The sequence below is a fragment of the Ovis canadensis genome, chromosome 13 (assembly GCF_042477335.2).
Source record: "Ovis canadensis isolate MfBH-ARS-UI-01 breed Bighorn chromosome 13, ARS-UI_OviCan_v2, whole genome shotgun sequence".
Classification (NCBI taxonomy): Eukaryota; Metazoa; Chordata; class Mammalia; order Artiodactyla; family Bovidae; genus Ovis; species Ovis canadensis.
Window position 1 is genome coordinate 44,373,180 of NC_091257.1, and position 288,358 is coordinate 44,661,537.

General features: G+C 43.0%; 2 protein-coding genes and 1 long non-coding RNA gene across 8 annotated transcripts; 1 reads left to right on the forward strand and 2 right to left on the reverse strand.

The window, feature by feature from the left end:
- Positions 1-417: 417 nt before the first annotated feature.
- On the reverse strand, positions 418-57,973 carry NMT2 (N-myristoyltransferase 2). Of its 4 annotated transcripts, XM_069547558.1 has the most exons (13): positions 57,645-57,888; positions 34,817-34,935; positions 29,365-29,500; positions 24,467-24,611; positions 21,623-21,741; positions 21,435-21,526; positions 21,196-21,312; positions 18,519-18,689; positions 16,850-16,958; positions 9,105-9,275; positions 4,507-4,674; positions 2,358-2,495; positions 418-2,001 (listed from the first exon to the last, which is right to left on the reverse strand). In XM_069547558.1, exons 4-13 carry the CDS (start codon positions 24,594-24,596, stop codon positions 1,981-1,983), a joined length of 1,236 nt encoding a protein of 411 aa, XP_069403659.1. In that variant the 5' UTR covers positions 24,597-24,611; positions 29,365-29,500; positions 34,817-34,935; positions 57,645-57,888; the 3' UTR covers positions 418-1,980. The 4 variants fall into 4 exon arrangements, 3 of the variants coding, with proteins under 3 accessions (XP_069403659.1, XP_069403657.1, XP_069403658.1); XR_011248126.1 differs by lacking the exon at positions 34,817-34,935 and having other exon boundaries at positions 4,507-4,619; positions 57,645-57,913; XM_069547556.1 differs by lacking the exon at positions 34,817-34,935 and having other exon boundaries at positions 57,645-57,973.
- LOC138417432 (uncharacterized) lies at positions 57,955-62,962 on the forward strand. The gene is made up of 2 exons (XR_011248127.1): positions 57,955-58,364; positions 62,662-62,962. It is a non-coding gene; the product is annotated as an uncharacterized lncRNA (long non-coding RNA).
- A 42,209-nt stretch (positions 62,963-105,171) lies between these two features.
- On the reverse strand, positions 105,172-236,190 carry FAM171A1 (family with sequence similarity 171 member A1). 3 transcript variants are annotated; one of them, XM_069547569.1, is made up of 8 exons: positions 235,813-236,190; positions 159,213-159,440; positions 153,179-153,271; positions 139,096-139,254; positions 134,359-134,535; positions 112,365-112,481; positions 108,814-108,928; positions 105,172-108,182 (listed from the first exon to the last, which is right to left on the reverse strand). In XM_069547569.1, the coding sequence occupies exons 1-8, from the start codon at positions 235,907-235,909 to the stop codon at positions 106,475-106,477; spliced, it is 2,694 nt and encodes an 897-aa protein (XP_069403670.1). In that variant the 5' UTR covers positions 235,910-236,190; the 3' UTR covers positions 105,172-106,474. The 3 variants fall into 3 exon arrangements, with proteins under 3 accessions (XP_069403670.1, XP_069403671.1, XP_069403672.1); XM_069547570.1 differs by having other exon boundaries at positions 235,438-235,836; XM_069547571.1 differs by lacking the exon at positions 235,813-236,190 and adding an exon at positions 227,179-227,211.
- Between the last annotated feature and the right edge of the window lie 52,168 nt (positions 236,191-288,358).

Genomic DNA, 288,358 nt, shown 5'->3' on the forward strand with positions numbered 1-288,358 from the left:
ATCTCATTTACTTAATTCTGGTGTTTCAGTGAATTGGTTCACTTTGGCTTCTGAAGCCATCCTGCTCCTGTTTGGAAAAAAAAGGGTAGTGCAGTTGGCTTTGAGTCTTCGTGTATGAGAAATCTAACCTTGTGCCTTCAAGAAGGAAAACAGCACTTGTCCTCAATTAGGGAGGACTTAAGGGGCCCATGCGCACCCCCTAGTGGAGGTCCCAGAGCATCACAGCTGTGAGCTGGCCTTCGGGATGACCAGAAGCTTCAGAAATTTGCTCTCAGCTTCTTAGGGGAAATCAGGGGCGACAGAATTTGTTTCTGAAAAGGGCCAGGCTGTAAATATGTTAGGCCTTGGGTTCATGGTCTCTGTCAGAACAGTTCTTAACTATTTTGTAGAGTAAGGCAGCCACACAAAGGCAACGAATGAATGACCAGGGCCATGTTCCCACAACACTTTATTTATGGATGCTGACATCTCAATTTCCTATAATTTTTGTGTCACAAAATGGTATTCTTTTGTCTTTTTTTTTTTTCTCCTCAACCATTCAAAAAAATATAAACATCACTCTTAGCTCCTGGGCTATACAGAAGAAGGCGATGGGCTGAGTTTAGTTCACAGGCCACAGGTTGCCAGCTCCTGCCTGGTATAAGGTATGATTGTTTCCTTTGACCACGTGTAACATGAAGGAAGGCCATCCTGTTGTCTAAGGGAACTGGATGTTTATGGACAGAACGGCCGAGGCACTGGTACGTGAAGGCAGGAAGTATCTACTTTGTGGTATTTGAGTCAAGGCCAGTTGAGGTGGCCTCATCCACCATCTTTCCCCTTGGACTGTCGGGCACCGGTACGTGAAGGCAGGAAATATCTACTTTGTGGTATTTGAGTCAAGGCCAGCTGAGGTGGCCTCATCCACCATCTTTTCCCCTTGGACTGTCGGCAATATACATACGTATTTGTACACACTGAGAAGTTTTTCAAATCCTAGATAAAAACACCATCAGTAACAAAACTATGAGACTTATTTACAAATAAGACATCTTCCTAGGGCAGGACAGCTTTCATGGTAAGTTAGAGTCAGCGTAGAGGAATATGTGCAATTCTGCATAAGTAATAAAAAACATTCAAACTCTCAGTGTCCTGATGGCACTAATGAACTCCTCTGGGCATGTCTTCTGACTTGCGGGCTTTGATTTCCTTTTCCTCACATATCCTGGCTGTTGCTGAGAAGAAACTAGAATCTGTGCAGGAGCAGAAGTCTAGTTTGGCGGGGGCAGGGGGACACTCTTCAGAGAGCACACTTCATGTCTGCCCCAAACCTTGCTTTGGAACCAATCCATCGTCCTGCTAGAGATCAAAGTACAATTTGTGTGTTTACTGATTTGGCAACTTCGCTTCTTGAGAAATAATAGTCCCAGGACATTTTTATCTTGCTCTTTAACACCCACTGCGTGTCACTGAGTTAAAAAAGTGCTGGTTCCGATGCGATCGTGTATGGTGATGTAAGTAAACACTTTCCGAGTGGCTCCCTCATTCTGCTATGTGGATCCGCAGACCTGAATCACTTCATAGATAGAAATGCCACAGTTTATCTCCACACAGTGGCAAAGATTTTCTTACACAATTCTGTGACTTCTGTTCAGTTCATAGAAAAGCGGTCCCTTTTCTAGAGAGAGGAAGAGACCTCTGGCTCTCTCATCAGGAGACAGCCAGAAGGTTGAGAACCAGAGGAATGTGCTCTGTACCCTCTTTGCATCCCTCCTACAAACGGGTCAACAGTGGAAAAAAAGGATGGATGTTAATGTCAGCTAGAAAGGTGTTCTACATGTATGGTCACAAATGGATGCTTTTCCATCTCTTCTGTTACTGACACTTCGATGTCACTTAAGTTGTGCTTTTATTCTTCTTTGGAATGGCAGTTCCAGGAATCTTCAGGGTATTAACGAATGATGATGTCAGAGTTCTAGAAATATCAATAGAAATATCCATCTACTGTAATACGAGTCCAACCTAAAGGGAGGGAAGAGAGGGAACAGTAAACACAGTGAGAAAGAAAATTAAATCAACGTAGTACGACAGATGTATATTTTTATTTTATTCTTTTATTTTTTATTATTAAAAATTTTTTTTGGTAATGTGGCATGTGGGATCTTAGTTCCCCGACCAAGGATCGAACCTCTGCCTTTTGCTGTGGAAGTGTGGAGTCTTAACCACTGGACTGCTAGGGAAGTCCCATAGATATATATTTTTTAAAAACTACTAAAAACAAAAAAACTAAAAACCTCTCAACACTCTGACAAGAAGCAAGTATGGGGTTTTGTAGGTTAAGTTTATCAAGTTTACAAAGACTCATCAACTTTGCTCACCTTTTCAGACTCTGTCCCTGGACACCTCCAGTTATACAGGTAATACTGTAAATTGCCATCGCCTATGCCAAACTTGAGTTTTTCCAAGAATGTCTTATTTTCCATCAAATCTAGTGCATTGAATACATCAAATCCTTTCTGTCAATGTAAAAAATTTTTTTAAATTTTAAAGCATTAAAGGTTTAGAGTATTTTGTATATGATGTATTTCAGTATAACATTTCATTCTCCTACTAGTACCTTGAATTGAATATGCATTTATAATGAGGTTTAATGTCTGCAATATATACTATAATACAATTCAGTTCACAACTATCCTATTAAACTAGCAAGTAGTGAATATGATGGAATCAACAAAATTATCCAGAAATGCTGAATCAAAAAAATACAGTCTGATGGCTAACAGTGACAAAAAATATTAAGGTTTCAGGAAATATTTTGCCCCAATTTTTGAAGGAAAGAGTTGTTTAGATGGCCCCATCACCAAAAACTGTTAGTAACTGGCCTTGCTAAGTTCTGACTTACCTGAACCTATAGCCAAGAAACCAAACCCGTAAAGACTTGAAATTGTGTATTTGCCTTGGGCTAATACTGGGAAATAAATTTAGTAACATTTTAATAGTAAAAATAGAATTAAAAAATACTAGTTAATAATATGAAAAATGTGGTGCAGATGTAGTACCTACATTTCTATTTCTCAGGGGTTTTACTTTAAATAATTTATTACTGGCCTTTTGTGGGGAGGTAGTTGAAAATGAGCTACAAGATCAAAGACTCAAAGGCAAATGCTGATTTTGGTGTCCGCTTTTAATAGATTAAAAAAAAATGTTTCCAATGATCAAATACTAGAAGAATACAAGGAAGACACTTTTGATGTGTAGCTCCTGATTTCTCATAGGCAATATTTTCTCATTCAGCACTTATATCAAAACATTTACATCAGTTGATTTCTATTATCTTTTAAAAGAAAATGTTTTATTTGTAGCAAGAATTTAACAATCATCCTAACCACTATACTGAGGAAGTAAAAAATAATGCAAATCCATTACGGCACATTTTGAATTTAATTCTTTTTGTTTTAAATCCTCTTAATAATTGTATTAATTAAATTTAATTTCAAAATTCACAGACTATTTAGTTGAATAAAAACACTTGCTGTTGCCAGTTATTCACTGCAGGCCTCATTTTATTGCGTGTCACAGATTCTGTGTTTTTACAAATTGATGGTCTGTGGCCACCCTGCATAGGGCAAGTCGATCAGGGTCATTTTTCCAACTGCATCTGCTTACTTCATATCTCTGTTCCATTCTCGTAATTCTTGTAATACTTCAAACTCATTATTATTATAGTTGTTACAGTGATCTGTGATCTCTGATGTTAAGAATATAACTCACTGAAGGCTCAGATGATGGATAGCATGTTTTTTTCAGGAATAAAATGTTTAAAATTAAGATCTCTACGTTATTTAGTTACTACCGCATACTTAACAGACCACACTATTGCGTGAAGATAACTTTTGAATTTTTTTTTTATATGCACTAGGACACCAAAAATTCATGTGGCTCACTTTATCACAATACTTGCTTTATTGCAGTGATCTGGAACCGTCTGGAACTGAACCCACAATATCTCCAAGGTATATGCCTGTATAACAGGATCATATAATTTTCTTAAATTCCTTATATTATGAATTTTATGTTTTTTACTTTTTTAAAAGATTTATATGGACCACCTTTTAAAAGTCTTTATTGAATTTGTTAAAATATTGTTTCTGTTTTATGTTTTGGGTTTTTGGCCACAAGGCATGGGGGATCTTAGCTCCCCGACCAGGGATCAAACCTGCATCCTCTGCTCTAGAAGGCGAAGTCTTAACCACTGGACCACCAGGGAAGTCCCATGTACTTTCATATAAGGGTTAAAAGTTTCTGATTTGTACAAAATATCTTTTTGGTTAAGTTACAACAGAGCTGATGATGAAAACAGTCGCTAAAGTTTTTTAAAAAAACCTCTTATCAAAATTCTTCTTTTGACTGATGGTCAACAGTAAAATATCTCAAATGAGTTCCCCTGTGCGGAAGAAAATACAAGATACTTATATAATCTGACACACACGTCTGGAGACGCACACACGACAGCCAGGAGTCACCTACCAGCTTGGCGATGATGAGGGCGTCACTCATGAGGTCCAGCAGGGGCGTTTCTGTATGGATGTTGTAGAAGGAGTAGGCGGCTTTGAGGCTCTTGTGAGCCGGGTGGTGCATGACTGTGGAGGGGAGTGTGTAGAAGCTCAGGAAGTCAGTTAGTTTACCACTGGAGTTCTAAAGAACAAAGGTAACGTCAGATAAACATCTCCTCGAACAAGTGTCATCCAGGCACTTAAGCTCACTTGGTAATCTCTGACTTGCCCCATAGCTTTCCATCAGAATGGAGAGCAACTGCTCCTGCTCCATCCTCCAGGTCTGACGTGGAGCCCCACCGTGTGCCGGGTAGCGGCCAGGGAAGAGTGTGGCACTGTGCCTCAGCCTAAGTGCTCACTGGTGCCTGGCAGCAAGTTCTTAAGGAGGAATGCTTCTCTCTGGTTGACTAGTGACTACAGACTTATAGGGACAGTGATAAAAGTCAATTCACTGTTTTTGCAGGAATAAGATCATTAAGGATCAGGATGCTACCTTTTCCAGCTAAAGGATACTGTGTAATATCTAACATCTTCTTGGCACAAGGCAGGAATTTTATCAGCTTAAAGTGAAGTGGGATAGAGTTTGGGAGTTGTTTTTTTTCAGAAGCTTGTAAAAGGCATTGGTTCTGTGCCAAAGTATACGTATGTGAATGACTGAGAAAATCTGAAGCTATCACATATCAAAAGGGATGCAAAAAAGATGGTGTTTGTTTCACCATCACTGGTACAAGAAATACAAGAAATCAGTCAATATTGTTTGGGTTGTTTCAATTAGCTGTGGTAACTAGGTATATATGTGGTAACTATGCAAGTCTGCGAAGAATTCATGCTGTATCTGAATTATACAGGTGCAGAGGCCAGACCACATATGTCACTGCTAGTATTTGTTTTAGCAGAAATTTCTAGAGGGATGGATTTATTCACTTTTTGAGTGCTTCTGATTCATTAATCCTTTTTTTCAGACATTAAAAATTAAAGATGTTAAGCTAAACTGATTCTTTACTGTGCTATATTAGCAGCTCAAGTATTAGAGATGACTTAGAGGCCTAGATTTTCTGCTTTGTTAAGGATTTTTAAATACCATAGCAGAAATTAAGAGGAAAAAAAAAATCACTGAATGGGCTCAGTAGCAGAGTGGAGATGACATGATAGAATCACTGAACTTGAAGAATCCAGTAGAATTTACCCAATCTGAAATAAGAGAGCGAAAACAGACTGAAAAAAAAATTAAGCCTCAGGGGTCTGTGAGGAAAAGATTCACCGTTCATATCACTGGAGACCTAGAGGGAAAGGAGAAAGTGGGCTGAGAGAGACAATGACCGAAGGCTTCCCAGAGGCGGCAGAGACCGAAGAAGAGACTCAAGAAGCCAAGTGAACTCTAAGAGGATGACAGAAAGAAGTGCACATCGTCATAACAGTTCCCAAAGGGAAAGACAGAGATCTTAAAAGCAGCCACAGAAAAACAGCTCACTACCTACAAGGAAATACTAATTCAAATGACGATGGGCTGCTCCCCTGAAACCACAAAGGCCAGAAGCAAGTGGCTCAAGAGCTGAATGAAAAGAACCATCAATTGTGAATTCTGTATCTGGTAAAGCTTCTTTCAGGAAAGAAGGGCAAATAAGACCTTCTCAGACAAACGAAAACTAGAAGAATTCGTTGCCAGCAGACATACCTTTAACACTGGCTAAAGAACATCCTTCAAATAGAAAGGAAATCTCAAGATGCTCAAGATGGTGATATTTAAACTTTGAGACAGTAAAGAAACCTAAATGGAAGTAAAATCACTTGAAGTGGTGCAACGTGGATACCAGAGAACTGATAATTTATATCTATATACTATAATACTCAAATGCTTGCTTGCTTGTATTTAAGTACAGGCACTCTTTGTGACCCCAAGGATGCAGCCGACCAGGCTCCTCTGTGGAATTTTCCAGGCAGGAATACTAGAGTGAAGTTGCTCAGTCGTGTCCAACTCTTTGGGACCCCATGGACCATAGCCTACCAGGCTCCTCGGTCCATGGAATTTTCCAGGCAAGAGTACTGGAGTGGGTTGCCATTTCCTGCCCCAATACAGGGACCTAACCCGCATCTCTTGTGTCTCCTGCATCGGCAGGTGGATTTTTTACCACTGCACCACCTGGGACGCCCCATACTCAGATAAGACCTATACAAATATACTCAAATGCACTATAAATAAATCAAGACAGATCCAAAAATGGCCAAGGATAGGAAGGCAAGTAAAAAGAGAGGGGCAAGAGCCAGAAGAAACAAACAGAAAATATATTTTATAATATGGAAGACTCAAGCTCTAATATATCAATTATCATCAGGAGTAAATAGTCAAAATATACCAATCAGGAGAAATTCTGCAGAGTACATAAGGAAACATGGCCCAAATATCACTTCAAAATCAATGACATAGATGGGCTGGAAGTAAAAGGACTGAAACAGATGTATCGTGCAAACATGGTAGACAGGCACACCTTGGAAATGTTGCGTGTTTGGTTCCAGACCCCCTCGATAAAGCAAATATCGCAATAGGGTGGGTCACATGAGTTTGTTTTCCCAGTTTATATGCAAGTTTTGTTTGCACTATACTACAGTCTATTAGTGTGCAACAGCATTAAGTCTAGAAAACAATATACATACCTTAATTTTAAAATACTTATCACTATAAAATGCTAATCATCATTTAGAACTTTGAAGCAGTAACATCAAAAATCACCATAACACATGATCATAATGAAAAAGTCTGAAATATTGCAAGAATTACCAAAATGTGACACTGAGAGACAAAGTGAGCAAATGCTGTTGGAAAAAATGGCACCAACAGGGTTACCATAAACTGTTAATTTGTTAAAAATGCACTATCTGACTGGTATAATAAACAGTGATCAGATGCGGTCTGCCTGTATTAACAGACAATGAGAAAGAATTTTCTAAGGTTAGATGGGTTCAACTGGAGAATTCTAGCAAACACTTACGGAACTAACACGAATTCTATACAATTTCTTCTAGAAAATAGAAGAGGAGGTCACACTTCCCAACTCCTCTTATGAGGTCAAGTGGTTTCCTGATACAGAAACCAAACAGAGACAGTAAAAAAAAGAAACTGCACATCAGTATCTCTCATGAACTCAGGAAATACTCAATGAAATATTAGCACTCCAAATCCAATAATGGACAAAAAGAATTATACACCATAACCAAGAAAATAATTTTCCTAGGTATGTGAAGTGGTCAAACATTTGAAAATGAGTAAATAAATATACCATATCAACAGACTAAAGAAGAAAAACTGTATGATTGTATCAACTGAAACAGAAAAAGCACTGGACAAAATCCAACATCCATTTATGATGAGAACTCTCAGCAAGTTGGAAATTTTCTCAAATTGATAAGGAGCATCCATGAAAAACTGACTGCTAACATAATGGTGTAAGAGTCGTGGGTAAGACCGAATGCTCTTCCCCTAATATCAGGAACAAGGCAAGGATGTCAACCTGAAGTACAAAGATCTAGCCCCTGCAATAAGGCAAGAGAAAGAAAGAAAAGAAGAAGCAAAACGGATTCTATTTGTAGATGACACAATTATCCATGTAAAAATCCCAAGAAATCTCCAAATAAACTCCTGGAACTAATATGTGATTTCAGTAAGGTTGCAGGATACAGGAGCATCACAGAAAAATCAATCACATTTCTACATACTAACAAGGAATATGTGGAAAACGAAACTTTAAAAAATGTATAGAATCTGGACGCTGAAAATTAAAGACTGCTGATAAAATTTAAAAGACCTAAATAAATGAAGACATACCATATTCATGGATTGGAAGACATGTTAATTCTCTCTAAATTAATGCAATCCTGCTGAGTATCATGTAATTATTATCACAATCCCAGCACAGTCTTTTGTAAATTAAGACAAGCTTATTCTAAAATTTATATGCAAAGGCAAAGGAACTACATTAGCTAAATGAATGAAATGGGAGGAATCACTCTACCTGATATCAAGGCTTACTACAGAGCCACAGATTAATTAAGACAGTGTGTTATCAGTAGAGGAATAGCCACAGAGATCAACGGAACAGAATGGAGAACGCAGAAAAGGACCACAGTACAAAGTATTAGTATTCAGCCTATAGAAAACCTTTCACAAATCAAGAAGACATGGTTGAATGAAGTGATTGAATTATGCCATCTTGAACAAAGGCAGTTCAATTCCAACCAGTTTTGCAAAAGCAAAACAGTATTAAACTTTGAGACACCATTCATCTCTGATGAGGTCATCCAAACTGTGCTTTTTAAAACCGAGGGAAGCAATTAATCACACTGGCAACACCAGAGCAGTATCCTGATTTCCCATTATTAAGTACTACAAGTGTGCTCTTATGCCAGGAAGGGAAACTGTAAGCACAGCTTGTTCTAACAGAGTGAGCAGAAGCTTGGTATAGAAGCAGTGAGTCATGGACACAGAGGAAGGAGATGGGCACTCTAGGGTCTTTCTGGAAAATGGACTCAGTCGCATAGTATTTTCATACTTTTCCTATCTTATCACCTTATCTTTACCTCCACTACAAAAGTGTCAATGATGTGCTCCTGAGGGAGGAACCAGTGGGCTACTTCCTCTTCATCCATCACTGGGGCTAGATGAAACTGCTTCAGGTATGTGTTGGTGAGTTCTTGAACAGCTTTGATATCTCTTGGTTCCATTGGCCTCAAGCCTGAAGTTTTTGTAACCTGTTGGAGTGAACACAAAACCAATGGGGAGGTTTAAATAAGAGGACTAAACAAACTTGGAGCCAGTGTGGTCCCCAGACCAACATTATCAGCATCTCATGGGAGCTTGTTAGAAATGCAGAATCTTGGGCGTGCCCCAGATGTACCAAGTCAGAATGAGCAATTTCACAAAATCCCCTGGTGATTTGTATACACATAAAGCTTGAGATGTACTAGTTAAGCACATAAGCTATACAATATGCTCTATCCTATCTTTGTGTACCAGGTCTTTGGTTAGTATTGCCTATGACCCAAACAAACCAATGGGAACACTACAAATTCACCTATATACCCATGCCAAGAAATTTAACAGCCTACACCAGAGATCCCCAACCCCTGAGATCTAATGCCTGATGGATCTGAGGTAGAGCTGGTATAATAATAATAGAAATAAACTGCACAATAAATATAATGTACTCGAATCATCCTGAAACCACCCGCCCCCTACCCCTGTCTGTGGAAAAATTATCTTCCATGAAACTAGTCCCTAGGAACAAAAGGTTGGGGACTGCTGGCCTACATAACAGGGCAAAACAATCCCAGCATGTGTTCTGGAGTATCATGCTGTAAGACTGCCATGTTTGACATTTTGAAAACACAGTTGAGAATGGCTGAGAAACTCATTTTGTCCAATAGCCCATGAATAAGATGTAGCTATTTTGTTCTCATGAGCAACAAAAATGAAAGAAAAGTCAATCATAACAGTCAATATGGGAAGGCAGGCATTTTAGTTACCAAGAACGAATGGCTAGTTTCCAAGTACTGGCCTTGGTCTTGCTGGTCATTAATTGACCAATACTGGTCAATTAAAAGGTGATCATAATAGGCATCTGAATCCTTCTTCTCCTAAGTCACAGTTTTTACATAAGGCCACAGGGTTGGATAGCATCATCGACTCAAAGGACATGAGTTTGAACAAACTCCGGGAGACTGTGAAGGATAGGGAAGCCTGGCGACGTCCTGCAGTCCATGGGGTTGCAGAGTCAGACACAACTGAGTGACTCAACAAAAACAACACACAGGAATGACAGGCCCTCAAAGGTTGGGACAAGGCCCCATCTGGATTTATTTGTTCAAGTTCTTATCCTTAAAAGAGCTTAAGACATCAACTATAAGAAGTGTCCAGATACCAGGACACTTGACACTGCAAGTGAGAAAGCTGACTACATCCCCTGTCTGTACAAAGACAAAACTCTAATACTTACAAATGAGTCTGAGCAAGCTCCGGGAGCTGGCAATGGACAGGTAAGCCTGGCATGCTACAGTCCATGGGGTCGCAAAGAGTCGGACACGACTCAGCGACTAAACTGAACTACAAAAACAACTTCATTTCTTTTAGTTAACTTGATACTTTTTTTCCTTGAAGAAATACTGGATAAATTTTTAAGTGACAAATAACTTGTATATAAATACTTCTATTCTACCTAATCTGTCCTAAATTATTTCTGAGCACTTTTAAATTAAAAGCTGCCTCTAAGATTAGATCATCACAATTCCTGCATGCCCCCAGAGAGGTGGTTAGAGAAGACCAAAGTGGAAAATGGGTTTTCATCTTGAATGCCGGCTCTGATGGACATCAGTAGTCATGTTGAGGTTATTACTAAGGTTCTGTGACAAGGAATGCTGGTCAATTACTGATTCGTGTTGGGAAGAGACGGGAGAGGTGTTCTTTGTATTTACAGACCCAACAGTCTTTAGCTGAGTGTTTACTATGTGCTACTCAGTTATGATTTACAGAATCTATAAAGACACCATAATGAAACACTAAATTAAGAGAATTTAAGTCCTTGACATTTAATAGAAAACTCAGACTTCCAGCATTTCTGTGGGTCTCAAAGCCAAAGGGGGACTTCCCAGGTGGCTCAGTGGTAAAGAATCCACCTGTCAATGCAGCAGACATGTATTTGATCCCTGGGTTGGGAAGATTCCCTGGAGAAGGAAATGGCAACTCATTCCAATATTCTTGCCTGGGAAATCCTATGGACAGAGGAGCCTGGCGGGGTACAGTCCTTGGGGTCACAAAAGATTTGCACACGACTTAGCAACTGAACAACAACAAAGCCAAAGGACCTGAAATCTCCAGGTCCCAGCTTCCATCCAAGGCTTAACCCTTGGTTAATAATGGTCTGAACAGGTGTTGAATGAATGAATGAATGCATGAATTCTTGGGATTTTAGCATAATCATTTCCCCAATAGGGTGAGGTGAAGGCTGCAGACATGGAAAAAAGTCACTGTCAGCTCTTAAGAGGCGGCATTTCTATGGCCTGGCATTCAAGTGCAAGCCAGGCATGAAACCAATATTTTCCTTTTGTTTCTGTAAGCCAATTTTAGTTACTTAGAGCATTTCTACACTGCAATTTGTGGGAAGTGGGAAACCTATGTGACTGCTAAGTGGTGTTAGATGAGATGAGCATACATTTTGAAATGCTGGTAGGAGGACCAAGACCATACCGCATATATACTGCCGTCATTTGAAAAGGCTATTTTCTGCCATGAGGATGGCCTTGATAAACTTTAAATAGCCTTTCTCAACATTAGACTGTTTTGCATTTGCATTTGTTACTGATTCAATAACAATAAATGATATTGAGACTTCCCTCGTGGTAAAGTGGTTAAGACTCTGTGCTTCCACTGCAGGGGGCACAGGTTTGATCCCCAGTTGGGGAACTAAGATCCTGTATGCCACAGCTCAAAATAAATGAAATGAAATAAAATGAGCCTCAAACAATGAGATTATCTCATGATAGTAACAGGATACATCCTCTCTGTTCATAGAGAACATTCAGAAATGAGGAATAAGGCTTGCCAATTCCTTTTTGGAGCAAAATACACTTTTGCAGCACAATTCTTATTCATTGAACACTCATACTGTGAAATCACTAAAATCAAAATCTTTTTTTGTCTGGTAGACATCTTTAAAGCTGCAGTTCTCAAAGATTTTGGTCTGGAACTTTATAGTCTTAAAAATTATTTAATACTCCCAAAGAGCTTTGTTTACATGGGTTATATTCATCCATATTTATTGTATTAGAATTAAATTGGAAATTTTAAAGCAAAAGAATATGTAAGCTCACATTCCATTTAACCTCTGGAAGATTGCACAGTGCATTTGTAAGATAATGAAAGATGCAAATTATTTTTGTGTTATTCTAAAAAACTGACTTCACAGGTCCCCCCAAAGTGTTCTGGGAACTTCTTGGGGCCCCTGGACCACACTTTGAGAACTGCTATTCAGGTCTCTGAAGGTTAGGAAAATGGGTAATAGAATTTAGATAAGGAGGACTCAGTGAAACAGTATATTTTGGCAAATGGGCAGTGAGACAGTATATAGATGGCAATTTTCAAGCACTTCAAACAAGTTTTTATAGGAGCTAAGTTAAAGCAGAAGGAAACATCAGACTACATCCAATCATGAAACATAAAAGGTCCAAGAAACGGGAAGAATATATGCTTTTCCTGATCGACAATGGCTTATGTATCTCAGAACCTAAGCTTGTTTCTTTCTAATATCTTAAAGTCATATCCTCTCCAGGAAATCTACTGAAGCATGACATAAATGTTAATATATAAAATTATATTCTAGGGGGTTCCCTGGTGGCCTAGTGGTTAAGATTCTGGGCTTTCACTGCCGTGGCCTGTGTTTAATCCCTGATCAGGGAACTGAGATCCTGCAAACTGCGTAGTGTGGCCAAAAAAATAATTGCATTTTATATAATAGCTGTTGTTTTCAGGAAGAGGTGGAGGGAAATGTCATGCTTAGGTAGAAATTTAAGCTTTGGCATAATCTGAAAGAGTCAAATGACAATGTTTTCTGAGATTTCAATAAAAAACAAAAAAAATTTCCAGTGACTTAACTGAGAAAATCTTAAATTTCATAAGCAAACTCTATTTCTGAATCAGAGCTACTTTCCCATGGTTGAACTAGTATGCATTACTCATCGGACTCTCCATACACTGAAATGTGTATAAAATTTGCTTGTAAGTATATAAGGAAATCAAGCTTAGAGCCCTATTAAAAAACAGAAGCAGTGCTGTTCTCCATCAAGCTATGTGCTGTGAGTAATTTGGAGCCAAGATTTCAGAGTAGAGATGTAAGCCTTGATTATGGATACTTTTTTGATTTAAGAACGAGCAGTAAGACATTACACTCTAAAAAAAACAAAACAAAACAAAACAAAAACAAACAAACAAAACCCTACAGTTACTAAACCAAGAATATCTGTTTCAGCATGGCTTCTTCATAGGCATACACTTCTTGCAACACAACGTAAAGTGTTGCAAGAGAGTAACCTGACTCCTGCTTTTTATCTCCTTCAAATTTCTTTACCTTGGGACTTCCCTGGCGGTCCAGTGGTTAAGACTCTGAGCTTCCAATGCCCCCAGGGGGTGCAGGTTTCATTCCCTGGTCTGGGAGCTAAAATCCCACATGTCTTGTGGCCAAAAAATAAAAACAGTAAAAAAAAAAAAAGAAAGAAAACCCAACATTGAAAAGGCGGGAAACTGTTCCTCTTGGGGAAATCTTAGTCTCGTTGGTAATGGTAGCTAATGGCATGAGCTGGTGGGGATGGTTCTGTCCTGACTGGAAGACTCTGAGCAAATCAATCTGTGTCTCAACATTCTCTTCCGTGACTGGGGACAATGACTTGCCCCTCTGATCACTGTGAATAATAAATGAGGTTACAGACGTTAACTGTTTGGCATAACATCGGCCACAATCAGTGTTAACTTGTATAGTCTATGATCAACACATAAAGCTGGCACGGTGAGCTGAAACAGTTACAACAAATCAGAAAATGAGGCTGAACAAAAAACCTGTGTTCAGGAAGGCTCTTCTCTACACTTCATAATACAAAAATGTTCTCAAACAATGTGACTGTCTGGCCCTGGGAGAGAAGGAGGTAGTCTGGCTTTTGCTGCCTAATCCAGCTTCTAAGCCAGGAGCCCAATACCAAGGCTGCTGCTGGTGGCACCTTCCAATTTTTCAATGTCTCTACTTGCATCTCCTCTACCCTCTCTTTTTTTAAAAAAGTTAATTTACTCTTTAGTTTTCTTTCCTTCCCTATGACTTAAAAAGTAAAGGAGGCTGGAACAAGCCAACAAGAGCCGTTTGGATAACTTTCACAAGCTTCAGTCTTTGCGTCTATACAATACCAAATAAGAATACCTTCTTACCTTGGGGTAAGAATACTAAAACAGAAGGTGGTTGGGAGAATATGCTAATATACATCACAGCACTTTATCAGCTTGACTTATCGCGGAAGAAAAAAGGCAGTCACCACAGCACCATGGCTGGAAGAGGCATGCTCTTCTGTAACCGAGTTAACTGCAACCAAGATGCCAGACTCTGCTTTCACCACCAATGTCCGACCAGCAATTTATCACCAACTTTTCAAAACTTGGTTGCCTGTGAGTTGATGGATGCTTGTTGTACAAGAACACGGAGCCCGATGGACAAAGTCAAGTAAAAAATAACTTTCCGCACCTCTAACTCTAATCATCCTGGATAAACCGATGACAGCTACTCAATTTCCTCATGCTTCATTCCACTTCAGGTGACTATACAGACAAGGAGGTGCTTTTCTTACACACAAGCTGAACAGAGTTAGGTTTGAGAAACTGAAATCAGGGGAGACCAAGGTAGAACAGCATTCGACCCTACTGGGTAAAGGAGGCTTGCTTCCAGTTCTTATTTTAACTCGCAGATAGCAAAGCATTTGACACTTGGCCAGGAGGACGCTGAGCATCAATTGTGTCTTGTCTCAGCCGTGTGCTATGCTCCTCCAGGGCCCTTTTTCCTCACAGCCATTTGTGCCCGTATGTGAGCCCACCCTTCTCAGTGTCTCTGGAACTTGGCCATTAGCAGTTCCTTCTAGTTGATGAGTAAATTGTGATGGTCATAACAATGGTGTGACCCCTCAGGGCATTTTCCAGAGTCTCCATATACTTAGCTTCATGTCTGTCACCCCAGCTTGAGGGGCCCTGGTCCTCCTTTCCCAGGACACGGGGACCCTCCCTCGTTATGTCACCTGCCCTTTTTATTTCCCTCTGTGCTAAACTATGTTTCCCCTCGGTCCTTGGCCTTACAGACAGGCAGAGAGTTCACAAGTTCAAGCCCCACTGTTTGCAACTGCAGCTTAGACAGAAAGGAGACCGTGCCTTCTGGTCCCTCTGCCAGGTGGGAAGCCCCGGAACACCTGGTTTCCTTCATCTCCACGTCTCTCCTTATGAAAGTCTGCCTAAGTCAGAAATGCGTTGATTCTGTTGATGAAAGAAAGACTTGAATCCGTGCAGCCACTGATCATGTGTTTCTGGTAAACACACAACTGGTCCAAGACAAGAGGAGCTGGAGTCCTCCTCCATAGAAGAAGTCCTTCCCCACCTTGTTTGGAGGAACATGGCTATACTCTATGTGAATCCCTCAGCTGAGTTAAAGTACTTACTACAACCCAAAAGAAAGAACAGCTCTGATGAAATCAAAACTTCACACTACAGATCCCATCTGTGTGGACAGACTCCAAGATGGCCCCAGTGATGCCCGCCCACCCTCACTGGAGGTCACGCCCACACCATCCACTTATCTTGAGTGTGGGTGGAACCAATGACATATGGCAGCAGTGATTTCACTTTGTGAATTGATTACACAGGATTCTAACTTCCATCTTGTTAGCAGGTGCTCTCTGTAGACTCTCCCCATGCATTGTGATCTGCCCTTCAGAGAACCCCCACCGATGAGGAGCTGAGGCAGCCTCAGGCCGACAGCCAGCAAGGAATGGAGGACCCCCAGTCCAGCTGCCCACCAGGAAAGGCTGGCAACAGACATGTGAGCTTGAAAGCAGATCCATCTCTAGTCAAGTGTTCAGACGAGACTCTGACCCTGGCTGATGCCTTGATGACAGCTTCACAAGAAAGCCTGAAGCAAAGACCTCAGCTAAGCTGTGCCTTGATTCCTGACCCACAGAAGCCAAGAGATAGCACATGTGTTGGTTTCAGCTTCTACCTTTGTGGTAGTTTCTTATGGAGCGATGGAGAACTCATTTACCATCTGAGCCCCAAATAAAAGCCAAGACTGGTAAGCACATTTAAAATTTCCCATATTAAGGGACAACTTTTCACACTGGGAAGTTTCTAGTTTAAAACGATGCTAATTCAATAAGACATTATTTCCTCTCCCCAGGTTTCTCTTTTAAACCTTATTCCTTAAGTCCATGTGCTAAGAAACCATCAGAAGCTGGAACTTTTCTTCCCTCTTCCTAAATAGAATATAAGTGCTCAAAATTTAAAAACCTACAAGTCTGGAGTTCAACCCCATCCAACCCCAAACTGAAGACCTTTAAAAAACCTTAAAAAAAAAAAAAAAACAACAACACCTGGTGAACTCTCCTCCTGGCCCTGAGGTTCTCTGAAGTCTTTTTAGCTACATATTCACATCCTCAGACACATGAACCAGTTTTTAGCTTCCTGCAAATAATTCTTTTTTATGTTAAAAGTTTCAGTTGTTAACAGCTTCAAAAAACAGCAAGCCATTCTTACTTACATCTGGAAGTCTGTACAGCTTCATCGTTCTCTGCAAAGTCATATTTCTACTCAAGTGAGAAAATTTCACTTCTACCAATTTTCTGGGGTTTAGTGATCGATGCCAGTATCTGAAATACAATACAGGCTTTAAGGTCTGATTGATTTCTAACTCTCCAAGTTTTACTCTTTGTCTCAGCTCAGCTGTTACAGAAGTACTGAACAAACATCATGTAGGGCCTGGTGCAGTGCTGGGTCCTGGTCCTCTGCCTATGTAATTATTTTATCTGTCATTTTTTACCTCGAAATGATGTTCCAGTTATGCTCCTTTGACACTGGTAACCTTCCATCTCTTTTAATATAGAAAAATCTTAAAATTGCAGAAGAAATATTGACAATGTCCAGTTTGTAAGTACTGAATGACCATCACAGATTCTAAGAAGGCAAACCAAAAACTTTAAAAACATGAAAATACTCCCTTAAGTTAGTAACCTTCACATTTATATAATGCACATGGAAGAAAACAACTTTTTGAGAAATGAGTTTGAATTTCTCAAATGATTCTGGCTTAGGTACTGGAATGAATGATTACAGATTATATTAAAATATACCTGTGAAGTCTTATTTATTCTGTTTATTTATGAATAATTTAATAGGAGAGAGGCATTTTACAGGTTTGTCTTTTACACTCTGAAGTTTTTTTCCTGAAGTTTCCTCTTATTTGAGTCAATAAAAATAGTAGTGGCTTCCCAGGTGGCTCAGTAGTAAAGAATCTGCCAGCCGATGCAGGAGATGCAGGAGACTTGGGTTCAGCCCCTGAGTTGGGAAGATCCCCTGGAGGAGGAAATGGCAACTCACTGCAGTCTGGATAATCCCATGGACTGAGGAGCCTGGCGGGCTGCAGTCCATAGGGTAGCATGGGTTGGACACGACTGAGCAGGCATGCATACACTCATGCAAAAATAGAGGAGAGGGAAGGACTTCCTGTCAGTCCAGTGGTTACGACTCTGCACTGCAAATGTAGGGGCTGAGGTTTCAACCCCTGGTTGGGGAACTAAGATCCTGTATGCTGCACAGTGCAGCCAAAAGATACAAAAAATTTTTAAAAAATAGTAGAGGGACACAGACTGTTTCTGATGCTCTAGAAACAGGTTAGTCAAGTGAAAATCTGATACGTGATTTTCTTACTGGATTAACTTTTGAAAGCTTGAAAAGAGCAGATGAAATAATCAAGTAATAAGAACAGAGCTTTAGCCTTCTTTTCACTCACAGCAGACAAGTATGTTCAGGCTTTCTGGCTAGATGCTTATTAAGCTTTTGGAGTGGTTCCTGACAGCACTGGCACAACACTGAGTGTTCAAGAAGGAAAGAAAATGGTACTACAGGGACATCTCCCAGTAACTGATGCCCTGGGTTTCCCAAGGCAGCAACTAGCCTTTCAAATGAAGAGACCCAGAAATGGACACACAGCATCATTCATACACATGTGGCTGTGGGGTTTACTGCAAGAATACTGGGCTAATGGTTCTTGGCTGTATCTCCATCTCTGCTACCAACCAACATCATCACCATGGGTCAGCCAAAATCCTTCCAGGTTACAAGGGTGGAGAATAATACTTATAGAAACATGGCAAGGAGGCGTGAAGCATTAGGCAAAGGTGATGTGCAAGATAAAGGTGTGATGCTAATACCTGCACGTGGCCACTGGCTTTGGAAGAACCACTCCAGCGGTATAAACAGCCTGGAAAATCCCTTCCAGGTTCACTCTTCTGGTTATTTCTCGAATCAACACTGGGGCTACCCGTTTTGATCTCAACTTCTTATGAACACAAAGAAAGTTGATTTCGACCATCTTCTTCACACTAAGAAGGAAAGGTGTTGAAAATTAGAGCCAGTGTAAGAGAAGAACATTTTTAAAAAACGAGATAACACCTATAACATTTCAAAGAATATGAAACTGAAAGGCCTCCCTTAACATAATATTTAAGGAAAATATTCTAACATTTAGATATTTCACAAATTCAGGTTGACACACTATTCCCCACATGCCTGCACCAAAATGATCATAAACTCTAGGTTGTGGAGATGTAAACCTTCTTGTTCTAAATAGATCTGAGAACTTGGGTCTGTTCTAAAGTTTTCAGTTTAGAAACTGGATCAGCTGTGCCTCAAAGCTTCTATATCTGTTTTTCCTGTAACATATACAATTATGGCAGAAACTGGGTCACCCAGATGCAGAATCTAATAAGACACTGCTTTGGAGTATAATGCAATCTCTGGGATCCCTGGGAAGCACCCTGACAAGGCCAGAGCTGGTGCTTTTCTAAGCGACAATAAATCTTCTAGAGCTTCAAAGTCCATCTGCTGCTCTGGTTCCAGATATACAGGCATTTCATTTGGCACAAAATATTCCTTGAGATCAAATACGTTTCAGCAGTAAATAAGATCACCCAACATACTGAAATGTAAAGAGACCTATGCACTAAATCTTTGCATTTCATAGCTCTATCTTTGACTATCTAAGCTGGAGACCCAGGGTAAAAAGGGAACATACATATCCTATGGATAAAAAGACTTCTAAAAAAAATCCTTTAAGTGATTTCCTCCCCAGAAACAAATCTGAAGTACCGATTTATATCTTTGTTTTTTCTACTAGGTACATATATACATAACCTGTGTGTGCGTGTATGAGACTGAGAAGCAGAGAAAGACGGAGAAAAATACAACTGCCTTTTTTTGGTTATTGTACACAACCTTTTAAAATGAATTCACAACCTTTATTTTTTAGAGCAGTTTTAGGTTCACAGCAAAACTGAGCAGCAAGTACAGAGTCCCCATGTACCTCTGCCCTCCCCACATGCACAACCTCCCCTATCATCAACAACATGTTCTCAGACATTTAAAAAAGCCATTTGTAGAGATGTGGATGAAACTAGAGGCTGTCATAAGGCGTGAAGTGAGTCAGAAAGAGAAAAACAAATACTGTATACTAATGCTACACATGGAATCTAGAAAAATGGTACAGATGAATGTATTTGCAGGGCAGGAAGAGAGGCACAGATGTAGGGAATGGATGTGTGGACACATGGGGGAAAGAGAGGGTGGGATGAATTGGGAGTTTAGGACTGACATATATATACATATATATACCACCATGTGTAAGACAGACAGCTAGTGGGAACCTGCTGTAGAACACAAGGAGTTCAGCTCAGTGCTCTGTGATAACCTACAGAGGTGGGATGGGGGAGGGGGAGGGAGGCTCATATGGCTCATTCAAATAGGAAAAGGATTGCGTCAAGGCTGTATATTGTCATCCTGCTTATTAAACTTCTATGCAGAGTACATCATGAGAAACGCTGGGCTGGAAGAAACACAAGCTGGAATCAAGATTGCCGGGAGAAATATCAATAACCTCAGATATGCAGATGACACCACCCTGATGGCAGAAAGTGAAGAGGAACTAAAAAGCCTCCTGATGAAAGTTAAAGAGGAGAGTGAAAAAGTTGGCTTAAAGCTCAACATTCAGAAAACAAAGATCATGGCATCTGGTCCCATCACTTCATGGGAAATAGATGGGGAAACAGTGGAAACAGTGTCAGACTTTATTTTTGGGGGCTCCAAAATCACTTCAGATGGTGGCTGCAGCCATGAAATTAAAAGACGCTTACTCCTTGGAAGAAAAGTTATGACCAACCTAGATAGCATATTCAAAAGCAGAGACATTACTTTGCCGACTAAGGTCCGTCTAGTCAAGGCTATGGTTTTTCCAGTGGTCATGTATGGATGTGAGAGTTGGACTGTGAAGAAGGCTGAGCACCGAAGAATTGATGCTTTTGAACTGTGATGTTGGAGAAGACTCTTGAGAGTCCCTTGGACTGCAAGGAGATCCAACCAGTCCATTCTGAAGGAGATCAGCCCTGGGATTTCTTTGGAAGGAATGATGCTAAAGCTGAAACTCCAATACATTGGCCACCTCATGTGAAGAGTTGACTCGCTGGGAAAGACCCCGATGCTGGGAGGGATTGGGGGCAGGAGGAGAAGGGGACGACAGAGGATGAGATGGCTGGATGGCATCACTGACTCGATGGACGTGAGTCTGAGTGAACTCCGGGAGTTGGGGATGGACAGGGAGGCCTGGCGTGCTGCGATTCATGGGGTCACAGAGTCGGACACAACTGAGCGACTGAACTGAACTGAACTGATGGCTCATTCACGTTGTTGTACAGCAGAAACTAACACAGCATTGTAAAGCAATTATATTCTAATAAATAAATAGGTTAGACATTGTGGGGGAAAAAGCCTATTCTAACCACAATTCTTGGAGAAGCAATACGTCAAAACCAACAAGGGACAAGCTTCACCACCTACCTGTCATAGATCCGAATGTTTGCGGGGATGGCACTGATGAACCCCACCAGTTTTTTGTTTGAAGACACCCTGACGCCACAGTGCCACTGGAGGAGCCAGCCTGGGGGACGCAGAGCCCTGTAGTCAACACAGGCGAGGAAAACGAGTGCGCTGAGTGTCCAGGAAAACAGGGACAGAGAGAGACGGCCCAACCCCACTGCAGTCGCATCCCCACCAGGCGCCGGCAGCCACAGACTCACCACAGCAGGAACTCGGGCGAGTAGTCAAACCGGAACATGTTGTCATCATCCTCGACGTAGTTCTCATTCAGCAAGGTGTACAGCTCCCGGAGCTATGAGACCAAACACGCGTCCTGCCTGTGATGCTAGGGCCCCGTGCGGCAGCAGCCCAAGCCAGTGTGGGGCCTGAGGTCTGAGGTTTCACTTACCACTTCGGCGTTACCCAAGTCTAAAGTGTCCCACATAAAACCCTGCGGTAGGGAGTACGGTTCCTGACGCACGTTTTCTTTATCAGCTTCAATTGCGCCATGAGACGTTATTACTTCATCTAGATCCAGGGAGAAGGAGAAAAAAAAAAAAACAACAGAGAGACGATTCAATTACAAAGTGTTCCGACGACCCCAACCGGTCAGTTACGGGAAACAAAAGCATGCTTTAGGGCTACTGAGTTTCACATAATCTTTAAAAATACTGTACTGTTTCAGCTACCTCTACAGGGGGGTAAGGTAGTTATGTGGAGGTGGAGAGTAACTGCTATCTGAACAATTACCGGAGAAATTACTCGTCATCCGATGGCAAACTGGACACAAGAAAACAATAGTGATTCCTCAATCTGAAGCCTCCAACTAGAGACTGATCATACAGCACAACTGCCGGCAATGTAGGTTTGCTGTGACAGTCTTAGAGATGTTTTCTTTTTAACTGTTTTTCAACAAACAGGGGGCAAGGGCTGCAGTGACCTCTGACCCCTCCCAGCACAATCCAAAATTCAGTTCAGGTCTACTTCTGTCCGGGCTGCTGGCAGCACAGTTCAAGCCATCAGTGTCTCCAGCGATTTCCACCAAGGGGCCCTTTTCCAGTCCCTCCTCTGGAACCTCCCAGTGTGGCTGGGATAAAATCCAGCCCCTTGGCCGTGGCCTGCTGCCTGTCTGGCGAGCCTCAGCACATCCGCCCCACTGACCTCCCTCGGGCTGGGCCTCTGCTCAGAAGGCTGTCCCCTGACTTTCACGTGGCCAGCCGCTCCCGCTTCTTCAGATGTAAGTTACACACCACTTCCTCATAGCATCCCCCTCAACGAAAGCTCTTCCTATTGTGGATACGTCCTCCCTACCTGCTCACCGTTTACCCTGCTTTCCCTCTACTATCTCTTGTGTTTGCATCCCAGCGCCTGGCATTTACTACAGACACTCAACAAACATCTGCTGAATAAGTGACCTTCAGGTACAGTTCCTACCATCACAGACCTTTTTACAGGGGAAAGTCACAGAGTTTGTACCCACCCTAAAGGGTTTCTTTTCTCTCCTCCTAATCCCTGACTTTGCATATTCATCTTATCTCTAGTCTACCAGCTCATCCCACGAGTACCTCAGGCTCCCCCAGGTCAGCCCCAGTGGTCAGGTGCCCAGCTGCTCCCTTGGGGTCCCTGGGGAGTTGCTCTTAGGGCTTGGCTGATGTACACAACACCAGGGGCTCACCCCATTCAGGCAGCTCCAAACAGCGGGGTGTGTTTGACTGAAGTGGAACAGGGCTCTGGAGAGAGACGATGAGATAGTCTCTCTGACTTTCAAACGTTCTCCCCAACCTCAGGTTCCTTTTTCGGCCATTAACCTGGCTCTGCCTTAATTGAGGTGCATAGAGAATGTTCTAGGAACCCGAGAACCAGGCAAGGATTTAGGGGAGGGGCTAAAATGAGGTGAGCAGAGGAGTGGTGCACTGGGGTGGGTGGCAGCTAAAGAGACTTTTTTCTCCCCTGAGCCATGACCCAAAAGCCACCAGCAGCGTTTAGCCAAACCCAATACATTCAGATCAATAAACCTTCATTCCCTTTAGCCAATGAATGGTCATTCAATTCAGTGTCATTTAAAATCCAGTAAATTCATTCTAGAGGGCCTTTCCTCACCAAATAATTTCTAGAGACTTAAAATCAAGGGAGGATCATTGCTTTCTGCTTCTGTTCACGCTCTGAAGCTCTTGCTTTTGAAGCTGCGTGGGGTGGGCGTGGGTGGGAAAGGAACAGTCCCTTTTAAAGTTTGAAATCCATGATTTGAAGGCAAGGAGGACAATTGTTTCCTGCTTTATAATTGATGAAACTGGCTATCTGTATATAACTTGGCTAATAAGACTTTGGGATGGCAATGAACCCCTTATATTAAATATTATATATTATACATTAAATATTAAAATTTGAATCTGGAACTATCATTGAAGAAATATATAGAAATGATACAATGAATTATCTTTATATAAACATAAGTCAAAGCAACAGGTTGAGCTTGTAATACACTGATAAACATTTTTATGGCATTTAGAGCGTCCGTTGGATTGGCCAAAAAGTTCATTCCGGTCTTTCCACAAGATGGTATGGAAAAAGCTGAATGAACTTTTTGGCCAATATTTTTTTTTTTGGCATAATGTGAAAGGGTAACAATGGAATTATGTTTACAGAAACTTAAGTGGTAGAAGTTTAAGTGAAATATGATGGAGCAGGCCTGGCACTGCGGGAAGAGGACTAGTAATGAAGTTCTGACGTGACCCAGAGCCCTTACGAAGGCCTTCACAAGGCGTCCCAATTCACTTATACTGGAGTGTTATCACACTGGCAATCATTAACACCATGGGTGAATGTTCAGAACCCTGCTGTTAAACAGAGCAAAATCTTCTATTTCAGTAAGATTTAATAGGCAAATTTCCTGTGTCTTCTGGGATAACTGAGGTGAGACTGCTAAAAATTTATGTAGAAGGAAAAACCACTCCATGAAGACTGGAACCAAAACACTGCCGGTGGGGGAGACTCCTCTTTTCTGTGTGTATATACTCCATACACTAATATTTGAAGTGTGGGGACACTAGATTTTTTGTAGGCACAAGAGTTATATTAAAATTGTTGTTACTAAAAGCCAATGTCATCACTCAATATTTATTTTAGTAGGAAAAATATGACTCAATCTGTGGTCTGAAACAAATCATATAAGTGAAATCAAGTCTCTTTTTGTGTTTTTTTGTTTGTTGTTAACCCAGCTTTGTTTGCAGAGGGAAAAGGCAGAAAAGCTTACTTAGTTTGGGTACCGGCTGTGTGTCCCAAAACTGGTATCTGTGTTTGGCAGCCTCATCAATGTTTCTGGCAGGGCCCTGGCATGCAGATAACAGCTCCATTGCCCTCTGGATATCCTGCAACTTCTGCATTGGGATGGTGGAATTCTACAACAGCAAAGACACACAGACACAGAGTATGAGGAAGCTGCCGCTGCTCCCAAACCTAGGACAGGTACATGCACGCCTGCCTCGGAGACTACAGCGTTCACTGGAAAAATGCACGATCCTCCTCTAAGCGTGGACCCTGGGCTCAAGTATGCTAACATATTAAAATATAAGCAAAGGTACAGGATAAAGACAACAACAGAGTTATAGTTTTAATGGGGCTCTGACAGTCTGGAAAATCTCTAGTAAATCAAGCCAATGCTTGCTTCAGTTTCCCAAACATCTGCAAATGGTCCTCATGGTTAATTACTCATGTGAGTGGAGCAGCAGAAAGGGCTGCCATGCAGTGCAAACGTGAGCATCGAACAGCAGCCAGTCAGCCCCTGGTTTTGGCTTCACTGCTGGAGTTAATGCTTGGCAGGAGCAATGCAGGGACAAAAGAAATAACTTCTAGAATGGAAGCGAGGTGGACATGGCAGGAGGAAGTTCATCAAGAAAGGACTCTCAAAGGATGCCTTATCCTGGACCACACCCCACCAACTACTAATTCGGATGCTCCACCAGAAACAAATCCTTCAATGAGGATGTGCAGTTTCCTCCACGAATTCAGAACCTTTTGCAACCATAGCCTGTTCACCCCAACCCAAGTGTGGTAAATAACCTTCCTTTTGAGTAAAGCATATCCTCAGTCTATAAAATTGACAATGCCTTTAAATACTAAAGTTCCTTCCTTAAAACCAATATCTGTCATTTCTGAATATTCCATAGCTCTTTTTTTTTTCTGGAAAATCCCTCAAATGATGTAATACTTCTTACAAAATAAGACTATATGTGAAATGAGAGTGGGACATAATACTGAATATGGAAATTGGTGAGGTTTTCTCAACATGCAAAATTACTGATGAGTTTTAGAATTTTGATGCCATACAAAGAATGCTCTTCACTGTGGGTTCAGAAGTGGTTAGAAAGAGTCTCAGAGCTTTCAGGTTTTGTCAGCATCACAGGCACCAAGGAAAGGTACCACTGACCCTCAGTGGTTTATTAACAGCAGGTCTGGACTTAGTTCAATTCTGAATCTGAAGTCGGTGACCTGGAGCAAATCCTTTTATCTGGGAAGCTGACTTGTTTGACTCGGTGTGAAAGTCTTAGTCGCTCAGTTGTGTCCAGCTCTTTGTGATCCCGTGGATTGTAGCCCACCAGCCTCCTCTATCCATAGAATTCTCCAGGCAAGAATACTGGAGTGGGTAGCCATTCTCTTCTTCAGCGGATCTTCCCGACCCAGGGATCAAACCCGAGTCTCCTGCATTCCAGGCATATTCTTTACCATCTGAGCCACCAGGGAAGCCCCAGTACGAAATATTTAATACAGATCATCCTGTGGTAGTTTGACTCACTAGGTTCCCTAAAGATTCTTGCTCCTAAAATGATTCCAAGAAACAAAGTGCTGGAATCTAACTAGAAGTAGGTTAAAGTCTTGATATCTCCACTTGGACACCTAACAGCATCACTCAGGCCTACCACAAATTTTGTAAGCTGTCTACCTTATATTTTGATTGAGGTCTAAATCATCAGGTTCACACATCAATTACACATACTAATTTAACCAAGTTACATTGTTGTTGACTTATTGTAGTTTTAGATGTCTCTTTTTGGATCTCCTTTGAGCCTCCAACACAAAAGTAACAGATTTCTAGCCAAATGAATTTACATCCACCTGAGCCCCCAACAACACAATGAAGAGACTTACACCTTATACAGAAAGTAAGAGGACAGTATATTTAAGCTAAATTATGCTTGAACATGCATCCATTTATGTTACAATAGGCCAAGTAGAACCTAGTCTTACAAAAATATATCTATAGTGTCTGTACTGAATTTGCCATAGTAATTCTTTCCTGCTATTTGAGTTAAATCCTCTAACATGAATATACCAAACTCTAACTCTTTCATAACAAACATGCATCAGCATCTTTGTTTCAAGGAAGCCAATGACGGTAGCCCGTCTCCATAAAGAAACCCTCAGAGTGGCTTCTGCCTAAGCAGGCTGACCAGCAGTCTTTATATAAAATCACCATTTATGAAGTAGTTATATCCCAGTGCTCACTATTCAATGCTCTCTTTTAAATGAGTCTAGTTGATTTACAATGTTCTATTAGCTTCAGGTATACAACACAGTGATTCAGTGTTTTCACAGATGATGCTCTTAGAGTAGATTCAAGTAAGTGCAACTTTCAAATCCACGGTGACAGAGCAGAAAACTCGGCTATGGTAAACTCTTAAACCTATCCAGTCACCTTCCGGAGCAGCACCAGATGGAGTGTTTAGAAAGGAGAGACTGGGTAAGGATCCCACATTAGTCTCCCACTACTGTATTTCCGATGTGAGAGTCAGACACGCCTCTCTTTCTCCTTATCTGCTCCTTGGGAAATACTAAACATCAACTGTACTCCTTGCCCACTAGTTTCCAATTTAATACCATGGGAAAAATGTCCAAGTCTTTAATCACTATGAAGTGTATAAGAACCCAAATATCATTTTATTTTGGTTCTTGAGCATAAACCACAATATTCTTGAAACTAAAGAATCTCTAAAAGTCACTGTAATTGATGGTTTTATGTTGAGCTGGCATCAGTTTAGGGGAAAGGAGCCTCAGGTTTTAAGATGTAGAGAAAAGCCCACATTAAAGCAATTTTGACTTCACTAAAAAAGAAAGAATTTCTCTACCACAACATGCTAGCAATTCCTCTGGCCTTGCCTGGTTCCTTTTCCTTAAAATTCTATTCATCCACTCAGTTTATTTTTAATTAAAAATTTTTTTTGAAGTAGAGTTGATTTACAATGCTGTACCCCAAAGTGACTCAGTTATACACAGATGTATTCTTTTTCATATTCTTTTCCATTACGGTTTGTCACAGAATGTTGAATATAGTTTCCTGTGCTATACAGTAGGGCTTTGTTGTTGTGAAAGAAAGTGAAAGTCGATCAGTCATGTCCGGCTCTTTGCAACCCCATGGACTATTATACCGTCCATGGAATTCTCCAGGCCAGAACAATGGAGTGGGTAGCCTTTCCGTTCTCCAGGGGATCTTCCTAGCGCAGGGATCAAACCCAGGTCTCCGGCATTGCAGGCAATTCTTTACCAGCTGAGCCACAAGGGAAGCCCAGGAATACTGGAGTGGGTAGCCTATCCCTTCTCAAGCGGATCTTCCTGACCCAGGAATCGAACTGGGGTTTCCTGCATTGCAGGCGATCAGTTGCTTTACCAACTGAGCTATCAGGGAAACCCCTTGTTGTTTATCCATCCTATATGTAAGAGTCTGCATCTGCTAATCCCAAATTCCCATTCTTCTAAGTGACCAGAGGTAGGGGAAGGACCCAAAATCACCAGGGGTATGGGGACTGGCAGCAGCTGGTGGTGAGGACAGAAGGAATAAGGAGATAGTCATGAATGCATGTAAGTGACACTACATTTACCTGATGAAGCAACCTTGAGAAATAAAAAAGATATCTTGCCAGCTTATACGAGTTACCTTGGAACCTATAACTGTGGCTAGACTATTTATTATCTGAGAACCAGATTGAAAATCTGTTGATGGAGACTGCACTTTCTTCTCACCCCACAAAAGCAGTCAAGGAAAAATTGGGGCAAGTAATTTTCCTTCTTGGTGATTCCTGGTCCTTAGGTTTAAAACTGATAACAACAACAACAAGACCACCTGCCAGACTCACCCACTGTCATATGATGTAAACTTTGTGTAAGAAAGAAATTTAGACCCCACAAAACTTGTGTAACCATAATGACTGCCATGTATACAGTATAAACACCACATAATAAAGATGGTCTGATTACGACTTCACGAGAGCCTGTGAGCTGGGTAGCTTTGGGAGGGGCAGAGCCTGGCAGAGGCACCTGGCTCAATGGCCAACAGGGCCAGGACCGAGCTCCTGCCAGGATACCATGCATTCCCCAGCCCACCTGGAGCTACAACAACCAGATAACCTGTTTTGTTACATGCCCAACTCTACCCTCTTTTTGCTGTGTCTGGCACCAAGAGTTCTGTCTTTCCTGGGCCTAGCACACGAGGTCTCTATTTGCAGCCAGGGTGATTGGGGTGACCCCAGGAAGGGGCATCTGGCATCAGCACCTCCAGAGGGATACAGGATACAGGGCCCAGCTAGACCACTTCTGGTTTGGTTATTTCCACCCTCTGGCAATGGAATTTGGATTGGCCGCTGCAGACTGGTCCAAGGCAAAGTCAACATGAAACTTACCCATGGTGGCTCCCGCTGAAATCTGCTGCCTGATGGTGCTGTATTCAAGTAATTAGACAGACACCCAGGAAAATAAAAAATGTGAATATCTTCTGAACAAAAAGGAATCAAACATTAAGTGTAACTTAAAAACCTAACAAGAGTTAGGAAGTCACACTGAGACTTCCTTCTATGATTACAAGCTACATACTAGTCTGCTGAGAAAGGGCAAGATGTAGGTAGACCACACACACACACACACACACACACACACACACACACACACACACAGAAGCCCAGTATGGACTGCTTAGTTATCTAGGTACCAACGTGAGTCCTGGGAAAGCTGTAAATATCCCACAGAGACCCCTACCATGCAGTACACGGTGATGGCAACACCCTAACTACACCTCTGCCCCAAAAGGGTGCTCGCCTAAGCTGCTCAGACCCACTTTCACAGGCATACAACACCACGGAGATTAAAATAAAACACAGTTCTCACTTTTGAAGGCGGCTGAATCTTAATCTCCTGGGAATCGGATGCCGAGTCTGACTTGGTGCCTCCAGAATTTGGTTTCTCCTTTTTTCTCTTCTGTTTCTTCTTTTTCTTTTTGGCACCCAAGTCCCCTCCAGGACTTCTGTTAGAAAATTCACAGGGTTTGTAAAAACAACAACAGGTAGGTCACTATGTAAAATCTGAATTGCATGAAATTAATCACTTAGGAAAAACATATGTTATACTACATTAGGATGTGCAGTATTATAATTGAAATGAAATACATATATATTCAGGTGACCAAATATGTATTTGCTTTTGATCCACGGTTCCTGGATCACAGTTCCCTAAATGCTTAGAACTTCTTAAGAGATGAGATACTTAAAGGTGCCCCTAAGGTCACTGTAAGGAGGAGACTTGGAAGCACCTAAGGATGCTCTTTGGAAGGAAAGTTATGACCAACCTAGATACCATATTCAAAAGCAGAGACATTACTTTGCCAACAAAGGTCCGTCTAGTCAAGGCTATGGTTTTTCCAGTGGTCATGTATGGATGTGAGAGTTGGACTGTGAAGAAAGCTGAGTGCCAAAGAATTGATGCTTCTAAACTGTGGTGTTGAAGAAAACTCTTGAGAGTCCCTTGGACTGCAAGGAGATCCAACCAGTCCATTCTAAAGGATATCAGTCCAGGGTATTCACTAGAAGGACTGATGCTAAAGCTGAAACTCCAATACACTGGCCACCTCATGTGAAGAGTTGACTCACTGGGAAAGACCCCGATGTTGGGAGGGATTGGGGGCAGGAGCAGAAGGGGACGAGAGAGGATGAGATGGCTGGATGGCATCACCGACTCTATGGACATGAATTTGAGTGAACTCCGGGAGTTGGTGATAGACAGGGAGGTCTGGCGTGCTGCGATTCATGGGGTCGCAGAGTTGGACACGACTGAGCAACTGAACTGAAGGATGGGCTGGTTACCAGGGGAGCAACTCTGTGATTAGAAGGTTGGAACTGTCACCCCACTCCCTGACCTCAGGGAGGCAAGCAGGGCTGGAGTCTAACCAAACACAAACGGCCGATGATGTAATCAACTGCATCTATGTTAAAGTGCTGCACTCAATATGCCAGCAAATCTGGAAAACTCAGCAGTGGCCACAGGACTGAAAAAGGTCAGTTTTCATTCCAATCCCACAGAAAGGCAATGCCAAAGAAAGTTCAAACTACTGCACAATTGCACTCATCTCACATGCTAGCAAAGAAATGCTCAAAATCCTCCAAGTCAGGGTTCAACAGTACATGAACTGTGAACTTCCAGATGTTCAAGCTGGATTTAGAAAAGGCAGAGGAACCAGAGATCAATTTGCCAACATCCGTTGGATCATCGAAAAAATAAGACAGTTACAGAAGAACATCTACTTCTGCTTTATTGAGTACACCAAAGCCTCTGTGTGGATCACAACAAACTCTGGAAAATTCTTCAAGAGATGGGAATACCAGACCACCTTACCTGCCTCTTGAGAAACCTGTATGCAGGTCAGGAAGCAACAGTTAGAGCTGGACATGGAACAACAGACTGGTTCCAAATAGGGAAAGGAGTACATCAAGGCTATATATTGTCACCCTGCTTATTTTACTTATATGCAGAACATATCATGTGAAATGCTGGGCTGGACAAAGCACAAGCTGGAATCAAGATTGCTGGGAGAAATGTCAATAACCTCAGATACACAGATGACACCATCCTTATGGCAGAAAGCAAAGAAGAACTAAAGAGCCTCTTGATGAAAGTGAAAGAAGAAAGTGAAAAAGTTGATTTAAAACTCAACATTCAAAAAACTAAGATCATGGCATCTGGTCCCACCACTTCATGGCAAATAGATGGGGAAACAGTGTCAGACTTTATTTTTTTGGGCTCCAAAATCACTGCAGATGGTGATTGCAGCCATGAAATTAAAAGACGCTTGCTCCTTGGAAGAAAAGCTATGACCAACCTAGAGAGCATACTAAAAAGCAGAGACATTACTTTGCCAACAAAGGTCCGTCTAGTCAAAACTACTGGTTTTTCCACTAGTCATGTATGGATGTGAAAGTTGGACTATAAAAAAAGCTGAGTGCTGAAGAATGGATGCTTTTGAACTGTGGTATTAAAGACTCTTGAGAGTCCCTTGAACTGCAAGGAGATCAAACCAGTCCATCCTAAAGGAAATCAGTCCTGAATATTCATTGGAAGAGCTAATGCTGAAGCTGAAATTCCAATACTTTGGCCACCTGATGCAAAGAACTGATTGATTGAAAGCAGGAGGAGAAGGGGATGACAGAGGATGAGGTGGGTTGGATGGCATCACTGACTCGATGGACATGAGTTGAGCAAGCTCCGGGAGTCAGTGATGGACAGGGAGGCCTGGTGTGCTGCATTCATTGGGTCGCAAAGAGTTGGACACAACTGAGGGACTGAACTGAACTAAGAGAGGCTGTATAAAAACCCAAAAGGAGGGGGTTCTGAGCCCGTAACCTGTGGAATCCGATGCTGTCTTTGAGAAGACAGTGTCAGAACTGAGTTGAATTGTGGGACACCCAGCTGGAGTCTGAGAAGCACCTTGTGTTACGTGGGAAGTTCCTCCCTCCCCATTGGAACTCGGTGCAGGAACTCAGAAGATTATTAGTCTACACTCAGTGACCCTGCAGGGTGCTTAGATGTCATTTGAGCAGGAAAATCATAGAAATAAATGCTATTTTATCATGGAAGGCAAATAGCTTTCACAGGTATCCACTCCGCTAATGTACTCTTCAGTCAGGGAGAGACACGTGTTGTAAAATATGTCATTATAAATGTCTCTTGGGTACACAAACCACTAATCTTGACATAACAGAACCAAAGAAAGTGCTTCTCTGCAGAGGGGGAAATGTCTCCTGATAAAGATTTTTATTAGATGAATTAACAACTAAAAACTCTACATGTAAAAACGAAAAACAATCACTGGTAAAATATTTCTGTTTGGAACCCTTGTCATCTTAGAGCTGTCATCTTCTGAAAGAGCGAAAGAGACACAAGATTTCAAATTCCCATTTCTTTGAGCCTACTCTCTCACAGTATCCCCAGAGATAAATTCAAATTTAGAGTCAGAGATTATTATTGCATTATCACCTGATGCAAGGAAAAGCGATTGAAATATCAGTTCTGTTCTATCACTCTTTTTTGAAATTTACGTATTCATTTACTTTAAATTTGGCTGTGCTGGGTCTTAGTTGCAGCATGTGGGTTCCAGTTACCTTACCAAGGATTGAACGCAGGCCCTCTGCATCGGGAGTGTGGACTCCTAACTGCTGGACCACTAGGGAAGTCTCCTCTTCCATCGTTCTTAACTGGCTCTATCTGTTCCTATTTTCTTACTTGAATTTTTAACTAATTATGAAGTTCATGTTCATTATAAGACAAATGTCATTAAGTAACAGCCTTATATATACATCAACAGCCTTATAAAAGGGTCCCTCAAAGGAAACTAATAGTTTTTCTGGCATAAATTTTTAAAAAATAGTCTTTCGTCTCTAAGCATGCCTCTGTTTTTACTATGAGTAAATTTTAAACAAAAATTGAATCTTAAACACACTATTTTGAGATCTGGCTTTTTTTCTCCTTCCACTGAACAAACATATCTTGGATTTCTTTCTTTCCATGTCAGGATATATTGAGCTACTTCATTTCTTTTTAGCAACTGGGTAGCATTCCCTTGTGTAAGTATAGCATATTTTATGCAACATTCCTATATTAAATATGCTGCTGCAAAAAAATCTTCTGGTACTTACGTCTTTGTCCATTCATGCTAGTTTGTCCATAGGTGGAAATGCTAGGTCAAAGGGCACAATTTTTACTTTTACTAAATATGGTAAATTTAGTAAAGCAGTTACCAGTTTCCACCCCACCAACAGTAAGTCAGTTTCTGGTTCTGCATGTAAGGAGCTTGGAAGTCACCACTCCACCCTGCTGCTGCTGCTGCTAAGTCGCTTCAGTCGTGTCCAATTCTGTGCGACTCCATAGAGAGCAGCCCACCAGGCTCCCCCGTCCCTGGGATTCTGCAGGCAAGAACAGTGAGTGGAGTGCCATTGCCTTCTTCGCCACTCCACCCTAGCAGACTGAAAAACCAACAATTTCTCTGAGATCCCTAAGGGAGGGAGGGACACAGGACAAAACGCTGCCCCCAAAATTGGAGCAACAGTTTCCGGGAGCAGAGACTCACAAGTGGCAATCTCCATGGGAGCCAGTGCTCAGGGAGGAACCCCGGGACTGTGATTCACATAGTCCTGGAGGCTGTGTGTGGACAAGCCTGAGAGTTACCAGCCCAGTCACAGGGGTCTCCCATACTCTCGTGAGCTTTACCCCTGGAGCCCAATCAGGTTCCCATGGTAGATACTGGAGAAGAATCCCCTCGTACTTCTGGCAGAGGAATCATTTTAGAAATACACCAGACTTTCTGTGCTTCTTAACAAGGCCTGTTCTCAGCAGAAATTAGTCAATCAGAACCTAACCAGCTGGGCTATGATCAGAGCCTAACTGATCTGAGGAAGGGAAATACCCAACTCCAGCCCCCGTAAGCCATCCTATCCCACGTCTGTGAGGTCACAGTCTAGAGGCACAGGCTCACCAGAAGACTGATACCTGGTCACAGGACTGTAGAATGCTTCCCGTCCCCCTACACCTCACCATGGCATGACCACAGGCCTATTTACAGCAGTTCCTTTTACCTAGTACATCATGGCTGGCTATCAAGATAAAAAAAAAAAATGACAAGGCATTCCAAATACACAGTTGGAAAAGATACAGCAAGCATCAGAACGAGACAAGGCAGGGATGGTGGGATGATCAGACCTGGGATTGGAAACAACTATGATTAATATGTTAAGGGCGCAAATGGACAAAACAGAAAGCACACGAGAACAGATGGGTGATGTGAGCAGAGAGGTGGAAATCCCGACAGAACCGAGAAGAATCAAAACACTGACAGAAATGAAGAATGTCTTTCGATGTACTTATTGGCAGACCGGATGTGGCTGAGGAAAGAATCTCTGAGCCTGAGGACATAGCAGTGAAAACCTCAGAACCCACCCCACCACCACCCCGCAAACTTGAAAAGAAAAGAGAAGATGGAAAAAAGAAGAATAGAGTATCCGAGGACTGTGAGGAAACCACAGAGTGTAACATACTTATGATGGGAGCACCAGAAGGAGGAGAGAGAAGAAATATTTGAAACAATAATGACTGAGCATTTCCCCAAACCAATAGCAGGAGCTAACCCGCAGATCCAAGCAGCTCAGAGAATACCAAGCAGGATAAATGCCACCCGAACAGCATCTTGGCAAATCATTTTTAAACTACAGAATATCAAAGATGAACAGAGCCAGAGAGGAAAAATTACCTTACCTATAGGAGGCTTCCCTAGTAGCTTAGCTGGTAAAGAACCCACCTGCAATGCAGGAGACTCTGGTTCAATTCCGGGGTTGGGCAAATCTGCTGGAAAAGGGATAGGCTACCCACTCCAGTATTCTTGGACTTCCTGGGTGGCTCAGAGGGAAAAGAATCCACCTGCAATGCGGGAGACCTGGGTTCAATCCCTGGATTGGGAAGATCCCCTAGAGAAGGGCATGGCAACCCACTCCAGTATTCTTGCCTGGAGAATCCCATGGACAGAGGAGCCTGACAGGCTATAGTCCATAGGATTGCAAAGAGCTGGACACAACTGAAGCGACTTAGCACATGTGCACACACATAAAGGAACAAAGGACAGAATAGTAAATAAGAACATCAGTTTGCCTACATTTCTGCTAGCACTGAAATATAACCATATTTTTCATCTCTGACAATCTGATAGGTAGAAAAACAGTCTCACTGTAGATTTAAATGTTTTTTTATTTAACCAGGAGCGAAGCTAGAAAATAGAAAATGGACCTAATGAGCATGCTGCTAAGTCGTGTCTGATTCAGTCTGACAGAGTTGGACACGACCCTGTCCCATAGATGGCAGCCCACCAGGCTCCCCCGTCCCTGGGATTCTCCAGGCAAGGACACTGGAGTGGGTTGCCATTTCCTTCTCCAGTGCATGAAAGTGAAAAGTGAAAGTGAAGTCGCTCAGTCGTGTCTGACCCTCAGTGATCCCATGGACTGCAGCCTTCCAGGCTCCTCCATCCATGGGATTTTCCAAGCAAGAGTACTGGAGTGGGGTGCCATTCCCTTTCTGTGCAGAAGGCTGAAAACATGCTGGCTTTTCCCAGCTGTCTATAAGAAAATGGGAACAGAGAGAGATTAACTCAAGAACGAGATTCTCAGGATTTGAATGGAAGTTAGAGAATTCCATGGACTGTATAGTCCATGGGGTTGCAAAGAGTCAGACACAACTGAGCGACTTACACTTTAGAGAATACAAAAACCCAGGCAGTATTTGGGCTTCCCAGGGTGGCTCAGTGGTAAAGAATCTGCCTCCTAGTGCAAGAGGCACAGAAATGTGGGTTCAGTCCCGGGACTGGGAAGATTCCCTGGAGGAGGAAATGGCAACCCCCTCCAGTATTCTTGTCTGGAGAATCCCATGACTACATAGCTTGCCATGTAGCTTGGCAGGCTACACTTCATGCGGTCCCAAAGAGCTGGACACGACTGAGCATTGAGGCAGCACTTGCTAGACTATGGATTAAACTGTTCCGCATACCCAACATCTCCAGAAGGTGAAGTTCAGTTCAGTTCAGCTGCTCAGTCGTGTCCCACTTTCTGTGGCCCCATGGACTGCAGCATGCAAGGCTTCCCTATCCATCACCAACTCCTGAAGCTTACTCAGACTCATGTACATCGAGTTGGTGATGCCACCCAACCATCTCATTCAGGACTGATTTCCTTTAGGATTGACTTGGTGGATCTCCTTGCAGTCCACGGGACTCTCAAGAGTCTTCTCCAACACCACAGTTCTAAAGCATTTTTCGGCACTCAGCGTTCCTTGTGGTTCAACTCTCACATCCATACATCTACTGCTGGTACTACTACTACTACTCTCACATCCATACATGACTACTAGTCAAAACTGTAGCTTTCACTAGACGGACCTTTGTTGGTAAAGTAATGTCTCTGCCTTTTAATATGCTGTCTAGCTTGGTCATAGCGTTTCTTCCAAGGAGCAAGCGTCTTTTAATTTCATGGCTGCAATCACCATCTGCAGTGATTTTGGAGCCCCCCAAAATAAAGTCTGTCACTGTTTCCACTGTTTCCCCATCTATTTGCCATGAAGTGATGGAATCGGATGCCGTTAGTTTTCTGAATGTTGAGTTTAAAGTCAACTTTTTCACTCTCCTCTTTTACTTTCATCAAGAGTCTCTTTAGCCCAGGAGATGAAAGCTTCACATATTAAGATGTGGCCTCAGGGGACTTACCTGGTGGTCCAGTGGTTAAGACTCACACTTCCAATGCAGGGATCGTGGGTTCAATCCCTGGTTGAGGAATTAAGTCACCAGACTCCTCTGTCTATGGTATTCTCCAGGCAAGAATACTGAAGTAGGTTTCCATTTCCTCCTCCAGGGGATCCTCCTGACTCAGGGACTGAACCCATTTCTCCTGTAACTCCTGGATTGGTAGGTGGATTCTTTTTACCACTGAGCCACCTGGCAAGCCCCTAACAGATGAATAAAGAATGTATAGCATGGAATACTACTCAGCCATAAAAAGAATAAAATAATGCCATTTCCAGCAACATGGATGGATTTAAAGATTATCATACTAAGTGAAATAAGTCCGAAAGATAAAGAAAAATACCTATGATACCGCTTATATTTAGAACCTAAAATATGACACTAATGAACCTATCTACAAAACAGAAATGGACTCATGAACACAGAGAACAGACTGGCGGTTGCCAAAGGTGAGGGGGTTGAAGGAGAGGAGGAACAGGAAGCTGGGATTAACAGATGTAAGCTTTCATATACAGAGTAGGTAAACAAACTATATGCAATATCCTATAACAAACCATAATGGAAAAGAATACATAAAAATATATGTATGTGTAACTGAACCACTTAACACAACAATCAACTATACTTCAATAAATTAAAAAAAAAAAAGCAAAAAGTTAAGCCAAGAATCACCTCTTTCAAGAAGCCTTCTTGCTCCTTTCTAACCTGAAGTAGGTGCTCCTAACTCAGTGCTCCTCCTGCCCTCTGAAGTGGAAGTGTTAGTTGCTCAGCCGGGTCCAACTTTGCAACCCCAAGGACTGGAGCCTGCCAGGCTCCTCTGTCCGTGGGACTCTCCAGGCAAGAATACTGGAGTGGGTTGCCATTCCCTTCTCTAGGGCATCTTCCTGACTCAGGGACTGAACCTGGGTCTCTTGTATAGCAGGCAAATTCTTTACCTTCTGAGCCACTCACACAATATCCTCCCATCTAGCACACATAAAACCTGGTGCTCTTACCTGCTTTTCCCACTAGAGTGTAGGCCCCCTAAAAACAGAAAGTCTCTCATCTCTCTCTTTAAAAATATATGTGAGATAATAGAGAAAATATAAGACCTCAGTCCCTGGCACAGAGCTCCTAGACTGCTGGAATTTCCCAGGTGGTGGTAGCAGTGTCTTCTGTTCTCATGAGGTATCTCTGGGTGGGCTCCTGGATGGTCATAAAGATCAGAACCTTGAGATTTTCATCCCCCATCTGCAGTTCTCCAGAGATGTGAGGGGGCAGGAAATGGAGTTAATTATCAGTCATAAGCCTTCAGGAGCAGAGACCTTCCCGGCTGGTGAACCTGGGGAGAGGCTGGGAGTGTGGACCCTGGAGAGGGTTCGGGAGCTCCATGTGTCAGCCCTCAGCCCTTGCCCCACACATCCCTTCCACCTGGGTGTTCATCTGTATTCTTTATCACATCCTTTTACAATAAACTGGTAAGCAGTAAAAAGTGTTTTCTTTTCCTTTTTTTGGCCAAGCTGTATGGTATGCGGAATCTTACTTCCCCAACCAGGGATTGAACCCAGGCCCTCAGCATTGAAAGCATGGAGTGCTAACCACTGGACCACCAAGAAATTCCCTAAAAAGTGTTTTCTTGAGGACTGTGAATTCAAATTAACCACTATAAGGAGGGGTTCTTGGGAAGAACTTCAAGTTTGTAGCTGGTTGGTCAGAGGCACAGGGGACAGCCTGGACTTAGGACTGTGTCCCCAGTGGGGAGGGTGCAGTCTGGTGGGACCGGGCCCTCCACCTGTGGGATCTAACGCTGTCTCCAGGTGGACGATGTCAGAGTCAACGCAGGATCCCTGCTGGCACTGCAGACGTGCTTGGTGTCAGAAAAGCCGGGGGGACAGTGGTTAGAGTCAGGAGAACACAGGAGGAGAACTGGGTTTTTCCTACTCAGATAAACGCTATTGGTGCTCACCAGTACTTCTGACCCCCCTCCTGTGGGTGTTCCGGGGGATGACCCATACACTCCCCCACCTGAAGTGAGAAAGGTGGGCCCAAGCAGGCTGTTTGCTGAGCCAATGGAAGACGAGGAGATGGAACAGGTGGAGCTCCCGGGGGGGAGCATGTGAGGGTGCTGTGCCTTCTCTTTGCTGACTTCCCCTCCCAGCCAGCCTGGTAGCCTCGTCGAGATGCTGCACTGGAAGGCGATGGGCCTCTGACAGCCGAGGCTAGAGGTCCCCTGAGGATAGAGACCCCCACCCGCCGCATATAGTGCCAGGGAGAACAAGTTGTGCTGACTTAACCCAACAGAGCTGTGGGCTTGGTCTTTACCACTAAGAGGACCCCAGGTGGCAGTCTCATCACCCCATATCTAGGTCACAGAGGAACTCTTCTTTCTGGTGGTTATTTATGTATTAAAATCACAAACATCTTGAGTTATAGTGATTAATTCACTTTTCTCCAGAGTCAAAGCATGAAAGGCATATTCAACAGTGAGAAAAAGTGTTTAAAAGACAAGCCCATGAGGATTTCCTCAGTGGTCCAGTGGTTAAGACTCTATGCTTCCACTGCAAGGGGCTTAGGTTTGATCCCTGGTCAGGAAACTAAGATCCCACATGCCACATGGTTCTGTCAAAAAATAAAACATATAAAATAAAAGACACTAACAATTATTATTATTATTTTTAGAAAAGGGCAAGTGGATGAGCTATAGATGTGTGTTTCCCTGTTCTCCCTAATCCTGGAATAGAAAGTAGTGCTCGTTTTCTCCAATACATGAAGACCCCGCCAAATGACACCCTGTTGGTCTAAAAATAGTAATGCGTTCCCATCCCCAAAACGAGCAGTTTGTTTTCATCGGTAGAATCAAATCTGCACCGTTGTTTAAAATAAATCTAGTGGGGAAAAAAAAATCATCCAGTAGTTAAGGACTTCCAGAAATATCCGACTAGCGATCGGGTTTAAACAAACATCGCAGCCAGATACCGGAGCTAGAAATATGCCGCGGGTAGTACGGTTTTGTGCATTCTCTGATTCGGGCTTCCCTTCCTCAGGGCTCCCGTGGCTGGTGCCTTGTTCAGTGGTAAGCTTGCTGCACGGTGGTTGTGTGACTTACGTGCGCATCTGTGTCAGGATGTGAAGGGCACAGCTGTTCCTATTTGTGCCCCTGAGGTCGCCAATGCTTTACTGCCCAGTACTAGTAGATTTTTATAACAAGTACTTCTTTAATGGGTGCGTGAATAATTCTGGTTTTTGGGACAGTTCCAATCACACACTGCCAGGAGGAAGAAGATCTCTGAAAGCTACAGTTCTCCCTACCTGCATGGTGAAGCTGATCGCAGCCCATTACCCTGTATTCACCGAGCTGTCTGCTCTGTGCCCCGCACTGCACTGCACGCAGGGGAAGGGTGGCAGGGGTCTAGCCTTAAAGAGACTAGAATTTGGGAATCAGAGCTGGAAAGTTTACCTTCCCTAGGACAACTAGAACCAAAAAAGATAATGACAAGTGTTGGCGAGGATGTGGAAAAACTGGGACCCTCATACACCGCTGGTGGGAGTGTAAAACGGCATAGGCGCTCTGGGAAACAGTCCGGCAGCTCCTCAAAATGCTACAGGTTTATCACACCTCTCAGCAGCGCGGCTCCTAGGTAGATGACTAAGAGAAACGAAAATGCCTGTGCCCACAGACACTTGTACACAAGTATCCATAGCAGCATTTTTCATAATACCCAAAAGGTAGAAGAAACCACCCAAATACCCATCACCTGGTGAATAAAGAAAATGTGGTATATCCATACAATGGAATATTATCCAGCAATTAAAAAATGAAGTATTAATTCATGCAACAATATGGATAAACTGTGAAAACACTATACCAAATCAAAGAGGCACAAAAGGCCACACACTGTATAATCCCATTTGTATGAAATGGCCAGAAAAGGCAAGTCTAAAAAAGAAAATGGATCAGTGGTTGTGAGTGGCTGGGAGGACAGGGGGTGTCAGGGGGTGACAGCTAAGGGATGCATGGTTTCAGTCTGGTGTGATGAAAACATTCTAAAACTGATTTTGGTCACAGCTATACAACTCTGAATACAATGAAAGCCATGGGACTGTACACTTTAAATGAGTGAATCACAGGTATATGGATAGTATCTCAACAAAGCTGCTGAAAAAGTGGCAGATGAAATTTCTTCCATGGGGATGGAAAGATACTGAGAACCCCTCAGGATAAGAGGAAAATCCTTGCCTGAGAAGATTCTTCTGGGAAATCCGATGGAGAAAAGGGTTCAGAGTTGCTGCCTTAAGTTGATTACTGAATCCCATATCTTTAGCCATGGAAATCATGCAGCCCTTTTACAAAGATCTCTTGGATTTTTAAGAAGAGAAGTTCCATTTTCCACCTCCCCCACAATTCATATGAAAAATCCATAAGGAAAAACCCCATTTCGCTACCCCAGGAAGGCCAGATACTTGCATTTCTGCCTAAAGAGAATCTTTGGCACGTTTCAAACCCCAAGGGTAAACCAACGGACTATTTCTCAGCCATGGAAATGTCAAACATTTAATAAGCACATCCTGCAAATCTCTTTGATGTAGTCAGAGATTCTGCAGACTAGGACTTAATGGAATGAGCAAAGGAACACATTTTATAGGAAACTGTCAACGTTTTACAGTTGCTCCAGGAGAAACAAGTGAGAGAGAGAGAGAGAGAGAGAGAGAGAGAGAGAGAGACTGCCAGCTGCTCACAAAGACCCATTCCCGCTTGGTCTGGGAGCTCACAGCCAGACTATGCTTCCCTGTTGCTGGCAGGTCAGGTACTCATGCAACTGGGTTCTAGTCACTGGCATGAAAATAGACATGAGCCCCCACTTTCTGCTGGCCCAGAGAGGAGCCTGGGGGTGCTCGTTGATGCTCTCCCTCCCCGGGCTGGTTGGAGGCAGGTGTCGGATGAGACAGTAGAGGATGGCAGAGTCATGTGATGCAAGGGAGCCAAACCCTGATTGACAAGACGAAGGGAAGTCCCCTTACCATCCATCTGGATACCTGTCCAGGGCTGTCCCATCAATAAGGAAAAAATTTTATCATGTTGAACAGTTACACTGCAGGGTCTAATCATTATAGCAGTTTCAGTTCAGTCACTCAGTCGTGTCTGACTCTTTGTGACCCCATGAACCACAGCACGCCAGGCCTCCCTATCCATCACCAACTGCTAGAGTCTACCCAAACCCATGTTCATTGAGTCAGTGATGCCATCCAACCATCTCATCCTCTGTCATCCCCTTCTCCTCCTGCCCTCAATCTTTCCCAGCATCAGGGTCTTTTCCAATGAGTCAGCTCTTCGTATCAAATGGCCAAAGTATTGGAGCTTCAGCTTCAACATCAGTCCTTCCAATGAACACCCAGGACTTATCTCCTTTAGAATGGACTGGTTGGATCTCCTTGCAGTCCAAGGGACTCTCAAAAGTCTTCTCCAGTACCACAGTTCAGAAGCATCAATTCTTCGGCACTCAGCTTTCTTTATAGCCCAACTCGCACATCCATACATGACTACTGGAAAAACCATAGCCTTGACTAGATGGACCTTTGTTGGCAAAGTAACATCTCTGCTTTTTAATATGCTGTCTAGGTTAGTCATAACTTTCTTTCCAAGGAGTAAGTGTCTTTTAATTTCATGGCTGCAATCACCATCTGCAGTGATTTTGGAGCCCAGAAAAATAAAGTCAGCCACTGTTTCCCCATCTATTTCCCATGAAGCGATGGGACCAGATGCCATGATCTTAGTTTTCTGAATAGCCTGTTATAACTAACAGGTCAATTTTAAGAGCTTGATATATGGTATGGAATGCCAAAGATAAACAATTCTTAAATTTTGAAAAATTTTCTTGGCTGTGGCACGTGGAACTTGAGGCCCCTGCATTGGAAGGTGGAGTCTTAACACTGAACCACCAGGGAAGTCCCAAGAAACAATTTTAGATTTCAGAGGATTCCACCAGAGAGATCACTTACCCCCTCCCCATAATGACCATTAATAGTTTGATGTTATAATTATTTTATAAAACCTTCCCCTTTGATTTTCAATTTCCTGCATAGAAAATGGTAAGATTATAAGTGATTTTAATCATTTCTGTATTTTCATGCATTTTCTAAACTGTCTATAATAACCACAATGCCTTGACAACTAAAACATTATTAAGATACAACAAAGCTCAAGAATAAATAGATCAAGGAAGTGGAGCAGGCAGGCCAGTAATACTCATTACATAAAAGAACTTGATATATGATGATGATTACATCATAAATCAGTAGTGAAATGATTTGTGTTGGCTTTGCCAACATCTATCCATACCTAGAATAGCATCTGGCATATGACAGATGCTCAAGTAAATATCTGTTGAATGAATAAGCAAAAGAATGACAACAGGGACTTTCCTGGTGGTCCAGTGGTTAAGGTTCCGCACTTCCAAGGTTCAATCCCTGGTGGGAGAACTAAGATCTAAGATCCCACAAGTCATCTGGCCTGACCAGAACACCTCCAAATAAACATTTTTTTTAAATCCAATTAAAAAGAATGACAGTAAATTCATTATCAGTGAAAGAAATAATTTCTTAAATAAGGACCCAAAAGCACACACTATAAGATAAAACTTGACTACATCTAAGTTAAATATTTTGTGGCAAAGTGATTATAAACAAAATTTTAAAACTACAGAGGAGGTGAGGAAGGAAGTGAGGTATTTATAAAACACATGGTAAAGTGGTAATATAAAGCTCTTTTCCTGTTTACATTCTATCTCCAGCATAGTACAGACAGGCAACATCCTATCCTGGTTAGGATAGGCCTGGTTAGGACAGGCCTTAGCTAGAGTAGGACCACCTGATTTTGAAACCTGCCTCTACTACTTCCCAGCTGTGTCACTTGGAATATATTACTTAACTTCTCTGCCCTTCGGTTTCCTTGCCTGCAAAAGATGACGTTTTCAAAAGATGGTGTTCCCAAAATTGTGAGGATAAAACGAGTTAATATGTTAGTAGTTGACACAGAGAAATCACTCAGTCCATGATAGCTATTATTATGATTATCCTGCTTTATTTTTCTCCACATAACTTCTTGAGAGCTAAGAATATAGTATTTATTTGTCTTCTTCTGACTAGAACATAAAATCCATAAGACAACCTCTTCCATTGTATTCTCAGCACCTTAACAGTGTCTGAGGTATAAAATAAATATTTGCTGGATGAATGAGAAATCAATGTAAAAATCACTAGGAAGACAAAAGACCAAGAGAAGAATGGGCTGAGGATATGAATAAATCATTTGCAAAAGAGGAAATCCTAATAGTCAATAAATTTATGAAAAGATGCTCAACCTCACCAGCAATAAGGAAACTGAAAATGAAACCACCTCAGATTCTACTTTTTCTCCTTGACTTGCCAAACATTTTCAAGTCTAATAATACTGGAAAAATGTGAGGAAAGGGAATACTTATATAATGTTGGTACAAGCATTTTGGCAATAAACTGGCACCCCCACCATAACTATCATCAACATCATCATCGCTATCATCCTCATCACCGCCACCATCATCATCACCATCATCACCACAATCAGCATCATCATCACCACCAGCAACATCACCACCACCATTATCATCATTACCACCAACATCACCATAACCACTATCATCAGCATCATCCTTACCACCACCACCATAACCACCCCAGCAACATCACCATCAACACTACCACCACAATCAACATTATCACCATTACCACCATCAGCATATCCACCACTATCATCACCACCAGCAACATCACCATAACCACCATCATCACCACCACCAGCAACACAATAACCACAATCAACATCATCACCATCATCACCACCAGCAACATCACCATAACCACCATCATCATCACCACCAGCAACATCACCACCATCATCACCACCACCACCATCACAATAACCACAATCAACATCATCACCATCATCACCACCACCAACATCACCATAAACCACCATCATCATCACCACCAGCAACATCACCATAACCACCATCACTACAATCAACATCACAATCACCACCATCATACCACCATTCTCATCACCATTATGGCTGTCGGCATAACTGTTAACACTTTAGTGCACTCACGGGGCAAGCACCTTACATATCTACCATGTAAACTATCACAACTGTGTGAGGTTAAGTCCTCTGACTATAGTTGCTCCCAATTTACAGAAGAGGAAACCACAATATGTACAAGTTAAGTACCTTGCTGAACATCACAGCTGAATAGCAGCAGAGCCGAGGACTCAAATCCATCACTCAGGCTCCAGGATCCAGTTAATTACTATGCTATATCACCTCCTATTTATGCACTGCTACTGGCTAAGTTTCTGTTTAGATATTTATTGGCAATCTAGAGGTCTTCTTTGGGAAATGACCTCTTCTTTTGTGAACATTTAAAAATAATTAAACGGGTGGTCTTTTATTGAATAGTAACTTTCATGCACTGGACAAGGAAATGGCACCCTACTCCAGTGTTCTTGCCTGGAGAATCCCAGGGATGGCGGAGCCTGGTGGGCTGCTGTCTATGGGGTCGCACAGAGTCAGACACGACTGAAGCGACTTAGCAGCAGCAGCAACAGATCTGTATGTTTGTGTATAGGTGTGTATGTGTATTCTCTTTGGGATCTCAAGTCACTTTACTGAGAGGGAAATGCACACTACCCAGGAAAATTTTATATGAGGTGATTTTGGCGCAGTTTAAGAAAAATGTAGGGTAACCCAAGGAGCATCACAGTGCCCAGTTGATGGAAGAGAACTCACAGCCCCAGCTGCAGGGGAGTTGGGCTGAGGTCAACTCAAACTCTCCAGAGTACTGGCCACAGGCTGTTCCCATACTCCATCAGGGCACCCATCTGATACAGGCTGATCACGTGGCTGCCCCACTCGAGAACTGGTTTTATCGACAGTTCAGGTTCCCTTAATAGAAGTGCCATGAGTAAGTCTGGTTTTTTGTTTGTTTTTGCCCACACCATTCATTATGTGGGATATTCCCCAATCAGAAATCGAACCCATGCCCCTACATTGAGAGCACAGAGCCTTAATCACGGGACTGACAAGGAAGTCCTGAGTGAGGCTGTTTTCTCAGCAGCCAATCTGTGCGATTCCAGTCACGACTTCTTCATCTGCTTCCTCCCCAAGTGTGACGCACAGGTCCAGAGCAAGAAGCCAACCTTGCCACTCTCAGCACCTGGCTTCCTCACAGCATGACCTTCAACAGGATTTCAGCCATCTCATCAATTAGGAAGCTTCATCCTAGCTCAGCAACTTCCTTCCCCGAGGTTCCTTAGAACCACATCATCTCTGGTCAAAGCAGAAAGTCACAGAGAAGACCTTGGAGAGCTCCAAGCTCAAAGCTACCCTAGAATTTTGTGACCAGTGAGGAGCAGAAACTGACAATGACCTTTATCATCATAAAGGTCAGCCAAGGAGACAGGCAGCGGTAGCTACTGAAGCTGGAGCATGGGGCAGAGGCCACAGCAGGACCAGCCAACAATCCCAATGTTTCCATGTCAGCAGTAGAGGGTGGCTGTCTCCGGCAGTGGCTCACTAATAAGCCCTGGGCAATCCTGGCCCAGCTAGAGCAGGACCCTGGACGATTCCCTTTGCTAGTTTCTAGTCTACAGTCTGTTAACCAATTCCCTCTTTTAGATACTGGGTTGTTCCCAAGTTTCTAGTTCTTTCAGCTGTTAACATAATCTAAAGGTGGGAAAACAGGTTCTATCTCAGTAGCCTTCTTTTTCCATGATTATTTCATTATTATCCAACACGTTTGAGGCTTGCTTCCCATAAAAATCCAATTCTTTCATGTTGAGGTTTGACAGAAAACAACAAAATTCTGTAAAGCAATTATCCTTCAATAAAAAAATAAATCATTAAACAAACAAACAAGCAAACAAAAATCCAATTCTAATAAAGCTGTGGAAACATGCTCAGTCATGTCTGACTCTTTGCGACCCCATGGAATGTAGCCTGCCAGGCTCTTCTGTCCATGGGGATTTCACAGGCTCTTGCGTGGGTTGCCATTTCCTCCTCCAGGGGAACTTCCCTACCCAAGGATTGAACTTGAGTCTGCTGCTAACGCATCATAAAATTTCATCAATACGCACTGGCCAGAAATAGTCCAGCGTGAAATTTAGTCTGTGAAGTAAGACCTGTCTTTGCAGATTATCCAAGATCAGAATGAAGGAAGAAATATTTTAAATGCTACTAAAAACTGTATATCTTTAAGATCATTACACATAACTGAAAAACTAAATATAAACTGTTCAGTTATTTCACAAACAAATTTCTTAAAAGCGTATTTGCTTGCATTGCACTTAACACTGTTCCAAGATGAAATGGTTAACAAAACAAGTAGAAAAATCAAGTTTTTCAAAAAGGATTGAGGGTGTTGGTAGAGCATAGCCTTCAAGATGACTTCCCTGGTGGCTCAGAACTACCCTATTTCCTACAGCCTTTCTCACTCATGCTCACAAATGTTTTTATGACAGAAGATCAGCCTGTACACAGTTACACAGTAGCTCCCACTTCTATGACTTTTCTCATTTCCGGATCTTTCAGAGTAAAGGAAGATGATTAGCAAGTCACAAAAAATTTTTTTTCTGGCTGTGATTCATTTCAATATTTCATAACCACTGTTAAATTTAATAAGATTAATGTGCCAACAAAGTTCACAATTTGATGTGCTTTTCAAATGATATTCCTATTTCTGAATTCTCTTGCTAGATCCAATTTTCATTTTTAATGCTTCCTCTTTTGAATAATTCCAATGATGCTCATGGACCTAGCCAATTCTCTCATTATAGGAATGTTCTATGTTCTGATGAAATCCTTATGGTTACAGTGTGTGACAAAAACATCAGGCTCCCCCTGCCCCACCACACTCCCAGAAAAATCTGATGCCGAAGCGAGGGACAAGATGTGCCTGGCAGGTAAGGAGAATCATCATCTCAGGCAGTTAAATATGTGAGGAGGGGCAAGGAGGCTCCAACAGCAGGAAGGTAATAGCCAGATCTCATCTAGGCTGCAGGGATTCCAGGGACTGATGCCTCCGAAGGGGTAGGTAGAAACACTGGAACAGAGTTTCTATTCTTGCTTGACCTCGAGTAGAAGAGCTGAGTGATGGGTCTGTGATACGAGACCAAGTGCAAAGGCCAGAAGCGAGATGCAGAGAAAACATGATTTCAGGAGGCAGTCAAGGTTCAGAGGCCGAGCGGAGGTTGTGCAGGTGGCGTTCTTCCCCGGGAATCACAAAAGTGAACTTTGAGTTCTCAAACATAAAGGACAGGACCTCCCAGATCCAAAAGGGAGCCAGAGGTCATGGTCCACTTTGGGATGGTAGAGGAAAGAGACAAGGACATTTTTTTAAAAACAGCAAAAGCAGATGCAGACTAGTACACAGAGGATGGATAAAAAAGCAACATCCTACCATATAGCACAGGGAACTATATTTAATGCCCTGCATGACAAACCAGAATGGAAAAGCATATGAAAAAAATACGCATGTATAACTGTCATAGAGCAGGAATGAACACAACATTGTAAACCAGCTATACTTCAATAAATGTTTTAAAAACAAAATTAAAAAATAAAAATGTGAAAAAGCACAGAAACACCCCAGAGCTCAGAAAGCGTGTCTGAAAGAGAAGGAATAGCTGGCAATGCCTAGGATGACAGCTTAAAGGTGGGGACAAGTCAGGAGTCAGGCAGGACAGGCCTCTCTCTTTTGCCACTGTTTATATTGCCCCTGACCTTTGGGCTGTGAAAACCAGAAGGTTAATCCAAGGAGCTCTGGGGTCCTCACAGTACCCGAGGCACAAGGTCTCTGGTTCTTAAACCTGAGGGATGGGACAGGGCTCAGGACAAAGTGCATACTTGTTAAATCCTACGAATTTGAGAGCCAAATTCTTCAATTTCCCAGTCAAGACACTCATACCCAGAGAAATTCATTGACCTCTATTTCGATAGCTGACTAAAGGGGAGTTTTTTGATTCCTGGTTTAATACTCATTTCCACACACCATACCGCCTGCCTAAAACTTGTTATTGGGAACAGCTTTTAAATTATTCATGAAGAAATATTCTGAAGAAGTGCTATACATCCAAGGATACTTGTTTCAGCGCTGTTTCATTAGCACAAATGACTGAAAACAGCCTCATGATCTAAGAACAGGGGACAGATTAAATGAGTAATCGGACATCCATGCAATAATGGTACACAGTCTTTCAAAAAATTAGGTTCAGGGTTTCTCTGGTGGGTTCAGTGGTGAAGAATCCACCTGCCAAAGCAGGAGACACAGGTTCGATCCCTGATCCTGGAAGATCCCACATGCCTCGCAGCAGTTAAGCCCGTGAGCCACAGCTAGTGAGCCTGTGCTCTAGAGCCCAAAGCGGCAGCTACTGAGCCCACTCACCCGAGAGCCTGTGCCCTACAGAGAGAGGAGCCACTGAAACGAGAAGCCAGTGCGTCGCAGCTAGAGAGCAGCCCCGCTCGCCCACAGCTAGAGAAAAGCCGATTCCGCCACAGAGATCTAGCATAGCCAAAAATAAAAACAGCTAAATAAAAAAATAAAACAGTTTCGGAAAAATGAGGTGGAGGGAATTCCCTCGCAGTTCAGTGGTTGGTTAGGGGTCAATGATTTCACTGTCAAAGGCCCAGGTTTAATCCTCTGCTGGGGAGCTAAGATCAGTGCAGCCAAATAAACAAAAAATGAGATTGGTCTACGGGTTTTTATATATAATAGCCTTCCCTGATAGTTGGTAAAGAATCCATCTGCCTGCAATGCAGGAGACCCCAGCTTGATTCCTGGATCGGGAAGATCCCCTGGAGAAGGGAAAGGCTACCCACTCCAGTATTCTGACATGCAGAATTCCAAGGACTGTACAGTCCATGAGGTCGCAAAGAGTCGGACACAACTGAGCAGCTTTCACTTTCACAAAAATATGTATATGGATTTCCAAGATACACTGTTAAGTGACAATTCAAGGTGCAGGAATGAAGGGGCATGCTGCCATTGGTGGTGAATGCCTGTTCCACATAAGCACGCTCGTGCACACATGCACACACCCCGCAGCCTTGTACATGTGTAGGATGCCACCAGGAGGACATGTCAAGAACTGGCGTCAGGAGATGCTCACGGGGAGGGAAACTCAAGGCTGGCAGAATGAGAATTCCTCCTCACAGGATACCCTTCTTGCGCTTTTTGAAGTTTGTACCATATGCTCATACTACTAATTATAAAAGACAAAGGCCCCTGCAAAGTCAAGGGTGACATACAGAAGTCCTATTCGTTATAGTACAGGTCGAGCTGTGCGGGTCAAGTCCCGAAATAACAGCAGCACAGGACACAGACGCTCACGTCTCTCTCCCAGGAGAGTTGCAGCTTCCCTCAATGGGAAAGTTCCCTCAGTGGGGAAGCTGTAGTTCCCTCAATGGGGAAGGTCCGCTCTCCTGCCTACGGTGCACCATGTGGCCCTGTGACCAGTCACTTACCTGTGAGCCAGAGCTTCCTTCTGGTAAAACAAGGGTCTGCCTGAGCAGATGGCTGAGAAGATGGCTGGGGGTGTGGCGGGTGCAGAGGCACTGGGTGAAGGATGCGCTGGGTAAGGGCCACAGAGCCTTTGCCAGGGGTTGTCACCCTCAGTTACAATGACTGGGGAAAGCGTCATGAAAGAAAGGTGATGGAGCTGGACTTTGAACTTGGAGAAGAGGCGGAAGTGGGAGGATTAAGAGACCACTCTCAGAGGGGCACTGCAGGAGGCTGTGACCTACTGCAGGTGGGGTGGAAAGGATGCCACTGAATTCCTTAGGAGAACAATGATGTCTGACATTGAATTTGAACTTGTTTTCTGCCTTAGGCTATAGTCAAACCTGATTCATCGGAAAGACCCTGATGCTGGGAAAGACAAGGCAGAAGAAGGGGACAACAGAGGACGAGACGGTTGGATGGCATCACTGATTCAATGGACGTGAGTTTGAGCAAGCTCCAGGAGATGGTGAAGGTCAGGGAAACCTGGAGTGATGCAGTCCATGGGGTTGCAGAGTCTGACACAACTAAGCGACTGAACAACCAATAGTCAAACCCTACCCTCTAGAGTCACAAAACCTTTATCTAACGCTATTTAGTGGTTCTTGGTGGGGGAGGTGGGAGGGAACAGAATTAACTGTATTCCACTCAGGGTCAAAGGTCTAGGGAGTGGAGAAGGAAATGACAACCCACTCTAGTATTCTTGCCTGAGAATCCCATGGACAGAGGAGACTGGAGGGCTACAGCCCATGGGGTCACAAAGAGTCAGACACGACTTAGTGACTAAACAACAACAATACTTAAGAATCCCAACTATCAAACTGTCAAACAAATTTTAATCAACCATGTTAAAAGAAACATTGGATTATCTGCATAACCCCTCCAAAGAAAATATTACAAAATCATCTCACATAAAAAGCAAGCAGAAACTAATCAGCCAAAATGTAAATAAAATTGTATTATAAAGATGTGTCAGACAGTTATAATTTAAAACATGATGTTTCTCTGGATATAATTACACTTGTAGTATTTCTCAGATTTTTAAATTTATAATCTGTTTTCTCTTCTCATTCCAATTAAATATCATCTTTGGTTCTCATTATGTGAAAAAAAAAAAAAGTCTAGGGAGAAATGCTACAGGACCCAAAGCATTCAGAGCTAGTGATGGGGGAGACAGGGGCCACAAGGATGTGCTGGAGGACCATGAAAACCTCAGCAGCCACAAGACCCCCAGGAATATGTATGAGCTTGAGCCATTTTGTTAGATAGTAGAGAAAAGAGTGATCCTGGAAAGTAAAATGATATGGAAACCCTTGGTTTTTAGAAAAATGAGGAGAAAAATCCCAGCAGCTTCTAGACTGAAAACAAGGCAAAACAAAGAAAATGAATATGGTTGCCTATAAAAGAAAGAGAAGCAGACAGGCAGAGAAACATCTGTTCCACTAAATGCTGAAAGATATAAAAAGATAATAAAATAATGTTTACAGAGCTTGAAGGAAAACGATCATCACAGAATTATGCTTGCATCCAGACTCTGGCTCATGCAAAAAAAGCATCTTCAGACATATAGGAGGTTAGAAAATATATCATCCACACACTCTAATAAAAAAATTAAATGAGAAAATACTCAAAAGAAGAAAGGAGAGGGTGCAGTTTATAAGAAATAGTGGTTAGCAATAAAAGCAGTAAAGCTGTCAAGACGGTTTAAGACATTTTTTAAACTATGGATGTGAATATAACACAACAGTTAAGAAAAAAGTTTTATTATAATACAAGGGCAAAAAGAAAAGAAGCCAGATGGAATTAAAATCCCAGATTATTTCAACAAAACCTAGGATATATAAAGGAAGGAGAAATCCAAATATCCTATACAGTTTGTCTTGTTTGGTAGTAGAACATTTTAAACATTGGTTAAGTTTTTACATTGATAGAGAAATACAGGAAAAAAGCACCCTTGTTAGAACTTTAATAGTAATTACCAGAAGAAGAAAAATAGGATATAGAGCTCCTCAATCATTAGAGGAGAAAAAAATAAAGGATGTATGGAAACTTGACATATTCTGTAAAACACAAGAAAAGAATGAGGAAGTATTCTGAATACCAAGAAGGCTTACAAAATTCAAAGGCAGATATGATCTGAGCTGTTTAACACAATGGCCACGACCCACATGTGGCTATTAAATTCTAATAGTTTCAAATTAAAATGGAATAAAATTTAAAATTCAGTGCCTCACACTGTCCCATTTCAAGTGGCCAGTCATCTCTGTATCAGATATTTTCATCATAGCAGAACAGTCTAGCATACAACACTCACAGCCAGTGCAAAATACAAGGTAATATGAGTCTATATAAAGTATGATCCTATTTATGTTAAATATACATTTACATACACATATAAATATACAAAGGGGTACCCAGGTGGCTCAGTGGTAAAGAATCCACCTGCCAATGCAGGGGACACAGGGTACTCAGATTCGATCCCTGGGTCAGGAAGATACCCTGGAGGAGGGCATGGCAACCCACTCCAGTATTCTTGCTTGGAGTGAATCCCATAGACGTAGGAGCCTGGTGGGTTACGGTACACAGGGTCCCAAAGAGCCAGACATGACTGTGCACACGTGCATATAAATATAGAAACACTGACTGAGTCAGTGAAAAATAAAAAATAACAAAAGCATCTACATAATGTATGATCTTACTTATGTAAATATATGTGCGTGTGTATATATATATAAATATATATAAGAATAAATTACATGGTTAATAGTGGTATCTCTAAGAAGTAAGATGACTAAGGGGCTTTCTTTCGCCATATATCTTACTGTTTGTATTTTCATTAAGCATATTACTCTTACAATAAGTAAAAGTCATTAATATAGTTTCAATGGGAGTAACCATAGACCAACCAACCAATCTCTTTCTTGAACTTGGTTACAAACCCTGGGTTAACCTAGTAACTGACTTTAACTTGTATATATCTACCATGTACACTTGGGTTAATAAATAATTTGAAGATAGCACAGCATGTGTCCAATATACTTACAGACTTTCTAGAGTTTGGCCAAGCCCTGCAAGAAGTGTGTTCTGAGCCCCAGAGTGATAGCATCCTTTCAGATGGAAATCTTTGATCATTTTAAATGTTATTTCCCAAATCAGGAGGTTGCTTGAGCAAAAGTTGTTAGCTCACCTTTCCATTTAGATTTACAATATTAATGTATGTGTGTGTTGAGTCTCTTTGATTGTGTCCAACTCTTTGCTACTCCACGGACTGCAGCCCACCAGGTTCCTCTGTACATGGGATTTTCCAGGCAAGAATATTAGAGTGGCTTGCCATGCCCTCTTCCAGGGGATCTTCCCGACCCTGGATCAAACCTGCGTCTCTCCTGTCTCCTGCGTTGGCAAGCCAGTTCTTTACCAGTAGCGCCGTGGATAACAGATCACATTTCAGAAAGAGCAGTTTTGAATTATCCCTTAAGTTTTCCATGATAAGAAAAATATATTGAGAATTCTAGTAATTTTCTGCATCTTCCCACAGACCCTACAGTTGACTAAAGAGAAGATCAACAACAAAATCAGAACTAATGACACGGTACACAGAGTAGCTTCCAATATTCCCCCCTTAAACTGGAGGCAAGAAAAGAGAGAGGTTAGGGTCTCTGTTAAAAGAATTTAAAAATTTTAAACTTTCCCAAATGCCAGATCTTTAATTTCTGCAAGAAAAATAATATATTTAAAATGTCTGAGAATAACCCTCAAATACAAAAACTATTTCAGATCTACCCTAGGGGATAGTTCAGTCACTTATCTGCCAACAAAGACATCGTCATATATGCTTATTTTATTCCCTACGTAAATATTCTTGGTAACTATTCACCACAGTGAATAATGAGAGGAAAGTTCTCTGAGTGAAAAGGGGATGAGACACATCAATTTGTCCAGGAAATATGCACTTTGAAAGTCAGTGTTTGTAAAGCAAAGAGAGAGATTTGGTTCTGCTGCCAACTTAAATGCTAATTTAAAAGAATCCACCTGCGATGCAGGAGTCACAGGTTCGATCCCTGGTTTGGGGACATCCCCTGAAGGAAGACATGGCACCCCACTCCAGTGTCGTTGCCTGGAAAATCCCATGGACAGAGGAGCCTGGTGGGCTACAGTCCATTAAGTTGCACAGAGCTGGACAAGACTGAGCACACGTTTCTCCTGAGGCTCTAGTTTTAATATGTGTAAGACAGTAAGTAAATACATTATACTCAACAGTAGAGTAAATTAATTCTTTCAGGCCACAAGTATACTATTTAGTGAATGACTGCTCTGTGTACTGACCCCACTGACCCTAGTGGCTTCACAGTGATCATTCACCTTTAAAATATCCATTCCTTCAAAGCCTCATTATTTGTCACCTGATTTCAACTGGTGTAGAATGAAGAGGCCAGGTGTAGAAAAGAAGTGTTTTTCAAATTTTAACATTTAGCAAATCAAAACCACAATGAGGTACCACTTCACACCAGTCAGAATGGCTGCGATCCAAAAATCTGCAAGCAATAAATGCTGGAGAGGGTGTGGAGAAAAGGGAACCCTCCTACACTGTTGGTGGGAATGCAAACTAGTACAGCCACTGTGGAGAACAGTGTGGAGATTCCTTAAAAAATTGCAAATAGAACTACCTTATGACCCAGCAATCCCACTTCTGGGCATACACACCGAGGAAACCAGAATTGAAAGAGACACATGTACCCCAATGTTCATCGCAGCACTGTTTATAATAGCCAGGACATGGAAACAACCTAGATGTCCATCAGCAGATGAATGGATAAGAAAGCTGTGGTACATATACACAATGGAGTATTACTCAGCCGTTAAAAAGAATTCATTTGAATCAGTTCTGATGAGATGGATGAAACTGGAGCCGATTATACAGAGTGAAGTAAGCCAGAAAGAAAAACACCAATACAGTATACTAACACATATATATGGAATTTAGGAAGATGGCAATGATGACCCTGTATGCAAGACAGGGAAAGAGACACAGATGTGTATAATGGACTTTTGGACTCAGAGGGAGAGGGAGAGGGTGGGATGATTTGGGAGAATGACATTCTAACATGTATACTATCATGTGAATTGAATCGCCAGTCTATGTCTGACGCAGGATGCAGCATGCTTGGGGCTGGTGCATGGGGATGACCCAGAAAGATGTTCTGGGGAGGGAGGTGGGAGGGGGGTTCATGTTTGGGAATGCATGTAAGAATTAAAGATTTTAAAATTTAAAAAATAAAAAACTAAAAATTAAAAAAAAAAAAATTTAACATTTATAAACTTGAGCTACTTAAGAAAAAAAAAATCTAGGTTTCCACTGAGCCATACCATCAGTAGCCTAGCCAAATAAAACACAATTACTCCCCCATATTTGGCACATGCCATCTGAATTCAAATCCAAAAAAGTGGTCCAACTAGCACAGCCACTTGGATTTTTACTGATCTCCTTACATTTTAATAGACTACAATAAACCCATTACAACAATTTCTTCCTTCTAGAAGCTTAAATCATGGTATCTGTTCTTGGGTAAAATATTTCAGTCCATTGAGCAGCTCTAATTTCGACTAACTGTGCTAATGTATAATTAATGTGCCAAAGCACTAAATTGAAAACCTTGGAAGAAGCCATGGATATGCTTCTCGGTGTGAGTGTGGGAACTGCAAGGTTCCTGGGGGCAGCTTCCCCATCACCCGCTACACAGGTGAGTAATTTTCTGTACCATGTGACATTCTTGACTATATAAGCAAAAAAGTACATAATCAAACCTTCAAAAGGATGAAGAACAACAAACAGACAATACAGGGGAGAAGACAGACTGTCAAGGATTTTGCTAGAAAGACAGGTGCTAAAGTTTAGGGTGTAACTCAGCACATTTGCATCTGTGCCCATTTCTGGCACTAGTGCCATTGTTTCAATAACATATCTATATTTAGCTATCTATCATAGACAAATTTCTATCACTGCATAAACAGAACTGGAGCTCAGATGTCTGCAGAATTTCCTTTCCTCTCTTAAAAAAAAATATTCAGACTAGAATTCTAACATTCTGTACTTGCAGCTGCCACTGAAAAATATTCATGCCAATGAAAGATACATTTAGTCAGCTTTTCCCTTTCTTGATCTTTTTTAATATTTTATAACACTTTAAAACTCAAAGTTCCTGTCTTAAATAAATCTCCAAGCAGACGTTAAATAGAATGTAAATACTCCACACTTTAAATCATCAATCATTTAAAGAATCCTCTCCATGAACTGAATAAATAAGCCATCTGTGACTAAGGCCTCCCTATCATGTTTTTAAGCTGACCCACTTCTTCCCCAGTCACCATGGTTTGCAAAATCTCACTTCTAAAGGGATGAGTGCTAGGCGCCAGAGCATAGTTCGAATCCAACTGGGTAAAAGGGTAATTAATGTAAACACAAGCTGGGATTTAAAATGACCCCCCTATCTATAAAAACAGAACTTCAATACCCCCTTCACCGGAAGCAATCTTTTCCCCCCAAAGGAGAATGAATTAAGTCTGCAGCGGGGGAGAATGGGAGCCAGTTAAAGGAAGAAGAAACCCGATCAGGTGTTAAAAAGCGTGTCTTTGGACATCAAACAGCAAACAGGATCTGGTCGGGTAGGCGGGAGCGACCCCCCAAGACTGAGTTGAAATTTGGGTCGGGACCGCTCCAGAGATGCGGAGTCGCTCGGCGGCGGCGGACCTGAGCGACCCCAGGAACCCGGCCGGACCCCCGGCGCCCCCTGCCCGGGTCCGCGCGGGGCAAGGCAGCCAGGGCAGCACAACTTTCCGCAGCTCCCCCGCCAGAGCCGCGGAAGCCGGTAAGGGCAAATCTCAAACTGCTCCCCGCCATCGGAGGCTAGTTCTCCCTGAGGTGGTGGCGGCTGGGGGAGGGGTGGGACGGTCTGGGAGGACTTCGGAGGAGGATGACAAGGAGAGGAGAGAGGAGAGAGGAGAACCACTTCCCACCGGCCGGGCCGCCACAAAGGGAAGGGCGTTGCGTTCCCCTCGGTGCCACCAAGTCACACGCAGGCTGGGACTCGGACGCGCGAGGCCAGCGGGTGACAGCGGCGTGGCTGGTCCCGGCGCCCCTTCGCCCACCCGCGGCCTCGCCCCCTCCGCCCAGCTCCCCTCGCGAGCCGCACCCCCGGACCTCCAGCCGCCCCGGAGCCGCGCGAAAGCCACGCGGGGGCCCGGCCGCCCCGGAGCCGACGTCCGCGCGGAGCCCGGGCGCGCCTACCCTTTGGTGTGCTCCGTCTCTTCCTCATTGTCCCCGTCGATCCCGCACGTGTCCTGGTCGTCCAGCTCCAGGCTCTGTTGGCTGGCCGCGGACTCGCTGTCCTCCGCCATCTCGGCGGCGCGGGCTGGGAGGCGGCGCTGGAGGGCGCGAGCGCGGGGGGCGGGCGCGGCGAAGGCGGTAGCAGGAGAAGCTCCCTCTAGCGCAGCTCGCCGTCTCCTCCGGGCGCGCCCGCCCACTCTGCCCCGCCTCACCTTCGTTCCGCCCCGCCTCGCCCCGTTCTGTCCCGCCTCGCCCCGCCCCGCCGCGCTGCGCCCCGCCCCGCCCAGTCCAGCCTCGCCCCGCCCAGCCTCGCTCCGCCCCGCCCAGCCTCGCTCCGCCCCGCCCAGCCTCGCTCCGCCCCGCCCAGCCTCGCTCCGCCCCGCCCAGCCTCGCTCCGCCCCGCCCAGCCTCGCTCCGCCCCGCCCAGCCTCGCTCCGCCCAGCCCCTCTGTGCCTGGTTTGGGGGCGGTGCGCGCCCCCGCCGTCCGGAGTTGGGGGCGCGCGGGACAGCGACACGCACTGTGCGCAGGGGCGTAGCCCTGGAACACGCCTCAGTCTTCTGAACGCCGCAACCCGCTGACCCCAAATCCTGAGTCTTCGTTTTTGGAGAATAGACAACGCGATTTTACATCTGTTCATATTAAGAAGAGCTTTCAACTCTGCAGGAAATTCACACTCAGGGGTAGGCCGTGCTCAGACCACTGATTTCCAGAACCCAAACCCCATCCCTTTGTAAAGGGATTTCATTTCATACGTCTTTGTAAAGATTTCATTTTGTAAAGATTTGTAAAGAAATCCTTGTAATCTTTGTAAAGATTTGAAATCTTTGTAAAGATTTCCTTTCATACGTCTCTGTCCAGTGTACTGTAAAGTCAAAGTCTAAACAGAGTGCTTCCAGCCTTCCCACCTGTCCATTCCAGCGGGACTCATGGCCCTAAAACTCTTGACAGAGAACAGTGTGGAGCTGCCCCTTTTTTTGCTGGACAGCTTACTCCACAACAGCCACCTTGGGGGAAATGGGGCTTGAAGAGTGTCAGGGGCGCCATTCTGGCATCTTCAAGTGAAGGTTATGACCTAAACCTCCAACCAGAAGTGGGTGGCCTTCTAAGCTGAAATGGTTCCGTGTCTCTCCCGGTGAAGGCAGGAGGGTAAGGAGGCACTCCATGGATTGCTAAAGAAAAGGCACATTAAGTCCAAAGCCTTGTTTGCTGTTGCGCTCTGTACACCCCCCGGTCCTTCCGTTTGTTCTCCGTTCATGGACAGAGTTCAGGGTCCCACTAGGATATGGAAAGCGGGCATGGTTTTACAAAGGCAGTGGAAAGATAGTTATCAGAAATGCCCAGTGAGGGAAAAGAGACTTTAAAAAGCTACCTGTAATTTTTGGTGTGGGTCCTTTTTTTTTTTTTTGCAAAAGATATTGAGAACATTTTGTGGCTTCTGCTTTTTCCCCACAAGCAAGACCATGCCCTTCAAATGATAGAAGTACCTAAAAACAAAAATTGTAGAGTGATTTCAAAGTTCCCCAGACTTTTATGACTGCCTGAGGCTGAGCCTGCAAAGGTTCTGAAAGAAGTGGAAAATGGGGCCAAACCACGAAAGAAATACAGGCTTTCTTTCACAATTGCAATGATTCCTGAAACCAAAAGTCACATGTGAGCTCTGGCTTCAAACTTTAGGCAAATATAGATCAGTGAATTTCCTTTGGTTCCTCCCTCTGGATGTGAAGGTTGGATAATGGTAACCTGGTTGGGTAACCAGCAGAATCCTGACCAAGAGCTAATCAGATCAGTTGCTATAAGCTACTGGAAGGGTTCTCTAGAAAAGAGAAATGCAAATCAAAACTACCTCACACCAGTCGGAAAGAAAACCTCTACAAACAATAAATGCTGGAGAGGGTATGGAGAAAAGGGAACCCTCTTGCACTGTTGATGGGAATGCAAATTGATGCAGCCATATGGACAAAAGTATGGAGGTTCCTTAAAAAGCTAAAAATAGAACTACCATATGACCCAGCAATCCCACTACTGGGCATTTATCCTGAGAAAACCATGATGGAAAGAAACACATTTACCCCAATATTCATTGCAGCCCTATTTACAGGACATGGAAGCAACCTAAATGTCCGTTAACAGATGAATGGATAAAGATGTCGTGCATATACACAATAGAATATTACTCAGCCATAAAAAGGAACAAGATTGGGTCATTTGTGGAGATGTGGATGGACCTAGAGTCTGTCAAACAGAGTGAAGTAAGTCAGAAAGGCAAAAATATTGTATATTGATGCATATATGTGGAATCTAGAAAAATGGCACAGATGAACCTACTTGCAGGGCAGGAGAAGAGACATAGGGGTGGAAAATGGACATGTGGACAGGGATGGGAGGGGGGTTGAAATGCAGATTAGGACTGATGTATATACACCATGTGTAAAATAGTGGGAACCTGCGATGTAGCATAGGGAGCTCAGCTCGGTGCTCTGTGATGACCTAGAAGGATGGTGGGGGGTGAGGGGTGGGAGGAGGTCCAAGAAGGAGGGGATATACGTATACATATAGCTGATTCACTTTGTTGTACAATAGAAACTAACACAACATTGTGAAACAATTATACTCCAATTAAAAAAAGACCAAAGGAACCTCAGCACACACATATTTATCTGAATTCTCAAGAAATGTCACCTAAGAACCTCTCAAAAAAGAGTAAGAAAACAAATAATTCTGGAGAAATAAAATGAGAGTATCAAAAACCAGTTGAACACTGGAAAGCAATGATAAATAGGGAACATGTTCCCCAGAATGGAAAGAAGTTGGCACAGGTGATCATCAATATCAGCAGTAGATGGATGTATTACATAATACGAATGTGTGTCATCATTAATCATTTGAAGCAGGATAGAGTTTGCAGATGACCCTGACGTTCTTAAATGCTATTGTTGTGCATAGAAACAATAGGATTTAACAGTATGCCTGGCATACTGCTATCCATGGAGTCTCAAAGAGTCAGACACGACTGAGTGACTGAACAACAACAATGCATAAAAACTCACTATATTTCTAAAAATTATGGCTGCTTTTCCCTATTTTAATCCCAGAGTTTGGGGGACTGGAACCAGATGGTATCCTTCGAACCTCAGATCCAAGATTTTTTTGGGGGAAGAGACTACTGCACAGTGGTTACTAGTGTGTTAAAAGAGGCTCTTGGAAATTTCCTATCCTGCTTGACTCATCTCTTATTATAGATGTAAGATCATAGTTGTATAATTAGTCTTGTTTTATTTAAACTGCTGTAACTTTTTGCTTTAAAAAACTGTGCTCTAATACATGCAACATAAAATTTACCATCTTAACTGTTTCTAAGTATACAATTCAGTAGCATTAAGTACATTGACATTGTTGTGCAAGCCCATCTCCAGAACTTTCACATCTTGCAAAACTGTGACTATAACCATTAAACAACTCCCCATTCACCCCTCTCCCCAGCCCCTGGCACCCACCTATGAATCTGACTACTTTCTATCCCTGTGAATTTGACCAGTCTAGATTCCTTGTATAAATGGAATTATGCAGTCTTTTTGTGACCAGCTTATTTCCCTTAGCAAAATGTCCTCTAGGTTCTTCTGTGTTGTACCACGTATCAGAATTTTCTTCCTTTCTAAGGCTGAATGATATTCTACTGTATGAAAAATATTGCACTGTATTGCAAATCATAAGATCCTGAACTTTGAGGTTGATGCTATAATTTGGATGAGATGTTGGGGAGTTTTGTTGGGGGTTGATCCCTGGTCAGGGAACTAAGATTTCACATGCTGTGGAGAAACTGAGCTCTTTGTGCCACAACTACTGAGCCCATGTGCCGCAAACTAGAGAGTCCGTGCACCACAGTGAAAGCTCCTGAGTGCTACCACTAAGACCCGAAGAAGCCAACTAAAATAAATAATATTTTTTAAAAAGAAGAAAGATGTGACTAACTGGCCAGAAGGCAGATTGATAAATTCGCTGCAAAGGCATGAATTCAAATCTCCATCCTTGTCATTGTCATTCCATCAAGAGATGGAACCAATGTTCCTACTGTTTGATTTTAGGATGACCAACAAAATTCAGCAGAAGTGATGATGTGGCAGTTTTGGCACATAGAATATACCCTTCTGCTTCCTCTATCTCATTCCAGCAAAAAAAAAAAAAAAATTCTGATGATACAGGGTGTGTATCTAGAATGCATGCTAAGTCACTTCAGTCGTGTCCGACTTTGCAACCCCATGGACTGTAGCCTGCTAGGTTCCTCTGTCTCTGGGATTTCCCAGCAAGAACACAGGAGTGGGTTGCCATGCCCTCCTCCAAGGGATCTTCCTGACCCAGGGATTGAACCAGCGTCTCTTACGCCTCCTGCATTGGCAGGCGTGTTCTTTACCACTAGTACCACCTGGGAAGCCCCATGTGTCTGGCATACATCATCTTCATTAATAAGACAACTAATAAATTTTGGCCAAAGGGAATGTTAAAGGGATCTAGTCTTGAGAGGGTTTGCATGACCTGCTCTGCCCAGTGGAACGCTTTCCCTCCTGGGCTCTCCCCTTCTCGGTCAGTCCACCAGCCGACCACGGACACATATGCAAGCCCCACTGAGATCAGCATAACTGCCTAGATGACCCATAGATGTGTGAGAAAGAATCCATGGTTATTGTTTAAAGCCATTAAGTTGTGCAGTGTGGTTTTTTTCTGCATCAATAACTAACTGATAAGCTACAGGAAAGCAAAGACTGAAAGAAAATCTTAAAGATGGACACATTCTTTGTCATCAACCGTGATAACTGTCTACATATCAGGTCTGTCGGAAAAAGACTCCTGCCAGGTTGATAATCTGCACATTCCACTCTGTGCTCACAAAAACAATGTCTCTTACTTTGGCATTGTGTTAACTCTTCCTAATAGCTGGTCTGCTTTACACTCAGGTTGACGTGATCTTATTTTATTTTAAAGTGACTCCATTTCTGGGCTTCCCTGGTGGCTCAGTACTAAAATCCACCTGACAATGCAGGAGACATGGGTTTGATCCCTGGTCTGGGAAGATCGCACATGCTGAGGAGCAACTAAGTTCATGCACCACAACTACTGAAGCCTGAGCGCCCTAGAGCCCGTGCTCTGCATCAAGAGAAGCCACCACAATGAGAATTCCACGTACCACAAAAAGAGTATTCCTGCTCTGCAGCTAGAGAAAGCCTGCACAGCAGCAAAGAGCCAGCACAGCCCTAAATAAATAAAATTATATACATTTTAAAAAGTGACTCCATTTCTAATTGTGAAGGAAGCTATGACTGCGCCTTACCTTTTGCAATTGTGCATTTGAGCAGCACTTCTTGGGATCAGTGTGAGTGTGGTTTTCACCTCCTGCTGCTTATGATTCTGCTGAAACGCTTTCCTACTTGTTCAAACCAGCAGGGTGATGTCACCCTGAGAACTGCAGACCAGTTACATATGAAACTTCACTGTGGGTGAGTCTGGCTTGCTCCCTGTGGAACAAGGTAGGGCCTGAGTGGGTGCCGAGGAACCTGCCAGAGATGTTGCAGCATGTCAGTGGGCGCTGATCACCGAGAGGAGATTATATTTGTACCGATTAAGTCGAACAGGTTACACTGTCTTTCTCTAGTCCCTCTTCCCTACCCCATGGGCTCTAGAAGAGCCAGAGGATGGGCATGTGGGGAGATCCTCTGAGCCGCTGGCAAACACTGGAATCAAAAGGTGGGGGTGGACTTGGCACTGGACCAAAGATTAAAGATTCCAACTGCATGTGACTGGAGTGAGTTTTTAATACCTGAAGTCACTGAAAGCCCTGGAGTCTGCCCAAGATATCACTAAGGGTGGGAAAGGGAGAGTTGAAAGCATGGGTGAAAGCAGTGACTAAAGAAAAAGCATACCCATTTGATTTTATAAAAATAAAAAGAGCCAAATCCTAGGCCTATGTATCATTTTATTTATTCATAAATAGTGTCTCCTAGCAAAAACAGTACCACCCTTTGAAGAAGAAACTATAGTTAGATTCAAATCCCTCTTTGTGTTTATAGCCAGGGAAGAGGCTCATGTGAAAGATTTGCATACAATAAAACCTCATTGTTAAAGTTTGTTGAGGGTTATAGCCTGGTTGAATTTGTAAAAATTCTGAATTGGAGAATGCTTTTACAGAAATTTGTACAAAGTGATTAAAGTCATCCTTTTTCATTAAAATCAACCATTCACTCACAGAGCTTTCTTAGGTTATCCTTCTCATCCACTCGGGAGGGACACTTTAGCTGTTTACTCAGCATTGAAATGAGTTGGTGCTAATTGTTTTTCTGAATTTATTTGGCAGCGCCAAGTCTTAGATGTGACACATGGGACCTGGCAGCATGTGAACTCTTAGTTGCAGTATGTGGGATCTAGTTCCCCGACCGGGGATGGAACCCAGCCCCCCTGCACTGGGAGCTCAGAGTCTTAGCTGCTGGACCACCAGGGGAATCCCTAACTATTAATATGTTCTTTCATCCTCATTGACCTCAACTTGCCCCTTTCACACCAGAGTCTTCCCTATTGGTGGTACATTGTGTGACCATCAACAGAGGAAACTGATTTGATCATTGAAAGAAGTCAATGCTTGATGTTACAGCTGTTTAGTCCTCATAGCCTAACTTATAGAAAAAGAACAGAAACAGACTCACAGATATCGAGGGCAAACTAGTGGTTACCAGTGGGTGGGAGGAAGGGGGAAAAGGTGAGATGGGGTAGAGGATTAAGACACTCAAACTACTGTGTTTAAAATAAACAAGCTAAAAGGACATACTATACAGCACAGGGAAATAGAGCCATTATTTTGTAATAACTTTAAATGGAGTATAATCTATAAAAACATTGGATCCTGAATGTACACCTGAAACTGACATAATATTGTAAATCAACCGGACTTCAGGAAAAACACTAATTTGCAAAGATACATGCACCCCAGTGCTCATAGTAGCATTAGCTACAGTTGCCAAGATATGGAAGCAAATGGAGAGTCCATCAGGAGATGAATGGATGAAAATGTGGCATATATACACAATGGAGTCTTACTCAGCTGTAGAAAGAACTGAAATTTGCCATTTGCAGCAAAACAGATGGATCTGGAGGGCATTACACTAAATGAAACAGTAGAAAGTGGTGCCAGAGAAACTATTTCAGAGATGTTCAAGCACTACATATATGCATAGAATTACCACGAGGCTAGGCCTCCCACAGAGCATGGCAGCACTTATAGTTCCAATGGAGAAAACTAATGATTTATCACTGTCCATTGGTTTTTCTGCCTTGTTAAAGACCAAATGTTCAAATGGTCCTCTTTAGTTGGACACATATGACTTCACATCATTGCTGGCATGAGTTTCCTGGAGGATGTGGGCTTAGAGATGAATTTTGCATAAAAATAAGAATTTTTGGATCTTAGGTAGAGAGAGCAGAAGCCTTTGATGACAAATTGGAGCAGGGAGAAGAAAACCAAATGTCTTTTGCATAGTTGGCAGGGAAAGAACTCGTGAATAGACCTGGTAAGTGATATAATTAGGATAATTTGATAAAGAGTCTTGAAATCAAATGTGAATAAGTTGAATCCACTCAGAAGCATCCACCAGTTATGTTGTCAAAGATGCAGGTGGGAAAAATGGATGTCACTACAGTGTTTGAACCTCTTGCAAGGACCAGAGTCTGGAGGAAAAACTGCCAGTTAGTGTGATTTATTTCAGATAAGAAATGACCCCAGATGGTCCCAGAGACTCTACAGTGGAGGAAGAAAACCAGCCAAACACACACACAAATTCAACAACAACAAAAATCCCCCATTACTTTAACAACAAGCTAGTTGCAGGAAGGAATAATTGATGAGCCTCCACATCCAAGGGACGATGACGATGGATACTCAGGTGGTCTAAGGGAAATATGTTAGATGCTTAAGAGTAGTTACAGAGCTTTCTTGTAAATAAAATGAAGTATGATTACATTTGAAGTCAATTCCTACCAGGCCAGCCTTTGAATTGTTTACATTTACTTCTATTTTGCCAACAAGGTCCGTCTAGTCAAAGCTATGGTTTTTCCAGTGGTCATGTATGGATGTGAGAGTTCGACTATAAACAAAGCTGAGCACTGAAGAATTGATGATTTTGAACTGTGGTGTTGGAGAAGACTCTTGAGAGTCCCTCGGACTGCAAGGAGATCCAACCAGTCCATTCTGAAGGAGATCAACCCTGGGATTTCTTTGGAAGGAATGATGCTAAATCTGAAAGTCCAGTACTTTGGCCACCTCATGCGAAGAGTTGACTCATTGGAAAAGACTTTGATGCTGGGAGGAATTGGGGACAGGAGGAAAAGGGGACGACAGAGGATGAGATGGTTGGATGACATCACCGACTCAATGGACATGAGCCTGAGTAAACTCCAGTAGTTGGTGATGGACAAGGAGGCCTGGCATGTTGCAGTCCATAGGGTCGCAAAGAGTCGGACATGACTGAGCGACTGAATTGAACTTCTATTTTGCATGTCAAATTGATTTTTTAAAAACAAACATCAACAAAATTCAAGAGGATCATGTTCCAGGTGAACACTGTTTTATCTCGTCAACATGTATTTATTGTATATTTTCTCTGTAGGTGATAGAAAGGATGAAACAGAGGTGTATTTGTTATATCAGGTATTAGAGCAGAGACATTAAAAAAATCATTTTATCTTGATGTATAGCTGATTTACAATGATGTGTTAGTTTCAGGTTTATAGCAGTGATTCACTTATACGTATACATACATCTATTCTTTTTCAGATTCTTTTCTCATATAGGTTATTAGAGTATTGAGTAGAGTTTCCTGTGCTATACAGTAGGTCCCTGAATATAGTCATATGTACTGAATGAAGGCAGGAGGAGAAGGGAACAACAGAGAATAAGATGGTTGGTGATGGCATCACCTACTCGATAGACATGAGTTTGAGCAAGCTCCAGGAGTTGGTGATGGACAAGTAAGCCTGGCGTGCTGCAGTCCATGGGGTCAAAAACAGTCGGACATGACTGAGCAACTAAACTGAACTGAACCTCCCAATTTATCCCTCCCACTACCTTTCCCCTTTGGTAACCATAAATCTGTTTTTTGTGTCTGCAAGTCTGTTTCTGTTTTGTAAATAAATTCATTTGTATCTTTTTTTAGATTCCACATCTAAGTGATAGCATATGATATTTGTCTTTCTCTGACTTATTCACTCAGTGTGACAATCTCTACATCCATCCATGTTGCTCCAGTTGTCGTTATTTCATTCCTTTTTATAGCTGAGTGAGACTTTTTAATATATTCTTTCATATTAACTCTACACCAGCTCTGTGATGTAGGCATTATTCTCATTTTCCATTTGGGAATCTGAGCCTCAACGAGGTTATGTAACTTATCCAAAATAGTATCTTAGCAAGTTCTTACAGCACTCACAGTGCTGTGTTGCAAGTGCCTGCTTTCTTGTTAGAGCAGACGCCGGTCTACACAATGTGCTACCCTACTCTGTCATCAGAATCCACTTGCCCCTGTAGACAGACACCGCAAATGCCAGATACTCACTTTGGCAGCTTCTCTTGCAACTAGAGGTGGCACTACAACCCCGTCGTGTCGATGAGACATAAAGACTATTCCTGGAGGCCATCGGGGGAAGTTCATGGTGTGATGCATTCAGTGAGCAGATGCAGCTATTGTCCAGCCACCTGTTAGATGGAAAAGATAAGAGCTTGGTCCTCAGTGCGTCTTGAGCTCTAGGACCACCACCTGCAGGCTTTCATTAGGGGAGAAAAATAACCTCCTAGAGTTCAGGTTTCTGGGATTTGGATATTGTCTTACTTGGAGCTGAGAGAATTCTACCAACACAGACAGGCCAGGCTTGCCTCTGTAGACCCGAATTCTCACCACCCACTTGGAGGGGGAGCGCCCTGCCAGCAAGTCACTGCAGGGAGACAGGGCAGCCTGCCTAGGGCAGGCAGAACCATCAAATGACCCTGTCTGAAAACATCCACTGCCAAAGGGTTTGAAGGCCAAGCTGGATTCTCTCTTTTGGGAATTTCAACTGGAGATGTAGGGAAATGGTTATTTACCAGAGGAGGGAGAAGTAAACACAAAAATGAGAACTTCCCTGGTGGTCCAGTGGTTAAGAATTCACCTGCCGATGCAAGGGCCACAGGTTCGATCCCTGGTTCAGGGAGATTTCGGGGCAACTAAGCCTGTACGTCACAACTACTGCGCCTGTGCACCTACAGCCCATGGTCCACAAGAGAAGTCACTGCAGCGAGAAGCCCACATACCGCAACAAAGAGGAGCCCCTGCTTGCCGCAACTACGGAAAACCCTCTCGCAGCAGCGAAGGCCCAGTGCAGCTGTAGATAAACGAAACAAGACGAAATGAGCAAAACAGAAGCTATGAGAAAAGCGGAGTCATATCAAGATGGTGAAGTGCGCTCCAGCGATTACCACATGTCACCTCCTGATGCCCAGAGGATGAGATGACCAGAGGTGGAGATGACGGTGTGGACCAGTTATTCTTCTGAGGCCTCAGCTCCAGCCTCAGCTGAATTCTGCTGTTTAATGATCCTCTTCTCAATTTCATTTTTAGTTTCTAGGGAAAATTGCCTGAGAAGGGAAGGGGAGCTAAGAGAGCCCAGGCTGAGATGAGCCTGTTGTTTGCTCCTTAAGCATCTAGGAGCTTAGGAAAGCAGGCCTTCCTCTCAGAGCCTCCCAGCAGGCCCTGGATTCTAGGAAACCCCCTGAGATCTGATGGACGCAGAGGCCAGGGCACCCCCAGGACAGAATCCAGGGGACTCAGAGCAGCCTAGGCCTTTCTCTCCAACGTCAGGACCATGCTGTTTCCTTGCCAAATCCTCCAATTAGACCAGTACTTTCTTTTCTTCTTTTTTCTATTGACATATACTTTCTGTACAATATTATATGTTACAGGTATACAATATATTGGGTTTCCCAGGTGGCAGGAGTGGTAAAGAACCTGCCTGCCAATTCAGGAGATGTAAGAGACTTGGGTTAGATCCCTGGGTCAGGAAGATCCCCTGGAGGAGGGCACAGCAAACCACCCCAGTATTCTTGCTTGGAGAATCCCATGGACAGAGAGCCTGTCAGGCTACAGCCCATAGGGTTACAAAGAGTCAGACACGACTGAAGTGACTTAGCACACACGTACACACACAATATATATATTGATTCACAGTTTTTAAAGTTTATACTCCATTTATAGTTTTTTAAATAAATATATATTTTTAAAAATTTTTATTTTTACTTTATTTTACTTTACAATACTGTATTGGTTTTGCCATACATTGACATGAATCCACCACGGGTGTACATGCGATCCCAAACATGAACCCCCCTCCAACCTCCCTCCCCACTAAATATATTTTTTATGTGGACCATTTAAAAAGTCTTCACTGAATTTGTCACAATATTGCTTCTGTTTTTGTTTTTTATATTTTGGCTTTTTGGCCACAATCCATGTGAGATCTTAGCTCCACAACCAGGGATTGAACTGGCACTCTTGCAGTGTAAGCGTGGAGTCCTAAGCACTGGACCACCAGGCATGTCCTGAGAGGATGGCATCTTAAGGTGTAAAGTAAACTTTCCACTTAGAACAATAGTTCTGACATTTTCACCAACCATTTAAACATTACTAGAAAATGTAATCCTGTCTTCAGTAAAAGGAATTATTTCATGCCTATGATAATTAATAGTGAATGGCTTAGGAAAGGTTTTTTTCGTCATATGGACTGTTGACATAGTTGTGCAGAAGACACCACAATTTTAAAGTTTGAAGTGCATCCAATTTTCATGATGAAATTTTAAGTGATTTCTTTATATAACTATCTTTTCGCATTTTTTTTTCAACCCAGATAATGGGTTGTATAACACCTGCCATCATGCTTTATGCTTTAACTTGTACTTCGTTTTTCTAAAATTATTTGTTATTTGGGACAAATGAACTTACAGAAGTATCTTTCTGAGATCAAGCCCGATTTCAGAATTTTCATATATATTTCAGGAGAAAATGCGAAGAATACTGCACTTTTTGAAAAAGGATCTCCTTAGCAAAACTATTAAAATCCATACCTACTGCTGGGAAAATATTCCAATAGTGTGATATTATGACCTGCGCTGTAAATGTTAAGAAATTCAAGAATCATGCCCCTATCCTCTGCTATCTGCAGTGCCATCATATCCATCCCCCCAGCACCCTCCACGGGTCCACCCATGGAGTCAGTTGTCTGAAAATTATTGTGGGACATTTCGAGGTTCTCAATACAAATGCAAGTAACCAGAAGCTTTTAAGAAGTATGGATCTTTAAAAAATTTATTATTGGAGTTGAATTGCTTTACAATGTTGTGTTGGTTTCTGCTGTACAACAAAATTAATCAGCTGTATGTATGTGTGCTGTGCTTAGTTGCTTCAGTTGTGTCCGACTCTTTGCAACCATATGGACTGTAGCCCCCCAGGCTCCTTTGTCCATGGGGATTCTCCAGGCAAGAATACTGGACTGGGTTGCCATGCCCTCCTCCAGGGGATCTTCCCAACCCAGCAATCGAACCCAGGTCTCCCGCATTGCAGGCAGATTCTTTACCGTCCTAGCCACCAGGGAAGCCCAAGAATAATAGTGGATAGCCTATCCCTTCTCCACGGGAATGGAACTTCCCAACCCAGGAATCGAACCGGGTTCTCCTCCCTCTTGAACCTCCCTCTCACCAACAAAGGTGGGTATTTAAGAGCACTCCTTCCTGCGTGCTCTTTTCATGGTAAGTCTGTGACTCATTTCATGGCATAACCTTAAGAGAAGTCAGTTTTTAAATTTTCACGTGACATTATGATGATCCTTCTGAAAGATGTCACATACCTTTCCATATTTAGTGGCTCAGTTGGTCCATTCATTCTTCTATTCATTTCTTCAACATGGAAATGCATACTATCACCCCAACTTGTTTGAGGATATTTGGGGAATAGAAGAGTAACTATTGAGGTTGTAAGAATCAAGCTAAATCCCTCCTTAGTGTTGATTTTAATAGTCAGTTTTGACACCTGAAACTAACACAACATTGTAAATCAACTATACTCCAATATAAATTAAAACAAGGACTTCCCCGGTGGCCCATTGGTAAAGAATCTGCTTGCTAATGCAGGAAACACGGGATTGATCCCTGGTCTGGGAAGATCCCACATGCCCCAGACCAACTAAGCCTGAGTGCCACAGCTACTGAAGCCTGTGTGCTCTAGAGTCTGTGTGTGTGTGTGTGTGTGTGTGTGTGTGCTCTAGAGCCTGTGCTCAGATATGAAGAGTATTCCCTGCTTGCAGCAGTTAGAGAAAGCTGATGCACAGCTATGAAGAAACTAAGTTTTATGCACAGAAAAAAGTAAAAAAATAAAACAAAAAAACATCTGAAACGAACACAACACTGTAAATCAACTATACTCCAATAAAAATTAAAAAACGAAACAAAAGACAATCAATTTTGAATTGAATGTTCTACATACCATTATTTCACATGAAACTCCTTCTTCTTCCTCACTGAAATCAGCCTATGGCTGCTCTGGCATCCTCTTACCTTATCCTTCTCTCTTTTTCTTTCTCTCCCTTTGGATAAGGCAGAAAGAAATGAAGAGAGGTGTTATTTTGCTTTTTGGAGATTCTTCAGGAACCAGACCTCTCTGGAGGGCAGAAACACCACAATAGAAAGTAAAGGTCAAGTTGCCTGCGGTGAAGCACAGGCTTTTGTTTGGCTGCTCTGTGTATTCCTCTGCTGGGCCCTGGAACCTCTGATTGTGCAGAGCAAGAACAGTCTGGTACTTTCTAATCCTGTAGCTGCTTTCATCACAGGTAGGGACAGGAAGAGCATGCTTGGGTTTCAGGGAAGCTGAATTTCTAGCTGCCTTTCAAACTTTTGGTGAGTCATCCTCTTGGATAAGTGAGAGAGAGGATACAGAGTGGCCGAGGGTAGGCAAAGATGCTCCTCCCAGATACCTCCTGCCTTCTTCCTGAGCCTCATGTTTCCTAGCCAGATCCCAGCTCTGACTTGAACATTGAATCTGGACTGTTAACTCAGGTTCATTTCACTCTGAACAGCCTGCTTCTCAGCTTACCTGTGTCTGATTTTTATCCTGGATTTCAGAACCTGATACTGCTGTTTTCCTTCTGATTTTCTAGCATAGATTTATTCCCCCTGCTGTTTTGGATTCTCAACCTTGGTTTCTGACATGTTGAGGCTGGGAAGCCGAACTGGGTCCTCGGGGAGCACCCAGTCCTCCGCTCTGTGCGTCAGCTATTGGACATGACCGTGGGGGTGCAGTTTGCCTTGCTGCCCGCATCTCTGAGCTCTAGAACTTCTATGTCTTATTTTCAAATCCTCTTTTTTTTTTCTTTTTTTAAACTAGGTACAGTGTTCTTCATGACTGTGAGTAGAACAAATCCTTTGTACTGTGGGTAATTAGAGATGAAGAAAGGTTTGCTTTCATCAACATTTTTTAAATTAGCTGTTGTACTGATAGCTCAAGTCACACCTGACTTTCTTTTGAGATAACTGTGACAGTGTGAGCTATCACTTAGCACAACTGCCTACCTCTGTGGTGGCATTTCTCCAATTTGTAATGCAGTTGGGGTGACTTCTAGGAGTTCATGTGAATAATCTACAGTCATTCAATTTCAGTTGTCACACACTGAGTGACTGAATCTCATGAAGCATTCTTTGACACCAGTCTTTTGAAAAACAAAAAGCCTATTTATGAGGAGGTGAACAATAAGAAATGATAAAAATTTCAAATGAATAGCAGTGAAAGTGAAAGTCACTCTGTCATGTCCAACTTTTTGTGACCCGATGGACTATACAGTTCATGGGAGTCTCCAGGCCAGAATACTGGAGTGGGTAGCCATTCCCTTCTCCAGGGGATCTTCCCAACCTAGGGATTAAAACCCAGGTCTCCCATGTTGCAGGCGGATTCATTGGCCCAACTCCTCCTGACCCTACAGATAGAATGGTCGCTTCCTTATGCAGGATTTGATGGGAGAAAGATGCAGTAATGTTTTTTTTTGTTTGTTTGTTTGTTTGTTTTTTAGTTTTTTATTTTTTAAATTTTAAAATCTTTAATTCTTACATGCATTCCCAAACATGAACCCCCCTCCCACCTCCCTCCCCATAACATCTTTCTGGGTCATCCCCATGCACCAGCCCCAAGCATGCTGCATCCTGCATCAGACATAGACTGGGGATTCAACTCACATGATAGTATACATGTTAGAATGTCATTCTCCCAAATCATCCCACCCTCTCCCTCTCCCTCTGAGTCCAAAAGTCCGTTATACACATCTGTGTCTCTTTCCCTGTCTTGCATACAGGGTCGTCATTGCCATCTTCCTAAATTCCATATATATGTGTTAGTATACTGTATTGGTGTTTTTCTTTCTGGCTTACTTCACTCTGTATAATCGGCTCCAGTTTCATCCATCTCATCAGAACTGATTCAAATGAATTCTTTTTAACGGCTGAGTAATACTCCATTGTGTATATGTACCACAGCTTTCTTATCCATTCATCTGCTGATGGACATCTAGGTTGTTTCCATGTCCTGGCTATTATAAACAGTGCTGCGATGAACATTGGGGTACATGTGTCTCTTTCAATTCTGGTTTCCTCGGTGTGTATGCCCAGCAGTGGGATTGCTGGGTCATAAGGTAGTTCTATTTGCAATTTTTTAAGGAATCTCCATACTGTTCTCCATAGTGGCTGTACTAGTTTGCATTCCCACCAACAGTGTAGGAGGGTTCCCTTTTCTCCACACCCTCTCCAGCATTTATTGCTTGCAGATTTTTGGATCGCAGCCATTCTGACTGGTGTGAAGTGGTACCTCATTGTGGTTTTGATTTGCATTTCTCTAATAATGAGTGATGTTGAGCATCTTTTCATGTGTTTGTTAGCCATCCGTATGTCTTCTTTGGAGAAATGTCTATTTAGTTCTTTGGCCCATTTTTTGATTGGGTCATTTATTTTTCTGGAGTTGAGCTGCATAAGTTGCTTGTATATTTTTGAGATTAGTTGTTTGTCAGTTGCTTCATTTGCTATTATTTTCTCCCATTCAGAAGGCTGTCTGTTCACCTTGCTTATATTTTCCTTTGTTGTGCAGAAGCTTTTAATTTTAATTAGATCCCATTTGTTTATTTTTGCTTTTATTTCCAGAATTCTGGGAGGTGGATCATAGAGGATCCTGCTGTGATTTATGTCGGAGAGTGTTTTGCCTATGTTCTCCTCTAGGAGTTTTATAGTTTCTGATCTTACATTTAGATCTTTAATCCATTTTGAGTTTATTTTTGTGTGCGGTGTTAGAAAGTGATCTAGTTTCATTCTTTTACAAGTGGTTGACCAGTTTTCCCAGCACCACTTGTTAAAGAGATTGTCTTTACTCCATTGTATATTCTTGCCTCCTTTGTCAAAGATAAGGTGTCCATATGTGTGTGGATTTATCTCTGGGCTTTCTATTTTGTTCCATTGATCTATATGTCTGTCTTTGTGCCAGTACCATAGTGTCTAGAAAATCTTAACAGACCCATCACAAGCACGGAAATTGATACAGTAATCAGAAATCTTCCAGCAAACAAAAGCCCAGGTCCAGACGGCTTCACAGCTGAATTCTACCAAAAATTTCGAGAAGAGCTAACACCTATCCTCCTCAAACTCTTCCAGAAAATTGCAGAGGAAGGTAAACTTCCAAACTCATTCTATGAGGCCACCATCACCCTAATACCAAAACCTGACAAAGATGTCACAAAAAAAGAAAACTACAGGCCAATATCTCTGATGAACATAGATGCAAAAATCCTGAACAAAATTCTAGCAATCAGAATCCAACAACACATTAAAAAGATCATACACCATGACCAAGTGGGCTTTATCCCAGGGATGCAAGGATTCTTCAATATCCGCAAATCAATCAATGTAATTCACCACATTAACAAATTGAAAAATAAAAACCATATGATTATCTCAATAGATGCAGAGAAGGCCTTTGACAAAATTCAACATCCATTTATGATAAAAACTCTCCAGAAAGCAGGAATAGAAGGAACATACCTCAACATAATAAAAGCTATCTATGACAAACCCACAGCAAACATTATCCTCAATGGTGAAAAATTGAAAGCATTTCCCCTAAAGTCAGGAACAAGACAAGGGTGTCCACTTTCACCGCTACTATTCAACATAGTTCTGGAAGTTTTGGCCACAGCAATCAGAGCAGAAAAAGAAATAAAAGGAATCCAAATTGGAAAAGAAGAAGTAAAACTCTCACTGTTTGCAGATGACATGATCCTCTACATGGAAAACCCTAAAGACTCCACCAGAAAATTACTAGAACTAATCAATGAATATAGTAAAGTTGCAGGATATAAAATCAACACACAGAAATCCCTTGCATTCCTATACACAAATAATGAGAAAGTAGAAAAAGAAATTAAGGAAACAATTCCATTCACCATTGCAACGAAAAGAATAAAATACTTAGGAATATATCTACCTAAAGAAACTAAAGACCTATATATAGAAAACTATAAAACACTGATGAAAGAAATCAAAGAGGACACTAATAGATGGAGAAATATACCATGTTCATGGATTGGAAGAATCAATATAGTGAAAATGAGTATACTACCCAAAGCAATTTACAAATTCAATGCAATCCCTATCAAGCTACCAGCCACATTTTTCACAGAACTAGAACAAATAATTTCAAGATTTGTATGGAAATACAAAAAACCTCGAATAGCCAAAGCAATCTTGAGAAAGAAGAATGGAACTGGAGGAATCAACTTGCCTGACTTCAGGCTCTACTACGATGCAGTAATGTTGATGACTTTCTCCAGCCAAGCCTTGGCTGCCTCTGGTTTCTAATCCCAGTGACATTTTTGTTCCTATGGAAGGTTGGGAAGGGTCAAGTTGGCTCTTACGATATCATCTGGCATGTAATCTTTTTTAGTATTAAAGAATATTAAGTATAGATACTGAGAATAAAATGTATAATTTGCTTTATAAGAGTTTGGTATATTAAAATTACATTAATCAAGGCATGATTTTTCTTTCACTACAAATAATGCACACTGTTTTCAATATAAAGAAGGTATTGTTAATGTGTACTTAAAACCGAATGGCTATAGAAAGCTATAGATGGTTTTCAGGAAGCAAATTCTATTTGCTTTGGCTATATATATTATACAATTATATATACATATATAAAATTTCAAATAATGAGTTGAATTGAAGCAATGGTGTGTATTAAAGTTTTGACAACATTTGCACAGTAAATGTTTGATAGGCTTATTTAAAGAAATGCTTTACTATCAAATATTATCTTAAAGCAAGACTAAATTTTGGTTATTTGTTAGAATGACATAACACACTGATCTTGGTATATTTATTCTGCTTTTAACTAGGAGCAGTGCATGTAACTATCTCCTGTGTAATATTCTTAGTAATCAGAGATCCTGTAAACAACTCACAAAGTGTATTGTAAACAATTCTTAGTAGAAAGAAAATGAAAGGAAAGCAAGATTTCATAAAAAATATATATTTCTATGTTTAAAAAAGGATATCATCTGAATGTAGAAAACAAACTTATGGTTACCAAGGAGGAAAGAGGGGGAGGGATAAATTGAGAAATTGGAACAGACATACATACAGTACTATATACAAAATAGATAACCCATAAGAACCTGCTGTGTAGTACAGGAACTCTACTCAATACCCTCAATGGCCTACATGGGAAAAGAATCTAAAAATGAGTGGATATATGTGTATGTATAACACTTTGCTGTACAGCAGAAACTAACACAATATTGTAAATCAACTATACTCCAATCAGTTGAGTTCAGTTGCTCAGTCGTGTCCAACTCTTTGTGACTCCATGAACCGGAGCATGCCAGGCCTCCCTGTCCATCACCAACTCCCAGAGTCCACCCAAACCCATGTCCATTGAGTCGGTGATGCCATCAAACCATCTCATCCTCTGTCGTCCCCTTCTCCTCCTGCCCTCAATCCTTCCCAGCATCAGGGTCTTTTCCAATGAGTCAGTTCTTCACATCAGGTGGCCAAAGTATTGGAGTTTCAGCTTCAACATCAGTCCTTCCAATGAACACCCAGGGCTGATCTCCTTCAGGATGGACTGGTTGGATCTGCTTACAGTCCAAGGGACTCTCAAGAGTCTTCTCCAACATCACAGTTCAAAATCTTCAATTCTTCGGCTTTCTGTATAGTCCAACTCTCACATCCATACATGACCACTGGTAAAACCATAGCCTTGACTAGACGGACTTTTGTTGGCAAAGTAATATCTCTACTTTTTAATATGCTGTCTAGGTTGGTCATATCCTTCCTTCCAAGGAGTAAGCGTCTTTTGATTTCATGGCTGTAGTCACCATCTGCAGTGATTTTGGAGCCCTAAAAAATAAAGTCTGACACTGTTTCCGCTGTTTCCCCATCTATTTGCCATGAATGATGGGACCGGATGCCATGATCTTTGTTTTCTGAATGTTGAGCTTTAAGCCAACTTTTTCACTCTCCTCTTTCACTTTCATCAAGAAGCTCTTTAGTTCTTCTTCACTTTCTGCCATAAGGGTGGTGTCATCTGTGTATCTGAGGTTATTGATATTTCTCCCGGCAATCTTGATTCCAGCTTGTGCTTCCTCCAGCCCAGCATTTCTCATGATGTACTCTGCATATAAGTTAAATAAGCAGGGTGACAGTATACAGCCTTGATGTACTTCTTTTCCTATTTGGAACCAGTCTGTTGGTCCATGTCCAGTTCTAACTGTTGCTTTCTGACCTGCATACAGATTTCTCAAGAGGCAAGTCAGGTGATCTGGTATTCTCATCTCTTTAAAAATTTTCCAAAGTTCAGTTCAGTTCAGTTCAGTCGCTCAGTTGTGTCCGACTCTTTGCGAACCCCTGAATCGCAGCATGCCAAGCCTCCCTGTCCATCACCAACTCCCGGAGTTCACTCAGACTCACGTCCATCGAGTCTGTGATGCCATCCAGCCATCTCATCCTCTGTTGTCCCCTTCTCCTCCTGCCCCCAATCCCTCCCAGCATCAAAGTCTTTTCCAATGAGTCAACTCTTCGCATGAGGTGGCCAAAGTACTGGACTTTCAGCTTTAGCATCATTCCTTCCAAAGAAATCCCAGGACTGTTCTCCTTCAGAATGGACTGGTTGGATCTCCTTGCAATCCAAGGGACTCTCAAGCATCTTCTCCAACACCACAGTTCAAAAGCATCAATTCTTCAGTGCTCAGCCTTCTTCACAGTCCAACTCTCACATCCATACATGACTACTGGAAAAACCATAGCCTTGACTAGACGGACCTTTGTTGGCAAAGTAATGTCTCTGCTTTTGAATATGCTATCTAGGTTGGTCATAACTTTTCTTCCAAGGAATAAGCGCCTTTTAATTTCATGGCTGCAGTCACCATCTGCAGTGATTTTGGAGCCCCCAAAATAAAGTCTGACACTGTTTCTACTGTTTCCCCATCTATTTGCCATGAAGTGATGGGACCGGATGCCATGATCTTCTTTTTCTGAATGTTTCCACAGTAAAAATGAATAAAAAATATATCATCTGAATAAGCAAGGTGTCACTGCAGCAGCCCCTGCATGGAGCTCAGCCCTTCTCAGAACTCTTCTCCCAGCCAGGATCCTTCAGATCCCACTGGTCCTTCATCACTAGAGCTATTATAGCAGATGGGAATGGCCGATCTTTTGTTGCCCCATTTATTTTTACGTGGGAGAAGAATACTGATCCATACCAGACCTCAATCCATTTCTCTACATCTTGTGTAGACCAGGACATTCTATGGCATGTCCTAAAGCATTTCTGTACCCCAAACATCAGCATGGCCATAACAATTTATAATAGGAGAAGCCCCAACACTCAGGAACACTGCTTTACCTTTTGTGGTTCTAACAGGGTGAGATAATCACAAACAGCTTTAAAAATGATTGGTTAAGCTTAATGCAGGACTGGTTACATGAGTGAGCTTTGAAAGCAGAACCCTGTTACATTTTTTTTCTAAAATTTTATTGGCGTATAGTTGCTTTACAATGTTGTGTTGGTTTCTGCTGTACAGCAAAGTGAATCAGCTACACGTATACATGCCTGTGTGCATGCTAAGTGACTTCAGTCATGTTCGACTCTGTGTGACCCGATGGATTGCCTCCCGCCAGGCTTCTCTGGCAAGAGAATCCATGGGATTCTCCAGGCAAGAATACTGGAGTGGATTGCCATGTGCTCCTCCAGGGGATCTTCCTGACTCAGGGATCAAAACTGTGTCTCTTATGTCTAATCTGCAATGGTTGGCAGGTTTTTTACCACTAGCCACTGGGAAGCCCATCCGTCCATGTGCGTGTGTGTATACATTTATATATATGTGTATATACATATCTCTTTTTGGATTTCTTTCCCATTTATGTCACTACAGAGCATTGAGTAGAGTTCTCTGGGGCTTCCCAGGTGGTTCAGTGGTAAAGAATCTGCCTGAGAATGCAGGAAACGTGGGTTTGATCCCTGGGTTAGGAAAGATTCCCTGGAGTAGGAAATGGCAACCCACTCCAGTGTTCTTGCCTGGAAAATTCCATGGACAGGAGAGCCTGTTGGGCTGCAGTCCATGGGGTTGAAAAGAGTTGGACATGGCATGAGATGGCTGGACGGTGTCACCAACTCGATGGACGTGAGTCTGAGGGAACTCTGGGAGTTGGTGATGGACAGGGAGGCCTGGCGTGCTGTGATTCATGGGGTCGCAAAGAGTGGGACACGACTGAGCGACTGAAGTGAACTGAGCAGCTGAGCACACCACTGAGCTAGACAGTAGAGTCTCATATAATGAGATATCAACTCACCCTGGTCAGAATGGCCCTTACTAAAAAAATCTACAAACAATGTATGTTGGAGAGAGAGTAGAGAAAAAGGAAACTCCCCTAAACTGTTGTTGGGAGTGTAAATTGATACATCCACTGTGGAGAACAGTAGGGGGGTGGTTCTTAAAAAACTAAAAATAGATTACCATATGACTCAGCAGTTCCACTACTGGCATATACCCAGAGAAAACCGTCATTTCAAAAGACACATGCACCCCTCTCACATTTGTTTCTGTATCCCAGCATTTTGCTTAGTGCTTCCTGCTGGCTACTACTTGAGAAGTAACTGCTTAATGCTGAATGATCTTGCACGAACTAAAACAACATACACTGTTTTAAGAGAATTTATCTTCTTATTTCAGCCTTTAAGGACCTCGGTAAGTGCAAGAGGAGTCATTAGAAAAAGCGGAAAGATAAAAAGGGACTAAAATCTGATTCTTACTCAAGAGGAAATTATTACTTAGCAGAAGTCACCCACCATCTCTGATACAGAAGGAACAGGGAATAATTAATGTAAATTCAAGTTAAAAATAGCCACATGTAATTTATGCATAGATATTTTTCAGCCATCCCTCCTCCAAATAGCTTCAGGGTTGAATACTTTGGATAAATGATGTCAGGGGATCCATATGTAGGGCAAATAGCATGTGAAAAAATTCACCAGTCCTATCAAGTTCCTGATGTACTGTCTTTGAAGTTCCTCAAATGATTCTCTTTAGAGGAGAATATCCATTTTTCAAGGGCTTCACTTGGGCTGGTTAGCCACTCTTGCCGTTCACAGCTGTAGGTCACCTCCCTGTGGTCAGTGAAACCAGCCTCAATCTAACCCTTTATTAAATCTTCAGATAAGGAGACTGAACCAGGGGCCTCTAAGGGCCTTTTGGCCCCTCATTCTGGGATGACATGTAATCATCAGAGTAGATCTGGAAGCAGTGAGCTTCTCTCTCTGCACGTTTCCCCCCTTATTCCTCTGAATTACAGCTGTGAGGGCAGGTGTGAGGTTAATTTTCTAAATCCCTTAAATGGCTCAATTTTGGAAGCTCCTGTCCTCCCTAGTCCTCCCCTTGAGAGCCAGCGTGGAGACGCCACGCTGCTCCAGGGGATGCCGAGTGGAGTCAGGTCCCCGCTTTGTTTCTTCTCTGGATGTGAGGCCCCCACTCCCCATGCTGAGAAGTGCCCTCCTCTGCCCTAGGGCTTCCGCTGCCACCCTCCACTGCCTCCTTCTACTGTTTCTCTCCTTCTGATACTTTTTAAAAAAATGAAACAGCAAGACTACAAGCTAAGAACAAGCCCTTCTTTCCGCAGTCTAGCACAAGCAGTTTAAAATGCTATTTTTTTTTTTTAACTGAAATCATTTTAGAAAAAGTCATTACACGACGTCCGGAATAGATAAATCAGGAAAGATTAGGAGATTCTGTCTTGGCTTTTGAGCTCACAGAACCCTGTTATATTTTAGAATAATTTGAAAACCAATTGCTTAGGATACTGAAGAAAGAGAAATTACTGGGGAAAAAAAAAATCAGTAAAAACACTCTGCCTGTTCCCTTAGCTGTTACAAATGTATGGTATAAGGAAATAAGACCAACTGGGGCTTTTTGTTTTTTTCTTTTAAACCATTAACTTGCACACTTTATTTTTTATTGTGTGTGTGTGTGTGTGTGTGCTTATTTATTTACTGGCTGCACCACTCAGCTTGTGGGATCTTAGTTCCTTGGCCAGGGACCCAGGCCCAGAGCAGTGAGAGTCCATGTCTTAACCACTGGACCACCAGGGAATTTCCTTGGGCCCACTTATGAGAGAGCTTTCTTTGGGTTCTTTCATTTTCCCCATTCATAGTGATGGAGGCATTATGACCTGGGTGAACCAAATTAAAAAAAAAATTGGAGTAGGAAGTCAAAGACAGTGAGTCATACAGAGCTATCTCTTTATCAGGATCAGATCCAACAAAAAGAATGATGAACAGGAAATGGCCAATATCACATGAGGTTAGAGTTAAAGAAACAAGTTCTACGTAAGTATAGAAAGAATAGAATCAACTTCATGGGCTTGTAACGAAGCCAGAGAGCGTGCCTAGCAGACTCCTTCAGTCTCTTAGTTGCGCTTTATCTAGGCCTAGGAAATGGCACCCCACTCCACTATTCTTGCCTGGAGAATCCAAGGGACGGGGGAGCCTGGTGGGCTGCCGTCTATGGGGTGGCACAGAGTCGGACACGACTGAACAACTTAGCAGCAGCAGAAGCAGCAGCAGCCTCCCTTAGTTTAACGGTCATGTCTTTGTCCAGGCTTATGCCCCGGGAAAATTCAAAATAATGATTTAGGATGGGGATGCCGGTTCCTCTGTCGCCTGCCTCTACGCTGCAACCCAGCATCTGTGCAGGTGGGGTCAGTGTCCCTGTGTTTAGCAGGGGAATCATGCCTCCCTTGAGCCCTACTCATCTTTCCTACAAGCTTTTCCTCTATTGATTTGACGTAGAGAGTTTGGCTTTTCCAACTACATCCACCTGTTAAAAACTGTCAGATTGTGATCCTCCTCCTTTGGGAAGAAGGAAGAGGAGCATTTCAGCCTGAACAAGAGGGACCCAGGCCCATTTGCCTCCACTAGTCCATCTGCAGGTATTTTTCAAGCAGTAACTTTTATAACAGAGCATCGGAGTTGAGTCTCTATAAATGTCCATTGGTAATCACACCAGTGTATTAACAAGGCCACATAGCAGGGCTGGTAGGACACACGAACAGAAATAAGAGAACCTGGTTCTAAAAGGAGAGGGTGAGATGTATGGAAAGAGTAACATGGAAACTTACATTACCATATGTAAACTAGATAGCTAATGTGAATTTACTGTATGGCTCAGGAACCTCAAACAGGGGCTCTGTATCAATCTAGAGGGGTGGGATGGGGCAGGAGATTAAAAAAAAAAAAGTTGTATCTGTATTCTAAAGTTAATGGAAGGGGAAGGGGAAAGGAGGATAAATAGTTTAATTTAGCCAAAAATTTTTACTTTAGAAGAATTGGTTGATTTAAGTCCTACAACCATTTCTAAGCACTACCTTCCAAATTAACCAGTTGTTTGAATGAAATGGCAAATTTTCTTTCTTACCCTCAAGCCAGGCTCACATGGCTACCACCTAAAATCAATGATTAAAGAATGCTTAGCAGTAAATAATAAAAAGCAGAAACTGTCAGGTTGGTGACACTTCCGGTCACTCTCAATGAACACCAGTCTTATAGACCACTGAAAGTGAAAGTGAAATTTAGTCGAAAGTCGGTCGAACTCTTTGAGATCCCGTGGACTGTAGCCTGCCCTGCTCCTCTGTCAATGGAATTCTCCAGGCAAGAGTACTGGAGTGGGCTGCCATTTCCTTCTCTAGGGATCTTCTCAACCCAGGGATTGAACCTGAGTTTCCTGCATTGCAGGCAGATTCTTTACCAATTGAGCCACTTGGGAAGGCATACAAACTTTTAGGTGACAAAATGAGTTTCAATTTATTAATCAGAAAACTCAGTCCTGTGAACAGTCAAAACTTCTGCTGGTTTTGCCATTGGACTTTTCTTCCCCGGTGGGGTCACCATGATGGAGAACACAGGATCAGACCGGAGGGCTGTGGTTTGTGGCCCCTCTCCTGCCACTCCAGTCTCCTTGCTCTTAGAGGTTTCTTCTCCCTCCTCAGCGTCTGGCCCTGGGTTTAGGGGCAGAGGACTGGAGTTCACAGCACTGTTTTGTTTAAAGAAAGCCTCCAAGATGCTCCCACTCTCACGACTCTTTTGTAAGTGGGCTAAGAGAATGGGAAAGTTCCTAGACATTTTCTTTGTGAGATCTGCACACCTGTACTCTGCAACACCAGCATCAGCTTCTGGCAAAGCCCTTTCCCTTTCTGAGTCATTCAGAGCATTCTTTGCAAGACTAACTCATTCTTTTTCTTTTTAAATTGAAGTATAGTAGACAGCAAGGAGGTCAAACCAGTCAATCGTAAAGGAAATCAACCCTGAATACTTATTGGAAGGACTGATGCTAAAGCTGAAGCTCCAATACTTTGGCCACCTGATGCGAAGAGCTGACTCATTGCAAACGACTCTGATGCTGGGAAAGATTGAAGGCAGGAGAGGGGGACAACAGAGGATGAGATGTTTGGACGGCATCAGTGACTCAATGGACATGAGTTTTAGCAAACTCCAGGAGATAGTGAAGGACAGGGAAACCTGGCATGCTGCAGTCCATGGGGCCTCAGAGAGTCGGACACAATGTAGTGACTGAACAACAGCAATAGTTGATCTACAAAATTTTGTTAGTTTCAGGTGTTTGGAGTGATTTTGTTTTATATATACATATTTTTTCCAGATTATTTTCCATTAGAGACAGTTACAAGATACTGAGTATAGTTTCCTGGGTCATATAGTAAATTCGTAGTTGCTTATCTTTTATTTATTTGTTTATTGGCTGTGCTGCATAGCATGTAGGATCTTGGTTCTGCACTGGGGACCAAACCCATGCCTGATGAAGTAGAAGCTGGGGGTCTTAACCACTGGACCACCAGGGAAGTCCCTATCTAATTTATATATAGTAGTTTGTGTCTCTTAATCCCATACTCCTAATTATCCCTCCCCGCTCAGTTTCCCCTTTGTTTTCTGTAAGACTAACTCATTCTTAAGAGAGTAAAGGCTGAAGTTTATAGATGAATCTGGCCTGGCCTCCCTAAGGTCTCTGAACTCTGAACCACATGTAGCTGTGACATTATTTAGCAAGAGGCATCCCTCCTGTGTGCTTCCACATAGAGATGAGCCACTCCTGATTATTCCATGGCATGGTTTCCTCCATTGGTCAGAATTTATCTTTCAAAGATGCTCGCTCTGTTCACAACTTTACAGTCTTGGAGAGGCATGCTGGCTGTACCACTTAATCTATTAACTATCCCCAGGGTCTTCTGAGGATCCCTGGTGGCTCAGCCTGTAAAGAATCTGCCTGCAATGTGGGAGACCGGGTTTGATCCTTGGGTCGGGAAGATTCCCCGGAGAAGGAAATGGCAACCCACTCCAGTATTCTTGCCTGGAGAATCCCATGGACAGAAGAGCTTGGTGGGCTACAGTCCACAGGGTTGCACAAGGGTTGGACACAACTGAGTGACATATATATATATATATATATATATATGGACTTCTGAGGCTCCGAGGCTTCAGTTCAGCATGAAATCTATACTATTCTTTCTATTTAGTTTTTCTGCATGAATTAACCTAAACTCAACCATTCTTGTGGTGGGAGAGTTTCATATACAGACGTCAGAGTCTTATATCTTGTCTACTTGCACGGTTAGTGTCTCAAATATATGTATCAGGAGAACCAAGGGTGACAGCCTGGCATGCCAGGAGCAGGATCTGCTCCTCTTGGACCACAGCAGTTTTACAAGTAAAGTGCTTGGAGCATCTTCCACAGAAGCAAATGCTGGGGCTACCGGACTTGGGGCTCTGTGGACTGGTTAGGAGTTCTACAACCTGAAGCAAGAATGGGAATTTTCTATTCACAACAATTTTCAACAACTCAGAACCTTTTCATACTGGAGCTGGTGACACTTGGAAGGAGGGAGTCAGACAGAACCATCACCCTGTTTCTGTCTTGGCCAAAAGCAGAGGGTATGAACAGGGAGATGGCAGAAGGGCCATGAAAGGATTTTGTCAACAGATCCATACATTGAAACAATTGGGAGTGACTTTATCAAAGCAAGCAGATAGCAGATAATCATACTGGGTGAGTAATCTCATTGAGAATGTGGTGACTTAATCTACCAAGGGTTTCTGAAATCCTGAATTCCTAGGGCAGGATCTGTGTTACAGGCTTCAGAGGACAGAGGCAGAAAAAACTCTGAGTCATACTATGGCATTTTTATAATTATTCCAAAGGTTATTCTCAAATGAAACAAGAAGTCATTGTTATTAACGGTATTCCTAAAATCAGAGAGATTCTAAGTCATGAGAGATGCCATCATCTGACAGCTAGTGTCCCCAAAGATAAAGTTAAGGACACTTCCTGTGTGTGAAAGGATTCCCACCTTTTAATTAACACATGCATCACCTCACATATTTATCTCTCTTTTTTTTTGGTGAGAATGTTTACATTTTACTCTCTTAGCAAATTCTAATCACTATACAACACAGCATTATCAACATTGTCACCAAGGTTTTTGTCTTATAATGGAAAACTTGTACCCTTTTACCAAGCTCTTCTAATTCTCCCAACCCCCAGCCCTGGCAACTGCTCTTCTACCTTCTGTTTCTATGAGACTGATTTTATTTTTTTAGACTCCACATGTAAGTGATATCATGCAGGACTCTTCTGTGTCTTGCTTATTTAGCATAGTGTTCTCCAGGTCCATCCATGTCATTGCACATGGCAGGATTAAGTTTTTTATTCAATTAAAACAAATGACTAAGGTACCGCTGAAAAATTCAAGATGTTAATGTAGTAGTAAGTTCAGCTTTATATCTTCCAGGTACATCTACCTGGAGTCTTATGCACAAAGAATAAACATTCAGAGAAATATTTCCAAGTTCTGTAGAACTGAGTTCTGTAAATAAGACTGTAAACCGACAGCACCCTACCCTTGGTTCTTGTTGTCTCCACTTCTCTTTTCCCAAAAAACTCTCTCCCTCGACTTTGTAAATGGAGTATAAATCTCACTCTTTCTTGGGCCTCCCTGGGCTCTCCTTATCATGTTAGCCCTGATCTATTTTATCTGTGAATTGTAGTTAAATCAATCTGGGCTTTGTCTCAGCAGAAAAGGCACCTGTTCCTAAACTGACAGCTGTGATTGACATTGTGATTGGTCAGATGAGTTGGCTGGATGTTCCCTGGTGGCTCAGAGGTTAAAGCGTCTGCCTGGAATGCGGGAGACCTGGGTTCGATCCCTGGGTTAGGAAGATCCCCTGGAAAAGGAAGTTGCAATGCACTCCAGTACTCTTGCCTGGAGAATCCCATGGAGGGAGGAACCTGGTAGGCTAGAGTCCATGGGGCTGCAAAGAGTCGGACACGATTGAGCAACTTCTTTCTTTTCACTTAATGTGCTTTGGGCTTATAGTGTGGGTGCGTGTTAAGGCAACATGTCATCATAAAGGCAGCCACAAGTGGATTTGTCCCTTTGCAAATTCATAGGTACACCTGCCAAGGTGTATACAAGGTTGAATGTAGAGCTTAAGAGGAACAAAGAAACGTAGTTAAGAAAAAAGGGAAGAAGAGGAGATTTTTAAAATTAATCCAAAAGAAATCAACACAGGGGAGAAAAAGAACCCTCCTACACTGTTGGTGGGAATGTAAATTGGTGCAGCCACTATAGAGAACACTGTGGAGGTTCCTTAAAAACTAAAAATAGAGCTACCATATTATTATGTAATCCTACTCCTGGGCATATATCTGGACAAAATTATAATTCAAAAAGATACACGTACCCCAGTGTTTATTGCAGCATTATTCACAATAACCAAGACATGAAAGCAACCTAAATGCCCATCAACAGAAGGATGGATAAAGAAGATGTGGTATGTATATATAATGGAATACTACTCAGCCACAAAAAGAATGAAATAATGCATTTGCAGCAACATGGATAGACCTAGAGATGATCATGATAACTGAATTAAGTCAGAAAGAGAAAGACAAATACCATACCATATCACATGTGGAATATACACAAATGACACAGTTAAACTTATATGCAAAACTGAAATGCACCCATGGACACAGAAAACGAACTTATGATTACCAAAGGGGACAGGGGGTAGGAAAAATTAGGAGTTTGGGATGAACAGATTATATTGTATTATATATAAAATAGACAACCAGCAAAGACCTACAGTATAACACAGGGAATTATACTCAATATTATGTAATAACCTACAAGGGAAAAGAATTTGAAAAAGAATACACAGACGCACATATATATCTGTAATACTTTGCTGTATACCTGAAACTAACACAAGATTACAAATCAATTATAATTCAAAAAAAAAAACAACAACAGAAATGTAAGATTTAAACGACAAATCACTTCAGTTCAGTTCAGTCGCTCCGTCGTGTCCGACTCTTTGCGACCCTATGAATTGCAGCACGCCAGGCCTCCCTGTCCATCCCCAACTCCCGGAGTTCACTCAGACTCACGTCCATCTAGTCGGTGATGCCATCCAGCCATCTCATCCTCGGTCGTCCCCTTCTCCTCCAGCCCCCAATCCCTCCCAGCATCAGGGTCTTTTCCAATGAGTCAACTCTTCCCATGAGGTGGCCAAAGTACTGGACTTTCAGCTTTAGCATCATTCCTTCCAAAGAAATCCCAGGGTTGATCTCCTTCAGAATGGACTGGTTGGATCTCCTTGTAGTCCAAGGGACTCTCAAGCATCTTCTCCAACACCACAGTTCAAAAGCATCAATTCTTTGGTGCTCAGCTTTCTTCACAGTCCAGTTCTCATATCCATACATGACAACTGGAAAAACCATAGCCTTGACTAGATGGACCTTTGTTGGCAAAGTAATGTCTGCTTTTGAATATGCTATCTAGGTTAGTCATAACTTTTCTTCCAAGGAGTAAGTGTCTTTTAATTTCATGGCTGCAGTCACCATCTGCAGTGATTTTGGAGCCCCCCCAAAATGAAGTCTGACATTGTTTCCACATCTATTTGCCATGAAGTGATTGAAGAAAGTAGGGAAAACCGCTAGACCATTCAGGTATGACCTAAATCAAATCCCTTATGATTATACAGTGGAAGTGAGAAATAGATTTAAGGGCCTAGATCTGTTAGATAGAGTGCCTGATGAACTATGGAATGAGGTTCATGACATTGTACAGGAGACAGGGATCAAGACCATCCTCATGGAAAAGAAATGCAAAAAAGCAAAGTGGCTGTCTCGGGAGGCCTTACAAATAGCTGTGAAAAGAAGAGAAGCAAAAAGCAAATGAGAAAAGGAAAGATATAAGCATCTGAATGCAGAGTTCCAGAGAATAGCAAGAAGAGATAAGAAAGCCTTCTTCAGCGATCAATGCAAAGAAATAGAGGAAAAGAACAGAATGGGAAAGACTAGAGATCTCTTCAAGAAAATTAGAGATACCAAGGGAATATTTCATGCAAAAATGGGCTCGATAAAGGACAGAAATGGTATGGACATAACAGAAGCAGAAGATATTAAGAACACAGAAGAATACACAGAAGAACTGTACAAAAAAGATCTTCACGACCAAGATAATCACGATGGTGTGATCACTCATCTAGAGCCAGACATCTTGGAATAGGAAGTCAAGTGGGCCTTAGAAAGCATCACTACAAACAAAGCTAGTGGAGGTGATGGAATTCCAGTTGAGCTATTTCAAATCCTGAAAGATGATGCTGTGAAGGTGCTGCACTCAATATGCCAGCAAATTTGGAAAACTCAGCAGTGGCCACAGGACTGGAAAAGGTCCGTTTTCATCCCAATCCCAAAGAAAGGCAATGCCAAAGAATGCTCAAACTACCGCACAATTGCACTCATCTCAGACGCTAGCAAAGTAATGCTCAAAATTCTCCAAGCCAGGCTTCAACAATATGTGAACCTTGAACTCCCTGATGTTCAAGCTGGTTTTAGAAAAGGCAGAGGAACCAGAGATCAAATTGCCAACATCCGCTGGATCATGGAAAAAGCAAGAGAGTTCCAGAAAAACATCTATTTCTGCTTTATTGACTATGCCAAGGCCTTTGACTGTGTGGGTCACAATAAACTGTGGACAATTCTGAGAGAGATGGGAGTACCAGACCACCTGACCTGCCTCTTGAGAAATCTGTATGCAGGTCAGGAAACAACAGTTAGAACTGGACATGGACCGACAGACTGGTTCCAAATAGGAAAAGGAGTACATCAAGGCTGTATATTGTCACCCTGCTTATTTAACTTATATGCAGAGTACATCATGAGAAACGCTGGACTGGAAGAAACACAAGCTGGAATCAAGATTGCAAGGAGAAATATCAATAACCTCAGATATGCAGATGACACTACCCTTATGGCAGAAAGTGAAGAGGAACTAAAAAGCCTCTTGATGAAAGTGAAAGAGGAGAGTGAAAAAGTTGGCTTAAAGCTCAACATTCAGAAAACAAAGATCATGGCATCTGGTCCATCACCTCACAGGAAATAGATGGGGAAACAGTGGAAACAGTGTCAGACTTAATTTTTTGGGCTCCAGAATCACTGCAGATGGTGATTGCAGCCATGAAATTAAAAGACACTTACTCCTTGGAAGAAAAGTTATGACCAACCTAGATAGCATATTCAAAAGCAGAGACATTACTCTGCCGACTAAGGTCCGTCTAGTCAAGGCTATGGTTTTTCCAGTGGTCATGTATGGATGTGAGAGTTGGACTGTGAAGAAGGCTGAGCACTGAAGAATTGATGCTTTTGAACTGTGGTGTTGGAGAAGACTCTTTAGAGTCCCTTGGACTGCAAGGAGATCCAACCAGTCCATTCTGAAGGAGATCAGTCCTGGGATTTCTTTGGAAGGAATGGTGCTAAAGCTGAATCTCCAGTACTTTGGCCACCTCATGCGAAGAGTTGACTCATTGGAAAAGGCCCTGATGCTCGGAGGGATTGAGGGCAGGAGGAGAAGGGGACGACAGAGGATGAGATGGCTGGATGGCATCACCGACTAGATGGATGTGAGTCTGAGTGAACTCCGGGAGTTGGTGATGGACAGGGAGGCCTGGTGTGCTGCAATTCATGTGGTCACAAAGAGTCGGACACGACTGAGCGACTGAACTGAACTGATGGGACCAGATGTCATGGTCTTCGTTTTCTGAATTTGAGCTTTAGGCCAACTTTTCACTCTCCTCTTTCACTTTCATCAACAGCCTCTTTAGTTCCTTTTCACTTTCTGCCATAATGGTGGTGTCATCTGTATATCTGAGGTTATTGATATTTCTCCTGGCAATCCTGATTCTAGCTTGTGCTTCTTCCAGCCCAGCATTTCTCATGATGTATTCTGCATATAAGTTAAATAAGCAGGGTGACAATATACAGCCTTGATGTACTCCTTTTCCTATTTGGAACCAGTCTGTCGGTCCATGTCCAGTTCTAACTGTTGTTTCCTGACCTGCATACAGATTTCTCAAGAGGCAGGTCAGGTGGTCTGGTATTCCCATCTCTCTCAGAATTGTCCACAGTTTATTGTGATCCACACAGTCAAAGGCCTTGGCATAGTCAATAAAGCAGAAATAGATGTTTTTCTGGAACTCTCTTGCTTTTTCCATGATCCAGCGGATGTTGGCAATTTGATCTCTGGTTCCTCTGCCTTTTCTAAAACCAGCTTGAACATCAGGGAGTTCAAGGTTCACATATTGTTGAAGCCTGGCTTGGAGAATTTTGAGCATTACTTTGCTAGCGTCTGAGATGAGTGCAATTGTGCGGTAGTTTGAGCATTCTTTGGCATTGCCTTTCTTTGGGATTGGGATGAAAACGGACCTTTTCCAGTCCTGTGGCCACTGCTGAGTTTTCCATATTTGCTGGCATATTGAGTGCAGCACCTTCAGAAATAAATCAATTTAAAAACTCATTCTGTTAATCAAACAGTTTCTGCATCTTAACTTTGGTAAGCCTTTGTTCTCACTCCCTGCTTAATATTAAGGGTGGAGACTATGTTCTGTGAACCAAATTATAAAATGATTTTGTTTGTCATTCACAGAATTCATGATTCTTACGTGCCTTCTCTGTTTCTATAATGGGAAAGCACTATAATTCTAAAGCAGAGGAAGTCAGGAATGATCTTCTATTCTCATTTGTATTAACAGAATGGAGAGCATCTAAAAGGCAGCAAAACACGACTTTGTTTTGTCATGGTGACTGGTGATCAGTACAGTGCTGCTTAGGGTTGTAATGGTTGGGTGGACATGAGTGATCTAGGACTTTCTGATAAAAATGTTCATATCTTTCTATAAAAGGCTAAAAACTTCTAGAAGTGTACATTCCAGCTGATTTCCAAAGCAAAGCAAGTCTTCAAGTGTCTAAATTGTATGTAATGTATTTGTATCATGTAACGCAAATCGATACCCCGTTTTCACTGACTAGTTTGTTTCAAGAGCTGAGCTGCCTGGTGTTGAAGTATTCAATTAACACAAAATGCTGAAAGGAATCAGATCACGTCTTTAATCACAGCTCTAGGATAAACCAAGAGGCTAAATGGGAAAACGCACCAGTCCCTGCAGTGTCCCGTCTTTCCCCTGGAGTGTGTGTGTGTGTGTGTGTGTGTGTCTGTGTGTGTGTGCACACCCTGGTGCAGGAGAGCAGCTTCCATACACAGCAAAGCTTTGTAACTGCCTATGGTTGGACCTGAAAAATTCCATGTAGTGTTTTAGCCAAGTGCTATATCTGGCTAGTAGGAGGCTTTATTTCTGGCCTCTGTGACATAGTGGTGGCAAACAAACTCAAACTGGTTGACGCCAAAGGGGGAATTTACAGGAAGGGTATTGGAACATTTTAACCAATGGAAAGAAGGGGGTGAATAATTACATTATGAGAAGGACAGTGATATTGGTGAGCTCTGGCAGCCAGCAATCTCCTCTCACTCACCTCTTGTGTGAGTCAGGATTATTCTCTCTCCTTGTGGACTGGCTGCCTTAGGCAAAATGGGAACTTTATTGGAAAGCTAGTGGGGTGCCTCATGTAATCGAAGGAATATGACTTATAGCAACATTGCAATTTCATATATGCAATTCCACCACTAGTGTTACCTTTCCCAGTTCTAGTTTAAAAAAAATAAATAAAAGCTAGAGAAGAACTCTGATTGGCTCCTATCTGGATCAATCACTGTGAATGTGACCAATCAATCTACTCCCATTGTGGAGATTCGGCCATTGGGCTCCACCTTGTCTATTGGGCATCATTTTCAGAGAAGGAATTATCAGCCAGAGAATGGCATAGAAGACATCTGTTCAAATACGTGAGAAGAAACGTCATTTTGGTCTTATGTCTAAGGGTGTAAAGAAAAGAAGAATGATTGAGAAAACTGAGCAAACAGCTTTTTATCTGCCAAATAACCTGTTTTATAAGTAGAGGAAACACCAAGAGTCACTATATGGCTCAGTAACTTTATTTTTATAATTTATCGGCCAGTGTTTTTTTGAGCTCTCGTGTTCTCCTTTAGACGCACATACACTTTTGTGCAAGTCTGAGGATACAAAGTGAATCAAAGATGAGGTTTCTGTTCCTTAAAAAAACTACATTTCCTCTATTCCTCTTACATTCAGCATACTTAAATTTTAGTTGATTAGCCAATCTGGAACCAGTCTGTTGTTCCATATCCAGTTCTAACTGTTTCCTTCTTGACCTGCACACAGATTTCTCAGGAGGCAGGTAAGGTGGTCTGATATTCCCATCTCTTTCAGAATTGTCCAGAGTTTGTTGTGATCCACACAGTCAAAGGCTTTGGCATAGTCAATAAAGCAGAAGTAGATGTTTTTCTGGAACTCTCTTGCTTTTTTGATCATCCAACAGATGTTGGCAATTTGATCCCTGGTTCCTCTGCCTTTTCTAAATCCACCTTGAACATCTCGAAGTTCACAGTTCATGTACTGTTGAAGCCTGGCTTGGAGAATTTTGAGCATTACTGTGCTAGTGTGTGAGATGAGTACAGTTGTGCGGTAGTTTGAGCATTCTTTGGCACTACCTTTCTTTGGGATTGGAAAGAAAACTGACCTTTTCCGGTCCTGTGGCCACTGCTGTGATGGTATCCGGTCCCATCACGTGATGGAAAATACATGGGAAACAATGGAAAGAGTGAGAAACTTTATTTTCTTGGTCTCCTAAATCACTGCAGATGGTGATTGCAGCCATGAAATTAAAAGACACCTGCTCCTTGGAAGAAAAGCTATGACCAACCTAGACAGCATACTAAAAAGAAGAGACATTTCTTTATTAACAAAGGTCTGTCTAGTCAAAGTTATGGGTTTTCCAGTAGTCAGTTATGGATGTGAGAGCTGGACTATAAAGAAAGCTGAGTGATGAAGATTTGATGCTTTTGAACTGTGGTTTGGAGAAGACTCTTGAGAGTCCCTTGGACTGCAAGGAGATCCAACCAGTCAATCCTAAAGGAAATCAGTCCTGAATATTCATTGGAAGGACTGATGCTGAAACTGAAGCTCCAATACTTTGGCTACCTGATAGGCAGAACTGACTCATTGGAAAAGACCGTGATGCTGGGAGAAATTGAAGGCAGGAGGAGAAGAGGATGTCAGAGGATGAGATGGTTGGATGGCATCACCGACTCGATGTACCTGAGTTTGAGTAAGCTCTGGGAGTTCGTGATGGACAGGGAACCCTGGCGTGCTGCAGTCCATGGGGTCACAAAGAGTTGGACACGACTGAGTGCCTGAACTCAACTGAGCCCATATCTCTAATTCAGTACATGTGCCTCTGGAAGTATATCAGCTTTCCAACCACAAGATTTTTCTGAAAGTCTACATTTTATTCTATTTGCCCAGTGAAAAAGTTAAGTTTAAATAGTGTGTTGCATTCTTAATAGAAGGACCAACTGTAGTTCTAAAGATTTTTTTTTTTTTTTGGATGTGGACCGTTTTAAATTCCTTATTGAATTGGTTACAATGTTGTTTATATTTTTGTTTTTTTGGCTACCAGGCATGTGGGATGTAGGATCTTAGCTCCCCAATAAGGGATCAAACCTCCTGCATTAGAAGGTAAAGTCTTAACCAATGGATTACCAAGGAATACCCCCAAGTGTAGTTCTAGTTTATGTGAAATGACAGCTGATGCTCACATAAATTAAAGTTGCATTGCAGTTCACAATGCCTATTTGGTTATTTATTTGTTTATACACTGTCTCATTCCAGTACCCACTTGAGATAAGCTAACTGTAGTATCATAAGATAACCACTTAATAGACAACTCTTTTTCATATGAGACTCATCACATGCACTCTGGCCAGGAATCACCTTTACTCCATGAAACTCCTTCTCTGAAGATGCCTCTCTCCAGCTTTCTTTTACTTTCCAATCTAGAAAAAGGCAAAGCTTCTTGAGAAATGGTCTACCTCCTTTTTCTCTCACTCAAGAAACTGAAAATCTATCTCTCTGGCCCTTTGAAGGAAAAATGTGATTGATCATCCAATGCGATTTGAGTTGTCTATTTCCAAGCAGTTCTAGATTCATCACTGTGATATACCTTCTGTCTGTCTCCTGATATCAAACATGGATTTTTTTTTCTGGGCATTTGATCTCATTTTAACCTACTTTCCTACCTTGTCTGACCTCCAGGGGTGACATATCACAGGACCCCAAAACTTCCCACTTGGGGAGTAAGTATCAAGTTATCTTTCTAAGGCTCATAGGATCCCTTAGGACTTCAGTGACCACCACCATATTTCTTGAAAAAAAAAAAAAGAATTATGTTATAATCTTTATCAAATTGTTGACATTCTGGGAAACAACATTTTAATTTTTAAAATTTCTGGCCATGCCACATGGCATGCGGGATCTTAGTTCCCAGACTAGGGATCGAACTTGCACCTCCTGCACTGGAATGTGAAGTCTTAATCATTGGACTACCAAGGAAGTTCCAGGAAACAACATTTTTATGTTCCCATGAGATAATAACAATACTTCATAAGCATTACAGAAAGGCAGAGAGCATAGGTCTGTGGGTGAAAAAATATCACCTGCTGTATCAATAAACAAAGGGTGTTGCAGCCCTCAAGCCATTAGCCACTGCAGTCACCCCTGAATGTGCACCCTGAGAGGATTCAGGATTGAGAAAAGCAGGACACTGGCCCTAGATAGTTCAGTTCAGTTCAGTCGCTCAGTCATGTCTGACTCTTTGTGACCCCATGGACTGCAGCACCCAAGGCTTCCCTGTCCATCACCAACTCCCGGAGCTTACTCAAACTCATGTTCATTGAGTCAGTGATGCCATCCAACCACATTATCTTCTGTCATCCCCTTCTCCTCCCACCTTCAATCTTTCCCAGCATCAGGGTCTTTTCCAATGAGTCAGTTCTTTGCATCAGGTGGCCAAAGTATTGGAGTTTCAGCTTCAGCATGTCCTTCCAATGAATATTCAGGACTGATTTCCTTTAGGATTGACTGGTTGGATCTCCTTGCAGTCCAAGGGACTCTCAAGAGTCTTCTCCAAACCACAGTTCAAAAGCATCAAATCTTCATCACTCAGCTTTCTTTATAGTCCAGCTCTCACATCCATACATGACTACTGGAAAAACCATAGCTTTGACTAGACTGACATTTGTTAGCAAAGTAATGTCTCTTCTTTTTAGTATGCTGTCTAGATTGCTCATAACTTTTCTTCCAAGGAGCAGGCGTCTTTTAATTTCATGGCTGCAATCACCATTTGCAGTGATTTTGGAACCCAAGAAAATAAAGTCTCTCACTGTTTCCCCATCTATTTGCCATCAGGTGATAGGACCAGATGCCATGATCTTAGTTTTTTGAAGGTTGAGTTTTATGCTAACTTTTTCATCTTTCACTTTCATCAGGAGGCTCTTTAGTTCTTCTTTGCTTTCTGCCATAAGGGTGGTGTTATCTGTGTTAAGGTGCTTATCAAAGGAATGACTTCAATGAACCCAGCGCTAAATTCATTAACTTGAGATGTCTGTTTTTCTTTAGTTAACAGTAATCTTTTGATGGTCTGTTTACCTGTTTTTTTTTTTTTTTTTTTTTGGCAAAAACTGCTAGTTGTCTTTTGACTCCTTCTTTACCTCTTCCTTATATCTCTCAGAGTGCTGTAAGAGGCTGCCTTGGGGCTTAAGTCCTCAGCATGTTTGCCAAATAAAATACAATTCTCAGCTTTGAAGTCATGTATTATTATTTTTTTTCCAGTTGACAGGTCCATAAGATAAGTTTCTCTGCTTCTCTAGTTTCCTTTCTGTGAAATGACAGAAGAGCTGATCTCACAGGTTCTGGGGAGGATTAAGTGATCCACAGGAAGTGCTTAGAACCCTGCTTGAACACATCAGGTACCCAGTGTCAGTTCTGTGACCAGCCCTGGAATTCACCTCTGTGAGGTTTCTGGGTGCAGAGGGGTGAAGCATCTCAGTTTCTGCTGAAATCCTGGATCTTCACTGTTGGGGCAAAACACTTCTTTTCTGTGTCTTTGAATGCCAGAGTGGATTCACACCAGCTGCTTTAGCTAGATGACAGGGATGTTGTGATAAAATAAGATTGTTGTTGTTGTTCACTTAGTCACGTCTACTCTTTGTGACCCTATGGATTGCAGCACGCCAGGCTTCCCTGTTCTTCGCCATCCCGCATAATGAAAACAGTCTATACACAAGAACCCCTTCATGGGGCTATGACTGTACGCAGATAGGGTAATTGGTCCCAGCAGGAAGGGATCTGGGCATGGCTTTCTAGGCATAAGAGAAGCCATTGTAGGCTTATGCCATTCTATGACCTAACCCTGGCCACAGTGCCTGACTTGCAGAAGAATAGGTCTCAGTAGTTAATGATTTTAGGGGAACAAAAGAATGTAAAAACATACAGTTATTATCAGGCCAGGGAAAGAACTGTACTGGGGACAATAAATTAGCTGTAAAAACTCCCAGTTCTGTTTCAAAGGTGAAGACTAGCCTGAAGGACATTGTTGAACTGTTTTGCAGGACCCAACCTCCACCTTGAGCAATCAACCACCAGATTAACCAGAGCCTAAGGATCGATGATGCCGACCTTTGCTCACCCTTGCAGCTTCAGTCTACTAGAATCTGGATTCAATGTCTGCCCCAGTTCCATGCTGAATTCTTCTCTAAGACCCTTCATGAAGATGCATGCACCCTTAGCTTACAACGTCCCCCATTTTGCAGTTTGGGGAGACACAGCTTTAGGAAATATCCCTGGTGTTCCCCTTAAAAAATTTTTTTTTACACAAGTTTGTTACTTATTGTTTGAATGTATGCATACTCCATTCCCTTGGGCTTCCCTGGTGGCTCAGTGGTGAAGAATCTGCCTGCTAATGCAGGAGACACAGGTTCAATCTCTGGGTCAGGAAGATTCCCTGGAGAAGGAAATGGCAACCCACTCCAGTGTTCTTGCCTGGAAAATCCCATGGACAGAAGAGCCTGGTGGACTTCAGTCCATGAGGTCACAAAGAGTCAGACCTTGCTTAGTGACTAAACAATACTCCCATTGTCTTACTTGTTCCAAGTAACAAATCCCTCCTTCTCCTGCTCTTTGGGTTGGTTGTGTCTTTTGGCTCAATACTCACCAAGAGGTGAATCCAGTTTGGAGGACCATTCTTATTCTTTGTCTTTCGTGGTTTGGTTCCCGCGTATAATTTTCCAACACCACCAAGCAACTCTCCAACATCAGCTGAGTGTCCTACAGTTTAGCTCAGTTCTGACACTACCTACCTGGAAATAGCATCATATCTCCCCTAGTTAAGGGCTCAGTCCCACACTTCACATATGTCTCAGACCAGGTGGCTTCCTGTGCTTCTGATCAAATGGCTATAAATCACACCACTACCCTGTCTTTGAGTCCCATGAATTGACTAGAGTGGGTCACTGGAGAGGGAAATGGCAACCCACTCCAGTATTCTTGCCTGGAGAATCCCAGGGACAGAGGAGCCTGGAGGGCTGCCGTCTATGGGGTCGCACAGAGTTGCACACTACTGAAGTGACTTAGCAGCAGCAGCAGCAGCAGCAGCAGCAGCAGCAGCAGCAGCAGCAGCAGCAGCAGCAGCAGCAGCAGAGCGGATCACAGAACTTAGAGAAATATTTTACTTCCTAGATTACTGGTTTATCATAAAAGGTTGTAACTCAGGGACAGCCGGATGGAAGAGATGCACAAGGCAAGTGATGGGGAAGGAGGTAAGGAATTTCCAGGCCCTCTGGGTGTACCACTCTACCCAGATCTCCAGGTGTTCACCAACCTGGAAATTCTCTCAACCCCATCCTTTTGGGGTTTTATGACATAGGCATGATTGATTAAGTCATTGGCTGTTGGCAATCAATTCAATCTCCAGCACTGCTCCCCTCTTCCAAGGTCAAGCGTTTGGGAGTGCAAGTTCCAACCCTCCAATCACAGGGTTGGCTCCTCAGGCAACGAGTTCCCATCCTTAGCTGTGGCCCTAAAGTCACTTCATTAACACAAACTCAGGTGTGGTTGAAAGGAGTTTGTTATGAATAATAAGACATCTTTATTAATCTTATCACTTAGGAACTTCCAAGGATTTTAGGAGTTCTGTGCCAGGAACAAGGAAGAAGACCGAATGTATACTCCTTTTCATAAATCACACCTTATTTTGCCTGCCTCTCAAATCTCCCTTTAATGACGAAGTCTCTCATTTAACTGATGCTAGTTTGAGTTCGGTGTCTATCATCTGCAACCACACGAACACTATTACATATAAGTGACATGATTGGATTGTACATCACACTTGCAGCAGTGTGAGCGTGAATGGGAGACTGGGGTGGGGTCAGTGAGGGGGACTGTGACAACAGTGTTGCTTAGAAATGGGGAGAAGAGGGACAGTCTGGGAGATATTTAGCATATGATAAGTCTTCATGTAAGTATTTATTTTATCCTGACAGCAAAAATGAGGTTTCTGGATCAGCGGCAGACCTGCCTTTATCCTATGCCTCATTTCATCCTGTAGGGGTGGGGGAATGTGATGAAGATAGATACATCACACATATGAAAGGAGGTCTGTGGGAGAGGAACCCCTGAAGTAAGAATTTTGTAGCTTTTAAAACAATCCTTTTGGGGAAGAGCAGGAAATGTCCCTTTCTGTTATAATGAATGTAAATGAAGATCTATGAAAGAATAGCTCCAGGGGAGATAAATCTGTAAATCTCTCTGGAGTAATTCACTGTCCTCCAAGGAATGGTTATATTCACTTAGCCTTAGACCCAGGATGCCAGTAAATTTTGCTCAGAAAGCCCTGACCAGCCAGAAACATGAAAGATTCACATTGTTTCCTGACAGCAGGTGAAATTGATAGGATGTGATTCCTGAACCCGGGTGGTGAGGTTGGAAGAGGTTTGGAGGGTGACCTGAGGTTTCTGGCTGGGGAAATTGTATATGTTAAGGCTTTACACTGGGGTAGCTGATGAAGGAGGAAAGTAGGAGAATTGGGCTTTTTCTTTTTTTGGGTCGGGGGCAGGCAGGGAGATTCATGGGATGATGTATGATGATTACATTTTGGGACAAGTTGGTTTAGGTGTTTGAGGGTCAGCTGGATGGAGATGCATGGGCAACAATTGGAAACTTTAAGTCTGAATTCCAATAGCAGATTGGGCTGGAGACACAGCCATGGGAATCCTTCACAAGCAGTACTCTGAAATAGCCATAGGTGTTACAAAAAGGGGAACAGAATAGAAGGGGAATATGTAATATGTGAGTAGGACAGAGGACAGAGCCTAGGGTTGTCAACATCTAGATTTTTGACAGTGTGAACGAAGCAGAGAAAAGCACTGGTCACGTGACTTAGGCACATGCTGCTCAGCCTGGGGGGCTGTTATTGACTGTGTTTGCCCTTCCCAACTGCAAATCTAGAGCAGGACCGCTAACCTACCCTACAGACAAAGGGGAAATCCATCATTCTCAGAGCTGCCCAACAGAAGGCGCTGCCAAACTGTGACGTATCTTCAGAATTTCAAGCCTAATTATTAATACATCAGAATCAGCTGGGGAAAGTGTTTTGTTGTTTTTGTTTTGTTTTTAGTATCAGTGCCAGGTTTCCCCTGCAGAAATTTTGATTCTGATTGGTCTGTGGTGGGATCCAGATACTCAAGCATGTTTTCCAGCTCCCAGGTGATGCTTCTGTGCTTCTGGGTTTGAACACCACTGTTCTCAGGTTCAGAGAAGTCAATGGCAACCCACTCCACCACTCTTGCCTGGAGAATCCCAGGGACACAGGAGCCTGGAGGGCTGCCGTCTATGGGGTCGCACAGAGTTGGACATGACTGAAGCGACTTAGCAGCAGCAGCAGCAGTTCTCAGGTTAAAAGCACATGAGCAACTAAATTAAGGAATTAAGAGCCTGCTACTGTGTTTTGCAAAGGGATTTACCTTTGTGGCCACTAGCAAATAAGTTATGGTAATTGGGCACCTACCCCAAAGTTATTGCTTTGTAGGCATGTCCTTACACGATGCGAGACCATCATGTAAGGAGGCTGCATTTTCATTGAGCTTCCTGGTTTACATCAACTATTTGGCAAATCATCTTATTTGGACAAAGAGAAGGATCACTCAGCTGAAGCATGTGGGAAGCTGTAAGCACGGGGAGAGATCCTGTTGTTCTGTTATCTGTTTCCTAAAAACTAGCTGAGAAGCTGCTGGTATAACAACAACAACAAAGATCACTGTCACAGGATTAGGGAACTACAAGATTAAAAGGATAACTAGGAAGAGCAACAATTTATACTTTTACCAGAGCTTGCATTTTATAAGGAACTTCATTTTTTAATATAATTTATTTAACTGGAGGCTAATTACTTCACAATATTGTAGTGGTTTTTGCCATACATTGACATGAATCAGCCATGGGTGTACAAATATTCATTGCCTTTTTGAACTCAACTTCCTCTTTTCCTCCTTCTGAGAGATAAGCAGTGCAGGTACCCTTCTATAACCTTTGAAGTCGGTCACTTGTTTGATTCCTGGAGCTAAGCGTTCTTTCTGTGACCCTGGAATTTTATTCATCAGTATGGCTTACAAGGCTGCACACTCTGGTTATGTTTGCACATGGCAGGTAAACAGATGGCAGAGGGTGCAGATGAGCTGCCAGAAAGAGCAGCAGATGGAGAAGCCATCTGAGGAGGTGGACACATACAGGGCTAGGTGTCAGGAGACAGGGCTCTGTCTCGTGCTATGACCTGAGTGTCTGTGTCCTCCCCAAATTCATATGCTGGAATCCTAGAGCCCAAGGTGATGATGGCATTAGGAGGTGGGACCTTCAGGGTGATTAGGTCATGAGGGTGGAGCCCTCATGAGTGGGATATGTGCCCTTATGGAGGAGGCCCCACAGAGCTCTTTCTACCCTTGTCCACACTCTGAGGATGTGACAAGAAGACGTCTGTTGTGAATCAGTAGGGTCCTCACCCCATCATGCTGGGTGCTCTGATCTTGTGGTCTCCGGAACCGTGAGAAATAAATGTTTATTGTTTATAAGGCATCCAGTCTATGGTATTTTGTAAAGCAGCCTGAACAAACTAAGTCATCCCATGTGGTCCCTCACTGCCTGTGTGAGGGGGTCACTTCAACACTCTTGGCTCCAGTTCCTCCTGTGTGAGATTACCAAGGCTCTTTCATGTTCCACATTCTTAGGGCTGTTCATTCTACTGAGGGGAAACAGTCTTATAGGAATTTTTAGCCACTTCTGGGTACCAGAACACCAGCATTAAACAGGTCACAATCTCTGTAAAGAATTATAAAGACTTTTATCAGAGATTTTGATGTGTATTTATATCACAGCTTTGAAAATATAGTTTTAGGGGGGCGGGAAAGGGGGTTGAAATTTCTACTTCACCTAAAGAAGTTGCAAACCTCCAGTTAAAAAATTAAAAAGTTATGGAGATATAATGTTCAGCATCATGACTATACTTAATAATGCTATACTGCATATTTGAAAGTTGCTAGGAGAGTGGATCTTGAAAATTCTTATCACAAGAAAAAAATTCTCTACCTATGTATGGTGACAGATGTTGACTAGACATATTTGTGGCGATCACTTTGCAGTATATACAGATACAGAATCATTATGTTGTACACCTGGAAATAATGGTAATACAATGAAAATAATATACAATAATAATACTGATATAAGGTTGTATGTCATATAAGGTTGTTGTATAATATAATGTTGTATGTCAATTATAGCTCAATTAAGAAAAACTGTAAAGACCAAAAAGAAAAGAAAAAGAAATTGTGGGACTCTGAAATAGTTGAAAAATCACCACACATTTCTATCTATAACTATTCATTTTTATCTCCTTGTCTCCAAATAGAGGTCTGCAAAAGTAAAATTCAAGCGGATGAACATGAGAAATCATATATGGAGTTTATTGTACTTGTGGCTTGATTATTTTTAGATTTTATGCTCTATTTCCTTTTGGTTCTGATTTCATTTTCTTGGGCACTCTGCCTCCCTGTTTTAGCATTATCTGTGTTAGTTTATACTAAATAGAGTTCCCTAAAGCACAGGGTCTCTGCTATTTAAATAATGTTATATATCTCCTGGCATGCTTTAGCACACATAAATTCATTTCTTTCATAAATTCCTCCCCAGTCTTACTATCTGATTCAGCAAAGAAGTCACTCCATGACTGATCAGTGAATGAAGTTCCAAGACGCATCTTCATTGTTTCAGTTACATTAATTAATCATAAATGTAAAAAACTCTCAACAAATGTTTATGCTTTTGTCACTTGCAATAGGTTGGCTCTGACTGAAATCAACAAAAGCATTCTGTGAGAATCAATTATCAAATGGAATTTACAATTATGCATTTTATTATGATTTGTAATGCATTTTTAATTTAAATGCATTCTTAATTTAAATGCATTCATTTCCAGAGTGCAGGCCATGTATGAGACACACCACTGATTCTAGCTGAGTGACCTCAATTACTTAACCTCAAGCCTCCATTTAGTGTAACATGTATACTATCATGTAAGAATCGAATCACCAGTCTATGTCCAACGCAGGATACAGCATGCTTGGGGCTGGTGCACGGTGATGACCCAGAGAGATGTTATGGGGAGGGAGGTGGGAGGGGGGTTCATGTTTGGGAACGCATGTACACCCATGGTGGATTCATGTCAATGTATGGCAAAACCAATACAGTATTGTAAATTAAAATAAAGTAAAAAAAAAAAAAAAAAGAATAAACCCCACAAGACTTTGACAGTTGAATGCATTATTGTTCCCAACATGTTTCCAGGTAGAGATTCAACAAAGGTCAGCCAGATCTCACTCATCTCACCTGGGAGACAGAAGCAGCGCCGGATGCATCTTCTATGCACACTCACCTGTCTTTCCAGAAGAGAGCTATTTGTCTAGTCTCCTTAAGATGCTGGTGAAAACTCACCACTAGGTGGCAGAAGCAAGGTGCCTTTGACGGCTTTAGTCCTTCATGTAATATAACTGACCTGGAACTCTGATAAGATAAATGCGCTGTTTAAAGTCCACACACTTAGGGTGCTCTTTCCAGAAAGTTCGAGTCTGGTGACCAAAGTTGGCTCCCTGAGCAAAAAAGTTAGCCTCTGAGCCTCTTTTTGGATCAGTGTAAGATGAGTGAGCTTCATCTTTGGCAGAATCAATTTCCCTTTGGCAAATACACGGCCTCCTCTTTCTAGCAACAGTGTCTCATGCTTATGGCTGGCTGCTCCACACTTTTCATTATCCTGCCTAATGAGAAGGAATCAGGAAAGCCCCCCTCCCCCAATCTTCCTGCTGAATCTCACATCATTAGCACTGACAGGTAATGTGTTACACAGGTAACATGCATTGTAAATGAAGTTCTTCTTGTTACTAATGCTTGAAGGAGATTACGACAGTGGCAGCACTGGAGGTTGAGCTGCAAATGTGTGGGGATCTCTTGGCATTCCCCCATCACCTATGTCTGCTCTAGTATTCTTCCAGAGGCCACTTCTTTGGAGGGTAATTGACAAATGGTGCTTACCTGGAGTTTTAACGGTGTCTGCCAGGGTTCACCTGCCACCTACTGGTGAGAATGTTCACTTCTAAACAGTCCCTGACTTGTTAAACCAGACTCCCATTTGTTCAGATACTTCAAAACACTGTCAGGAAATCTCTCAACCATTTTAAAAGCAAAATACTAAACATTGACATTTGAGAATTAAAATCATAAAAATCAGCTTGACTTGTTTTCTGCCTTGTGGAATTCATGACTAAAGATTTTATAACGAAACTAGCTAGCCTTACTTATTTCCACTGATTTGTTCTATACTGATGATTCCATGAATGATTTTGATTAACAGTTTCACACATCTGGGATGGTTCTGCTCATTTGAATGACATCTTTTTGATGCTGGATCAATACTGAAAAAAAGAACACACCAGTTTCTTATAAAGTACAGAAACACAATAAAATGTTATCTTGTTTTCTTGAATGAAACTGAACAGCAAGGTGGGCTTTTATGTCAGTTCCTAGGTGTCTTATGTGTTAGTTTCTTTTGTTTAATTTTTATTGGTGTATAGTTGATTTATAACATTGTGATAGTTTTAGGTGTACAGCAAAGTGAATCAGTTATATATATATATATATATATATATATATATATATATATATATCTCCCCATTCATTTTTAGATTCTTTTCCCAGAGTATTGAGAAAAGCTCCCTGTGCTACACAGTAGGTCCTTACAGTTTCCTATTTTATATTTAGTAGTGTGTATATGTCAATCCCAATCTCCTAGTTTATCTCTCCCCACCATATGTTAGTCTTTGAATGTAATTCCAACAACTGGCCTTTCAGACTGCCAAGGAATGATAAGAGAATTCTTAATGGCAACTCTATAACCAACAATGGCTCAGAATGAATGAAAAGGACCACAAGATAGGGTTTTTTTTTTCCTTCAGAGTTTATTCTGAGTTTTCATTTTTGGATAATCAAGCAGCTCTTTAAGGAGAATGCACAGAAGAGTCATTCTGGCACTTTTGGATAGTACATAAGATTTGTTTAATAGTCACATTCAGTTTACTTGCTCAGCCCATACTCCGTGTTTGGTGAGCAAGATCAGCCCATAGGATTTCAGAATACGTAACCGTATATACAAACAGCCAATAAAACCATAATGGTGCCTAGTGGTCAAAGGGGTGGCATGGGGGAGGGGATCACTAAAGTGTCCTCTAGGCTAGCTTAGCTAAACAGAATCCACGTCACACGTGAGAACGAGAGAGTACACTGAGCTGAAATGAGAATTCTGAGCACAAATGGGCACTTGGCAGCATGCAGTTGAAAGAAAAGGGGATCGTTTAATAACTTTATAAAATCCAGGCAGTTCAATCAAAGAAGTTAAGAAAAACAAACAAAAAAAGCAAAGTAAGGGACTGTCTGTCGTCACTGTAAAAAAGGCACTTGGAGTTAATGGGACCAGAATTGAAGGACTGGCAGCTGATTAAAAACTTCAGTACTATTTCATTAAAAGGCTTGGATGTTAAGAGGTGACACTCAGAAGTTCCTGAAAGGTGATATCGAAATAACCCACCGAGAAGCAGAACAGGTGACAAGGAAGGAATTAAATCCTTACAACCTAATTGTGTGTGTGTGTTGTGTGTGTGTTGTGCGTGTGTGTCTGTAAAAAGCAAATCAGAAACGAAATCTAACCAAAGCCAAAACCTAAGCAAAGTAAGACCACGAAGCAGCGATGCATAGTTTTCCTTTGAGATAATGCATACCTCCAGACATTAAGTGCCAAGCTAATTTCTCAATAATAATTTCACAGGAGCATTATCATGATAAAATGGATTCAAGCAATGCAAAAAGAGTTTCTTCTGTTCCCAGAATCTGGAGGAGAACTGAGGTTATCATCAGAACCTAGTGACATCAGGACATCATGTGTGGTTTTTCAGTGTCCTCTGGGGTGGACACATCAAGACTGGGGAACGACACTGACATTCAGACAGACACTACGTTCAGCCCTCTCCCTGGAGGCGAGGCATCCTGTATCATCATCCTTTCTTCTGAGTAAGAACTTGACTTCCTCTCTAACACTTAGACAGCAAACAGGGTAACTGCAGAAAAAAGTCCACTGCCCACGGCAGACGTGGCTCAACTTCCTCCACAAACAGGTAAGCGCTTCCTTAAGAAAGAATTTTTGGCAACTGGATCTGGTCCCGGGTTGGGTGGCTCTGGACTGCTCATTTGATGTTGAATGCCATCAAGGGTCTCTCCTCCCGTTTCTGCCACGGGCTCTTCTTGTCTTCTCCCTGGTCGTCGTCGTCGTCGTCGTCTTCCTCATCCTGCGGAGCGGATCTCCTCTGGTCAGGACTGGCCGCTGGCTCAGGGGCAACGTCCGAAGTTCGCTTCGTCGTCTCCTCCTGCAGGCTGGGCAGCTGGCTGCCGCTCCTCCGGCTGGAGCCGTCCAGCAGGCACCGCAGAGCATTGTCCTCGGGTGTCCCGGCCGTGGTGCCGCCTTCGCTACCGCTCTGGTCCATGTCCTCCAGGTACACGAGCTGCGTGTAGGCCGAGCTGTCTGCGGCCCTCGACTCCTTCTGGGGATGTTCCTGGACGGGTGGGTGATTCTGCGGCAGAGTTGAGGGGTCTCCTCTCCCCTTCCGGGCGGATTTTGGTTCATTCATATCCACGCCAGAATCCAAACTGGCATCATTGCTTCCGTTCCTCCCTGCTCTTTGGAGATCAATGTAGGAATGTCTGACATGCGCGTTGGACCGGCCGTCCAGGGAGACGAACCAGGCCCGGGGGTGGGGAAGCGGCTTCCCGCCCCCGAGCTCCAGCAGCGCCTTTTCTGTCAGGAGCTGGACCTCGCTGTTCATCTGAGCCAAGGCCGCGTCGTTCAGAGATGCTGGGATGGAGAGTGACTCCGACATGGATGCGCTCTGCGGGGCCCACTCCCGGGCGCCTGTGTCCTGCAGGTGCTGCTGTGAGATGGCCTGGCAAGAGAGGGGCTGCGCTTGGATCTGCGCGGAGGGGTGTGGGAAGATCCCTGCGTGCGGGCTGGACAGCTCAGCCTGCAGCCTTTCGATCTCCAGCTGCGGGTCGGCTGGGACGACCAGGGGCTGGCCCACGTACGAATGGTCCCCTGGGAGTTTCATGTAATGAGCCGGGATGACCAAGGCGGGCAATACTTTCCTGTAAACGCTGTCGTTGACCTGGTCTACGGAACTACAGCAGATCAGCTGGCCGGGTCGCGGGAAAGAGGTAGGTCTTTCCAGGTGGTCCACGGATCGCGACATCATACATTCAGTAGGTCTGCGCTCCAGCAGCTGGTCTTTCTCCGGAGATGAAGGCGCGGGGTACATGTGTTCCTGAATGGTGAGCTTACTTCCTGTGGAAATGTGGGTCACGGAGGCCTGACTCTCTCTGTCCTGCTTTTCGAATAAAGGCTGCGAGAGCATGGCGTTGTAACTCCTCCTGTAGTCACCGTTGCCAGGGGACTCGTAGCCTTCCCTTTCCATAGGTTTCCTAGCCTTTAAGGGGAAGATCTCCACCGACTTATGGTAGTCTTTTCCCAGCGTCCCACTCGGTGTCAGGTTATCAAAGGAGATTTGGCTTTTGTCCTCTTCCTTATGAGACAGGAGTTCCTCCCGGGAGCTGAACTCCTGGGAAGTGCTGTAGGAGAGCTTCAGCATGGGTGTGTGCATGTCCACCTCCCCGTTGGAAGACATCATCTCTAAATGGACTCCACTCATCAGCTCCTTTGGGCCCGGGGCATCCGGGGGGCGGCCCTGGCTGGTGACAGAGAGTGGACCGGGGAATTCTGATTCCCGACGAGAAAACAGCAGGTTGATGTGTGACATGGAAGTCGACTGATCCCTTTTGGAACTCTCCAGGGTGGTGGGAAGTTGCAGTTTTCTATGCTGCTGGCGGGGTTTCAAGCACTTCCGCCTATGAACAAAGATACAAACCCCAAGGTTGAAATCTCAGAACAGTGAGGGTTCTAGCCTAAACCTAATTCTCAGTTCCCACAGGAAGAAACAAGACAACACTAATCAGCAGCCAGAAACCTTCTCACTCTATACCATCAGCCTTGTTTTGATGCTGAGGGCTGAAATCTGCAGATTGTACCCCAAGTACATCCACGTTATTCATTCAAAGCAGAGTCAACAATAAATATTCTTGCAAGTCAATCAGATGAGGGATCACAGGAAGAAAAGTTTGGCTCTGTCCTTGAGAATATCATCTCTTGATTACCACTTAGGACTATTCTCAGGGAATTGTGACAATCATTGAGCTTATTTTTTTATGACTCCTCTCTAAAAGACATTACACACAGTGTAATATCCCACTTTGTTTGCAACTTATATGACAGATATTCAGTTCTTGATCAAAAAATTTAAAAAAAAAAGTTTATTTATTGGCCACATTATGTGGCAATGTGGGATCGTGGATCCCCAACCAGGGATTGAACCTGTGCCACCTGTATTGGATACTCAGAGTCTTACCCACAAGCAAGAAATTCCAAGAATTTGTGCAAGAAATTCCAAGTTAAAAAGAAGCCCCAATGATAAAACTTTACCTGCAATAATATAAAAGGAGACACAGCAAAACCAAAAGAATGAAAGCCATTCCGCCCAAGATGGCCAAAAGGAAGACTGTGTGATACGTGGTGATGTCCTGTGTGACAACCGGACCTGGAAGGCCAGAAAAGGGCATTTTAGATTTCTGAACACCTTTCACCGGAAAGAGAGCATAATCTTCTTCTTCTTCTTTTTTTCTGGCCATGTGTCATATGGGATCTTAGTTCCCCAACTTGGGATTGAACATGGGCCCTCGGCAGTGAGAGTGTGAAGTCTTAACCACTGGCCCACCAGGCAAGTCCCTTTTTTCTTATTCTTCTTGGCTGAAGTGTGGAATGGGGGCCCGATGCAAACACCCTTTAGATGTTGTGCCTGTCACATCACCATAATTCCCCTCAATGGAAAGGGATTACCCAAACCATCACCAGAGCACTGTGAATACTCAAATTCTGTATGTAGCATCCACGGTCCCTCCTTAGTCAAGAAGAGAGCCACATTTGGTACCATGTTCATCATTCTAAATACATGACCTTTGAATGTAAGAAAACTAGGTACATGATCATCGTATCCTGAGTGGGACTTATCCACACAGAGACATGGCATGAAGACCTGGGGATTTTATGGCACTGCAGAAGGAGAAAACAAATCACAACATGAAATTTTACTCACACTTTCCCTGGGCAATGATTACTAAGTACTGAGCCCTTGGCCTTAACAAATCAGTTGAAATGTATGAAGCAAATTTACTATGACTTAAAAAAATTTACAGCCTATTACAGGGATATCAAGTGTTTCTAAAATGCCTCCCATTTTAAAAAACATAACATCTTTCTAGTATCTTTTCAAAATGGCTAACCTGATGTGGCCACAGACTTCTCCAGAACTTACAGACAAGGTGATCAGAACTAAACCTATTTTCTCTTTAATTTACCTTGGGAAGAATCCCAAGAGGTAGTTTAACTTACTCCTTATGTTCAATAGCAGTAAGAATCTATCTTAACATTGCTAACAAGGGATTGATGGCAATAACGAAACTCTCCCCCAAATTACAATGCTTGGGCACTGACTGGTGTGTAAGTATGCTGACGGTGCACCAAAAGATGGGAAGGAAGGAATATAGTTATTACACATAGCATCACAGGAGAATTGTTATGATTATTAAACACCATAAAGACCCATTTATTCATTGACTTTGATATTTTAAGGGATACATTTCCTTATAATCTTTAGGAGACAAGTCTCTTAAGCTAGATAAACCCAAGGAGACCTGTTGATTTTTGAAAATAGTGACATTACTTAAGTTCAAAAGACAACATCATCCTCTCCCAATTATAAATCATTTCAATGGGGTGAAAGTGAATATTTTAAAAAGTTGGAAAAATTACTGGCCACAACGGCCTTAACTGTTTATGGCCTTAATTGTTCAGAGAAACAATTCTCCTTTTTTTAACACAGAGCAACCCCACAAACATAGGTAATACCTTGGCAGGGGTCACCAAGAAATCTGAGATGCACATAAAAATCATTTTCAAATAATGGAAATTCAGTCCTTTAAAGTACCTAAAATGTTATTATTTTATTGAGTTGGCCAAAAAGTTCTTTCAGGGTTTTCCCTAAGATGGTATGGGCAAACCTGAATGAACTTTTTGGCCAACCAAATATCTTCTGCTAAATGGAAATCTTTATAAAGATTCCCCCATTTCCTTCTTAACCAGAGAATGAAAGAGAAAACTCTAATTATTTTCTTGTTGGTTTTGGGTTCATGAAAGCACAGCATTGCTGTGATTTGTTTTAATAAAAGTGATGACTGTGAGATTACCAGTATATGCATTTCTATATTAAATGCCACCAGGGTTTATACTATATATGTTTTTATGGCTTTTTGTCTCTTCCTTTGTTGCTCCTCAGCAAGCTTGGGTCAGCCTACATCTGGTAGTCTAGTTCTCTCTCTTCTTTACAGAAGTAGCTATTCATCTGTCACATAACACATCATCAGGGTTCTTGGAAATAGATCTAAAATAAAATTTAACTTTAATGCACAGGCTTTGGTTTTTAAGGACTTTCTTTCTTTACTCATAATCGTATTCTAGACACTTCAGATTTGGAGACTGGGACATTTATGTACTCACTTCATGCCCACGTGGCTACAAGAACCATACAGTAAAGGGAAACACATTCTCTTAAAACCTAGATGTCAAGTGTACATTTTCTCAGGGTGGGACTATAAAGTAAAGGCAACAGATTTTTCAACACCCATCTCAGGTTGGCCTCTATCAAGTCAGTTACTTTGGGAGTCCTAAGTGTTCATTCCAGTGATAATTCCATTGATAAAATATTGTGTACTTCCATTTTGGAACTGCCTTCACGGTTAATTGACAAGGATCAGCTTTCAATCATAGCACATCTTTTTAAATAAAGATTTAAAATTTATATTTATTTTATTTTTTGAGGCCGACCATTTTTAATGTTGATATTAATTTTTCTACAATATTACAATCTATGGTTTGGCTTTTTGGCCCCGAGGAATGGGGGCTCTTAGCTCCCTGCTGCCGCTGCTGCAAGTCACTTCAGTCGTGTCTGACTCTGCGGGACCCCATAGACGGCAGCCCATCAGGCTCCCCCATCCCTGGGATGATCAAACGTGCACTCCTGCACTGGAAGGTGAGGTCTTCACCATGGCACCACCATGGAAATCCCCAGCATTTTGACCTAGCTCAACGACTTACTTTATTCACCAATCTTGGCAATCAGTGAGTTTTAGATATGTCTAAGAAAAATCAACAAAGGGACCCATGGACCCTCTAAGCATGAAGACTGGCCAACCATGAAGAGTTTCACTAAGGATAGCAGTCCAAGGGAGACAGGGTCTAAAGGCAAGGCATTGTGAGTAATGGAAGCCATCACTGGAAAGACTTCTCCTAAGGTAACTATTTTGGGAAAAAAAAAAAAAATTATAGAATACTCATAGGGATAAATCAGGGTGGTTAGGTTTGAAAATAAACTTACACTTTCAGTGAAAATATTGGTGAAATTAAATTTTAGGGGAAAATATGAGTTAATTCATCTATCCTGAACGGAGGCATATTCTTTTAGACAAAAACCAACAGGTTTGCTTTTAAACCTTTCAGAAATGCCCAGTTCAGTTTTTGCCCCAGGAACCCTTCCACAGTGACTTGCTGCTGGTCCCTCTAGTGAGCGCCTTTTCCTACGTCCTCTTCCACCAGTCCGCAGCTGTTTCAGGAATTAGGGAGGAGGTCTGAACCACTTCTGTGGGCTTTAGATTAAGAATTCCCTATGGCAGCTGTGTGAGCAGAACAGATTCGAGACAAGACTATTTTCTTTGCATTATTCTTACCCTGGATGGGACAGTTCCAATCAGAACTCCCCCGCCCCCACCAAATACCTTCTTCTCATCATTTGATTTTTCACACATTCAACCATATTTTAAAAAGATGTGATCTCTCTGCTGAAGTCACTTTCAAAAGCACAGGTAGCCGGAACCCTCAAAAAAACTGGTTGCCATCAGTGCAGGTGTTAGGGACCCTGTTACCTGGGTTGGGAGGAGACATGGCAGCCACCCAGTACCCCAGCTGAGGGGCAATGTACGTCCACGTCAGCTGACTGCCTTCTTGGTGCACGAGGCCAAGACCGCTCTTCAGCCACGTTCCTGTGGGATGTGGAAAAAGACTTCAGCCATATGCACGCAGAACTCCTAGTTAAGGCTTAAGCACATAGTACAAATCGCCTTAAGTTTCCCATTTAGAACCCATCAGAGAGCCAAAGGGTCCAACTCTTGTGGAGCAACTGCATCTAGCTTTCAGGAAAGAGTTTTTCCTGGCCTTCCTGATTACATTACTCTCAGCCACTTTATCACACGTCCCTGCTTCCAAACACAGATAATTTTAGCAGAAGCCTTTGGAGTTTACTCGTCTGTCACCACGGCCCATCTCCTCCAGAAGCCTTTGGAATTTAGAAGCAGAATAAAGGCAGCATAGAAAGGGTTGGTGGGAGGGGAAAGAAGAGGGGAAACTCCGGTCCTGTTTATATTCCTTATCCTCAAGCAAGTAAACGGATTTCCTATTTGGAATTGCAGACTGGTGCGATCAGAGTTGCTTCAGGAAGTTTAAAAATATATATATATATAGAGAGAGACTCTTTGGTCCCATCTTTGCAAATTCTAACCCAGAAGCCTGGCTCAGGTGAGTAGTTTATGAAGCTTCCAGTTGGCTCTGATGTTGAGAGACACTGAGGGAGTCCAGGTCAGTGCTGCCTTTCAGCTACTACTTTAAAGAGTATTTCACATTAGTGAGCACCTACTGTGTGCTGGCTCGTCACAGCACATGCTTTATACATGTTATCAGTAGTTTCACAACGACTCTACAGAAGAGGACTCATTTCCCCTTTTAGACTGGAGACTGGTGGGACATGGAATTCTTCTGAGCTGTCCCAGGGGTAGAGAGCAAAGCAGAGGCAGAGTAGGTCTGTCTGTCTGTCCTAAAGGTTGGTGCTATTTCCTCTACTCTGTCCTGCTGCATCCCCTACTGAACTTGCCAGCATTTACAACATTTTCACTTTGTAAGGTTCCCAGGGAGAGTGCTGGCTAGGGCCCCCACCAGCCCATGCACACCCACTGGACCCACCGGCCCAGACATATGGGTCACTTACACAGAGATCTCTCTATGATTGATCACCCACCCTGTAAAATGGCCATGTGTGGATTCCTGTCCCCTCCAGGCCTAAATTCATCAGCTATGCACCAAATATTTCACCTTCCAGTCTCCAAATCCCTGCCTTTCCTAGGTGTATACATACCACTGGGCTTCCCAGATGGCGCTAGTGGTAAAGAACCTGCCTGCCAATGCAGGAGACATAAGAGACCTGGGTTCTATTCCCGGGTGGGGAAGATCCGCTGGAGGAGAGCATGGCAACCCACTCCAGTGTTCTTGCCTGGAGAATCCCATGGACAGAGCAGCCTGGTGGGCTACAGGCCATAGGGTTGCAAAGAGTCTGATATGAATGAAGCAACTTAGCATGCACACACAAGGTGGCGAGAGTGGATTTCCTTCCCCTCCGAGGGGAAAAAAAACAATACTTGGCAGGGCTTCTAGGGCCTATCAGTTGCCATAGCAACATTCAAATGTATTGGGTGGAAAGGTGCCCCAGCTTGCCTCCCATCCCTTCCCCTCCCTCCCTCTCCCCACATTACTCCTCCTTCCTCCCCCCAGCTTTCCTCCTCCTCCTCCTCCTCTTCCCCCCTTCTCCTCTTCCCTCCTCACCCTTCTTCCTCCTCTTCCTCAAAGACAGGAGTTGAACAAAGAAGGAAGATGGGGGAGGCCAGGCGTCAGTGGGTGCTTTGTATTGTCCGACCTCCCCGTGCAACTGGCTGAACCATGGCTCCGGAGGATTTCAAGTTAGACGAGAAAATAGGCTGGAACCTCTATAAAGTAAGTATGAGGTTCACTGGCTGAAGAGCATCAAGCCAGAGATGGTTCAACCACTCTGAGCTTCACACACTCACTCCAGGAGCTGCTGAGGAAATGGAAGCGAGGGCATGTGACACATGCAGCTAAAGGGGTTCTGTGTTGAGTCAGAAAGTCTGCCTGAAGGCAGAGAATGGATTGTTTGCCACTGCTTCCGGTTTTCCCCTGGGGAACCCGCGCTGTTTAGCTCATGACTTACACACCCCACCCCACTCCCACACGCTCTCTCACAGGAGCGGCCCCAACAGGATCTCCTATCAGCCAGGAAGCGGCCTGCATTCTTTCGTTTGCAGTTTCCCTCAGATTAGATTCTTGAGTCACTGCTCTTCAAGCGGAGCGGATATGAGGTTAGGCTAAAGGGACCCAGAGGAGAAGAGATGGGGGCTCAGAGTGCTAATTCCTGTTGATCACTCAGGGAAAGCCACCTACCTGGATGGCTATGTTGCCCTGGCTTTCTACCATGCAACACAGCCGCATCAATTGGAAATGGACTTCATTTTCATGTTTGCTTGGCTGCGCCAGGTCTTAGTTGTGGCCTAAGGGATCCAGTTTCCTGACCAGGGATCAAACGCTGGGCCCTGCACTAGGAGAGTGGAGTCTTAACCACTGGACCACCAAGGAAGTCTTGGGAATGGACTTTTTTTCCCCCAGAAATGGACTTTTAAAACGTCTCCCACTTACACTAGGAACAAGCCTAATGAGTGGACACACACACACCGCCACACACCATACAGGCACTCGAGCCTATGATGCTGGTGGGAGCCGGAAAAGCCGGGAAGGCAGAGCACCAGCTGCTTTGGGAGCGCAGTGAGGAAGGAATGCCCCCTGAGGGTGAGGTGGGCTCTGGCGAACAGGCAGGACTTCACGTGGGGGTGGAGGGTGGGGGCGAGCAGAGGGAAAGAGGAGGGAACAGAGGCACAGAGGGGTGAAGAGTGTGGCGGGCAAGCTTGATGCATGATGCCGCGGGTGGGGGTGGGGAGAGGGAGGGAGCCCGGGAAGGGCTGATGCAGGGGTACCAGTGCCGTTGGCAATGAAAAGGCACCAGGACCTGTCCTTGGAGGCACAAAGGTGAGGTCAGAGCTGTTCCGACCGCCTGCCCCTCCCCCACTTCTGCACCCCCTTAGTTCTTCGCAGGTTGCTCCTCCCAACAGACAATTTTACCCGAGTCAATGACTTTGCCCTCCAGTGTTCCAACCTCATATGGTTTTCCTTTCTTCCAAAAGCTTACCCATCCTTCAGGATTCAAGTCACATCCAGTTTATCCTGAGTCCCTCTTGCACGTGGGGGCCTTCCAGGTCCCATCAACCTCAGGGCACATGGTACTACATCATCTGTTTTCCAGAAGCATACCTCGCCTGAACTGCTAACCCCAAGTCCTGTATTCCTTCTGTCTTCTCAGCACCCAGAAATATTCCTGGCGTGGGAACACGGTGGTATTTGAGTGTGAAAGCCAGACGTGCAACCCGCACCCCTGCCAAATAATATCAGATGACCTTCTGTGCAAAGCTGGGTGTGGTTGGCAGGAGAGATCTCCTTACAGGAGTGCAGTTAAGCTTGGGATTCTCCTCTTTTCGACCAGAGGGAACAAAGCCAGCTGGGAAAGAGGCATTTATTTCAGACTAAGTTTTCCGTAAAATGTACACGTGTTCACTGAATAGAGGGTGACGCCATTTTAGGATTCAACAATCATGCTGTTACTGGCAAAAACTATTTCCAAGCTTTCTGTGTTTTGCAGGAGGAAATTGGCTGCAGGGAACACAAGAATTAATGAATTGTGTACCAGAAACATATGCTTCTCATCACTGAAATCCTGAGGGTGTGGAATGAGGGTGTTTTCCCACCTGAGGAACTGCACACATAAGAGATTCTTGTACTCGTGAATGGGGAGTGGTGCCTGGAATGGAGGCAGGACAAACAGACCTCTGCAGAGTCTCTTTTGTTGACTGGGTTATGTAACTGCTGGACCTGCAGCCAGGGTACAAAGAGCGGGGACTTCCCGTCCCTGTGGGCACCTCAGCGCTGCTCAGACAGATCAGGGGAAGATCCAGGGGGATATCCAGGCTGCTCCTGCTTAGAAAACTCCAAGCGCAACGTCTCTTGCTTGCTCTCTTGCCTCCCGGGCGGGGCCAGCCTCTGGACACTCCTGGCTCAGCACAGTTGCCCGCAAGGCTGTCCAGGTTAAGCTTGTCTCCTCTGTAGTTCAGACATTAGGGCAGCACCTGTGGTTGTAACAGCATAATGGGGCTTCCTGCCGACTCTCTCGGGCTCCTCTTCATTAGCAGGTTGAGGTGGGTCATCTGGTGATGGTGTGCAGGCAGGACTCCATGCTTCCTCGTGCCCCATGGCACCAGCCCAACCGGGTTGCCACCTTCATGCATGTGGGTGTGTCAGGAGCAGGCGAGCTGGTGGCTGCTTGTGTCTCTGTGCTGACAGAGCGCTGTGCTGTGCCAACTACTGAGGCTGCATCTGTGTGAAGGTGGGAGAGCCATTCTCTGGCATCACCGGAGGAATGAAATTTCTAGATACTAAAATTTCTAGATCATCAGCTTCCAAATGGTTTGTAAAGCATTTGAACTCTTTCTCTCTAATGGAATGTTTGTATTAAGACAATTAAAATAGTATATAAAACAGATAAACCGATAAAAGACAAGCTTCTCTGCAAACAGATGGAGAGAACTCCCCCACCCTGCAATCCCCAGGACATCTCCTGAACATGGTTTGGGAGTTATTCTTTCATAGAACTTGGGTCAGATTTGCCAAAGTTTGAAAAGGCAGTTTTCTATAATTCTAAAAAGTGTCATTTACTCCTGCCTCATAAAGTAGAATATAATTTTGATTTTTTTCATGGTAATTCAGGGCCATTGTTATGATCAACTGACGCTGGTCCTTAACTATTGATGCCCTTAGGTCCCTACGGAAGAACAAAGTTGTTTGTTCTTATACTGAACAGTTTCAACCCTGGCTGTGTTTTCCTTCTTCTCCCACTTCCTCCCTTCCCTTCCCTCCCCTGCCCTTCCTATGGGCTTTTACCAGCTCTTCTCTCTCACCACCACCAACTCTCATATCCCCACCAGGGAGCCAGATAACCTGCTACATGAAGACTGCATCTAGAATGAAGTCCACAGGCAGCCACATGAGGGACAGACCCAGATGTGGAACTGAGATACTGTGAATCCAAGTTCACTACTTTTTTCTTCAACACACACTCGCAGATCAGTTTTCATCTGAATTCTCCAGAGTGAAACCTCGTACAAGGGAAAGATTCAGAGATCCTTTCAAGGAGAAAGACTTTAGTTACCTATACAGCTGGCAAGGTTTGTTGTGGGTATAAAGCACCACGAGGTCTTTACTCGGAAGCTGCACTGAACCACAATGCTGATTACACACAGTAATTGACAGGCTCAGAAAGATATGCCTTACATTTAGCTTATAAGATCTGATGGGATCTCTTAGCAATCAACAGGGGTGCCCGCTTTCTTGCTTGGTTACCAAGCAGGAATGAAACCAGCCTTTATTTGCAAAATATAAAGAAGAGTGAGTTCAAATTTTAAACAAATGGCGATTCAAAGGGAAAAGAACTCTAAAATGTGAAAACAGAGCTCCAAACATAATGTCTCATTAGAATATGACTGACAGGGTTCTGATTTTCCTTGCTTTTCCTGACTGGCCCACTTATTCTGCCTGGACGCCTCTATTTTATCTGCGGCACAAGCTCATCTCAGTATTTGATAACAAGCAGAAAAGACTGTTAGGAGGAGCACTATTGGTTTTGAAAAGGAAACTGTAAGTGAACAACCTGCCCTTGTAACAGATGACACATTGAAGCTGGCATTCTGCACCTCAGCCAATATACAGAGAAAGACTTACAATGGGGCTTGTGACCATGTCACATCTTGGGACACCAGGCAGATGAAAGTCCAGCACGATCAAGGACCAACTGACAGTATGGACAATTTGCCCTTCCTAAGATAACACCTAGTGTGAATTCCAGCTCTGCTGCTTTCCAGCTGTGTGGATACTCGAGGAGGGTCCAGCTAGGGATGGGGAGTCCCTGGTGGCTGCTTCACACTTCCTTTGTCACATAAACAATAAACGCTTCATCACTTAAGCACTTGTAGTTGAGGATTCTACCAACATGAACAGCTAATGTATTCTTTTTTTTTTTTTAAGTCTGTATTGAATTTGTTACAATATTGTTTTATGTTTTGGTTTTTTGGCCGTGAGGCATGTGAGATCTTAACTTCAAGACCAGGGATGGGACCCACACGCCCTGCATTGGAAGGTGCACTCTTAACCACTGGACTGCCAGGGAATTCCCCTAACATAGTCTGACTGATGCATTTTGTGTGTGTGCGTGTGTGTGAAAGAGGCTGCAGTGAGTTTGACTAGGTCTATAAGCTGGGATGCGAAGAAATGTCACAGCCATGCAGAAAATCCATCTCAGAAAAGTTCTATCAATTTAAAGGTGAATATTCACTGTGAAATAGAACACTTCTATTCCCAGGACTTAACTGTTCACCGTGAACTATTTGGAAACATTCATGGCAAGAGGTGAGAACACATACATGCATGACACAGGCATGAACTTGGATGGTAGGAACCTCTTCTCTCCTGCCCTTCAGCTATTGGTTTTGGCCAATGACCATCTCCTCACTTAGGCTGTGGTGACTTCTGGTGAATAATGGATATCGTGGGCATTCACTTGTTTGAGGGCAGACTTCTTGAGAGAGATATACTGCTCAGGTCCAGAGTGAATGCTTATTACTATTCCTACTTATAATCATAGCCCGCTCCCCGCCCCCGCCTCCAAGTATGTTGTGTTTCTCTAGAAACCAGCACAGACTTACTTCCCAGGATTTCCATCTGCATTATCTTAAGCCATAACCTCTACTGCATTTTCCTACCAGCTGTACAATTAGAAGTGTCAAAGCCTGAGTCCATTTTATCACATGCTTTAACAAAACCTTAGGGGGATGAGATCATCCAGAAAAACCAGAAAAGTCCACCAGCCCTTAAGTCACATTCATCGGTACAGCAGAAATAGCGACACTGACTATTTTTATGACACTGTGGAGCAGCCTTCTATTTTTTCAAATTAAAGTCTATGCCTTTGAATAGTATGTTCCCTTTCTTAGAATTATTTTTCCATGAACTCTGTGAAGAGGATACATTCCTTGTCAATTACACTGCAAAGTATTTATTTACCTGGTGGTCAATTATCTAACCATGCTAGTTGAAAGCAATGGAACCAAAGAGTGAAAGTCATTTACAGATGGTTGGATTCCTGTAGCTTCAGGCAAGTACATTTCGGACCAGTTTAAAGAAGAATAAAATTAACAGTAACTCACTATAACCAACGACCTTCTGTTCAAAGCATAAAATCACAGGTATAATGAATGATTAGAAATTAAAACAAGAAGGGCATCTGTATTTAGCTATAACATGTTCCCTGGGTATTTTTAGGGCATATTTTGAGGAACAGATTTTTAAAAATAAATTTGATCCAAGCAACTGATTTTTTTTTTCTCCTTTAAACTTTAGCTGAGTGATCACAAGGCTTACTGAAACAAATTTTAGGAGACAGCAGTAATGGGAAGCTGTAAAGCTTCTGGCAGGGAGGGCTAGACAAAGTGTATGCCTTAAAAAGGTAGCCAGAAGTATTAGCATGCATAATAGCATTAATAAAATTTAATGAGAGAATTTTCAATTTACAATAGGTATATATAAATTCCCATAAAGTAGTATCAGAGTGGAGGCTAATTAAGTCCATATGGAGAGAAATTTTGTTCATTATCCACTAAATCTAACATTCATCTTGCAATTACATGTCAGATGGGGCTGGGTGAGGTACACAGTCCAGGATTTAGGAGGCATGGCCACTTATCGTCAGCATTAGAAGACTCATTCAAAACGAAGGGTGGCAGAAGAGAGTGAGGCGACAAGCATCTGGACAGATGTGGTAAGATGCTCTCGACCAGTGCTTTGTTCAAGAGCTTGGTATAGTGGAGATCTTGTTCAAATGCAGAGTCTGATTCAGTGGGTCTGGAGCAAATCATGAGATTTTGGAGTTTGAATAAACTCCCTGTCCAAGGATCACTCTTTGAATAGCAAAGCTCCACATTATCTGTACTTTTGTGGGTGTGGTGAATCTTTCAGAAAACCCTAGAACCATTTTCTACAATGTTGCCGGGGTGCATCAATTGGGTGGCCAGTACTTGAAGCAACTTCAGAAATATTTCTAATACACTTCATGAATAATCTAGTTACTTGTCAGACGGCCGATTGGAAGCTGACACACATCTGAGTTCACTCCATAGGCTGCAGCGCATGAAGGCTCAGTGCCTCTGAGTGAACTGGTTGCTGTAGGTGTGCCTAAATTGGTTCCAATCTGGTGACCTTTGTGTTGGCCATTTTTTTCTGCCCAGAATGTTCTTGACCCCCAAGGTCCCATGTTAGGTTCCTATGTGTCCTTGGCATCGCAGCTCAAATAGCACTCCTCCAAAGCCTCTGTCCAGCCAATCATTCTCCCTGACCACCCTGCTTAAATTAAACTGTCCTACAGCACTTACTTAATGCCAACAAAGTAAGCTGGTTCATTGTCTGTCTCCTCCATTCAGACCAAAACCTCACAATTGCAGGTGCCTTCCTTGACTTGTCTGTCATTCAGTTCAGTTCAGTCGCTCAGTTGTCTCCAACTCTTTGTGACCCCATGGACTGCAACATGCCAGGCCTCCCTGTCCATCACTAACTCCTGGAGTTTACTCATACTCATGTCCATTGAGTTGGTGATGCCATCCAACCATCTCATTCTTTGTTGTCCACTTCTCCTCCCATTTTCAATCTTTCCCAGCATCAGGGTCTTTTCCAATGATCTTCGCATCAGGTGGCCAAAGTATTGGAGTTTCAGTTCAGCATCAGTCCTTCCAATAAATATTCAGGACTGATTTCCTTTAGGATTGACTGGTTGGATCTACTTTTAGTCAAGGGACTCTCAAGAGTCTTCTCCAATACCACAGCTCAAAAGCATCAATTCTTCAGCACTCAGCTTTCTTTACAGTCCAACTCTCACACCCATACATGACCACTGGGAAAACCATAGCCTTGACTAGACAGACCTTTGTTGGCAAAGTAATGCCTATGTTTTTTAATATGCTGTCCAGGTTGGTTATAACTTTTCTTCCAAGGAGTAAGTGTCTTTTAATTTCATGGCTGCATTTTTTTTCCACCAAAAGCCTAGAACAGAGTAAAGTCTGGCACAAAGATGTTCACTATCTATTTGCTGTAATGAGGGAATTGTTCAGTTTTTTTAAAAGAGAACCCAAGAACAGAATTCCCCAGGAAATCTTTCAATATTTAAATGTTGGCAGCAAATTAAAACAAAACAAACAAATAAATGCCCCCAAATCAACTGTATGGGCCAAACAAAACATCTGGGAATGGATAGTTGCTCTGCATCTCCAGATCCAGTCCATTATTTTGTTAAGCCACATTAAGTCTTGGCATAGAAGCAGGAATGCACCAAAATCTGATATTCTAGAACAGGAAGAGGATTTAAAGCCTGAAGGAAATTGTGTTTTGAATCTCCCCTTCTCCATTCCTAGGATAACATATATGTGTACCAGGTACTTCCCTGTGCTGAATTTCAGCTTCTTTCTGATTAAGAAATAATGTAGGGTTGCTATTAAAACAGTGATGAAAAATGTTGGTTTGTGGTCCTACCTGTTTTACTAATGAATAAGCACAGCTGAGAATGAGTAGACAAAAAAAAAAACAAAACAAAAAAAAACAAAAAAAAAACACCAACAACTTTCCCCAACTGGTCCCCTCCAATTTCTTCCCCTCCAATTTAGGTGTATTTCAAACTGCTTATATGAAATGGCAAGTTGTAATGCAGTGATCGAACCCATGTCTCCTGCACTGGCAGGTGGAGTCTTAACCACTGGACCACCAGGGATGTCCTGGGTATTCAATTTAAAGATACTAAGGCTTCACTGTCCAGTACTCTTGCCTGGGAAATCCCATGGATGGAGGAACCTGGTAGGCTACAGTCCATGGGGCCGCTAAGAGTGGGACACGACTGAGCAACTTCACTTCTACTTTTCACTTTCATGCATTGGAGAAGGAAATGGCAACCCACCCCAGTGTTCTTGCGTGGAGAATCCCAGGGACAGAGGAGCCTGGTGGGCTTCTGTCTATGGGGTCGTACAGAATTGGACACGACTGACGCAACTTAGCAGCAGCAGCAGCAGCAGCAGCAGCAAAGCTTCACTGTACTTGTACGTTGTCTGTCTCCCTTATATCATGTTTTACACAAAATGCACAAACTAAATAGAACAATGATGATTATAATAATGATTAATACTTACAGAACACTTTACCCAGTACTACACACCACTGTAAGTGCTGCTCTCCATTCTCAACAATTTTATGAGATGGGAATGATAACTATTATTCTCATTTTATAGATGAGAAAACTGAGGCCCTCAGAGGTTGATGGACTTGCTCAAGACCCAGAGGAGCCAGTGTTTACATCCAAAATGTTTCAATTGCTGGGCTACACCCTGCCTGTATTCTATACACTCTTGCCAAATGCTGTACAACCAGTGCAATATCCTGACCTATGAAAAAGAATTTTACCTCTTAATTTCTCATTTCAGTGGAGATCACTGAAAACTGAAGCTATTTAAAAAAAAATACTTGGTTTTAAAATAAATGATGGCAGCTTTGCCTTCCTAATTATTTTTCACCCAGGCCAATCTCAGAACGAGTACATTACTAATAGATGTAGTGCTTCAAATCCAGGCCAAAAGACAGCAAAGCAAGAAGGTTCTGAGGATCCCAGGTAGTAGGGAGAATACACACCTGCCACAGATATAATCCACAAAGTAACTATTCTATAAGCGGTAATTAAGAGTTGACTACAACATATGACATTTTCTTTTAGGAGGAACATACTGATCTATATACACTCTGAGGCCACAAAGTAGGCAGCCATCATTTGTAAAACTTGCCAAAAATTGTTTCCATTCAACACCAGCATGAAAAGTTCTCCTATATAAACAGACCCTTTAGGAAAATTAAGTCTCTAAGGATAGGATTTTGAAACAAAAGTGGACCTGAGCTATATATGGCTATAATATAGCTAAAGTGATGGTATTATTTTCTAAACTCTCATTTTTTTTTGTTGTTGTGGGGGGGGGGCAGGCTACAAACACAAAAGGCTTAACAATTTTTAGGAATGGACTGATAGTATAAGAGTGTTTTTTTGAGTTGCTAGGCAACATCAGGAAACAAATGTCCATGTTCTGAGATCACTCAGCATTCGGTCTCCCTGTGGGCAGTGTATGCGTTCAACGGCCAGACTCCGTTCAACTCAGGCAACAGGAGTAGAACATCCCAACTGTGATGCTGATGATCTGGAGCAGCCAAAAGACACCAATCTGTGTCTCAAAAGCAGGTCACATTTTGCTGGCCACCTGGCAGCTGAGGTCTCCGGCCCAAGTTTTTGCTGGACTGGCATCATTTATCCAGATTAAGTCTTACACTTTTAACAGTTCTTTTCTGTTACTTCACTTCAATTAGCTTTCTCTGCAGGTAAATTACCTTTTTTCTGCCCACTATATATCTAAGGGAAGCCTGGTTCACTGGTATGGACAGTTTTTTAAAAACTGAAGTACAGTGGATCTACAATGTTGTGCCCATCTCTGCTGCACAGCATAGTAACTCAGTTTTACACATGTGCACAATATATCTGAGAACATAGAGACTCTTTTCCTGAGAATTATTTCTTTGTTTCTAAGAGATCACCTTCATTGTGAGAAGACCCATTTCAGATGATCTTTCTCAAGGATATACTGACATTATACTTTAGCAGGTAAGTTCGCTTCTTTCTTTAATTCCCTTAACTATTGAGTCTGGTCTTTATGGAAAAAAATTATAAAGATGATATGCATGGTTGTAAAGTTAATATCACAGATGTAAATACATACTTAACTTTTAGACACATGAATTCCTTTCTTTTGTTCTAACTTTTGCCCACACAGTGCCCTATGGCTCATTCTTGTCATTCAGTCACTACACCTGTCTGGCAATTTGCCACCTGCTATGTACGATGCATGGCTTACGGTATATACAGAAAAAGACACACCAGTAATATTTTCATTTTCTTTAAGTGACAAACAGAATATAGTGTTTGAAGAACTCCCATCCTTTTCTCCCCTTGAAAAACAATGAAATGTAACAAAATCCTAGATCTGTACTTTAAATCAAGCTCCATTGTCAGGGATAGGCTGGCCATGACTTACCTAAAAGGGCTAGTTCAATGAGCAACAGCATCAACAGTAAAGCTCACCATCTATGCAGAGACGAACCCACTACCGGCCAATTATGAGCGAGTATCACTGAATGCCTGATACGTATGCGCCATACGTGATAAGAAGCTGGTTCAGTAACCAGCATTTCTATAGCAACGCACACTGCTCTGCAGGCTGTGTTCTGGGAAGGCAGTTAAAACTGGATTCTGCAATGTAGCTTCATTGGAATCTGCTTTGATTTTTGTCACCTCATTAGAATGAGAGCATTCAAACCAAGTAACCCAAGTTATTATGAAACAGCAGCAACTTATCATAGAGAGGATCTTAAATCATGATTTCTCGGCCATGCAAGGTCAGTCGGTCACTTTCAGTTCAAACCACTGACCTGGTTTGCTTATTCATAAGTGACTGTTCCCCAGGGCATCAAATCAGATTGCAGTCTGACCACCTGGGACATGGGGCAGCCATCTGCTGTCCCCGTTACAGGGTAAAGAGAGGAAATGCTGTAAAAACGAGCCAGCACACCATCTTTTACTGTCCCAAAAGCCTTGGCTAAGATGCATTCACCATGACCGACAAAACTGCATTTTCCCTATTGGGGAAGAAAAGCGGCTTCTTTCAAAGGTCAAACTGGCCCCTGAACATTCCTGATGAGGTTGCTATATCCCATCCCCTCAGACACACTTGTATACTCAGGCCCCAGGTCCTGGCACTGTACTGCTTTGCAAAAGAGACAGCATCATCAGAAGATCATGGGTTAAAGAAATCTGCTAATTTGTCAAAAGGAAAAGACGTACATCACTGAATACAGGCCCCACCTTGTACTGTAAATCAAATGGCATTTTAACAGGGCAGCTGCAGCAAAATCAGCACTGCCAGGAAATGCGGCAAAAGTTTTGACTCTAATGTATGCAAGTCAGGCTTTTTTAAAAAATCTTTTTTCCTGAGAGTCCACCCCAGTATCAACCAATTCATATTGTTGTAACATTTTAAACAAAATCCAACTTTACTTCTGTTCCGCTGCTGCTGCTGCTAAGTCGCTTCAGTCGTGTCCAACTCTGTGCGACCCCATAGACGGAAGCCCACCAGGCTCCCCTGTCCCTGGGATTCTCCAGGCAAGAACACTGGAGTGGGTTGCCATTTCCTTCTCCAATGCAGCAAAGTGAAAAGTGAAAGTGAATTCGCTCAGTTGTGCCTGACTCGTAGCAATTCCATGGACCGCAGCCCACCGGGCTTCTCCATCCATGGGATTGTCCAGGCAAGAGTACGGGAGTGGGTTGCCATTGTCACCCTTATTTGAACATGTAGGTTAAAATATGGAGATGATAATTTATTTTTTTTAATGGGAAATTCTTTGCCTGCTCCAAAACAAAACAAAACAAAACACCAAAAAAACCAACTGTCATTCAAGAAGAAACTTGTGAAAAACAGTAGCACCAAATCAAATCCACTCTAATGGTATTGGGAAGGGAGTGTCCCTAATATATGCTGGCGAGCACGTGGAGAAAAGGGAACCCTCCCACACTGTTGGTGGAAATGTAAGTTGGTGCAGCCACTATAGAGAACAGTATGGAGGTTCCTTAAAAGACTGAAAATAGAGCTACCAAATGATCCAGCATTCTTACTCCTGGACATATATCCAGAGAAAACCAAAATTTGAAAAAATATATGGACCCCAATGTTCACTGCAGCACGATTCACAATAGCCAAGACTTGGAAGCAACCTAGATGCCCAACAACAGATGAATGGATAAAGAAGATTTGCTTCAAATATACAACAGAATATTACCTGGCCATAGAAAAGAATGAAATAATGCCATTTGCAACAACATGGAAGGGCCTAGAGATTATCATACTAAGGCCAAGTAAGTGAGACAAAGACCAATTATCATATTATATCACTTATATGTGGAATCTAAAAAAAAAGTAAGTAGGTACCTCTATGTTTCTCTCATGAGTGAACTTTCAGTTATCCAGCAGTCAGGAATGGAAGTAACTGAATTAGCATTAAAATGTATATTGCCCTATAACCAAGGTGTTATCACTAAGCATCAGCTGTCATTCGGGGTAAAGTGCTGGAAGGCTGCCTGGATAACAGGAAGTACAGTCTGACTGACTCAGGCACCCTGTTTGGCCCTGCAGATGGAGAATACACTTGCATTTTAATAATAAGTAGTAAGAGCTCCCCTATGGAATGCATCTTAGATCAGGTGTCACAAACTTTTTCTGTAACAGTCCAGATAGCAAATACTTTTCACTTTGTGGGAACAACTCTGTTGGTACAGGAAAAGCTCTCACAGACCAAACATGAACAAACAGGCATGGTTGTGTTCTAATGTTTTACTCCACTTGGGCTGCTGTAACAAAATTAACTGGATGACTTATAAACAACAGAAATGCACCTCTTCATTCTGGAGGATGCCAAGTCCAAGATCAAGGTGCTGGCTGATTCAGCTCTGGCGAGAGCTGGTTTCATTGGTTCACAGAGGTGCCTTCTCATTGTGTCCTCATATGCGAGCTGGTTTCATTGGTTCACAGAGATGCCTTCTCATTGTGTCCTCATATGCCATGTCCTCACATGTGGAAGGGCCAAGGGAGCCCTCTGGGGCCCCTTTCATAAGGTGACTAATCCCATTAATGGGGGCTGCACCCTCATGACCTCCAAAGGCCCTACCTGGCTAATACCATCATCACTTTGGGCGTTAGGATTCTAACATATGAATTTGGGGAGAACACAAACATTCAGTCCATAGCACTCAATAGAATTTTATTCAGGGATGCATAGATTTCATATAATTTTCATGCATCATTAGATACTCCTCTTTTGATTCTTTCTTCAAACATTTAAAAGTGTAAAAACCATTCTAAGCTTTCAGGCCATAGTTTGTTGACCCTTACTTATATGAGAAATTCTTAATGGATTCACAAGTTACTGTTTCTGGCTGTTAAACACTTTGAAATTCAAGTACTTTGATTTACCTGAAAAGTAGATCAATTAAAGTGTTAAACTGGTTTGAAATGATAATTGTATCTGAATTAATCATAAATAGTAGATAATTAGTAAATAGTGCTACATGCTTAAGATGTGTTCCTATTTTTTCCCTGATCTTATAATACTCTTGGAACTTTTCATTTAAATGCAATAATTTAATTTCTACTTAAATAATAACTATGGATTATACTATAACAGTAGAAACACCCTTATGAAATATGCAGGCTTCTTCTATTCTAAAGAACATGTGACTTCTTTGAAATGTCCATCCAATCTTAAAGACAAAGTTTTCAGAAAACTTGTTCTAATTCATTTGATCACTTTTGAATGACTTTCCAAATGTTACCTTTTCAAACAATCTGTTGGAGCCTGGAATTCGGCAGTTAGAATTTTCACTGTATATGCTAAGTTAAAAAGACCATTTAAGTGGAACTAGATCAACCATACAATGAAGATTCTCAATGACTAAAGGCTCAATGCCATCGAGATTATTTCCAGAGAGGAAGTAGAGAATTGGATAACTTACTTTTTAGAGGCTTCATGACAATGCACATTTCTTTGTTTTCACTGATTTCTACAGTGTATTAATTTCCTTTTGCTCCTGTAATAAACAACCACAAACTCAGGGGCTTAAAACGACACAAGTGGGTCTTCTCTTATTTCTAGAGATCAGAAGCCTGAAATCGGTTTCACTGGACTTAAGTCAGAGGATTAGTAGGGCTGGTTCTCTCTGGAGACTGATGGAAGAATCCATTTAGTGCCTGTTTCCAGCTTCTCGTGGCTGCCTTTGTTCCTTGGCTTGTGGTCCCTTCCTCCATTTTCAAAGTGCATCCCTCCAGTTTCTGCTTCCATCATTATTTCGCCATCTCTGATTCCTCCTGCATCTTGCTTATAAGGACTGTTGTGATTATAGTGGATCCACGAGGATAATCCAGGAGAATTTCCTCATCTCAAGATTCTTAACTGAATCATGTCCGCAAAGTCCTTGTTCCATTTCAAGTCATACTCACAGGGTCCAGGGATTAGGATGTGGAGCTTTTTGGGGGAGGGGGCAATTTTCCAGTCTACCACAGACATCAAACAAAAAAATTTTAAATAAGCTTTTGATCTTTGTGATCTGTATACAAAATAAACTAATGAGAGCAAGGATGCTGCTTCTACAGACCTGTGCCATATTGTTATCATGAATCTGCGTATGACTCCCTACCGGAAGCATCACTGTATTAGGAACACAGCCTTTTATACCCCAGCCTTATTTATCTATATTCAAATACATCCATTCAGAAATGAAGAGGCAGGAAGAAGTAGAAGAAGCATAGCAGCAGGGATAGAAGCTCTAGGGCAGAGAAAACGCAATACAACTGTGTCTCCAGACAACCACTCAAAGCATCATTCTTTAAACATACAGATACAGATCTAAACATATATAGATACAGATATATAGATATGTAAAGGTAAATTATATGTATAGAATCATCTTTATTATCAATGTTATAATATCTTAAACTGCTCTGAATCTTAAAATATCTAAATGCTCCTCTTCTGATTCAATCTTTCAGCAAACATTTTAGCTGGGTGCCTTGCAAGTGCCAGGGACTGTTCTGGATCATGAGGATTCGGAGATAAGGAAGACTCAATGAGGACACGGATAATGACTGAAACACTGTAAGGCCATGTTCTTACAGACTTCTAGTGCCACAGCTAACTGGACAACATGCTTAGGAGGGAGCAAATTATTGGTCGGAGGATGGAGAATGTAATTTGAGAGGAGAGACTCTGCTCATGCAATCATGCAGTGTGACAAGTGATGAGGGAGACCCAAGTACATCCAGGGAAGAGCAAACAATTTGGTGTGGGAGCAGTGGAGGGTGTGCAGGAGACAGTGGCTGAAAGTGAGCTGGAGAGCTGGGCGGGGGCAGCTCTGAAGATATCTGTGTGTGTGCTAATGAGTGTGGACAGCCTTATGATGAGTAGCTCCGAGACGCTCTCATGTGGCAAAGGGTCTGTGGTTCTGACAGACAACCCAGTAGCAGCCCAGAAGCCCTGGTAGAGGGAAGGAGAGTGGCAGACAGGCAGACAGCTGCAGGAACTGGTCAGAAAGAAGGCAGAGTCTGTACCCAGACAGAGGTTAACGAAGGAGATGAGAAGGTGGGTTGAAGAAACGCTGATCTGACATCAGCACAACCTTGCAAAGGACCAGACATGGCTGCCAGTGGTGCAGGGAGGTGAAGCAAAAGAATAAATGAGGGGAGGTGAACGTCCCTCTGGGCTCTCAATGCAGGCGGGCCTGGTTTGATCCCTGGTCAGGGAGCTATATCCCACGTGCTGCAAAGAAGATTCTGCATGCTGCAACTAAGACCTGGAACAGCCAAATAAATAAAAACTAAATAAATAAATATTTAAAAAAGAATAAATTGGGGGTAACTCTGAGGTTTCTACTGGTACGTGGTACCTTTAACAAAGAGAGGAAACACAGAAATGAACGGGGTAAAGGCAGAAGCGTACCTGTCTGTTACAGGCACATGAATCTGAGTTTCCTGTAGAATATCTAAAGACAGATGTCTAATAGACAGTCAGGAACACAGATCAGAGAGCAGACCTGGGTGCAGAGGGCTGTGGGAGTATGAGAAGTGGGAGGATGCAGCCCCAGTGACTGCATATAAAGCGAATTAGGAGCTGGGCCCAGAGCAGAGCCCATATGGCAGGAGAGGAGGGCCCTGGGGGACACTGAGTCAGAGAGCCAGGGAGGTGGGCCTTCCTGCCTAGAGGAAAAAGAAATCCTCTAATGCTTCAGAGACATAAACGGGATGCAGAGGTCCCTTGACTCCACAATCAGGCAGCTGCTGCTGAGTATCATGACTGTGGTTTCAGGAGACTAGGAGTCAGAAGTAGGACTGAAGTGAGTGAGAAGTGGGAGCAGCATGTGGACAACAATCCTTCAAGAAATCTGGGCTAACTAGGACTTCCCTGGTGGTCCAGTGGTTGAGAGCCTGCCTTGCAATGCAGAGGACGCGAGTTCAATCTCTGGTCAGGGAACTAGGATCCCACATGCTGTGGAGCAACTACTGAGCCCATGCCCCTAGCTACTGAGCCCATGCACTGCAACCAGAGTCTGTGGGCCACAGTGAAAAGTCCCACATGACACAACAAGAATCCTTCACGCTGTAACTAAGACCCAACACAGCCAGGTATGTAAATAATAAAAACTGGGCTAACAAGAATCTGGAAAAGAGTGGTCTAGATGTCATGGTTCGAGAAGCCCTTCTGCAGAGTAGTAAAGAAACCCTTATCTTTGTTTACTGAATACACTTTTAAGGTGTACTATGTCCCAGGCACTGAACTAAGCTTCTTACAAATATTAACTCATTATTCCCTGGGGAGGTAAACTTGATGTGTCAACTAGGTCACAGCACTCAATATTTGATCAAACATGCCTGGAGGTTGCTCTGAAGGTAGTTTTTAAATGAAATTAACATTTAGGTCAGTAGATTTAAATCAATTGATTGAGTAGATTATGCTTTCTGTAGGTGGGCCTCATCTAATTAGTTGAAGGCCTTAAGAAAAAGGTGGACCTCCCCCAAGCAAGAGGAAATTCTGCCAGCATATGGCCTTTTGGACTCAAATCGCAACATTAGTGTTTCTCTGGGTTTCCAGCCCATCCTTCAGATTTTGAACTTGCCAGCCTCTTCAAGTGTATCAGCCAGTTTCATAAAAGAAATCTCTCTCCCTCACAGAGACACACACAGACACAGACACACACACACACACACACACACACACACACACACAGGCACACACATAACATACCCACCCACATACCCACATCCTATTGGTTCTGTTTCTCTGGAGTACTCTGACAAATAAAGACACTCTCCATAACATTAGGTACTATTATTATTCCCATCTCACATTTGAGAAGACTATGGCACAGAGAGGTTATGTAACTTGGCCAGGATCACACAGCCAATAGCTAAGCAGAACTGAAATTCTAATCCATTGTGCCTCCGAGTCCTTGCTCTTAACCACACGCTCTACTTTGGAGCACTGCTGTGACGTGTTGGGGACCAACCTGGGTGGACAATGGTGAGAAGGAGAACATACAAGGAACTAAGAGCCTCAGGCAAAACACGTACTGTACAAGTGCGGAAACAGGACAGGTACTTGGCCTGAGGTGGGCCTCAGCATTTCCCAAATGGCAGATCCAGGGCTTCAGGAGGCAGAACGCAAGCCTTCCCCTCTCCTTCTACCTCTGTCCCTGCTTCATCATCCACATCTTTCCCTCCCTTCAGAACTCCTGTCTTCCTCAGGGGTTCCCTCAAGTCACTTTCTCATGGGAGCCCAGGACTCCTTACATCCTGACCAGGAGCACGTGACTCAGTCTCCAAGCCATGCAGAAGGCACACCAGTGACAAAGTGCCCACATGACCCAGCGCCACGTGTCCACGTGTCAGGATGATCCTCCTAACAATGTCAAGGTTGGTGCATCTCGTAAAGCCACGGAATTCAATACAAGTAATTACGCAGTCTGTTAGTAAGTGTTTGGAAGACGAAACAAAAGCAACATAAAACAAACCACATCCCCTGCAAACTCTAGAAAGCCCAACAAGCATTTAATTCCAAATATAAATTCCCAGAACTAGAATTTGACTACTCAAAGAATTAGGTGTCTTTGAAAATACATTTGATACCAAAAATCTCCTAAGAATTTGTATGCATGGTCTAACAATTTAAAACTCTGAATTACGTTATCTGAAAACTTGTCTTTTCAAGTTTTACTTTCATGAGATTGAGAAACCAATGGGGTATAAGGTCCAATGTGCTGTTAAAATCCTAAACACAAGCATGTACTCCTTCCCGTAATCTTACTACAAATGTCAACTGTAAAACTTTCTGGAGGAAAAGTCATAAATACATATTAAAAGCTTTAGAGTTTTGTACTTTTTGAAGTCAGCAATTCTTCTTTTAAAATTTTATCCTAAGGAAATAATCATGGCCATATACAAAGATTTAGCTACAAAGACATTCATTCCAGCACTGGTAAGAATAGTAATTTTTTTTTCTAATTGTAGGAGATTGAGCAACTGAATTATGACAAATATACAAGGGTATACTATGCAATATTAATACTGACATTGCAGAGTAACCATTGCTATGGAATAATAATGCCAGGGAAAGATGTTCATGATCACACATGCTTTTTAAAGGCAAGTTATAGAACAGTACATAGCATATAATCCCCTTCATGTTAAATGTGTATCTTTGGTAGGCAGCCTCTAAGAGGGCCCATGATGCCTACTTCCGCTGTTCATCCACCTGAGTGGTGTTCCTTGTATTGGAACAGCACTGGGCTCTGTGACTACCAGCATATGGAAAGAAGGAAGAAGAGGCCACTTTGACCTTTGGTGACAAAAGACCTAAAGTCACCTAATGGTGACTTTCATTTTGCTCCTTTGCCCCTTTGTTTGTTGCTGTTATTGTTGAGTTGTATGCAACTCTTTTGTGACCCCATGGGCTATAGCCCATCAGGCTACTCTGTCCATGGGATTTCCCAGGCAAGAATACTGGAGTGGGTTGCCATGCCTTTCTCCAGGAGATCTTCCCTACCCAAGGATCGAACCCGTGTCTCCTGCACTGGCAGGTGGATTCTTTACCACTGAGCCACCTGAAATCTTGTACTTTTTGTTTGTCAATTTCTCTTGGCTCACTTGCTCCACAGCTCAGTGGAACCAAGCTGTCATGGTGTGAGTGGCCCTGTGGGGATGCCCACGTGGCAAGGCACTGAAGCCTCTGGCCACCAGCCAGTGAGGATCTGATGCCTGAAAGCACACTGGTAGCCCCTGCTGGATCCTGAGATGAGCTGGCTGGCAGCCTGACTGCAACCTTGCTCAAGACCTGACTCGGAACCACCCAGCTCAGTTGCGCCTGGGTTCCTGACTCTGGGATCCTGACTCCCTGAAATGGTGATGTTCACTGTTGTGTAAAGCTGCTGAGTTTTAGGGCCGTCTGTTATGACGCAAAAGATAACCAATATACATGTGCATAGTGCAATGGCTGGAAGGAAATGCAGGCTCATCTCCAAGATACTGTGGGTTCAGATCCAGGCCTATTGTACTATATTAAACATCACAACAAAGAGAGTCACAAGAAGTTTTGGTTTCCCAGTGTGTTAAAGGTTCTGTTACACTATACTTTAGTCAATTAAGTATGCAGCAGCATTATGCCTAAAAAAGCTAATGTACCTATTTAAATTAAGAAATACTTTATTGTGAAAAATGCTTACCATCATCTGACAACACACAGTTGCCACAAATGTTCAATTTGTAAAAAATGCAGTATCTACAAAGTGCAATAAAGCGAAGGCTGCTTGTAATCCAAAATATGATAAGTAGGTTTCTCTAGGTGATTTTTAGTTTCTTTTTTTGTGTAATATTGGCACTGTTTTCTTCCTTTTTCAAAACACAGAAAAAAGAAAACCATAAGACCAAGAGAGATTATGGGATCTTCTAAAGAATAAAAGGATAAAAGATTAGGAGAGGTAATTCAAGTCTAATAACCTTTAAAGATTCTTCTCAAGCAAGCAAATTAGCTTAAGCGTGGAGAAAAAAAAAGGTGTAAGCTTTACCCACTAGAAACCATGCAAAGCGCCGTGAGCAGCAGCATTCAATAACTTCAAGGAAGAGACTAGCAGAGGCTTCTTAAAAGGGAAATTGAACAGTCATGAAGTCCACTAGCCGATCGTTGGCACAGGAGTTTGCTTACCCAGTTTCTGGTCAAACCGCCACGCCGTAACATAGGCATTGTGCCTCAGACTGCTCTGTGTGGCCAGGGGCACGGTGACATAAATGGGGCCATCCACCAGCACCGGCGTTCCATCACTGCTGAGCAAGTGGACGCTGACGGCTGTGACGGGGGTTAGGTCGTACCTGGTGCTGTTTCCTGGAAGCAAGAGGCAGTCTCCATCACATGCACACACAGGACCCAGGTGGGGCTGCAGAAACCGTTTACAGAAAAATGTAACGGCTAACATCTACAAGGATTGGGCCTCCTACAAACCAGGGACTGCATTCAGTATCTTATATGCACAGTCCTCACCGTGACGTCCTAAGGTAGGTAAAAATCCCCATTTTACACATAAACAAACTGAGGCTCAGAGATGGGAGTCATGGAAACAGGCCCATAGGTAGACATTAGTGTGTGGTAGGGCTGAGATCCAAGTTCAGGTCTGTCCATTCTAACCACTGCCCTGTGCTTTCAAAAGGAGTTTCAAAATGGAAGGGGGACTGTCTGTACTGGGAGAGAAGGTATGTGTGTGAAATCCTGAAATCAACTTCTCTACAAAGCGAGCCCTGTACACATGTTAATTACTTGGCAGATCACCACAGTAGAACCAAATGTTTTAAATCAGAGACTGCTTTTAAAAAATTAGAAAAAAAAAAGAATGAATTTCTTCAAGGAGTACTTCAAAATATTAACTTCTACTAAAAGGACACTATTGAAAACTTGCACTTGAAATATTTATGAGTTATTTTGGTTGCCATTGTTATTTTGATCTGTTTAAAAGGAATTTAATATACCAATTATTCTACATTAGAGGCCTTTTCTCCAAGCCAATGGTTTAATGACTATCTACTTTACAGATAAATTGGGGAATGCTTATGAAAGTGGTATTATATTTATACACTTAAGGGATCCATTTGAGAAGAATTTTTCTCCAGTGAAATATAATTATCATACAAAATATATTCGGTCATAATTTAAAATCTTCCCTTGAATACAATGAAAACACACTGATAGAAAAATTTAAGCTACATTAGAACATAATTTATAGGATTTCTTATTAAGCTCCTTATATACCTATCTACTTATCAATTAACTACCTGAGTTAATGCAAACCTCCAGTTAGGACTAAATTTAAACATTTAAAACAAATCTAGTGAATTTGAGAGTTTCAACAACCAGTGGTAGCTAACCTCTTTGCAGAGCAATTTCTATCACATCCATCTCTGTTTTCCAATGAAAAAAAAGGGATGGAGATGATTTCATCAAAAGGTCCAGATCGGAAGCATTGATTTAAGTTCTGGAATCTTTTAACCTGACCATTTCATTGTAGGATGAAGAGAAACAAAACGCAGAATTCACCATCTTTTTTTGTCACAACATCCTGTGGATAGAGGACCGAAATGTATCCATTGCCCAAAGGCGACACAGAAGCCGAGCCAGATCTCTCTAGGCTCTGCTGAACTGTCCAGATGAGACAGGACTTAACGACAGATTACGTGACCTGATTTTATATAAGCAACTTACAGATAATGTTTTCAGTTAGGTAACGCTGCTTCTTTTTTCAAAAAAAAAAAATTAAAAAGTTTTTTTGAATGTGGACCATTTTAAAAGTCGTTATTGGATTTGTTACAATATTGCTTCTGGTTTTTTTTTTTAATTGCTTATTTTGTTTGTTTGGCTTTTTGGCCATGAGGCACGTGGGATCTTAGCTCCCTGATCAGGGGTCGAACCCACACCGCCCGCATTGGAAGATGAAGTCTTAACCACTGGACCACCAGGGAAGTCCCCAAGGCTGCTTCTTTCATTAAAACGCCAGGCCGGAAGCAGCAGGGAGAGCAGAAAAGTACTCCACTCTCACCCTCCATCCTTAACACTGCCTCTTGATTCTTAGAAACGGCATCCCCTTTTGAGTCTTCGTTTCCTATAATCTTGCATATCCCCGGCCCAGGAAGCCCGAGTCCTAGACCAGATCTGCCACCAACTAATTATGCGGCCTTCCGCAAGTCACTTCACTCTTCTGGGGTCCGCTGCTCTGAGCTGCAAAGCTAAGGAGGCTGGACTAGATGCTTTCTTATGAATCTATAGAAAGAAACAAACTGTACTATAAACATTCCAAAGTAAGATGAGCACTGAAGAAAGAGGCATACTTGTGTACTACTAGGTGCATGTGATTTAACATTTGTTAGAAAGTTCTCTGTTCAAAGACGTGGCAGGCAATTATATCTGCTTTCTTGAGGGCTCTCTCCTCTCTCAGTGCTTCCACTCGACAGCTTCCAAAAGGACTCTCGACCCTCCCATTTTCTTTATTCTGGAACCGCTCATGCTTTGAAGGGCTACACGGTTTACCTTCCAGCCCTTCTTATGAGACTGCAACTTCTTACAAAACACTGAGTTCTCTATACAAGGACTCTCTCCTTCTTGATGTTCCATCTTGATATTACCTGACTCCCATCACATCCCAATAAAGACAAGCAAAAGCAGCACCTCAGGACCAAGCTAGGAGGCCACCGACTCATCACTTAGAACAAAAGCGGTTTTGCCCAGATAGCATCCAAAGTTCTGTTTGGCTTTGCACATTAGTCATATTACTGACTCCTCTCTGTCTTCCTGGAGTTGCCAGCAGAAGTAATTTCTTAAAAACCCTTAAGAACATCACAGAGCAGGTCTGGGCTTTCTTAGCAACCACAGGAAAAGCATGAGGCTGTGAGGATGTACGGGGAAGAGAAAGTGAGGAAGCAACTGAAAGCTCCACGTGGCTGTATTTCTACAACTCTGGAAACTCTTTCAAAGTGGGGGCAGGGATAAACAATCCCCCTTAGGGGTTGGGAAGGACACACCAGGGAAGCCAGTCATTCTCCAGTCACACTTATAGTCTCTGTTTACTTCACTGAATTCTGCTGATAACTTGCCATCTCATGGATTAGTGTGGTCCAGGCTCTCACACTAAGTTGAAATCTCTTAGATGCATTTTATAAAACAGGAGGCAAAGGTGGGGCAAAAGAGAAGCCCCAGTTGATGGGCTGCTGGGGTGCTAAGTGGACACCATGATGGTGGCTGCCTTTCCTGGGAGGAGGCCTGATTCTTCCTAGGTCAACTGGCCAGTTATTTCAGCGGAAAACAAGCTGAATATAACCTTCCAAAGACTTTCTCTCTTCCCTCTGAAATAACAGGGTGATTTTAAAATAAAACAACTCCTCTAAAATCAATTGTCCTATGTCTTCTCTCTACCTTACCGTCATCTTGCATTTTATAATTTATTCAAGACATCTTGGAATTGGGGCACAGAAAAATGACTGAGGTTATCCTGCCAACTTCGGGGTTTTATGATGGAGGCTGGATTGGAGGTTTCATGATGGCCTCAGATTATCATGTTCCCTGAAATAGTACTTCCCTCCCAGGCCTATCCATTTAAATGAAAAGTCAACTTTTTTCCCCAACAATATTCACTTAAGATGAACACCATGCAACTCTTCTGGGTGTTGGTGATTGACTATTTATTGCATCATTATCACACAAACATTCAAGGAAGAAGAAACATTTCTCAAAACAGGTGCCATAGAGGGAAGAAGAGCGGGTAACAAATCACCAGGGGACCTTGCACTGTAACCAGACATTTATCCAAATTCTACAAAATGGATCATATGTTGCATGGATGAAAAGCTTTTGCAGGATGATCAGTTTCTGTAAAGCACTAGACAATTAGGCGAAATTCAATCAAAGCGTCCCTGGGAAATACAGCAACGTACTCACCTCATGGGATTCAACCCAGAACAGCCTTTGTTTTTCAAGTTTATGCTGTGACTCATGTAAAGTATTGGGGAAAGGAAAGGGGGAGACAAGAAAATGACTCAGGAATTGAGACTCCACCACCCTCTGTTCAGCAGAAGGAGGAACGGGGACCACGTTAGCATGGAGTTCTCTTGAGTGCAAATGGAGGTAAAAGGCGGTCTTTCACTGATAAGGAATTATTACCTATTTTCTGACTGGTAGCTTTTTGTTCTGTGATCTTTGAGTACTGTGAGTCCTGCCAGCATAGGGTGAGAATGACTGAGTGGACTTATGGATCTGCCAGGAGATGATTCAAAATCAACTATAAAGCCTGAACACTTCGCCTAGTGGAAGGCAGAAAGAGCAAGCTTGGAGAAAGGGAGGCTGTGGAAAAGGCTGGATGGACTCAGCCCTTGCAGTCCAGAATCTCCCTGCCCCGAAGTACTCCACGTGCTGGTGGCTGGGGGCACTGCTGTGCTCCTCTGGGAATCAGATTCAATGCCACCCACCCTTCCCCTTCCAGCTGTGACATGTGGCGAGTGGTGTGTACATCTCTGCACAGCTGGGCAGGCTGCTCCACCAAAAATGTTCCAGGGGCAAGTGGAGCGAGGTTGAAAACAGAACAGAAAACCTCCAACTCTGATCTGACACTTGAAAAATTCAATGAAAAGAACTTCTGGGAATTAAATAAATTTAGGCAGCCAAAGGAGAGCTCAGAGAGGGTGCTTAAGGCAACTGGTCCCAGCAGAAAGGTTCAGCGATTCAAATTCCTGAAAATTCAACCCCGCAGTGGTGCAGACTAAATTCCTTAAATGACGGTTTCAGTGTGCCAGAACTTGTAGACAGATCTCCCCCTTCTGCATGTCTGGTCCTCCACTTAGAAAGATACAAACACCTATAAAAGATGCAAACACAGATTCCCCCTGCAGAAGACAGATAGATTATTACCTGTTCCGTTTCCATCTAATCCTCGCAAATAAGGAAAGCCGTCCACCTCGGAGGGAGAGCTGGCGGCCGTGAGAAAGGCGGTCAGGTCACTGTAGCTGGTGTTCTCTGGCAGCCGCAGGGCTCTTCTCTGGAAATGTACTCGAGGCTGTGGCCGGGCACCTGCAGATATGAACCTCTGGGTTACCTCCTGGAGAAGCGGTTTCTGTTTTTAGAAAATGCAAACCCCGGAGAGGCTCCTCTAAGGTTTCAGCGTGGCTCCCCCGCCCCCACTCCACCCCACATCCCTTCTCATGGCCCATTCACGCGGGGCACAGAGATGTGACAACATGCTATTATGGGGACAGAAATAATAGCCCATTGTCATGTCTGCTTTGACACAGGATGTTATTTAGGTTTTTCACAAAAAGCTCTATTTGTGAGCAGTCTTTTCACTGCCCAGTCTTGGTCTATGGGTAGGGGTATCGTTTTGGGAAAGAGTCTACATAAGTGAAATGAGTAGATGGCAATTAACATCTTGAAACACACAAGGCAAGAGAAATCCTTTGAGACTGTTACAAACATATTCTTAGTCTTCCTAGTAAAATCTGGTCTAAGTGCATAGACCACGCTGGAGCAGAGCAGGTGGCAGATGTGCCGCTGGACAAGAAACGCAAACAAGAACACACAGTGAAATGTCTCTTGGCCTTCCGTCTACTCTGGTGGGTGCATCCAACTCCTGACTATTATGTTACAGATTTTATGATGAGCCTCTTGAACGGATGTGAGAACTACTCCTTCCAGGAAACCCTGTGGAGAAGGACGGCTTGAGCCAACAGCCCCGTTAGACAGTTACCTTGTGACACCATCCGCAGTTTGACTTTGCTCCAGATCTTGTTTTGACTGTAAAACCTGAACCCGTTTTTATCTAATGATGTAGTGAGGGTCACGAGACATAAACGTACTAAATCAGTTTGCACACAATCAGCAAAAAACATCATGAAGACAAAAACTCACAGAGATGGGAGTTGGGAGCGTTTACTGATGGAAGTACACATCTCTCTGGGTTAAATAAAGTGATTCCTCAAACACAGTGGTCTGCCCTGATCTTCTGGCCATTGTGTAACCTGCTCCAGGCTTGAGGGAGACCATATTTCTCTGTGGTCAGCTGGCTGCTCCCTCTCCTTCCAATTCGTGGTTGTTCTGACACAGCAGCTCTGCCCAGGGCTCATGGTCTTTCACGTCTACACCAAGGCTCCTTTTCACTCTGGATCAGAAACTTTTAGGGGAGGAATAAGCCTGTCATGAAGTGTTCTAGGGGAATTCTCTAGTGGTCCAGTGGTTAGGACTTGGCATTTTCACTGCCGAAGATCCAGGTTCAGTCCCTGGTTGGGAAATTCAGATCCTGCAAGCTGCCACAGCATGGCCAAAAACCAGCCAAACAAAAACCAGAATTGCTCTCAATAAGGGAATTCTGGAGCTCCAAGGATCAACTAATCCAAGTCTCTTCCGATAGGTGAGACCACAAAAGCCCAGACGGACTCACCACCAACACAGACTTACTGGGTGGGCTGCCTTGACCATGGATGACCGAGGAGGTCACAATGGTACCCTTACCTCCTGGAAACTACTGACTGCATTTCTCAAATGACTGGTCTTCCATAAACATTGGCCAGCTCTGGAGCCTGTGGGAGCCAGATGCTCAAGCTCGCAACAGTCCTGTTTAATCTGGCTGCCTCCACTGAGGCCAGGTGGACACGTACAGCAGTCCTGTTCCATTCCAGACCATCGGCGTCCTTTCTTCACCCCTAAAACACAGCCATGGTGATGCCCTGGCATCCCTGCTGCTGTATCTGTTAACTTTCAGCTTGCCTGAGCCCTCTCTCCTCTTCCTCTAATGTCATACCACCGTGATGTCTTCTTGCTGTCCCCTCCTTGGTCTGCACAGAGCTTGGGCACCTCATGATCTGGGGGCGCTCCACACATGCCGGGAGCACTGGCCTCACCGGATCCCTCTCCCATCCACCTCCCACACCTTCTGTCTGCCTCTTTCCTTCTTCTCTAAGCTGTCCTCAGAGACTGAAGGTCAAAGCAAATCCTTTCTCCTCCATCTCCTCACCCTCAACTATATGACAACATCTTATCCTCCTATTCCTATTTTTTTTTTTGTTAGATAGATACATGATTTTTGGAGTGGTCTCAATTGCTTGAGCTGCTTTTATTCTTTTAATGTTTTAAAATTAATTTTTATTGGAGTATTGTTGCTTTGGTGGTTCAACGGGAAAGGATCTGCCTGCCAATACAGGAGCCACAGAAGATGTGGGTTCGACTCCTGGGTCAGAAAGATTCCCTGGAGGAGGGAATGGCAACCCACTCCAGTAGTGTTGCCTGAAAAATTTCATGGACAGAGGAGCCTGGCAGGCTACAGTCCATGGGGTTGCAAAGAGCTGGACGCGACTGAGCGACTGAGGACAAATGCACACAGTTGCTTTACAATGTTGTGTTAGTTTCTGCTGTGCAGCAAAGAGAATCAGCTATAAGTGTACATATAACCCCCTTTCTTGGATTTCCCTCCCATTTAGGTCACTATTACTTTCTTTCAATCGTAGTGAACTTTCTGTTTTTTGGTTCCCGTTCTCCACTGTTCTTCATTCTAAACAATATTGCTGATGTCTGGGTTTTATACACTGAGAAATGGGAAACTCACTACTAGGAAGGAAGGAAGGGTGTGTCTGCAGTGTAAAGGTGCAAAGAGGGGCCGTTTCCTCATGAGGGTCGAGGCAGAAAGCAGAGGCCAGGCAGGTTACCCGAACATAGGTCGGGCACTGTGTGCCCCTTCAGACCCCCTGAGACGGGCAGGTTGAGGTCTCTGTGAAGGCTCCTTTGGCTGAAAGAGACAGAAACCCACTCAGCCTAGACCAAGGAAAAGGGGAGGCTGCTGAAAGAGGAAAGGGAATCCTGCGGAACCCAGGAGAGCAGTCCAGCCAGGCCTTACAGGGACCAGCCTAGGACCCCGATACCACAACCAGGGCTGTTGCCAGTTCTCAAGCCACTGGGCATTTCACCTCCATTCTTTTTTTTTTTTTAATTTAAAATTTTAATAAACTGACGCTTTAGTTTTTAAAAGTTCTCCTTAAATTCTATTAAAAAGGTATCCTTTTCAGATTGAGGAGGGTTTTAAATAGGTGACTACTTTTGTCATTGATTTCTAATCTTTTTCTTTTTTGGCCGCATCTCTTAGCATGTGGAACTTCCCTGACCAGGAATCAAACCCACATCCCCTGCAGTGGAAGCGTGGAGTCTTAATCTTACTGGACTGCCAGGGAAGCCCCAGTTCCTTATTTTTAAAATTAAAGTACAATTGATTTACAATATTATGATAGCTTCAGGTGAACAGCAAGGTGATTCAGTTATACATATATAATTTTTTCAGGTTATTTTCCATTATAGGTTCTTACAAGATATTGAATAGTATTCCCTGTTATATAGTAAATCCTTGGCGCTTATCTGTTTTATATATAGTAATGTGCATCTGTTAATCCCAAGCTCCGAGTTTACCCCCGCCCACCTCTTTCCCCTTTGGTAACGATAAGTTTGTTTTCGATGTCTGTGAGTCTATTTCTGTTTTGTAAACAGATTCATTTGTATTATTTGTTAGATTCCACATACAAGTTACATCATCAGTTCAGTTCAGTCGCTCAGTTGTGTCCGACTCTTTGCGACCCCATGAATCGCAGCACGCCAGGCCTCCCTTGTCCATCACCAACTCCCGGAGTTCACTCAGACTCACGTCCATCTAGTCAGTGATGCCATCCAGCCATCTCATCCTCAGTCGCCCCCTTATCCTCCTGCCCCCAGTCCCTCCCAGCATCAGAGTCTTTTCCAATGAGTCAACTCTTGGCATGAGGTGGCCAAAGTACTGGAGTTTCAGCTTCAGCATCATTCGGCCATCCCAATTCTGTATGCTCCTGTCTGTCTCTCTGCGTGTCTGTTTCTCTCTGCCTCTGTGTCTCTGTGTGTCTGTCTCTAGCTCTGTCTCTGTCTCTCTCTCGTGCCTGCTCTTACTCCCCGGCTCATCGTGCCTTTCACTGGGAGCTGCATCTCTCCCCTCCTCTCTCTCCCTGCCGCCTTCCTTCCCTTTTCTGTGCAGGAGAACCTGCTCCTAGGCCAGACATGCGTGTCTGTTTTCTGTGGCAGGAGGAGTATTGGGTGGGGAGCACAGAAGGGCGATGCGGAGGCAGGTTTCCGAGAAGGAGATGTGGCTGGTCCAGCTGCTTTGACATACGCTGTGACCAGCACGCACTGATACCTGTGGGGGATCAAACATTGTCCTCCCAGGAGAAAAGGCAAGACCTCTGCCTGGTGAAACGACCAAAGAAACATCTAAGGAGTATAAGGGTTGAAATAGTTTAAGCCACAGTGCAAATACAATCTAAAGTGGGTGTGTGTAGGCTGGGCAGGGAATGGTATGTTCTTAAGCCTAAATTTATGTATGAAAGCTGCTACGTTCCCACACTTTTCAGGAAGGACCAGACTGGGTGTGGATGGATGGTGGAGGGGGACAGGGCTGTCTCTCTTCTGTGGATGTCCCACCCCCACACTCGCCACAGCAGCTGCTTCAAACATCCGCTCTTCTTCTCAAACTTGGGGCTCCACCGCCATCGCCCAAATGGTCAGAGCCAACTGTACTGGAGACACCAGGGCACCACTTCTGTCTGCACTTCAAACTTTTCTTCCATCTCCTCTGCTGCCTTTCTGTCCCTGCCCTCCCCCAAGGTCAATCCAAGTATTCTGACTTTTGCTTGTTTTATTGTAAGACTTGTTATTTGACCAGTTTTTCTGGACTTCATCAAAAATCTCTCTCTAGGGGCTTTTCTTCTCCAGTCAACACATATATTCCTTACTTTCTCATTGAGAAAAATAACAATAAGACACGACTTTCACTCTGTTCTCCCCATCAGTCTCCTCTCCTTCCACCCAATGCCCTGGCTTTCCCCCTCAATGCACACTACCCTTGGAAATGTCAACTGACGACTGCATAATCTGCAAACCCTGTGACCCTTGGTCGCCTTCACCCCTCCGGCCCTTCACAATGGGGCGCACTGTTCCCCACCCCCACCCAGCAGCCCTCCCTGCCGGCGGTGGCGGTCCTGCCCTCTGTTATCTGCAGAGTCGCAGGCCTTTTGCTCTATGAGTGCTTTCTTTTCCTCCTACTTCTGAGGAGAGATCCTGAAGGCTCAGCACAGTTGCCTCTGCTGCTCCTGACTCTCTCCTGACTTGTCGCCCTTGCTGCAGCCTCACAGTTACCTTCCTGTCCTGCCGGGGACTCTGCTAAGCTCCATGCCTTTTTAGCACCTCGAGCTGGATGCCCACCAGGCACTAAAACCATCACTACCTTCTCTCCCACTTGACAAAGACCTACTCCCCCCAACACCCAGGTTTGATTCCGGGTTGTCAAAATTGTTTTCCCTTTTTACTCTTCTGCACATTCATTCAAGGAACTGCCCCATCTTCCCTTATCAACGTTTCCAGCATTGTCTTTTCCTTCCATTCTGCCTCCACCCTACATGATCTTATACCACCCCTGGCTTCAACTATCACAAAAGTCTCCTAACTTCCCTGTGCTCCAGCCTCATCCATTTCTTGCCTCATCTACTGATGATTCTCAAATTCTGCTCTGACCATGACCTTTCCCTACCTAGAAACTTTCAATGGATCCACCACTTCCAAAATTAATGAAGGCGACAACAAATCAAAGACCAATGTAGACTCAAACTACAGCTCCACTTATCTTATGAGAGGTGAAGTTCAGTGCTTTAGGATTTACAAAGTTCTTGTATACACATTATTTCACGTAGTAAGCTGTGTGCGCTATACTCAGTCACTCAGTCATGTCTGACTCTTTGTGACCCCAAGGACTGTAGCCCGCCAGGCTGCTCTGTCCAAAGGATTTTCCCAGCAAGAATACTGAAGCACTAGAGAAGCGATTCCTTTCTCCAGTGGATCTTCCTGACTCAGGGACTGAACCAGAGACTCTTGCGTTCTCCTGAATTGGCAGTCAGATTCTTTTACCACTGAGTCACCTGAGAATCTCCTTAATAATCTACAATAGAATAAAGAAGATGTGGTACATATATACGATGGGATATTACTCAGCCATAAAAAAGAACAAAATGAGGCCATCTGCAGCAACGTGGATGGACCTGGAGATTATCATACTGAGTGAAGTTAAGTCAGACACAGAAAGACAAATATATGATACAGCTTTTATGCGGAATCTAAAAAATAAAACAAATGAATGACTATAACAAAACAAGTAGACTATCATGTATAAGAATACTGAATCACGATGTTGTACACCTGAAACTAACTTAACATTGTAAATCAACTATACTTCAATTTTTAAAAAAGCAGGAAAAAAATGCAATTTGCAAGCATTCTGTGACAAGGAGCATATTCATGGATGCAGCCTATGGTGGTAAAGAGCCCTATGTTATTTGGTGCCTATGTTGGCCCTTCCGCTTCACCGCACTGTTAACTTGAAACTGCTGCAGGCTTTCTATATAAAACACTGTCAACAATGACTGGAGAAGGGAATAGCAAACCACTTCTGTATTCTTGCCTTGAGAACCCTATGAACAGTATGAAAAGGCAACGATGATAAGACAACCCCTTTCTTGACTTTCCAAATGAAACTGAGCGCTAAGTCATTCCCATTGGGAGCATGCGCTTACTTTGAATCATGTGCGCATGTGTGCCTGTGTGTGCGCGCGCGTGTGTGTGTGTGTGAGAGAGAGAGCAAGAGAGACAGAGAGACAGAGAAAGCAGTCTCCATAATTCCACCTGGTCTGATGAGAATGGTTTTAGGGTGTATGTGGTCTGAATTTAGATACCTACCTACAGATAGGAAAACAAGTGAACAGACTTTATTGTTCAAGGAAAATGCTCATTAACCATGAGCTTATTCTATTTCATTTGGTTGTAAACATTTCAAAACAAAACTTCACCTGAAGCATTCAATCTTGCTAATGAGAACACCTCTGCTTCTCCCATCTCCATCTCTCAGCCAGCAAATTTTTTGCTCTAGTGTCACATAAAACCAAACAACGGGGCATCACCCAAAACTATGCACACAACACGTGTGAGGCTCTGTCACCAAACTGTCATCTCACCATCTCTCCCTTCCTTTGGGGGAGTCTGACACGTGATAACATCCAGGCAACACAAAAAATTCACATGGCTGACAGCACTTACATTTCTGACTGGCAAGAGTTTATTTTTTTCCTTCTCTGACTCCATTTAAAAAATAAAGAAATGCACCTACACTTGACTAGTTTGAGAATAAAAATTTGAATATATCATTTAGCAATTCAGTTTTATCTTGGTTTTTCAGAACAGAACTGCAAAGACCAAAAATTATCTACATATGGTTCTCCTTCCAGCTGGTAAGAAAACAAGAAACAAGATCACCTAGTGTTATCCTGGTATGTCTGTACTCTACTGAGACAAGGAAAAGTACAGCTAGTACAACTCAAAAAGTAAGGTGAATTTAAAAATTAACAAGGTGTAGACAATTTTTAAAAGCTGGAATGCAAATGAGAGAGGGAAAGGGAGAAATAAATGGTTCTCAATTTCTGGTTACATAGAAGAGGGAAGTGATACAGCAGACTGAATAAATTAATCAAACAAAACCTATCTGGATATCCCTAGGCTTATAATATGACCATACTTCTTGCTCCTTAGAGAGAGAGAGAGAGAGAGCAATTCTAACACTCTGACTGTGTGTCTATGTGCATGTGGGTACTGATGAACTGTCCTCCTCTTAGCAGCCATGATAAAGCAAATAATTAACTGTAGCATGAGTGAGCTATATAGGAAGTACAAAAAGCAGTGGGATCTGGATGTTTTTTAAAATATTTATTTACTCAACCTTTCAATGAATTGCTCATTGTATACCGATACTAAAGTGGGCGTGGGGCCAGGCCCTGGGAGTGTTAAGGTGAATATGACCCCTTCCTCACTCTTCAGGTTTTTCAGTTTTGTCTGGGAGCTAAGACATTACTGCCGGATATGGCAGAAAGGGTGGTTTTGTGATAAGGTACAGAACCTTCAGCTGGAGGGCTGTTTTAATTCACCTTCCTGGTTACTGATAAGGAGAGAAGGGGGCATAAGGGAGGCAGGGATGGGTGGAATCCAAGGTTGGAGCCAGAAGGTGTGGAAGGCACATGGACGCCTAGTTCTGGGCTTAGGAAAGCTCTGGGACCATGTGGCGGGAGTTGGTTGATTTCACTTGAATGCTGTGCCATTAACAAGACTCCATGAATCCCCAGTCTGCTTCTTTCTGCTACAGCCAGCTCCCTTTTTGGATTCATACTTTCTGTTCCCTTTGAATCTGGGCTTGAAGGTGGCCTGGTGTGATCACAGACCTGCTGTGTCTCATGATTCTACCATTAGCTAAGATCCTCACCTCTTCTGGGTTCTTAGTTCAATTCCAGGAAAAGGAAGAGAGAGAAGAGCTTGGGTTGGGGAGATCCACTGGAGAAAGAAATGGCAACCCACTTCAGTGTTCTTGCCTGGAAAAATCCCATGGATAGAGGTGCCTGGCAGGGTTGCAAAGAGTTGGACACAACTGAGCAACTAAGCATAGACGCGTGGGCTTGAATACTTGCCCGTTAGAGACTGGGAGATCTCTAGTCTACTCTAGGAGATCAATCCAATCAATCCTAAAGGAAATCAACCCTGAATATTCATTGGAAGGACTGATGCTGTAGTTGAAGCTCTAGTACTTTGGCCACCTGATGCAAAGAGCTGACTCATTGGAAAAGACTGTGATGCTGGGAAAGACTGAAGGCAGGAGGAGAAGGGGATGACAAAGGATGAGCTAGTTGGATGGTATCAGTGACTCAATGGATATATGAGTTTGAGCAAACTCTGGGAAATGGGAAAGGACAGGGAAGCCTGGCGTGCTGCAGCCCATGGGTTCACAAAGAGTCAGAACACAACTGGTAACCAAACAACAACACAGAATGGGAGAAAACAGTGGTGCAGGGGTTAGAGGGTATGAAGTAGCCATCTTGGAGAGTTGGAAAACAAGTAACTCCTCCAGCCACATGTTCTGCTGTGGCCACGAGTGGCTGAGTCACCCAGGGTCAGAAGTTATTTATTCAGGCAAAGATGGCAGTATTATTCACAAAAGCCAAGACACGGAAACAATGTAAGTGTCCACTGATGGATGAATGGACACAGGAAATGTATGTATGTGTATATATGTATATGTATACACACACATATGTATGCAGTGGAATATTATTCATCCATAAAAGGAAGGAAATTCTGCCAGTTAGGTCAACATGGATAGACCTTGAGGACATTATGTTAGACATTATGACTGAAATATATCAGTCAGAGAAAGACAAAAATCAGTCAGAGAAAGACAATATTGTATGATTTCACCTATAAGTGGAATTAGAATGGTTGCCAAAGGCAGGAGGCAGGGGGTGAGGAGAAGAGATAAAGGTGGTCAAAGGCACAAACTTCCAATTATAAGATGAATACGTTCTGGGGACGTACTGTATGGCCTGGTGCCTGCAGCAGACTTGGGTATGGCATAAGCTTGGAGGAGGTCAACACTAACCCCACCACAGAGCCGCCAGAACGTACAAAAGAGGGGGAAACAGGCTCTTGATGGGCACAAACAGAACCTTGTGTGCACCAGGACCCACGAGAAAGGAGCAGTGACCCCACAAGAGACTGGCCCAGACTTGCCCGTGAGTGTCCAGGAGACTCTGGTGGAGGCATGGGTTGGTGGTGGCCTGCTGCAGGGCTGGGGGCACCGAGTGTAGCAAAGCATGCATGGGACCTTTTGAAGGAGGTCACCACTATTTTCATTACCTCCACCATAGTATGGCCCCAGGTAAATAACAGGTCAAGTCAGCCTTGGGAAGCATCACTATGCACAAAGCTAGTGGAGGTGATGGAATTCCAGTTGAGCTACTTCAAATACTAAAAGATGATGCTGTGAAAGTGCTGCACTCAATATTGGAAAATTTGGAAATTTGGAAAACTCAGCAGTGGCCACAGGACTGAAAAAGGTCCGTTTTCATTCCAATCCCAAAGAAAGGCAATGCCAGAGAATGCTCAAACTACTGCACAATTGCACTCATCTCACATGCTAGTAAAGTAATGCTCAAAATTCTCCAGGCCAGGCTTCAACAATACATGAACCGTGAACTCCCTGATGTTCAAGCTGGTTTTAGAAAAGGCAGAGGAACCAGAAATCAAACTGCCAACATCTGCTGGATCATTGAGAAAGCAAGAGAGTTCCAGAAAAACATCTACTTCTGCTTTATTGACTATGCCAAAGCCTTTGACTGTATGGATCACAATGAACTGTGGAAAATTCTGAAAGAGATGGGAATACCAGACCACCTGACCTGCCTCTTGAGAAATCTGTATGCATGCCAGGAAGCAACAGTTAGAACTGGACATGGAACAACAGACTGCCTCCAAATAGGAAAAGGAGTACATCAAGGCCATATATAGTCACCCTGCTTATACAACTTATATGCAGAATACATCATGAGAAATGCTGGGCTGGATGAAGCACAAACTGGAATCAAGATTGCTGGGAGAAATATCAATAACCTCAGATATGCAGATGACACCACCCTTATGGCAGAAAGTAAAGAAAAACTAAAGAGACTCTTGATGAAAATGAAACAGGAGAGTGAAAAAGTTGGTTTAAAGCTCAACATTAAAAAAACTAAGATCACGGCATCTGGTTCCATCACTTCAAAGCAAATAGATGGGGAAACAGTGGAAATGGTGGCTGACTATTTTTTTGGGCTCCAAAATCACTGCAGATGGTGACTGCAGCCATGAAATTAAAAGATGCTTACTCCTTGGAAGGACAGTTATGACCAACCTAGATAGCATATTCAAAAGCAGAGACATTACTTTGCCAACAAAGGTCCATCTACTCAGTTCAGTTCAGTTCAGTTCAGTTGCTCAGTCAAGTCTAACTCCTTGTGACCCCATGAACTGCAGCACACCAGGTCTCCCTGTCCGTCACCAACTCCTAGAGTTTACCCAAACTCACGTCCATTGAGTCGGTGATGCCATCCAACCATCTTATCCTCTGTCGTCCTCTTCTCCTCCTGCCCTCAATCTTTCCCAGCATCAGGGTCTTTTCAAATGAGTTAGCTCTTCACATCAGGTGGCCAAAGTACTAGAGTTTCAGCTTCAAGGCTATGGTTTTTCTAGTAGTCATGTATGGATGTGAGAGTTGGACTACAAAGACAGCTGAGCGCCAAAGAATTGATGCTTTTGAACTGTGGTATTACAGAAGACTCTTGAGAGTCCCTTGGACTGCAAGGGGATCCAACCAGTCCATCCTAGAGGAAATCAGTCCTGAATATTCATTGGAAGGACTGATGCTAAAGCTGAAACTCCAATACTTTGGCCACCTGATGCAAAGAACTGACTCATTTGAAAAGACCCTGATGCTGGGAAAGATTGAAAGCAGGAGGAGAAGGGAACAATAGAGGATGAGATGGCTGGATGGCATCACGGACACAATGGACATGAGTTCGAGTAAACTCCGGGAGTTGGTGATGGACAGGGAGGCCTGACGTGCTATGGTTCATGGGGTTGCAAAGAGTCAGACGTGACTGAGTGACTGAACTGAACTGAACTGATTGCATATTTGACAGTTGCTAAGAAAGTAGATCTTAAAAGTTCTCATCACAAGAAAAAACTGTGTGATAATGGATGCTAACTAGACTTACGGTGGTGATCACTGTGTAATATATACACATATCAAATCATTGAAGATATATGTCTATTATATCCCAATAAGACTGGAGGTGGGGAACCATTATATTTCAGTTGTGAAACAACAATGGCAAAGGTAATTAAAGAGAAACTGGAGGTCCCAAGCCCAACAGCCCCCACTGTGGTCCCGATGTGAAAGGATGCTGAGGACTCAGGTCTAGTTCTGCTGTCTCTTAGGAGAAAAGCAGGAGATGACTTAGGGCTCTCACTGTGCAGATGACATTAAAATCTATATATCTATTCCTGTTATCTCTCCCAAACTCAGTTCACATATGCTCCCAGACATTTCTCTTTATTTCTCTTTACACACTTCTTCTAAGAGCAGCATGTTAACCTTCTTGTATATTCCCACAGCTACGCAATAAAAAAAGGAATAAAGTCATCTCACTTGCAGATGGCACATGGATGTGGTTAGGCAGAGAATGATTGGTGTAAATAGTATTAAAATAAAGGAATAAACAAAACAAACAAAAACAGGGGGCTTCCCAGGTGGCACTAGTGGTAAAGAACCCACTTGCCAATACAGGAGACATAAGAGACCTGGGTTCAGTCCCTGGGTTGGGAAGATCCCCTGGAGGAGGGCATGGCAACCCACTCCAGTATTCTTCCCTGGGGAACCCCATGGACACAAGAGCCTGGTGGGCTACAGTCCATGGGGTTGCAGATTCGGACATGACTGATGCAACTTAGCACAAATAAAAAATGGTTTTTCCAGTAGTTATGTATGGATGTGAGAGCTGAAACATAAAGAAAGATGAGCTCCAAAGAATTGATGCTTTTGAACTGTGGTGTTGGAGAATACTCTTGGGAGTCCCTTGGACTGCAAGGAGGTCAAACCAGGCTATTCTAAAGGAAATCAACTCTGAATATTCACTAGAAGGACTGATACTGAAGCTGAAGCTCCAATATTTGGGCCACCTGATGTGAGGAACCTATTCACTAGAAAAGACCCTGATGCTGGGAAGGACTGAGGGCAAGAGGAGAAGAGGGTGACAGAGGATGAGATGGTTGGATAGCATCACTAAATCAATGGACATGAGTTTGAGTAAGCTCCAGGAGATAGTAAAGGACAGGGAAGCCTGGCGTGATGCAGTCCATGGGGTCACAAAGAGTTGGACATGATTTAGGGACTGAACAACAACAAAAAGTAAACAAAAAAAAAAGAATCTGATGAAACATTAAAAGACAGGAAATATCATTCTCAGGCCCATGGCTAAGATGGAAGAAACCAATCATCTCAGCACAAAAAAGGTTTGACATAAGTCTGATTCCCAGTTCCAATGCCAGCCCCAAACAAAGGGCAAATTCCACAAACCTTCTGTACCAGATTTTCTGGGAAAGAGGTTAGAGGGGTGAGGTCACATTTACACCACTGCACATGAGATGGGCTGAAAACACAAGGGGATAAGAGATAGAAAAAGGCCATAGTTGAATGCCTGGGAATTTTTTGTTTTCTTTTTTGGGTGGGAGGAGAAAATTTTTTTTATTGTAAAAAACACCTAACATTAAATTACTGTCTTAACCAGGTTTTTTTTTTTTTTTTGGGTTGGGAGGAGCCGTGCTATGTGGGATCTTAGTTTCCCAAACAGGGATCAAATCTGTGTCCCCTGCATTGGGAGCATAGAGTCTTAACCCCACTGGACTGCCAGGCAAGTCCCCATCTTAGCCAGTTTTATGTGTCCAGTGCACCAACGTGAAGTATATTTACACTGTTGTGCAACGGATCTCTAGAACTGTCCTATTTTGCAAAACTGAAACTCTAGGGAGTTTCCTGGGGGTCTAGTGGTTAGGACTTGCATTTCCACTGCCGGGGGTGTGGGTTCAACCCCTGGTCAGGCAACTAAGATCTCACAAGCCACAAGGCCTAGCCAAAAAAATTAAAAACAAACAAACTAAATCCCCTGAAACTCTATATACTCAAATGCTTATGAACCTTTTCAGAGTGACCCTATCCACTGATCAATGAAGCCCAGGCAGGGTCTGGATTCTGACTCTGGGATGAATTTTCTCACCTTCAGAGAGAGAGAGACATGGTGCGAAAGAGGGCGGAGCCTCTTCTTACCCCTCTGCACTTCAAGGTGGGGCTGATAACAAACAAGGCCACAGCCAACAGTTTCACCGAAATGTCAATGTGTCCGTGCACTTGTAGGGACTACAGCCATTATGTCCAGTTGTGGACATGCTCGTGGCCATCACTACCTGACTACCCATTCCTCGCACTTTAACAGTTGGCCCCAAAGTTACCATCGCTCCTCTTTTTAAGTATCAGACATACCTTGGAATCCTGAGACTATCTGGACAACGTCTTCATACACCATCAGGGTAGCGGATCGTTCTGGAAGCAGGCCCAGGCTTAGCGAAGAAAATACTGCGGAAACAAAGATGGATATGAGGAAATTCTGACTTCTAAATCAAAGTGCCCATGCCAATTTTTTAAGTACTCTGCATTCTTTGGATTCTCTGGGTTCAAATCAATCAACAATATTGATCTTTTAGTAATGTGACATAATAATAAATATATATATCTGTTCTCTGCCTCTGGTTCCTGGCTCAAATTCCTGAGTCACCAGAGTATCTTTCTGATCTGATGAGGAGACTCTGGGTGGCCTCCTGTATGCGGGCTGGTGGCCAAAAAGATCAAACCATGATAAGAATCTTGGAACTTTCAGGCTCTCGTCCCATCATCCAGAGAGAACAGATGGGGTGGAAAGTTCAGTTCATGGTTGATCATGCCTGCCATGATTGAGGAAGCTACGATGGGAGTCCCAAAGGTACAGGCTTTGGGGAACTTCAAGCTGGTGGGTACATTTATGTGCTAGGAGGGTAGTGCACCTCAGCTCCACAGGGATAGAAGCTCCCATGACCAGGTCCCTTCTGGACCTCACCCTGCTGCCCCTCTTCATGTGGCTGTTCATCTGCATCCACTGTGATACTTGTTATAAACCAGCAAATGTAAGTCATTGTTTTCCTGAATTCTGGGAGTCATTACAGTGAAAGAAACCAGGGGTGGGGCGCTCATGGGAACCTCTGATTTATAGCTGATTGGTCAGAAGTACAGGTGACCACTTAGGGCTTGTGTCTGAATGAGAGGACAGTGTCATGGGACTGAACCCTTAATCGGTAGCATTTGGGTTAATTTTGGACAGCTACTGTCAGACCCTGATGTTGGGAAAGATTGAAGGCAAGAGGACAAGGGTATGACAGAGGGCAAGATGGTTGGACAGCATCACCACTCAATGGACATGAGTTTAAGTAAGCTCCGGGAGATGGTGAAAGACAGGGAAGCCTGGTGTGCTACAGTCTAGGGGGTCTCAAAGAGCTGGACACAACTGAGGGATTGAACAACTGTCAGAATGGAACTGAACTGTAAGACACCCAGTTGGTATCCAGAGAGGAGGAGAACTGGTTGGTTTGAGAAGAAAACCCACTTACTAGATGTCAGAATTATCATAGACAGAGAGAAAGGAAACAGTTTGTCCTTTAAGTATTGTTAGCAAAAGTCTTTCAGAACTCCATGAGTCCTGCAGTCTCTCATATAACAACTGCTTAGACTACAACAGTTAACTACATATTTTATATTCTTTAGAAGAACTGGCAACCCACTCCAGTATTCTTGCCTGGAAAATTCCATGGACAGAGGAGCCTGGCAAGCTATAGTCCGTGGGATCGCAAAGAGTCGGACATGATTGAAGCAACTGAACACAGAATGAGAGAACTTGTGCTACTTTAAAATTCTTGTTTAAAGACCTCGACTTCCAACCTAGAAATTCACAAAGCCTACATGTTTCTTGGGAATTCCCTGGCTGAACAGTAGTTAGGACTCAGTGCTTTGACTGCCAGCGTCTGGATTCTACCCGTGGTTGAGGAATTAAGATCCTGCATGCTGCAAGGTGTGGCCAGGGGGAGAAAACCTACATGCTTCTGGGTAGAACATGAACAAAAACCAAATCAATGTAGTATGGAATAACAATAATCACTAACATTACTGAACCCTCACTGACATGTCAGATTTTATTCTAGGTGGTTTAATTTGGGTAATTTATTTAACTTTGAAAACAGCTCTCTGAAAGAGGTACTATTAACATGCCCCATTGACAGGTAAGGAGACAGGTTTATAGATAAGGAATTAACTTGTCCAAGATCCCGAATCTGGTAAATACTGGAGCCAGGATTTGAACTCTGGAGTCTGACCTTCACCACTATGCTTCACAGACTTAAGTTCAAAGGCCTCTTAGACTCCATCTGGGCCTAAGTTCCTGTTTTTTTGTTGTTGTTGTTGTTGTTTAGTTTTTTAACTGGAGGATAATTGCTTCACAATATTGTGTTGGTTTCTGCCATACATTAACATGAATCAGCCATAGGTATCTGATTCTATCATCCACATTGAACATACGTCATATTTGCTTCAGATTCAAGCCACTTAGTCGAGTCTGACTCTTTGGGACCCTGTGGACTGTAGCGGGCTGCCATTTCCTTCTCCAGGGGAATCTTCCTGACCCAGGGATTGAACTCGCATTTCCTGTATTGCAGGCAGATTCTTTATCTGCTGAGGAAGACTGAACTGGCCATAGGTATACATATGTCACCTTCCTCTTGAACTTCCCTCCCACCTCCCATCCCATCCCACCTCTCTAGGTTGTCACAGAATACCAGTGTGAGCTCCGTGAGTCATATAGCAAATTTCCACTGGCTATCTATTTTACATATGGTAATGTACATGTTCCCATTGAGAGAGTAGTCTCTACATTTAAAGAGCAAGAAAGTAAGGCCTAGAGAGGTAAAGTAACTTTCAAGGAAAATATTAGGAGCCAGAAATATCAAATGCTAAATAGAGCAATTATTGGGTTCATTCAGGTTTTTGGTAGGATGTTACGGAAAAACACAAGTGAATTTTTGGCCAACCCAATACTCAGCACAATTGGCTCTGGACAGTGCCAGAGGGGCCCAATGAGGGGCTGGCCATGGACATGACCCCTCTTTGTACACAGTCCATTTATTTAGCTGCCATCATATATAAGGCCCAGAGCTAGATGTGCGGAATAGATCACTGCTGGGGGCAGTCTGTGCCCTTAAGGTATCTACATTAGAAGGAGGCTAAGACACACAACCAATAGCTACACGACAAGCAGAATGTGACAAAGTGCCCTGATAAAGATAAGGATGGACCTTGGTGCTGGGAAAACAATCCAGGGTTCCTCCAAATGTTAAACAGTCACCATGTGACCCAGGAACAGGTACATGCCCAAGAGAACTGAGAATATGTGTTCATGCAAACACTTGTACATGAACGTTCATAGCAACATCAGTCATAATAGCCAGAAAGTGGAAACTAAAGGCTGAACATGCTTAGTGTCCCACAGGCAGCTTAAATCCAATCTACGCTATATTCATCATTGACTATGACCCCAACTCTCATTCTTTTCCTTCCCATCTCCTGCATCTCCACCCCCACCTCCACCCACTTTTGTAGGAGCCTCAAGCTTGGGGACAGGGATACACACAGGGAAGGAGTAAGGGATTTCTTTCAGTCAACAGCATTAATCCAGTCAACCTTAGGGAACCACAAGGTGGCCCATCACTCATCTGTTATTCTATCCACTCCATCACCAGCCAGAAATTTGAGATTCAACTCACATTCATTCAACTTTCTTTCCCTTGTATCTCTCCCACCCATTCTCCAAGGCTTTCTGAATTCTGCCTGCTAAATATTCCTCAGGTTTATCTTCTTTTCTCTAAAATGTTCCTAAAGGATTTCCTCAATTGTACCTATTTCCAACCCACTTTCCATAGCTCTCAAAGCAGTGGTCCCAAATTACAGTGAACATTTTTATCCATAAATACCTGGGGGATGGGGGTTATTGTGGGGAGTTCAGTTCAGTTCAGTCACTCAGTCATGTCCGATTCTTTGCGACCCCATGAATCGCAGCACGCCAGGCCTCCCTGTCCATCACCAACTCCCAGAGTTCACTCAGACTCATGTCCATCAAGTGGGTGATGCCATCCAGCCATCTCATCCTCTGTCGTCCCTTTCTCCTCCTGCCCCCAATCCCTCCCAGCATCAGTCTTTTCCAATGAGTTAACTCTTCGCATGAGGTGGCCAAAGTACTGGAGTTTCAGCTTTAGCATCATTCCTTCCAAAGAAATCCCAGGGCTGATCTCCTTCAGAAGGGACTGGTTGGATCTCCTTGCAGTCCAAGGGACTCTCAAGAGTCTTCTCCAACACCACAGTTTTAAAGCATCAATTCTTTAGTGCTCAGCTTTCTTCACAGCCCAACTCTCATATCCAACATGACCAATGGAAAAACCATAGCCTTGACTAGACGGGAGTAGGAACTGTTTATTAAAATCTAGATTCCTTGGTCAATCTGTCCAGTCAAATGGATGAGTCCTAGAATCTGTATGTTTTTACAAGCATCTTCTGATGCTAACATCTATTGATCCTCAATACTCAGCTGCCCTCTTAGCCTCCCCAGGAAACTCCTTCATTCGCTCATATAGGTTGGTGGACCTGTCCTCCCCAGCATCCCCATCTGCACATAAATCTATCAGGGTATTGATCCCATCAGGAGGAACTGGCTTCTGTGGCTGACTTTATAACTAGTGGATAAACCTCCTAGAAGCAAGTCCTGAGTCTCTAGATTTGTATTCTCAGTGGCCAGGGCAATGTCTGACATATAGTAGGCACTTGATAGGTATAAACTGAACTAAAGAGAATTTTGTGGATGAGGGTAGGTGCTGGGGCTGATGAGATAGGCATAACCACATTTAGCTTCCATGGACCCCAGAGGCAATGGGAACCCTTATGGGGCAGGTCCCGTGGTGCAGAGGTGAGCACGAATACTGGCCTTGTGCCAGGCACTGTGTTAGGTGCTATGCATTTATTGAGCACCTACCATGTTTTAGACCCTGTGAGTGCACCTATGATAAATACTTTTTACTCAGAACTGCTCTACAAGGTGGTATCAGCTCCATTTTGCAGAGACTGGCATCAAAGCTGGAGGGGCTCAAGCATAGATTTGGAGCCAGAACCCAGGTCATCTGGTTTCCAAAGTCCATCCTGGCAACAAACGTGCTGGCATATAATGTGGTCCAGGCACTAGATAGAATCTGAAGTAAAGGGACAGAGGGGGCACCATCTGCTGCTCCCACCTACCCCATCCCCAGCTGAACTCACGTGGGGCACCATCCTTGCCTCTGGTGGTAGGCCAACTGCTTTGCAGGGGTGAAAAGTCATGCGATATTGTGATTTATAATATGTAATATATATTTGGCCTGGGTCTCATTTCTGGCTCACAGCTCCTAAAACCCATGGAATTTCCTAAGTGATAAGGGCAATAAAGGAATCTTTCGTTATTTGTATCAATTGAATGGGGCTTTCAAGGGGAGTTTCAGTTAATATAATGACTTTTTGGAAAGCTTATGATAACCTAAGAAGGGGAACTGGTTGCCAGGGGAAACCGTGTGACTTAGAGGCTGGAATCTCTCAGTCTCACCATCCTCTCCCCCTGACCTCCAGGGAGGACAGAGTGGCTGGAGGTTGAATCAATCACTAGCGGCTAATGCTTTAATCAGTTATGCCTACATGATGAAGTTTCCATAAAACACAAGAGGATGTGGTTGGGTGAGCCTCTTGGTTGGTGAACACCAGAGGTGCTAGGAGGAGGTACAGCTGGCCAGGGATGGAGGCTCCACGCCTCTTCCCACAGACCTTGCCCTACACATATCTTCATCTGGCTGGTCCTTTAATAACTTTTATAATAAACTGGTAAGCTAGCAAGTACCAGCTGGGGTTGCAGACTCGGCGACACATTGCTGGATGTGTGGAAACACCACGACACATTTGGTGAGTAGACGCACCAGAAGTGGAATGGAGTATTGAGAGTGGAGGCGAACCAGGAGTGCTTTTCCTGAGCAGGTAAGAAGGTGGGACAGAGAAAGACAGTCTGGCCATCATGCCCACCTTTTGGCAGCCTTGCTCTCAGATGCTAAAGTGAGATGAGGAAGCCTCATTTCAGAGCACTGCCCCAGTGCCACTGGCTGGTTATGATCCATCATGTACAGAATGGAACAGTGGAGAAATGGGTAGAAAAGGCTTTGGTTCCACTGTATGAATAGCAATGTGGAGCCCAACCAGCTTCACACCAGATTCCACCTTCCCTGCACATAAGGGGCGCCAAAAACCAGGGCAGAGAATGCACACATATTTTCCTAATTGTCTGACTTAACGCTTACAAAATCATTTCTGTGTCTGACTCCACCCCTAGCCTGATTATACGCCCTGTTTTAGAGAAAGGTAAAGACCACCTTACCAGGTAACCGGATGGGCTTCCAGGGGGCCGAGTTTGGCACGTAGGCATGCTTTGTGGCCGTGACAATCAGCTGACTGCCTAGCTTATACTGGAATTTGATGAAGGCGACGCCATCTGTCCCCGAGGTACCAGAGGCAGTGGAGACCTGGTTGGTGAAAATCTCAATGAGCGCATCAGGGACAGGCTGATGGGTGCTGGCATCACTGATGTGGACCTTCAGGGTGACCTCTGGAAGAAGGAGAGAGCAACAAAGAACTGGTTATTCACTGGGGAACTCCAACAGCGATTCTGTGATAACAGCAAAGGGAGGTAGAAAGTATTCGTGGGATGTGCTTAGATACTCTAGACTGGGGACTCTTCTGGTGGCCCAGTGGTTAAGACTTCGTGCATCCAGTGCAGAGTGCACAAGTTTGATCCCTGACGGGGGAACTAAGATCCCACATTCTACAAGGTGCAGCCAAAAAAATGTTTTTAATTAGAAAAAAGATTCTAGATCTACATCCAAAATATAAATTGTTTTAACCAGAAACGTTCTCTTCTTAGCAATTCTTTTTTACTTTACATGATTCCTTATCTTCTTCAAAACCACTGCCTATAACAAACTCCTTTCCTCCTGGCTCCTCCTGGCGCCCCCCCAACAATAATTGAGAGAAAAATCTCTATTCCTTTAAGACACTGTGCAACAAACACAATGCTTTCTGATCCTGCCCAGTGTTGCTGGTAAACACAGCCTAAGCAAGGCTCAGGCTGCTACACAAGGACCCTGCAGGCACTAAGATTTGCAGCAAAATTGTTCAACAGCCTGTGATGAACATGGATATGTACAGCTCAGGGTCGCTGTGCTGGTAATCATGAAGGCATGACTGAAAAGTAGTCCCTGCACACAGTATCACCAAGCGGGTGGGCAGACTATCTAAGCAACGTGTCCTGCCAGCCCAGCCCAAGGACCTGCCCCAGGTGGTACCCCATTTTAAGGAACCAGCTTGCCCCTCCTTGGGAGGGAGGAAAAGCACCTGTTACTTGGTTTTGTTGGATCCCTCATGCTGCAGCCTTCCCAAAAAAGTCTTGACTGAATTTCTCTTCTTGATTTCTACTGATTAAAGAGTTCAAGGGGCCCGGTTGGTATCACAGAGTTAATGCAGTTTTTGGCTAGATGACCATAAGGAATAGCTAAAGAACCCTAAACCCAGGAGTTACATAAGGTCTGCACCAAATAAATCTCTCAAAAATCTTGTAGAGTAAAAAAGCGCTACAAAAACTGAACCTGGTTACTCCCTACTATAGGAAGAGAACACTACTGCCAAAAGAGGGATAAAATCAACATCAAGAAAATCAGGCATATGGCATTACAAAGCATATCTAGTCGATTCCTGCCAATCTTATCAGTGTTATCTTAATGCAGATTCACAGCACATTTGCTTTCTTACGGAGCTGGGTCTTACTTGTCCCAGTGGTAAGGGAAGTTATAAATGAATTAATACTCTCATAGCAGAAATCCTCTAGAACAGGACAAGTGGGAAGGTGTTTTGTGGTGGTTGCACACTGACAATTTACATAATCATGTAATGCAACATTCACTAACAATTCACTGGGATTACAAAATTTCTGCTTTCTCTTTCTTCACTGTTGGCTGAGAAGGCAAAAGCAACGGAGATTTGGAAAAAGTGAAATAATTTCTGAATAAACACAAGAAAGGAGTTCTCCAAAGGTATGGACACCCAGCAGGGAATAAAGAAGAAGTGATGAATTGGGAGAATGGGGTTGACACACACATACTACTATGTATCAAATAGGTCACTAATGAGAACCCAGTAAAGAGTTTATTGCTCAGGGAATTATACTCAGTGCTCTGTAGTAACTTAAAGGGGAAGGAAATCCAAAAAAGAGGGGATATATGTATGCATAGAGCTGGTTCACTTTGCTGTACAGTAGAAATTAACATAACATCATAAAGAAACTACATTCCAATAAAAATTAAGTAAAAAAAGAAAAGAGTTTTCTTATAATCAATGCCCTGGGTTCTACCACTTGAATCTCTTCTAACATGGGAAGCCTAGTATATATTCTGCAATTGTATACCTGAAAAAGATTATTTAGCTACTTCTTTTGGTGTAACAGGATGTGAAAACACATCATTGTGGTTAGGTAATTTTTACAGACTACTGGGTGTCATAGTTCCAAAGAATAGCAAGAAGAGATAAGAAAGCCTTCTTCATGATCAGTGCAAAGAAATAGAGGAAAACAACAGAATGGGAAAGACTAGAGATCTCTTCAAGAAAATTAGAGATACCAAGGGAACATTTCATGCCAAGATGGGCTCGATAAAGGACAGAAATGGTCTGGACCTAACAGAAGCAGAAGATATTAAGAAGAGGTGGCAAGAATACACGGAAGAACTATACAAAAAAGATCTTCACGACCCGGATAATCATGATGATGTGATCACTAATCTAGAGCCAGACATCTTGGAATGTGAAGTCAAGTGGGCCTTAGAAAGCATCACCATGAACAAAGCTAGGGGAGGTGATGGAATTCCAGTTGAGCTCTTTCAAATCCTGAAAGATGATGCTGTGAAAGTGCTGCACTCAATATGCCAGCAAGTTTGGAAAACTCAGCAGTGGCCACAGGACTGGAAAAGGTCAGTTTTCATTCCAATTCCAAAGAAAGGCAATGCCAAAGAATGGTCAAACCAGCGCACAATTGCACTCATCTCACACGCTAGTAAAGTAATGCTCAAAACTCTCCAAGCCAGACTTCAGCAATACGTGAACCGTGAACTCCCTGATGTTCAAGCTGGTTTTAGAAAAGGAAGAGGAACCAGAGATCAAATTGCCAACATCCGCTGGATCATGGAAAAAGCAAGAGAGTTCCAGAAAAACATCTATTTCTGCTTTATTGACTATGCCAAAGCCTTTGACTGTGTGGATCACAACAAACTTCTGAAAGAGATGGGAATAGCAGACCACCTAACCTGCCTCTTGAGAAATCTGTATGCAGGTCAGGAAGCAACAGTTAGAACTGGACATGGAACAACAGACAGGTTCCAAATAGGAAAAGGAGTACATCAAGGCTGTATATTGTCACCCTGCTTATTTAACTTATATGCAGAGTACATCATGAGAAATGCTGGACTGGAAGAAACACAAGCTGGAATCAAGATTGCTGGGAGAAATATCAATAACCTCAGATATGCAGATGATACCACCCTTATGGCAGAAAGTGAAGAGGAACTAAAAAGCCTCTTGATGAAAGTGAAAGAGGAGAGTGAAAAAGTTGGCGTAAAGCTCAACATTCAGAAAACGAAGATCATGGCATCTGGTCTTCATGGGAAATAGATGGGGAAACAGTAGAAACAGTGTCAGACTTTATTTTTTGGGGCTCCAAAATCACTGCAGATGGTGAATGCAGCCATGAAATTAAAAGACGCTTACTCCTTGGAAGAAAAGTTATGACCAACCTAGATAGTATATTCAAAAGCAGAGACATTACTTTGCCGACTAAGGTCCATCTAGTCAAGGCTATGGTTTTTCCAGTGGTCATGTATGGATGTGAGAGTTGGACTGTCAAGAAAGCTGAGTGCCGAAGAATTGATGCTTTTGAACTGTGGTGTTGGAGAAGACTCTTGAGGGTCCCTTGGATTGCAAGGAGATCCAACCAGTCCATTCTGAAGGAGATCAACCCTGGGATTTCTTTGGAAGGAATGATGCTAAAGCTGAAGCTCCAGTACTTTGGCCACCTCATGCGAAGAGCTGACTCATTGGAAAAGACTCTGATGCTGGGAGGGATTGGGGGCAGGAGGAGAAGGGGACGACCGAGGATGAGATGGCTGGATGGCATCACTGACTCGATGGACGTGAGTCTGAGTGAACTCCGGGAGTTGGTGATGGACAGGGAGGCCTGGTGTGCTGTGATTCATGGGGTCACGAAGAGTTGGACACGACTGAGCGACTGAACTGAACTGAACTGGGGTGTCATATGTATTAAAATTTTTCAATTTGTTTTATTTATATGAATAATCATTTTTATAGAAACACTTATCCGTTCAACAGCAAACAAGATTATTCCCATTAAAAGACAACCAGGGGAGTGATCTTATCATGAGGTGGGGTACTTCAATTCAGTCGCTCAGTCTTGTCCGAATCTTTGTGACCCCATGGACTGCAGCACATCAGGCTTCCCTGTCCATCACTAATTCCTGGAGCTTGCTCAAACTCACGTCCATCAGGTCAGTGATGCCATCCAACTATCTCACCCTCTGAGAAGAGGTGGGGCACTACATACTATTTATTTATCTCATTTTGCAGAGAAAAGGAAGACCCTATAAATGGCCCCACACCTAAATATGCAGTAAGATCTACTCCTGGGCATATATCCAGAGAAAATTCTAATTTGAAAAGATATGCACACATCAGTGTTCATAGCAGCACTATTTACAGTAGGCAGGACATGGAAGCAAACTGAATATCCATTAACAGATGGATAAAAAAGATGTGGTACACATATACAGAGGACTGTTACTTAGCCATAAGAAAGAATGAAATAACATCATCTACAGCCACATGAATGAGAGATTGTCACATAAAGTGAAGTAAGTCAGAAAAAGAAAGACAAACACCATACAATATCACTTGGAGAAGGAAATGGAGACCCCCTCCAATATTCTTGCCTGGAGAATTCCATGGACAGAAGAGCCTGGTGAGCAACAGGGTTGCAAAGAGTCAGACACAACTGAGCCACTAATATACTTTCATTGCTTATATGTGGAATCTAAAATATGACATAAATGAACTTATTTACAAAACAGAAACAGACTCACAGACATAGAGAACAGACTTACAGTTACCAAAGGGGAAGGTGTGGGAGAGGGATAAATTAGGAGTTTTGGATTAGCAGATACAAACTACTATATATAGAATAGATAAACAGCAAGGTTCTACTGTATAGTACCCAGAACTATATTCAATATCCTGTAGTAAACCATACTGTAAAAGAATATATATATGTAAAAATATATATATACACACTGAATCATATTGTTATACAACAGAAACTAACACAGCATTGTAAATCAACTATACCTCCATAAAAAAAACATTATCCTGAGTGTATCTGTAAGGGTGATTTGGAGGAGATGCACATTTAACTGAGTAAAGCAGATCACCCTCCTTCATGTGGGTTTGTCCAATCAGTTGAAGGCCTGAAGAGAACAAAAAGACCCCCTAGAGAAAAGGGAGACTTCCTCTTGCCTACCAGCCTCTGAACATTGGCATTTCCTGCTTTCAGACTTGAACTGAATGTCAGCTCTTCCCTGATCTCAAGTCTACCAGAGTTTGAACTAGAACTATACCATCATCTCTCCTGGACATCCGGCTTGCCGGCTCACCCTTTAGACCTTGGGACTTGTCAGTCTTCATGATCATGTTCCTTAGAATAAATCTCTTCCTATAGGCCCATACATCTCATTGGCTCTGTTCTCTGGAAAACCCTGACTATTGCTGCATCCATCATGGGTTCCAATTCTGCAGCGCACGGTGGGTGGACCCTGGGAGTGTATGCTCAGACCTCTTCTTGTTTCAAACTCTTACTCAGCATTATTTCATGATCAGGAATTCAGTTACTGCCTCTACAGCATGCTTCTCAAATTCTCATGGACCAGTGGTAGAATCAAGAAGGAAAAAACAAGTGCTTAGGAATTCTTCCTCCCCTATAATTCAGAACTCCTTTACTCTTGGCAGATTTGAAAAGTTTGACTCTGTGGGCACAAACCAAGTCATTTTCAAAGAGCATATCTGCTCGGTGGGTAGAACACTTAACATTATCTTTTAGTCCAGCATGATCTTTTCATCATCTCCTATCTGCCCACAGACTTAGAACTAAAGGAGACAAGTCTGTTTCAAATTGCTGGTTGGAGAGGAGGCACCCACACAGCAAGTTCAGAGCAAAGACCACAGCAGGAGCAAGAGGAAGGAATCGTGTGCACCCTTCACAGGTGCACAGAACTCAGCAGAACTGCCTGTGGACACCAAGGGGCCACGCCTCCTCTCCTCCCCTTTCATCTTCAAGTAGCAATTTATGTCTTTAGTTTTTTCCCACACATGAAGACATTTACTTCATAACTTCTCATGCCAACTCTGCAATTGACATTCTTCATCTCTCCTGCAGTCACCTGCTGAAGGGTACTGCTCCAGATCGCAGCCCCTTCTGTGGGTCTCACCGGGAACACAGCTGGGAGGACCATGCTCATCTCAGTCTGAACAGCCACCAAGCCTCGGTTTCACATCTACTGGAAAAAGATCTGACTTATCATGGAAGGAAAAGTGAAATCTATGGGCTCCATCATTTTCTTTCTTTCTTTCTTTTTTTTTTTGGTTTCTTTCTGTGAAGTTTTTGGCTTCCTCTGACCATTTTTCATGCTTTTTTATACTCCCTCAAATTGGCCTTGATGCTGGGATTTTAATATTTTTCTTCCCTTTTGGTGTTTAGAGCTGTGGATTTCCACAGCAACCCACCTTGCTGGGAACCCAGTATTTGCTGGGTTGGCCCACCAGGCTTGTGGAAAGAAAGTCCATTTCCACCAGCAGATCAAGCAATGGCTTTCAGTCCAAGCTGCCCAAATGCCCTGTGCTCCTGACCATCAGTGAGAAAAGCAGAAAAGCGAGTTACTGGACTCAGTCTCCAGCGCTGTGATTAGTTATATTTAACTCAAATTCAGGGGAGTCACAACAGCTTACCATCTCTTAAGTCAAAATATAAAAAATTAGTCATTTGAAAATATTTTCTAAATGGGAGGTTATTTTTAAAACATTACCTGACCTTTGCTTGAAGAGATTTTGCTCCATACTACTTGGTGCTAACTTTTAACAATATCTGTATATTTATAGAATTGCCACTTCTTTATACAGCAATTATAAGTATATCCTGGGCTGGCCATGTAAAGGGGCAGTTTTCTATCCACTTACTTTACTTCTTTTGGAAATATGAAAGGTTTATCTTACTTTGTAAGATATCTGATGAAACAAGAATGCATTTTATTTTACTAGCGTTTTCTTATAATTTATTTTCTCTGGTCTCTTACATTGTTCAATTTTATTTTCTTCTTAAAATTTAGTGAATCGTGTGAATGTGCATTCTCACGTACAATCATGTTAGTTCACATGTCTGTAAGATTACTGTACTGTAAGATGAAAAATATTTTTTTAATATATCATTTGTGAGAGAAATATAATAAATCTATTACAGTAGAGTACTATATAGCCAGTTGTGTTAGGTGGGTACCTACAGTAACTCTGTTGGACTTATGAACAAATTTGGCTTATGAATGTGCTCTTAGAATGGAACGCATTCATATGTAGGGGACTCATTATATTTTTCCTTTGTTTTTCAACAGTTTGATGAAAAAAAAAAAGTGAATTGTATCCGTTAAGCAAAGTATATATTTTCTAAAAGAGACATATCTATAATATTATAGACTGTGTAATTTTGTTACTGAAACACAAGTTGATGTGCCCAATGTACAGAAAGGCCAAACAATACCAAAACATCAGAGTGTGGAGGAGAAAGGTTTATTCAGGGCTGTGCAAGAAGACAGGTGGCTCATGCCTTAAAAACTGCAAATTCCCCAAAAGCTCTCAGCAAAGCCCTTTTCTAGGAAAGGTGAGGGAGGTGAGGGATGATTTGTAAAGTTCTTGATGTCTGAGCTTTTTGTTCTTGAGGTCAGGTCACAGTCAGCTAACGACATTCCTGTAAAACTCCACCACGCCAATGTTACTCTGTTTTGACAAGAAAGGTCCCAAGGTATGACTTTCATCCTGTAAGGTCCAGTCCTGGCTGAGAGGAAGAGGATCTAGGCTGGTGGCTTCCTCAGGCCAGGTCCCCAGACGCTGTCCAGCTGTGATGGCTGAGGGAGCCAGGCGCCCAGGACCCAGCTGGCTTTCAGGCTCCTCGGGCGGCCCAAATGGCGGGGGCTGGGTCCCACAGACTGTCCTATGCAGATGGCTGCTGCCATGAGGTCATAGAGGCGGGGATGGGGGAGAGGGTCACTGCAGCCTCAAGGCCTGGGTCTGGCCATTGGGTGGCCTTGGCGAGAGCTCTGGAGCCCTATAGACGCAGCTGCCAGCCTGTTCCCTGGGCACCTGGCTCATCTGCCGGCCCAATGGTGAATGAGCTGGAGAGCCTCAAGGAGAAGGCTTGGATCTGCTTCTTACCTCATTCTCTGCTTGACAACTACCACTCCAGTTGGCTGCTTGGGGGTAATGGTGCACAGCGTCACTGTGTGCTAAGGGCTGCCTGGGCAGTGATGCTCTATTACAGTATTAGATATCTTCTATAATATCATGCATTATATAATCTATATATTAATATGAGTCATATCACTATAGTATGCAAATATATTAAAATATGATACCAATATATCAATATCAGTACATTAGTGTCAATGCATTGTATATTAATTACATAATTGTACTCTTGAGAGTGCCTTGGACTGCAAGGAGATCCAACCAGTCCATTCTGAAGGAGATCAGCTCTGGGATTTCTTTGGAAGGACTGATGCTAAAGCTGAAACTCCAGTACTATGGGTACCTCATGTGAAGAGTTGACTCATTGGAAAAGACCCTGATGCTGGGAGGGATTGGGGGCAGGAGGAGAAGGAGACGGCAGAGGATGAGATGGCTGGATGGCATCACCGACTTGATGGACGTGAGTTTGAGTGAACTCTGGGAGTTGGTGATGGACAGGGAGGCCTGGTGTGCTGCAATTCATGGGGTCGCAAAGAGTCGGACACGACTGAGCAACTGAACTGAACTGAATTGAATGTGTATTAATATATTACTTGCATTATATAATATTGCCATTATATGTTATATATTATATATAGTTATATAGATTATATAAATAGTATATCACATTCTTACATATTGTCTGTATAATATAATGTATAATGCATGCATATGTGCTCACTTGTGTCTGACTCTTTATGAAACCATGGACTGTAGCCCACCAGGTTCCTCTGTCCATGGGATTTTCCAGGCAAGAATACTGGAGTGGGGTGCCATTTCCTCCTCTAGGGGATCCTTCCAATCCAGAGGTCAAATCCATGTCTCCTGTGTCTCCTGCACTGGTAGGAGGATTCTTTACCACTGAGCCACCTGGGAAGCCCACAATATATAATAGAGCTCAAAGCATTTGAAAATTTTTGTGTGGGTTTCATTCTAAAAATAATATTCAGCTTGGTGTTCTGTGCAGAAGAGAAGGGACAAATGCAGGCGTGTGTCAGAGGGACACATAGGCTGGCATGAGTGTCTTCTGGCTGCCCTGATGGTCCCCTCAACATCCGTTCTCTAGTTAACCACCTTTTGCTCTTGACTGTACCAAGAGGTGCCCTAAAGCCTCTCTATTAACCCGAGGTCACAATATCTGATACAGAATTCCCACCCATGTGAGGCTTTCCTCACAAATGTGTACCTTAATTATCAGCGGAGGACTATGATCTCCAAACTTCCATTTGAACTTCTACTCACTTGAAAAAGCCCATAAGATATGTTTGCTGCTGCAGCCCTGAACTTAGGATCCCACTTTGCGCCTTTTTGTGTTTTCCAGTCTCTAGCAACTGACTCCTACCTGAACCTCGTGAAAAGATGGCTCAGTGATGACTCCCGGTCACAGCTTCAGTTTGGAACATGGATGAAAGCCCTGGTGTGGGAAGCAAGAAAGTGCTGGTCCCAGGCACCCTCCTGCTGGCCACCCACACTCTGCAGGGCTAAAGCTTTGAGCTTACTCCCCATCACATCTCCACAGGCTCTGCACACAGAATATTCTCTCACCTCAACCCCTTGTGTCTGTCCCTCTCATACCTGAACTTGTCTTGGCAGGGCTGCCAGGATCTCTGGTGCCATAAACCCGTGGATTCTTCTCCCTTCCCATAAGAGATATATAAAGAGGAGGGAACTGCAGATCATTTCGTTAATTACACTTTCTAAGCAACAACACCAAATTGCCAAGAACATAGAAATACACGATAAACATTCACAGAAGTACAGCAATCAAAGAAGCTATGATACTGTACATAGAATACAGGATATATACATGTATGACATATCTTTCTTTCAAGTGACAGGATGCCTTCTCTCCCTGTACTGGAAGCACTCTATAATGGAATTAGAAAATGCAATACTCAAATACCAACAACCTGCTGTGACTGTTTGAATGAAGATGCTGTTAAGTCTGTCTATTCACCAATAAGTTAAATGCCAGAAGTCATTCTCTGCTATTATACCTGGTACAAAACGAGGCTTTCTGAGGCTGCTTCCACACACAGGCTGTGCTATAAAAGCAACTATAAACTCATTATACTCTTGCAACTAATCAAGGGTTTATCTAGGGTAAACATCCCAGAATAAGCCGAAAACTACTGCTGGATTTACCTGATTCAAACTGTACAACTTACATATATAAACAAGTGCTCTCAAGCAAAATAATGTAACTGGGTTTCTATGATCACACCTAAAAGTTATCTGACAGCAAATGACACTGACACAATCCCACTCTTTTAAAATGACAGCAGAAATCATGTTGATGTAGCTTTAAAAGTACTATATGAAAACATAATTGCTTATCTTAGGGGAAATTTTTCTGAAAAAATTCAAACCAATTTAAAATAAAAGAATGCTTTAAGTCTTCAAAAGAAATCAGAATTGAAGCAGTTATCGAACACCAAAATGATGCCAAATATATCAAAAAGAAAAAGCTTCAGTTCCAGTTTTTAAGAACTTTCCCATAAAAATTGATGCATATATATATATATATATATATATACATATACACCTAACAGAGCATCCTTGTTTTCCTCAGATATGAAAGAGAAAGTGTTAGTCATTCAGTCATGTCCAACCCTTTGCGACCCCATGGACTGTAACCCAAAGGCAATGCCAAAGAATGCTCAAACTACCACACAATTGCACTCATCTCACATGCTAGTAAAGTAATGCTCAAAATTCTCCAAGCCAGGCTTCTGCAATACATGAACCGTGAACTTCCAGATGTTCAAGCTGGTTTTAGAAAAGGAAGAGGAACCAGAGATCAAATTGTCAACATCCGCTGGATCATGGAAAAAGCAAGAGAGTTCCAGAAAAACATCTATTTCTGCTTTATTGACTATGCCAAAGCCTTGACTGTGTGGATCACAATAAACTATGGACAATTCTGAAAGAGATTGGAATACCAGACCACCTGACCTGCCTCTTGAGAAATCTGTATGCAGGTCAGGAAACAACAGTTAGAACTGGACATGGAACAACAGACTGGTTCCAAATAGGAAAAGGAGTGCGTCAAGGCTGTATATTGTCACCCTGCTTATTTAACTTATATGCAGAGTACATCATGAGAAACGCTGGGCTGGAAGAAGCACAAACTGGAATCGAGATGGCCGGAAGAAATATCAATAACCTCAGATATGCAGATAACACGACTCTTATGGCAGAAAGTGAAGAGGAACTAAAAAGCCTCTTGATGAAAGTGAAAGAGGAGAGTGAAAAAGTTGGCGTAAAGCTCAACATTCAGAAAACAAAGATCATGGCATCTGGTCCCATCACTTCATGGGAAATAGATGGGGAAACAGTGGAAACAGTGGCTGACTTTACTTTTCTGGGCTCCAAAATCACTGCAGATGGTGACTACAGCCATGAAATTAAAAGACATTTACCCCTTGGAAGGAAAGTTATGACCAACCTATACAGCATATTAAAAGGCAGGGACATTACTTTGCCAACAAAGGTCCATCTAGTCAAAGCTATGGTTTTTCCTGTGGTCATGTATGGATGTGAGAGTTGGACTATAAAGAAAGCAGAGCGCCAAAGAATTGAAGCTTTTGAACTGTGGTGTTGGAGAAGACTCTTGAGAGTCCCTTGGACTGCAAGGAGATCCAACCAGTCCATCCTAAAGGAGATCAGTCCTGGGTGTTCATTGGAAGGACTGATGCTGAAGCTGAAACTCCAATACTCTGGCCACCTGATGAGAAGAGCTGACTCATTTGAAAAGACCCTGATGCTGGGAAAGATTGAGGGCAGGAGAAGAAGAGGACGACAGAGGATGAAATGGTTGGATGGCATCACCGACTCGATGGACATGGGTTTGGGTGGACTCTGGGAGTTGGTGATGGACAGGGAGGCCTGGTATGCTGCAGTTCATGGGGTCACAAAGAGTCGGACATGACTGAGCGACTGAACTGAACTGGACTGTAGCCCACCAGGCTCCTCTGTCCATGGGATTTCCCAGGCAGGAATGCTGGAGTGGGTTGCCATTCCTGTCTCCAGAGGGATTTTCCTGACCCAGGAATTGAGCCCAGGTCTCCTGCATTCCAGGTGGATTCTTTACCATCTGAGCCACTATGGGAAAGTATGCTATGACTACAACATTGACATTGACATTGAAGTTGCTCAGTCGTGTCCGACTCTTTGCGACCCCATGGACTGTAGCCTACAAGTCCATGGAATTTTTCAGGCAAGAGTACTGGAGTGGGTTGCCATTTCCTTCTCCAGGAGATCTTCCCGACCCAGGGATCGAACCCGGGTCTCCTGCATTGTATTCAGACGCTTTACCGTCTGAGCCACCAGGGAAGTCCAATGACTACAACAGAGAAGTGTAAATACGGTAACTTTTTCTCTAAGTTTCATACAATCTCCTTCACAGTTAAACAAACGAACAGTGATGATGCAACACTGAAGTGACAGAGAACCCAGAGGGATTTGTAAGTAAATCACTATAAGAAACCAGTTGAAGAAGACTTTGGTTTTATTGGTATTTTAAGCTTTTCACAAAGGTACAAAATCCCCTTAAGAGAATTTGGAAGAATCTGCAAACTGTGAAGTTAATGAGCAACATTAAGCATATCTATAAAATTAACATACACACCACAGCCAAGCTTTAAAGATGTGTTGGCAGATGTTCATGGAATGGTTGCCAAGGGAACCTGGTGGAGGAAAAATTCTCTGCGTGTGTAGGTCTTTCCAGACCACCTTACATCTAAGGATATGCACTTTTAATAGTTTGTCCAGGTCTCAGTCAAGAGCAAAATTACATGGCATTTCTTTTGAATAAGAAGCTTTCAGATGTTTATTATTTAAAAAAGATTTTAGCAAGTCATTTCTCTCTCTAGGAAGAGACCAGTTAGAAAGTGCTAAATGGTGCTAATTGTGAGGAAGCTGACATTAATTACTTTTAGAATTTTTAAAAAGGGGCAAAAAAGGCAAACCAAAGAGACTTGTTGGAAGGTTGTGAATAGTCCAAGTGTGTTGGAGAAGACTCTTGAGAGTCCCTTGGACTGCAAGGAGATCCAACAAGTCCATTCTGAAGGAGATCAGCCCTGGGATTTCTTTGGAAGGAATGATGCTAAAGCTGAAGCTCCAGTACTTTGGCCACCTCATGCGAAGAGTTGACTCATTGGAAAAGACTCTGATGCTGAGAGGGATTGGGGGCAGGAGGAGAAGGGGACGACAGAGGATGAGATGGCTGGATGGCATCACGGACTCGATGGACACGAGTCTGAGTGAACTCCGGGAGTTGGTGATGGACAGGGAGGCCTGGCGTGCTGCGATTCATGGGGCCGCAAAGAGTCGGACACGACTGAGTGACTGAACTGAACTGAACTGTGAGGCTCGCTGGCACTTGAAATGTCACTACATGAAAGATAAAGATACAAGATCAAAACATGAGAGACAAAGGTGCTTGAAGCAACTGCGGTCAGAGCAGTGGTTAAATTACACACATGTGCTTCTCTTTCCAAAGAAACAGAATTACTTAACAAGCTAGAGTGGACCTATTATTAAAATTTTCTTTTCAGAACTGTAGTGGAAAGTAACCTTTAAAAACTGTATAAAAATGAAAAAAATTAATAAATAAAATTCTTAAAAATTCGATATACCCATAAAAATTTTCTTTTCTGTTTTAGATGAAGCTTAATTACTAGGGTACTTTAGGGTCTTTGATATGAACTCTGGGGGTGGGGGTACAGTGCTGGGAGGGCAGGAGGTGTGGGGGGTGTGTACAGAACATGTTTCACAGCCAAATCATCTGGGGTCAGCTTCCAGGCTCCTCATTTCAGAGTTATGTGGTCTCAGTCAAGTCCATCAGCCTCTTTCTCTATTCCTTTTTTTGTTTACTTTGATTAAACCTAAGTAAACAAGCAAATAAATTCCAGAATCCGAGAAACATAAAGGCAGAGAGAAATGTGTTTGTTTTCATAGTCTTCAGGAGACAAACTAAGTACTATGTTCCTAGAATATTTGTTCTGGGAAATTGCTATAGGTTGCCATATCCCAGGAGGATATCAGGTGAGGAGGTTAATGAAAAGTGGTCAAGGGGCCAATTTTGCTGCATCCAGATGGGTAGATTGTGCTCCGAGAAGGGGAAAATTGGAGGCATGGCATTCCAAAGTACCACAGCTACTCAGCATGAGGGAGCTCAGGAAAGGAAGGAGCTGGCAAGACTTTAGCCCTCATGAGTCTCCATTTCTTCATCCATATAACAGGGGTTCCAACTGCCTTGAAAATATTGTAGCATTCATAGGAGAAGAAAGGGGATCATGTATGTAAGGTGTCTGTGGGCACAAGATCATTCCTGATTTTGCCCCCTTGCCAGTGTTCCTCTATCTTTACCTGGTCAAACAAAATCTCAAAGCCACCCCTCACACCTCTTCCTCCTCCAAAAGCCTCTCAATGGAAGAAAAATGAAACAAGAAAGACGTTTTGCAGTGCGTTTTGCAGAGCACAGGGCCTGGGGCTCTGACCACCTGGATTTGTCTCTCTTCTCGCCACTTACTGCTCTGTGCTCTTAACTGGAGTTTTCCCATCTGTAAAAAATGCAGGTGATGCCCCCCGTAACTGTCTCTGAGAGCTGCCATGAGATGGTGAGTGCAAGGGCCTGGCATGCAGCACAGCGCATGGTGAGGGTTTAAGGAGCTTCCTCTTTCCCAACATCTGACTCTGAAACAAGGATCGTCAAAGGTTTTCAGGAAGTTTATGAATGCCTTCCTAAAAAGGTTCATGCAAGGAGCTGACTGCGGCTGACTGGTTTGTGGAAGATACGCTTTCTCCTTCACACCCATCACTGACAATTCCAAGGACACAGAGAGCTGGAGGGGTGGCAGAAATCGCTGTTAATGTTCTGCTGAACGTGAATTCTCGTAGGCTCCCGCATTTCTGCACATTTCATGAGCTAGGCACTGACTACCAGTGGTTGTGGACTGTCTCTTCAAGGATGTTTATTTAAATGGTGGAGATGGTGTGGAGAAAAGGGAGCCCTCCTACACTCTCGGTGGGAATGTAAGTTGGTGCAACCACTATGGAGAACAGTATGGAGGTTGTTCAGAAAACTAAAAATAGAATTACCATATGATTCAGCAATCCCACTCCTGGGCAAATTCTCAGACAAAACTATAATTTGAAAAAGACACACGTACCCTTATGTTCATAGCAGCACTATTCACAGTAGCCAAAACATGGGAACAACCCAAATGTCCATAGACAGATGAATGGATAAGATGCATATACAATGGAATACTACTCAGCAATAAAAAAGAACAAAATAATGCCATTTACAGCAACAAGGATGTACCTGGAAATTCTCATACTAAGTGAGAAGAGAAATACCATAGGATATCATTTATATGTGGAATGTAAAATATGGCACAAATATGCTGCAGACACAACTGAAGCAACTTATCACAGGCTTCTCTCCTGTAACGTAACCCACCTCATGTACACATATCACTGGGCCCTCTCTGAGTTGCCCTCTAGGAAAAGCATAAGGACGAGATTGCTGATCATCTGGCAATGCTACTGCTATGAGTCTTTGATTCCAAAATATTGTGTTTTTTGTGTGTGTGCATGTTAATTCATTTTAGACTTGTCCAGCTCTTTGCAATGCTATGGACTGTAGCCAGCCAGGCTCCTGTCCGTGGGATTCTCCAGGCAAAAATACTGGAGTGGATTGTCATGTCCTCCTCCAGGGGATCTTTCTAACTCAGGGATCAAACCTGCAAATCTTACGTCTCCTGCACGGCTAGGCAGGTTCTTACCGTTAGTGCCACCTGGGAAACCCTGTGTCTTCTACCAGCATCTATAAAACCACCGGTGACTAGCTTACTAGCTGACAAGGAGGGCAGACTCTCAGTCCCTTTACAATTTTTTTAAAAAATACTGTAGATATCAATTATACTTTATTTATTTCTTTGGCTGCAGGGCATACAGGATCTTAGTTCCCCTGACCAGTGATCGAGCTTGTGCCCCCTACAATGGAAGCACAGTTTTAACCATGGAACCACCAGGGAGTCCCCCTTTTCACAGTTCTTGACAGCCACTCAGGAATCCAGGGAAGTCCAGGAACTATGAAAGTACTGAGGCGAGGATCCTGGGAGAAGGGGCGGGAGAGTCAGAGAAAAAACAACTGTGACAAGACAGTCCCAGGCTTTGGGTAGTGCCTTTTGGCTTAGGAAGGTTCTTTTTAACCAGCACGTTTTTAAGCTCTAAAATAACCCTCTATCAGGAAGGACCAAGGTTTCCCTTTTCTCTTGGCAAATCCTAATCATTCCCACACCTCTACACCTACTCCCACCTACCCACCACTCTGCTGCACTAAATTTCCAGGGTTATTCCAGTATGTTCTACACTGGCACAGCCTTCCTTGCAGGACAAGAGGGAGAAGCAGAATCTGAGGGGTTTGCCCTCCAAGCATTATGATGCAGCGTGTATCCCTGGGTCAGGAAGATCCCCTGGAGGAGGGCACGGCACCCTACTCCAGTAGTCTTGCCTAGAGAATCCCCATGGACAGAGGAGCCTGGCGGGCTACAGTCCATGGGGTGCAAAGAGACACGATCGAGCGACTTAGCACAGCATGCATGTATTTATTTTCAAAGAACTGATCATTTAAGCCCCCTTTTAAACTTTAAGAGCTGAAAAGTCCTATTTATGTGATCATAAGCAAAAACTGAGGAGTGCAATGAAAATTCTGTTAATTAGCTGCTATCCATTTAACATTTGAAAATGTACATTTGTTTAGTGAAACACCATTTCTGCTTGTTACATCTGTTTGAGTAAATGCTCATTTAATGGGACAGCACTGTAAACTATGCTCACGCCTACATATTATAAAACCTTATAATGTTCTAACTAACACAAATATTTATGGAATCCAATTTACAGGCGTTTTCTAAGAAATTTAAGTTTTCACAACACAATTTAACGTTCCTGCTTGATCTGAAGGGGGAAAAAAAATCGGACTCTTCTGAACAAGAGAAGAGTTGGTCCTTGTGATGTTTTTCCACAGTGATGGTCAGCATATAATATTTTCCACACCATTTACATTTATAGAATTGGTTCTTCATTTGTGCCAAATGGATTAATATTTTGCCTTCTAACTTTTATAGCTTGTGTATTGGCATCAATGTCAATAAAGGGATTTTATTTTCTGCTCCTGCCTTGAAAATGAGTTCCATGCTTCTCTTCACTGCCAACTTAGTTAATAATTCTGCAACATAAGATGGAGATTTATTTTTCCAGGTTGTAGTACAGAAGGTCTGCCATGTTTTGTCTTATACTTGGAAATCCAGGCTATTTTTAGTTCTGCCTTCAGAAGAGCATGGCAACCCAGTCCAGTATTCTTGCCTGGAAAATTCCATGGTCAGAGGAGCCTGGTGGGCTATAGTCCAGGGCACAAAGAGTCAGACAGAACTGAGCGACTAACACTTTCACTTCACAAAGGCATTATTAAATGTCACCTGTTAAACGGAACACAGGTATAGCATGTACAGAGAATAATCATTCAGCTCAGGCTCAAAACTCAAAGTGGGGCTTCCCTGGTGGCTCAGATGTAAGGAATCCCTCTGCCAATGCAGGAGTTGTGGGCTTGTTCCCTGGTCGGGAAGATCCCCTGGAAAAGGAAATGGCAACCCACTCCAGCATTCTTGCCTGGGAAATACCATGGACAGAGGAGTCTTGCGGGCTACAGTCCACGGGATTGCAAAAGAGGTCAGACAGGACTTGTCGACTAAACAACAACAACCAGAGCTCAAAAGTTCAAAGAGTGCCCCAAAGACAGCCTGTTGGCCCAAAGAATTCAGGACACAAAGGTAGGCAGAGAAGTCCACATGCGAAAGAGATTGAAATGAAGTTCCAGGGTGGCTCAGGGCGAATGGTTTTCCCTGCACATTATCAGGGAGGGAGAGGGTGCCTGTGAGTAAAATGTCCCCTGGGAACCTGGGGATGGGGAGAAGTAGTAGGAAGCGTTGGAGGCTTCACCCCTACAAAGAAGACAGAGTGAGCTCTTGGCTGTGCTAATAACCTTGACCCCTTCACTGTACCCATGAGGAGCTGGAGGCTTTCATTCATGTTACGTAGCTTGTTTGTACCTGAGATGGGATCATCAGAGTGGACAGGTGTATTAATCATGTCTTTTTAGGGACTTTCCTGGTGGTTCAGCGGTTAAGAATCTGCCTTCCAATGCAGGAGATGAGGGTTTGATCCCTGATCAGGGAACTAACAGCCCACATGCCTCGAGACAATTAAGCCCTGGCACTGCAACTAGAGAAAGCCTGTGCATGCAACAAAGACCCTGCACAAAAATTAATAAAAATTAAAATAAATAATTAATTTTAAAAATTGTGTTTATTTATTTTGTATTTTGCCACTTTGATCTTGGGTCTTTTCTGACCCAGGAGGGACTGCATTTCTTAAGGCTAGTTGATTCCACAAGATGGTAAATTATTACCTTGGAGGGCTCACCTGTGAGCCTGCCTTCAGCTGCAAGCTAACCCATCCAGAGCCCACACCCCAACCATTTCCTTTATGGAGCTCGAATTCCAGCCCCAGGTTGCTATCCACCTGCTCTAATCTTCCCAGGGCCAGATATCAGACAACTGCACGCAGCCCCCATGCTCCAGAGCCTGCTGAAATTATTCAAACTAGCCAGTCCTAACCCTGCCTGGCCTGCTTACCCTGCTCCACCCATTCTTTTACAAGAAATCCACAATGAAGGCTTTTGTCTATGTTCTCCTCTCAGGGCCTTTGCCTCCTGGCTGGCCCTGGTGCTTCCCTGTGTGTCCCCCTGTGGAGTGATGTACCCCTTCCTCTTGGGAAAAATGAGCATAACAAATGATCTCTTCCATGGTAGTCATCTCCTGGTCTGTTGACCTCCCCATACCTGAATAATAATACAATCCAGGAGTTCTCTGGTGTTCCAGAGGTTGGGAATCCACCTGCCAATACAGCGGACACAGGTTCCGCCTCTGCTCTGGAAGATCCCACATGCTGTCAAGCAACTAAGCCCGTGTGCCACAACTGCTGAGCCCACTCGCCTAGTGTCCGAGTTCTACAACAAGAGACGCCACCGCAATGAGAAGCCCGGACAGCGCAACTAGAGTAGCCCCCGCTTGCTGAGAAACCCTGAGCACAGCAACAAAGACCCAACACAGCCAAATATATATATGATCTATGTTTTAAAACAGTGGGTGATTCCAGGTTTTCCTGGCTGAGGATAAGCCACGACCAGAGAATTGGTGCAGAATTAGTTAGGATTACACTTGTGATGAAGAAGAACTTTCAAAAAGTGCTGGCTGCAAGGATAAACAGTATGTTCCATAGCACAGAAAATATTTAAGAAGTGAGAAGAAATGGCTCATCAGGCAGGCACAATGGAGCACTTCGATCAGACCTGATGAACCTCTAAGTTACCTTCCAGATTCTGTGACAGTCATAAAAGGACTTGGTGTATCGGGAAGTGAGTGAGAAACTGCAGACTCTTGATAGCAGAGGGTCACTGAAGATTTTTGAGCAGGAGAGTGAAGCAATTCATTTTTTAAAAATAGGCAAAATGGACCAAAACAGAGGAAGACTATTGGTGGAAGAATTAATGGAGGGATTCCTACTGAAGTCCAGTCCCAAGACCACAGAGAATGGCTTTCTGGTGCCTATGTGGAGTGCATAATGGTGCAGACAGAAACAGGAGGAAGGGTAAACTTTCCTGACCCCGCCTTCTCAACACAGGTGAGGAGAGAGACCTGGGCAGAGGCTCCAAGTTGAACAGATGTCAAAATATTATGAGGGCAGGGTTTGAGAGCATTGGACACTGACCTACAGAGGACCCACCCAAGCAGTTCATGCTTATTACAATCAACACATCACAGCTTTCACAGTTGGGTACAACTTGACTGTATATTTCTTCCCAAGTCCACCCCATCTTCACACTCAGAAGCACATTTATCCAAATCAGTTGATGCAAAAAGATTTTAAGTTATGGATTTAAGTTCAGGTCTTTCACTGAGGCTAGGACAGATAATGTATCTTTTGGTTCTCCTTTGAAAAAGTCACATTCAAGTATTATAATTGTGCAAAGGAAAGATGTTTAAATCATTTTGTCGTTGATATCAGCAAATTTAGCCATGTGCTTAACGTTTTTAGGATGAGATGTTCTTTTGAAATTGATGGTCATGATCATCCATTTGGGGTGAAGATTCTTAAGGTTGACCCCAAAAATAGAAATGAGGACAGTGGCAGAAAACTGTATCCTGGACACAATAATCTTCACACAAAGAACCAGCAATTACTTCTGGATTCCCGTTTTTCTGCTCAATTAGGTCACATCTACCTTCTTTCTTATCAGAACTAAATTTAGCAAACACCCACCACAGTGATCACTTCCTAGCACAAGGCTTTCCATCAGCCCACAGTGATTCTGGCAAGACCTGGTGATCCTTTCCAGGGCTCTGGATTATGACATTTTGTGACTGCAGATGCATGCTTAGATCCAATGTACTGTGAGATGATCTTTGTTGAGTGATCTTATTTCATGCTCCCATGTGCTAACCCAGGCACGGATGACACCACCCACACATCCTCAGTGGGCCAAATGCTGACTTGTTTTTCAGGAAGCTGTGAGTTGACACAAATCTTATAACTTCCCCCTCACTTGCCTGGAGCAGTTGGATACCATATACATGGGCCATATGGGGACTGAACCCATGACCCTCATGGAACATCCATGGGGTTTTAAAAAGCTTGAGCTAACGAGCCACACACAGGATTAAACAGTTATGATTTTATCCTAAAATAGGAAGGAACCTGAGGAAGACTCCAAAACAATCACTTTGACCACCACAAAAATGTAAATATGTTCTTCCAGCATTGTGATGTTTCCTTTCCAATCAATCAGCTAGTTGAATATTTAGTACTTATTTGGGAACAGGAAGGCAATGTGGGAAAATGAAGACTTACCTTTTTTTTTTTTTTTTGGTTGCACCTTTGGCATGCGGGATCTTAGTTCCCCAACGAGGGATCAAATCCACGCCCCTTGCAGTGGAAGCACAGAGGCTTAGCCACTGGACCACCAGGGAAGTCCCAAGACTTTTAGTTTTTATCATTTTCAAGCTCTCCATATTTACGCTTTAATCTTTCAAACTCAGCGGCTGCTACGCACACAACCCAAGTGAAATAAGTTCTACTCCATGTCCAAGTATACAATCCAAGTACCCATGGAGGGTTTTCCTAGGAAGGGTGTGTACTGTAATTAGGCAGAAAGCAAAACTGTTACCTCATCGTGAAAGTTAATAAATGTTTGAAGAGAAAATCTTGTAAATAGGCAAACATCTGCTAACGTTTAGTTTTTAAAAGCAGAAAGTTAGTTTTTAAAGATATGGAACAGCTTAGACACATTACTTCGACAAAGCCTATTTTAATCAATATTTCCATAAATAGCTGCCCTAGTTTTTAAACTTTAAATAAAACAAATACAGTCTTAATACAAATAGCTATTTCTTGGTGTAAACTTTGCACATTCTGCTTTCTTGCTCATTCCTTATTATCATGTAATTTGTGAATAATAAATTAATGAACACAGAAAACTTAAACATGAATATAATACATGCTAGAGGCAACCAGAAACCAAATTATCTTATTTTCCAATGTACATATTTACTGAAATAACTGATATTCAAGGAACTCTGTATAACTCACATTAAAAAAAAAATCACCCAAAACAAGCCCCAATATTGCTTTACAGTGAAATACGTTATAGCACGTAAATTTTTTTAATGTGGGATTTCCTATTTTACTTAAAAAATTTTTTTAAATTGGAAAATAATTGCTTTACAATGTTGTATTAGTTTTTCCTGTACAACAACAGGAATCAGCTCTATGTATACATATGTCTCCTCCCTCCTGGACTACGCCCACCGTCTTGGACTACCTCTGGGTCATCAGCGAGCATTGAGCTGGGGTCCCTGTGCTATAGAGCAGCTTCCCACTGGCTACCTATTTTACGCACAGTAGTGTATATATTTCAGTGCGATTCTCCCAATTCGTCCCACCCTGTCCTTCCCCTCCTGCCCCCTGCCCCCACTGTCCACAAGTCCTTTCTTTACATCTGTGTCTCTATTCCTGCCCTGCAAATAGGTTCATCAGTACCATTTTTCTAGATTCCACACATATAGCATGTGAATTTAAATCTACAAAGAAAAAAACTCTTCGGAAGTGAAGAATCTAACTTCTAAATGTTTGCTTCAGGACCTGAAGGAAATCTGCATTTTCTTGCTTTGATTAATGAAAACCATGGGAAAATACTAACATTTTAATATAGAAAGTGTTTGCTACTGCTGCTGCTAAGTTGCTTCAGTCGTGTCCGACTCTGTGCGACCCCATAGACAGCCTCCTAACAGGCTCCTCTATCCCTGGGATTCTCCAGGCAAGAACACTGGAGTGGGTTGCCATTTCCTTCTCCAATGCATGAAAGTGTAAAGTGAAAGTGAAGTCGCTCAGTCGTGTCTGACTCTTAGCGACCTCATGGACTGCAGCCTACCAGGCTCCTCCGTCCATGGCATTTTCCAGGCAAGAGTACTGGAGTGGGGTGCCATTGCCTTCTCCGATAGAAAGTGTTTAGTAATCATTAAATTATTTTTGCTTAATGATAGGGTAAACCCTCAGTCTGGAGCAAAGAAGAGCATAAAAGTTATGTTTAATTTCTAAATTGTGATCTCTAACTTTGATAGTTCTCAGAGATTTATGCTTTTTTTTTTTTTTTTTTGGCTGCACCGGGTCTTAGTTGTAGCACATCGGATCTACCTCCCTGACCAGGGACTGAACCCAGGCCCCCTGCATTAGGAGCATGGACTCTTAGCCACTGGACCACCAGGAAAATCCCTGGGGTTTATTCTTAAGCACTAGAAACAAGCTGCCTTTGGGATCTAGGGCCAACCATTCTAGCCATAAGAGAAAGCTGAGCTTTATCTGCCAATTACATTTGATAGTTACATTTTTCTTTCTAGCCTTGAATGACCAAATATGTAAGAGAAAGGCCTGCTTCTACTTTCTCCTGCCATGACTGTATGAGGGTGGGTATGGATCTAGGGAGCGAGTTTGGTGAGGGAGGAAATGGGTGGCAAACAGAACCATAAATATGATTTTTTAAAAAACCGTATATATGCGTGGGGTATTAAAGCTTCCAAAGAACTATCACATGGGTTCTATTATTTGATCTTGGTAATAATCTCAGGATCCAGCGCAGGTCATGTCCCCTTAAAGGCAAATGTGACCTAAAAAGCTTGAAAGTGAAAGTGTTAGTTGCTCAGTCGTGTCTGACTCTTTGTGACCTCACAGACTATAGCCTGCGAGGCTCCTCTGTTCGTGGAATTCTCCAGGCAAGCATACTGGAGTGGGTTGCCATGCCCTTCTCTAGGAGATTTTCCTGACCCAGGGATCAAACTTGGGTCACCCTCATTGCAGGCAGATTCTTTAACATCTGAGCCACCCTGAAAATGGAAGAGGTGAGAGGCAAGCTGGACTGGTCTTGCGGCCCAGCTGTGCAGTAGCCTGTGATTGGCCCTGGCTGGCTCTGTAGGGGAGCAGCAGCTGGCTCCCCCAGCCCCCTCTCGGCTACAACCCTATACTAAAAGCTATCTAAAAGCCCTCTCCACCTGGCCTGTTTTTTTTTTTTTAATTTATTTAACTTATTTTGCTTTATTTATTTATTTGACTATAAGCAGGTAGGATCTAGTTCCCTGACCAGGAATTGAACCCACAGCCCCGGCACTGGAAGCACAGAGTCTTAACCACCAGGGAAGTCCCTGGCCTGTCTCTAAAATGAAAGGTTCTTCTTAGAGAAAGACCTTTTGGGTTTCAGCCTCCAGCCTCCAGAAATCTGCTCTCTGTCTCTCCACCTCCCAGAGTTGGAAAGTGGCTCTATGACAGAATGGAACTTAGCCAGTGGGAAAGATGGTGGGTGGGGGTGGGGGCACGGGAAGGGAGAAGGAACAGAGCCCAGGGAGCACTGGGGAGAGGGAACCCGAGGGATGCAGGAGGGAGAGTGCCCTGAGCATCACCGGCTTTGTCTGCAGTTACAGCCCACGCGGTCTTTCTCGGTTCCCCCGGCAATACATATTGACAACCCTTGGCTTCCTTTTCAAAAATGGGCCACCAATTTTAAATTCCAAGTCTAAGCACTCCTATTTGAAGACTGAGCAGGCTTTTGTATGTTTACAAGCACTGTGTGGGACAAGCTTTCTGCCAACACAGGATAATATCAACATATCATTTCAAAAATTTCCATTCACATTTAATGTTTCAATCAGTTAGAATGGAGGGAGGGGGCTTTCCTGGTGGCTCAGTGGATAAGGCTGGTGCACTGAGATTGACCCAGAGGGATGGGATGGGGAGGGAGGTGGGAGAGGGGGGTTCAGGATGGGGAACACATGTACACCCATGGCTGATTCATGTCAATGTATGGCAAAAACACTACAATATTGTAAAGTAATTAGCCTCCAATTAAAATAACTAAATTAAAAAAAAATAATAAAAAAGAATCCACCTGCTAATGGAGGGTGCAGGGGACATGCGTTCTCTCCCTGGTCTGGGAAGATCCCAAGTGCTGTGAGACAACTAAGCTGGGGTGCTGCAACTACTGAAGCCTGAGGGCTTGGGAATTGTGCTCCACAATAAGAGAAGCCACTGCAATGAGAAGACCATGCAGTGCAACTGGAGAGGAGCCCCTGCTTGCTGCAAGTGGAAAAGGCCTGTGAACAGCAAGGAAGATCCAGCACAGCCATAAGTAAATAAATTAAATTAATCTTAGAGAAAGAAAAGAGTGGAGGGAGGAGATGGAAAAAAATTAAACCCAGATTCCCTTTCCATTACTTTTGACCCATTTGCTGCAAAAGTGGGAAATGGCATTAGAAGGCTCCAGTCTACGTGAAGTGACCTTCTCTGTGCAAATGCTTTTCTTTCCTCCTTTAAACAGATGCCATCTCCCTCTTGTCATTAAAAATGGTCAATAAGGCGGGATGATCACCAGTCATCCTGAGACTCCCTTTAAACAAGGTCTAAAATGCTGATTTGGGGGCTTAGACTGAAATTTCAGCTCACATCTGCTGGGTCTAGAGCACCTTCTCTCTGTTTTCAAAATAGCTTTGATATTTTAAAACTCTATTGAATTTGCTACAATATTGCTTCTGGTTTTTTATGTTCTGATCTTTTGGCCGCAAGACATGTAGGATCTTAGCTCACTGACCCGGGATCGAACCTGTACCCCCTGCACTGGAAGTCAAAGTCTTGACCACTGAACCACCAGGGAAGACCCTGGTACACTCTCTATTTCCCCAAAGTTGCCTGCCATCCAAGTCCCAGGCACTGCCTTTCAAATCTGACCACATCAGAAGGTCACCAAAAAATGAGCTAGAGTCCCCTGCATATAACAGTGCTCTGGAAAGAACAACAGGGAAGAATGTTCAGGGTCCAAAGAAGTAAGGTTAGGCACGGAGATGACACTCCTACCGACCTGTCATCCTCACCCCCAGCCCCCATGCCACATTGCTTCTGAGCTATGGGGAATCAAGACTCCGCTTATGCAGGGAGGTTTCCAACACTACTTGGCCTTGGAGCCCGTTCCTGGAAATAGACTGAAGCTGAAGGAGCTTGGAGGTGGCTCTGGCTGGAACCATTGAGGAGAGGCTGGAGATAGCAGGGTGCCCTGGAGCACTACCTGTTGTGAGCCCCTCACGTGTCTCTCCACACCTGGAGGGCTGGGCCACTTGGAGAGCCACAGAAGTGCTCTCTGCAAATTGAACTGTGACTTAAAAAAAAAAAAAATCTGGCACCAGAACATCAACCAACTACTGAGTTCAGCACTTCTTGCTTTTTGAGCAAGACGTTCTTGATGAAGTAAGCAGAGTGCGGAGTTCATTCTGGCGGGAGCTCGGTGCCTCCCTGGATGCCAGCCACAGAGCACGGGGCTGGAGAACCAGCTCCAGAGAGTCCTGGAATCAAACAGCCCTTGATGAGAACGCATTTCCCTCCGCCATGGAAACACATCTGGAAATCCTACTTGGAACAGCATGAGCTGCTTGGCGGCCATGGAACATCTCTCTGTTCCAGGAATCAGCAGCTAGAGAAGGGGAATCTGGGAGACAGCAGCCTTGGGAGGGAGAATTCCACCACCAGTGGCTGAAAGGCCCCCGGACCCCTTGCACCAGGCACAGCCTATTCCATGGCCCAACAGCTTTGTATATTAGAAAATCTTTCGTTTTCCCAACCTAACATTTTCCCCTCTGTAACTTCTCTCCTTGCTATTCTAACTGGGGCTTTGAGAGTCAAAAATTAATACTTAGTTTCCCTCCTAAAGACCCAGCCCAGCAAGAATTTGGAGACAGTATCTAAAGCATAGGTGGGCTAAGGAAGGGATAGTCAGGGAGTTTGGGATGGACATGTATACACTGCTAAATTTTAAATGGATAACCAACAAGGTCGTACTGTATAGCACATGGAACTCTGCTCAATGTTATGTGGCAGCCTGGATGGGAGGGGAGTTTAAGGGAGGATGGATACATGTATATGTATGGCTGAGTTTCTCTGCTGTGCACCTGAAACTATCACATTGTTAATTGGCTATACTCCAATATAAAATAAAAAGTTAAAAACAAAACAGTAGGTTGCCTCCATACCAATCAGATAAACTTTCACAAGCCAACTTTACTATAAAAGAGGAACTGACCATTTTAAAAACACAGGTGACCTGGGTGCTTTTCCAAATCTTTTATGATAAAGTGTGTCCAAACTAATAGAAAAATTAAGAGACATAAATATACATTCCACAGGTAAAGAAGAGGATAGCCCTGCCGGGTGGGTAACTCCATTCACTCTGCACAGTGCCATCCTGAATTTGGGAAAAAAATGAAAAAACAATGCATTTATGGATTTGCAGGCATGTGTGATCTCAGGAGGGCATGTCTCCTCTATTCCTGAAGGAGAGAAGTTCATTTCCTGCCAGAACTGAGCAGAGCTTCGTGGAGTCCACACTCTAAGCAAGTAGGAACTGCCCCTGCCTTGTCCTTGACCTACAGGACTCAACACAAGGACCTGCAGAGATCTGGCCTCTCCTCCCATGATCTTGCCTGAAGTTGCCTCTGTCTCGCTGACAGTTGTTTCCTGTTGACAATACACTTCCCTGATCAGAACCAGAGACGCCAACTCCACTGCCAAGAGTTGATGATGCACAGGGGTGACATGCCGAGTCTGATCATATGGTCTTGGGTAGGATAAACCACCACCCTGTCATTGGAAAGGACTTCAAACAGGAGGCCACATACAATGGTATAAAAACACAGGCCTGAGAGCGCATCATCATCTTCACTGAGATCTTGTCATTATTGGCAAAAAAAAAAAAAAAAGAGTGGGAGAGAGAAGAAAAACCCATTTGGCATGTTTGAGAATTCTTTAATTTAGCTGATTAACCAAACACTCATTGTTAAAAACAGCAGACTTGCATACTCACAGATGTGAACTTTTGTAACATTGCCTATTTGCGAGTCTTTTTAAGGCCAGCAATGTGTAGAACAGCATAATTTGGGGCATGAACCACGTTCTCTGTAGAAGGAAGACAGTTACTGGGTCTGTCTGGCCAGCTACCCAAGACCACAGGCTGAACGTGGCAGGGAGGTCCTTGTTAGTATCATGTGATTTCCGGGAAAAGAGTTCAAGGGACTCCACCCCATCCCCCAACCCTGGTGGCAGACCAAGGCATTTCATCTCAGCTCTACAGAGAGGGAGCATGACCCCCACATGGCCCACCTTCCCGCTGTGCCTGGGGGGAAAGGTCAGGGTGATGTGGCGCCCTGATCCCCATCCCCCTCTCTGGATTGCTCCCAAGGCCCAGAGCCTGCAAGGCCAGAGCAGCAGGAAAGGGGCTGAACCAGCTCCACCTAGGCCATCTCACTCTCCTCTTCTTCTGGAGTCAGGAGGTATGCTGTGGATGAGCCTAGCCTGTCCTCATATCGCAGCAGTAAATTCTCAGATACCAGCTGGAATTAGGGAAAGAGGGTACCTCCAGGCCTCCTTAAACAACTAACCTGATTGAGGTTTAATTTAGATGCAATCAAGTCCACCCATCCTAAGTGTACAGTTGGATGAATTGTTACAAATGCGCACACTCATGTAATCACCAGCACAATGCATATGAATAGAGAAGTTGCCATCACCTCCTAAAGTTTCTTGTCCCCTGATCTGTTTAGACCTGAGATCCATCTGATAAAGGAAGGCAGGCTGGGTTCTACTTCGGTGCTATGCAGCTCGGCCACTTACGAGCTGCACGACTGGATTCAGTCGTCCAATCTCTCTCTTGGGTTTTCCATATTAAAAATTGGGAGCAGTAATAACATTTAACACATCATACAGTTTGTGTGTGAATTACATGATACATTAAGTGCAGAACATCTAGAGTTGTGCCTGGTGTGTAGCTAGCCTTCCATGCGTGTCGGGTGGTACTACTGTCATCATTGTCATCATCACCAACATCATCATATCACCATCTTCATCACCATCATATCACCATCATCATTATCATATCACCATCATCACCACCATCCTCACCATCACCCTCATCATCATCACCATCACCACCATCCTCACCATCACCACTATCCTCCTCACCATCATCACCCTCACCATCCTCATCATCATCCTCACCATCCTCACCATCTCACCATCATCCTCACCATCCTCATCATCATCCTCACCATCCTCACCATCCTCACCATCATCCTCACCATCCTCACCATCCTCACCATCCTCACCATCACCCTCATCATCATCACCATCACCCTCACCATCACCATTACCACCATCCTCACCATCACCACTATCCTCCTCACCATCATCACTCTCAGCATCCTCATCATCATCCTCACCATCATCACCCTCACCTTCACCCTCATGATCATCACCCTCACCATGATCACCATCATCCTCACCATCCTCACCATCACCCTCATCATCATCACCATCACCACCATCCTCACCATCACCGTTACCACCATCCTCACCATCACCACTATCCTCCTCACCATCATCACTCTCACCATCCTCATCATCATCCTCACCATCATCACCCTCACCTTCACCCTCATGATCATCACCCTCACCATGATCACCATCATCCTCACCATCCTCACCATCACCCTCATCATCATCACCATCACCACCATCCTCACCATCACCGTTACCACCATCCTCACCATCACCACTATCCTCCTCACCATCATCACCCTCACCATCCTCATCATCATCCTCACCATTATGACCATCACCTTCACCCTCACCATGATCACCCTCACCATCATCACCATCCTCACCATCACCCTCATCATCATCACCATCACCACCACCCTCACCATCACCGTTACCACCATCCTCACCATCATCACTATCCTCCTCACCATCATCACCCTCACCATCCTCATCATCATCCTCACCATTATCTCCATCACCTTCACCCTCACCATCATCACCCTCACAATCATCACCATCATCCTCACCATCTTCACCATCACCCTCATCATCATCACCATCACCACCACCCTCACCATCATCACCATCATCTTCACCATCATCACTATCACCCTCACCATCATCCTCACCATCACCCTCACCATCACCATCATCTTCAGCATCATCACCATCATCCTCACCATCCTCACCATCATCCTCACCATCACCCTCACCATCACCATCATCCTCAGCATCATCACCATCATCACTCTCACTATCACCCTCACCATCCTCACCATCACCGTCACCCTCACCATCACCATCATCACTCTCACCATCATCCTCAGCATCATCACCATCATTGCTCTCACCATCACCCTCACCATCCTCACCATCACCCTCACCCTCACCGTCACCACCACCATCGTTGCTCTCACCATCACCCTCACCACCATCATCACCATCACTATCACCCTCACCATCACTATCACCCTCACCATTATCATCACCATCACTATCACCATCATCACCTTCATCATCACCCTCACCATCACCATCATCACTCTCACCATCACCCTCACCATCATCACCATCATCACTCTCACCATCACCCTCACCATCATCACCATCATTACTCTCACCATCACCTTCACCATCATCATCACCATCACTCTCACCATCATCCTCACCATCATCACCATCATCACCCTCACCAGCACCCTCACCATCATCATCACCATCACTCTCACCATCACCCTTACCATCACTCTCACCATCATCATCATTCTCACCATCACCCTCACCATCACCATCATCACTCTCACCATCACCCTCACCATCATCACCATCATCACTCTCACCATCACCCTCACCATCATCACCATCATTACTCTCACCATCACCTTCACCATCATCATCACCATCACTCTCACCATCATCCTCACCATCATCACCATCATCACCCTCACCAGCACCCTCACCATCATCATCACCATCACTCTCACCATCACCCTTACCATCACTCTCACCATCATCATCATTCTCACCATCACCCTCACCATCACCATCATCACTCTCACCATCACCCTCACCATCATCACCATCATTACTCTCACCATCACCTTCACCATCATCATCACCATCACTCTCACCATCATCCTCACCATCATCACCATCATCACCCTCACCAGCACCCTCACCATCATCATCACCATCACTCTCACCATCACCCTTACCATCACTCTCACCATCATCATCATTCTCACCAGCACCCTCACCATCACCACCATCACTCTCACCATCACCCTCACCATCACTCTCACCATCACTCTCACCATCACCCTCACCATCACTCTCACCATCATCACCATTCTCACCATCACCCTCACCATCATCCTCACCATCATCACCATCATCACCCTCACCAGCACCCTCACCATCATCATCACCATCACTCTCACCATCACTATCATCCATCACTCTCACCATCACCCTCACCATCATCATCACCATCCTCACTCTCACCATCACCCTCACCATCACCCTCACCATCACTATCATCCATCACTCTCACCATCACCCTCACCATCATCACCATCATTGCTCTCACCATCACCTTCACCATCATCATCACCATCACTCTCACCATCATCCTCACCATCATCACCATCATCACCCTCACCAGCACCCTCACCATCATCATCACCATCACTCTCACCATCACCCTCACCATCACTCTCACCATCATCATCACTCTCACCATCACCCTCACCATCACCGTCACCATCACCACCATCACTCTCACCATCACCCTCACCATCACTCACCATCATCACCATTCTCACCATCACCCTCACCATCATCATCACCATCCTCACTCTCACCCTCACCATCACCATCCTCACCCTCACCATCATCCTCACCATCCTCACCATCCTCATCATCACAAGATAAGGCCGGGCTTCCTTCTCTGTGGCTGAATTTCTCTACTATGGAGGGTGCTTGTGACAGGGTCCTGGAGAAATCGCCTATCATCCCATAACTCTAAAACACTTTGTGCCTTTGCAAGTATGGATTTATTCACAAAGGTCTCAGTAACACTCTTCTCAATTAAAGAGTTTACTATTCTCTAACATACCAAGCTTACTGAGACCCTGATCACGTTGGCAACCCCTCTCTGTTCCTCTGGGATCAACCTGATGTCCCCTCAGTCCCAAGCTCAGGCCTTAAGACAGCCTGATGTCCTTTTCATTGAAGATAAGGAGGGGCAGGAAGGAACTGAGATTTTTGCTTATTTCTCCCCTGACCACCAGTATAAGGTAGGAAATTAATACAGAAAAATATAGCAGAAAGAAAAAAAAAATCCCCCCCACACAACCCCATCTCCCAGAGACAACTAAATCTAACATTCTGGCATACTTCCTCTGAGAGGTTTTTTTTTTTCTTCTTTTGATTTATTGCCATTTTTCATTGCATAGTAAAAGGTTATATTTTACATATACATTTTTACATTCTGACTTAAATTTAGCATATACAGATTTTCCCTTGTCACTAAAAATGTGTGTTAAAGATTATGTAACATTCCATCTTACGGATATGTCATCTAAGTATCCTTTATTCTGGACTTGTAGGTTGTTTCCAGCTTTGCATTACTATAAATAATGCTACGAGTACCCTTGTGTATAATTTCTGGGTTTGGAATGACAGGCATTCCTGGGTTTATTGAGAAGCTGTATTTTCTGTTTAGACTGTCTGGGTTGCTTCTGGCAATGCACAGACATCAACCCAGAGTGTGGCTGCCTTCCTCACCAAACCATTTACTCTCCATGTGTCGGAAGGACATGTTTTGGTGTTTGTCCAAACTGCCAAGTTAGTATTTGCTAAGTAAAGAGCCTCTTACGGCCCTACTCTTCCGATGAGAAAATTCTTTTTAGGGGATCCAGTGCACTTGGCTCTTGACATCTAGGAAGCCATTCTAGCATTTAGGATCAGTTTTCTACATGCTGACATAGTGACTGAGGCAGGATGGACCCCTCCATCCAAAGGGATCTTCTTACCTCTTAAGACACCATCACTTTCTGTAATCCCCAACAAGTGCAAAGGTTTAAGCAGAACTACAAAGAAGGCTATATCTGTGAGACACCATTTTTCACTCATCTGATAGGCAAAAACTGAAAAGCTTGATGGTACACTGTGTTGGCATAACTGTGTCAAAATGGGCACTCAACATTCCCTCCTGGTGGGAACACACGTCAGCACAACCCCTCTGGAGGGCAATTTGGCAGCATACATCAAAGTCATGAATACACAAGTGCTTTGACAAGCAAGTCTCCTTTTATGAATTTATTCCACAGACAGACTCATGCACTCTCTGACACAAGGTAAAAAAAAAAAAATGTCGTTCAGCTCACCAGGAGTCCTGAAGCAGGTCCGAGTGACACAGGGAGGAAAGAGTCAAGTGACATTTGGGATCCTCAGTGTCTAACAGGAGAGCTGTCTAAGCAGATACCTTCTGGGGGAAGCTGATGAAAGATGACAAGTGCTGACAGTTGTGCGGGGGTTGGGGAAAGCACTTTTAAGTTCAAGGAAGCAGGAGAAAGGCAGGTCATGCCAGACAAAGCGAGGTATGTGTAGGAAGAAAAGCACCTTTGAAATGGGGAGGTCTGAGGACAGAGGGGGCCAATGAGACCTGGATCGAGGCTGCATGGCTGTCTGCAGACAGACAGCAAAGCAAACCTGTACGTCATGGAGCTGGCGTTGTGGTCAGCAGCAGACGAGTCTGATACCATTAAAAATTGACCCTGTAAGCTCGTCACTAAACCGAAGCATGGGACTCACTTATATACATTTATCTGCTGTGTGCTAAGATGTTAGAGATCTGGGTTTGACCCCTGGGTTGGGAAGATACCCTGGAGGCGGGCATGGCAACCTACTCCATTTTTCTTGCCTGGAGAATCACATGGACAGAGGAGCCTGGTGGGCTACAGTCCATAGGGTCACACAGAGTTGGACATGACTGTGACTTAGCACACGTGCAAGCCAAGAGGGGTTAAGATGAATGAGCTCAGTGATGGGGAACCTGGAACTTTCTTAGCAGGAAAGTGACATAATGTCATCCACTGTTATGAGAACACCAGGAGCTCGAGGCTCCCCCATCTTAATTCTCAGGCGGAATGAAGCCGGAGGAGAAGAGCGATCAGGGATTCCTTCCAGGTGGACCTGAGCTCCAGCTCGGCCCCTCTGGGATGGGAACAGCTACTCAGATCAAAGACCAAATCCCACCACCACACAGAGAGGGCCCATGAGCCTAGATACACATCTGCAGGCAGCAAACCGAACAGAAAGACTGCAGTTACCTCAACCCTCCTGCAGGGGAAGCCGATCACCCAAGACGGTCCCCTTCGGACCTTGGAGGAAAAGCATCTTGGGCTAAATGCCCTACCAGGGGCTGAAACTGGTCCCTCTCAAGTGGTTCGGAAAGTATCAACTTTGCTGGTTATGCTTTAGGGGTTGTGAAGTGTGTGCAGTCTGTTTCCCTCTGTCGTTCAGTGTTAGTTGCTTAGTTGTGTCTGACTCTTTGCAACCCCATGGACTGTAGCCCACCAAGCTCCTCTGTCCGTAGGATTCTCCAGGCAAGAATACTGGTGTGGGCTGCCATTTCCTACTCCAGGGGCTCTTCCCAACCTAGGGATCAAACCCGCATCTCCTGCATTGCAGGTGGATGCTTTACTGTCTGAGCCACCAGGGAAGCCCTTTCCTCTGTTAGTGTACACTTAATTCGTTTTCTTTTATACCCTTCAAAGTGTGCTTAATATTCTAATTCTCTTCCCTTCGCTTGGAAACTTCCTAAGCATCTCCGCGACTACCGTGGGAGCACAGTGCCCTGGCCCATACCCCATGGGGGCAGAGATCCTTCCTATTTGGAAACCATGCTTGTACCGTCTCTTTTGCTAAAAGCAAACAATGAAGCAGTCCCACACTGTTCCTGGGAAAGCAGTGACATTTGACAGCCACAAGAGGAAAAATTCAGAGGCCTGTTGAGGGATTATGAAGCATAAGTGGCCTCACGGGGAACTGAAGGAAGAAAAGAAAAGAAAAACCATAAAGTCACCAATGGGATGCCCATCCCCCACCCCTTGTTTCAGTATAAAGCTCATCAAGGTGTTCAGAGAACAAGCAAGGAGATTGGTGTGTGGGTAGCTACCTAGGGGAGATGTCCAGCCTCAAAAGGAAGGTGAAGAGACCTCAGGAAGCACAGGACCCGTGCTCATTTCCATAGTCAAGCCTGGGGATGGCATGACTACTTAAAACCGAGCAAGATCCCAGGGGCCTTCCTAGGACTGACCACCCCCCTCCAATGTCCTCCACCTGCCTGTTGTCTGTAGAAAACCTTCAGTAAAAGAATGAATTTAATCAGAGAGATGAGAAGATGCAGAAGCAAAGAAAAGCAGTCAAATGGGGCAAAATAATAATAGTTTCGTCATTCAACGAAGTCAAGGACCTTTAGTTCCTTCTCAAGGGCTATAGATAATATTCTGAGCCATATCCTGTGAGCTGTCTTGTAGATACTGAAACCCCCACCAGGTGGACGAAGTTAACTGTATGATGAGCAAATAGTAGCCATGATATAAGGTGCCACAATTCTGAGAAGTGGCCTCAAAGAAATGGGAACAAACCAACCCTGGAACTGAAGATTAACTGTACTTAAAACAATCAAGATGGCACCGATCAGACCACGGAGGACCAATTTCAAGATGATCATCAGAACTGACAGTGCTGTTCGGCATGTAGCCCCCTCCTTCCACTTATGTACTGACTCCTGTTTAAAAACTCTCCCTGCTGATTGACAAGGGGGAGTTGGCCTTTGGAGATGAGGCTGCCTTCTCCCCAGGTCGCCAGGCTCCTGAATAAAGCAACCTTTCCTTTCAACTGCACTTGTCTCTCAAATATTGGCTTTCAAGCAGCTGGATCTGAGTTTATTAACGTTTAACTGAGTCACAGAAACTTGGCCCCTCTTTTCTGTCACTTGTTCCTTCCAGTAGAAAGCACATGTTTGCCACAAAAGAAAAAATACATCTCCCCTCAATTAAAAAAATAAGACATGGCCAAGGATTTTTGAACACATATGGGGAAGACTCCAAAAAGTGGAGTGGGACTGGGGAAACCAACAAATGTGAAAAAATCCTCAATCCAAGAAAGGCATAGAATATATACAAAAATACTTTTATAACATTCTTCACCATCTGGAGCCCTTTTAATTAAAGAGATAAAAACAGCAGGTAAAACTACTTAAGCTTTTATATTAAATAGATCATTTAAAACTATATGGCAATCATGCCCTTAGGAAACTGTCTTCTCCTTGTTCTACCTACATAGTTAGAGTAACGTTGTGCAGTGAATGTGTTGAAAATGATCAGTGAAAGGCATGGGAGAGTTTAGGTAATTCAGCTGACTTTTAATCGCTCTCAAATGGTTTCTACAAAACGAATTTGAAAAGAGAATCTAATGGTGATGGAATGTGGGCAGATTGTGTGTTGATCTTGGCACTTAAATTCACATCACTGTCACAAGCACACTGGTTATCTTACATTTAATCATTTTGTGGCCTGACTCAAGAAGGCCACCATATAAAAGAATTTCCTTCTACATTCAAGTTTGCTACTGGAGAAAGGTAATTCAGATGATATACCACTCTTTTTAAAAATTGTTACAATTTACTTATTTTAGTTTTGGCGGTGCTGGGACCTCACTGCTGCGCTGGGTTTTCTCCAGTTGTGATGAGCAGGGGCTACTCTCTAGCTGTGGGCTATGGGCTTCCCATTGCAGGGGCTTCTCTTGCTGTGGAGCACAGGCTCTAGAGCGTGAGGGCTTCGGTAGTTGTGTCTCCCAGACTCTGGAGCACAGGCTCAGTAGTAATGCACAGGCTTAGTTGCCCTTTGGCATGTGGGATCTTCTTGGACCAGGGATCGAACCCATGTCTCTTGCATTGGCAGGTGGATTCTTTACCATTAAGCTGCCAGGGAAGACCCTACGTTACACTTTAGAATACTCAAAATAATAAATGCTTTAGGTAAGCAATAAGATAGCTCATGAGATTTCCCTGGAGGGAATCAGCTTTGAATCTTAGAAGCCACCCAAGAGGTTTGTTTTACTTTTTTTTTTTTTTTCCCCACTAAAACTATGACCCAGTGTCACAGTCAAATAGCCAATTTACACTTTGGTACAACTTTGACTGAAATAAAGACTTTTTTGCCCACCATTCAACCACAAAGAAGAACTGAAATGCAAACATTTTGAAGTTTTTCTAAGTCTCAAATTTCAATATATTCAAACACTAGCCTTCCCTGTCAGAAATCTAAACCCTTTAATAAAAAGAGAGAGAAAAAAAAAGGATGCTCCAAAATCAGAATGGCTTGTGCCTCAGATGCAAAAGAAAGACTATGCGGACTGCATTTCATATCATCACAAGCTCAAAAACTGCAGAGACTCAGCCTCTCTATTAGATGAAATGTTTAGAATAGAAATTGACCTGACAGTCATTTCCAGCTCTGTAGTTATGCAAAGAATACATACAGCTCTGACTTTTATCTTACATTATTTATTATGCAGTTGAGAAACAAACAGTAGATACTGTTGCTGACTGCGAGCTAAAACATCTATTAATACATATAACGGTGTGTCATAGTGCAAAATTTTGCAAGAAATAAAACCCTAGTGGTTATGATTCATTTCACATGAACACTTATTGGGTGCCTCTTTATGTTTAAGTAGTAACTTCAGGCCTGATACAAGCGTGGGTTATCAGATCTTTTAAAATCTTTACAGAGATTAGAAGGCTGTAGAAAAAGACTACTGGGGTTAAAAACAGCTTTCCAAAATTGTTCAAAATGGACAAATAATGCTTTGCTTTTTTTGACAGCTGTTCAATAACTGAATACAGCTGGGGAAGAGAGACAGCTGCCAAGAGATTTCTATTTGGTTTGCCCCAGGTTTTCTTTTCCAGGATGCTTTCCAACATTCAAACGAATCTTATCCTGAGCACATTGAAAAAGAAGACTCTTATTTGAATTTTTTTCCATCATGCTCCATCCTGTTGGATAATGTGAACTGTGGGTTTAAAGGAGACAGCCTTAAGGCTAAGGCAATTCCACTCACCTAAACTTTTTTTTTTTTTTTTTTTGAATATAGTTGCTTTAAATGTTGTGTTAGTTTCTGCTGTACAATGAAGTGAATTAGCTATACATACACATTTATCTTTTCCCTCTTGGGGTGGAGGTATAACTGATTGCCTTGAAGTTATCTTCCACTGGATACTGTACTCATTCAAGGACAATGATCTGTAGCTGACACTATTAGTCACTATGACCGGAACACTTAATGGTCACTATGCCATAGACCATACAGTCAAACCAGTAGTCGTGTATGGATGTGAGAGTTTGACCATAAAGAAGGTTGAGTGCTGAACAATTAGAGCTTTCAAAGTGTGGTGCTGGAGGAGACTCTTGGACCAGCAAGGAGACCAAACCAGTCAATCCTAGAGGAAATCAACCCTGCATATTCACTGAAACGACTGATACTGAAGCTGAAGCACCAATACTTTGGCCATCTTATGCAAAGAGACGACTCTACTGGAAAAGATCCTGATCCTGGGAAAGATTGAAGACAAAAGGAGAAGAGGGTGGCAGAGGATGAGAGGGTCAGATAGCATCACCAACTCAACAGACATGAAGCTGAGCAAACTCCAGGAGATAGTGAAGGACAGGGAAGCCTGGTGTGCTGCAGTCCATGGGGTTGCAAAGAGCTGGATACGACTTAGCTACTGAACAACAAAATTCATGTTCAAGTGAAAAGCATGAGGATGGTAGAGCTCTTCCAGAAGCAGCAAGTAAGCTGTCCATCAAGTGGTCTCTTGGAGTGGGGATATGCTGGGAAATTCATCTCAGTGTCCAGGTCTGGTCTTCAGCCCTGATGGAGATCTTGCCCCCAGATGGACTCACCTCTAGCAGGCCGACTGAGACTGAAGTATGAAAACAAAATGCCAGCGTCTTAATCTGCAATGAAAAATACACCTCCCCTTAAGGTGCCAGTACTTTCACCAGATAACTCGCACTTTCTCTCCCTTGAAAGCTGATCAACCCATGAAGCCAACTTATAATCAGAAATTTACTTGGTGGATCACTTAGAATTAGAAAAGGGAGAGCTAACTATAGGATTCAAGCACATAGCATCAGGGTAAAATAAACCAGTGCATACATCTCCACAATCAGAAAAGTCTCGTGTAAAGGACCGTGATAACTCCTACCCTTGTGTTATGGCTTTACTTAAAGTAAGTGGGAGGGAATATAGTTGGGAGAAAAGAACATGGTATTAAGACTTCAATGTGACACAGCACCTAGGTTAGTTTCACAATTAAAAACAATCCTTAAACACAGTGCAAACACTTCCAAAGTTACAGCCATTCATCTGCCAGAAAAAGCTTCCACTTTCAGTACTTACTGAAAATATTTTGGTGACAAAGTCCACACAGAGCATACACTATTTCAAAATGGAGTATCCACAATGGGAAGGCTGCTGGGTAATCAATTTTGCCAGAGTCCTATCACCTAACTTTTAGCTCGAATTCTTGAAATGCATACACAGATAGCAAGTGACGTGAATGACAGCAAGATAAATATGAGTCTCAGTCTCCACCTCAAACTGTGTGAGGCTGAAGAGGGAAACTGACATGGATAAAGTGTGACTTGAAAATTCAACACATAGGCATCTACCTGTCACAACAACTTGTCACATGTCCAACTGAGACCCAACTTTCTTTACTTCCATCTTTTCTTCAGAGATGATGAAGTCATTGAAGCGGAGAAGCCCACCCCCAGCAGGGTGGGAATGGAAGGCCAGCCCAGTACAACGCAGATCCTTCCCCAGTCCTCCAGTCTCCATACTCTAAGAGCTCCATCCTCTTTCCTCTTTGAGGGAAACGTTCTTTATATCTTGGAACCAGATCCATTTTATTCCCATAGCGTAACATACTGTTAATGCTCCAAGTTTTAATCACTGTCTCCTGGCAATCTCTGCATTGCCCAAAAGCACTTCTGAGGGCGTTAACCCCAGTCAACCTCTGGCCTCAGTTATTATCCATCTATCACACACCCCCATCTAAGATCGACTATTTGTTTGACTCACATCACACACATCTATCCAAGGAATGGTTAAGAGGTTTCCCATCGACAGTTTTAAAATCCACTTAACCACCAGTGTCTGTTAAACGTGTAGATGCAAGGGTGAGGTGGGGGGGGGGGGGGCGGAAAGAGTCCATTAAAAAAAGTAAAAAACCAAACCAGCCCATCCATATCCTCACTGTCAGGGGAGGACCCACAGTTTAGTCACGGATCTAATAACAAATCTCAGGCAGACCAACCCCGACTAAATAAAGGCCTTTACACTTCTAATCACTCTCCGAGTGAAAACATCTGCCAGGCGGTCATCTAACCGACACCGGTTCCCTCAGAGCCCGGGACTTAGAGCAAAACGGAGAAGCAAAGGAAGCGACAGGACTTGTCTAACCCACAACTAAAAGGAACAAACCAGTTAGAGAAAAGAATAGTAAGGTGTGATCTCCACTTCCCGCCTCCTTCCCCGAGAGTGGTGGAGTGCCAGGTCACCTTTCTGGCAAAATCACACATAAAGCACTGTCGACAATTTCCAGCTACTCTTTAGGTGGAGAGAGAATGTTTAAAAATTTTTCTTTTTCCTTTAATTTTCAGCTCTACTTCTATCCCAGATTCTTTATTTGTTTTATTATTATTATTACTGGCCATGCTGCACAGCTTGTGGGACATTAGTTCCCCGACCAGAGATCAAACCTGGGCCCTTGGCAGTGAGTGTGCTGAGTCCTAACCACTGGGCCGCCAGAGAAACAACCTGCTCTAGAATCTTTCTAGCTTTTAATGTGACCCCCTTCCCCACTTTTTTATGGTTGTTATAACCCAAACCTTTTTTTGCAGTGGCTGGCCCAGTCATACCAGGGACACTCAGGGAACCCGAAATGGAGGTGGGGGAGGGGAGTGCCCAGAGCAGGGGATGAGGCTGGCGGGGCCTCATCCACAAGCCCAAAGAAATCAATTGAGACTGAGAGCTCTTGGCAAGCTTGGCATGCTTACGGCACTGCAATCCACCACCAGGAAAAAGGAGGATGGTGTCTGCTTTATAAGGTAAAGTGAAAAGTGAAAGTCGCCCAGACTCTGTGACCCCAATAGACTATACAGTCCATGGAATTCTCCAGGCCAGAACACTGGAGTAGGTAGCTGTTCCCTTCTCCAGGGGATCTTCCCAACCCAGGGACCGAAACCAGGTCTCCCGCATTGCAGGCGGATTCTTTACCAGCTGCGCCACAAGGGAAGCCCCTATTATGAGGTGAAACTCCTCTTAATTATTGATACTTCAAGAGCTCTCATCAGATCACCTTTCTGCTCAACACCACAGAGCCATTAACTGATCTTTGGCACTGAGTCTAAACTGATTTCCTTGGCCTGTGGACCCTACAGACCCGGGCCCGGCTAGCCTTCTCCCCGGCTCTGGGCGCTTCCTTTCTCCACCTCCATTTCAGGCTCTCCTGGTGTGGCTGGGTCTGGGCTCTGGCCGTTCCTCTCCACTCCATTCATCCAAACCCCACCGCCCTTCTAGGATGGGCTCAGTCCCACCTTCTCTCGCCCCATGTTCAGTGTGCCCCAATGCTGCATAGCCCAAACACATGCATCTCGTCTATGGCAGGGTGTTTTATGCTCTGCTGCAACTTAGGAGTTTCAAAGGCTCACTGTGTTCCATGGGAGCCCTCGAGGAGACCTACGCTCTACAGCTGGCTAAATCCCACAACGTGCACCCCTCTCTTCCTCTCTTCTCCAAATGACACCCTCGTCATCACTCTTGGCAGGACCTGGCTTCCAGGTCCAATCAAGCCAGGAAATGAGTGACGGGTGGACATTGGGAGTGGACACTGGTAGGCAAAGGCCATTTGACTCTGACCTGGGTGAGGATGCATCCTAAAGGGTCAAGAGAAACTGCTCTTCTCCATGCCATCATTTGATCTTCTATTCATTTTTCAACAAACATCATTTCAGACTCCTTACTTGTGAACTACGTTTTTAAATAAACATTCTTTTAAAATAATCTTTATTTGGCTGCACTGGGTCTTAGTTGTGGCACTCGGGATCTAGTTCCTTGACCAGGAATCAAACCTGGTGCCCCTGAATTGGGAGTGTGGAGTCTTAGCCACTGGACTACCGGGGAAGTCCTATATACTACACTTTTGACTTCAACCTAGTACTGATGAAATGTATCTAGGGCAAGTGTTAGTCGCTCAGTCGTGTCTGACTCTGTGACTCCATGGACTCTAGCCCACCAGGCTCCTCTGTCCATGGAGTTCTCCGGGCAAGAATACTAGAGTGGGTTGCCATGTCTTCCTCCAGGGAATCTAGGGCAAAGCACATTCTAAACACTCCAAGGATGCACAAGATTAGGATATTCATGATGAACTGTGCAGAAAAAGAATCATTTTTCCATGGCAGCTAGTCACTCCTTAATTTATGTGTTGGGTAAGTTTAGATTTTTCTGTGTTATGTTCTATTAATAACTCTTACAAGAGTCAACTGGACTCAATTTCTCCCTCCCACCCCTTTGCTCCCGTAACCCACAAGTTCATTCACAGTGGGTTTGTCGATGCAGATTCAGTAAGTAATTTAAAATGTCTCAATTGGCTGCCTTAAGTGGGAGTAAGAGCTTCCTGTTACCTTTGGTGTTTTTGGCCAGGAGGACACAGCCACACATGGTGGTTTTTTGCCACTCAATTGTGGCCACAATGCATGTGAAATGATTCACCACTTCTTTCTTCCCCGAAGTACCCATCATAAATCAACATACTCTTTAGGTTACAAAACTAGATAGCTGAAAAAACATCTAAAATTGTATTGACTGCTTACTCAGAGGCAGGCACTGTGCTAAATCTACTTATACAGATCAAATGATATAAAATATACACTTATATTTGACATTTAAAATCAATAAATGTAATTGCAGTACAATCTGTAAAAATACTGAATCACTGTACTCTACACCTGAAACTAATATAATATTGCAATTCAACTATACTTCAATAAACAAATGTAAAAGTAAAAAAAAAAAAATACACTCTAGGCTTTAGAGGAAGCATTCACTTAAAAATTTGAGATCAAGTCACCAGAAGACAGTACAGGATGGTGGCTGAAAGCTCTGAAACCAGAACACCTGGGATCAATCCTAGCTTCGCCCCTCGTGCTGAGTAACCTAGAGCAAGGGACCTACCTTTCACAGTCTTGGCCCTCCTGGGATGTTAGGAAAGGAGTAAATCAGCGCATCCACAGTGCTTAGAACAGCGCCTGGCTGGGGATCCCCTAGTGGTCCAGTGGTTAGGACCCTGCACTTTCACTTCCGAGGGTGCAGGTTCAGTCCCTGGTCATGGAACTAAGGTCCCTTGTGCCATGCAACGCTGGGGAAAAAGTCAGAACAATGCCTGGCTAAGAGCTTACCAGGTCTTAGCTACTACTGTTGTCTCTACAAGGACAGCAAAGATGACCTAGTTGGCCATTCTCTCTACCTCATAACTTGCCTCAGAACAGTCTAGACAGGGATAACTATGTAGATGCTTCATAAATCTACCAGTGCTTTTGCACCCTTTAAGAAATATATATATATACATATAAGCTTTTTATTTTGTATTGAAGTACAGCTGGTTAACAGCACTGGAATAGTTTAAAGGGACTCAGCCATATACGCATATGTATTCATGCTCCCCCCAATCCCACTCCCATCCAGGCTGCCACATAACATTAAGCCAAGTTCCCTGTGCTATACAGAAGGATCAGTTGGTTATCCATTTTAAATATAACAGTGTGTATTTGTCCATCCCAAATGTCATAAACTATCCCTTCCTCTTAGCAAGCGTAAGTTGGAAGAAACATCTTTTTAGATGCTACTAACTAAATATCCTTATAGAATTAACAGTGGTAATTGGACTTGGTGAGTACTTAGCCAGGCACTGTTCTGATTTTTCCCCCATACTCTGTGGCTCTCAGGATCCTCTTCAATCCCAGGGGACCAGGGATTGAACCCACGCCCTGAGCAGTGAAAGCAAGAAGTCCTAACCACTGGACTGAATAATAAGAACCTACTGTATAGCACAGGGAACTCTAGTTACTGCATTGTGGTGATCTGAATGGGAAAGAAATCCAAAAGGGAGGGGATATATGTATACATACAGCTGATTCACTTTGCTGTTCAGCAGAAACTAACACAACATTGTAAAGCAGCTAAACGCCAGTAAAAATTAATTTAAAAAAGAAATATCTTTTTTAGAAACAAACATTACACTATTGGGTTTTCATCAGAAGCTAGGCTATTCTGAATGAGAACTGACAGGTAACTTGGCATCTAACCCTCTAAGTACAGGAACATGGGTGCCCCAAAGAACTTGGTCTTTCTGTACATCACTTGCTGTGGACCAGAATGAACCCAGCACGGGTGTCTTTGCCCTGAACTTTTGCAGGAGTCTGGCTACTTCCATTTGGGGAAAGTCATCCCTTTTCCTTCATTGGCTTCTATGACTTCCTCACTGATTTTTGTCTCTAGTCCCTATCTAGCCCCAGGGACTTGGCAACCTAGTTTCCAAACAGTTCAGGCCTCGGCAGCATCTCCACCCCAAGTTCTAGCACCTGGTGACGGCAAGTAATGCCAGGGCACCAGCAGCAGACTTGGCCGCAGACTATGATGGTTGAGACTGGAAACCACACATTCATGGCTGAGCTGCTCCTTGGGATGGATAACATCGCCTTGGAAAACATTTCAAACAACCCTGCTGAGTGGGTAAATTACACAAAGAACGTGTGGCTCAGGGCCGAACTAATTTATCCTTGGTCATGCAACACCTAAGGAGAACTGGCAAAACCACGGCTGCAGTGAGTCACCATGACCAAGATTCCGAAGGTTCCAGGTGGAAGGAAGCCCCCAGGTGCGGTGATGAGGGCAGAATGAGAGATGGTTGATGCTGGGGTGCAAAGAAACTCGAAAAGACAAGGAGGACATATTTTTGGACAGATCTTCATTTCTGGGATTTTGGAAAGATCTTCATTATATTGGGATTTCCCTGGTGGTCCAGTGGTTAAGAATCTGCCTTGAAATGCAGAGGCTGCGAGTTCGATCCCTGGTTGGGGAACTATAAGATCCTACATGCTGGGTAGCGACTATGCCTGCACACTGCAACTTCTGGGCCCTCGCATCACAGCTAGAGCGTCCATGTGCTTGCTGCAAGGAAAGATTCCGTATGCCAAAATGAAGATCCCACATGCTGCGACTAAGACCCAACACAGCCAAATTCATTAATTAGTTAAAAAAATAATCATATATACTAACTTGAACTAACAACTAAAAGTTTATCAACAGGACTGCTGACCAACCAGCCAGAATGAACAGATGGGGTCCGAGAGTCCCTGATTTCCAGTGGGGGTTCCATTTGGCTCTGGAGGGGACACCCATGATCTGGACTGAGCCAGTAGGTATAGCTTGTTCCTCTTTACCACTGTGATTTCTGTCCTGGGCACACGACCAGAGCCGATCCAGAAAAAAGGAATAGCAGAGTTCTTTCTGGGGCTGCTGGGAACAGGGGTGCATATGGCCCTATGACCCACTGAAAGCCATTTGAAGATCTCAAGGGGAGACCCTCAGGATAAAGCTGACATCAAGGAAAGAGAAACAGAAAAAAGAAATCAGGACTCCTTAGTGAATGTGCTGAGCTGTATCAAAATCTGCCTGATGTTAGCATCATGCCTTTTGGCTTTTCAGTTTCAGAAACCAATACAGCCTTTGCTGTCGGAGCCAGCCTCTTAAAAAAAAATTATATATATATATATATATTTATATATATATATATATATATATATATATATATATATATATATATATTTGGCTTTGAACCATGGTGCTGGAGAAGACTTCTGAGAGTCCCTTGGACAGCAAGGGGATCAAACCAGTCAATCCTACTGGAAATCAACCCTGAATATTCATTGAAAGGACTGATGATGAAGCGGACGGAAGCTCCAAAATTTTGGCCACCTGAGGCAAAGAGCTGATTCACTGGAAAAGACCCTGATGCTGGGAAAGACTGAAGGCAGGAGGAGAAGGGGACGACAGAGGATGAGATGGTTGGATGGCATCACTGACTCAACATGAGTTTGAGCAAACTCCAGGAGGTAATGAAGGACAGAGAAGCCTGGTATGCTGCAGTCCATGGGGTCACAAAGAGTCACACATGATTTAGTGAATGAACAACACCACCAGCAAAATTTATTTGGCTGTGTCAGGTCTTAGTTGGGGCATACAGGATCTTCCATTGCAGCTTGAGGTCTTTCTAGGTGTGGCTCATGGGCTTAATTGCTCTGCAGAATGTGGGATCTTAGTCCCTCCACCAGGGATTGAACCCAAATCCCCTGCATTGCAAGGTGGATTCTTAACCACTGGACCACCAGGGAAGCCCCCTAAACCAGCCTTGTGTTGTGTTTCTTTTACTTGCCCTCTCAAGAGTCCTGTTGCAACATGCATTTAAGATAAACACTTGATTGCAAAGCATGGCAGTGCGACTTGCTGAACACTGTGAGTTTAATTCACTTGGTAAATATTTTTCTCTCTTGAGACGGTTGGTATAAACAGTAAGCTTCAGTCTATTTCAGACTGAATTATTTTACTATACTGTCAAAATCATGATTCCCTACTATTTTTTTTAAAAGCCATTTCTTTGGGAGCCAAGAAGAGAGCAAACAGAAGTGAAAGACAAAGCAGAAAAGCTTCTGAGTCCAGGGAAGAGAGATGACAGCCAACCAGATTTCACAGTGCAGAAACTTATTCTGGTCATTATTAATAAGATGACCTAATAATAAAATAAGAGCAATGCACCAATCAATCAAAAGCACTGCAGTTAACTCTTGCTGGCACAAATGTAAATGCCACCCACAGGTAGTCTTATCAACCTTCTCCACTGTTGCCTGAGAAATGCTCCCTGTAGCACGTTTCCACCCCCTGTAAGGACATTCCTGCAGCATAAGGACATTCCTGTGGGCTGGGAGGGGATGTCAAGCCTGCACTGAAAATGGAGAAACTGAGGTTTGCAGAAGCTGCAGACTTTGCTCAGGTTCACAGCACTACAAAGTGGGAGGAGCCAGGCATTGGTAGACCCAGGTCTTCTGACTCAAATTCAGAGCACCTTTGTCTCCCCAGTGGTTGGGGAGGTGCCTCATGTCTAGGAAAGTCAGGAGGCTGACACCAAAGAGGTCTTCCTCAGACCTCCTATAAGAGCAAAAGATTAAGAAATGAGCATGCTGGACAGTCTAAAAAAGAAAATGACCAACATCTGAATTTTAAAAGTTACCCCTAGAAACACACCCCCCTTTACCACACTTCCATTCCTAATCCCCGCTGGGCACAAAGCTTTGGCTGGTACTTGAAAGACCTAACATTCAGCCATAAATATAGGCTGATGACAGCACTGATTTTATATTTTTCAAAAAATACAATTAAGATTCAGGAGCTCAAGTACTAATATCTAGAATACCCAAAAATTCGTACTAGCATTTTTGAGGCATTTGTATTTTTTCTGAGCGTTCAGAAATCAATCTGTTTTATGTATGTATGTATGTATGAATGCATGTATGTATATACTTTTTATTGAAGTATAGTTGATTTACCATGTTGTGTTAATTTCTTCTGTACAGCAAAGTCATTCAGATTTATATACATACTTTTCAGATTCTTTTCTATTATTGGTTATTATAAGATATTGAATATAGTTCTCTGTGCTGAACAGTAGGTCCTTGTTATTTATCTATTTTATTAATATATATATTAATATAGATATAATAGTGTTCATTCCAAACTCCTAATTTATCCTCCCCTATCCCCTTACCTCTCTGGTAACCATGGGTTTGTTTTCCAAGTCTGTGTGTCTGTTTCTTTTGTAACTAAGTTCATTTTATCTTTTTTTTAGATTCCACATATAAGTGATACCATATGATATTTGTTCTTCTCTGTCTGGATTACTTCACTTAGTATGATAATCTCTAGATTCATCCATGTTGCTGCAAATGGCATTATTTCATTCTTTTTTATGATGAGTCATAGTCCACTGTGGGTTTCCCAGGTGGCACAGTGGTAAAGAACCTGCCTGCCAATGCAGAAGTCATAAGAGATGTGGGTTCAATCTCTGGGTCGGGAAGATCCCCTGGACCCCCCACTCCAGCATTCTTGCCTGGAGGGCTACAGTCCACATGGTCGCAAAGAGTCAGACGTGACCAAAGCGACTTAGCTCGCACGCATGTAGTCCATTGTACATATTACCACGTCTTCTTTAGTGATGCTGTCTTTATAAAAAACAATTCAGGCCTGTGCTGCACGGAGTCTGAGTAGGAATAATTGGAGGATCAACTCCTAAGGAAGAATTATAAAGAGATGATATTTTACCCATGGCTTCGTGCTAGAACCTTAAGCTTTTCTGATAGTTCATAGCTTTGAACATTTTGAGGGGGCTTCAACTGAACAGGGTATCCAAAGGGTATCTGTAGTTTAAATATACCAAAGGCCTTTGAAAAATAGTGGGGAGGGAAATCCACAGCACTTTAACTAGCAGTAGGAAAAAAAAATCCTCTTTCAAGACTGTTACGGCTCACTTATCATGGTTTTAATAAATTTTCACTTAAGAAACAAAACACTCTTCTTAGCAGATATATCACATGAACAGTCCAAAAAATTAAATATCTTCACTGAAATACTGACTTTGGAATTCATCCTGATGTATGATTCAGATGCATGTGACATTTTCAGAGCCATAGAAAATCAGTGCTCACCTGGATCTCAGCTATTCAAAAAATAAATTTAGCACAAGGGAAATCTTAATAGTTCTCTATTTAAAGCTGGTATATCTCCAAGCACAAGCAAAATTTCACCTTGTTGTAATTTAGGCCTGGAACAGTTGAGGGGAAAGTCACTATATTGTATGTGCCTTCACAATAGATAAAAGAATGAACTATACTTATGATGTGTATGTCACTAAAATGAATGGCAATTAATAAAGGTTAAGGATAATTAACAAAGTCATTAATTATGGTACTGCTTTTGCTTCTGTTGTCATGACTAACAATCTGTTTTCACATTTTTTGCCTTCATTACACTTGTTAATAGCCATAAATAAATAAATTCACAGGCGAGACATACTATTAGATATACATTTTACCTGAAATAAAAAATAAAGGAGACTAATGACATTTGTAAAGAATATATTCTGACAGTCTTAAGGGCCTCAAATTTGAATAGAGCATATATTTTCTCTTTTAAAACTTGTGTTTTTAGTTAAAAAGCATCACTTTATAAAACCTCTTGCCTTCCATGCCTAACACCAACAGTTAACTTCCTTCTTGAGATTATTTTATTTTTTAGTAAAAGCTTTCAATTGGAGAACGGTTTTAGAGTCACATAAAAATTGCAAAGATGGTACAGAGTGTTCCCATATATCTCTAATCAGTTTCTCCTATTACTAACATCTTATATTAAATTGGCACATTTCTTACAATTAATGAACCAGTATCAATAGACATCAAAATTGTCAGGTGGCAGAACACCTAGAAGTTATGATGAACACCTAGAAATCTGCATTGATATCTACATTTATCAAACTTAAAATAAGTTTCCAATTTGGAGTAGGAGAGAATTCATTTTGCAAGAGGTTCTAGTAGAGATAAGCCACATGGATAATAAAAACTTACTGAAGGAAAAAATTGTTTAAAATCCCATCTGATTTATCTAAGGGTTTATCTAATAATTTCTAGAACTGGGGAAAGTTACCAAATATTCCATTTTTGGTATCAAAACACCTCTGTTTAGCTCACAAAAAAGCCCTACTTGAGAACTCCTGGTTTCTGTTACTAATTTATGTAACAAATCCTATTTTCAGTTGACTGAAGGATAGGCTCTAGAGATCATTCCCTAAATCACTACAAAATTCAAATTAGCAAAAAGTAAAAGAGGTAAAAGTTTAAAATTTGATTCATTTCCTTGTCTTTTTTTCAATTGCTGGCAAAAATCACTGTCCTAGTTTCAGCTTTACTGTTCATTAATGAAGATTTGCAATAATATCCTTGGCATTGCTCATCAATTAAATGTGGAAGACTCCGCTTCCAGTTTTTTCTAAAATCTGCATTCAAAACAATTGGAAGAAAGGATCAGAGACGGAAAAGGGATACATTTCAGCAAAGCAGAAAGACAAGCTGTCCTCAAGTTATCAGCCACTATGCAGAGCTGGAAACAACCTCGGGAGGTACCTAGTACTTCTGAAGATGACCATGGAATCCTGACTCTTCTGCAGAGGTCAGATACCACTCCCCAAACAGAGAGAGGTCCACAGAAATATTTTTTTTTAATGATAATAATAAAGGAGGAGGAGAAGGTTGGCCTCTATTCCCATATGACTTCGGAGTCTGCGACCTTCAAAATGCAGTTTAGACTAAGCTCTTGACCTCAGCATGAGAATCACAAGTGTCCTTTACTGGATTGGAGATCCTTGTTCCCCAGCTCTGAGGCAAGGCCCAGGAATCTGTATAATTCACGAGCATCTCAGGATTCAGATATACATCCTGATGACACTTGGAGACACTGACTTGGGGCTACAAGCCACAGGCGACCTGCAGGCCAAACCAGCTCTCTCCACCCAGGGACTTGCCCCGCAGGACTTGCAGCCATAGGACAAATGTGTTAACCTAATTCCATGTCACAATGTTAGGGAGTGCGGCCGTGACAGGCTTCCCTCAGCCAGTCCTAACCGTGAATTACATTCAATTCCACACAGGATAACTCTCTCAGGGTAACTCCCCTCAGGTCACATCAACCAGCTGCACAGCACGAAGGACTAATGACAAATGGAAAGTGAGCATGAATTCTGCTCCCATAAAATCTTACCTCTGATCTGAGGCTCTCTGGTATTCCCTGTCAGAGCCTCCTCACCCCCACTTAGCAGTGATCTCAGAAACGGAGTAAGTATCGTGCCGCTACTGAAAGAGCCAGGAAGCCTCCCCTTTGAGTCACGCCTCAGAAGGACACCTGCCGTGTGCTCCCTCCACAAGCAAAGGTTCTGCCACGTGCTGTTCCTCCTCCACACCAGAGCTCAGAGAATCCTTCATGACCACGCACGATGCTGAAACACAGCCGGTCTCAACTCTGGCTGAATCCCGGGGCGGGAGGGCACTGGAAGGTTACCCATGTTCAGGCCCCACCAGAGCCCTGACTCCAAATTTCTGGTTGCCTCCAGGGCCTCAGCATTGCTTTAAAAGGCTCACAGATACTGATAATGTCCACCCAGGGGTGAGACCCACCGGGAACGCTTTTGTTCTTCACAAGATGGACATCCTGCAAATGGACACAGTTTTCTGTGCTCTGCTTCACAAATGGAATAATCAATTACTGCTGAACGAAACTGGATGTACTTACATACCAGACAGCTTCTACTGCCATAACAGCTAAGCAACCCCAGCGATGAAGGCTGACCGTGCGACGCTGTGACACCTGCTGTGACCTGCCCTCCAGGGTGAAGGCAGTTCAGGGAAGGATCGAGCTGCCTTCTCACTGTGTCTCTAGCTCTGGGTTGAGACATGTTCTAAAAGTTCTCAAAGTTGGCAAAGGCAGAGGTTTTCACCAAATCCTGGGACATCTCGCTGAAAAGTCACCATGATCAAAAATAAGAGCCAAAAAACAGCTAATCCCAGCAACTAACTGCCTTCTGCCAGTCGTAAGGGTGGCCAGATTTGGCGAATAAAAATGCAGCACACTTGGTCAGTTTGAATTTCAGATGAACAAATGATTTTTTCAAAGTGTAATTACGTCCTGTGTGATATTTCAGCACACTTAAACACTAAAAAATTTATTCACTGTTTAACTGAAACACCTCTTAACTGAGTGTCTTGTGTTTTATCTGGCACCTGTACCAATACCAGCCCCCAAAGAGTCCATTTGTCACCTTTTGCTGCTTTGTTTCAGGAGAAAGAGATGATGGTATTACAAGGTTTAAAAAAACATTTGAAAACCCTCTGTTTGCTCCCCAACAAAACACTTCGGTCTTCATGGTATAGAAATTACCCAGAACAGAATATCAACAGAATATCCCTCTCTCCTTTTCAAAGAACTGAGTTAGTTCTTTAGCTCTGAACAAAGCACAAGAAGGAGGAGAAACTTTTGTTCCTGGCTGCAGCTGAGCAAATTGATCAAACAAAGGAAGCATTCAGCTCACACTCTGCATCTCACATACACACACACAGACTTCAGCAAACTCTATAGAGAAGGCAGAAATGTTGAGGAAATTTCATCTGGCTAATCTCGTAATTACGAAGTTTGATTTCCGGTTTCTGCTCCTACAGAGAGATGGAGAGAAGACACCAGCAGAAAAGGAGAGAGAGGAGAAGGCAGAAAATCTGCATAATCGGATTTACTCTTTCAGCAAATCCTGAGCACCAGAGGACGGAGGAGAGACAGATGGACGGCGGACACACACGACAGGGTGGTGAGTGTCAGGATGGAGTTTTCTGCTGAATCCTTGGCATCTGGAGCTGTGCCTGTAACACGGAAGCATTCAACCATTCATGTTCAGTCTCTAAATCGTGTCTGACTCTTTGCGACCCCATGGACAGGAGCCCACCAGGTTCCTCTGTCCATGGGATTTCCCAGCTGGAAAATACTGGAGTTGGTTGCCATTTCCTTCTCCAGGGGACCTTCCCAACTCAGGGACTGAACCCACATCTCCTGCATTTCCTGCACTGCAGGTGACATCTTTACCACTGAGCCATCAGCAATTCAACCATTCATATTCATGTTCAATATTTTTTGAGTAAAGAGCAAAGGTATGTGTACAGACCTGGAGAAGGGAAAGAGGAGATCAGAGATAGCTCCCCAAGGGTATAATGCCTGATGCTCTAGGAAGAGTGAAAATGAGTTGGTCGGGCAAAAGCATTCTGGCCAGGAGGAAAGGCTGCTGCAAAGACACGGCAAAGCCCGAGCTCCAGGCTCCCGTGAGTGAAGAGATCCGCCCACTGAACAGCAAGAGCACAGGTGGGAGGTCCGGAAAGAGGCTGGATGGGATGGAGATCAGCCAGTCCATCAGGAAGATGGCCGGAAAAGGAAGCCCCAGAGGAGAGAGGATGCTCCAGTGTCCAGAGGGGGAGCTCTCGGTCACACCTTCCTCTTAAGGAAAGTGGAGGAAAGGAGGGACCCAAAGGAGACTAAGAAGGGGACCCTCACATGAGGAGAGTTGCCAGGAGAAGCCACAGTCACAGGAGCCCAGACAGCATGTCCCAGAGATGGAGGGGCTGGTGTCAGAGGAGAGAGAAAGCAGAGGGTTCATGATGATTAGCCAGAGGGATGGTTCAGGGGCTTCCCAGGTGGCTCAGAGGTAACGAACCTGCCTGCAGTGCAGGAGATGCGGGTTTGAGCCCTGGATCGGGAAGACTCCCCTGGAGAAGGAAATGGCAACTGACTCTAAATATTCTTGCTGGAGAATCCCATGGACAGAGGAGTCTGGGAGGCTACAGCCCATGGACTTGTAGAGTTGGACTCAACTAAATCACTACCACCAAGGGGTGACTTGGGGGTGACAACTGGAGAAACTGGGCGCAGGCAACAGCATTTGCGGCAATGGGTTTGGGTGGGAGAAGTGGATAGTCTAAGGGCCAATGGGGCCACAGAGGCGCTGTTTCACAGGCATGCCCTTAGGGTGAGAGGGGCCTCAAGATATGCTAAGATGCAGAGATGGGGCCCCAGGCAGGAAGACGCTGATCACACAGCTCAGGGATGAAAGCAAGCTGGGAGGCAGCGAGCCAAGGCAGCAGTGGGAGGGCTTTTTAAAATTCCTTTCCGTTGTGTCCCTTCTGGAAGTCCTTGATGCCCTAAGGTATGAACTAGCCATGGCCCAGCCCACTCCTGAGCATCCTGGCTCTTACCAGACGAGTGGCAAGAAAATGAACGTTGCAAGAGGCCATTGACTAGGGGATGCAACTCCACCCCATCCATTTAGAAACACAAAACGAAACCGCAAAGCCCCACGAGCTGGAAAGAGGAAGGCTCACACAGATCAGTCCTTCTGCTGCCTCCTCTAAGGTCTCCGAGACTCTCTGGGCAGCCAAGAATCTCCATGGAGATGAATTACGAAAAGGTCACCCAGGAATTCTGCTGCCTCAGCAGTGACTGAACCAACTTCTGTGCAGGGACAATGAAGAACATACAGCCGGGGCAGCTGGCTGCTGTGGTACTGTGTTGGTGCAAAACCCATGCCTTTTACATAAAACAACTCAAAGATCTAGTCAGTCTTCACTCTTTAAAAAAAAATTATGGAAACGAAATTGGGTACTCGACATCTCTGCCTAACAACAGTCAACTATTATTTCTTTAAATGAGCCCCAAACAGCTGGCAATAAATGACTTATTCAAGATGCCATTTGCACAATCCTAAAAACCGCACTAACATAACATGGATTAAAAACTTCTAAGCTTCACAGTTTGTAAGAGTCTCACTCCACTGAAAAAGAAACAGTATAAAAAGGCAGTTCAATATCAAGTGCAAACTGGAACCAGACCAACCACCAACTTCTGTTCCTCTTTGAAATTGTTTTTGTCAGGTCATAAACACACACTGTCCGGCTGGAGATGGTCTAAAGACAGAATAAACATAATGGAACTTGAAGTCCACAATCAGGGTCACCAGGGGCTATGGAGAGTTTTTTTATTATGCACATAACAAGTACATAATAAACATTCTAACTGTATGGATGTGTAAGGGAGTGACTACTTACACAGAAAACGTGGTGCAGTCCCTTCCAAGACATCTGTGTCCCTCCCAACAACCAAATGGATGACACCAACTACCTACATTGAAACTATGCTTTGAATAAGGTGAGAATAAATTTTCTAGGTAGCTTCATTTTATCATCCTTTCTTTATCATCTTTTATTGTCCCTTTAATTGAGATGTTGAAAATCTAAGGAAAAAGAAGCAGCTCATTTACCTGGTGGCAGACACAGTGGCTGAAGAACAGGCCATATGAGAGCAGCCAGACCCAATGGACTGCTTCCTGGTTCTGCCTCTGTCTGTCTCTAAACATTAGGATCTGAAGGGCAGTGGGCAGAATTACTATCTCAAGTGTGATCCCCTGGCCAGCAGGACGGTAAGAGCCACAGCATCTTAGGGGCCACACCAAACCCAATAGGTCAGGAAGCACATTAACCAGATCCGCCAGGAGGGCTCATCCATGCTGGAGTTTGGGAAGCAGTGATCAGAGGAGCAAGACTGCCTGGCTTTCAGTCTGGTTACCTCGTACCTAAGTGTTAGTCACTCAGTCCTGTCTGACCCTTTGCGAACCCATGGACTACAGCCCGCCAGGGCTCCTCTGTCCATGGAATTTTTCAGGCCAAGAATACTGGAATGGGTTGCCATTTCCATCTCCAGGGGAATCTTCCCAACCCAGAGACTGAACCCAGGTCTCCCACATTGCAGGCAGATTCTTTACCATCTGAGTCACCAGGGAGGCCCTACCGCACACCTAAAGATAATACTAATATGGAGACCAGGCGCATCACCTCAGGAAGTTATCAAGTGCTGCTTCCATTACATTTCATTGTATAACATTTCCAATGGTACTGACCTTTTCTCTAGAGTAACAGAGTCTTCTCTTTCTTTATCCAGAGGCCTTAAGTTTTCAAAGCAGTTTGGCTTCATGCTACCATCTAAGGTCATGCCAGCTTTATTTTATGTCCAGTAATAGGGTGGGGTGAAATAGAAAACATTTTTTTCAAGTTCAATTTTAGATATGATTATATATTTTTTTCTTTTTTTTTTTTTTTGGCGGTGGCGGGGACAATTGTTAACTGGCTCATTAGCAAACCAGGTGTTTTCCCAGCAAGCTAGGAAGTTGTTTGGAGCATTATCCAAAAAAGTGACATGTAATCAGAGCCACACAGAAGAGGCCAGGGCTGGTGCCATGAAAAGCACGGAACACAGAATTCCCTGCTGGTCCAGTGGATAAGAATCTGCCTACCAATGCGGAGGACACTGGTTCCTTCCCTGGTAGGGAAGGTCCCACAGGCCTTGGAGCAGCTAAGCCTGTGCACCACAGCTACTGAGCCAGAGTGCCAGGGTCTGTGCTCTGCAACAAGAGAAGCCACCACAATGAGAAGCCCACACGTGGCAACCAAGCACTGCCCCGGCTCGCTGTAACTAGAGAAAGCCCGCAAGCACCAACGAAGACACAGTGCAACCAAAAATAAATAATTTCAAAAAAAATTTTTTAAAAAGCATGGAGCAGAGCTGTGTGCACAGGTGTTCACAGCAGACCTAAGCATACGCATCTACATCTGGAGCAGCAGTCCTGCTAATTGAAGAGCTCACTGCATCCGTGATACTGTAAACTCTGGCACAGTGGGAATCACCAATCTATTTTACTCTGTCTGACAAAGTGTAGGAGGGGCTTAACAAATACCCATGAATAAGTGAGTGAATAAACGAATAGCGCTAACTCCAGGTTCTCCCTACAGCACTCTGCACCTTATCTTTCAATTCTCCACAAAGGTGAGAGAATTCAAGGGGCCCCATGCCACTCCAGATTGCCCAACAGCCACTCCCCACACTGAGATGTCTCTTCTGAGGCTCCCATAACGGCCACTGGAGGAGCCTTCTCCTCTGGGAACAAAATCACTCCCACTCCATCACTACAATAGATACCATCAGCTCCCTTATTTCCTTCACTTTAGGACTTGGAAAGATAAACACAGCATCTTTAATAATCCTCATATAAATGAAGATCTGGGCATAGGTGGTTATTTTTAACAATGTGGCTTAATCTCCAAAATATACAAACAGCTCGTGCTGCTCAATAACAAAAAAAGCAAACAACCCAATCCAAAAATGGGCAGAAAATCTAAACAGACATTTCTCCAAAGACATACAGATGGCCAATAAAAAAGATGCTCAACATTGCTAATTATTAGAGAAATGCAAATCAAGAACACAATGAGGTATCACACTAGTAAGAATGGCCATCATTAAAAAGTATACAAATAATAAATGCTGGAGAGGGTGTGGAGAAAAGGGAACCCTCCTACACTGTTGGTGGGAATGTATGTTGGTGCACCAATGTGAAGAACAGTATGGAGGTTCCTCAGAAAACTAAAAATAGAGTTACCATTTGATCCAGCAGTCCTACTTCTAGGTACATATCCAGAGAAAACCATAATCCAAAAAGATATATGCATCCCAATGTTCACTGTAGCCCTATTCACAATAGCCAGGAGATGGAAGAAACCTAAGTGACCATCAACAGATGAAAAGCATAAAGAAAATGTGGTACATATATACAATGGAATGTTCCTCAGCCATAAACAAGAACGAAATAGTGCCATTTGCAGCAATACGGATGGACCTAGAGATGATCATAGCAAGTAAGACAGAGAGAGACAAACATGTTATTGCTTATATGTGGAATCTTAAAAAGAAGGTACAAATGAACATATCTACAAAACAGAAATAGAATAACAAATGTAGAAAACAAACATGATTACCAGTGGGTAGGCAGGCGGGGGCAGGGGATAAATTGGGAGAGTGGGACATATACATACTACTATATATAAAATAGATGATCAATAAGGACCTACTATATAGCACAGGGAACTCTACTCAATACTCAATCATAACCTATTGGGAAAAGAATCTGAAAAAGAATAGATAGATACATATACATAATTAACTTACTTTTCTGTACACCTGAAACTAACACAACATTGTAAATCAACTACAGTCCAATAGAAAATAAAAATTAAACACCAACAACAAAACATCAAAGTCTCCCCCTTCTGCTGCTGAAATTGACATTAAGGAGGCTGGCCTTTCTGTACCCTTTTGACTGCTGTGATGTAGACGCTTTCTCTTAACTCAATTGACAAAGCAAGAACAAGAACAGGGAAAGAAAGGAGAGGAGATTGGGAACAAAGAGGGTAACTGCCTTCTCACTCAATTACACACGATTAGCAGAAGAGGCTCGGGCTGCAGACAGTTACACTAGAAAGGCCTTTGATATTGGACTATCTGGTTAAAGATTAACCAACCAAGCAGAATAGATGGGAAAAGAGGATTGATAATAATCAGGGAGAGGAAGCCAGAGCAGACATGGCAACCAGTTCACAGAATTAGAATCACACCCACTACTCATTATGCTCCTATGGGATGAGTGATGAGTTTATTATCAAGCTCAGCAACTCCACCGATTATTTTTCTTAAAGGGGGGGGGGGAACCCAGCTCTTTCTCTAATGCTTTATAAACTCAGAAGGCTTGGGTGCAGGTGATACTATTCTCATGTCCCTGAAAAATCTACCATTCACATGGATGGGGGTGTGGCCCGAGGAATTCCTCCCCACTTTTCTCTACATGATTAATTATTAGCCTTCAAATCCTGGCTCCAAAGCACTTCCCTGGGAAGCCTCTCTGACAGTTCAGTAAGTCATCTCCTCCTCTGCATCCCTGCATGCTTTGCTGTTTGATTATCGATGCTTCCTTCAAGGGGGCTTGAGTTCCTGAAAAGAGGGGCTGGATCTTAATAATCTTTGAAAATTATCTCTAAACAGTGAGTGTGAATCCCTGGAACAGCTGAGAGATGCTGAGAGAAGTGCAGGAGGGTGCAGGTGGGATGGCCACTTCTACGCGGTACTGACACATGACTATAAGCTATACTGTCTTTCATGTATAAAAGGGAATAATCTCTCCCCCAAATACCTCTTGGGATTGTGGGAAACAAAATGAACTGAAAGCACTTGAAACTCTAAAGGAATCTATAAATGTAACATCAACCTTTTGCTGGTAAAAGCTAAGGAAAGCAGATTCTTTATTGGATGGATCAATGGATGGATGGGTGGATGAGTGGATGGATGGGTGGATGGGTGGGTGGGTGGATGGATGAATGGATGGATGAATGGGTGGATGGATGCATGGATAAGTGGGAGGGCAGACAGGTGAATGGTTGGATAGGTGGATTGCTGGGTCGATAAACAGTAGTTAACCAGCCACGAAGCAACTAACAGGAAGATAAAGGGAGGAAGCATCTAATTTCAAGTCTTTCCAGACCATCCTCTCAGGGAAACATCTCCCCAAGGATTCTGAATTTAGAAATGGGAAGATGGGAGAAGGGTATAGCCCCACCTAATTAACAAAATGTTATCTAATGAGTACACATAAACAACAGTCCTGGTCTAAAAGCTAGTAACTCCTCTCTATATTTACTTAGTATTTATGTAGTATTTTAACATGTATTGATTTAGAATGTATAAGTTTAATATTTATTTATTTTTTCCAATAAAACTTTATTTAAAAAATGAATCTAGAAGAGAGACAGTAAAGCCACAAGTTATGTTTTTCTAAATAGACTAATGAGATATACAAGCATTAAAGTAGATTGACCAAGAAAAATGAGAGAATAAAACAATTTTAAGATAAAAGAGTATACAACTTAGATGATGTAAGTATTTAAAAGAGAAAATGTGAACATTAAATATAACTTTTTAGCAATACACTTGAGAACATAGATGAAATTGATTTTTAGAAAAGCTAATGAGGAAATAGAAACTCTGAAGAATTATATAATTAGAGTTGTACTAAAAGTTCACTTTGGTCATATGCTATTGCCAAATATTAAACAAACATTCAACCAAAGCCAAGGCCAAATTCAAATAAAATTATCACAGAATAAATTTCTGGAATACAGTAGTAAATCTAAAATTTATTTGAAATATTTTTTTCTGATAGCAATTATAGTGTCAAACTTTCATAATTGGCTAAAGAACAGTAATTTCTTTTTAGGGTCAGTTGTCATGTAGCCAAGCTATAGTGATACCAAATACACTCTTTTTTCAACTGGCATATTTATTTATTTTTTATTTATTTTTAAGTTTTTTATTTTTTAAATTTTAAAATCTTTAATTCTTACATGCGTTCCCAAACATGAATGCATTCTAACATGTATACTATCATGTAGGAATTGAATCGCCAGTCTATGTCTGACGCAGGGTGCAGCATGCTTGGGGCTGGTGCATGGGGATGACCCAGAGAGATGTTGTGGGGAGGGAGGTGGGAGGGGGGTTCATGTTTAGAATGTATAAGTTTAATATTTAATGTGATATAAATAGATTGCCATCAAGGTTCTCAAAGAACCATTAGAGGCAACGATTCTATTTTTAAATTAAAAAAAGGCAAATGAGTTTCAACAATAGTTTAAAAAGCTAGTTCAAAGAACAGGGGAGAAAGTTCATAATAGGAGAGGGTTTCATCAATTTTAACTTCAACTAAAAACGTAAGCTGCAGCACAAGAATCAGGTCTAAAGAAAACACAAAGTGTGCATGAAAAATTATCTGAACGGTTTTCTCTGTCAAGAGGTGAATGAACTAAAAAAGATCCCTTTCTGAGTTTAATTTCACTAGGCAGTCTTTAGGTTTACAGTAAAGGAAAAATATATCCATAAACTATGCGCCGAGTATCTGCCAAGGGAGGTTGTTTAGGAAGGAGACTTAATTTTGCTGCAGCCATACCAAGTCCTGCAGGGACTCTGCCTGGGGAGCAGAGCCACATTTTAAAAGGGCTCCCTGTGCTCCAGCAGATGGACTGCCAACTTGACCAGACTGCAGACACCGTGTCCTCCACCCTCACCAGTTGAATGCATTAACTTCTCTATCCCCTTTCCCATATGCTTTTTCACACAGTCACAAACATGTCCAGCAGATGGTAGGTAAAAAAGAAAGAAATCGATCAGCCGAGCAAAAAGAGAAAAACCTTTTTCTAAAGGAGGCATCCAATCTCCTCTAACCTCTGATTAGATGGGAATATTTTAAATAATCAAATGGCACGAAACATAAGTAATGTCTTTTACGCCATCCTCAAGAAGCACTGCCCTTTTGTATTACAATATGTGGGATAACAGACTTCATGGATCTAATGCTAGTCTGTTTTCCTAACTCGGAATAATCACAGATTTTCTTAATATCAAAAAATACTGACACAGTAATGGAACCACCAGCAGGTCCCAGCAGGTGATTTTTCTCCACATTAAACAACAAACAAATACAGGGCTCTGAGGGTCAGCATTTCAGGAATCAGACTGAACGATCCCATCTCATGAGCATCGTGGCAAGAAAATGTTATAAGTTCAGAAAAAAAATCCTCTCCTTTCATGAAATCTCTATTTTAATCTAAACAACAGAAAGGCTATTTATGCTACTAAATCTGTATGTCTGCGTGGAAGTCCAAAGAAGAAAGACAAAGGACTTGAGGAAAGTACCTCCACTAAAAGGCAACAGTATACACAGCAGGGAAATTGTACACAGGTGTCACTGTTCTTCACATGGATACAGTTTCTTAAAAATAAATAAGGAGGCTGCTCTGAATGAGTGAGTGAGAGTCACTCAGTCGTGTCCAACTCCTTGCGACCCTAGGGACTGTATGTAGCTTTCCAGGCTCTTCTGTCCACAGAATTCTCCAGGCAAGAATACTGAAGTGGGTTGCCATTTCCTTCTCTAGAGGCCGCTCTGTAGTAGAATAAAAGTTAGGAGAGGCCACATGAGGGAATAAATAGGACTGAAAAAAGAGGACCTGACTCAGACACCCACCTTTTCCCCCATCCCAGATGTGGCTTTCTGGAACAGCCTGGTTCTGTGAAATCCACATGCAGACATGCAGTGCATCTAAAGATGCCCAGGGTGTATTTTCTCAGGTTAGCAGCACCACCAGAGGAAATAAGCAGACAGTCCTACGTGCATGCGCGCTCAGTTGTGTCTGACTCTTCGTGACCCCAAGGACTGTAGCCCACTAGGCTCCTCTGTCCATGGAATTTTTCAGGCAAGAATACTGGAAGAAGTTGCTATTTCCTCCTCCAGGGAATCTTCCCAACACAGGGACTGCATCTCTTATGAACCTGCATCTCTTATGTCTTCTGCACTGGCAGGCAGATTCTTTACCCCTGCATCACCTGATCCTATCTGGTCTCAATTTCCAAATGAGAGACTCAGTCTTTAGGGGAGTATTTTAAATCTCAAGGGATTTCACTTATTACAATAGATCATCTCTTGGTATGCCTGGCTCTGAACCAAAATGTCTTACTTCTGTGAATAGACACGTTTAGAACTTTATTGTTTATCTTAAGTTTAAAAAAGGCTATTATAATACTTTGAGGAATTGAATCAATATACTCATGACTCAAAAGGAATAGTGATATGCCCCCAGTAATTTCTAGAAGCTGCTTAGTTATTAAGAGATCCTAGCACTTTTTGGAATGTATCGACTCTTGCACCTTCCAACTGGTACGTATGTTGAGGTTTCTTTTAAAGAGGAGAACAGGCATAGAAACAGTCCTATAGAATGTGTAGCTTTGCATTAGTAGGACGGAAATATAGACTCTGGAAAGGTAATTTTTATTTACTTTTTCTTTCCTTCTCCACTGTGACATACATACACACCATGGCTTATCTGGTTGATATGTGATAAAACAGTTCTACATGATCAGATGGGATGGATATTCACTGGGGAGGTAATCTGGTCATGTGACAGTTTTCAATAAAATATCAAAGAAAAATAAAAGTATGCATGAAAATACTGTTGAAAATAAACATAATGGTGAAATTTTAATTTTATTTTTCAAACTGCTCCAAGACGCTTCAAAAACTAAAGCCATTTACAGCTGAAAAATGAAATGTATGCACTATATTATCTATCTGGGCATCTATGTCTCTATCTTTTTGGTATATATAAATTTGCCCACTAAGAAGGCTAAAATTAAAAAGTCTAGCACCACCAAAAGTTGGTGAGAATATGGAACAACAGAAATTCTCACATATATTCTATTTGTGTATAGAAAGATACTACTAATTTAGAAAAAGGTCTAGCGGTATCTTATGAAACTAAACATTCTGCTGGTTTATATGGCATGTATTTTACTAAGGGCAATGAAAGCACATAAAAACATATATATCCACAGAACAACTGTATAAAATATTCACAGCAACTCTATTTACAACAGCCCCAAACCAGAAACAACTTGTTTCTATAGGAGAATGGATAAACACACTGCAGAACATTCCTCCAGTGGAATATTATTCAGCAATAAAAATAAGTGATCCATTGTTTCAAGAAACACATGGATAGATCTCAAAAAAAATTATGGTAAACAAAAGAAGCAAGCGTCCATACTGCATGATTCCAATTATAGGAAGTTCTAGCAAAGGCAAGAAAGTAATATAAGGTGGAAAAAATTAGAACAGTGGTTTCCCCTAAGAGGCAGGGGCAGAAACTTACTGAGGGGGCATAAGGGAAATTTCTGGAATGATATTCCGTACTATAATGGGATTTAGGGTTGCACAGGTGAATGCATATGTCAACACTTAAGATGTGTATCTTTCCTTGTATGTAAATTTTCCTATGAGAGAGAAATCAAACACATATTGAATGCTAACTGATAATTTTCATGCTGCAGCATTTGGAAGAAAGGGCACAGTAATTTGATACATATTTTAAAATTCATGGAAAAAGGAGATGGATTAATTAATGCACAGAAGGATGAATGAATTGAGAGATAAGTAATAAAGCAAGTGTGTGCTTGTGTGGTAAGTTGCTTCAGTCATGTTCCATTCTTTGCAGCCCTATGGACTGCAGCCTGCCAGGCTCCTCTGTCCATGTGATTTTCCAGGCAAGAATACTGGAGTGGGTTGCCATGCCCTCCTCCAGGGGATCTTCCCAACCCAGGGATCGAACCTGCATCTCTTATGTCTTCTGCATTGGCAGGCGGGTTCTTTATGGCTGCTGCTGCTGCTGGTAAGTTGCTTCAGTCGTGTCCGACTCTGTGCGACCCCATGGACTGCAGCCCATGAGGCTCCCCCGTCCCTGGGATTCTCTAGGCAAGAACACTGGAGTAGGTTACCATTTCCTTCTCCAACGCATGAAAGTGAAAAGTGAAAGTGAAGTCACTCAGTCATGTCCAACCCTAAGCGACCCCATGGACTGTAGCCTACCAGGCTCCTCCGTCCATGGGATTTCCAGGCAAGAGTACTGGAGTGGGGTGCTATTGCCTTCTTTACGGCTAGCACCACCAATAAAGCAAGTATAGTAAAATGTTAATTAGAAAATCCCAGTGGTTAGTATGGGATATTCCCTGTAAATTTCTTTTAATTTTTTTAGTGGACAAATATTGTCGTGAATATTGGAAGTAAGTTGGAAAAAAATTTATTATAGTCCCATAATAGTATCATTTAGAAATTTATTTTTACCATCATTGTATAAGCAAAGAGTAACTAAGAAGCCTTTTTTTTTTTGAGAGTGAAAAAGATTAACTTTTGCAAGTAGGTTTAAATGCCAAATAAACACTGTATTTCACACCTACTTTGGAGTTAATAAAGCCCCCACTTGATGCCCAAGGAGGACAAGGGCATATTTACAATCCAAATATACCTGAAGGGCTGTTTTGCAAATAACCACATACTTTCCTACCCATGACTCTCCAGTTGCTTGGTTCTAACAGGTCCCTCTTGTTATAAAAAACTGCTTGCCAAATACTAATGGGCTTTGAACACAAACCAGAAGGTTCCCCCAAGCCCGGGTAAGTGTAACTCTAAAATCCCACCTTGCTCGACTGGACCTCCGTCAGGAGCTCAAGAGAATTCCTGGTGAGAGCCCCTTACATCTTCTACACATCTGCATTCCCCATAACATCAAGCCCAGGAGATGCTCTTAGGATGCTCAGAAGTAACTGTTCAGCGTGGCTTTCCAAGGCTCAAAGGCCAACAAGGATCACACAGCGGATATTTTTGTCTTTCTTCATAAAAACAAACAGGTCCATCCAGAGCCCCCTTATTTATACTGGTAAAATGCCAAGAGGGTCAAAACTGTGTGAAATTCTACTTTAATCCTCCAATTCATAAAGCAGCCCAGTGTGAGAGTGAAGGCTGCTTGGTGTTGCGTGGGGGACTCTGTCACTTACTGTGTGATTTTTTGGGGTAAATGGTTTAACTTCTTTCCGCCTCACATTCCTCTTCCATAAAATGAAACTGGTTTTTACAGTTTTTGTAGGATTGATGTGCAGATTAAATTAAGATAATCCATCAAGGTGCTCAGCATCATGCCTGGCAAGTAATCAGCACCCAGTGCCTGTTACCTAATTGTCCTGATGACTTTTTCATGTCTAAGTGAGTGAAGCTGGACTGCCTGTCACTATTATACTGATGTAACAGGGATTATAAGAGAGACAATGCAAATACTTACTGTTCAAAGAATTCAGTGAACTGTAATTATGGAAAGAAACTTCACTTCGACATTCTCAGGGTCAACATGACAAAACTCAGGACCACTTTAAAAAAAGAATTTGGTATAGCCAAAAAAATGAATGCTTTTAGATTGTGGTTCTGAAGAAGACTCTTGAGAGTCCTTTGGACTGCGAGGAGATCAAACCAGTCAATCCTAAAGGAAATCAACCCTGAATAGTCATCAGAAGGACTGATGCTGAAGCTCAGGCTCCAATAATTTGGCCACCTGAGGCGAAGAGCTGATTCATTGGAAAAGACCCTGATGCTGAGAAAGATTGAGGGCGGGGGGAGAAGGGGACGACCGAGGATGAGATGGTTGAATGGCATCACTGACTCAATGGATATGAGTTTGAGCAAGCTCTGGGAGTTGGTGATGGACAGGGAAGCTTGGCATGCTGCAGTCCATGGGGTCACAGAGTCGGTCTGAGCAACACAGAGTCACAACTGAGCAACTGAACAAAGCTGCCTTACGTTTTCCTTGCATGTGTCTCCAGAGTTTAGAGCTTAGTCCATAGAGTTTAGCGTCCTACAGTCTCAGGGCAGGAAGGGACAGAGAAGACTCCCTGACAACAGTCCTTCTTGAGACTCTTGGAAAGAAAACCCTTGGTTGTCTTCTTCCCTGTTCCTCTCAGCATCTCCAGCAGCAGGGAAACCTGCCTGCTGCCTCTCCATCCGCTGCAGACGCCATGATCCCTCTTTACACTGTGGCTATGTGGGCAGGACGAGATGCCCAAAGCTGTCCCACCCTCACGATAGCACTTTCTAATGTCACGTGGAATGGCAAAAAGAACTACAGCAGAGGCGAGGAAGGCCACGACTCAAAGACAGGGAGGTTGTCCTAACTTGTCTTGCGGGCCCAACAAGAATCTGCCTGCAATGTGGGAGACCTGGGTTCGATCTCTGGGTCGGTAAGATCCCCTGGAGAAGGGAATGGCAACCCACTCCAGTATTCTTGCCTGAAGAATTCCATGGACAAAGGAGCCTGGCAGGCTCATAGTCCGTAGTGTGGCAAAGAGTCGGACACAACTGAGCCACCAACACTTTCACTTTCAGCCTAACCACATGAACCCTCAAAAGCTGAGAACTTTCTCTGGTCATGGTCAGAGAGACAGGGCAGAAGGAGAAATCAGAGAGATAGGACATGTGAACAGGACTCCATATTCCGCTGCCGGTTTGGCAGTGGGAGGGGCAAGGTGACAAAGGACACAGGTGGCCTTAAGGAGTGAAGACAGGCTCGCGGCTGTCAGCCAGCAAAGAAACAGGGACCGCTGCTTGCTTTCTGTGAGGAACTCAATTCTGATGACAACTTGAATGAGAGTTTGGAGGCGAACTCTAACCTGGAGCCTCTGAGAAGGACCCTGCCCTGCTGGTGCTTTGATTTTGGCCTTGTGATGCCCTGAGCAGAGCCTCAGCTGAGCGGTGCCCATACCTCCCACCCATAGAACCTGTGGGGTCATATCTGTGCTGCTTCACGTCACTGATCTGGGCTAATCTGGGAAGCAGCGTAGAAAACGAATGGAATAGCCCTTAAAATATCTGAGTTTCCCAGCAGGCCTTCTGGTATCTTTATTTATTTATTATGTTTAGAGCAAACACTCTCTGGGACTGGATCATCTTTCACAAACAAGGCTTTGAGGCTGCTCTCTTAGCTGCTCTGCTTTTAAGAACAACAATGAGATGCCCCAACTTCTTCCATCTGATGAACTCGGCTCAGCTATTCTGGGGCTGAACCTGTGATGACCCGTCAGGATGAGGTTCTACTGGAGGACTGTTCGAATGTTGGGGCCTTGGGTCCTGCCCTGCACTTGCTAACATTATGGTCGTGAAACGGAAAGCACAGCATACCAAGTCCAGAGACCCAGTTTCAAGTTCTCCTTGGAATATGTTCTGTAGGGTAAACAGCAACCTTAAATGTGGCCTCCTGTGACCAAATATAATTCTCCAAGTGTGGTGAGAGCAGCGCAGGACACAGCAGATTTATGTCTGAATCTAACTACAGGTTCAAATTCAAGGCAGTCCAAAATCCACCCTGCCGCAGATGGAATGTCTGTGTCCCCCCCAAATTAATATATTGAAACGTAATCTCTAATGTGATGGTATCTGAAGGTGGGGCTTTTGGGAGGTGATAACGTCATGAGGATGGGGATCTCATGAATGGGATTAGTGCCCTGATAAGCAAGAGGCCTCAGAGAGTTCCCTGACCCATTCTGCTATGTGAGGACATCTGCAAAGCAGAAGTGGGCTCCTACCAGACACAGCATCTGCCAATTCCTTGATCTTAGATTTCTCAACCTCGCAAACTGTGAGAAATAAATTTCTGCTGCTTATTAGCCGACCAGTCTATGGTAATCTGTTACAGCAGCTTGAATGGACTAAGACATCCACTGTTCACTTTTATTTAATAAGAAAATATGATCACTCTCCCAACAAAGTACTCATTCAAATCACTAATAAATTAGTATTAGAAATCAACTATAGATCATAAATAAAGAACAAGCAAATGAATAGAATGCTGGTAATAATAAAATATTAAGACCCAAGTTACACATGCTTTAATTTTCTCTGTTAAGACAGATTTCCATTTTAAAAATGCTTCTTGTTGACCCTTCTCTCTGAGAGGAAAGATCTAAGCTCTAATTGTGGTGCAAAGGAAACAAACCACAGCCACACTCGACTATGATCAAAACAAAGTCATCCATGAGACTCTGCTACCAATTGCTGGTTCAACATCAGAGGTCTTACTAATATGACTCACCTTATGGACTGAGCTAGCTTTCATCAGTGTTCAGTCTTCAGTTCGGCTCTGTCAAAATGACATTAAATTCTTTCCTTCAGTATGAATTCAGCAATTTTTCTGTTCAAATTCTGAGCTCAGAAAAGTAAGTCTAGGCACATGAAATGTTCATTTGACTTGGACATGGTTGTCTCCTCTCATTACACTCATGTGTCTCTATCCCTGTGGGGTACAGCTCAAAACAAAACAAATGAGAAACAAACCAGTCTTTTATAGGTTCAGTACTCACTTCCATGTTAACTTCTCTTAAGCTAGCTTCTTCAAAACCCCTTTCTACTTTCCACAATCTCAAAAAATCTTGCCTGTTCTCATATGTGAGTATGTTTATGTATTTCATAGAAAACTCATGGTTTGAACTATTTGAACATATTAAATCTGTATTTGATCATACTATCACCAATGTAGCACTATGAGTTTTACCTAATTGTTAATGAAAATTATTATTCACAGCTTCAGCTGATATTGGAAATCACCACAGCATCAATATTGTCCAATCAATGCTGTCCCTGCTTAAATATTTGATCACCGAAAGGCCACCTCTTACCTAACTTACAACTTTTAGAAGCAATAAGTGGTGTTCTGCGTGCTTATGTTCTCTCAAATACAATTTCCTGTGTCCTACTGTGGATATATCCTTGAAATATCTAGAAATAAATATCATAGAGAACTTAGAGCTAGATTTTAGTCATGCAAGTGTTAACAGGTTTCATCATACTCAAGAGACTCTCGTCTAAATTACGTTAAAGGACTTGGTGAGGTCCTTCCTAATTTGTTTTTCTATTTCTGTTCCAATTGGATTGTAAAATATGAGAGGGTAAGCACCCCTAAGTAACCAAGCTGTCCCTTCCACATCACCCTTTTTTGCATAACAGGTGTTTAGCACACAGTCTTTGTACAGAGGGGCTTCCCTGGTGGCTCAGCGGTAAAGAATCCCCTGCCAAGCAGGAGACACAGCTTCGACCCCTGGGTAGGGAAGATCCCCTGGAGAAGGAAATGGCAACCCACTCCAGTATCCTTGCCTGGGAAGTCCCACAGACAGAGGAGCCTGGTGGGCTACAGTCCATGGGGTTACAAAGAGTCGAACACGACTTAGCAACTGAGCACATACACTTCATACAGTAGACGCTCAACATTTAGGATTTTAAGGACAAAAAAGAGGAGCATGGCTGTGAGAGAAGAAAGTGAAGATATACAATCAGCACCAGGGGATGACAATGGGACATTCTAGCCGGAGGCGATGATTTAACCTGGCGAAGAACAGGAGATAAAGTTGGAACAGACGTGAGGAAAGGCCAGATGTCATAATTTAGACTCCATACTTTGGGCAACAGAAAGAGTCAAGTTTTTCTGCAGGAGAGAAACATGAATAAAATGGTGTTTGTAGAGGGTCACATGGAGAGAGCTTGGGTTCAAAGAATGGACTACAACAGAAAGACACACTGAAAGTGAAAGTGAAGTCGCTCAGTCGTGTCTGACTCTTTGCAACCCCATGGGCTGTAGCCTACCAGGCTCCTCTGTCCATGGGATTTTCCAGGCAAGAGTACAAGAGTGGGGTGCCATTGCCTTCTCCAGAAAGACACACTACTTTGCACAAGTATCTGTGAGGGCAAAGAGAGGCCTGGGAGGAAGAACGCAAAGAGGTGAGTGAATGACTGCTGATGAGATGAGAAGGGAAGGCAAGAATCATGCCTGAACATGAGGGAGGATCTTGCTAACAAACAAATGTCATAGTCCACTGAGCTCCTTCGGAAAACATGAGTTATTTTGGTGGTGGTGGTGGTGGTGAGGCCCCTAAGATTTCCCCCAATGATCCCCAATAGTGTTCCAATTTGGTATAATTTTGTTAAATAGATGCAAAAAAGGTCCAGACACGTCTCCAAATGTTATCATCAGCAGCTTGATCCCCCAAAGTGGTCCACACTGAACAATTAATTACCCTTGGTATATGGGTGTATCTCTTCTCATAGTCCTTAGGGGTCAACACCTGTATTGGTTTTCTTCATTTTTATTTTAATATTTATTTATTTGGCTGTGCCAGGTCTCAGGTGCATCACACAAGTTCTTTATTTGTCCATGTAGACTCTTAGTTGTGGCGTGTGGGATCTAGTTCCCCAACCAGGGATGGAACCTCGGCCCCCTGCATTGGGAGCACAGAGTCTTAGCCACTGGACCACCAGGCAAGTACTGTACTGGTTTTCTATTATACCACTTTAGCAAGGGACCACAACTCAGCAGCTTAAAACAACATTAATTTACCACCTTATGGTTCTGGAGGTCAGAAGCCCCAGATTAGCATCACTGAGCGAAAGCGAAGATGTCAGCAAGGCAGCATTTCTTCTGGGAGCCGGAGGGGAGAATCCATTTCCTAGCCTTTTCCCTCCTCCAGAGGCCGCCTGCATTCCTCGGCACTTGGCCCTTCCTGTCTTCACAGCTGTGAAGCATTTTCATTGTCTCTCTGACCCTCTGCCTCTGTTGTCACATGTCCTTCCCTGACTCTGACTTTCCTGCCTCCCTCTTATAAGCACGATCCAGAATCAGCTTCCCATCCGCAGACCCTTAACTGCATTAGCTCTGGCAAGTCCCTCCTGCCATGTAAAGTACTATGGTATTCATGGGTTTCAGGGAGCAGAACGTGGACATTTTGGGGGGCCATAACTCCATTTTCCAAAGGGTCTGTGTGGCTAGAGAACACCATTATCTGAGGGTCTCTTCACTTTCAGACTTGGTTTCCTCCTCTTCAGAAGAAGAATATAAACTTGACCTCAAAGATCCTCCTGACACTGTATAAACCCATCTACCAGGATCTAAAGACATCTATATAATTGTGCTCTATAGATGCACCCTTATGAACTGAACAGCTTCTGAAGTAGAGAAAGGATCTAAGGGCACATCCAGATTTGAGTCCAGTTAATAGATAAGCTGCTAAGTTAAGGTAAGGTGAATTGGAGAAGGAGAGTTTGTCAACACCATGCGCTGATTAGAGATGTCCAGTAGCTTGTTGGACAGAAGGAAATAGAGCAAAGACACCAGGTCAAGGCAAGAGAGAGAAAATCTGGAATCATCCACAAATCAGTTGTAATTAGTGGAATCTCTATGGGTTAATAGATCCTTCAAGGGGTAAAGGAAAGAAGAAAGAGCAAACATTTGGAGCTTCACTTTTACTGAGAAGAGGAGCTGGCAAATCATTTCAAACAGAGACTTGATCAGAGCAAGGTGGAGGCATCTTAAATATGCAGACTGAACTGTTAACTTTAAGGGAACTCACTATGAAACCCTTTCTAAAGTGGCTGGTTTGGGGTCACACTGCGGAATTTAAGAACGATTACTTCCATACAATGAACTGGTCTATTTAGGGTGCTGAAGCTTAATTTTAAAAATACTTTTTTAAAGTACATTCATTTCCATGTTTGTTGGAACTGACTAATTTAGCCAGGGCTATGATCTTCAAAAGTCCTGAAGTAGGAACTTCCCTGATGGTAGAGTGGGTGAGAATCCACCGGCCAATGCAGGGGACACAGGTTCGATCTATGGTCCAGGGGATTCCATGTGCAGCGGGGCAACTGAGCCCTTGCGCCACGACTACTGAGCCCGAGTGCCTAGAGCCCAGGCCCTGCAGCAAGAGGAGCCGGCGCGAGGAGAAGCCCACGCATGGCAACTAGGGAGCAGTCCCTGCTCACTGCTGCTAGAGAGAGCCCACGTGTGGCAACAAAGACCCAGCTCAGTCAAAAAGAAAATAAATAAAAAGTCCTGAAGTCATATCTGGTGAAGTCAAATAAAAATGACTTGTTTACAATATTGCTCTATGACTTGATTCAACTATAAAAGCATTATTGAAGAATATGTGTTAGCACAGGACAAATTCTTCCAATTGGACTTCTGAAATCTAATGGATGAAAACTTTTACATCCAATTCTCCTCCCACATACAGTATTATATATGTCTGTTGTCTGTTTAACTTATTTCCCTGCGCTTTTTTAGTAAGTAGCATTTACTAAAACTACTAAATTAGCATGACTTCCCTGGTGGCTTAGCTGGTAAAGAATCCATCTGCAATGCAGGAGACTCCAGTTGGATTCCTGGGTCAGGAAGTTCCCCTGCAGGAGCGATAGGCTACCCACTCCAGTATTCTTGCCTAGAGAATTCCCACAGACAGAGGAGCCTGGCAGGCTACGGTCCATGGGGTTGCAAAGAAATGGATACGATTGAGTGACTAAGCACAGCAGAGTGTTTGCCAAAAATAGTAAAGATAAACTGTTAGATTTACAGAGATATCAGTAATTTGTTTAAAAATGAAGGCTTGATTAAAACATAGAAAGTACTTTCATTTGCAAGCTATTAGTTCAGGAATTCATCCAATGGTTTCTTTCTCTCGGTTAGATTTTTTAAGTTAATAAGTTGCAAGTTACCAAGTACAAACAGGATGCAAAAAGAATTCTTAAAGTCATTTCAAAGACTTCGCCAGAAATTCTCGACAGTGCAGTTGCTTCTGCACAGCCTTCTCACACCTGGCTTGCAAGGAAGCCCGGCAGTCTTGGCAAGTTCGAGTCCTACAGTTTCCCAGGATGTGAGCCTATTTAGATGTGAGTTTTATTTAGATGTTATGCTCTTAATATACTGTCAGCATAAGTCATGCTTGTTGGATGAACCTCCTGATAGTTTTCATCCCTTCGTGGTCTTTCAACTGATCATGATGTTCTAACAACAGAAATTTGAATTTGGCTAAGAACAGATCTCTTGCAGAGAAGAGAGAGAGGCAACCATTTATCTCAGTTGTTATGACAGATTGTAGCTTTTCTGAGATGAACAAAAGTTCGCACATCATTACAAAATACCTTACTGTTAGTAAACGGCAACCTAGCTCTGACTTTTCTTTTGTCATATAAAGAGAACTTTCTGTGTGTGTTGTGTGTGTGTGTGTGTGTGTGTGCTCAGTTGTGTCCGACTCTTTACAGCCCCTTGCACTATTGTCCACCAGGCTCCTCTGTCCATGAAATCTTCCAGGCAAGAATACTGAAGTGGGGTGCCATTTGCCCCTCTAGGAGATCTTTCTGACCCAGGGAGTGAACCTGCATCTCTGATATCTTCTGCATTGGCAGGTGGATTCTTTACCACTAGCACCACCTGGGAAGTCCCATAAAGAGAGTGTTGGGGTTCATAAATACTTCTCTGTGAGCCATGTCTGCACAGCTTATGGTTCTTCAAATGGCCTGACCCTGAGCCCCCAGCCCCCTTCAAGCCAGTCTCAGTGTACAGTTGTGTAAGAAGGGGAGAGAGTCCGAATGAGTGGATGCTTGTGAAAAACCATTTCTGTAAAATTCCCAGAAAAAAATTAGATACTGTAAACACTTTAGAAAAACTTAGATGAAAACACTTCATAAAAACATGCAATCATATGCTGCAGCTAGTTCAAATACATAATTAGCAAAGCCAAGCCTCATGGTGACAGCGAACCATTGCCTTTGAAGCCCCTCTGCTGATTCAAAGGAGCTACAGTAGGAAGAGCCAAACCTTACATTTTATCTTGAATATATAAAGAGCGAAGTGATGCCAAGAGATTCTGCAGATGTTAGTTTCCTCAGATGACAGAACAGAGGTTCATTTAATAAAGGTGTCATTTAGCCCCAGGACTATAATGGAAATACTCTGGTCTATGATTTGTGTGCTCAAGATCTCTAGTTTTTCCTAATCTAAACTTGGTTGGTACATAACATCTGTGTGAACACAATGCAAATTCAAAGGACTTCCCTGGCAGTCCAGTGGTCAGGACTCTGAGCTTCCACTGCCAAGGGCATGGGTTCAATCCCTAGTTGCGGGAACTAAGATACTGCAAGCCTAGCTTTCGAAGACAAAACAAACAAACAAAATCCCCAAGTATGATTCATGGAATAGTTCCATTATAGTAAAAGCAAAACTCTTACAAATTAGGTTTCCAGGAAGGTAAATATTGAAGGTTTTCTTTTCCTTAAAATGCATGCATGGTGCCCTATAGTACATGTATTGGGTTGGCCAAAAACTTAATTTGGGTCTTTCATAAGATGGAATGGAAACACCTTAGCAAACTTTTTGGCCAACGCAGTGCTAGTCATCTTCAATTTTTTACCCTTTCAACACTACCTGAGCACCAGCTCTGTGCTAAACCATTTACAACCTGCTGTGGAAAATGCAAAGTGAAATCAGAGGGATTATTCGTTTTCATTGTGTATGTGGCCCCAGAGAGCAGAGAAGACATGAATTTTAAAACTATGTTATAAGATGTAAGTGTCAAGACTGTCTGAAGAACTCAGCTGGATGAAGGTGCCCTTCTAATATCAAAGGAGCAATTGCCCCATTACCTGAAAAATGATATGAGCTCAAAATCCAGATGCCATCCTATGTCATGGCTGAGCTCCTGGGCTCAACTTTTTAAAAAGCCATCCTACACAGTCAAGGAAGTAATCCTGGGGAAAAATATTCCAAGATACTTGGATCTCCCACTTCAATCATACCACATACTAAGGGACTCCTTAGTACCTTAGTTATTGTTTAGTCGCTAAATCATGTCCAACTCTTTGCAACCCCATTGACTATGGCCCACCAGGCTCCTCTGTCCATGATTCCCCAGGCAAGAATACTGGAGTGGGTTGCCATTTCCTTCTCCAGGGGATCTACCCAACCCAGGGATCAAACACGCATCTCTTTATGTCTCCTGTATTGGCAGATGGGTTCTTTACCACTTGTGCCACTTGGGTGCCCAAGGTACTCCTAGCTGTGCATAAATATCTCACAGGTTGAGCATTTCTCACCCACTGCACAGAATATTCCATTTTTGAGACTTCAGTTACCAGGTAAGATTTTCAGCAGCAATATCTCTGCAAAATGTGGCCTTAGACCCAAACCTAGTAGATCTTTTTTGTCCCAGTTAAGGCTATACCTTCCCCTATTTTATACGTACATGAACTTACTATTTCCATATTCCTATTTCAAGTGCAAAACAAAAAAATTCCACCCATTCCTTGGAATTAATGGCCTTGTTGAAACACAAATATCATATTCATTGAAATAGCTGATTCAAACATCAGTAGGGTATTAATGAAGAAGGCTGCAATTCAACACTGATGAGCTAATGTCCTAAACATTTATTTCCTACACGAAGAGATACATGAGTCTTTTCTGTACCTTGTCAATGTCCCCCTTCCCTGATACACATGACTAAATTTATACACAATTCAGAATGGTCCTATTCCAGCACAGCTATGGAAAAAGCAGTTCATGAAAGAGATGTCAGCGAATAATGTCGCAGGCGATGAATAGCAAAGCCTTTAACTCAACATGTAGGAAACAAACTAAACGCAGCGGATTGTGGGGAGCACCTCCTTTCCCTACCGGAACATCAGAGGTGGAAATCCACCAGGGTTCTCTGCTCCCAAGCACTCCTGGGCTTGGCAAGAAGGAAAGAGGGAAATGTAAGGTCCAGCAGGAGGATGGAACGCTCGCGGTGCATTCAGTCTGCAAGGCAGACTTCACAGAACACACACCTTCCTGGAGGAAAGGACACCTCAAGGCGAGGAGTCTGGGAGTCGGGGCGGGGGTGGGGGGCTACAGAGCTGCAGGGATATCCTCCAGGTGGACCTGAGAGGCCCGGCGAGGCCCGCATCGGTGTCCTGGGTGTATGCCAGACGTTTACCTGGGGCGGCCTCACTCACGGTTTTGAAAAGCCAGGCAACAGAGAAGCATTCAATTTAGACCCCACAAACGGGTGCAAAAGAAGCTTCAGGCGTCCCCCACAAATACATTCTTATTTTGAAAACAAAAGACAGGCTTGTGGCCATTCTCAGAGGCGATCACATTCCTCCCAGGGCTGGAAAGCACACTGGCAAAGGCCAAAGATTAGACAAAAGGCATGAGCCCTGGAAATGATTTAAAATAACAACAACAACAACAACAAAAATTGATTAGGGCTTCCCAGTTCCAATTCTGTCTCCCCTTCCGGGGATGATTCCTGGGCTATCCAGCAAATCGCCTAAGGCCTGGGATAAGGAAGGGGAGGAGACCCCGAAACTTTCCCAAACTGCAGCAGGCTGGAGGCGGGCAGTGACCGCGGACCTCGGGGGTCCGGGGCGCAGGGGGCACCCCAGGGGCGGCGGCCACCCCGTCAGTCGCCGCAACAAAAGGGCCGAGCGCAGCCTTCGTGACCGGGCTTCGAGCACCCGAGCCCGGAGGTGGGGAGCGGGCGATGGCTACCGGGGGGCGACGGCTCCCGGCCGGGCGAAGGAGGAGATGGAGCCGCGTGTCCGCGTCGTGCATAAAGGATCCTCGGCTGCATCCAAACCTGCCACCCGAGGCGCCTGCAGCGGATGCCACCCGCACTCCCGGCGGCCCGCGGCCCCTCGGGAGCATCTCCCCGGGCATCGCGGCTTCCCCGGGCGGCGCCGCCCCCGTCCGGAGCGCGGCACGGGGCTGCGGGCCCGGTGGCGGCGGCTCGGGTTCGGGTTTCGGCCGCCGCGGGGACACAATGCGGCCCGGGAGCTCCGCCGCCTCTGCCGCAGGCCCGCGGCCGACACAAAGCCCGCCGCCGCCGCCGGCCCTCGAGCCTCTCGGGCCCCGCCGCCTACCGACCTTGGGCTCCGGCGCCAGGCTCCCGCAGCGTCTTGGTCACCGCCTTCCAGACGTGGCAGCCCAGCAGGCAGAGCAGGAGCGCCGCCGACCTGCTCATCTCCGCACCGCAGGGCCCCGGGCGGCGCGGGCTGGCCGATCACCGGCTCGGAGCGGCGCGTCACGGGCGGTCGGCCGCCGCGCCTCCCTCCATGTCGCCTGGCTCCGCGCGCGCCGGGCCCCGCCGCCCGATTGGCCGCGCCCCCGCCCGGCGCGGCGTCGGGCCCCGCAGCCCACGGCCGCTCCCGCCTCCGCGCGCCCCGGTGGGTTTCCCCGAAGAGAGCCGCCACCGCGCCGCCGCCGCCGCCGCCTTAACCCCTTCGCGCCCCCGCCCGGCGAGGCGCCCAGGCCCGGGGCCATGGTGCCATCTGGCGGCCGCGCGCCCACCCGCCCGCCCGCGTCGCCACCCCCGTGGGTCCACCCTGCGCTCCCGCCTAACTCGGGGGGCCGTGGACGCGACCTTGGCGCCCACACCGCCCTGCCGTTTGGGAGTAACTACACCCGCCTTTCAGGCCCGTACCCTCTCACTTGGTTAGCTGATGGCCCTCCGAAGGCACTGGGGTCTCCCCGTGTGATTTAGCTTGGTTTCTGCAGGATCGCGCCTCTGTGCAGCTCTTCCTGTCTCAATCCACCCAGGAACCCTAGGGGAGATTCCACACCCAGCGTCCAAGGTCTGCGGGCACAGAAAGCCCCAGGCCATGTGCGCAGCAGGTGGCCCTCAGCAGCTAAGCGATGACGGTGAACATCTCCAGGTTGAAGGTTAGGTTGGCGAGGAAATTTACATTTATTAAGTGCTTTTTACTTCCCATTTTTGTCTTCATAATATATGATCTCAGAGGTAGGTATTGTAGTCCCCATTTACAGATGGGAAAAATCGAGCCTAAGGAGGTTTAAGAAATTTGTCCTTAGCACATAGCTCCAAGGTTCCAATAAGACAGTTATTCTGGCCCTGGGTTGAAGGTCTCTACAAAAAGTTCAGAAGGTACTCCCACCTCCCATCCCAACTTCCTTTCCAGAACTTGCTCTTGTCTGGGTGCCTTCCTCCATACAACCCTCATGTCCCCTGACCCTCTCCCCCGCATCTCCCAACCAGCACTGTGGGGACCCTGGGGCCTCTGTCCAGGACCTCCGCTCTGGGGAGATCCACACAGGCTCACCAGAGGCCCAGTGCTGCCTTCAGAACAGTAGGCTGGAGGAGGGTTATTACTGTAATTTTATTAATTGGGCATTAAGGCATGGCAGGCACTGTACCAAAAAGAGAATGAAGGATGGCGCTTGCCCAGTTGGCTTATTATAGACAATCCTTGTGAGATACAATAAAACCCAGGAGGAGGGGAAGCCCTTGTGTGTGTTATTTGCACCCCGAGGACCAATGCCTCAATTAGTGCACACTGGACACCTGCACAGGGTTGGGGGTAGTCAAGAAGGCGCAAAAGAAAACCTACAATTAAGGACTGCCTGATGCCTCCTCCTCCTGACTTCCAGTGTCAAAGCCTTAGGGTAATTCCAGAGTCCACATCAGAGCCAGGAGAGAGGAGGATGTGAGAGGACCCTCGGGATCAGTTTGTCCCAAGTCCAGCTTGGGTTCCTGCCCACAGGAGTACAGAGTCCAGGCCAGTGAGCTTGCTGGGTAGAGGATGGCTGTTGCAGCTGGGCAGTCTCAGAGTTTTCAAGTCACTTTCTTGGGCTGGGTGGGGCGGGAGGTGGGTGGTGCTGCTTCTAAGAAAAGAGACATTAAGTCCATCCCAGAGCTGAAACTTCTCCCTTCATATCTTTTGAGGATGTGCCTTTGTCTGGGATGTTGATTCTAAGAGACAGGACTAGCTTGAGCAACATAATAATAGAGAACTAGGTAGTTTTACTTTACCTGGGACTCCCGTGAGTGAAGTGTCAGGTCTCTTGAGGCAACTGAGGATGCAATTATATTTGGAGTTCCTAGTATATGCCACCCTCAAATTGGAGATATTTTCTCATAACAACTTACTTGGGTGGTATTATTATTATTCCTATTTTATGGATGAACAAACTGAGGCTCAGTGACAAATAATTTGCCCATAATATCTGGGTCTGATGGCAGCAAACTCAAATTCCCTGTATCAGGTTACCTCCAAGAAAAAATTTCTTGCCAGTGATTCTGGTTACCTCTAGCTATGTTCACATTGTTTTACAAACGGGGATTTGAATCCCGGTAAGGTCTGAACGTTGTTAATAGTTTCTGATGAATGGTATTGTGCCAATGTCAGTTTCCTGGTTTTGATAGTCTGCTTCAATTATATACGATATTACAATTGGGAGAAGCTGTGAGGAGCTGGGTGCAGGGTGTTAGGGGCCTCTCTGCAGGTCTTTTATAACTTCTCGTGCGTCTGTCATTATTCAAAATAAAATTTAAAAAACAAACAAACAAACCTTCTTCTGTACTGTTTCTCTCCTAAGATTTATTGTTCACCCAAAACACTGGTATTTGGGATCCTGAGTGAGTGATAGTTGCTCAGTCATGCCTGACTCTGCAACCCCATGGACTGTAGCCTGCCAGACTCCTCTGTCCGTGGAATTCTCCAGGCAAGATTACTGGAGTGGGTTGCCATTTCCTTCTCCATTTGGGATCCTATATCTATGCTAATATAGAATTCTAGAACTCTTAAGAGTGGGAGAAGCCCATGTAAAGACATTGATTAGTCTAATCAAGCTTGGGTCACAATCAGGACTTGTAGATGGTCAAGATAACAGTTGTTATTACTGTGTGTGTAACAAACTTCTGTGGATGACATGGCACTTTAGGAGCAGTTTCTGTATCTTGATAGAACCACTGAGGTTTGTATAAATAGCTTCAGAACCACCAGCCCCGCTCCATTTTGCAGATCAAACAGAAAGAGTTTAAATACCTTGCATAAGAGGTTAAATACCCATCTCAAAGCCAAGGAGAAAGCCGAGGCCCCCATAAGCATTGTGTCCTCACATGGATGTTTTCCAGCTACTTGGGTGGGAGGCTAAGAACACACAAATTCTGCAAAATCACACCAGCAACTGCACTTTGCATATTATCTGCCCAGCATTATATAAGAATTAAATAATCACCCTTCTCCACTACCGGAATAAAAGAATATGGTTTACCTTTTCTCCTGTTTCAGAAACCAGACTCCCACGTAGTAACTGTGGGGTTGGGGGTGGGGGAGTCACTGCTTGGGAGGGAGTGTTTGCAGAACAATGGAAATCAGAAGTGTTCTTTCCTTCTAGAACTTTTCCTGTTGCTCTTATTAAGATCTCACATTGTTTGACTAGAGATGAATTATGACTGTACTTACTTGAAATTGCTTAGAAGTTGCCTGACTGCATTTCATTTCAATTTTTGAGTTCTCTGCCAAAAGCAGTGATGCCATATACAGAACTTTTCCTGGCTGAGTTTTTCTAGAGACCTTGACTTCAGAGGCTGTGTCAAGGTGTCTTAGTCCAAGATTATTTCTCCCGTTGAAATCTTTCCTGATGTTGGTGCCCATGAGGTGGAATTTTAATTGTCTGAATTTATTTCGAGAGGTGTGTCTTTCCTTCTCGCCTTTCTCCTCCTGACCCCCTGCTCCCCCCTGGTCTGCTCCTGAGTGAGAAACAGTCTGTGAACAACAAACTCAGTACGAGATCGTACAGATCAGGAAGCGTGTCATGGCCATTCCAACTCCTGTTTGCTGACGCTTTTATTAAAGTTAGATAAAATGTAGCCAGAGGTGGAAATTGGAAGGGCTCAGCAATTTTTTTCAAAACGCCTTGGCCGTCCATTTGGAAAAGACAGTGATGAAAGGTGAAGAAATTACTGAAAAGGAACTGATGTTCCCAATGCTTGCACATTCCCTTCTATTGGTGAGTCACACCCATGTCAATCCATGAGCCTTTCCAACAGGATCTTCTTTCAGCTTCCCGGGAGAAGTTGCAAATGTGTATTAACGTACAACAGTAACTCCCTGGAGTGGGGGATTTGGGTCCCCTCTGTGATTGTTCTTCACATGCCTCTGCATCCCTAGAGGAGTCTGGGACGCAGCAGTAGGTCTTGGCTGTTGAAGAGGCTATTCAGAGGCGGGTGGGTACCTGAGAACCTGGTTGCCTGTTCCATTAGCTCAAACCTTTGCTGGTGACTGAATGACAGTCCTGTAGTCTCAAGGTGGCTCAAGGGAAATAGAAGCCTCAGCTTCTGTGGATGAAGAATGTCATCTGTCAAATCAGTCAACAAAGGATGCGGCAGCCATCAAGGCTTCAGTCTCTGCAGCCAGCCCCCGCACCCTCACTGTGCACCCTGATGGGATTCAGGATGGAGAAAAGCGGGATCCTGCCCCCCCCCCCCCGAATAGCTAAGGTACATAACAAAGGAATGATTTCAGTGAGTCCAGTCTCTTGCATCTTTCCACACGCAGAAATGAGCTAAATTCATTAACTGGTTATGTTTGGTGTTTCTTTAATTAGCAGTAATCTTTTCATGTTCCAACTGCTTGCTTTTGGCGGGGAGGCGGGGGGGGGGGGGGATTCTTTGTTTGCTTTTCCCCCAAATTTTGGTATTTCCTGGCTCCTCGCTTGCCTTTTTGGGACAGTCCCTCAGAGCTATCTGAGAGGCTGTCTCCTGGGCTTAAGTCCCCAGTATGTCCACCAAATAAAATACAATTCTCTACTTTTAGGCTGCACAAAAACATAGTTAGGGAAAAGACAGGAAGCTAATGGTGAAAATGGAGAAGGTAATTAACAGTACTTGAGCTCATGTTTTGTGGCTCATTCTGTACCCCAAACAAGGGAGAAAGCTTCCCTGTGCTGTAGGCTCCAGTCAGTTCCAGGTTAAAGCTTCACTGTGCTGTAGACTTCAGTCAGTTTCAGGTTAACTCTATCTGGCATTTATTTTAATTTTTTTAGGCCACACACCATCCCATGAGGGATTCCAGTTCCCTGCCCAAGGATGGAATCCATGTCCCTTGCATTGGGACTGCAGAGTCTTAATCACTAAACCGCCAGGGAAGTCCCTGAGTGGTACTTGCTTACCCTTTTCCTTTATCGTCATTTCCTCTTTGCTTAATATTGAGGCTCTTGACCCAAAGCTACCTGCTGCCAGGTCATTTCTCCTAATGCCCTGTGCTATGTGCTAAGTTGCTTCAGTCATGTCCAACTTTTTGTAACTCCCATGGACTCTAGCCCGCCAGGCTCCTCTGTCCATGGGATTCCCCAGGCAAGAATACTGGAGTGGGTTGCCATGTCCTCCTTCAGGAGATCTCCCAGATCCAGGGACTGAATCCATATCTCTTTAGTCTCCTGCATTGGCAGGTGCGTTCTTTACCTGAGAAGTCCTCGTAATGCCCTGCTGCTGCTGCTGCTAAGTCGCTTCAGTTGTGCCCGACTCTGTGCGACCTCATAGACGGCAGCCCTCCAGGCTCCCCTGTCCCTGGGATTCTCCAGGCAAGAACAGTGGAGTGGGTTGCCATTTCTTTCTCCAATGCATGAAAGTAAAAAGTGAAAGTGAAGTCACTCAGTCGTGTCCGACTCTTCAAAACCCCGTGGACTGCAGCCTTCCAGGCTTCTCTGACCATGGGATTTTCCAGACAAGAGTACTGGAGTGGGGTGCCATCACCTTCTCCACCTAATGCCCTCAGTTCACTTCAGTTCAGTTCAGTTGCTCAGTCGTGTCCGACTCTTTGCGACCCCATGAATCCCAGCACGCCAGGCCTCCCTGTCCATCACCAACTCCCGGAGTTCACTCAGACTCACGTCCATCGAGTCCATGATGCCATCCAGCCATCCTATCCTCGGTCGTCCCCTTCTCCTCCTGCCCCCAATCGCTCCCAGCATCACAGTCTTTTCCAGTGAGTCAACTCTTCACATGAGGTGGCCAAAGTATTGGAGCTTCAGCTTTAGCATCATTCCTTCCAAAGAAATCCTAGGGTTGATCTCCTTCAGAATGGACTGGTTGGATCTCCTTGGAGTCCAAGGGATTCTCAAGAGTCTTCTCCAACACCACAGTTCAAAAGCATCAATTCTTCGGTGCTCAGCTTTCTTCACACTCCAACTCTCACATCCATACATGACCACTGGAAAAACCATAGCCTTGACTAGACGGACCTTAGTTGGCAAAGTAATGTCTCTGCTTTTGAATATACTATCTAGGTTGGTCATAACTTTTCTTCCAAGGAGTAAGCGTCTTTTAATTTCATGGCTGCAGTCACCATCTGCAGTGATTTTGGAGCCCAAAAAAATAAAGTCTGACACTGTTTCCACGGTTTCCCCATCTATTTGCCATGAAGTGATGGGACCAGATGCCATGATCTTCGTTTTCTGAATGTTGAGCTTTAAGCCAACTTTTTCACTCTCCTTTTTCACTTTCATCAAGAGGCTTTTTAGCTCCTCTTCACTTTCTGCCATAAGGGTGGTGTCATCTGCATATCTGAGGTTATTGATATTTCTCCCGGCAATCTTGATTCCAGCTTGTCCTGTTTAATTGTTAAAGAAAAGCTCTCTTTCTCCGACAGTGACCTTCATGACAGGCCCCATAAACATGGATGTGGGGTCGAGGAGGTGATTTGCCAGCTCAAACAACACAGTGGGTTTAGATATTAATTATTATAATATTAATTTAGTCATTCAGCCACTCATTAAAATCTAAGCTCTATTGAGAACAGGGCATCTGTCTAACTCGTCGCCATATTCCCAGCATCTAGAAAAAATACCTGGCACAAAATAGATGCTCAGTAATACTGGCTGGGATTTCCCTGGTGGTCTAGTAGCTAAGATTCCAGGTCCCCAGTGCAGGGCACCCAGGTTTGGTGCCCTGGTAGGGAGCTAGATCTCACATACTGCAATGAAGATAGAAGATCCTGTGCGCCACAACTAAGGCCCAGCACAGCCAAGTAAATAAACACATATTAGAAAACTAAGTACTGAATTGAAGAGGCCTGATCCTCACTCTGCACACACTGACAGGTGACTGCGAGGAGTCCCCAGTGGGAAAGCATAGGAGAGGAAAATAAAAAGTAACATTGTTTTAGAAATTTTTAAAATGCATTTATTTTGGCTGTGCTGTCTTCATCGCTGCCAGAGGGCTTTCTCTAGTTGTGGTGAGTGGTTGTGGTTCTTGGGCTTCTCATTTTGGTGGCTTCTCTTGTTGCGGAGCTTGGGCTCTAGAGCACTGACTCAGTAACTGTGGCACAGGGGTTATTTGCCCCACAGCAGGTAGAATCTTAGTTCCTGGACCAGGGATCAAACCCATGTCCCCTGCATTGGCAGATGGATTCTTAATTACTAGATCACCAAGGAAGTCCCAAAAGGAACATTCTTAAGCTGACAAAAAGCATCAAACAAATGGACTGAGGAATGCAACAACCTAGAGATTTCACTTTCAGTTCAGTTCAGTTCAGTTCAGTTCAGTCACTCAGTCATGTCCGACTCTTTGCGACCCCATGAATTGCAGCACACCAGGCCTCCCTGTCCATCACCAACACCCGGAGTTCACTCAAACTCATGTCCATTGAGTCAGTGATGCCATCCAGCCATCTCATCCTCTGTCGTCCCCTTCTCCTCCTGCCCCCAATCCCTCCCAGCATCACAGTTTTTTCCAATGAGTCAACTCTTCACATGAGGTGGCCAAAGTACTGGACTTTCAGCTTCAGCATCATTCCTTCCAAAGAACACCCAAGACTGATCTCCTTTAGAATGGACTGGTTAGATCTCCTTGGAGTCCAAGGGACTCTCAAGAGTCTTCTCCAACACCACAATTCAAAAGCATCAATTCTTCAGCACTCAGCTTTCTTCACACTCCAACTCTCACATCCATACATGACTACTGGAAAAACCATAGCCTTGACTAGACAGACCTTTGTTGGCAAAATAATGTCTCTGCTTTTGAATATGCTATTTAGGTTGGTCATAACTTTCCTTCCAAGGAGTAAGCATCTTTTAATTTCATGGCTGCAGTCACCATCTGCAGTGATTTTGGAGCCCAAAAAAATAAAGTCTGACACTGTTTCCACTGTTTCCTCATCTATTTCCCATGAAGTGATGGGACCAGATGCCATGATCTTCGTTTTCTGAATGTTGAGCTTTAAGCCAACTTTTTCACTCTCCACTTTCACTTTCATCAAGAGGCTTTTTAGCTCCTCTTCATTTTCTGCCCTAAGGGTGGTGTCATCTGCATATCTGAGGTTATTGATATTTCCCCCGGCAGTCTTGATTACAGCTTGTGCTTCTTCCAGCCCAGTGTTTCTCATGATGTACTCTGCATATAAGTTAAATAAGCAGGGTGACAGTATACAGCCTTGATGTACTCCTTTTCCTATTTGGAACCAGTCTGTTGTTCCATGTCCAGTTCTAACTGTTGCCTCCTGACCTGCATACAGGTTTCTCAAGAGGCAGGTCAGGTGGTCTGGTATTCCCATCTCTTCCCACCCAAATCAATGCCTTGCTAAAAATAGGATTCCTTTGCAGGGAGCCTTCTTTGGAAGGCTTCGGTGTCTTCCCGTATACAATAAACCCTCTGTACGCAGAGGTAAATTTGCTGACTCCAGGCTGACCAGGCTTAGACTTCAGCTTTGTGACTCTTAAGAGTCAGTTCACTGTTCCTTGTCTTGGTTTGCTCCTTTGTCCGATGGGGACGAAAAGAGTGGTACCTCTGTCCAAGGGCTGTCATGTAGATTTGGTGAGATAGTGGACAGAGCCTGGCTTGTGGTAGCAGCTGTGGTATGCAGAGTGGTCATTTCTCCCCTGCAGAAATAGGCTGGTTCTGAAGCTGAAAGTTTCTTGGGGAGCGGTGGGGACCACTGGCTTGGCCTTAAACCTGCCCTGTGAGATGCTGCTGGCTTTGACTCTTCAGATGAAGTGGAGATGCTTTCAAGCTGTTTCTTCCAGGACAGACACTCATGTGACTTCAAACTTTCTTGTTCACAATCCATTCTGCTGGGCCATGGACCCTGCACAGACCCTCAGATGCAAGGAATGAAGGAAGCAGATGCCTCCTGGACTAAGACAGATGTTTCATGGAGGAGAGTGGAAATCAGCAGTCCCTGGGTTCCCTTCCTTGGCCTGTCACATTGTCTTATCTTGTTTGAGGGAGAGCCCAGGTAAGCATAACAGGGTGGGAGAATGGCCAGGCTGTCTTTAGCAGTGTGCAGGCTAGGACCAGCTGAGGAAGTCAGGGAGGAGAAAGACATTTACCCTCATCAACGATAAACAAATGGGACCTAATTAAACTTAAAAGCTTTTGCACAGTAAAGAAAACCATAACGAGATGAAAAGAAAACCCTCAGAATGAGAGATAGCATTTGCAAATGAAGCAACTGACAAGGGATTAATCTCTAAAATATATTTACAAGTATATTTTGCAAATATGCAACTCAATTTTAAAAAGCCCAATCAAAAAATGGATAGAATACCTAAATATACTCTCCTCCAAAGAAGACAGACAGATGCCAGGAGGACATGAGATGATGCTCAACATTAGCAACTGTTACATAAATGCAGATCAAAACTACAATGAGGTATCACTTCACACTGGTCAGAATGGCCATCATCTAAAAATCTACAGGTAATAAATGTTGGAGAGGATATGGAGAAAAGGGACCCTTTTGCGCTATTGGTGGGAATGTAAATTGATACAACCACTATGGAGAACTGTATGGCGGTTCCTTAAAAACTAAAAATAGAACTACCATATGACCTTGCAATCCCCTTCCTGGGCATATAGGCTGAGAAAAACCATAATTCAAAAAGACACATGTACCCTAATGGTCATGGCAGCACTAATTACAATAGTCAGGACATGGAAGCAATCTGAGGTCTTTAATGTTAATTAAAAAAAAATAACCAAGTTGTCAAAGTATGAAGATTCTTTTCCTCTTAAGAAAGCCACAAAGAGTGAAATATAATCTGGAATTGGTTTTTTTATAAGTATCATTACACAAAATGTTTGCAAGTTAAAACTGGAATACAGGAGAGAAAATAAAGCATTTTGTTTCACTGGTGTTCTTGGAAATTTATGTTCTAAACTGAGAGCCAAATCAAGAGCAGGTAGGTACTTGCGGTTGACAGAGCTTAAATGTATTCTGACAGTGTATCTAACTTTGAAGTTAGAAATCATTTCTATCAACTTTTGCCCTCAAACACACCCATACACCAAAAGTTATGGTCTAGTTGTTTTAAAGCTTGCATAAGAATAAAGGGCTTCCCAGGTGGTGCAGTGGTAAAGAATTCACCTGCAGGAGATATGGTTCGATCCCTGAGTTGGGAAGATCCCTTGGAGTAGGAAATGACAACCCACTCCTGTATTCTTGCCTGGAATATTCCATGGACAGAGAGGCCTGGCAGGCTATAGTCCATGGGGTCAAAAAGAGTCAGACACTGAGCACATAAAAATTAAAGATTTTAAAACCTGGGAGAGATGGTGATCTACTGCCCATTGACATGAAAGGAAACAGCACTTGCAAGTGAAAATTATACGAGTTAGAATCATGCAAAAATGGACACAGCCATCCAGGAAAGAAGTGGGAGAAGATGGTAGTTGGATGAATTGAATAAAATCTACTTCAGAAGATTCTAGAAAAGGGAGGTGGGAGGCAGGCTTTAGAGGGACCATCCATATGTACACATACAGCTGATTCACTTTGTTGTACAGCAGAAACTAACACAACATTGTAAAACAATTATAGTAGCAGACTGAAGCGACGCAGCAGCAGCAGCAGCAGCAGCAGCAGCAGCAGCAGCAGCAGCAGCAGCAGTAGTGTTAGTTGCTTAGTCTTGTCTGACTCTTTGCGGCCCCACAGACTATGGCCCACCAGGCTCCTCTGTCCATGGGATTCTCCAGGCAAGGATACTGGAATGGGTTGCCATTCCATTCTCCAGAGGATCTTCCCGACCCAGGGACTGAACCCGGGTCCCCTGCATTGAAGGCAGATTCTTTACGATATGAGCTATAGAGAAAACAATTATACTCCAATAGTGAAATAAGCGGGGGAAAAAATAGTTCTAGAGAAAAGCTTTATTCATTAAACTTCTTCTCCAGAGGCAGCTGCAGCTATGACTCGACCCCAGTGCACAGTCATTGTTTTGCTTGCAGGGCATCCAGGCTCCCTGCATTTGGTAATGAAATTTATGCTTGTCTAAAGCATCTACCCTCACTTTCCTCTCAGTCAGGTTCCAAGGGGAGACATGTGATCCAGGTTTGGCCAGTCAGCATGGAAACCCTCCCCCCCCACATCTAGCCAGTTCAGAGATGGAATCATGATTCAGTCAGTTCAAATCAGAATCAATTTCAGAACATTTTTAGAATTTGAAACTCTTGAGAGAGAGGAGAGCTTTTGCAGCGGGAATTAACGAGAGAAGATGATAAAGATGGCAACCTCTGGCAGCTATCTTGCACCAAGAGGTAAGAACCTCAGAATGGAGCCAAAACATAGCAAAGCAGGAGTAAGAGATAGAGAGAGTAATACAAATCCAGCTAGTATCTTCCAGGGACTTTCACTTGGTAAGTGAATAAACTCCATTTCTTTTTCTTTCAGCCATTTTGAATTGGGCTTTCTAAACTTACAACCCAAAGAATCTGGCTTATGCAGTTGGAGAAGAGAGATGGGGAGTGCTCACAGTCTAACTGGTTTTTGCTGCTTCCCTCAGGAGGAAGTGGCATTTACCTAACTTCCCGATGCTCATTGACTGGCTGTTATCACAGTGAAGAAAACTTTCCAGAAGACTGGACTTTTTCCGGATGGCAGTTTTAGGATATTTTCCATGTGGATAGGTGTATGAGAGACATATCTTTACACCAGGAGAAGAAAGGCCCTAAAAGCGTGGTAATTCTTTGTGTTTTAGATCCTCTTTTTATTACGCTTTGAAATTTAATCTACGATCATTCTCTCTTTTTGTTTGTCACACATACATCTGCATCACAGACACCAACAGTGACCAGATCTGCCTTTGACCTCCCTAACGGGAACTTAATTGTCTTTTATGCCCAAGTGGTCACCATACACCACCACCAGGGGTGCCTCCCAGGCAGGGGAGGGGACGGTCTTTTTTTGTGTGTGTGGAGTAAATCACACAAGCCAGTCAGTACATAGACTGACTTCTATATACTGTAGAATATAACCATCGCCGAAAACTGAATTCTTGAATATGAGTGCTATCCTGGCCAATAAAAATAGAAATCACCATAGAGGAGTTGATTAAACATAATAAACAGTTCAGGCGGGAACAGGAAACTGCTATTTCTCCTGTCTCCAAAGCTTTTATTACAGGGGAAGGAAGAGCTTATCAGCAAAGAAGCAGGAACATGAGAAGAATGGGAGGCTCACGGCAAGGACTGAGCGTTGGGTGCTGAAGAAAAGCAGTCATAGATTCCATCCCTGGTACAGTTTCAGTCCATGCCTGGGGGGAAGGGAGGGAGGTACAAAACCGTTTGTGCAGATCAGTTTTCTATAGAGTTATCACATAGAACAGCAAGGATTATGGTTACAACATCACACTGGGATTTTCAGGTAGATGGACCAAAATACTTTTTGGTGACAAGGTAATACATGTCAAAGAGATGGAGGAGACTGGAAAAAGTAAGTGCAGAGAAGATACTTTGTAGAGAAAGGGGAGGGTGAGCAGAGGGAGGAAAGCAGTTGGGGGAACATGTAGGGTGAAGGGAAGTCTTTCTCTGCTTGAATTGTGGAGACTCAAAGACAACTCATTAAGAAACCAAATAGAAAAAAAAAACCACTAAAAAACCAGAAAACACACTGCACTGCAAATATGTCAGTAGGACCAAGCCTTGCAATAACTTGAAAAGCAACCTAAATGTCCACTGACAGATGAATGGATAAAGATGTGGTACATATATACAATGGACTATGACTGAGTCATAAAAAAGAGAAAAATATGCCATTTGCAGCAATGTGGATGGACCTATAGGTTATCATGCAAAGTGGAGGAAGTCAGAAAGAGAAAGACAAATGCCATATGATGTCATTTTTATGTGGAATCTAAAAAAAAAAACCAAAAACAAATGGATGTATCTACAAAACAGAAGTAGACTCACAGAGAAAACAAACTTATGGTTACCAAAGTAGCGGGAGGAGAGATAAATTAGGAGTTTGGGATGCACAGATATGCTGACTACTATATGAATTTGTTATGATCAGTATGATTACTGATGAACAGATTACTATTTATAAAATAAACAAGGATCTACCGTATGGCACAGGGAACTATACTCAATATCTTATAATAACCTCTAATGGAAAAGAAACTGAAAAAGAATATATATATATTTATGCACACACACAACTGAATCACTTTACTGTACAGCTGAAATTATCACAACATTGCAAATAACTATACTTTGATGAAAAAAAGTCTCAGCGTGAAAGTGGACAGAGGATTTGCACGGGATTTCACAAAGATCCAAGGTCTTTCTCTTCCATACAGAATCTTACAAAGTTAACGATGGATGAGATGGCCCATAAAACAAGGAGGAAACCACCCCTTTCCATGGTCTAGAATTGCACATATCACCTGGTGTTGTGAGAACAGGATCAGCCTTCGCTATATGCGGGGCCTCTGGGACTTGAAAACAGGCCATTCTCCCTTTCCGCCAGCTCCCCCAGAACGTGAAGATAGCTGCTCACATCTGCTCTGTTCCTCCCCAACTGAGAGCGCCATCTGTCCTGGTGAAAGATGAGGGAGGCTCAGACCTGAGGAGCTGCTGCAGACACAGCCCCGCTACAGACACCGCGGTCCAGCTGCTGAGGAGTAAACCCAAGGAAAACTCTTCACGCTAAATTGATCAATGTAAAAAGTACAGTTGAGGGAAGACGATGGATAAGATAAGTTCTTCCAGTGTTTCAACTTGTCCCTAAGGTCACCTTTGAGCTGAGGTCCTGAGAGCTGAAAAGTAGCCAGTTATAAAGAGACAGGGGCTGGGGAATTCCCTGGTGGTCCAGTGGTTAAGACTCTGGCTCTCAAGGCAGGGGGCATGGGTTCGATCCCTTGTTGGAGAACTAAGACCTTGCATGCCATATGGGGTGGCAAAAAATAAAATAAAATAAAATAATAGAAGAGGGCTGGAGGAAAATCTGAAGAGAAACAAGGACAGAATGAACAAGGACAGAGTGAGATTTTTTGCCACTTTAATATAGGTACATTTATTTACTTCGGTGCCAGAAATGCAGAAAGATGAGGGTAAGCTGAAGAGAATCTGAGAGGCACTAGGACCATTTAAGAGGAAATGAAACATCAGTTTTCTATGACTGACCAGTGAGCAGTCAAATTTATGAAGAGGAATGAAGGTGAAGATGATATACACCTAGTTATGGTAACAGAATAAGTGAGACAAGAAATGAGAACATTTAAGCAAATTTTCAAGATGGCAATAATTCAAAGACCCAAATAAATGAAACTGAGATGAGAAATTTAGATTTGAATCTCCCCCAACCAAATTAAAATAGTAGCCAAAACTCAACTGGTTAGTTTGTTCAAGGGATTACTAATTTTCAAGGAAGCAATTACAGTACTTAGTTTGGAATTTCTACAAGTTCAAGAACTTCTCCCTTTGGGGGACAACTAGGGGCAGAGACCCTGACTATTTGCATGATTTTTGCTCAGTTTTCTCTTTCAGACTTACGTTCTGCATTTCTGAACAATGGGATGAAAATAGAGTTTGTGGAGGTGACAAAATATGACTATACATGAAAAAAAAGTACTTAGCAACCTGAGAGCTCTAACATATAATAACAGTGACTGTAAACTCCTTACTATTTCAAATTTCCTTTGTCTTTCCAAGTCACATCCATGGAAGTCATGACTTTCACAGTAAATTTAGGGATTAGATGCCCTCTTTAGATGACTCTAAACATTGGCTACTGGGAGATTAGAAATACCAGCACCCTGGAGTAGACATCTGGAAAATCTGAAATTCCTAAGATGTAAATCAAAACTAGATGAAGAACGAGTACTTTGTATGTATAGAACTTAGTTATTTAAAGAATGTAATTTTTCTGGAAAAAAAATAAATCACTTATAAATCCTTCAAAAAAAAAATCACCATGAGTTGTATTTAGGTGGCTGTCCCAAGTAAACCCAGGGAAGATCCCCTTGGAGGAGGAAATGGCAACCCACTCCGGTATTCTTGCCTGGAAAATCCCACGGACAGAGGTATCTGGCAGGCTGCAGTTCACGGGGTCCCAGAGTGGACACAACTGAGTGCTGAGCACATACACACATGTAAATCACTATGTCTGACTCCAGCTAACAACACTTCTATGAGCTTTAAATAAGCACTGAAGCATAGTGTGGTCAAACCAAAGGAGCTACCATCAAAAGATGAGTGGCAATCATGTGTAAAGGAAAAGGGTGGGGACCAGCCTCTCTTCTGTCACTCAGACTAAAACTAATGAGTCCCTTTTAAAAATTTAGGTGCTTAATTTATTTGACTGCTTCAGGACTTAGTTGTGGCATGTAGGATCTTCATTGCATCACGAGGGATATTCTGTTGTGGCACATGGGCTTAGCTGCTCCAGGGCATTCGGGATCTCAGCTCCCTGACTAGATTGAACCCGTGTCCCCTGCACGGCAAGGACCACCAGGGAGGTCCCTAGTGAGCCGCTTTTTGATGATAGCAATTCTGATCAGTGTGAGGTGATAACTCATTGCAGGTTTGATTTGCATTTCTCTAATAATTAGTGATGTTGAACATCTTTACATGTGCTTTTTAACCATCTGTATGTCTTCTTTGGAAATATGTCTATTTAGAGCATCTGCCCATTTTTTGATTGGGTTGTTATTTGCTATTGAGCTACATAAGCTGTTTTTATATTTTGGAGATTAATCCCTTGTCAGTTGCTTCATTTGCAAATATTTTCTCCCGTTTTGAGGGTAAAAGAACAAAATAATGCCATTTTGCAGCAAAAATAGCTAGACCTAGAGGTTGTCATACTGAGTGAAATGTCAGATGCAGAAAGACAAGTACCATATGATATCACTTATCTGTGGAATCTTTTTTAAAAAGGCTACAAATAAACTTATTTGCAAAACAGAAATAGAGTTACAGATGTAGAAAATAAATTTATGGTTCCTGGTGGACAAGGAGGAGGAGAGGGACAAATTGGAAGATTGGGATCACCACATACACACTATATGCAAAATACAATAGATAAGTAATAAGGACCTGCTGCTGCTGCTGCTGCTGCTGCTGCTAAGTCACGTCAGTTGTGCCTGACTGTGCGACCCCATAGACGGCAGCCCACTAGGCTCCCCCATCCCTGAGATTCTCCAGGCAAGAATACTGGAGAGGTTTGCCATTTCCTTCTCCAGTGCACGAAAGTGAAAAGTGAAAGTGAAGTCACTCAGTATAAGGACCTACTGTGTAGCAAAGGGGATTCTATTCAACGCTCTGTAATGACCTATATGGGGAAAGAGGCTTAAAATGAGTGGATATATGCATATGTAAAACTGACTCACTCTGCTGTACACCTGAAACTAACACAACATGGTAAATACTTCAATAAAATTTTTAAAAACAAAACCAAACAAAAACCAATGAGTTGTAGGGAGGGGAGTTAGTGTTCAATGGGTAAACACTTGCAGTTTTGCACGATGAAAAGAGTTCCACGGATGGATGGTGATGACAGGACCACAACAGCGTGAATGTATTTCATGTAGGTGATCTGCACACTGAAAACACGGTTAAGATGGTAAATTTTATGTATGTGCGGCCATAGTTTAAAAATGTATGAAGAAAAGTTATGAGTCACCTTTGATTCTCACATTCATTCTTTAATTAGATGAGCTAACCTGAGGAGAGATTTTGAGAGGGTAGGAGATGAGATTCAGAAGTCAGTGAATGTTGATGTAACACTTCTGACTCCCAGCTGGCTGCCCGGAAGCAGAGATGTTTCTCTACCGAGCGATGCTTCCAACACCAGCTCTGACCAACACCAACACAGGAGCTTGTCACCAGCTCTTCTATACCACTTCAGGCAATCAGACCTCTGGCCCAGAGCTAGTAGCCTCACTTCTCTTCCCTCCGACCGGCTCTGTGTGAGAGGAGTAGGAAACAGATGGGGAAGGCGCTTTGAAATCTAAAACAAAAAAGCAGTCTAGCGTGACTTTCCACAACAGAATGATGTAACTTGGAGCGACTTTCCGTGCCTTTCTGGATAACAGGAAGACTCATTATGATTTCATAAAGACTCTGATGGCTCATATATTGGATATCATGCCCCTTGGTGGTTTCACTGTGAAACAGAAGCAAAAATAAGCTAGTGAGTGCTCTGGGAGCAGGATCAAGGACTTTAGCCAGAAATAAGTTTCCAAGTTTTGTGTCAACAGGTGGTGTATAACACCGTATTCTCATCCTGGCAAGTCCAAAGCTAAAAATGTAAACAAAATAAACCAAAGTAACAGTAGACCCTGAAACCAGTACAAAGCTTCTTATACCCTATTTTTTGGAAGCTGCTTTTTAGAGAGGAGCTATGATTTTCCAGCCTGATGCCTGACCCTAACACTGGAAACAGCAGAGGCCTCAGGTGTTAGGAGTGGAAGAAACCTTTTGCTCTCCTTATGACCCACAAGGAGGCAGAACAGGAACCAGGTGGGACTTCAGGTAGATCCTATGAGGCTGGTTCTATGAGAGACATACATGCATGATGAGCCATGAAGCCAGAAATTCTGTGTCTTGCAAATGGTAAATTACCTTCAAAGAGAGGTTGAACTGGAACAGTATTTCAAGGACCTTAAAACTTTGGTGTGAGTGCTTTGTTTACTCTTTTTTTTTTTTTTTTGAACATACAATAGGATTCTAGTACGTTTATTTCATTAGCGCAAGAAACTTGGAAATATTCCATATTTGAATACATTGAAATAGAGATGCTTAGAGCCAAAAGCTATGTAAATTCCACTTTGCCTTGAAAATGAAGGCCTGCGTACCTTTGAGTGTAGCTTTCCTCCTCTGGGAGTCCCTCATGACTCCCAGAAGTATGAAACTGATAAATATCCATTAATTGTTGAAGCTTCCCAGGTGGCACAGTGGTTAAAAAACCTGCCTGCCAGTGCAGGAGATGAAAGAGATACGGGTTTGATCCCTGGGTCAGGAAGATCCCCTGGAGGAGGAAATGGCAACTTGCTCTAGTAATCTTGCCTGGAAAATTCCATGGACAGAGAAACCTGGCAGGCTACAGTTCATGGGGTTGCAAAGAGTCAGACACATTTGAGTATTGCACTAATTGTTTGCTCTTGGTCCAGTAATTCCACTCAGGAATTTTTCCTGCAAAAACAATCACTCAAGACTTGCATTACTTTGACAGGTTTTACATTGTTTTTACAGCTTATAATAGCAAAGGGAAAGAAGGCAGCAGCTTAAATATTGCATTATTAAATCAGTCATGTTATTCTTATACAATATAATGCTATGAAAACATTAACAGAATGATGGAAATCTAATCATTGATGTGACAAGATACATGTAGCTTGGCAACATATATCCACCCTTCAAAAATAGTATGTAGACGATAACTCTTCCTCTTAGCAATTTATTTTCAAACAACAATAATAAAAAAGACCAAGATGTTCAGCAGAGCAATGTTTACTGTTATACATGTTGCTGTAACATGAAGCTCTATTAATTGAGATTGGTTAAAAAATATTATAATACAATTATATCATGGAATATCATGCAGACATTAAGATTATGCTGTAATTTATTTTTGTTCTAAATATGATCACTATAATATGAAGTGGAAAAAAATTGCAAAATGGCAATCATTGTATAATTCCATCTTAGTGAAAGTAAAAATATCTATTAAAAAAGTGTGTATGTGTGCACACACATCCCTACATGTGTAATAATAGTTACGTCCAGATGGTGTAATTTTTAGTGACCTTTTTTCATGTTTGTTTTCCTAACAAACATTAATGTATTATTGTTTTAGTAAGAAAATCCAACAATACTATTTCCAATATTTCCATGATTTTTTTTTAAGAGCACACAAAGATGGTATTTAAAAATTCATTCTAAAACAGTGTCTCTCAACCTCTTTTAATTACCATTCCCTAAGGAGCCTTGTTCGAAGAAGGCAATGGCACCCCACTCTAGTACTCTTGCCTGGAAAATCCCATGGATGGAGGAGCCTGGTAGGCTGCAGTCCATGGGGTCACTGAGGGTTGGACATGACCGAGCAACTTCACTTTAACCCACTCCAGTGTTCTTGCCTGGAGAATCCCAGGGACGGGGGAGCCTGGTAGGCTGCTGTCTATGGGGGTCACACAGAGTCGGACATGACTGAAGCAACTTAACTTAGCAGCAAGGAGCCTTGTTAGGCCTTCCCAGCCATCGAGAGTAGTGAAGGACCTGCCTGCCAATGCAGGAGATGTAAGAGACCCAGGTTCAATCCCTGGGTCAGGAAGATCTCCTGGAGGAGGAAGTGGCAACCCACTCCAGTATTCTTGCCTGAAGAATTCCATGGACAAAGGAGCCTGGCAGGCTACAGTCCATAGTGTCCCAAAGAGTCGGACATAACTGAAGCGACTTAGCACACAAGGAGCCTTGTTAAGACATCTTTTCCAGATTACTCCTGCCATGAAATTTTAATGCCAACAGATATATCATATATCTGTTTATGCACTTTATGTACATCTGGTTTATACATTTAAAAAGTATGATTTTTTTTGTTCCTCAAGAAGCAATCCTGCCCTCTACCTTGGGCTAATATTGTTAAGAATTATGTTCTAAAAAGACAACAAGAGTGTGTGTGCAGAAGTTTACTTAGTTTATTTAGAAATTTACTTAGAAACTTACTAAGTCATTCTAAACATACTGCTTCCTATTTAATTTCTTCTTTTACAAGATTTACTTGTTTACAGGAACTTCAATGCAGTTTTTCTTTTTCTTAATTATGATTTTTATTGGAGAATAATTGCTTTACAATATTGTGTTGGCCTCTGTACCTGATTTATTCTATTCCATTTATACATGTCAGCTAGCACCTCAAAGTATTCTGCTGTCCAAATTCTCTCTAGCCTCCAAATTTCCTGAGAGGCTGAGGGTTATAACCTGAGTCCAGTAGACTCATATATTCTGTCCAATCTTGCTCCCGTTTCCTTCCTAATAGGTGTTATGTACAGTTACAGCCCCAATGCAATTTCTGCATTCTAACCTCCATCTGAGTCAGCTTCTGGAGGAGAGCTGAAATCCACAGGGCAGGAGATCCAGAAGAGCAGGGTGGGCCCCTCCGGCATATGCTGAAGCTCTCTCCACAGGCAAATCTTCTTCTTTAAAGAAGCTTCAGTTCTGTTCTTGTAGCCTTTCAACTGAGTAAATCAGGCCCACTCAAATTATCAAGGATAACCTCCCTTAAAGTCAAGTGATTATGGATCTTGGTCACACCCTCAAATACCTTCACAGCAACACCTAGTTTCATATTTGAATAACTGGGATTGTAGCTTCACCAAGCCAACACATAAAACCAATAATCACAGTCTATTCTTTGTCTACCGAACACCCATAGTTAGTTAGAAAGTTAAGTCACTCAGTCGTATCCGACTCTTTACGACCCCGTGGACTGTAGCCCATCAGGCTCCTCTGCCTGTGGGATTCTCCAGGCAAGAATACTGGAGTGGGTTGCATTCCTTGTCTACCAAACACCCATAACCATCCCCTTAAACCATAAAGACAATGACAAGGTCATGCTTCCACCCAAATCTATACAATTATCCTGTATACAACCCCAGATAAAATGCAGCAGCACCCTGGGGTCCCTCCCCTGTGGCCTTTGTCTGTCTTTTGTCTGTAGAGAAACTTTAGCCAGACAAAAAGTTTAATCAGAGAAGGGAGAAAATGCATAAGCAAATAAGAGCAGTCAAACAGGACAAAACAAGAATAGTTGAGTCAAGTAAGCAAAAGTCAAGGACCTTTAGTTCCTCCTCAAGGGCTGCTCAGAGGTTAAAGCGTCTGCCTGGAATTCAGGAGACCCAGGTTCAATCCCTGGGTCGGGAAGATCCCCTGGAGAAGGAAATAGCAACCCACTCCAGTACTCTTGCCTGGAGAATCCCATGGAGAGAGGAGCCTGGTAGGCTACAGTTCATGGGGTCGCCAAGAGTCGGACATGACTGAGCATCTTCACTTTCATTTTTCACTTTCATGCATTGGAGAAGGCGATGGCACCCCGCTCCAGTACTCTTGCCTGGAAAATCCCATGGATGGAGGAGCCTGGTAGGCTACAGTCCATGGGGTCGCTAAGAGTCGGACACAACTGAGCAACTTCACTTTCACTTTTCACTTTCATGCATTGAAGAAGGAAATGGCAACCCACTCCAGTGTTCTTGCCTGGAGAATCCCAGGGACAGGGGAGCCTGGTGGGCTGCTGTCTATGGGGGTCACACAGAGTCGGACACGACTGAAGCAACTTAGCAGCAGCAGCAGCAGCAAGGACTACAGGCAATATTGTGAGCCATATCTTGTGAGCTGTCTTACAGATACTGAAAGCCCCACCAGCTGGAAGCAGTTAACCACATAATGAGCAGACTGTAGCATGACATCTGTGTGCTCACTCAGTCGTGTCCGACTTTTTAGATCATAGCCCACCAGTCTCCTCTGTCCTTGGAATTTTTCAGGCAAGAATATTGGAGTGGGTTGCCATTTCCTATTCCATCACATAAGCTAACACAGTTCTGAGAATTGGCCTCAAGGAAATAGTAACAAACCAACCCTGGAACTGAACATTAACTGTACTTAAGACAATCAAGATGACTCTGGTCAGGCCACCGATGACCAATTTCAAGATGGCTGTCAGAGCTGACTGTGCTATTATGCATGTAGCCCGCCCCTCACCCCCACCCATCTATAAAAGCTCTTGCCCACTGACTGTCATTTGTCCGGGGTGGTGGAAGTTGGCCTTTGGACAGAAGCTCCTTACGCCCCAGGATGCTGGCCTCTGAAAGAAAGCAAACTTTTCACCAAACTTGCCTCTTTATTAGGCTTTCCCTGTGGCTCAGCTGGCAAAGAATCTGCCTGCAATGGGAGACCTGGGTTTGATCCCTGGGTTGGGAAGATCCCCTGGAGAAGGGTAAAGGCTACCCACTCCAGAATTCTGGCCTGGAGAATTCCATGGACTGTATAGTCCACGGGGTTGCAGAGTCAGACATGACTGACTCTTCATTGGCTCTTTATTGGCTTGTGAGTGGCAAGCAGCTGGACCCACTTTGTTTTAAAATGATGTTTATACTTATGAACTTCTATTTTTTTTTTTTTTTTTTTACTGTACCAGGTCTTAGTTGCAGCACGCGGCATCTTCATTGCCACATGTGGGATATTTGGTGAGGCACTCAGATCCTAGGTTGTGGCAAGTAGGATCTAGTTCCTTGACCAGGGATCAAACCCCATGCCTCCTGCATTGGGAGTCTTAGCCACTGGACCACCAGGGAAGTCCTTGGACCCACCATTGCTTACAGTTTTTGGCTCCCAGCGTGGGGCTGCTGTGCTCTCGCGATATCTGGCTTCCCGGGGGTTTTCACTGAGCAGAGCCGCCAGGACGACACCCCAGAATGGCTGCGAGGAGCTGCTGCTTGAGGCTACCTGGCTCTGAGAGAGGGGCTTAGGGGGCTGTTCCTGGCAGCTGCCGAAACCATCTCTTTCGGGGACCCTCCCTGTTTCTCCACTGCTTGGCACTGACTGTCAATGTACACTTTTCCTTCGTGGAATGGAAGCATGCATGTGGGCGAGCTGACGAGTTCCGAGACCAGGTAAGTCCACCAGTTTGCACTCAGGCTACCTGCTCTTCTGAGCACCGAGTGCTCTTTGGGCATTTTGCCAGTTGTTGCTGATGTGTGTCTACCATTGGGAACCGTTGGTGAGCACTGACTGCTATTTGGACATTTTGTCATTTGGTTCTGACGTGTGTCTGGGGGCTCCCACCTGTCGCGTGTTTATGGAGCAAGATAGTGGACGGACTAGGTTCCTCTCTTCCTCTCGTTCCATTCCTGTAAGCTAAAGTCCCCTAGCGATGACACACGGGCTGTATCCAAGCACTCATCATTGCCACTGACTCACATGGGGCCCCCAAAGCCCCTCCCACACTTCTCTGTCAAGGCCTTTTGCAGAGACAGATGCTGTTGAGTACCGCTCTCCTTCATCTGCTCAAAACATGTTACAGAGGATGCTTCTGTTCCTTATGAGTGAAAAGCGGGGTGGGATGGGAAGCAAAGTATAAAATCACTAAGATAACAAAATCATAACCACATACAAAAACAATACATTTTCTTTCTGAGTTCAGGTTTCCAATAAAAACAAAGGAAATAGGAATAAATCATGCCACCTGTTTTCCTTGGCTCCTTCTTTCTTATAGGTAAAAGCATTTAAAATAAGACGTTAATGATGTAACTTCATTTTCAGAATACTGATTATAAATAGATCTGGATCTGTGTGTGGCTGTAAAAGAATTGTAGAGCCCCAGATAGATATCAAAACTTGAATGCAACATGATGATTGCCACTAGTGATTCTTCTAGACTGCAAGGATTAAGAACATCTATTCCAACTTGGTGTCCAGTTGCCTATAGGGGCTGTGTTTTTTAGGAGACCTAAGATGTTCAACCATAGCCAAATGAGGTCTTCCATGGTTCAGGCCACACAGCAAGACTATTTCAATGAGTTGACCTGCTTTTAAAATAAAATCTCAGATTGTGGTCTCTTAGGTGTCAAAATGGGCTGAGGGTTCCACCCTGCTGAGAGAAATTACACTTGCTTCTGCTGGTGCATTTTTAGAAGAAAGTTCCTGGCTTATGGTTTTTCAGGCTGCAAAGGCAGTGAAGTTATGTCCCACCTTTGTGCAAGGTTTGCTGTGGCCACAATGACAGGGAGCCATCTACCCCTTTATGTCCCTCACAGTCCTCCTGCCAGGGCAATGCCTTTTCTCACCGACACCTTCCCTGAGGCTTTAGCACTGCACAACCAATAAGCAGGGATGGGGCAGGTTGTGACCTGACTTCCCATTTTGCAAGAGCTCCCAGCTTTGTCATTCACCTTCCCTGCTCTATTGCTGTTGTTCAGTCATTCAGTCGTGTCCGACTCTTTGAGACTCCATGGACTGCAGCATGCCAGGTTCCTCTGTCCTCCACTATCTCCCAGAGTTCACTCAAATTCATGTCCATTGAGTCAGTGACACTGTCTAATCATCTCATTCTCTGGGGCTCCCTTCTCCTGCCTTCAATCTTTCCCAGCATCAGGGTCTTTTCTAATGAGTTGGCTCTTTGCATCAGGTGGCCAAAGTACAGAGATTCAGCTTCAGCATGAGTCCTTTGAATGAATATTCAAGGTTGATTTCCTTTAGGATTGACTCATTTGATCTCCATGCAGTCCAGGGGACTTTCAAGAGTCTTCTTCAATACCACAATTCAAAATCATCAGTTCTGCGGCACTCAGCCTTCTTTATGGTCCATCTCTCACATCCATACGTGACTACTGGAAAACCCACAGATTTGACTACAGGGACATTTGTCGGCAAACTGATGTCTCTTTTTAATACACTGTCTGGGTTTGTCATAGCTTTCCTTCCAAGGAGCAAGTGTCTTTTAATTTCATGGCTGCAGTCACTGTCTGCACCTCTGAGTCACTTGTTATCAGTCAGGGCCCGAAGGTAACAGATGGCCTCAGTGTCCACCTGCCCTAAATGGCTTTGCGTTTCTTCTTTGTTCCTGGTCTTAGAAATTCACCTCATTGTCTTCTGAGTTGATTTGTGCACACAAAAGGGTGATTTTTATATTTGACCTAGCATTTTTATTTTTATTTTTTTGACCTAGCATTTTTAGATTGAACGTTTCAGGCTATCTTGTCTATATCATCTTTCCAGAAACTGAAGTCTGATTCTGTGGACCCATTCTTTTTAAATTCTGATGTTTGCTTGGTGATGGGCACTATGGACTTCTTAAAGGCTGACCTAGGAATTGAGGAAATAAACAAGGAGGGCAGTTGGACTAGAAAGGGTCAGGCACAAGGGGGTGGAAACAAGAAACAGAGTCTGCAGTTACTAGGCAGTTAGGCTAGTTGGGTGGTGGCCACGCAGTGTGTGTGTGCATGGGTGTGATATAGCAGGAGGGGGAGATGTCTGCAGCAGGAGCAGATAGTAGAGGTCAAGTTCTTAGAACTGGCAATTGTCCCTGTTCCATACAAGGCAGTGACTGGGCTTGCAATAACCTGAGTGAAATGACATGGGCACTCAGGGGCAGAGAGGCAGAACCTATTATAACCTCAACAACAAGGACAAGGGACTGGATGACTCACCTTAGAAAAAGATGAGGAAATGTGTTTGGAAAGAAGCAATGGATCATCTAGCAATGGAGAGACAGAGGGGTGTCATGGGAATCATACCGAATTAAATATATAAACAGGTGAATTCAAGCCCTGGATCTGCAACTAGTGAGACTCTATTATTATTTAAAATTTTATGAAATATAGTTGATTTACAGTATTGTATTAATTTCTGGTGTATAGCAAAGGGCCTCAGATATACATAAATATACATTCTTTATTTTTTCTCATTATAGTTTAGCACAGTATATTGAATGCAGTTCCCTGTGCTATACAGTGGGACCTTGTGGTTTATTCATTCTGTATATAACAGTTTGCATCACTGATTCCAAACTCCCAATCCATCTCTCCCCCAACCCCCTCCCACTTGGCAACCATAAGTCTGTTCTCTGTGTCTGTGAGAGACCCTGTTACTTTTATAAAACTGATCATTTTGTGCTCTAGATGTCAGTAAACTACTAAGGATACAGGGTAATTGAGGATGGTGATAGAGAACATGGGTTTAACTTTGGAAAACAGCATGAAGTTTCCTCAAAAAATTAAAAATAGCGCTACTATATAATCCAGCAATCCCACTCCTGGTATTTATCCAAAGGAGATGAAATAAGGAGTCGGAAGAGATATCTGCACCCCCATATTCACTGCAGCATTTTTCAGAGTAGCTAAGATATGAAAACAACCCAAATGTCCATCAATGGATGAATGGATAAGAAGATGTGATATAGACAGATAGATATTCTATAGCCATGAGAAAGAAGTAAGTGCTGCCATTTGTGACAACATGCATGGAACTTGAGGGCATTGTGTTAACTGAGACAAGTCAGGCAGAAAAAGACACATACTGTATATCACTTACATGTGAAATCTAAAAAACCTGAAGTCATAGAAGCAGAAAAAAACCCTAAAAAGTTGAAACTCACAGAAGCAGAGATCCCCTGGAGAAGGAAATGGCAACCCCCTCCAGCATTCTTGCCTGGAAAATCCCACGGTCAGAGGAGCCTGGCAGGCTACAGTCCACGGGGTTGCAGAAGAGTCAGACACGACTTAGCAATTAAATAACAGCAATAACATAGAAGCAGAATGGTGGCTACCAGGGGTAGGGATGCGGGGGAAGAAGAAAGATGTTTTTTAAGGGTAAACCTTAAAACTGGTAGATAAATCAGTCCTGGAGGGCTAATGCACAGAGACGATAGTCAACAATGCTGTACTATAAACTTCCAAAGTTGCTAAGAAACCAAATCTTAATTGTTCCCACCACAAAAAAGAAATGACAATTATGTTACATGCTAGAGGTATTAGCTAGCACTAAGGTGGTAATCATATTGCAATATGCAAATATATCAAATCAATGCACCTTAAACTACATTATTTTGCACCTAAATGCACATTATTATATATAATTATATCTCAGTTAAAAAATAAAGATGGGCATAGGTTTTGGAGTCAGGTGGACCTGAACTTCAACTTGTTCATCTATAAAACTGGATTAATGATATTTCCCTCTTAGGGTTTTATGAGGATCAACATGACAAATGCAGACCGTTAATAATCTTTAAGAAGGATTTGTTATTATCTTTTCCAAGTTGATGGAAATTCAGGAATCCATGAAGAAAATGCAAGTTTTTGGGGTCAAGGTGGCAGCTAGAGCAAGATTATCATCACTTTAATTATGTCCCTTTTGTCACTGCTTATCTTGACCGTTTGTTTTGCACTTAGCATTTACACTGCTTTTTCTGATTTGGTTTATGTCGTCTCCTAATACTAAAACTTGTAAAGTTTGGATTGTATATTGATGCACGTAATTCATTCCTTATTAGTATTATTCTATTGGTCTTTTGCATTTCTGCTGATCCCAGAATATCTATTTTAGATTTGAAATTTTTACTAGACAGAGGTAAGACATGCAAGCTTAGTCTACTTTCTAATTGTCATCCCATCACCTATATTGGATTTTATTTTTTAGTGTCCCTGAGTCACAGTTTCTTTAACCAGATTCTCTGCAGGAGGATAGTATTGCAATTTCTAATAAAAGGGAATCTAAAGAACTATTTATTGACCATTCATTCATTTAAAAAGTAGTTACTGAACTCTTATTATGCTACGCCGAGAGTAGGAAGACAAGTAAGGCAGGTTCCTTTTCCTCGAGATGTCTGCTGTCAAGCAGAGCAAAGTAAGAAAGGGACAGGCAAAAGAAGCTTCTCAACTGGATCGAAGAAGGAGTACAAGGAGATTGTCATTATTAGCTTCTGCTCTTTTCTAATGAAACTGTAGCTTTCAAAATACCATTTGACTTAATGTAATTTAATGAAACAAATACTTCTTGATGACCTACTAAGCTGAGTCCCTGAGGATGAATAAGACAATGCCCTGATTCTCGAGGAGTCTGGAGGACTGGTGCTGTAGATTTAAATTTCCTTGTATACCCACCTGGGCCCCTGCCCCGTCATTAAGTGACAGACAAAATTGAAGGAATTTGTGATGGCACACACAGGGTCATTAAGTTCTCCAGAAATTCCTCTTGTGCTTTTCTCTATAAAATGGAATCCTTAAAAGAGTTGCTTCACTTCACATGTCTTGATAAATAATTATTGAGGTAAGATGTGTTTCTCTGAAATGGAAAACACTGTAAGTTTCCTGCTGGAATTGGCTGAGAGTAATTTCAGTAGCTGCTCGAATTCTTGCTGATTTCTCCTGAATGGATCCTTTTGTTTTGATGGCTTTCCTTATGTAAACCACCTTTATTTTCTTTGGAGAAGACTTGCCAAAGCAAAATCACTTGTTAATATTAGGATAATTGCTGATTCCCTTCCTTCCTGGCACTGAAGATGTAAGAACATTTCTTACATGTAAGAACAGAGCCTGCCCTGGCATTGCAGAGTTCATCTTTGGAAAACTATACAACACAAAATGTTTCTATTGCCTCATGGGAATTTAGTGTGTCCTTTAAAACACATTTCTTTTTTTTTTTTTTATTACTGGGAATTTCCTGGTTTTTTTTTTTTCCTAAATTAAAGCATGGGTTTTCCTTTTAAATCAACATACTGAAGTTTTTTCACTTAATAATTTAATTATGAAACATTTCTGTTGTTGTTAGATGATTCAATATTTAAGTTCATTCTATATGAAATCAAAACAACTGTTTTGATTCACTCATACAGATGGTAATTTGTGAATAAAAGAGAGCAAATTAGAAAACAAAGAGAAGAAAAAGAAAACAAAGAAAGCAAACCAAAGAAATGCACAATTGTTGTTTTGGCAATTTATGCCACCATCCCCCAAACCTGGCTTCTTGAAATTTTCACTTTCTAAACATCACTGAGTTTTCCTAAATGGGACATAAAAGAAGATCAGCACCCAATTATGCCATGGGGATTTCCCTGACCACTATGCATTCTCAGACAATTGGGAATCTCAAGGCTGTGCTTCAAGACTGAAGAGAAAGTCCAAAGTCAGCAATAGAGACATCACTGGTTTAACAGGTGCGGAGGGATCTTAACTGTCTGAATAAGGTCCTGGAGCAACACCCCACTGTTTAGAGGCGGAAGGTGGGGAGGATGGGTAGGAGAGTGTGGGGAATTGCCAGTTACAGGGAAATTGACCTCAGGTGGGATCATTAGTTACCAAGGAAACCATTTGAGGAACACACCCTTCACCTCCCCTTTGATTAAGAATAATCACCAGCTGGTGGGACCTGGGGCAAGTACCAGGAAAGTCAGTTGTGTGAGCAGGTATAGGTGAAGCAGGCACTGATCAGGCAGAGGATGTATAGAGAGCAAGAGAGCAACCACATTAACTGACCTGACCACACAGTATCCTATAATTCAACTCTGACACTATCTGCTGAGAGACAGATCTCACACGTTAAGGACTCAGTCCTACAAGACTGCCCCATCCCCCAACCCCTTTCAGACATCAGTCACAGATCAGGTTATCACCTGTGCTTCTGACTGGTGATAGAGGTTCCAGTGACCCCTTCCTTGCATTTGATAAATTTGCTAGAGTGCCTACTGAGCTCAGAGAAACACTTTACATATTATATCATTGAAAGTGAAAGCTGCTCAGTTGTGTCCAGCTCTTTTCGACCCCATGGTCTATACTGTCCGTGGAATTCTCCAGTCCAGAATACTGGAGTAGGTCTCCTGCATTGTGGGCAGATTCTTTAACAGCTGAGCCACAAGGGAAGCCCAAGAATACTGGAGTGGGTAGCCTATCCCTTCTCCAGCAGGTCTTCCCGACCCAGGAATTGAACGGGGGTCTCCTGCATTGCAGGTGGATTCTTTACCAACTGAGCTATCAGGGAAGCCCTATAATACACTGGATCACTAGTTTATTATAAAAGGAGAGAACACAGGAGCAGCCAGATGGAAAAGATGCAGATGTGTGGGACAGAGCCTGATGCTTCCTTGCCTTCTCCAGGCTTCACACTCCTCCAGAGCCTCCTCATGTTCCCACACCTCCACCCAGAAGCTCTCCAAACTGTGTCCTTCTGAGTTTTAGGGAGGCTTCATTACATGCATGTGTGCATACTAAGTCACTTCAGTCGTGTCTGACTCTGTGCAACGCTATAGACTGTAGCCCACCAGGCTCCTCTGTCCATGGGACTCTCCAGGCAAGAATACTGGAGTGGGTTGCTGTTGTCTCCTCCAGGGGATCTTCCTGACCCAGGGATAGAACCAGCGTCTCTTACATCTCTAGCATTGGGAGGCGGCTTCTTGACCACTAGCACCACCTGGGAAACCCAGTTTTAGTACATAGGCATAACCAATTAAGTCATTGGCCACAGGTGATTGATTCAACCTCCAGCTCCTCTCCCCTCAGAAATCAGAGAGTGGGGGCTTAAGTGCCAACCTTCTAGCCATCATTGGTTCCCTTGGCAACCAGCCTCCATCTTCAGGTGCTTTCCAAAAATCACTACATTAACATAAACTCTGCTGCTGCTGCTAAGTCGCTTCAGTCGTGTCCGACTCTGTGCAACCCCATAAACAGCAGCCCACCAGGTTCCACCGTCCCTGGGATTCTCCAGGCAAGAACACTGGAGTGGGTTGCCATTTCCTTCTCCAGTGCATGAAAGTGAAAAGTGAAAGTGAAGTCGCTCAGTCGTGCCCAACTCTTAGTGACCCCTTGGACTGCAGCCTACCAGGCTCCTCCGTCCATGGGATTTTCCAGGCAAGAGTACTGGAGTGGTTTGCCATTGCCTTCTCCAAACATAAACTCTAGTATGGTTGAAATAACATAACATATGTTAGAAATAACAAAAGACACATTAAATATATTCATATATATGAGTTAGAGTTTCTCTATATTTTCCCAGCTTTGAAGGAGAAAGGATTTAAAGATTGCATGGATTCACTAATGAGTTTTGTTATGCTAATAGCAAGACAGGTAGAGAGGATTGGGAGAAGTCTAAGTGAATGAAAGTGAAGTCGCTCAATTTTGTTCGACTCTCTGCGACCTGGTTGACTGTAGCCCACCAAGCTGCTCCATCCATGGGATTTTCCAGGCAAGAGTATTGGAGTGGTTTGCCATTTCCTTCTCCAGGGAGAAGTCTAGAGAAGTTTCAATTTAGCTATGTATGGAAATGCATTTAATCTTGGTAAGATTAAAATATCTTAGAAGAAGAGCTTGGAGGAGCTTTTCATTTTTTATTTTGAAGGACGAAGAGGAGGAAATGGAGAGATGGTAAGCAGTTGCTATGAGATGTGGAATTTTAGGGAAAGCAGTGGCTTAACACAAGTTTTAGGAAGTTTTCCTGTGTGTTGTACAATGTAATTTCTCCTTTCGTGTCTCCTTAGGAGAAAGACTTACCTTACTTTCTGAGGCTTTTTGGAGGTGGAGACATTCCTTCTCACTGTGTCATCCTGCTAAAACCAGTTTCAAGGTAGCCTGATTGAATGAGCTTTTGACTGGGGCCCGCGCCGCACCCCCCCCCCCCCCACCGCCCCGTGTATTAGTCTGCTGAGGCCACCATAACTAAATACCCTGGGTGGGGTAGCTAAGTAACAGAAATTTATTTTCTCTATATTCTAGAGTTAGAAATCTAAGATCAAGGTGCCAGAGGGGTTGGGTTCCATTGAGGTCTCTCATTTTGGCTTGCATACGGCCATCCTCCTGCTGTTAATGCATCCCAGAGCCTGCCTCTGGTGTCTCCCTGTAAATTCTGATCTCTACTTCTTGTGAGGACACCTGTCAGACTGGATTAGGGCTCACTCTAACAGCCTCATTTTAACTTAATTACCTCTTTTAAGATACTTTCTCCAAAAACAGTCACATTCTGAGGTACGAGAGGGTTAGAACTTCAACACACACATTTTGGGGAGACACAGTTCCCTCCATAACATTATCCATGGAAGGAATATGTACTTCATAGAGCTTTAGGATATACCGTGGCTTATTCCATCAGGAACACGAGCTATTAGAGCTAGAAGAAATGTTAGGCTATTGAGTCTACTTTCACTGTATTGGTAAGTAGTGTAAAGCAGAAAAGTTACAAATTGCCCAAGTTCACCCTGTTATACCTCTGTGTCCATGCTAGGATTCGGAATATTTATTTTATTCTTCATAATTCAGCTCAGCCATTCTTACTTTCCATTCTTTTTTCTGACTAAATCATAGTTTGTCAGTTTGTACTATCTCTCTAACCATGAGTTCTTTTTCACTGAATTTGAGTATATTTGTATTTACTTTTGCAAGTTTTCACAAGCTAAAGGAAAATGGATGAAGTCTTTAGGAATTTCTATACAATCTAAATTATGCACTAAAAAATTAATTAAACTTTTGGATCAGGAACCAGATAGAAAAAAAATGCTTCTTAGTGTAGGTATTATCTACCTTATGGGAAATGCTAATCTCAGGCAGTTTAGCACCATGGAGTGGGGGGAATTTTAACTTGATTCCTCAGGAGGGAAAAATATGGGAGAAACCCCTTCCTGTCCCTTCACCTGAGAGAGGAAGTGGTTTATCTGATCATTGAGACTAAAAGAAGGAATTGAGCATGTAAAATTGGCTCCTTCCTGTTTTTCTTTTTTTTGGCTTATTTGTCCACAGAGAATGTTTATAGATTTCAGCCTCAGTTTTCCATGAGGTAAGCATACAAGAGATGGGAATACCAGACCACCTGACCTGCCTCTTGAGAGACCTGTATGCAGGTCAGGAAGCAACAGTTAGAACTGGACATGGAACAACAGGCTGGTTCCAAATAGGAAAAGGAGTGCGTCAAGGTCGTATATTGTCACCCTGCTAATTTAACTTCTATGCAGAGTACATCATGAGAAGCGCTGGACTGGAAGAAACACAAGCTGGAATCAAGATTGCCGGGAGAAATATCAATAACCTCAGATATGTGGATGACACCACCCTTATGGCAGAAAGTGAAGAGGAACTAAAAAGCTTCTTGATGAAAGTGAAAGTGGAGAGTGAAAAAGTTGGCTTAAAGCTCAACATTCAGAAAATGAAGATCACGGCATCTGGTCTTCATGGGAAATAGATGCGGAAACAGTAGAAACAGTGTCAGACTTTATTTTTTTGGGCTCCAAAATCACTGCAGATGGTGACTGCAGCCATGAAATTAAAAGACACTTGCTCCTTGGAAGAAAAGTTATGACCAACCTAGATAGTATATTCAAAAGCAGAGACATTACTTTGCCGACTAAGGTCCATCTAGTCAAGGCTATGGTTTTTCCAGTGGTCATGTATGGATGTGAGAGTTGGACTGTGAAGAAAGCTGAGTGCCGAAGAATTGATGCTTTTGAACTGTGGTGTTGGAGAAGACTCTTGAGGGTCCCTTGGATTGCAAGGAGATCCAACCAGTCCATTCTGAAGGAGATCAACCCTGGGATTTCTTTGGAAGGAATGATGCTAAAGCTGAAGCTCCAGTACTTTGGCCACCTCATGCGAAGAGTTGACTCATTGGAAAAGACTCTGATGCTGGGAGGAATTGGGGGCAGGAGGAGAAGGGGATGACAGAGGATGAGATGGCATCACTGACTCGATGGACGTGAGTTTGAGTGAACTCCGGGAGTTGGTGATGCACAGGGAGGCCTGGTGTGCTGCGATTCATGGGGTCGCAAAGAGTCGGACACGACTGAGCGACTGAACTGAACTGAACTGAAGCGTACATGCTCCACCTTCTAGATTATGGGATCATTTCCCTCTTTTCTTACTAGGGTGGTTTGATAAGTGTTAGGCTGCTGTTCAGAGAGAGAAGATGCCTGCTCTGCAGATGAAAATTCTCCCTTGGGAGAGCTGCTCTGGAGTCTAGTCTTCAGGTGGATTATTAGAGAGCTGCTCATCATCTTAGTTCTCTTTTTCCTCCACTCTAAACTTATTAGGAATAAAGTTAATATTTTAATCTCATATGTGTGATTATTGTATGCATTCTTAATTACTTCTTGAATTTATATATCAGAGGGAAATATTTGATTATTTACTATGTTCGAAACCAGAGGAATTTAAAAGAAAGCAAAACAAATTTTAGTTTCCATTAAAGACATCAGGGTCAAGAGGCATTGTAATCGCAACTCAGGATAAATATAAAGGAAACCATATGTAGGCACAGCATAGTAAAACTGCTGAAAAAAACAAAGCCAAAGGGAAATACCAAAAAGCAGCTGGAGGGCGATAAAACATAACCGCAAAGAAGGAACAATAAGACTGACAGCTGACCCCAAAACAGAAACAATGGAAGCCATAATTCAATGAACAACATCTTCGTGGTGATGAAAGAAAATAACTGAAAACTTTGAACACTATATGTAATAAACAATTTCCTTCTAAAATTGTTATGAAATAAAGATATTTTTGGAGAGAACTTGCTATCAGCAGAACTGCACTGAAATAAAGAACAAGACAAACAAAATGTATTAATCTCTGGTAAGCAGATCGAGCAAAAAAAAGATGGGAGAGAGAAAGGAAGAGAAGGCACACTAATATGAGAAATAAAATGGAAACCTAACTATAGATCCTATAAATGATAAAAAGATGCTAGGAGAACATTTTTTTTTCATTTGTAAGAGCTATAGTTAGGTTTTCTTTTTATTTCTCATATTAGGGTGACTTCCACTTTCTTTCAAGAGAACATTATGAACAACTTTCTGCCAATAAATTCAACAAATAAGGTGACACTGACAAATGCCTTGAAAAACAGAACTTACCCAAACTAATGGAATAAGCAATGGAAAAACTTATTAGCATTATATATGTTGAGTGATTTGAATTTATGGAATCTATCATTTAAAACCTTCCAACAAAGAAGAATCCCTGCCAGTTTTACTAGTGACTTCTAAACATTTAAGGAACAGATAATGCTAATCTTACACAAACCCTACCAGAGACCAGAAAAAGCAGAAATGTTTTCCAGTTTTTAAAAAAAAAAAAAAAGGCCGGTATAAACTTGATACTATATATGACGAGGATTTTAGAAGAAAGACAATTACAGACCAATCCCTTTCATGAGCACAGACGAAAGAAAAAACCAAAACAAAACTCTAACAAATTAAAATCCAAGTATAAAAAGAAGGATAGAAATCCTGAAGGTCATGGCCAATGCAACTAGGAATATGTGAAGAATAAAAAAATAATGGTATAAAGGTTGTAAAGAAAGAAGTAAGCTGCCATTACTCACATATTACAGGGTTTTGTGTATCAGAAAAATCTACAAGAATGTATAGGCAACTCGTTGGACATAGGTGAATTTAACAAGGTTGTTGGATACAAGTTCAGAATATAAACAGTGGCATTTCTATATGATAGCAATAAGCAATTAGAAAAGGATATTAAAATAGGGTTTACACTAACACAAAGTTGTAAAATATATAGGAATAAATCTAAAAGAGTGCAAGATGTCTGTACTGGAAAATACAAAGTACTGCCGAAAGAAATGAAAAAAGATCTAAAGAAACAGAAGAATATGCCATATTCATGGCTCGAAGACTCAGTATGCTATCAATTCCCCCCATATTGGTCCATAGACATGCTGCAGCCCAGTAAAAATCTGAGCAAAATTTAGTTTTGGTGAGAACTGAAAAGCTGATTCTAAAATTTATATGGAAATACAAAGAACCTAGGATCTTCAAGCCAGACTTTAAAAATAAGTGAATAAATGAATACTCATACCACTAGAAATCAACTTATTGTAGGGTTATCATAATATCAAGATGGGGGATGGTACTGGCAGAGGGTACTAGTCAAACAGATTTGTGGAAGAGAATAGAGATTCTATGATGCTGCTGCTGCTGCTAAGTTGCTCCAGTTGTGTCTGACTCTGTGTGACCCCATAGATGGCAGCCCACCAGGCTCCCCCATCTCTGGATTCTCCAGGCAAAAGTGCTGGAGTGGGGTGCCATTTCCTTCTCCAATGCATTAAAATGAAAAGTGAAAGCAAAGTCGCTCAGCCGTGTCTGACTCTTAGTGACCCCATGGACTATAGCCTACCAGGCTCCTCCATCCATGGGATTCTCCAGGCAAAAGTACTGGAGTGGGTTGCCATTGCCTTCAAGAGATTCTGTAATCAGACCTAAACACAGCAATTTCCTGATTTCTGAAGGATCTCCACTGAAACTCAATAGGAAAAGGACACTCTTTTGGAAAAAAAAAAGTTCAGTCAAGTCTATATCACACGAAAAAAACCATCATCCCTATTTTTTACTACCTCAAAATCCCAGCAGGATTGTGTATCTAAATATGACAGGTTTTAAAAAAAAGATTTGAGACAACAACATATCTTCATGACCTTTGAAAAAAGAATGATTTATCAAACAGGATATGGCAAACAGCAAAAATTAAGAACTTTCATTCTCCCAAACAAATCATCTGAAGGCCAAAAAGCAAACCTGAGGATAGTATTAAATATTTACAACATGTATAGCTAATGAGTGCTTATTTATCAAAATATTAAGAACTGCTAGTGAAGTCAAATGAAGTGAAAGTCACTTGGTCATGTCTGACTCTTTGTGATCCTATGGACTGTCAGCTGCCAGGCTTCTCTGCCCATGAAATTCTCCAGGCAAGAATACTGGAGTGGGTTGCCGTTTCCTTCTCCAGGGACCCTTTCGGACCCAGGGGTTGAACCTGGGTCTCCCACATTGCAGGCAGATTCTTGGAACTGCTGCAAATCAATAAGAAAAATACACATACATACACAACCCAATAGACAAGTTGGTTTGGACAGTCACCTCAAAAAAGGTTATATCCAATAAACACGTGCTCATCTCTTCGTTAAACAGGGGAAGTAAAATCAAAACCACAATGTAGTACCATTGTATAAATACCAAAATGGTCAAAATTTAAAAGACAAATGGTGCCAAATGTTGGTGAGGAAGTGGAATCATTGCATCTCTCTTATGCTGTTGGTGGGGATGTAAATTCCAGTGATCACTTGGGGAATCGCCAGTGGAAGGTGGCCATTCCCTATGGTCAGGGAGCCTTGTCCTGGTTTTCTGTGAACAGTTTTGATTCATGTATATTTTTTCAGAATGCTTTTAGTTTAGCATTTGTCCTTGACTTTTTCATTTAAACAAAATGTTATTGATTGTTGTACTCAAATAAGTCAGGGAAAGTTTCATGGACTTCTATTTTATTCATCCAGCTTTTGCCTTGTAGCCTGGGACACATATGACTAAAGATAGTTTCTACTGTAACACACTGTTGAATCTTTAAGGCAACCAGAGATAACACACTTCTAACACTTAAGTCCCAGGGATAGCTAAGATATTTCCAGTTTTAACTTGTAGTGAAAGCTCTTGACACTGCTGCCCCTGCTGGCCATTTGGTGTAATATCAGCCTGTTGTGCCGAAACCATTATGCACAGGCCTGAAAGAAGCATAGAGCCAGTAAGCTGCCAGCTGGTATAGTCAGTGGGAAAGTTCAGAAATTATGTTAGATGTATTTGAAATATATGGAGGAAATAGAGGCTGAGAAAATAGAGTGAATCAACGTGAACGTGAAGTCGCTCAGTCGTGTCCGACTCTTCGCGACCCCATGGACTGTAGCCTACCAAGCCCTTCTGTCCATGGGATTTTTCCAGGCAAGAGTACTGGAGTGGATTCCCATTTCCTTCTCCAAGGGATCTCCCCAACCCAGGGATCGAACCCGGGTCTCCCACATCGTAGACAGACGCTTTACCGTCTGAGCCACCAGAGTCTAAATACTCTTACTACAGTGGTTTTGCTATGTATTGCTTGATATAAATATACAATTGTCTATTTACTTATGCCATTATTTGGCAATGCTTTATTTCACAATAAATTTTCTTGGGAGTAGTGGGCTTAAATGATGGTAGTGTATATGTAATAAGAAAAGTACTGCTGCAGTTTCTCAAGGAAAATGATGATATATTATTTTCACAAAATAATTGTTGATATCAACTATCCATCCTGGGGCAAGGTGACATCACTGACCATGTGAGAACCAAAAGGCACAAATAGACCTAAGAAATGTCTGCACATACATTAAAGCAGTAGTGATTTGAGGAAGTCTGTAAGCAGCCACAAAAGGAGGATTTACATGTAATTTCATGAAGCATGACTTTTCATTAAGATGAAATGACGATTGCAAATTAATTTTGTTCATTTTAAAATTTCAAACTATCTTGTGCAGACACAAAATGAAGTGATAGGTGTCAATTATCTTGTGCAGACACAAAATGAAGTTATAGGCTCACTGTGTAAGCAGAACAGGAACTTTTCAAACAGTTATTAAATGATAACAGTTTTATAGCAATGCTGAGTCACTTCAGTCATGTCCGACTCTGTGCGACCCCATAGACGGCAGCCCACCAGGCTCCCCCTGTCCCTGGGATTCTCCAGGCAGGAACACTGGAGTGGGTTGCCATTTCATTCTCCAATGCATGAAAGTGAAAAGTGAAAGTAAAGTCGCTCAGTCGTGTTCAACCCTCAGCCACCCCATGAACTGCAGCCTTCCAGTCTCCTCCGTCCATGAGATTTTCCAGGCAAGAGTACTGGAATGGGGTGCCATTGCCTTCTAGAAAATCACAATAGCTGAATAGCTGAATTTTCACCTCTACTTGATTGAGTCAATGTAAAAGTTATAAAATTATAAAAATTATAAAATTTCATTCCATTGAGAAAAATGTATGACATGGTGGTGAATGCTACTATGGATTCGCGTAAAAGAAACAATGCTAAAGATAATATTTCTGTGGTGATAGTACAAATATGAATTTTGGTAGAATATTGCACTGAGATAAAACAATATTATTAAATAAAGAAACCTATGGAGTAGAATGGAGAAGCCAATGGCAACCCACTCCAATACTCTTGCCTGAAAAATCCCATGGGTAGAGGAGCCTGGTAGGCTCCCATGGGGTCACAGAGTCGGACATGACTGAAGTGACTTAGCAGCAGCATGGAGTAGAAATGTATTTGGAATTGGTTGTAGTGCACATACACTTTGCTAATGTGTCAAAAATGTCCTTTTCTTTTGCGTATCCAAGGACACTATCAAAAGAGTAAAAAGACAACCCACAGAGAAGGAGGAAATATTTGCAAATCGTTTATCTGATAAGGTATTAATATGAAAAATATATAAAGAACTTCTACAACTTAACAAGACAAAAAAAAAAAGGTTAAAAAATGGACAAGAGTCTTATATTTCTACAAAGTGCTCGGTCACTCAATTGTGTCCGACTCTTTGCTACGTCATGGACCAAAGCCCATCAGACTCCCCTGTCCATGGGATTTTCGAGGCAAGAATACTGGAGTTGGTTGCCAGTTCCTTCTCCAGGAGATCTTCCCAAAGTCTCCTGCATTGGTAGATGGGCTCTTTACCACTGAGCCACCTGGGAAACCCACATATATGTATGTGTATATATACACATATATCTTCTATTTGCTACTCATTATTGTTTTAGAAATATATGAACATTTTAATATTACTTTGTTAATATACCTAATGTCATGCACTGGTATTAGAAGAGGGTCCTTTATATTTTGGTTGAATTTTGTTCACAATATATTGAAAGTATTCATCAAAATGTTAAAAGACCCTGCAGCTTTTGAAGCTTTTACCACTTTAAGTTATTGAAAACTGAGTTTGTAATGAGAAAGGCATTGAAATTTATCCCTAGAAAAGCAATTGGCAGCAGGAGGGGGTGCAAATAAATGAAAAAATCTCAAATACTATACCAGATTTAATTTTGAAATTGTATTTTGAACTATATTGACATGTTTGATAGAGTTCTTACTTTTAATTGGACATATTTATATTCTAACCAAAAGTAAATTTAATTGAGAAGGCCTATAATTTTGCTATAAATATATGTGGCAAAACAGCTGAAAGAAATTTGACAGACAACGTATTTCTTAAGTTTTGCTTGTAAAGTATTTGCTGAAGGAAAGTTTTCTTTAAAAATTGGAATATAATTGCTTTACAATGTTTTGTTAGTCTCTGCTGTACAATGAAGTGAACCAGTTATGTGCATACATATATCCCCTCCCTCTTGAGTCTCCTGCCCACCCCCACATCCCATCCCATCCCAAGTCATCACAGAGCACCAAGCTGAGCAACCTGTGCAATACAGCAGCTTCCCACTAGCTATCTATTTTAAATACAGTAGTGTGTATCAGTTCAGTTCAGTTCAGACGCTCAGTCGTGTCCAACTCTTTGCAACCCCATGAATCGCAGCACACCAGGCCTCCCTGTCCATCACCAACTCCCGGAGTTCATTCAAACTCACTTCCATCGAGTCGGTGATGCCATCCAGCCATCTCATCCTCTGTCGTCCCCTTTTCCTCCTGCCCCCAATCCCTCCCAGCATCAGAGTCTTTTCCAATGAGTCAACTCTTCACATGAGGTGGCCAAAGTACTGGAGTTTCAGCTTTAGCATCATTCCTTCCAAAGAACACCCAGGGCTGATCTCCTTCAGAATGGACTGGTTGGATCTCCTTGGAGTCCAAGGAGACTCTCAAGAGTCTTCTCCAACACCACAGTTCAAAAGTAGTGTGTATATGTCAGTCCTAATCTCCCAGTTTGTCCTACCCTTCTCTTCCCCCTCTGCGTCCAATGTTCATTCTCTACATCTTCATCACTATTCCTGCCCTGGAAGAAAAGTATTTTAAATAGAGAAAAAAGACAGTATTTATGGAAAATATTAGGCTTTATATTTACACATTATAAGGTGACAGAAACTGGAACTGAGATGATCTTTCATTAAGCACTTTGCTCTGAGCTTACACAGTACCTAAGAGCTTTCTCTCATAGAAAGAGCATTGTATTAAGATGTATATTCTATAGAGAAGAATCCACTGAAGGTGTCAATCGCCAAGTTTATTAGGCATAAAATGCAATATTGATGAAATTTTGCAAAACATAATTGTAAGACTATATTAAAATATATGTTCTTCAGGAAAAAAATACTAGATCTGGCTAAAACTCTAATTTATGTATGTGACTATGTACCAAGAAGAGTTATCCTGTTTTTTTAAAAAAATATTCAGATTGTGGATATGAATGTTTTCTAGAATTTTACTTTAAGATACGTGGGTATGTGTGCATTTGTGCTGAGTCTCTTCAGTCATGTCCGACTCTTTGTGACCCCCATGGACTATAGCCCACCAGGCTCCTCTGTTCATGGATTCTCCAGGCAAGAATACTGGAGTAGGTTGCTGTGCCCTCCTTCAGGGCATCTTCCTGACCCAGGGATCGAACCTGCGTCTCTTATGTCTTCTGCATTTGCAAGCAGGTTCTCTACCACTAGTGCTACCTGGGGTATACATTATTTTAATATTTTAGAAGAGATTTTATTTTTGAAAATCAGTTTTGAATCATCTTTCTATATAGATCTACCAATTTATTGAATAAATTTGTTGGCTGGTAAATAAATTTTATTTTTTATTCTATATCCTGGCCACACCTCGAAGCTTGCAGGATCTTCGTTTCTGGATCAAGGATTGAACAGAGGCTCCTGGTAGTGGAAGCGTGGTGTCCTAACCACTGGCCCAATAGGGAATTTTTTTTTTTATGCCAAGCTATGCAGCATGCAGGATCTTAGTTCCCCAACCAGGGATAGAACCCCTGCCCTTTGCATTGGGAGCGTGAAATCTTAATCCCTGGACTATCAGGGAAGACCCTACATTTTAATTATTTTTAATACCACACTTAACTCTCAAAAGTGTCTCCGTTTAGATGATTAAAATACATGGTCACTCTATTTGTGACTCAGCAATTTCACTCCAAAGGATGGGCCCAACCTATGCACATAAAGCAACATGACATCTATAAGAATATTCACAGCAGGTTATTTGTAATAACCCCAAGCTGGAAACAACCAAACAACTAAAAGTAGAATGAATAAATAGACCTCGCCTATGGCTCCATGTGATGATCACCTGGAAGGCTTTCAGACCACACTTTCAAGGATTCCAGGGAACCCCAGTCTGTAAGACACACTGCTCACACCTTCCTTAGAAATTATGAGAACCCTAAGGTCTATGCCTTCTTTCTGCCTGTTTCTCCTTGTCCAGATATAACCCCTGACATAAAGCTGAGTGTGAAAATTCTCTGAGCATTCATTGCTGTGGTTTTCCTTCTAGTTAGAGTCATTTTCTGGCCCCGCTATGGAAAACACAGTTTTGCAATGAGGCATGTGGCCAGGCCAGGCCAGGCCAGATTCTTCAATCCTGGGGCTGTTTTGGCGTTTTGACATCCTTGTGGACCAGCTCAGTAAAGAAAAAGATTAAGACAGTCTTGCAAGGAAGAACTTAAAAGTTCCTCATCAAATGACTCTTTTTCTCTTTCCTAATTTCAAACATGACTTTTCCCCGCACACTTACTAGTGAAAGAATCACAGCATCAGCATCCTCTCTTGGTCCCCTGGGCAGAAGTGAGGATATTCCCCCAATTTGGCTCAGGCACAGAGGAGGAGAGGCTTGAGGGAATCCCTGTCCTTCCTCCCAGAGGGCTTGAAGAAGTGATGCTGCTGCTCTCAAATCTCCATAAAAAACCTGTTAGTGATGACTTACTGTCCTTTTCACAGGCTGAAAAATGAGTGCATAGAGAGGTGAAGTGGTAAAGGAGGCCCAAGTCATCTCCTGGAGTCTGAGCTCCTATAGCTGCTTCCGCTTCTGGGAGTCCCTCACTTCCACTTCTGGGATCGGGCGCACTAAGCCGGCATCTTGTTGGGTTGAGCTCACTGCAGCCCTTGGCAAACACAGCTCACCTGGGCTCCACACCACCCTAGAAATCTGGAGGACCTCTTTATGCCCCACAATTCTGAAGTAAAATATCTTTGCTTGAGTGTGTACTAAGTCCCTCAGTCATGTTCAACTCGTTGCAACCTTATGGAGCTTGCCAGGCTCCTCAATCCATGGAATTCTGGAAGCAAGAATACTGGAATGGGTTGCCATGCCCTCCTCCAGGGAATCTTCCCAATCCAGGGATTGAACCCACGTCTCTTATATCTTCTGCGTTGACAGGTGGGTTCTTTACTACTAGCGCTTACTTGGGAAGCCCAAAATATGTTTCAGTTCAGTTCAGTTCAGTCACTCAGTCGTGTCCGACTCTTTGCGACTCCATGAATCGCAGCACTCCAGGCCTCCCTGTCCATCACCAACTCCCGGAGTTCACTCAAACTCATGTCCATCGAGTCAGTGATGCCATCCAGCCATCTCATCCTCTGTCGTCCCCTTCTCCTTCTTCCCTCCATCCCTCCCAGCATCAGGGTCTTTTCCAATGAGTCAACGCTTCGCATGAGGTGGCCAAAGTACTGGAGTTCCAGCTTCAGCATCATTCCTTCCAAAGAAATCCCAGGGTTGATCTCCCTCAGAATGGACTGGTTGGATCTCCTTGCAGTCCAAGGGACTCTCAAGAGCCTTCTCCAACACCACAGTTCAAACGCATCAATTCTTCGGCACTCAGCTTTCTTCACGGCCCAACTCTCACATCCATACATGACCACTGGAAAAACCATAGCCTTGACTAGACAGACCTTTGTTGGCAAAATAATATCTCTGCTTTTCAATATACTATCTAGGTTGGTCATAACTTTCCTTCCAAGGAGTAAGCATCTTTTAATTTCATGGCTGCAGTCACCATCTGCAGTGATTTTGGAGCCCAAAAAATCAAGTCTGACACTGTTTCCACTGTTTCTCCATCTATTTCCCATGAAGTGACGGGACCAGATGCCATGATCTTCGTTTTCTGAATATTGAACTTTAAGCAAACTTTTTCACGCTCCTCTTTCACTGTCATCAAGAGGCTTGTTTAAGTCTGTCTTTTTTTGTGAGAAGTGTTATGACAGTGTGGTAGTTAATATGACAGTGTGGTAATTAGAAAAATCAAAACTAGACAAAGCCTCACCATTTGATATACACCCTTTACACGTATTATTGTTACATGATACATCTTCATATTTTTAGCTAAAGAAAAAATAGAATAAAATGATTGTACAAGTTCTTCTAAGGCATTGTGTTAACACTCTGCTTGTTTCAGCCTACTTTTTGTATATCATAGGACGTTTTCCAGGTTGCTGTGTAAAATAATCTAGGGCTCAGTAGATGGCGCTGCTACACTATCTTTTTGGTCAGATTTAAGAATTGTTGCTTTCTGGGATACTAGTCAAAAACTTGTAATATAGTTACAACAGGAGTTAGAAGGGAAACTCAGATTTCTTAACCTAGTTCTAGGCAGATGTCAGGATTCTGAGTCTCATTTTTTCCAAACCCTTTAAAATTCTGCACCTTGAACAAATTAGAAATGTTGTGAAAACATTTGTTCCTTGGGTATTTCTCTTAAAAAAAATGTATTGAAGCATAGTTGATTTACAACGTTGCATTGATTTCTGCAATACAGCAAAGTTTTGAATATATAGTCTTTTCCATTATGATTTATCACAGGATATTGAATTTAGTTCTCTGTGCTATACAGTAGGACTTTGTTGTTTATCCGTTCCATACATACTAGTTTGCATCTGCTAATCCCAAACTCCCAGTCCTTACCTCCCTCAGCCCCATCCCTCTCGGCAACCACCAGTATGTTCTGTGTGTCTTTGTGGAACCTTTGGCTGCCCTTCATGTTCCCTAACACTCTCTGTCAATCTCCTTTTTCTAAAAAGCTTTCTTTTTTTAATTGAAAATTTCAAGTGTATACAAAAATAGAATAGAAGAATAAACTTTTATGTTTCATCATTTAAATATTGTTGTTGTTCAGTCGCTAAGTCGTGTCTGACTCTTTGTGACCCCATGAACTGCAGCACACCAGGCTCCCCTGTCCTTCACTGTCTTCCTGAGTTTGGTGAAACTCATGTCCACTGAGTCAGTGATGCCATCCTACCATCTCACCCTCTATCACCCCCTTCTCCTCTTGCCCTCATTCTTTCCCAGCATCAGGGTCTTTTCTGATGAGTGGGCTCTTTACATCAGGAGGCCAAACTATTGGAGCTTTACTTCCAGCAAAAAATATTCAGGGTTGACTTCCTTTAGGATTGACTGGTTTGATCTCCTTACTGTCCAAGAGGCTCTCAAGAGCCTTCTTCAGCACCGCAGTTCGAAAGCATCAACTCTTTGGCGCCCATTCATGGCCCATCTTTATTGATATATACCCATCCATCTCCCCCAGATTATTTGAAGCAACTCTTATCATCCCAGGATATTACTCTAAAAGATAAGGATTCTTTCTCTTAAACGTAACCTCAATACCATGATCACACTTAAAAATAATCAGTAATTATTCCTTAAGCACATAAAATAACTAGTCAAGTTACAAATATTCACAATTCTCCCATCGTATTTTTGCGGTTTGTTTGACTCAGGATTCAAAGTAAAATACATAAAATGCAAACATAGGTGTGTCTCTAAAAAGTCTTTAAATCTATGGATTCTTTCCTCTGTGTCTCCCTCCTCCCCCTTTGATATTTATGTACTTAAAACACTGGGCTGCTCATCCTATAGACTTTCCCACAATCTGGATTTTGCTGATTGCGTCCCAGGTTGTTGACTTTGCTCCTTTGTCTCCATATTTTCTGAAAATTGGTGTCATACTTGATGGGATTTAAGTCCAGTTTATTTTGGCCCCAGTTTGCAAAGTGCTCCAGCACATCGTCTCAGGATCTCTTTCCAGTCAAGGAGTTGGGCCTCTCTGCAAGGACTAAGGTCACATTTCAAACAATGAGAGGCAGGAATTCCCAATTATTCATGTACATGTTATATGTGATTTTTCCCTTCTTTCTATACCTACGTTACATGGCAGTCTGAGAGGGGTTCCTTAACTGAAACATTTGCTACATCCAAATAATAACTTCTTTGCCCAAAATGATTCCTTATATACTTTGGATTCTGCAAGCCCAAGTTTCTTCTCCAATTTATAATCTAATTTTATTTTTCATGCACCTGGGGCTTTCAAGGTTGGAATCCAGAAAACTTAAAAATTATCTTATATTCTATTTAATTATTAAAAAGTAAACCAGATAAACTTCCATCTGTCCAGGCTATTTGGCAGAATTAAGAGAAGGCAAAACAGAGTGAAAGCTAATTGCTCCCCTAAAACCCCAGAGAAAATTAAGTGGTATGACATTTTCTCTTCTATTCATAAACTTGGTGAATAATATCTTAAAGGGAAGAAAGAAAACAGGTCTATAATATTGTTGAAATTTAACTTCATATTTATCCCTTTTTCTCTTTAAATTCTCAGTTAAGGAATTAAACCAAAGAAACAAAATAAAACATGAAGGAGAAAAGAGGAGCCTTCTGGTTTAAATTGGTAGAAAAATCATAAGGCTAGCCTGGGATCTGCCGTTTTCATGCTTCACCTAAGTATCTATGGAACTTCAAATTATCGCTAAGAGCACAAATAAAAGGAAGAAAATTCTCTATTATGTTTCTAAACCTTGGGTTGCAGTGGGGAAGATGATAATGCCAGCATCTTTCTTGCTTTTACCATATTATGGCACATTTTCCTTGATGTAAATACTTTTTTTTTTTTATAGTGGGAACATTATTTAAGTCATTGTTTGTCATGGTGTTTAAAAAATAATCTTTTTTTTTGTTGTTGCCTTCCTGGGTCGGGCAGATCTGCTGGAGAAGGGATAGGCTACCCACTCCAGTATTCTTGGGCTTCCTTCGTGGCTCAGCTGGTAAGGAATCTGCCTGCAATGCAGGAGACCTGGGTTTGATCCCTGGGTTGTGAAGATCCCCTAGAGAAGGGAAAGGCTACCCACCCCAGTATTCTGGCCTGGAGAAATCCGTGGACTGTATAGAGTTAGACATGACTGAGCGACTTTCACTAGAAAATGGTTGACATACAATAGTATGTTAGTTTTGGTGTACACATAGCAATCTGACAATCAAATACATTACCAAATGACCACCATGAAAAGCCCAGCAACCCTCTGTAACCATACAATACAGCATTATTGACTTCCTTATGCTGTATACTAATTACATCTCCATGACATTTACTTTATAACTGGAAGTTTATATCTCTTAATCCTTTTCACCTATTCCTCCCAACCCCTACCCCATCTCCCTTAACAAATAATCATTTTTGATCGCCTTTATTCTTGTTTAAATTCACTTCAGTAAAATAATCATTAAAAAAGTTGATGGATTAAAATAATTTATTTTTTTCCTGTGAGACTGTTAAGGGTATCTGTGGGTACATAGAGAAAGTATTTTGCAAGATGGATATGTTAACTAACTTTCTCTATGACTAAATGTTAGGCTTTCTAAAGCTGTGATAGCTATTGAAGAATTTCTTCAGTAGTAATTATTTACCATCCTTGAACACAAAGGGTTCACTAACGAGTAAGCAATCTATCTTACTCAAGACTGAGAGGTTCAGCAAAATTAGGAGGCCAGGGTCACACTTACTGAAAGGGTCCATTTCCATCACGTAAAGGAGGAGAAATGCATGGCATGACCCACAGCTCATTAGACCTGGGAGGAAGCCTAAAGTCATTTCATGATGGGAAACCAGGCGTAGAAGGGATAACTGATCAGTTCACCATTTCACGCCTTGTTAGAGGCAGAGCAAGATGTACATCTAAGAAACCCTGGTTTTGAGTCCCTCTCAATACTTTCTGGTGCCTTAGTAAGCCTGAAGGGCAGCAGGGAAAACCACATATTACAACCAGTCCCTGGTGGTTTTATTTATTTTATTTTAACGTGATTTAATTTTTAATACGGCTTCCCTGGTGGCTCAAATGGTAAATAATCTACCTGAAATGTGGGAGATCTGAGCTCAATCCCTGGGTCGGGAAGATCCCCTGGAGAAGGGAAATGGCAATCCACTCCAGTATGCTTGCCTGGAGAATTCCAGGGACAGAGGAGCCTTGTGGGCTACAGTCCATGGGGTTGCAAAGAGTCAGACACAGCTGAAACACACACACACACACACACACCACACAATTTTTAATAATAAATGATTGTTTCAAGTCACTCAGTTTTGGAGTGTCTTTTATCTTTAATTAAAAAAATTTGTCTGTGCCATATGGCATACAGGATCTTAGTCCCCCAACCAGGGATCGAACCCATGTGCCCTACATTGGAAGCATAGAGTCTTAGCCATTGTACCACTAGGCATGTCCCCAGACAATGGTGTTTTTAAATGAATGTTGTATTGTTTAAGGCCACAGACCAGAACACAGACTTCAGATCTAAGGTTGTGTTAATATTTTTTTTCCCATTTTTTCCAATTACACACTTGAAGATTAACAGTATCTTCAGCAAAGTCATCTTGCAGAGTGGTGGTAAACAATACACAGATGCAGGGACTTCTCTGGAAGTCCACTGGTTACGATTCTTTATTTCTACTGCAGGGGTTTCAGGTTCGATCCCTGGTCAGAGAACTAAGATCCCACATGCTGTGCTGCCCCTTTCCTCTCAAAAGCAACACACAAGTACAGTAAAATTCCCCACTTACAAACCTTCACATTTCGAACTTACAAAGATGTGAACATGCATTCCTATATGTCCAGTCATGAAAGTTAGTTCACATGTCTGACGTACATTGTCATGCGCATCCGTCCTCTACAAATGGTTGTGCTTTTGTGTACTTTCCTGCGCAGCACTGGTAGAGTACAATAGTGCAGTATCTTTATTTCAAGCCCAGGATATTGAGAAGCAAGTATAAAAGCAGTGGTATTATAGCCAGTTGTGTTAGTTGGCTACATCAGTTCAGTTCAGTTCAGTCGCTCAGTCGTGTCCGACTCTTTGTGACCCCATGAATCGCAGCATGCCAGGCCTCCCTGTCCATCATCAACTCCTGGAGTTCACCCAGACTCATGTACATAGGCTAACTTTATTGGACTTATAGACAAATTGGACTTACGAACATGCTTTCAGAATGGAACTCAGTTGTATGTAGGGGATTTACTGTGTGTGTGTGTCTACAACAATAGGAATTCTTCTATTTGAGGAGTCGGCCGCCAGAGGGTGGCACACATTATCTCTTCACGGAGGGTGAACATTATCTGACCTGTTGCTGATATAACTTACTGCAGGAAGGACTGGGCCCCTGTCTGCTTGCTTCCCCTGCCCCTGTGTTACCTCCTGCCCTCATCTGCTGGGGTCTGGGCTGTGTCAGAGCATTCCCTCTGGTTTCCTGGTTTCCAGCCTTCCATGGTGCTGCCAGAGAGGTATTTATGACTACATAGCTTTCTTGTTTAAAATTCTTCATGGGTATTGTCTCTTTGGGGGATTCCATGGCATCTATTTTAGCCATTTATCACAGGAAATTGCAATGGTTTGTTTATGCGCCTGCCTTCTACATGAGCATCCTCTAAGATGAGATCTTAGCTCCGTTCATTCCTTATTTTTATTTTTGGTAGCCCAAACTCCTAGCTGGATTAAATGAAGAGTCCGTCATCATTGAGAGACGCTACCATCCCTATAATATTTTGACACACGTAGAAGTTCACTCACTGCCTTTGCCTTGCCTCTGATTCACATACTAGAAGATCAAGGAGGGGTCTGAAATGCTGCCTTGAGGGGGGCATTCCTTGTTATAGTCACTTGAAGAGGGCTCCAGAGTTTACCATTGCTTGAAACATACATTTATGTACTTAAAATATTGAACATCTTAAAGGGGATTTGCTCACAGCTGACAGGAGGAAGGATATCTGGACTAGAGACTGAGGCATGTGACACGTGGGGTGCCTGGGCGATCAGGAGGAAGCAAGACAGTGGTCCCAGGGGAGGTTTCCAACAAAACGCTTAGGTCTCGCAATCAAGGGGGGACCATTTTGACACCAGTGCTCTGTTTTGCTAACCCTTGAATTAAATAATTCAGATAAATGGTCGATTTAAAAAGTTTTGGTTCTTTTTTACTTGGGAACGCATAGGCACGTGATAAAAAAGAAACTCAAGTAGTACAAAAGGACAAAATAAAATTTGTTTTAAAAAAGAACAAGCAAGAATCTTTCAGCTTGTCTATTTCATCTTCCTTAGTTTTTATTTTTCCTCATACACTCCTTTCCCCAATATTTGAAACTATTTTATTTTCAAAAGGATTGGTCAGTTATCATCATAGTTTTATAAGCTTCCTGATCTGAGTTTTAAAGAGATCCCATCTAAAATGTGGTCATGCAGTTATTCATATTTATACACATTTTTTTCAACTCTGAGTTTACAAAACTCATAACACACTTACCTCCATCAGCACTGAGCAGCTGGTATAGGACGTTGGCTAGAAATGAGCATGGTGGGAAAATCAGATGCCTAATTTCTGCACCAATTAGTTGCAAATGAAAGTTGGATTGAAACCTTCAGAATAACTTGAGTTTGTAACCTTTCCCTTCTCACATCTTGCTGGCAAATGATGTCCAACACGGAAAAAGAATCTGAAGTTGAATAGAGGATTATTCTGTTTTGTCTAGACATAAAATCTATGCCTAGACTTAGAAAAGTTTAGAAGAATAGGTGAAAATTATTGCTATATCTAAATAAGTCCCAGTGGTAGGAGATCTTGAGACAAAAATATTTTCAAAGAATGTTGATATTTCAAAGATGCAAATGAGACTTCTATATTTTGGATTTGATGATTACTGACTCCATTTCGAAGATATAAAATTTTAAAGGGTGTTGACAATTTAAATATTTCTTAATGTGGTCCCTATTGCATCATTTAAAAAGCTGTGGAAATGAAAAAGATTACAGACTGGAAGCAAGCCAAAGCTTTGAGGAAAATCTCATATTTCAAAGGCAGGTGATAATAAGAATCAAGAAAAAATATCTTGAGACACAAAACAAGAGAACCCATTGGAGAAAGGGATTTTTATGACAATTTGAAGGTTCCACAGCATGTTGACCTATATAGTTGTCATTCAAGATAAAGCGTTTGGTGTGTTGCTATGTGCAGAGAGGCACTTGGTAAAAATTGTTGCTGGTGATGAAAAGTTTATTATGGAGAAAAAAGGAATTTTGTGGATGAAGGAAAGGAAATTTGTAAGACAACATATCCAAATGTCTTAAATGACCTTAGAGTATTTTTAAAAATATAGATAACTGGGAACTTCCCTGGTGGTCCAGTGGTTAGGACTCTATGCTTCCAATGCAGGGGCACAGGTTTGATACCTGTTCAAGGAACTAAAATCCTGCATGCCACATAGGATGCACAGCCAAAAAAGAGTAAAGTTAACTGAGTCTTGTAATAATGTATAATGTAAAATAATCTGAAAAAGAAAAAAAATGTACATATAACTGAATTACTTTGCACTAGGCCTGAAACATTGTAAATCAACAATACAAAATTTTAAAAAGGTATATAGATAACTGAGTAAACTATTTTCTTCAAGTATACAATAAGGATTTGAAGTGATTATCTGAGCAAATAAATTAATTCATTCTACCCTAAAACATTTCAGGTAGAAATAAAAGTTGAATTTCCATAGCCTTCTGTGCTGTGCTTAGTCACTTAGTCGTTTCCAACTCTTTGCAACCCCATGGACTGCAGTCTACCAGGCTCCTCTGTCCATGGGGATTCTTCAGGCAAGAATACTGCAGTGGGTTGCCAAGCTCTCCTCCAGGGAATCTTCCCAACCCAGGGATTGAACCCAGGTCTCCGGCATTGCAAGTGGATTCTTTACCAGACTGAGTCACCAGGGAAGCCCAAGATTACTGGAGTGGGTAGTCTATCCCTCTTCAGGGGATCTACCCGAGCCAGGAATCAGACTGGGGTCTCCTGCATTGCAGGCAGACTCTTTACCAGATGAGCTACCAGGGAATCCCCAGTAGCCTTCTATTGACATACAATGTTCAGTGATTCACCTAACCTGGTAAAACATGTGTTAGAGATCATTGTTCAGATTACGTGTTAAATATTTACTGTGATTTCTGAAGTTCACATGTTGACAGGCCTTACGTGAATTTGTTACAATATTGCTTCGGTTTGACATTTTTGGTTTTTTGGCTGCAAGGCATGTGGAAATCTTTGCTCCCCAACCAGGGATAGAATCTGCACCCCCTGCATTGTCTTAACCACTGGACCACCAGGGAAGTCACCATTGACTCTTTTTTTTTTTTTAATAGGTTCCCTTTAAAATTTTTTAAAATTTATCTATTTTTTGCTATGCTGGCTCTTTGTTGCTATGAGGGCTTTTCTCTAGCTGAGGAGAGAGGGTGGGGGCAAGGAGGGACTGCTCTCCATTTGAGGAACTCAGCCTTGTTTACAGTGGTTTCTCTTGTTGCAGAGCATGGACTCTAAGGTGTGTGGGCTTTAGTAGCTGTGGCTCCAGAGCTCTAGTGCACAGGCTCAGAAGTTGTGGTGTATGGTTTTAGTTGCTCTGGGGTTTGTGGGATCTTCCCAGACCAGGAATAGAACCAGTGTCTCCTGCATGGCAGGGGGATTCCTTACCACTAAGCCAGGAGGAAAGTCCCCCACTGATTATTCTTAAACAAATGTTTTCAAGTTAGATTCCTCTACCAGGATTCCTTTCTTCTAGGGAATATCTCTTTTACACAAAGATAATGCCTGGCTGTTTTTCCATTTTAAATGAACAAAGTTTGTTGGAGGGGAGTCCAGAATTAGAAAAACAAAGACAATTTGAAACACATCCTCCTTCATTTGAGGATTTTTCACTGGATTTGCTTTGCTGCCAGGTTCCAGTTGGCCGATCTTTCTTACCCTGTTTTGCCTCCATGATTTTGTTTGGGGTGAAGGAATGGAGAAGACGGTTGACCCTGAGCTGTATCTGAAGCTGGCCGTGGGGTGATGGGGGAACGGAGTGTCCTCTCCTGCTCAGGGAAGCTGCTTTTCTTTTTTTTTTTTTTGTTTTTTTTTTTGTTTTTT

What these genes read in the sequence shown, in the direction of transcription:
- NMT2 (XM_069547556.1), bottom strand. Translation starts at nt 57,754, where the DNA reads ATGGCGGAGGACAGCGAGTCCGCGGCCAGCCAACAGAGCCTGGAGCTG. An exon ending in TCGCCCGAGTTCCTGCTGTG is followed by an intron (nt 21,313 to 21,434) that starts GTGAGTCTGTGG and finishes TGTTGACTACAG; the next exon opens with GGCTCTGCGTCCCCCAGGCT. An exon ending in AACATTCGGATCTATGACAG is followed by an intron (nt 18,690 to 21,195) that starts GTAGGTGGTGAA and finishes TTTCCTTCTTAG; the next exon opens with TGTGAAGAAGATGGTCGAAA.
- FAM171A1 (XM_069547569.1), bottom strand. Translation starts at nt 235,909, where the DNA reads ATGAGCAGGTCGGCGGCGCTCCTGCTCTGCCTGCTGGGCTGCCACGTC. An exon ending in GAAGCCCATCCGGTTACCTG is followed by an intron (nt 153,272 to 159,212) that starts GTAAGGTGGTCT and finishes TTGTTTCCGCAG; the next exon opens with TATTTTCTTCGCTAAGCCTG. An exon ending in ATTAGATGGAAACGGAACAG is followed by an intron (nt 134,536 to 139,095) that starts GTAATAATCTAT and finishes TCTTGCTTCCAG; the next exon opens with GAAACAGCACCAGGTACGAC.